Consider the following 250000-nt stretch of genomic DNA (forward strand, 5'->3'; position numbering starts at 1 on the left):
CAAGGCCGGGGATATGGTTATAGGCGTTCACTGTGCAGACTACAGCAAGCTTCAAAGTCAGCGTAAGTCATTTTCATAACAAGATGTGCTGTGATCGTGTTCACAATGCAACAAGTATTCACACACAAGTTCCACAGAATACACCATTATATGCCATGCTAATGAACTTTCTCCTTCAAAACAATATTTTATTTTCACTGTGAATCATTCTTTAAAATATTAATGGATTTTTTTAAAGTAACTAATTAAAAAAAATCATGTTTTTTATAACTGTGTTACGTTAAGAAAGTTCAATGCCTGTTGAGTATCATCTTGTTGATCTATGGGTCTACTAACTATATCCTTTTGGTCTCTCTCTCACCAGCTTTGGCTTATTTCCCTCAGGCAGTCCTTTTTCTGCCAAGCTGCCTGGTTCTATCTGATGATGATACATTCTCCTTGTTTCTTCATTGATTTTGGTTTAGTCAAATCCCATGATGTAAAAATTGATTCTAAAGCCCCAAAGTAAAGGATAAATTTCCATTAAGAGCTTCCCTGGTTGTAAAATTCAGTCTGTGAATTGAGTCAAAACAAATCCTTCTATAGGTTCTCGATGAAGTGTTTAAACTTGCTTAAAGATGTCAAAGTATAAGAAGTAGACATTCAGAATAACTCTATCTTTCACACGTCTGAAGGTCAGTTTGTAAAGAACAAATACCAGTTCTCTAGAGTTTGGTTTTCTTATATATCTTTTATATCTAGGAAACTGTCTATAATGTTTGTTTTTATTATTATTTTTTTTTTTACACATTTATTTTGGTATCATTAATTTTTCTATCAATATTTTTTTATCCAAATAATAAGTATGTTTACTTCACTTTTTCTACTTTCATTTATAAATTTAAACAAATCTAATAGTTAGTTATTCAATAATTTTACAAAATGCCTTATCTGTTACTACCCCCCCCCCCCCCCCCTTATTTTCTCACAAAAAGCAAAAGTATTAATGTTTAATAAAATGTATATCGATGCCAAAGTCATGCCTTGCTTTACATGAACTTTTGATGTAGCATACACCCTTAAGTTTGTAAAAAAAATTAGCATTGGATCTTTATATGTTATGTTCTGTTTACTTTCTATGTAGATGTGATTAGTAAATTTTTCTCACGAAGGTCGCTCTTCCTTCAGCTAGGACAATTAAAGAGAGAGAATATTTTTGTGAAATAAGAAATAACACGAATACGTGTCTGACCCCTGGCCTTGTGTACAAATCCTTTTTTTTTCACTTTTGATAGTAGCTACACAAGAATGTTTACCTTGTAAATATAACCATCTCTCCTAACATACATGTACATTGCAGTGGGGAGTGAATGCTTTTTAAAAAGAAACGTAAAAGAAATATCCTCCATTAACAGAAAAATCAGACCAGTAGAAACTTTTAAGAACAGTGATGATAATAAAAGATATACCTGCCAGGGATAATTAATATACATCTCATGAAGTAATCTGAATATTACATGTACAGTAAAGAGGAAGCAACTGTTAATTCGTTCCTGTGTAAATGAACTTGTAACCCAAAAGAATAGAATTACGCTAACACTTAAAAACACGTTAAAACAGTTTCATTATGTACTTTTTAAGTACAGTAATTGTGTATATTAATCTCTAAATGTGTATATTGAAAACAATACCACACCCCCTATCCAGTACCCGGTGTGGTATTGTTTAGTCAATATACACATTGTTTTTCTTCAGATGAATTTTTAAGTGTTTAACTTGTTCAGCACAAGCATACATTCTGTAACTTTGAAAACAAAATATCATTGAGCACGATTATTAGATTCGCGATGGTCTTAGGATCCCCCCCCCCCAAAAAAAAAAACAATGAAGATAACATCATTGTTCAAAGTAAGAGAGTGGTAATATGAAAAAAAGAAGTTAGGAATCGGAAAGGGGGGGGGGGTTCTTTCAATTACAAGTACAATGGCATCTTTGGAGCATGAAAGTTAAATCATGCTGCAACAAAAAGGCCGTCTAATGAAAATTTCAACAACCAAAAAAAAAAAATATATAGATTCCTCTAGAAGTTTTGGTTCTACAGATCTCTTAGCAGCTTTTGGAAAATAGTTTAAACATCTTGAGACAATGCCCTCGCTTTCCTAAAAAAAATCTAAGATAGCATATTCAACCAAGTATTTTATTGAAATACAGTAAAAATTTGTTATATTGTACTCGACGGGACTTAAATGTGGAGATATCGATGAATAAGTGGTTGGGACTGCCTAATGACTTCGATAATACTGGTGTTCAAGTTTTACTGTACATCTATGTCCACAACAAAACAGCTATGTTTTTTTAATTATTACATCACCCAAGAATCCAGAATCTTTTCGCCTATTATACTCCCTAGTCTATGAGGTAATTTCTGTGAATTCTGTATTCTGGTGGATCAATAACTCCAAAATTGTTTGGTTTGAAGCGAATATTAATTATAATTGTTTTATTTATTGTAGCTTTGACACTTTTATCCAGTGATAAATCCTTAATTACCAATTTCCTTGAGACTGAGGAAGCTTCCGTCAAGAAAATCGCAGCAAGTTTTGATTCCAAAGTTTTAAAGAATAAGGTAAATTTGAGCTCTGTGCCTTTATATATTATAGATGTATAGTTAATATGAGTCAATATTACTTCAACAACAAGATATTCACACTTGAGTAAAACCTAGACGTAGATGGCACCTGATCCCACCTCTGATGTTTTCGAGGTCTCTGTCATCTCTGCTCCTGATTTTTTTAGTGTTTGAATGGACTTTTTGAGATTTAATACTGTTTTCATACAGCTAACTCAGTATATCGTATGCTTATTCTACGTCATCAAGTGTACATGTAACCGTTCACAAATCACCTTTATATTTATAATTCACATGGGTTCATGTTCAGATGTTCTTTAGACAGACATTTATAAAAAATGATTCCTGCATCATCAATCAGTTTTAGATTTTAATTATAATTTGTACACTTAAACTGTTATTGTAGAACTTTTATTGTAGAAATCACAGAGAGTTAGAAATGTTAGTAAATGCTCTCCCTTCAGGTTTTGTTAATATGAGAAAACACCAGTTTCTAATTAATAAATGTTATATAAAGTTAGGACAGGATATTGGGACCAGAAGTTTGAATAATTTTTAATATATATTAAAGGAAGACAGACAGACAGACACACACACACACAAAACCACACAATACCCCCAATACCCCAGTTTTATTCATAGTAGAACAAATCAGAACTTCAGAATTATTTTTCATTCATTTAAATTTGATTCATAAATTGATGTTGTCTTTCAGTAGTGATTCAGTTCTTTGATTTTTTCACACAAATGTTTGTAGATCGATGGGAAGTTTATCCGAATCAACGGGGATCCAGGCCCAGGGATTCTGGAAGTATGCAAGAACGAGAGCGCCTCTATGATCGTGATGGGGTCACGTGGTCTGGGGACGGTGCGTCGGACTTTATTAGGGGGAGTTAGTTCCTATGTCATGTATCATGCGTCAGTTCCGGTGATTATTTGCCGAATGTAGAGACAGGAACTTCAAAACTTTAGAATTTTTCATAACAGTCGGCGACAGCATAACGCAAAGACAATCTACCTACCATGTGGCCTCGCACGACAATGGAACGAGGATATCCAATACACTGTATCAATTATTCGAAGAATATATTTTGATTCTATATTGCATCTTTCAAGTTTTATGTATTGCTTGTGTGATAATATTTGGTAAATGGGAACTATTGTTTAATATGTTTAATAAATAATGACAAAACGCGACACTGCACAGTGTTGCAATGTTTGATATATTGTTGGTACGGGTTATTCTGTTTCTCCATATAATAGAGTATGGTTTCCGTGTGATGAATAATTCTCCGAGATAATATCATTAATCATGTTCCGAATTACCAAATGCTGACGTGATGATTACACAGTAAGAGTTTATTGTCACAACAACCAGATTCAATTTCATCTCTCAGAAAATGAACAAAAATTGCACCCACTTTCAAAGTAATTATCGTCTGGCTAAGTTTATGTCTGATTCTTCTTCGGAAAGAGAATGGAGTTTTATTGTAATTGTTTAAAGCCGAGACGCCAATATTTCAGCAATATTTTGGCGGTAAAGAAGGCGGGGATAACGAAAAACGCTGGAGAAGTAACGACAATCGACGGAGTTCTGCCAAGGTTGCTTAGATGTATATAATTATGTGTTTAAATTTGAAGCAAGAAGACAAGAGTCCTCATGTTAGTAGAAAATACTCATGTTTTAAAACTACATGTTGTATTTCTTCTTAGTACAAGACTGAAATCTGTCAAGGCTACTTTAATATTTTCGATGAAAATAAAACAGGACGAGTTAGTACCCATATGGTTTATGTCAGAATTTTTCCATCTGACTTAATCGAGAAAAATCAATACTATAAAGGATGCCAAACAGCACGTGTTTATAGATGTCAATGTGAGAACCTTGGAGTTAATTTGTACAGGAAGCGCTGCCTGACGTTCTTCTTGATGTCAACTTACTCACTCGTCTTCTCGTGAGTCAATAATACCAGCACGAGCGTTTTCCTAGGATAGCATATTTAAAAGTACCGTCTCCAAAGTCTTCTCAGACAAAAAAACACTTTAATAATTTACCAGGTTAAAGTTTGTGTCTCCTCATCAAAAACTTTAAAGTGAAGCCTAGATTATGAAAAGTACTATCTATAAAGCGGGAGAAAATAAGAATTTTCCTTTGCACGGAATTCGTTGATTCTACAGAAGAACTTTGCCATTTGCTTGTGCTTCGTAGCTTGACTAATAATCTAGATTTGTCAGAAGATATAGCGTTATCGAGAAATACACAATAACGTCTTATTTTTTGCTTATTCATTATCTCTGATACGCCAAAAATGGGCATTTTTACTAATTGGACTGGTTCTTCAAAGACATTATTTCTTTTTGATAAATATAAACAAGAAACGCCTGCACTTTATTAATAGAGGTACAAGAACAAAGACGCTTGTGTCTTAAATCAAATGTGAATTATCTCAGCTGTGTGAAAATACAGACCCGATCTCATCTTACGGAACATACAAAGCCAATCTCAGATGATTGAACGTACAGAGCTTACATCACCTGATTTAACAGATTGCATTAAACTTTTTGTCAGCGGGCATATTTAATATGATTTTTAGTAGTTGGTTCTGTATGTTCCATTAGATGAGATTGGTTGTGTATGTTTAGTCCCCTGAGATTGGCTTTGTATGTTCACTCACCAGGGATTGGCTCTGTATGTTCAGTCACCTGAGAACATACAGAGACAACCCCCTGGTGACTGAACATGCAGAGACAACCCCCTGGTGACTGAACATGCAGAGTCAACCCCTGTTGACTGAACATACAGAACCAATCCCTGGTGACTGAACATACAGAACCAATCCCTGGTGACTGAACATACAGAACCAATCCCTAGTGACTGAACATGCAGAACCAATCCCTGGTGACTGAACATACAGAACCAATCCCTGGTGACTGAACATACAGAACCAATCCCTGGTGACTGAATATAAAGAGCCAGTCACCAGAGATAGTCTCTGTATGTTCAGTCACCAGGAGTTGTTTCTGTATGTTCAGTCACTAGGGATTGGTTCTGTATGTTCAGTCACTAGGGATTGATTTTGTATGTTCATTCACAAGGAATTGGCTCTGTATGTTGAGTCACCTGAGATTGGCTCTACGTTCAAACACCAGGGTTATGTTCTGTGTACGTTATCATTTTAGATCAGTTCTGTATGTTCAATCAGCTGAAACTGGCTCTGTGTATTCAATCAGCTATAGTTGGCTTTCTATGTTCTATCAGCTGAGATATGTCCTATACGTTCAGTCAGCTGAGTTCAGCTCTGTATGGTATATCTCTTGCTTTCTTCATAACTTAAAATGTTTGAAGCAGAAAAAAAGAAACAGAGTCTGTCACATCGCTTCATATTAAATTGTCCGTTCACTTATCTCGGTCGCTAAAGCGCTCGCTCAGTGATTGGGAAGTCGTGAATTCGAATCTCGGCCATGACTGACCTAAGTCGATAAAAGTGGGTAGCAACTGTACCTTCGTCATGCGCTCGGCACTTTGACGTGAAAGTTGCGGGTCCTTCGGATGAGACCTATGTCGATACGATATATCCTGGTGAATTGAGATAAAAGATACCACAGAGTCTGACAAATCTGTTTCATACTTGGATATTTTACTTTAAAAAAATGTTAATGGTAAGCTAACAACCAAGCTATATGATAAAAGTGATGACTTTAACTTTTCTATTGACCTCCCTTACTTATAAATGCAGCAATATACCTTCATCACCTGCATACGGAGTTTATATATCTCAGCTGATTCGATACGCAAGAGCATGCTCTACTTATGAACAATTTCTAAATCGAGGTATATTACTGACAAGCAATTTGATAAAACAAGAATATTAGCAGTCTCGTTTAAAGTCATCATTTCGTAAGTTCTTTGGTCGATACACTGACCTTGTCAGCAAATACAATTTATCATTGAGTCAAATACTGACTGACGTTTTTCAAACTAATTGTTAGTCCATTATTTATACACTGAATTGACGACGGATTTTTCCCGATCATGACAATGAGCACACAGCGGGTGTGACCGGTCAGCAGGTGATGCTCACTCCTTCATGGCAACTGATCCCATCTCTGATGTTTTAGAGATCCGTGTTTGCTCTGCTCCTATTTTGTATTGTTTCATGGCCTTTGATATTGAATACTATTCGTTATCTCCATATCCTTCACTTTAAAAACCGAGACCCCGTGTCACGGTAGGCCTTGGCACAATAAAGATCACTTACTGCCCAATGGCACTGAGTGCCGAGTAAAGGTCAAAATTTGAAGCCCTTCATTGGTGTAGTCTATGGAGACTCCACCACTTGCCGGTGGAGAGCTGCAAATTTTGTCCTATGCTCGCCACTAAGTGCCATTGGGCAGTGAGGGGACTTTTTCGTTCCAGCACCTCCTGCAACACGGGACCTCAGTTTATATGGTCTCATCCGAAGGACCGGTCTCCACGTCCCGCAGTGAGATTCGAACCTGCGACGTAAGGATCAACTCCTTCCTTCGCGAAGCTAGAACAGACGCTCTAACCACTGCGACTCTTTGTATCGTAATTTGGCTGACTGTTTTATACCAATTGTAAGCCTTCGTTTTTATACGATATATTCCATTAAAATTACCTGATCATAGAGCTCACGGATGTGACATGTCCACAGGGAATGCTTACTCCTCCTAGGCACAAAATTGTTGATAACCTTGTATAATCAACTTCTGCTAGTAACCCGCCTCGTTGTTGAAATTGTTCGTATGTAGAACATACGATCAAAGAAGATATATACAAATGTATATATGCTCCATATATGCAGTTGAATAATGGTATATTACTCTACAAATAAGAGAAAAATGTAGGAAAAATGAAGTTATCTGATTTTATCTTAGAACCATTCCCATGTTAGTTTGGACTTTCAGTAAGGCGTGGCATTCTCGGCGCTACGTAATTAGCGTCTTTCAAATGGCGAATAGATTCTCATTGGTTAAGAAATTGATAACATCAGGAACTTTAAATTATTGTTGACAACGATGATTTGACTTAAGCTCCACCTCTTTGCCGGACGAGACAATGTTATTGGTTATTCGACTAATTGACATTTGCCCGAATTTCTATTCCATGTATATTTCAACAGTGAAGGAAAGCTGTGTAAATTTCAGAAGCTAATTATGTAACGTCGAAAATGACACGCCTTACTGAATATCCAAACTAACCTGGAAATGGTTCTAAAGTTTAGTCGTGGATTGCCATCAATGTCTCTCTCTTATAAAACATCCAAATATGAAACTCATATGTCAGACTGTGGTGTCTTTTTAGCTCACCTGAGCCGAAGGCTCAAGTGAGCTTTTCTGATCACATTTTGTCCGGCGTCCGTCTGTCTGTCTGTCTGTAAACTTTTCACATTTTCGACTTCTTCTCAAGAACCGCTGGGCGAATTTCAACCAAACTTGCCACAAAGCATCCTTGGGTGAAGGGGATTCAAGTTTGTTCAAATGAAGGGCCATGTCCTCATTCAAGGGGAGATAATTGGGAATTAATGAAAATTTGATGGCATGTTTTAAAAATTTTCTTCTCAAGAACCTTTGGGTCAGGAAAGATTAAACTCATGTGGGATCATTCTCAGGTAGTGTAGATTCAAGTTTGTTCAAATCATGACCCCCGGGGCTAGGGTGGGGCCAAAATGGCCGACCTAAGTTTTACATAGGAAGATATAGGAAAAATCTTTAAAAATCTTCTTCTCAAGAACCACTGGGCCAGGAAAGATGAAACTCATGTGGAATCATCCTCAGGTAGTGTAGATTCAAGTTTGTTCAAATCATGACCCCTGGGGCTAGGGTGGGGCCAAAATGGCCGACCCAAGTTTTACATAGGTATATATAAAGAAACCGTTTAAAATCTTCTTTTCAAGTACTTCAAAGCCATGATTAGTGATGTTTATATCATCCTCAGGTAGTGTAGATTCAAGTTTGTTGAAGTCATGAACCCCTGGGGGGTTAAAATTCAAGCCTCCCCCCCACCTCAGTAAACTTTTAATTCTGATCTGATATATGCTTTTTCCTAGCCGATATGCTCAGGTGAGCGCTGTGGCCCCTGGGCCTCTTGTTTCCAGTTTATTACACTTCGAATCAACGTATGAAGGAAAATTGATATTGTTTACTGACAATACGTCTCTTCTTGATGTCAGATTGGTGGATAGAAGTACGTGTATGCCAAAAATCGAAGAAGAAGTGGTCTATCATATTAAAAGAAATCGTAGGGAAGGGATATACACGTATATTAAATGATTAAATATTTTTTATGTCAAAATTCAAGTTGTTTGGAATAATGAAAAGTTGAGCTGGTTAACTAATTTTGAAGAATTTTTTCCCTTAAAAGTTTTTGTCGAAACTCGCCGATTTTTGCTCTGATTAACAGAAAATTCAAAAGTAAAGTATGGAACTCAATTCATTACATCAATGAATTTCATGACGTATTGCTGCTTTATTTTTTTTGTTGCCACACATGAACATAATATGATTTCGTCATATTTTCACCAAATTTCTTAATTATGTTATTATTTTGAAATTAAATTACGCAACGATACATCTCGGACGCTATGGCTGAGGGATATGCCATAAGAATGATAACTCGAAAAAGTTATTGTGAAGCCTCATAATAAAACATTGTGTAACAAGAATGCCAACACAAGACCAGAATATAAATATAGGTATTTTGAAGGTTATTATGCCCCCGTAAACGAAGTTTCGGGGGTATATAGTTTTTGTCGTGTCCGTCCGTCTGTTTGTCTAGCTGTCTGTCTGTCTCTCTGTTTGTCTGTTTGTTCGCAAAAACTTTAACCTTGCCCATAACTTTTGATTTAGTGGAGCTATGACTTTCATATTTCACAAGTGTATTCCTTGTGACAAGACCTTTCTTTGGGTACCACCAAATTTGACCTTTTGACCTTGACCTTGGAGTTCGACCCACTTTTACACAAAAATCCCATACTTTTGAACAGTAGATACCAGGACATTTATACTTTACATATGTAATTTTTGTGGCAAGACCATTCATTGGATACCAACTACCTTGACCTTTTGACATTGGAGATACCTACAAACCTTGACCATGACTTTTAAACGGTTAGGGCTAGTGCTTTCAAACTTTACATATTTAATCCTTGTGATAAGACCTTTCATTTGATAGCAAGATCTTTGACCCTCTGACCTTGACTTTGGGGTTTGACCTACTTTTTAAAATTTTTAACCTTGGCCATAAATTTTGAAGGGTTAGGCTTCCATACTTTACATACATATTCTTTGTGGCAAGACCTTTCATTGGATACCAATTACCTTGATCTTTTGACCTTGACCTTGGATATTTCTATACTTAGGAAAACACTTTAACCTTGGCCATAACTTTTGAACGCTAAGGGCTAGTGATCTCATATATCACTTATGTAATCCTTGTGAAAAGACCCTTCATTGGATTCCAAGAACTTTGACCTTTTGACCTTGAAGTTTGACCTACTTTTAAAAAGCAAACCTTGACCATAACTTTTTAAGGGTTAGGGCTAGTGCACTCATACTTTACAAATTTAATCTTTGTGACAAGACCTTTGACCCTTTGACCTTGACCTTGGAGTTTGACCTACTTTTTTAAAAAAATTTTAACCTTGGCCCATAACTTTTGAAGGGTTAGGGCTAGGGCTTCCATACTTCACATATATTTTTGTGGAAAGACCTTTCATTGGATACCAGTTAACTTAATCTTTGGACCTTGACCTTGGAGATTTCCAAACTTATGAAAAAACTATAACCCTGACCTACTTTCATATTTCAAAATTGTATTTCCAGTGAGTTTGCTTCTTCGTTATGTTGCCATACGGGGGCATCAGTGTTTCACAAACACATCTTGTAATAAGAATATCGACTTCCCTAAAAAAATTTGATTGTAATATAAACGAAATCATGATGACTTCATACTATCTCCTAGGCCAGCGTTCCAGTGTTCACTCAAAAGTCCATTAAACAAATCAAATTAAGAGCAGAGCAAACACGGACCTCTAACACATTTGAGATTGGATCATGTGCCTTCGGAGGAGTGAGCATCCCTGCCGACCGGTCACACGAGCCGATACGCTTTCACATAATGTGGAAATGACGAAAATCAGCGTGTAAATATGGCAAAACAATTCGTATGAAAAACGTCAGACAGCATTTGACTCGACCATATCACTCACGAAATGATGACCGTAAACGAGACTTTTGATATTCTTTTTTCATCAAATTGTTTGACAATAACTTACCTCGTTTCGGAAATTGTTTAATCAACAGAGGTATAAAAAACCCATATGGAAGTACATAAAGTAAGGGATGTTGACGATTGAAAGTTAAAGAATCACTAAAAGTCCTTTTGTGTTTTAACGTCCAGAGAGCCATATTTAATAGATGCTTGATTTTACTTAAATTTTTCGGATTAATGATTAGACATAACTTCAAGTTCAATTGTGACAAATTTTGAATGGTTCAAGCATACATTTTTTTTAGAGGTCTATTCGTAAGTGAATATAAATCCTACCCGGAACAACCTGCACAGATTCTGCACATGGGAATGTACACTACCAGAAAATTTGTTTAATGCATGACTTTGACTTAAAGAAAACACTCATGTATATTTTAATTGCAGAAACTCAATGATCTTTAAATGCACAAACATAAAAATACCTTAATTTTCCATTTGCGTATGTATATGTTGAAAAAATCCTTTAGACATAAATAATATCACTTACTAGCTTCCATGTTGAAATTAAAAATATTTTTTTAACGTGAGGATGTTTTTTTCAGTATAGTCTCAATCTATAAATTTTTAGGTGCTGAATTCTAATAATGTAGAATAAGCGACGAGGCTTGATATAAATTACTGGTACATATAATTGAAGTGTGTTCCAGATATATGTCACATATAATGAAAAATACGGATGACTGTAAATGGAATTCCCCTTGATTAATGGTGACAGAAGTATTAAAAAATCTCTACTCTTTCTAGTAAGTAAGAAGCCTAAGTCAATACTTCAGCGAAAAAATGACCGGCACAGAAAGACTGAAACCTGTGTAAGACTTTTCTCATTGATCCAATGTAATTTTCCCTTCAGTAGTTCTGTTTTTAAAATAAAATAGCACAGAGATTATAATCTCTCCTTTCCTCTCTACTCAGTAGATCTGCCATTAGTCTTTTCTCTGCCTGAACTCCTTCTGATGGATTTTGACCCAAGAATCTTACTATTAATAGTAGTAAAGAAAGCTCTTCATTTTCATAAACCTTCTACTCACTCACATGTTTTTTTTTCATGGTAACTTTTATAGATATCTCCCAATTTTTTGTACAACTAGTTAGGATGTTGTGGAGACATTTTGGTATCGTTACAATGTCGAAACTGCATTTAGATGTTCAAAAAATATATATGTAAATGTGAGCATAGATATAAAGTTTACCGTGAGAAGAATCTACATGTACACATCAGATTTTAATTTAAACTTCCCTTTAATTCCGTATAATTAATCATCTTGTTAAGTTTTTAGTGTGTGAAAGCAGTTGCATGAATAATTAGATTCAGGATATAAACCTCATCAATCAATAATGATCTGATTTTTTTCAGATATGCATCTGCAATGACTTTCAATATTCTAAATATTGACGACGTTGTTGTACCAATAACTGATTCACTTATTATCCTATATGTCAAATAGATATATTCAAATTAACTTTTAATTAAGCAGAGACTATTTTGTTATTATAGGGCTTTTAATTATTTAGTTTAAAGTCATGATTTTGCAAATAATGACATTGTTTGCAATGCACTGTAATTTGATTGTTAAGTTTCCCACTAATTGTTAATCCATTATTTTGATAGCATTATCAATACGGTTTATCCTGTTTACCTCGTCACGACATAGGGTTCAGGACAGGAGCAGTCGGCAAAGGATGCTTACTCCTTCTAGGCACCGGATCCATCGTTTGTGTTTCAAAGGGGGCCGTCTTTTGACCTGTTCATGATTCGTATTCCTCTCTGGATTTCTGGTTTCGTTATTTTCCCCCTTTTTGAAAAGTCCAACATATATGCCTCAATCTACACATAATCTACACATAAATTATGGCAGAAAATGTTTTACATTTCAAATCCCCTTCAGGCTGTGCACACTTTCATTGTATTTATTTTGCTACAGCCTTTTTAATATTTGTCAAATTGGTATTGAATAGACGTATTTCGTTTGGATCTTACTGTGCTTCAGATAAGTATAAGATCGAGAGTAATGCTGTTGGCTGTAAATGGAATCCTCTATAATTAGTGATGACAGCAACTCTCCATTGTTTCAGATAATCAAGAAGCCTAAGTCAATACAGGAGTCTCCAGTGTCCGCAGACTGAAATTTGAATCAGCTGTTTTTTTCTTAATAATCAAATGCTAAGTTCCCACAAACAGTGTATTGAGATATAAAGGCAGCGACATATTTTCCTCTTTCCCTTGATAGTTTTCAATACATACGAGGGCTGTTCAATAAATAATGTCCTGAACTCTGTGACATACAACACAGATATCATATGGCATAAAGCTTGACTTTCTCTCATAATTGAATCTTTAGTTAATTGATATCAGTTCATTTGACAATTTTTCATCTTATATTTTCATTGTGAGACGCTGGAAAACAAGGGCTATACGAGACACTGTATTAAAAATGAATGGTAAAGAATCAGTAAACTAGAGTGAAAATAAACGCTTCATTAAAACTGCTCTAAAACTAGTTAAGAATCCGAAAGAAATATTCACTGAAATTTGTGAAATTTACAACAACCAATGTCTGTTTTATAAACACTTGAGCAAGTGGATTTCAATGTACAATAATGATATAATGGGCATCAAAAATGGGTACCGTCCTTGGCGACAAGGACTTACAACAACCAATGTTCTGTTTGCCAAAATTTAACAAAATATCACTTATGATGTTAAATTGACACTAAGATACATAGCAAAATTGATAGGCATCATTTTGGGGGAAGTTTACACTATTTTAAAGAAACATTTGACAGTAAAAAAATTTAGTTCTCAATGGTCACCCTATGTTGTGAAAAATGAATGAAAACGACAGCGTGTAAGAATATCTAAACAATTATTTCAAAAAAATCAAAAATTGTAGTTATCTACGTTTGTCTGAAATTCAAACAGATAATGAAACTTGAATCCATTGCTTGAAACCCTCAAAACAATAAGATGCACTTGACAAAAACAGCAAAGGTCTGAAAAGAGCAAAGAATTGCAAGAAGACAAAGAAGTTTTATATGTCATTTTCTTAAATATTAGTGGTCTTGTTGTTCAAATTCTTATTTGAGAAGAGTTTGTTTTCTGAATGAGTCTAGAAAGCAAAATGTTTGCACAAAATCAAAAGGTTTATGAGAGGAAGGAAACAGAATCAGGAATGCACTACATTAAATTTCCTCATGAAAGTGTACAAACCACACGCCATGAATATTCGCCAGATCTCTCACCCTTTGACTTAGACCATTTTCTAAACTTGAAGAAAAAAAACCTTTCAGAAAGAAGAAACAATTCCAAGAAATCATAGGATCTGCCATATTCCAGTATACGAAAGACCATGCTCAAAATGAGTTCTAAAATCAATCAGAAATTGGATAAAAATGTTACGGACATGCGTTTTAATTAAAAGAGAATATTTAAGTTAAATCATTAAGACTAAATCATTGATAAGCGTCTTTTGCTTCTTTCTGAGCACCGAGGACATTATTTATTGAATATAGCCCTCGTATTCAGTATCTGGAGCATGTTCAGTATAGTGATTCCCAGATGCTCTACTTTGCCCTTATCCTTCCTCCTCTCAAATATATTTACTGCTGTTTGTAAACTTTGTACGTTATATCTTCTCTAAACCGTTTCTCAGTTATGAAAATAGAGCTCATTTATTCAGTAAAAATTTGAGTTATGTCCGAAGCAGTGCAGGATCTTTATCTTGTCAACGTCTACCGTGAGTTTGGACAGCATGGCAACGGAACAGTCACTATGTCTAAAGTTTGACGCAAGCTGGGATGGAGAATTTCATGAAGTGTGCACCCAGCTAGCCTACTACTTGATACTTTTTTCCCCTCTTTTTTTTAGGGGGGTGGTATTTATGTTTTTTACTGTCTCTGTCGAATACTAAATCATTTAAATTGATCATTTATAGCGTTTATATTTTCGTGTCCTTGCACAGGTGACAGATATTTCAACAAAAAGTTACTCCTACGTAGCAGCTACGATTAGCCTAGAGTGAAACACGGATCTGTGGACGTAACCAGCGAATAAAGTGGGCGCTGAAACCCTTACTGTTCAAGTTTCATTTTGATCTTTTGAAGTAATTGCGACGTCTGTTGGAGCATTTAAAAAACACAAACTTTTATATGTTTATGATGAAGTGAAAAATTACGTAACAGTTGGATCACTCTTCTTTTGGCTTTAATAATTTATCAACTAAACAGATAGTTGATATGGATCAAATGTCCCCGATGTACATGCAAAAATAAGTCATCAATCCGTGAATCAATGGATGCGACAAAACAGATCTAACATAGGACTCTGCGAAGTGAATTTCCTATATGACTCGTATAATCTGTTTCTTTTTCTATCTCAGGTTTACCTATATGAAATTGTGTGTTCTTGTAGCACTCTATTATTTAAGGTGATGTCTGAATCAATAGATCCGAGAATTCACAGACAGAAAGGGATTGCCTTTACTGAAAATTTTCTTATAATATAATAAGTATTAAGATTATCTCCATCAACTCTCGTGACTTGATTTGGTGATAATTGTCTTCGTCAATCATACTTGAAAACATTATCAGGAAGACCAGTTTACAATCTGATTTCAACAAGCAAATGCACAGATGGGACAAACATGTCGGATGACAACTAGCCCAGAAAGTCATTGATACAGCAGAGGAAACAGCGGTTATTCTGAAAAACAATACGTCTGTCCCAGGATCGTGAGAAATCGATACCAATGTATTGATTTAACGTGAAAAATGACAATGTACCAGATTTAGTATGCAATGCGTGCATACTTTCAATAGTAGTGTTCCTGGCGTGAGTCTTGACGCGTGATATAAACTATTAAGTCTCCTTTTCTTTGGATGTTTATATGAGAACATGTAAATCAAAGGTAGTCAGACAATCGATATGCTGTTACTTTGAAGTCATGCGACATTTTATCAGAAGTCACGATAGGAGCCAGCGACATAGTCTAAAAACTTCCGAAGATCAAAGACGTAATTCTCTCACAGACAGTCAATACATAAGGAAAACGTCACTTCCGGTGGGTACTTTTGCCAATAAGTATACGTCACAGAGTAAAAACGTCCCGGACAAAGACAGACGATTCCACACGATAACAGGCGATATAAATCCAGTAACTTTGTCACTTATTGTTGGAGTTACGGCATTTATAATCATCTCTGCACTTATATACTCGGTGTTTTGGCGATATGTATGGAAATCGCATTAAATTTCTTGCTGAGAAAAGTTACAATAATAATGGAAAAAGGAATTAATGTAGGATATTCTATTTCATGACTAGTTCGTTTTTAATACAGGAATACGATATTCTTGAGTTTGAATTAGAGAAATGTGGGTATATAAAAAATGAAAGCAAAGTTAAAGGCACAGAAACGGGGACGTTATTTTGATATATAATCCAATGATCTGAAGCTGGATAACGAAACTAATCATCGGTGAAGACTACAAGATCTGATCCATCATAAATACAACAAAATGGCATTACTTCTCTGTGCTACTGTAAGATGCTGAATTTGGCGCATGTTGTGACTGTTCTATACGTATAAGCTGTACATTGTGTGTTGTGATTCTGCAGAACTTTACATAGATTTCATTATTCATGGGCTACGTCTTTAAATATTCTCTCTTTTTACATCATAAGTCAAAATTACTAACATATTTTGCTCGAAGCATTTACATGTCACCATCAACTGTCTGAAAGAAAGTGAAATACTGAGTGTATGAATAAACATGATCAAGTTGTCTAAATGTTTTTTTATTGTAATTATTTTATGAAAGAAAAAAACCTGTAGGGTGTCATTCCAACTAATTAAAGAAATTCCAAACTAGGACCAGAAGTTTCCGTCGAGACTGAAGCTCTACTGGTTTGTACTTAGATATGTAGCAAAGGAAGAGAAAAGTACTTAAGCAGTTGGGAATTGAAACTTTACAACAGCAATAAATACTAGTAGAATAATGATCCTTGATTAAGTCTCTTTAATATGTTCTTAGTGTAGTCTACTTGCATGCCACATTATATTATAATCAGACTAAAACTGTATTTGGAGTAGCATTTTGAGAGTATTTAACAGAAATTTCTATTTTTAGTAACCAAGGCAATAGTGTTCATCGAAGTCTTTTTTTCTATTTTTAGTGACCACGGCAACACCATCTATTAAAATCAAAAACCGATACACAGAATTATGTACCTTAGTATAGTCTACTTGTGTGCCAAGTTATACTGAAGTCAGACCAAAACTGTAGAGGACGTAGCATTTTGAAAGAATTTCACAGAAATTTCTATTTTTTAGTATCAACGGCAACACCTATCATCAAAATTGAAAACCGATACACAGAATTATGTATCTTAGTGTAGTCTACTTATGTGACAAGTTATATTGAAATCAGACCAAAACTGTAGGAGGAGTAGCATTTTGAAAGAATTTCACAGAAATTTCTATTTTTAGTATCAACGGCAACACCTTTCATCAAAATTGAAAACCGATAAACAGAATTATGTATCTTAGTGTAGTCTACTTGTGTGACAAGTTATACTGAAATCAGACCAAAACTGTAGGAGGAGTAGCATGTTAAAAGAATTTCACAGAAATTTCTATTTTTGGTAACAACGGCAACACCGTTCATCAAAATCAAAAACCGATAAACAGAATTATGTATCTTAGTGTAATCTACTTGTGTGCCAAGTTATACTGAAATTAGACCAAAACTGTAGGAGGAGTAGCATTTTGAAAGAATTTCATAGAAATTTCTATTTTTAGTAACCATGGCAAATGTTTCCAAATTGTAGAATTATGTAAAAGTCTTCTTGTGTGCCAAGATATATTGAAATACAAAACTGTAGGAGGAGTAGCATTTTGAAAAATTGTTTACAGACAGACGGACGGACGCCGGACGCATAACCATCGCATAAGCTCTTCTGGTCTCTGACCAGTAGAGCTAAAAATGAGATCGATGATAAATTCTATCCAAAATGTTTATGTAAGTAAAATTAAGATTACATTTAGCATGTTTAGATTAATACAGATGGTTGCAGGAAGTCGAATTTTAAATAACAAAGTTTACATTTGTTTTTAATAATTGGCAATTCTTTAAATTGTGCATCATTTTTACATCGTTAGATTGTTTAACAGCAAAATTACTCCATTAAAACCATTTGGATATACACACGAGTACTCTGAATTTGACATTAAAATGATGCTGCCCAGACTCTTGGAATTCTTATCGGCACTAATTTTGCTCGTTTATTAGCTGACATGTTTTTATATTACTATTAAGCAGAATTTATTCAAAAACTCTTTGGGGGAAACACTAGCATTTAGATCTTTTACTGCCTATAGACGATAAATACCAAGGAACAACTGAATTGTATGACAAGCGAGCTGACTTTAGCTTTTCCTTCGTTAACTTGACTTATTTACAAAGCAGCTGTTTAGTTATGGATATCAAACGAAAGCAGTTTGATTAAATGCCATCAGCTTTGTACAATACAAGTTATTGCACGGCTATTGGCAGTATAAACACACAGAGCTAACAAACATTGATTATTTTACGATCTCTTTGGGTTCAACAAATCATCTCACATGTAGCTAGACTTTCTTACCAATGAAAAGTCAGAACCTACCAATGTTCTTGGAAACTATCTTTGTAAATTCTCTAAAGCGGTCTTATTTCTTGATTCCGTTTTATCTAAAATACTTTTGTAATAACACCCACTGACTAACAGACCCTCCTAAAAAGTTATGATTTCTCATGTTAGTTTCAATGAGTAATCTACAATTGATCAAAGCTATAATTATTGCATCATTACATTATTTGTGTTTCTATTGTGATGTTTTATATAAATTATGGTATGTTACAAAAATGGAAAAAGTCTAAATTATCACATTTGTTAAAGAACCACATCAAAAACAATATCACAAATGTGAACAGGGTATATTATACACAGACTTAGGTAAACGGAATATCCCGTATTCAAACTACTGTGCATAAAACGAAGGTCTAAAAATGGTATGCAAAACGCCAGCCAAAATACGACCCGATAATATGTTACATTTGTTAATAAGTGCATCATAACGAACATCGAATTGAAAAAATACTGACTATAATCGATATAAGTTGCAGAGATCGCTGTGATATAAAATTGCGTACGAATAGACTACTTCAATTCGGTTTTAAAATTGATCGTACTCAGAGTGTTGAATATGTTGGAAAACATAAACCCAGGATGGATAAACATAAAAAAGCTAGAATAATTTCGCTTGTCATACATTTTAGTTGGAAGTTGGTCCTAATCATCTGTGGTCTTTGTATTTTATTTGAACCGGAGACATTACATCTCATAGGTGGTCAGCAAAATGTCCAAAGATGAAAGAGCTGTAGTGTACTTTGGGTGAGTTAATTTTAAGTTAATTGGGATACATGGAGTCGTCGACAAATCAGAGACGTTACTGTACTGTATAACTGGTAACACGTCTTCAGTTATTTTTTGTATCGAGTTGATAGATACAGTGTTTTCTTTTCAGTTAGAAGTTTTAAAATGAATTTTGCTTCATTTGAATTTAAGAACAAGAAGCCAACAAAAGAATTGGTAGACATTATATAGGAAAGCTATGTGCGTTGGAAGGAATTACGTTTAGAAGACTTGTTCTCCAAAGACAACTTATATTTTGTGAGTGAGGAATTCCAGCATCACTAATATCAACTTCAGAGTACCTTTGCGTAGAATCGGAGTGTTTTTGCAGTTATTTTGTTGATTACAACTAACAAGATTCCAAAATTTTCGAATTCAATTTTTGTTGAGAAAGACTTCTATAATGTCAGAAAGAATAATATTTAATTAATCGTGTAGAATGTTTCAACTGAACGAAGCAAAGGAGCAAGGAAATTTAACATTGAACTTATCTCAAACTATTTATTGACGTTGTGGCAAATAAGGATACACTGAAAGAAGACAATGTCAGTGGAAACTAAATAACTAAATAAATGTCATTTAACTAAATGCTGTCTATGAAACATTGTGTTGCCCGCATGACACAGTCTCTGAAGTTGCAAAGTAAGGAGTTGATCTCTACGTTGAGGGTTTGAAATCCACGTGGAGACCAGGTCCGAAAGAAACAGTAAAAACCGAGGTTCGTGTCGCGGTAGGTGTTGCCAGAAAAAAATCTGCCACTGCTCAAATGTCGTTACTGCTGAGTACTGGTTAAAATTTGAAGCCCTCCATCAGCATACGTTGTTGTCTCAATATGAGTGAAAAATTCATGAAGGGACATTATGCATTGAGTATATGGAAATAACGAACATACAATCAAATAAAATGTACATTCTACTGCTTTTGGAACTTTGAAGAATAAACCTTCAACTTATTTTTTCCCTGAGCATGAAAATTCATTTGAAATTCATAAAGATGCTAGCAGTTTGAGAATCAGAGCGAGACAAAACAATAAACCTTATTCCTGTCTGATGACCTGGAGTTGCAGTTTCACATCGGGAACTGAAAGAGTCTGTGAAAATGTAAAATTTGGAAAGGAATAGGAGGCGAAAATAAAGATCAGATCGATCTAAAAAAAAACTATAAACAATACAAATCTGTAAAAAAGACTCCACAAAACACGGGACTGCAATTCCAGCGGTGGGATAGGGTGTCTAGGAAGAGTGAGCATCTCCTGTTGACAACTCACCTATGAATTCATCAAGGATTATACATACCGTTGTAAAAGACTAGACTAGAAAAACAAAGACCTGAGTAGGTCAGTGATAAAACAGCCGAGTCCAGCTATTCCTGTTTGTTCAATGAAGAAGTAGAATGATTAAATAATGGAAGGATCACTACAAAGAAATCTTTAATTCCTATCGTATTCCTCTCAGAGGTTAATACTGATTCCAGAAAGTTTTCAACACATTCAAAAAGGAAAAAAAAAGCAAATCCAAAGCCTAGAGCAAAATCTAAAGCCATAATCCAAATAAGTTTATCATCAGAAGATGGTTCAGATGATATCATTGTTATTGGGGATTGTCTGTCGTCTCAAGTCATGACAAAGAGGTTCAGTTTTCTACAGAAAATAATGATACAAAGAAAAGAAGCGCTTGATACATAAACTGATGAGATAGTAAAAACACCAGTGTTGAAGAACGCATTGAAGATACATGTACTAGGTCTGTTGTAGATAAGAAAATCGTTAAAGATATTGATGGAGAGATTTTTCAAGATGAATAGCTACAAGATTCCATGGCTAATTAAGAGAATACAAATGCTGAAGGTGAAACTGAAAATTGATTCTTCAATAAAAGGTGACATTGAAGTTAAAGCTGAGCCAAGGAAGTTGATTCTTCAATCAAAGCTGACATTGAAAGTATACGATGAAAAGGGAAATAGTCCCCAGGCGTTCAATAAGAAACAAAAAAAAACAAGAGGCCCATGGGCCACATCGCTCACCTTAGTAACGTTGGTGCTGCCGTTCAACCAGTAATACCTAGTGGTCCTACACAAAAAACAAGAAGAATTTGAATATGCTTCCACTGGACTGGCCCAGTGGTGGAAGATTTTAAAAGTTTTTCTATATATTCCTATGTAAAACTTGGACACACCAAATTGTTGAAACAGAAAAGAGATTATGCTATTTAGATTTTTTAATGACCCTACCCTATTTTTGATTATGTTTGGATATTGGTAATTTAATAATTTAAACTCCCCTTTGCCTAAGGATGCTTCGTACCAAGTTTGGTTAAAATTAGCCCAGTGGTTCTTAAGAAGAAGTAAAAAATGTGAAAGGTTAACAAACGGACGGACGGACAGACAGACGGAAGGACCACGGACAAAATGTGATCAAAAAAGCTCAGAGATTTGAATAAATCCGAATCTTCATTATCTACTGATAAAATTGTTGAAAGAGAATATATGTAGATTAGATACATGAATATATTGTAAATGTAAATCAAGAGAAATTTCAAAATCCTAGATATATGAGAATATATAGGAAACAGGAACAAAAACATACAAAACGAATGTATCTTATAAAATTTTAATGTTATAAATATAGAAAAATAAAACTCACATCCAAACAAGAGGGAAACACTGGAGAATAGCACTGACACAATGATATAAATGTACACATTTTATTTACAACTGCACAATGCTGACTTAAAAAGATGAATTTGTGTCTGTTTTTCCTTCCACACAAAACTTTCATCCGCGTCTGAATTGATTATGTTTGATCTACACCTAAATTCGAGATGATAGATCAGAATATCTATGTCGTCGATTCGCCGGGTGTGTGTGCTTGAAACCCGGCATAGTTTGGATTTCCTAAACCTTTCGTTTTATTTTCCTTTGGTTTTGAGAAAGTAGCTTTCAGTTTAGACAGAGTTACCCTCCCTGTCGAGTCGGAAGCGGAAGTTGAGGCCCCGGCTTCATTAGTTTCGGTGACCTCACTATCCACGAGCACAGTTTTCATTCCGTCATCACGTCTCCTTGTGTGATACCAATAACAACCACTAAGAATCGCTAGAATTGTCACAAGTAGAAGAATTATAGGGACTGTCACAGCCATTACTACTGAACTATCACTCTCACTCACAGACTGTGGCTCCGAGGTCTTTAACAAACCTGAAAATATTTAACATTTCATGAAAATTTACATTGAGAAGAAAAAGGTTTGAGCAGATATAAACAGATTCTTCTGTTGAAAACTGGAGGAAAATAAAAGAGAAGACACAAACCTGAACAAATAACGCCGGCATCCTCTCCGTGATTACAGTTCTGTATGTTTATGCCGTTATGACGACATTTGTGAATTCCCTCCTCGGTTCCAACACAGTCCACATTGTCCAACCATATTGGACCCGATCCACGCCCAAACACACCTCGTTTTTTCTTAATTCCATTCTCATAACCCAGACTTTGGCAGACGACAGTAGCATCACGGTCGTCCCAGTAGTCATCACACACGGTTCCCCACTCATTGGGTCCAGCAACAAACACCTCCACGCGACCCATGTTCTCCTCACCAGCGGTGGAACCTGCCAACCTTACTTTCGTAATTTCTGTGAACATTAAGTATAATTTATGAGTTTTTTACAAAGATACCTCTTTTTATGAATTTAACATATACAGTAAACATAACCGTCTCTTACTTTAAGTGAAAACAGATGTACATTGTAGAGGGTATTCGTTATTTGAACGCAACTTACCGACTTTTTCTCTGAAGCACCAGGCTGCTGCATCTCTCGTTCGCCTTCTACAGAGTCGTTCGTATGTTGACTCGACCTTACCCGAACTATTAAAGCCCGAGTGGTCACATTTCATCAGCTCATCCTCTTCACCAGTGCATCCTACTCGGGTAAACCATAGCACATCGTCAGGGTTACCAAATTGTCCACCTTCAATCTCAATGCCATCAGCGTAACCTGTAAACATTGTATGAAACCTAACATATTTATATGGATTGAATTTATGTGATCCAGCGCTTCGAAACTACTGTAAATCATTTTTTATTCGCGAGAACTTTATTTTCGCGTAATTACGCGAGACAGTGTGCTCGCGAAAATTTAATTCTCGCGTATAATAGTATTTCTTAAGATTATATAGCGCAATAACCACAATTCGTGAAAATTTTGTCTCGCTAATCAAGAGTCAATGACGATCTCGCGAAAATAAGATGTCGTGAAAATTTAGTGATCTACAGTATTCAATGTACAACTCTTATAGTTCTTAAAAATACCATCCAAAGCAATTTCTATATTGTTGCTTTCAAACGCATATCATTAAGCAGAATCTGACCTAAGTTTTTGCAGAACACAGATGCATCCCTGGAGTCCCACAGGAAGTTACAGATGCCTCCCGTCTTCCCATCATATACAATCTCAGCACGCCCTCTGTCGGCGTGGGAAGAGTTTCTTAATCGGTATTGAATGCCATCTATAAAGAACAAATTCCTTGAAAATCAAACCCATCAATCTTAGTTTTCTATAGTTTTCACTCTATCAATTCATGTTTCTTAGTAAATATGCTGTTATATTCATTTTCTTTGAGAAGACTCGTGCTGTATTACAGAAACCCAATAGTGCAAACCAAAAATAAATGAAAAAAAACGAAATTATTAAATAAATAATTTCGTTTTTCTTTCTTTAATAATTTCGTTTTTCTTTCTTTAATAATTTCGTTTTTCTTTATTTATTTTTGGTTTGCACTATTGGGTTTCTGTACGTGCTTGCATCAACTTACTTTGTTGTGTGAAGCAGAGAACTCCAGCTCGGTTGTCGCCGTAGGTACAGCTGCTCCCCTGATACCACTCGTTATATTTACACTCCTTCAGACTGGATTCCATCCCTGTACACCGCACATCACTCATCAGAATGGGACGTTTGTATTTCTCATTGGAAGGCACAAGATACGGTACTCCCCCTGTGAACCCTAAGCCCCTACAGACCACTTGAGCTTCATTTCTACTCCATCCTTTCATACAGATGCTGCCCCAAATTCCGTTCATGTTGATCATAACCTCACCGTGCGTATCAGTATGAACATCGTCAAGATCTAGCGTCAAGTTAAATCCTGTAACATTGAAATGAAAAAGAAAATCAACACTTTCCTGATACACATGCGTTCAACTAAATACAAATGTTATTGTAAATTTAATATCCCGCTTTGTTACGTCACCTGTATTGTAAATTCGATTGTTGCTGCAGTACACCGATATATACTTTTTGCATACACCTTTATCAGTGAACTCAAAGTTGCAGTTGAACAAATCTTTTTCGTTGCCACCACAATCAATACGGCGGACTCTGATTGGACTAGACGTCTCTCCAAAGGCAGATCCTAGCACCACTGTTCCTTCCTTGTATCCCAATGTCTGGCAGACAACACGCGCCGTTAGTCCATTAAAACCGTCATCACAAACTGTCATCCATTCGTTTTGATGGTAAATTTCAACCGCTCCCATAGAGGCCTTGTAGCCAAGGTTCAGCCTCACTGTTGAAGTAAACCAAGCATTTTATGCTTAACAATACAAAACTGGAATCAAACCACTTTTACAATTAAGAATCGAAACTTACATTTGTTGACACAGAAAACTCCAGCGTCATCTTTGTGAGAGGTACATTTTTTCCATCCAGTAGTGACCACTTCGTCACTAAATCCCCTGTGGGCACAGGCGTGGATGGACTTTTCTTTACCAGTACAGGCCAGATGACTGAGCCACACCGGTCCTTCACCCTCTCCAAACTCGGCACCAGAGATCGCATACCCATCAGAATAGTTCATCATTCGACAGAAGACGCCGGCATCCTTGTCATCCCAGGACAGATCACAAATTGTTCCCCACTGATTGTTAAAGGCCAGTTCAACACGACCGTAATTCTTACCACCATTGGCGAGGGTGTAGTTTATTCCTAGAAAAAGAATACATTGATGCCATTGAACTATACAAGATGGAGATTTTCCCTTTTAAAGGAAAAGCGACAGTAGTTATATCCAAAGCTTACCTGATTCATTGTAACAGAGTGCAGCAGCAGCGTTAGCCATTGAACTGTTTCCGAGTTCCAAACGGCCATGAAATTTACACTGCTCTAACGACATCTCATGTCCAGTGCAGTTGAAGTCACTAACAAAGAACACTGGGTCTGACCGAATGGGGTTGCGAGAGGTCTGGTAGGCGAGACCAAAACGTGCCCCCAAGTTTCGACAGAAAATTCCCGCCTCTTTATCGTCCCAGTGACGGCTGGAGACTCTTCCGGTGACATTATACTGTGACACTGCCACCACGCCACCTATACTGGATATCGACGACGGAGGCCCAGTGGAATCATCCGGATTTACAAATCCAAACGTCAATTCTGGAAAGCAGAGAAGTGGAAATGAAATTTTGACGTGTGATTTTGATATTTACTGTAATGGTGTGTTCCTTTGTTTATTAAATTACTTAACAATTTGCTTTAACTATCAAGTATATAGACAAGAAACATTTCCAAATTCCTTCCCCCTAGGAATTGTTCTACCTTTTTTTGTTCAATAACTAGCCAAAGTAAAATAGTTTCCCACTTTCCCTGATCTGTTAAAAAAGAATAATGGAAGAAATCTAGATTATATTCATACTTCCTTTCATCAGGGTTTCATTCCTGAGGTCTTCTGGGGTGAAGCACATCACTGACGCGTACGTATCGTATGCGTCACACGGCGCGTCCGTCAGACACTCGGTGATGGAACTCTCTCTGCCTAGGCATTTCAGGGATTTCCCAGTTAGGATCGGGTCAAACGTTTTACCGTAAGCTGAACAACAAACGGCCTTGCCCTCGACGAATCCCAGCTCCTTACACACAATGCGGGCAGACATGTCATCAAAATTCTTGTCGCAGATCAGACTCCACGTATCGTTGTAGTAGTACATCACTGGTCCATGTTTTGTTTCTATTCCGATACCTGTGTCTAGTTTGACTAAAAGGAGAAACGTGATGCTATAATAGGGACTTGGCGCTTAATTCAAATTTAGAATCAGTCAAATCCAAGAGTAAAAGACATGCAGCCCTACTTACTGATATATCTGTATACTACAAATATGATACTAGTATTATTAGTTACATAGTCTTTTAGTGACAGGGTATGGGATGATTCCTGGTTAGTAAATTTCATACCTGGCGAGGCGGAGCCGAGTCAGGTATGAAATTTACTAACCAGGTATCATCCCATACTGATATATCTGTATGTACCCACCGATTAAATATTTACGTTTTATCTGTGGCTTATAAATGATTTTCTATGCTAAATGCTTCATCGCGCTTATACTGAAAAACGTTTGTGTTTGTGACGTATAAGGTTAAACATCTCTCCGGGTATGTCATCATTCAAAAATTTCACGGTAAAATCAACAGAGGTGGGGTAATTTGAAATACTTGAAATCAATACTTTCAAAAAATGATGATTACGATATGCTTTAATTTGTATTTCATATAAACATGCTAATGTGCATAATGCACCTTTCAGAAAGAGTGAATGAACTTCATGATCATCCAGTGAATACTTAGGATGTCATTTATCTTCATGTGACAGCTACCGTAAATGAATTCAGTTATTAATCTTGAACTGGGATGAAGCCAATGTATAGCAATACGATCACGTTCCGACATGCTGCACGTGGGAAGACTCCCTTCAGGAGCTACAGTTCCCCCTCCCCATTGTTTTTCATGCTTAAATAATCGTTTTTCATCTTTGATTTTTGACTTCCATAGATAAGAAATATAGGAAATGCAACGAATTCTAATCTATTGTTCGTTTAAGGTGTAAAGCTTTAAGATTTCAAGCATGATTATTCGATTTGTTTTGCCAAAAGAATGGATAACTTCACAAAACCTAGTAACTTTATACTTTACTGCCGAAATATAGCTAATAAACCGCGGTATTTCATAACAAATGATGGTGTTACAACTTTTCATTGGATTTAGCATACTTTCCACTAAATGTGTTTTCAATCATTTGAATGTTTTCATTGACAAATTTGGTAATCCCGCACGAGAAACAGACTGAACTAATTGTTCTCAAAACAATTAAAACGAGGTTAATGTGACCTATTTTAAGGCAACACAGCCATGTTATTCCATACGAAATGTGTACTGACAAAATTTCAATATCCTTGGTCTCACAGCGTTAAAAATTCAGAACTCAAAGCTGATAGATGACGGACAGGAAACACCTCCTCCTTATATTGACCCTTCCAAGGTCTTGGATCTAAACCGCCAAATTTATTTATTTAGATAGAATGGACGAAATTTAACCCTGATTAACGTGTACTTAGTTCGTGTAGAGGAAATTAATATTTTTCTAAACAATATATTTAATATTCTTACTTGTATTGTAACAATGTACAGTTGCATCCATATCATGAGATCCGCACGCTTTAGAGTAGTTCCGTTTCCAGCCTTCATGTGGACAATCTAGCAAAGAGTTTTCCTGACCCCTACAATGCATGTTAGGTTCATATATAGGGACATGATCGTCAGCCTTTAGGTCTGGATTCTTGTGATAGGGGAAGCCTGTGTTAAACCCAAGGGATCGACAGAATGCGGTGGCCTCAGGATCATCCCAAAACCGTTTACAAATAGTTCCCCACACACCGTCCACCGCCATCTCAACGCGCCCGTAGTAGGAAGTTCCGCCCGTCAAACGGAAGTTCACCCCTATGCAAAAATTGACAAAATTTTACCAGAAATGCTGAAAAATGCAAATTTAAAAAAGTACTGGTCCTAATGGTTTTTCTACTATTATATCATCGGTCAATTCCTATAGGATCAGCCACTTTGACAGGAATCTTTAGAATAAATACTACAAGAATGGTAAAAAATGATATGGAAAATCTTACGCACTTGGAATGTGCTTTGAAATCAAAGAGATCTTCCCATTCGATATACCGTAAAATTTTATTACTTACCAACAGTGGAATAACAGACAACTCCTGCATCGTATCTCTCAATACAATCATTGACGCGGCCGAGCGTAAAGTTTGGACACTGGGAAAGTTTGTATTCACTTCCCGTACAGTTCAGCTTAGTCGCCCATATCGGACTTCCTTTAGCAAATAGTATCTTATGTTTGTATGGCAAACCTATTAAAAGAAAATATCTATGGAGATTATTAAGTCAAGTAACAAAAAAAAAGATTATTTGAGAATCAAGGTATAGTTAAGCTTTAACTTTGACAAACAATTTAACCCTCGAATCAGGTATATAGTTAAGTTTTACCCATGATGTAAACCTAAAAACAAGGTACAGTTAAGCTTTACCTTTCACGTATCCCATTTGTCGACAGGCAACTGTGGCATCTTTCTCGTCCCAATCGTCGGCGCAAATACGACCGGAAATGTTGAGATACGTCACTTCCAAAGAGCCCGAGTTATTGCTTGAGCCAGATATTCCCAAGCTGTATTCTGTAAAGAATAATTTTTAAAAATAAATTTCCCCTTGTTATTCAAAACTATTGGTATGGATTATATAATTTTATACAATTTTGTTTTTGTAGCGAATCTAATTCAAAGTCATCAAAATGGGGAAAATGGAGGAAATTTACCATCATTTGAGGGAAGCTGTCCATTGTAACAAGCCACGGCAGCGTAGTCTTGGTGGCAGGCCGCTACGGGTGGTTGTTTTGTGCAGTTGAGAAGGCTTTTCTCATTTCCTTTACAGTTGACTTTGTCAATGACGCCTGTGTCATAACTGTAACCATAGGCACCGCAACAAACGGACAATCCGTGATCATATCCAAGCTGTCTGCATGTCACGCCTGATTAACCATCAATATACATATTTTATTAACGCTATCCTTTGTTTTATGGAATATGCAATAAGTGTTAATGTTGTGATATGTATAAAAAACTTACGTATGTCGACATCTGACCACAAATGACCGCACACAGTTCCCCAGTTTTCCTCCATATAAACTTGAACCACACCATGACTCTGTTTATCTCCCTTATCCAGACGAACTAAGAAACATAATTATGTTTGTAACTAATTAAATCGTGAATAATGCAAGACAACACCAGAATTCAACACAAACTTTAACCGTTGGAAGGAGAGCGGTTAACTCACCGTTGTCCATACAGATAACTGTGGCGTCTTGACATTGTGAGTAATCAGGGTCCCAGTGTAGATTACACTGCAACAACCCCTTCTCATCTCCCTCACAATCCACGTAGTCAATCCACACATACTCCGTGTTGCTCCTGTCAGGGGCGGGTCCAGCCTCCCCATCAATAAAGCCACGCCCTATTGATCGACAGAACACTCGTGCGTCTTTGTCGTCCCAGCGCCGGTTACAGACACGCCCCCATTTCCCATTAAACAAAACTTCAACAATACCGCTCTTTCCGTCTCCAGCAATGCGAAATTTTACTCCATCTATTTAACAAAATTACACATAAAATAAACTGTAAATTGTGAAAGGAACAAGAGAAAACACTTTTCAACAAAACAAACTTGGTTATACTCACTCGGATCCTGATAACATAACACGCCTGCAGATGTTCTTGTAAAGCGACCCTCAATTCTTTCGGAACAACCAAGATCCTCTTCAAATTTCTTGTGTGGACAATCCTTTAATCTTTGTTCTGTACCACTACAGTTAAACCTCCCAACAGATATAGGGGTTGTCAGTCTTGACGAACCTACATGTTATATGACGTATTTTGTAGAGAAATCATGGTAACATTTTAATATTAAGGCCTACGTAATAACACTGGCTGACTCCTCGTGGCGCAGTGGTTAGAGTGTCTGCTCTAGAGTCACGAACTAAGGAATAAATCCTTACTTCGCGGGTTCGAATCCCTTCGGAGACCGGTTCTTTGGATGAGAACGTAGAAACCGAGTACCCGTGTCGCAGTAAGTGCTGGCACGAAAAAGATCAGTCACTGCTCAATGGTCGTAAGTGCGGAGTATGGGACAAAATTTGAAGCACTATACCGGCAATCTTGAGAGAGACGTTAACAATCAAACAAATAAAATTGGCTGAAAATGTTAAGTTTACAGACAATTTTAATTTTTCTCTCATTTTACAGTCATTGTTACCAATGAAAATGTAATCTGTAGGTTAACTTTTTAACCAGACACTACATCCGACACTAACCCCTAAATGCTACACCTCCGTAAAAGTTCATCTGTCGGCACGTGACGTTTGCGTCGTGATCGTCCCAGTCCACGTTACATACGGGGCTCCAAAAGCCATACTCGTTTGCTTCCACTGATCCATAATATTTCTCTTCCTCTCGTATTCTCACCTGCAGCTCTGAATTAAAATGTCTGAATTATAGCTCAGGTTACCAATTTATATCTACTCTGTAACACATTAAGAGTAAAAGCACATAAAATATAAATAACGCGCTATATAGGCCTAACATTATTAGAATTTCCTTGAATACCAGAAGCTTTACCTTTTGAGACAATCTGGTCTTTGGAACAATACACCGAGACATATTTTCCACTTCTACACTTGATGTGAGCTGTTGACTGGTGGTAACACTGATCCAGACTTCTCTCCGTACCACGACATTGTACGTTAGTCACGGTGATGTCATCTACTGGGTGTGGACCGAGGGCCGAGCAGCACTGCTTCTTGCCGTAAGGGAAGCCCAGGATGTTACAAGCAACTTTAGCAGAGCGATCTGTAAAGCCTTCGTCACAAACACTAGTGAACGTTTTGTTAACGTACATTTCCAGACGACCGTAGAAAACGTCTTTAGAATCCACAAGACGGACTTTAAAAAAGAAGTCAAACATGTCTTAAAAATCGATCAGAAGTCAGTACAGCTTAAAATCAAATACAAACCCGAACTTTGAAAATACCTACCTGAATCATAACATTGAACAGCTGCATCCGAGTTATGGGAAAAACACATATGTCGGTTACCACCCCTTGGTATAAACATTCCACTTAAAGTCGACCGCTGTTCGTTAAATGACATAGGACAATTAAAGATGGATTCCTCGTCACCTTGACAGCGGAGATACGCGATCCAGATTGGTCCATCACCTGCGCCAAATTGTCCGTACCGCAGGGCACGCCCGCTTGTGTGGTTCAGCATCCGGCAGAGAACTGTGGCATCCTCATCGTCCCAAAAGCCCGACCCACAAATAGTTCCCCACTGGTTGTTGATCGATATTTCCACACGGCCTGAGGAGGCATTTGAGCCGTTTATGAGGCGAATTGGTATGTCTGGAGTACAAAAAGCATTGGTTAGCAACAAAGCCGCTCAAGAAAGGTCAATTAATCAGCGTCTTCTTTATCAAAAAAAAAGTGCAGTATACCCTCGCCCAAACGCAAATAAACTCAATGAAGATTTTACGAAAATAAATCTTTAAAATCTTAAACTGTTTTACAGTGTTCTTACTGGCATTTTCTAAGCAATAGACAGCAGCCTTTGTGTCCTGTGAGCAGTTGCCTACGTTTCCCCAGCGAATGTTACCACAGCGAGCTATGTAGCCTTCATTGCCTGTACAGTTAAGGTTAGACAACCAAGGTAAGCTAAGTCGGCGTTTGGTGAAATCGTGTTCGTAGTAAGAAAACCCGTCCTGATACCCCAATTCACGGCACACAACTTTGGCATCCTTGTTGTCGAACCCGTCCGAACATATGGAGCCCCAAACGTTGAGGTGTCGAACCTGTACAACACCTTTGTTATCCTCTGACAGACGGAGTTCGTATGCTGAAAGAGATTTAAAGAACTGCACGTAATAAAAAGAACAGCTTTTTTAAAATTAATTGTCAAGCAGAACAACCCATTTGAAACCTTCCTCTATCGTCTGCCCGTCGATCAGTCTGTCGCACCGATCTTTTTGTTCTCTGAAAATCGTAAGTCTTCGTAAGCCATGGACTATAGTATCCATTTTATTTATTTAAACAGATTTATACCTTAAAGTGCACTGCCTTTACAAGACCAGGATATTGAATGCGTCAGATAACCTTCATTTTTCAACCATTTCTTTCTACCAATATACACTATGTGAATCAATTGTCTCAAGGGAGATTACTGTAAGCTTCTTACCTCCACTGGATGCTGCGTTTGAGCAGGCGACGGAGGCGTACCGTTTGCTGCGACATCCGTCTGCATTCTTTGAGTAGTCACACTGCAGAATGGAGGATTCTTGTCCGCTACATTGGACGTTATTAATAGATATCTCGTAATCTGGCATATCGCCAAACACTGAGCAACAGATACTGATGCCATTTCTATACCCTAGGGAATGACATACAACTTTGGCATCAGTGTCATCAAACCCGTCCGCACATACCAAAGCATACTGGGTGTCTTGCCAGATTTCAACAGCACCAAAGGTGATGTTGGGTTCAAGTCGTACTGAAAACAAAAATAATCTTGAGCATATTAAGGTGCTAAAACCTACATCAGAAAATAATTACAGAGATTTTCGATTTTGAAAAAAGATTTGTAACTGTTTCAGTAATTAACCTTGTCCAGTACAATACACCCCGGCATCATACTCGTGGGTCCTGCAGGAAGTATGGGTCACATTCCAGCCACTGTTGCTGCATTCCCATATGGACTTTTCATTACCGTCACATCGTACATAGTAGAGCCATGACGGGCCCTCTCCCTCGCCATATTTCCCTCTTGGCTGAGCGACGCCATCGACGAAGCCCAGCTGACGACAAACAACTCTGGCGTCATTGTTGTTCCAGTAGGAATCACAGATTGTTCCCCAGACACCGTTATAAGATATCTCAACACGGCCGCTATAGCTGTTCCCCGTCCCCGCCAAACGAATGCTAAAACCTGAATGGGAAACATACATTTCAAACTAAGCTCCCAGAGAAATTGAAAATAATTTTCGATCAATATTGACTTTCAGAAGAAACTTCTAACTCTACCATTTCCGTTGTAGCAGAAGACCCTGGCGGCGAGTCTGCTGGACAGACAGGTTTGACTGACTGGGGCTGCGGCTTTACTACAGTCGTTGATGTTCTTTTCTTCACCGGTACAGTTAACACTGGACAGCCAGATCGGAGTTCGCGAGCTGTAGTAACGAGGTCCGAACGGCACGCCACCGGTGTAACCTAATTGTCGACAGGCCACTGTAGCAGCCTTTTCGTCCCAGTTTTCCGCACAGATCGTACCCTGTATTCCGAACTTCTCAACAAGCAGAGTGTCGGGGAATTCCTCTCTCGGCAGCAGGTCTACCTCTGTATGACAGGAACAAAGCATTTTCTTGAATAATTATTAGAACTAAGGATCAAGGTGGACTAATTTTTGATAATACCACAAGAGGCCCATGGGCCATATCGCTCACCTGAGCACATTGGCTAGGAAGTAAACACAGAAATCACTTCAGTATTGAGAAGTTTACATAGGGGGGGGTCTGGAATTTTAAACTATCAACTACCTGATGATGCTTCCATATAACAAATGCCTTTGCTGATTTTGAGCAGATGATTTTTTCCACATTTTTCGTTTGACCCCCCATCGTGACCCAGCCTATCCCTTGGGTACCTCATTTGAACCAGTATGACTTTGTACTATCTGAGGATGCCTCATTATTAATATGATTAAACATGGCTTTTCTGTTCTTGGGGAAAAAAAATTCCTTCATATTTCTTGGCAAAACTTTGATCCCCTATTGTGGCCCACCCTACCCAACCCCTACTTCCCTTTCATGACTTGAACAAACTTGAATCAACACTACATGAGGATGCTTACATAAAGATATGACCAATCATGGCTTTGTGGTTCTTAAAATGAAGAGTTTAAAAAAAAATTCCGATGTATTATTCCTATGTTAAACTTTAATTGTCTATTGTGGCCCCGCCCTACCCATGGGGGTCATGATTTGAACAAACTTGAATCTACCGGTACACTACCTGAGGATGTTTTCACATAAGTTTCATCTTTACTGGCCCAGTGATTCTGGAGAAGAGGATTTTCAAAGATTTTTTCCTATATATTCCTATGTAAAACTCTGATCAGCCATTGTGGCCCCGCCCTACCCCGGGGGTCATGATTTGAACAAACTTGTATCTACACTACCTGAGGATGCTTCCACATGAGTTTCATATTTCCTTTTTAAAAGATGCCATCAATTTATCATTAATTCATAATTATCTCCCCTTGGAAGAGAGCTTGGCCCTTTTTTTGAACAACTCGAATCCTCTTCACCCGAGGATACTTTGTGGCAAGTTTGGTTGAAATTGGCCCAGCGGTTCTTGAGAAGAAGATGAAAATGTAAAAAGTTTACAACGACGACGACAGGCAACGGACAAATTTTGATCAGAAAAGCTTACTTGAGCCTTTCGGCTCAGGTGAGATAAAAACGTTCGTTGTCCATAAATTACAATTAATAATTTTTCAGATGTCTTACGTTCTCTCGCCATTGAATACTTGGAGCATATAACACTGGCGTAGTTGTAAGATCTTTGTGCGCATGTCCCTTCTGTAAATGAACACTGCTTCACTGTTGCCTCTGTACCAGTGCAATTCAGGTTTAGAATGGAGTTGGTGTAGTATTTGGAACCAAAGGCTCCGGGAACGAGTGTCTTGCTGTTGCCAAAACCGAGTTCTCGGCAGACGACTTGAGCATCATTTTCATCAAATCCGTCTGCGCAGACCGTAACCCAGTTACCACGCACATACATTTCCACTTGTCCAGTGGTTGCATTATCTTCCGTCTGTCCGCTACTAATACGTACTGAAAAGTATTTTTGAGACATATAATATGTGATATCGTAGTAGCACCGCTAGTCTATCGAAACTATTTATGAATTTGAATGAAACAGCATCTAAAGTTGCTCAGAGACGTATAGTGAAATTTTGAAAAGTGGAGATTTTAATTTATACTCACCATCAAAAGATACGCAACACCCTAATTTTTTTGCGGGAAATTATATACGGGTTATAACTCTGTACCAAAAAGTTGGGACATCTTTAACTTTGCCAAATCAGTTATTAAACGGTTGAATGATTTTTATTCCATTACCGGAAGTTGATTTTAGCCCTATTACTTGGATAGGAACTCATGCTTTTGAAACACATGAGCCTGATGAGTCGTTATGTAGTGTATAATTGCATCTGCAGCTCTCCTTTTTCTTTATTTTGAGGATTTCCAGCATTATAGGAACGAAAATGCGCGCTTTCAGTCATTTAGAGGAAATATAGGCATCACATTCGGAAGAGAAAGAAGGATTTCTTTTCGGAATTCTAGTAAAATACTTATGATTAACAGCCACAAAACCTCGAAAACCCTGAATATTGTCAAATATTTTATCAAAAATGCATTTTTTTTTGTTTCTGTTAAGAGGGCTAAAATTCAACTTCCGGTAATGGAAAGAAAATCATTCAACCGTTAAATAATTGATTTGACAAAGTTAAAGATATCCTAACTTTTCTGCATAGTTATAACCCGTGTATAATTTTCCCCCGAAAATAAGGGTGTTGCGTTTCTTTTGGCGGTCAGTATATATTCAATGTTCCTGCTTTCAAAATCTTTCTTTAAAAATCTCATGATAACATACAAAATTACGAAGGACCCCGCTACATGTAACAAATTAATATTAAAGAAACGTGCAAGATCAAATTTAAATTTTTCCAAAAAGTGACTAAGGGCATATATATTTTTAAAAGTATTATATGTCCTTATCATTTTTGTGCAAAAAATCGATTAAAGAGGAACTGAAAATATGGGTGAAAACGTTACCTTTCATTGACAGATTTTAATTACTCTACAGAAACTGTTTTAACTTGCATAACATTACCAAGTGGGATTCCAACAATATTTCTTGATACAAAAGACACTCACCGTTGTTATAACAGAAGACTCCGGCGTTACGGTTGGCTTCTAAACAGTCCGTAGGTATGTTCTGTTTCCAGCCCGGATTTCTACACATAAATATGCTGGACTCGGAGCCAAAGCAATTCATACTGGAGAGGAACTTTGTCACGTTAGGCCCAGGTAACCCTCTATAAGACATTCCAAAATTAAGAGTTAAGAATCGCTATTTAATTAGGTCATACTTATTTGTAAAGATCTGAGCGAGGAAAAAGTCTTGGGTACATGATATCCTTGCAAACCACGATCAAAATGCACGATCCTCTCCCATTCTGGAGAGAGCTATATGCAGACTCCGAACTGTGGCTTGGTATGGGCATATGTACACATATGAGAATCTTGGGGATATAAAACAGTTCTTGCAATGCATGGTACCAGCATTTATAAATTATACAAAAATTTCGATATGCATATAGAGATCGAAATATTTCACAAATTCTGAAGTTTTCATCATCAGTCATTTAAGTAGGGGTTTTCAGTATTGTTTAAATTCCCTTTTACCAAGTTTTCCCTGTGCTTTAATATATATACATGTAGATAAATGATTTATCAATCTCGTCAAAGATGCAGCATGATTGCAGGATATACAAGGTATACAAGGCATCTACTCTCCATTATTATACTTAAGTGCATATTAAAAATGTCCCTCGTCATTTTTCTGTGAAACTTTAGAACTTAAATAACAGATGATTCTGATTGTTACTGTTGAAAATTATAACTAAATCGTAAGTGTTATGTGTTCAACAGTGTATGAAATCTCCGTATTTGTTTATCATTTGGGTGTACTATTTACATTCTACGCACGTTCATGAATAAATAGAAAATTTAACCTAAGACAGACTCTTTATAAATTGCATGCACATAAAAATAAATAAAAATTTAAAGAGTTTAAGATAAGCGATTTTCATTAGTAGCAGATCGTTTTGCTTTTAATTTAGGTCATTTGAATATATAGCATCAAAAGAACATTGCCTTATAGGATGACACACCAGTGTTGATGCGTAAAAGCGAGAAAAAATTACAAATTAACATAGTTAATAAAGTCATTTACATTTAGAATAAACAAATATCCTAAATAATAAAAACTTTCTAGCAACCAAAATCTGACGGATTTATGTATTCCATTAAGTTTGCAATATTTATTGGTTCATATAAAGCCCCTAACGACGTTTATTCCTGTTGAATTATTTTTACATCCTGAGACTGTAAACCAACTATTATTCGCGTCATATTTTATTCGCGATTTGTCAGTAAGAAATCAATCAATTAAGTATGTCGCGAAACTTTGGGGTATTTCTCACGCGCGAATAAAAATTGGTTTACAGTATATCAAGGAGCAAACAGTGAGGACAATTCTCTTTTATTCTAGGAAAACGGTCGCGAACACCGTATAATTTTATTTGGGTGCAACTCCCCCATTTTTACTGACAAAAAATTGAATCAGATGGATTGCTTGAAGTGCAACATCTTAAAATATTGACTTCATTTCCACAGATCGAGCACATGGAATTGGGATCGCACTAAAAAACAACCTTAGCTATTTTATCAACGAGGTTCTTATTCCATTGAAATGCTGCATGGGGTTGAATTACTGGCAAAAATTAATACATACATGTATATAATATACTGACCGTCAAAAGAAACACCCTAATTTAGGGGGGAAAATATACACGGGTTATAACTATGTACCAAAAAAATTAGGACATCTTTAAATTTGCCAAATCAGTTATTAAACGGTTGAACGATTTTCATTCCATTACCGGAAGTTGATTTTTAGCCCTCTTAACAGAAATAAAAAAAATTGCATTTTTAATAAAATATTTGACCACATTTTGGGTTTTCGAGGTTTTGTAGCTGTTAATCATAAGTATTTTGCTAGAATTCCGAAAAAAAAAATCCTTCTTTCTTTTCCGAATGTGATGTCTATATTTCCTCAAAATGACTGAAAGCACGCATTTTCATTGCTAATACTGGAAATTCTCTAAATAAAGAAAAAGAAATCTGCAGATGCAATTATACACTACATAACGACTCCAATCAGGTTCATGTGTTTCAAAAGCATGAGTTTCTAACCGGAAGTCCAAGAGTTACTACACTACGCCAAGTTGGAGAAAATTCGACCGCAGTATCTGAAAAAGGAGCATTTTAAATTGCCCAAGAAGATTCATTTCGCTCAAATTAAGACATTAATGAACCTAATGCATGGTAGAAATCGGGCTGTATTTGTTGTACATGGCAGCCTATAGCACGTTTTAATTAAATGGTCTGAAGGGGGATGTTTTAAGAGTTATGTATTACTTTTAAGGTTCAGAGATAACATTAAAAATGAAAACATTAAGGTAAGAAGTAAATTTACTATAGGTTTAAACGTTCTTTTTGAAAAATTTATCGATGTGTAAACTCTTGACATTTTACTCACAAACTGAATAAAAGTGCGAAGCACTTTTATGTTAAGTTTGTGAGTAAAATGTCAAGAGTTTACACATCGATAAATTTTTCAAAAAGAACGTTTAATTCTTATAATTCCAATATCGAATTTCTAAATATATTCAAATTATTTCTCTTTGAGGCCTCCATACAATCCGTTAGTTCTGGACGGCGTAGGAATACATTTTACCGCAAAGGAACGTAATCGAGATGAATTTCGATAGAGACTTAGTGTTGGGGAATCGGGAAAAAATCAGAATCGATTATCGGTAATAATCGGCTGGGCATAATCGATTAATAATCGATTATAATCGAAATTTTGAACTTTAATGAAATTAATGTAGAACAGTTTACACTTATTCAGATTTTTGTCAGACTTTTACAAAAAAAAAATCATTTACTCACATAAACATGATAAAATACTCAACAATGTTAATTAAAATTTCTTATTTAAAAAGTGGAAAAAAAAAATATTTTGTTTACTTTAATCAATATAGGAATATTGAAACAGAATAGGAATTTATTTTTTTAATAAAGTCCATGCAATGGATATTTTACTGATATTAGTCCCACCTTTCATTTAATACAGGTATTTATTTCTTAAAATTGCAAGTTTTAAAAGTAGTTATCCAGAAGTGAGACTTGTTCTTCTGATTATAATTATGTTTAAAGATTGACTAGACTAATTATGTTTTTCTTTGTATAGTAAACCCTTGCAATATCACCGTTTCCTCATTTTAGTCTAACCCCATTTTTAATCATGGTGGTAAAAGTGTCAACAAGACACGGAATCCTTCCATGTTTTCAACATTCATCACTATTTTTATGCTCTTTGCACTTGGATTTGGTAATAAAATTAAAGTATGACAATTTTATTTTTTGTTAGCGATGTCGGCGACATTTATTTAATAATCGATTAGTAGCATCGAAGAGCTTCTAACGACCGACAATCGATCGTCGGCGACAATCGTTCCATCACTAGATAGAGTTCAGCTTAAATTGTCAAAACAATCGATAAATAAACTTATAAAGACTTATCGAATGTTGTTTAAGTCAACAAATATCGTAATTACGAGTTTACTTCAGAATAGTTCGTCCATGGCCATGTTGAATAAACAACAACTCTCATAGCGAAAGTTGCAGACCGACGACGCCTTCGATTTGCACTTGTTTGTTCAAAGATTGAGGAACAATATAGAAAGTAAATATGGATTTGATGCTTATAGGGCAAGAGTTTGAGGTACGTTTCTTTTCATTGTCTAAACGATACAAACTGAGTTGATTAGCTTCGTATTATGAACGTTGAGACAGCGATTTTTAAAATTCACACTGGTGATCGAACAGTGACATTAACATTTTCATGGCGTCCGTCAGCTGGGCAGCCTAGCATGTCGCCAGTTTTGTTTTAATTAATTAAATTTGAAGTTTCTTGTATTTATAATTTATCCAAAACAGACGATAAATAACTGCTTTCGTTGTTTATACGATAAACTACATGTAGAAGCTTAGTCAAAAAAGTAGTACTGAGTGAAAAAAAAAAATTATCGATGTGTAAAAATTTTCTTAAACGTGTTCTCGTCCAATCAAAACACAGGAATTCAATAGATACAATGAAGATTGGAATTATACAAAAATTGATACTTCATTTAAACGTTAAATGTTATCTTTAGACTTTAAAAAGTATTTTTTGAGGAAATATAGGCATCACATCCGGAAAAGTAAGAAGGAGTTTTTTTTCGGAATTCTAGTAAAATACTTATGATCAATAGCTACAAAACCTCGAAAACCCTAAATATTGTCAAATATTTTATTAAAAATTCAAATTTTTTATTTCTGTTAAGAGGGCTAAAATCAACTTCCGGTAATGGAATGAAAATCATTCAACCGTTAAATAAATGATTTTGCAAAGTTGGTACATAGTTATAACCCGTATATAATTTTCCCCCCAAAATTAGGGTGTTGCGTTTCTTTTGACGGTGAATATATAGTTACATACAGAGTATACAGAATTTATGCCATAAATGATCGGGACATATTCTGATTGTCATGTTTCTTTCTTTAAAAAAATATGTTTAATCAAATTTAAAATAGGTGTTCCAATGCGGAACTGATACATCTAGTACTTTTAATAGATTGTGACAAGCGTGATGTGTTCAGTCAGATACAGCAGATTTTTTTTTATGTAAACCAAGTCGTGTTTGTGTACCTTCTGAATTCGCCGCCAGTGAAGCCGAGCTGCCTACAGGCCACGGTGGCGTCATAGCGTGACCAACCCTGGTCACAAATCGTCCCCACCTCGTCATCCATGATTATCTCCAGCCGTCCAGTGTTGTGTGTTCCCCCCACCAGGCGGAGCTGTGGTTCTGAGGAGACAATTATGCTTATACATGTATAGATATTTAGGTGTGTATAAGGTTATGTACAGTAGAGGAAAGAATTCTGAAACATCAGTTGGCACTGTTATTATGAAGTCTACACTCAGACTTTGTGCTTTGCGTTCCTAAGAGGACCCGTGCATTTTTTACGTTAATTTTTCAACAGTTGATGTGAAATAGCTAGATACAAATTGACCCAATAACATTTTGTTTTTTTTTCTGTTTGAAAACCTTTTGTTCTTTAAGTATTTAAAGATCATAAACTTTTTCTTTTTCATTTTTCTAGTTATTGATCCATGTGCTAATTACAGTTTCACGGCGATTATTTTGTGAATTTTGAAATTTACTGAATGCAGGAGATAACGTAAATGTAAAATTTACATTCATTTTTTAAAAAATTAATCTAGTAAAGAAAAAAAAATCACATAATAGGATCTACATCGCTATCTTAGGTTAAAGTTTGTTATGCATTGATAATCTTCTAATTAAACTTTCCATTAAATCTAGTAAATCGTAAACGTATAATTCACGAAGTATGCACGCACTTTGTTTTCCCAAAACACACCTGTTGAATTCTATAAGCAAATTGAATTATAATAACATAGCAAAACATAACTAAATCAACCAATAAATAAAGCATTAAACGTAATTCGCTGTAATTAATCTTCAGTTTCCTTGTCATTTATAGATCTTGGTAAAATGTCAGAGGTCAGATATTATACGTCGTTGTGTGAAGAATCTAACCAAAACAAACATTGGGTTTCATACTTAATGAATCAGCTAGAAGTGTATATGCAAGTCTTATAAAAAGTATGACAAAGCCCGCCTCCATAAAAAATAATTTATCCAAGGTTTTATTCTTCAAAAATGGAAATTATGGTAATATTTTGTACTTTTTATATTTTATCAATGTAAATCATTTTAACGACTTTAATCATTTAATAAAATAATGTAGAAAACAAGGATTTTACAGAAATCAATTAAAAATACATTTACAGATATTGTTGAACTGTTAAATATAGAGTACTTACTTCTCTGTCTGTAGCAGAGTACCCCGGCGGATCCCATGGAGTATTGTGAATCACACTCCTCCACCCCTATTGAGCAGTTGAACAGGTGCCCCTCGTTACCCTTACAGTTCACCTCCCCCAGAAAATAAGGACCGCTCCCCGAGGACGTCTCCTGGTATGCAACGCCACCTACAATCAATCAGCGCAGCTTAATTGATATGATTTAACTTTGTCAGGATTCTAAATTCGGTCAAATTAAAATAAATATCTAGCAGCTTATGGTTGTGGGAGGTAGAAAAAGCCAGAATTCAGAACATTCAAATATTTTTCATTTTGAAGACATAGATGCTGTGAATAATTTTCCCTTACCGGTGTACCTCAGCTGTCGACACACCACGTCAGCATCCTTGTCGTCCCAGGCGCTGGGACAAATCCTCCCCCAGATTCCATACTTCATCACCGCCACACGGCCCGTCTGATTCTCGTAGCCGTACGCGCCATTCTCCAAGCGAAGCTTCAACGCTGAAAAAAGCAGTTCAAGCATGCCATTCTCAGAGTTTGATCAATATTATAATTCCTCCAAATCAGAGAACTTAATTTCAATATGTGACAATATTTTTCGATTTTCGAAACGAAAATTCATCATTTAGCTTTTATTTTCATTCAAAATGGTACTTTTATTAAGGGTCCCATTGTAACAAGAAACAGCTGCGTATCCAAGGTAGTTTTCTCTCTGACAACTTCTCAGTTGATCGTATTTACAATCCAAAATGCTGCTTTCGTTTCCATGACATGTTATGTTTGGCCTGGAGTATCTGCCGTAGAATGTTCCGAATGTTCCCTTCGGAAGATTTCGTCCGTATTGGAATCCTAACTCCCGACATATGACTCTGGCGTCATTGTCTGTGAATCCCTCACCACAAAGAACTGACCAGTACTGGTCCATTATCTGAACCACGCCATGAGAGTGGTCACCGCGAGATAATCGGACTAGAAGAGATTTTATGAATTTATTAACGACAGTTTGCTAAACACACTATAATTTTATCCTGAAAGTTGCATTTATATGATAGATACTTATAACTTGTATTTTCCTTACCGTCTTTATAACAAATAACGGAGGCGTCCTTTGTATGATTGCTGCACTCTGACTTGTCGTACGTCATCCAGCCGTCGTTTCGACATTGGAATATGGAGGACTCGTAGCCGTAACAGCTCAGCCCGTTCATCATGATAGGACCGCTGCCTTTGCCGTAATACGAGTTGGAGATGGGTTCCCCGTCTGCATAGCCTTTAGACTTACAGAGCACTCTGGCGTCACTGGAGGACCAGGAATCGTCACAGACCGTGCCCGTGACTCCATCATAGGTGATCTGAACACGGCCGTAATAGGAGCCGCCATCTACCAGGGTCGCATTTATACCTGTAGAAAAAAGGAAAGTTAGATTTTTATAAATTATAAGGCGTATATTTGTAATTTGTTATTATTTATTAAAATATCTGATGTTTGTACACCAAGACGGTCCTTACTTTTTCGGAAACAAAGGGCATAAGCCGGTCTACACGAGTGCACAGGATGGCCCCAGGAGTCGGGATCTTTCACACACTGCTCCAGTGACGTTTCGTTTCCTGTACAATTAAGCTTAGTAATCCAGATCGGCCGCAGTGTCTCGTTTACTGTTCCGTAAGCTACTCCGCCAAGGAATCCCATCTGGCGACAGGAAACATTAGCTGCTGCATCGTCCCAGTCCGTTGACCCGCAAACTTGACCCCATACTCCATGTCTGCGCACACTTATTTCTCCCCAAACCGTATTGACTGATTTATTATTTGTTTTGACAAATCTGATGTCGAAAGCTGTTAAGATGAGAGAAAAATAAAATATGTTACTTTATATTAGAGTGAACCATAAAGATGCAGTTTAAAATTAAAGGGCAAATTGTCTTACTTTCATTCATTGGACCATTAAAGCAGATTGCCGATGCTCGCTTCATGTTGCTACATCTCTCCGTTTTGTTCTGGTGTTTACATTTCAGAAGAGAGGGTTCGTTTCCGTTACAATGAAAATTGCTGCAAAACAAAATCACTTTATGAAAAAAAACTCTAATGATAATAAAAATGTATCTTTAACTGATAAGCATAAGGTTCATAGTTCATTCAAACAAGCATCTTTAATTTTTTTGTACAATAAAATTTCAAGGCGGTATGGTTAATATACAACCTGAACGCCACCTTAGGCATGGAGTCGTGTATGGAGACCTTGCCGAGTTTAGAGCTTGTGAGAGCTGTGCCATTATTGAAGTTTTGTTCCCGACACACGACAAGCGCGTCCTCCTTATCCCACTCGTCATCACAAACCTGGACCCAGCCAGCATCCGTCCGAATTTCCACAGTCCCCAAATTTGTTACTCCCCTGGATTTCAATCGAACTGCAATAAATCTATTAAAAATTAGTCAAAATCTCTTAATAGATGTTAGTTAAGAAAACAATAAACGTAGTGATCAGTACTGTAATTACAAACAAAAGAATTTACGTGATTTTCGTCTTAATCTGTGCATACATAATTTGGAAAAAATATTATAAATAGGCAAGGAATGTATGTTAATGAATAACAACTTGACAAATTGAATGAAAAAAAAATGTTTTAAGGAAATGATGCTTTCAATTTAAAAAATAACTGAGTAAAAAGTCCACTAGCAAGAGTCCTAAAAATTGCCGATATTTTCATTGCACACCTAAACTGAAGTGCGCCTTAGTAAAGACTTTCAGTACTTTCAGTACTTTGATTTGAAATATGAAAAAAAGAACACTATTAGGTATGTGTATATATTTTTTTTATTAAAAGAAAAATAAGTAACGTCAGGTGCCTGTGAACACTACATACAGTACAGATTTCTGGACTAGATGGATTTGCTTTGATATAACAACCCAACACAGTCGTAACAACCTAGAGCTATCGTAGTATAAGTAACCTCATCAACACTCTGACAATGTAAACAGGTAAAAACTAAACTCATTAAGTTGTTATAACAGGACACTCCATTTATTATATTGGAACAATCGGGTATCATGCTTGACAAGAAACTCGTGTGATTTCTCCAAAAAGAACACCCCTAAATTGTAGTGAGGAACTCACCTGAGTTGTTATAACAGGACACCCCTCTATTGTAGTGAGGGAACTCACCTGAGTTGTTATAACAGGACACCCCTGTATTGTAGTGAGGAACTCACCTGAGTTGTTATAACAGGACACCCCTGTATTGTAGTGAGAGAACTCACCTGAGTTGTTATAACAGGACACCCCTGTATTGTAGTGAGAGAACTCACCTGAGTTGTTATAACAGGACACCCCTGTATTGTAGCGAGGGAACTCACCTGAGTTGTTATAACAGGACACCCCTGTATTGTAGTGAGGGAACTCACCTGAGTTGTTATAACAGGACACCCCTGCATCCTCGTAGTGACGACAGTTGTGTACTCCCCAGCCGTTGTGTTGGCACTCACTGAGTGAATTCTCCGTCCCAGCACACTGGACGTTGTCTAGGAATATGGACCCTGATCCTTCCCCGAACGGTGAGTTAGAGTGGGCCTGGAATAACCAAGGATAAGAAGCACTTAACAGTGGATTAACACAAGTTGAAACCGCCCTCTGAACAGTGCAAGGTTTATCATCAGGGATCCATGTATAGTGGATGATTTTACCTTGGACAGGAATTACTTTCCTCATTTTTCAAAATAATTTCTCAAAATTGTGCTAATATATTTCTAGAATAAAAATCGCTGAATTGTGGTTATGAATATTTTGGGTTGAAATCTTATTTTTCTCAGAGCAATCATTGACAATGATATACAGTACCGAATATAATATGTTCTTAGTAAGTTACATTATAAAATGCGTCGGGTTAATGTACATGTTATAACTTAAATAATCCCGATATGTGATATAATGTCTGTATATAGCTGATAAAAATATACATGAGAGCCCTATTTCCAAACTGCCTCACATATAATATATATTTTCTTTGTTACGTTAAATTGATTATAGAAAAGCTATTAATTCGTTATTCATTCACTCTGTTTCAATGTTGCTTTTTACCACGTATAGAACTTCCAGAGTAAATGCGTCGGGGTCAATTGTCCTGCCATAAAAAGGGACAATATCGATAGTCTGAAATTATATAAATCTAATTTTCATTAAAAAAATGTCATATAATTGTATTGCATATATATCCAATTTCGAAGGAAAAAGATCCTTGTGCGAAAAAAAGTTTGAATTTATATGTGTTTTATCTTCAAATCTTCTAATGTTCCTCAATTTGCTTTAAATGGTAAACCCTCCTGAACCCGAATCTTATCGGGGCGCCTTTTTCCTTAACAAGGGGCCGATATGAAGACAGAAATTACTAAAATGTTTTTCATTGACTTTCTTCATAAATGTGGTAATTTTCATGTGTTAATTTTATGCACATTAAAAATAAGTAAAGCAAAGAGAAAACATAAATAACGAACTAAAAATAAATAAATAAAAAATGATATTATAATATTAAGTGAATTTATAATTTTTAGAGTATCGTCTGTTTAAAAAATGGTTTCTATATATTTTACTACAGAAACAGAATCCAGAGTGCCCTTTACCCTTCCCCACTGGTAGTTTTAGGTTTCTAAATATTGCACACCAAAAAAAAAATGGAATTCAGAATGTCCCTTACCGTTCCCCACTGGTAGTTAAGGTTTCTACAAACAACCTGGGCTTCCCGCTCTGTCCATAAATCGTCACAGACACTGCCCCATGGACCGGAAGTGTTCCGAGCAACCTCCACACGGCCGGTGGAACCATTCGAATCCCCTCCTACTAGACGTACATATATCTTATCTACAAATGTAAAAAAAAAAATAGAAAAAAAATCGGCCTCATTTATAGATTTAGATTGATAAATTTAAGGGTACTTAACACAAACAATAATTTGATGTATGGATTGATATATATATTTTTGACTGATATTGATTTGAAATGACATATAATAAATCCCTGAAATAAAAAGAAATCGTAGGTTTTCCGTGGTGCTTAGATATGAGACTTTGTATTGCTTTCTGTATAATTCCATACAAAATTTTGCACAAATCTTTAACTTCTTGACAAAATCGTATAAAATTCTCCCACTAAACTTGGTAAACATCATGAAGGTTACCAATTTAAATGTAAATCTGTGAGAAATATTGCTGATTTCTGAATAAAAGTTTGTTTGTGTTGTAAGTGGAAATTTTAGCGAGACGCAAATTTAGAGATTTGTCCTTAGAAATTTGTATTTTATTTTTAGCGACATGTAAAATTTTATACAATTCATTTTCAGTATATAAGAAGAGCGCCCCCTATGGTACCCCTGACCCTGGGGCCTTGAAATTCACATTTCTGGAAGAAGGGCCCTTGCTCATCATAACTATATAGGTAGTTCATCTGCTAAATACCTAGGAGCAGAGAAGAAAATTTTCAAAGATTTAATGTATTTTCACTATGTAATCATTATAGAGCCCCAACAAACACTAAAACCCCTTAACCTGGGGCAATGAAATTCACAATTTTGGTAGAGGCATTCTTGCTCATCATAACTATATACTTAGTTTATTTAATACCCAGGAGCAGAAAAGAAGATTTTCAAAGAATTAATGCACTTTCACTATACAATCAATAACGCCCCGCCATAACACCAGAACCCTTGACCCTGGAGCCATAAAATTAAAAATTTTGGAAGAGGCTTTCTTGTTAGTTTATTTAATACCCAGGAGCAGAGAACAAGATTTTCAAAGAATTAATGTATTTTCACTATATAATCAATAGAGCCCCGCCCTAACACCGGAACCCCTGATCCTGGGGCCATAAAATTCACAATTTGGAAGAGGCGCTCTTGCTCATCATAACTCTGTTCTTAGTTAGTTTATTTAATACCCAGGAGCAGAGAACAAGATTTTCAAAAAATCTTAATCTAAAATGATCTAAAAATGACATATTGTAAATATTTCTCAGAAAACTAAACAACATAAAAATCGTTCAGGAGACAAACGTAGTCATCAAAGTAATTTTAAACCTGTCTTGCGTTTTATTCCGTTTCGGTGTTCCTTGAGCACACGGAATTGATGAAAAATAGATGTTAAGAGTGTAGAAAGAAAATTGAACCAGAAGTATGGGTTTTATTGCAAAATCACTTTTAAGGCCATTATAGTATATTCATTTGATTTGACATGTTATTCATCTGTTAAAAATATCAATAAACTTAGAAATTGTTATCTCGATAAACAGTAATTAGTCCATTCAACTATACAAAATACGAGCAGAGAAAACACGGACCTCCAAAACATCAGAGGTGGGATCAGGTGCCATGTTGGAGTGAACATCCCCTGCCGACCATTCATACCGGCCGCGTACTCCTTGTCATGATTAGGAAATAACGAAAAAATATGTAATAAGCATTTGATATTAAAAACCTTAGACGCAATGTGCAACTGTTCATCTAAATGGGTTGTAGGATGTACACATGTGTTCCCATTAAAACAAGGCGCCCTTGTCGGGCCGTACCTCTCAACACGGGATGCTTAGTCTTCGTAGGAACCAGGGGCCCGTTTTACAAAAGGACTTTCGACTTAAGACCAAGATTTATTCTTCAAATAATTTTTTAATTAACATTTTATCAAAAATTCTTTTACACTTTTTAAAAGGAATGTGGTAAGATATTTTTACACAAACAATTTCAAAGAGAATTATTAATTTTTCAAAATTTTACAATCATCTGAAGTTTTTGGTCTTAGTCGTAAGTTCTTTTGTAAAACGGGCCCCCGATCATGTCTCTGGAAATTCCGGGATCGGGGTGATTTATCCTCTATTCACATAATTGTACTGTTTGTAGATTCTTTTGAGATCAGTTCCTTATCTTCACCCTTTCACGACAGTTAAACCAGTATAGATACTAATGCACAAGTGTATTGCCTTGTATTTATTCAACAACCCGCATATGAATTAAAAAAAAAATATGACAAAACTTTGTCATGGACAGGGTATAAAATTGGGCCAGTGTCAAGCAGTTATTTCGTCTCTTTCTCCTCCCTCTCTTTTTTTTTCTCTCCCTCTCTCTCACAAATGGCAGTCTTTATATTTTGATAAGGGCAGGTAGAGTCACGGTAGAACAGATTAAAAGAATTTATATGTTAAATGTTCATCGTTTTGGGCATTTATGCGTTATCCAGCTTGATCGTTCTAATAATTTTTCAATATGTCCTGTCCTAAACCACAAGAACTGCAACCTAAGTAGTGTTTTGTAGCGAAATGAATTAATTCTGTTCTGTACTTTGTTTTACCGAATCTATAAAGTGAGTCATTTGGTACATTGCAAAATAGATGACATCCTTCAGTTAACATTTGTACTTTCTTTTATGGATCTTTTATTCATATGTCTGTATTTTACATTGCCATTGGTATTTATCATCAACAATAAGCATACTAATGATATCCCTATGGCTCGTGGCCTCGTTACTAGGATGTAGCGAATACAAGGTCGACACCTTAAGTGTTCTTTTGCATACTTTTCCAAATGCAGCTCATCTATCACGCCTTTTTACGTCAAACCTCCGAAGACAGCCTGTTATACTAACGTATGTAAGTAAAGAAAAGCAATGTCATAAACCGCAACTACAAAATTGCGCCAAGTTGCTTAGTTAAACACGCGAATCTTGTCTGTCTGTCTGTCTGTCTGTGGTAGTAGTTAAGAACCATATGTAGTTAAATCATGGCATGAAAAACAGAGTAAGTCAAACTTGAATCATAAGCGTTTTTAAATACACAGGTCGGCTTACAATAAATTATATGAATGGAAAATTCGTAATATTGGCTAATGTAGACGTACACGATACGTAGGACATATACTATCCCTAACCATAAGTCGACCAAAAGTAGCATTGTCAAACAAAGCATCATCAACTGAAACTCGTTCTTCTTCATCAATCAGAGATAATTTTTGCATTAATTAAAAACTGCATTAACAAAAACGACACATAGATGATAAATTTATCAGTCGCTCACAGATCATGAAATACAAAAGAACGTATGATTTTTTTTTGCTTACTTTAGTTAAATACTAAAGTGTGCATTCCAGAAAAGCTGCACGTCAAATATGTAATATTTTTATCTGATCATTTTTTTTCCAGATTGCAATGTTGTGTCTCGAGTTAGTTTTGACCAATTCTCTCCTGGAAATATATAGTGAAATTACTAGCTATGTCTATCATTGCAGCCCGGAGGACCGGGCTGCTCTATACATATAAGTTTAAGTGTTGGTGTATGGGGATTGGGGTGGGAGTAGTTATGTAGAATTAAAGGTTTTCTACACATTGAAAAGATTGTTAATAAGAATGTTCTTTCCCCTTTATAAATTACGAGATACATAATATATTTACTTCCATAAGGTGAACTTGTAAAAATATATATGTTTTTCATATTTAATATATAAGTTACTTATCATTTACTATCGAAACAAAAGTGTCCCTTTTTTTAGAACATCGAATTTTACTTCTCGGATAAAAACGTACTCTGCACAGTTCGTGTTTTATATTCTAAAATTGAAACTTAATACATTTTTAAATATAAATGGTGCGTGTGTCTAACTTCAATTTATATTTTATGCAGCCAACATTTATTTGAGGATGTGATCAAGTTTAAAATGGTATCATTTTTGATTGATTTTTATCCGACTACAAGTTTTTTAAAATATTTGCGACTATCGTCTACATCAATTAGACGCATGCCTTTTTACACATATCGAAGCGGTTTGTTGATCAAGACTCTTTCATTGTTTACTTTATATATTTCCCGGGCGACAATTGATGGTTACATCAATGTTTTCTTGTCTTCACTTGTTTTTGAGATTATCTTAAAAGAAAGCGAAGGTACCAAATATGTTTTCGTTGTATACGACCTGTGAATTATTTATACTAAATAAATCGTAAATGAATCGTAAAAGGGAAATAAAAAGATACGTCATATGGTGTACAGTGTGGATGACCTTGGTTGACCAAGGCAGTGCGCAAAAAACGAGTCGTGCCTGACCGTACGTTATGGCTACTTACAAAACGATAAAGACGGTGACCCGTGCTACTAGTCCGGTGGTACAGAAAACTGTACAGGATTGTTATTGTCATCATAGGAAAGATGGAATACAAATTGTAAAAAAAATATTAAAGACATATTTGTCTGTATATTAGAATTTCCTGTTTTAGTTAAAATACATGCATTCTCATCCCAGGCAACATATATCTTAATTTTGCATGTCCAAACTCGAGTGTGAATATTTGTCATCTCAATATCTGTATTCATCTAATTAGTCCCCTACCAGTGAAACCTGAGGGGACTATAGGTTTCTTTCCTTTAAGTCCCTCTGTCCGTCTGTCCCTCTGTCTGTCAGTCAGTCAGTCAGTCATTCTTTGTTTTCCGCACTTTTGGGCTGATTTTTGATAAGGGAGTGAATCTTGACGAGATACATATCGTGTGTACTTTTTGCACCGCTTCAATGAATTTTGAAATCACGGAATCACGACCTTTTTAATTTTTAAGGGTTTTCCGCAACGCTTGCAGGTATTAAGCTGATTTTTGGTATGTGACTTTACGAGTTATAGATCAAGTTTTAAGGCATTTTCAATTGTTAACGAGAACCAGATTATACTTGCCGGTAGGGGACTAGTATATTGCTATTGTAGTACTCACAGAATGCTTATAATGGATTTTTTTTTTTTTTTTTTTTTTTGAATGACCATCTTCAATATAGGGTACAGGTTTGCCAGACTGGCTGTGTAGAGGTATCATCCCCTGGTGCCCTTTGTATTCAAGATGCACTAGTTTTATATTAGAGTACTGCCATTACTACAAGATTTTTTTTTTTTTAATTTACCTTATATCTATCATTTTTATTTAATTGTGTTTTCTTTTATTATATGGTTTCTATGCTTTTGATCCAGTGTGGTGATGCACTTCTCAATGTCAAACTTAATCACTAGTATGTTATTATCCTTAATATAGAATTGTAATCAATGTTATCATTTTGTAATAATTGTTCATGCCCCCCGTGGGCCCTTGATTGGTGAATAAACATAATAATAATATAATGGATTATATTTGAGTCTATAGATGCAATAATAATTTGGATAAAAACAATTATTATTCGAGTACACTCGTGATTTTGTACGGGGAACACCTGTAGAGGAGTTAAAAATATATATATCTAGTCTCGCTGAAGATTTGCATTTTGTGAATCAAAGTTTAACCTCTTAAACTTCATTTCCTTGAGGAATCTCGCATCAACTCTCTGTAGTCTTAATGTGAAAGCGCTTTAAGGACATACGCAACGTACCTCACTCCTGATAATTTTTCAAGATATTATTGATTTAATTTTGCAAATATAGATACTTTTTTCACATAAATTATATATGGATGACACATTTGTGATGTAATCTATCCTATCAATTCAGAAAATTTGCATAAATAAACATTTTATAAAAATTTCTACCCCACTCTCTATATAGAATATAGAGTAGATTTTATAGAACAGATGTTCAATGAAAGATTATTTATGAGAAAAAAGTCAAAAAACAAAAAAGGGGGGGGGGGGGGTCCTGTCCTCAAGCACCTGTGATTGTAGTGCCATCAAATGTTCATTGATAAAAAAAAAATCAGCATGCATTACCAGGGATTTTTGAAAGATAACAACTGAAGAAAATTCTTAGATGGTTCAAAGAAAAATATATAAAAATTACTCAATATGCATTTTAGATGTTTCTTTTTATCAAAACTTGTTTTAGAAGAAGTGTACGACACCATATATACACATCTAAATATAGCAAACAGTTTCTTCAAGTATCGGAACTCTTCAACTCCATGGAAAAGGACAAAAAAGTTCAAACTACGCTGCGTACATGTATGTCCTTAAACATATGAACAAACTAATCAATACTCATATCTAATCTCCTAATTCGTTAAAACCTTTTTGGACAGATCACAAAATGAAATACACGTATGATAAAAATTACACACACAAAAAAGAGAAAGAAATGACAGAGACTCTGAGAGAACCCATTTCTCTCGTCCTGTTGGCCTGATGTACAACTTTCACGGGGTTAAGTTTTATGTTGCCCCACAGGCAATAGCGCGTGCGTGGCTAATTATTTATGTGATGTTCTGAAACAACTAGCTAGTTACAAACTTACATCTTAATATTACAAGAATAATTAATTCCATGCATTTTAAACAGCCCTGTGTGTTTGATAACTACTGCTTTTTGACTAAGTTACGTAACTGGGGGCGATACATGCCGGTTAAGTTTTTAGGACCCTAGAGTTACGTTAAAATCACCTGATTGATAATCGTCTAATACACTTGTCAATTTTGATTTATGTATCCTTAAATAACAATTATCGTTTTATTCATCCATTTGTCAAGTTTTTATTTGCAAGTCCATGTTTTTGACAAACGACACAAGCAAGAAAGACATATTTTCTGTTTTGTTTGATATAATTGTATGACCTACAATTCAATAAATGGCCTTTTTACTTACTTCATAAAATAAGTAGATGTGTGAAATTTATTTGGATGAGATCAAACATAAACTTTAACATCTTTATTTTATGTCGGAATTTTAAAAAGGTGACTTCTTTATGAAATGGACAGTCTGTACCTTATCCGAAATGGACAGTCTGTACCTTATCCGCTCATAGTAAGCACATTCATTAATCGCGTCTGGCCTTCTTAATTCACGTGCGTGCACTTTACGTATAACTGACGGACCGGCGTTGATAACAAATTTAGGAAAAGGCACATCACTACACAATATTTTGTTCCAATTAAGTACAAACTAAGTACTATAGTCCAAAATGAATCCAAGTGAAGAGCAACCCAAGTGGTAATGGCTAAATATTGGGAGAATTTTACATCAGATTTATTAAAGGCTTCGTGGAGGTCTTAAGCAAAATGACATATTTCAAGGAATTTTTCAAGCATGTCTTTACGCAGAGGGATCGCAAGAACTTTTACTCAACTAAACGACAAAATATTAAATAATTAAATTAATGGTATAATGCAGTCAGGATAACAAAAGATTAGCATAAACGTACCTTCAGCGCCATCAGCAAATTTTAATCCAATATATCCAACAGCAAATAACACTCCAAAGAAAAATGTTCCATGCACGCCCATTACTTTTTAAAAATTTTCTTATGTCAGATCAGAAAATCACACCGGCACAAGCACTTCTCGAATTCATTAACATACGATTAGACAAGATTTACGACTTTTCACAATTAAATAAGGAATATACATTAAAAACAAAGTTCCCTTCTAATATGTGCAGGAATATACAAAACTTCTGTGACAGAATCACATGTTCCTTGTTGTAGGACCTTTGAGAAATTCTTAGAAATATTTGTTTCCCGGCTTCTCCCACAAGAAAAAAACAAGATGATGGCAAAGGTCTAAAGTTGCGACGAGAATTATATTAAATATAAACTAGTGACACTGTCATGCATGATCACCCTAGGGTTAAACAATGCCATAAAGTCTACATTACGAAAAACGTTCGTGTGAATTTGCCGAGGGGTTCCGCGTGAAAATGTGTTTACGCAAGCGCAGTTTTCAGTACGCGAACAAACAGTAAGTCTGAGTGACATGTTTACAAAAATGAATAAATTTTATTTGTTGATGAAGTTTAATAAAAAGATGATAATGTATGTGATTTTAACATCAATTTCTAATGAAAAGTCATACTCGATCTTAAGGTGTAAGACAGAGAGCATGTACAAGACCTTTACTTTTTTGAGTTATTAATTTTAATTACTACTTAAAAATATACCATTAAAACCGATGAATTTTTTGCATATCAATAAAATTTTTGATATAGCTGACTAACGTGAACCTTTTTGAAAAGTGAATCATTTTTAATCGACTAAATGACAGAAAAATAGCCCATTCTCATCGATTTCTCAAATACTTGTAAACTTACTACAATTTGACGAAATGAATTAACCTATGTACTTTCTTTCCACAAATTTCATTTAAAAATAAACTTTGTTGTTATGACTGGAAAGATAGTACCAAGTTTTGTTATATCGTATAATATAAGTTGAAATAAGCTTCATTCCTTATAATTTAATTTCAGTGCAGACAATGAGACAATTTTCCCCCCAGAATAAGGCTTCACATTGATTTAATTTTAAAAGTAACGTCAAGCGGAGTAATATGTTTTTTGACGTAACTCATTGTGACGTAGGCAAGTTATGTTATATAAAATGGATAAAATCTTTTATCCAATCAAATGACGTGTTACAAGTAAAATTAAACTATTTAAAAATAAACTTTGTTGTTACATGTATGACTGGAAAGACAGTACCTTGCATATAAAGCATTATTATATAATCTATAAATTACTATATTTAAAATTTATTAAAAAAATTAAATTCAAAATTTTATGAAAAAAAAACAACAACAATATACTGATTGACCAAAACCTTTATTGTGAGTGTTTGACGCGCTTGGTAGAGCACCGATTTCTTCCCACTCACTGCCTTTTATCATGCAGCAAAATATAATTACAGTAAAACTATGTTTAGTATAAACATCAGTCATCTAAATGTAAATGTATACTGTATTTAAAGTCTGGATGTTACTATGGTGCCAATGTTTGAGCTATTGAGACGATCATATGTCTTTGACTTATGATTTATCACAAAAAGTGGGTCCTTGATTAAATCTACATTGAATCCCTCCTCCACCAGCTCCAACTTCCGGTGCTTCATTGTCTGAGTTGTTACAAACTCTGCGACCACCCTGATGAAAATGGGGCGAGCATAGTGCGGGAGGTGCTTGAATACATGTTCGTAGAGTTTTTTGAGAGTTTCATCTGTCATCAGATGACCGTCTTCTAGCTGAACGGCTGCCATGCCAGCCTTACCGTCACTTCCTAGGGAGAGAAACAAGAGGCCCAGGGGCCACAGCGCTCACCTGAGCACATCGGGCTTGAATTTAACCCCCCCCCAGGCATTCATCATTTGAACAAACTAGAATCTACACTACCTGAGGATGATTCCATATAAATATCACTAGTCATAGCTTTGAAGTACTTGAAAAGAAGATTTTAAAAGATTTCCCTATATATCCCTATGTAAAATTTGGGTCGGCCATTTTGGCCCCACCCTAGCTCCTTTTTTGAACAAATCTGAATCTACACTACCTGAGGATGATTCCACATGAGTTTCATCTTTCCTGGCCCACTGGTTCTTGAGAAGAAGATTTTTAAAGATTTTTCCTATATATTCCTATGTAAAACCGGCCATTTTGGCCCCACCCTAGCCAGGGGGTCATGATTTGAACAAACTTGAATCTACACTACCTGAGGATGATTCCACATGAGTTTCGTCTTTCCTGGCCCAGTGGTTCTGGAGAAGAAGATTTTTAAAGATTTTTCCTATATATTCCTATGTAAAACTTGCTAGAAGTTAGGCCATTTTGGCCCCACCCTAGCCCCGAAGGGGTCATGATTTTAACAAACTTGAATCTACACTATCTGAGGATGATTCCATATGAGTTTCGTCTTTCCTGGCCCAGTGGTTCTTGAGAAGAAGATTTTTAAAGATTTTTCCTATATATTCCTATGTAAAACTTGGGTCGGCCATTTTGGCCCCACCCTAGCCCCGGGGGTCATGATTTGAACAAACTTGAATCTACACTACCCTACCTGAGGATGATTCCACATGAGTTCCATCTTTCCTGGCCCAGTGGTTCTTAAGAAGAAGATTTTTTAAAAATGCCATTAATTTTTCTCTAATTCATAATTATCTCCCCTTGGAAAAGGGCGTGGCCCTTCATTTGAACAAACTTGAAAAATCCCCTTCACCCAGGATACTTTGTGCCAAGTTTGATTGAAATTGGCCTATTGAGAAGAATCGAAAATGTGAAAAGTTTACAGACAGACGGACAGACAGACAAAGACGGACGTTTTTTTTTAAATGTGATCAGAAAAGCTCACTTGAGCCTTCGGCTCAGGTGAGCTAAAAACTTTGTAAAAACTAGTTAAACCTTGAGTAGTCAACTTCATGTAAATCGGAATTCATGATCGTAGTCAAAAGCGAGTGCAGCGAGTTCTATACAAAGATTTCGCTTTCTTGTGACGTATAAATTTCTCTTAATGGACGCCATTTCTGGAGATCAAACTAGACTAAAGTGAATTTTCCTTGTTCAGTCTTTAAGCAACCAATTTTACACTATTTTCTAGATACATATTTTGACCCATTCAGATTCTGTTTTGGAAGTAAAATTGTGTTATATCTGAGGCAGATTAAAAGATGATAGGCTTTTGGATTGCATCCAGTATAACCTACGCTCGCCCAGCAGTCGCATTGTTAAACATGTTATAACCCAACAAAGTATTAAATTTATTCAATTTAAAATAGAAGTACATACCGGAAATTGGTATGCCATACACATTGACGTCATGAATAAAATTAAGTTGCGTCATAACATGAGCCACCTCTGTTGTTGAAACATTCTCACCTTTCCACCTTCAGGTAAAAATGAATATGTCTTAAGGGTCTTAAAATGTTCCAGAACCCAGGCTAGAAGTTAGAATAAGCATTAAAAATGTCTAGTCCAGTTTCTCACCTGAAGGTATCACCAATTCTGTCCCGGAAATACACATAGTAATCGAAGTCTAGGTACACAGAGTCACCAAAATTAAAGAAAGTGTCGCCATTTTCGAGAACATCTCGTACAATTTTCTTATCATCCATTTCTTTTGTTCCCAGGTAAATTTTATTAGTATTGGGTGGCATTACAGCTAGAAGCAAACCGGTTTCACCTGTAAAGAAAATTGACTGTCAAAACCTCTACTAGTATACTCTAGTTTTGAAGACAAAATCTAATTATGTAATACAGAAGTTGTGTATAACTTTTCAAAGCAAATAACATTGTTTGTTTGTTCAAGGTACCTTTCGAAAATATAAACATGCAACTCCACTCATATGGTACCCAACTTCGCCAATGAAATATTGATGAATCAAATTATATGAAAAATACACATGTACATGTCCATTTCTTTCAAGCCTTACATGCTTAATATGCCTATTGATAAGAATTGTTCTTATAAGTTTCGCAAAAAGAAAAAAAAGCGGAACAGTTTTTTTTTTACCTGGGTTTATGAGAACACACTTTCCTTCCTTCCCGCGGATTGGCTTGTTCGTTATTGGATCGAATTTTACAATGCAGAATCCTTTTCCTTTGCCGTTCATCCATCTCTGTAAGCACAAGACTATATTGCTTGCCCCTTTTCTTTACTTTAGCTTTCTCTAAATGTAACCATACTGTGAAACATGAGGTATCTAAACATTCTAAGAGTTGATGTGCATTTCTTTGGTCGTAAAATCAAACAAAAAAAACTTGTTATACTAACTATGAGAGGAGACCATCTTCCTAGCGCACCGACTTTATTACAACAATTCAGTAAAATAGCAGTTCCCTCTGTGGCGCCAAAAAACTCGTAGATTTGAGGAATATTAAAACGTGTCTTGAATTCCCTCCAAATGTCACTGCGAAGTCCGTTACCAAATGCCGCTCTTACACAATGAACGCCGTCCAGTGGATTCTAAAAGGTTGATATACAACGAACCATTTAGAAATATAATATTGATGCAACGGAATAATTAAGGGTAACAAATCATCTTTATTATTTTAGTGATTGTACCATCAGGACACACAAAATAATGTGTGTTCAACTCTGATTCTGAAGGGTTTTTTTAATATACGTTGTATAAACCATTAAATCTAAATTTACTAAATGGCTACCTTTGGCTGACGGAGCAGATATCGACACAGCTCTCCTATGTACTGAATGACGGTCACTTTATATTTACGGACATCTTCCCAGTAATGACTTGCTGAGAACTTCCTCCGTAGGACTATGGTCGCACCTGTTATCATAGGTATTTAAATAAAATAATAAAATCTTTAAAAATGACATTTTCTATGAGAAAATATAATTGACGTCCTCATTTTCAGAACACAGTACATGTATATACTTTCATAAAATATGAGCACTGCAAGACCATCCCTTGCAAAGAGTCAACTTCTACTCGCATCAAAACGAAGGAAAACAGTTGTAAAAAAAAGCAAATTAATCTGCATCTCTTCATAACAAACTGAGAGCAAACAACTGACATTGCAAATGTTTCAAGTCGTTTAGATGTATACACTTTATATTTCGAACACCGTATGGCATGGTAAGAAATGTCAGTACATGATTTACCTTCTCCTATTGTATTAAAGACGCCAACACAGGTGGCAGCACTGTGATATAATGGTGTCACAACATACGTCACATCCTGCTGAGTGAAGTCGATAGCGCGGTAACCATGTGTTTGTCTGATTGCTTTGGCTTGGTTAATAATTGCTGGCTTTGGTAATCCTAAGGGGCAAAATTGACACTTATTTGAATTCTTAAACCTTTTAAGATCAATTCAGGCTTGGCGCTAATCATATTTATTGTATGATTATTTTATCATCCAAAAATATTTGCAGAAAATTCTCTCTCCATTACAGAAAATTCAGTTCAATTTAGGTACAAGTTTTTCCAAATGATTTAAACGCAAGACTACGCAAAGGCGAGAACGGTAAGTAATCTTAATGAATCAATTATTGAATACTGACTTTTATTGTACAATTTTCTTTTGAACTGCATGATAGTTACGAGCGGTCTAAAAACACTGACCCGTCGTGCCGGAAGTATAAATGTAGCAGACTGGGCTTCGGAGCGTCACCTTCTCTCGTGTTGATTTGCAGACAGCTACAGGAAGAGACTGCATCATTTGTTCATCAAACGATGTAAATTTATCGGGGAGCGAGTCAGCTGTGGCTCCGGAGACAAAGATTTTAAAGTCTGCAGGAAGTTTGTCACTAACACTCTTAATTGTATCTAGAAGTTCAGGACCTGTGAAGTGAATTAAAATTTATGATTTTAGTCTTTTTTACAGCATATAAAAAGTTTATTAACTTCTTTTTTATGTTCTTGTTACATTTATATATATGATGCTTAATATCAGTTAAGAAGGACTTGTATAAATGAAGTAAAGTTAGTAGATCTTACCTTTACCGACAATGAGATACTTAGTCTGGCTAGCTGTTAGAGAGTGAATTAATGGCTCTTCTTGTAGATGATAGTTGATAAAAGCTCCGGCAAGTCCCAACTTCAGAAGACCTATGATTATAAGCATTACAAATTACTGTCAGGATGTTTTTAAATCCGCAAAGACGTTAAAAAGGGTTTGTCAAAAGTATTTATGGTTATTTTTATGTAGACTGTTGTAACAATAATATAACGAGACATGATCTATGATGTAACACTTCGCCATTTTATTGAGAAATTACTATTCTACACAAAAGTAATTAGAATGTATCAAATTTCTTGGAATTCAAATCTTACCTAGAAATGTCCAGAGAAATTCTGGGGAATTATATATCATCATAGCCACTGCATCGCCTATACTGAGGTTCCATCGAGCCACTATATTTGCTACTCTACTGGCCATAGAGTTGATCATTGAATAAGTGTAAATTTTATCTTCAAACACGACGAAGACTCTCTCAGGGTGGAGTCGAGAAGTCTCTTCGAACATATCTATTACAAGCCGTCGTGACGTAACATCTCGGGTGGTGAGCTCTTGAGGTTTTCTGATCCTGCGGATTGTCCTGATGTCGTCAACAAGGCTGGGGTAGAAAGCCTTCCAGGCCAGGACCCCGCCCCCCAGGCCACCCGCCACGGCCGCCATCAGTCCGTCCCTACCCACCATCCTCACCTCCAGGGAATACAAAGGGGTATTATGTAGTATTCAAGCTATTATCTGTTTGAAAGAAAGGTTTCATTCATCTTTTATTTCCTCTGTTACAGAGATTTTTGACATGACAATGACATATAAATTATAACTCAATCATAATGTGAGAAAAAAAAAATACATATTGTAAGTAATAAAAAGAGAAAAAAAATAGAACAAAAATACACAAAACTGAAAAAAAGCAGAAAATATTACACATATGATACACTATTTTATGTAAAGGATAGCTATCCAAGCAGGGAGTGGGGGCGGTGGGGGGTTATCCATTTACAAATCTGAGATTGCATTGTCTATTGTAGAGTGCACAAGAGGAGACGATGTGTACGTAATTCAGTTTTCTAAACTGGATTTCTTTTTCTGCTGACAAGATTGTAAGTGGTGGTCTTCCAAGAAGAATGTTGAATAACTCATCTTCAGGAAGACCACATAGTTCAGCTTCAAGGTGAACGGTAAACGATTCTGAGAGAGAGTTCCACCATATGTTATGTTGGTTCAAGAGGGCTGGACAGGATATTGTCGCATGTGAAAAAACGTCTGTAATGGGGTAATCGCATAACATGCATGTAAACGGATTTTGAGCGGGTTTTGATGCAATAAGTTTGCAGATGAATTTAAAGTTTCGAATTTCGTTGAAAGAATCTGCAATTTTCCACATGTTGAATGGTTTCGATGTACAAAATATAGCATTAAATCTGAGAAAGTCTGGATCAAACTCAGTTCGATCGTTGCGTTGGAGAGTGTGGTTTTTGTGAACAGCTGAACGCACTATAGATTTCCATGATAATTTTGATGGGAACGATCCAGAAGAGAGCCAGGTATTCAAGTAATGTGAGAGTTCATACGTCTGAAGAAGGAACAATGCATCCGGAATGAATCCCATTTGGTCTCCAGTTCCAGTTAGTTGATAGAGGAAGGAGAAAAGGCGTGATGTAAAGATCTTTTTTGAAAGATAGTTGAGATCTAGTCTACAAAGTCTGCCAAAGAAAAGAAGTTTCCTGGTATCAATTTCCGCAGTGATTGGTAGAAGACCCATGAGTTGTTCACAAATATCTGATCTGGTAAGTTTAGGAAGGTTCAAAACTTGTTTGCATATTCCGTGTTGGAGTGTGTTGAGGCGTCTTATATCTTGGTTCACCATGTGGTTCCACAGTTCACAACCATAAAGAACGGATGGCATGACTATGGTTCTATAGAGATGAGACATCGTCAGAGGGTTTACAAGAGATATATTCATGTCAGTTAATGCGTAGAATGATTTCCATCCCTTGAAGCAAGCGTTGATGACTCGAGATCTTGATTTAGTATAGTTGCTAATAGGAATTCCTAGATGTTCATAGACGTTTCCGTATTGTATTTTAGAGTCTCCTAAGTTAATGTCTTTTTCTGCAGGATGACTTTGGCCTTTAGCACGGAATTGCAGGATGCTTGACTTAGAAGCGTTGTATTCAAAACGCCATAGACAGGCATATCGGTACGCAATGTTCATCATCGACTGCAGAGATGAGGGACAGAGTGCAATGCATGCGATGTCATCTGCGAGAGCTGGAGAGTGGTAATTGTTATCGAATATAACAGCACTAGCATGGTCTGAGTTCTTGGGTTGTAGTTCACTTAACAAGTCGTTAATAAAAACAAGATAGAGAAAAGTTGAAAGAACACCTCCTTGCCTGACACCTTGTTGCACGGGGAACCAACAAGACATAGTTTGGTTAACAATTACAGCGCTTTCAGTGTTGATATGACAGTCGTCGATGATTTTCCAGATTTGACCTCTGATCCCTAATTTATGTAATTTTAACATCAAACCTTGCCTCCAAACAGTATCAAACGCTTTACTTGTATCTAAAAAACTTATGTAGACATTACTTTCCATCTCAAGATTGTGATACAGAGTTTCATGTAGATTAAATGAGGCTGTAGGACATCCTAATCCTTTCTGAAAACCTTGCTGTTGTGTATTTGGAAAAGGTTGAGACAGTTCCAAGGAAGATATTTTGACAGAAATGATTTTTTCGAATATTTTGAAGAGACAAGGCAACAGGGCAACTGGGCGGTAGCTGTTACATGAGTGTTTCGGTTTAGAACCTCCTTTATATATGGGAGCGATTAAGCCGCGTTTCCACTGCAAGGGGACACAACCGACGCTAATTACAGCGTTGTACAGTTTGCTGAGACAAGCAACTATGGAGGTGCCGGAATGAAGAACGTGTTCATTGGTAATATAGTCGACACCAGGTGCTTTCCTACGTTTGAGAGAGGATATGGCCGTAATGACGTCACTATGCGAGATGAAAGTGGAGCTATCGGAGTTGCCGCATTCTTCCTTGATACGCATGTATTCTGAGATTACTGTGTCTTTGAACTGATCATCGAAGTTTTTGTTCTCGCTGTTTTTATAGACATTTTCAAAGAAATCAGCGAAGGCATTTGCTATCCCGTATGGCTCCGAGCGGATGTCCCCGGAAGCTTCACGGATCTCAGGAAAAAATCTGGAAGATCGTGGGCGCCTTTGCTTGACTAGTTTCCAGAATAGACGCATGTCAAGTTCAGCAGCTTCATCTATTTCCCGATATGTTGACTGGAGGAAAATGTCGTATTCCTTATCATGGGCATTTCTGAAAGCACGTTTAGCTCGATTATATTCGCGGTATGAGTCGAACTGCATACCTCTTGGTCTCCCATCTTGGATCCAGCGCCTGCGCTTAGCTCGCTCTGTCACGTGAAATTCTTTGACAGCCTTCGTCCAACCGGGTTTGGTATGTGGGTTAAACTTGGATGTAGGAATACAACGAGTAGAGACAGATGATAAAATTTCTATCACTGCTTGATTGAACTGTTCAATATCATCAGCTGAGTGAATGTCAATATTAGTTATGTTCCCCAAACGAAGTTGGGGAACATATTGTTTTTACTCTGTTTCTTATTATTATTATTTTTCTTCTCGGGAAAATTTTGTCCGCGAATGATCTTGTAAAGTACACATCCGATTAAGGGGAAACCTTTTTAGGGTAAGTAGGCATGTTATGTAGATTTGCGGAACGAAGGTCATTTTGCGCGCACGTGCTTGCAAGAGCGCGCACGTGCAACACGTGAAATGACCAATATGCTTGAAATTGCCGTAACTTTTACATTTTTCGATGTAATGCTTTGATATTTAGAATATATAGACATATTAAAAATGTAGATAAGATGACATTGTCAACATGCAATTTTGTGTGCACGTGCTTGCAAGAGCGCGCACGAGCAACACGTGAAATGACCGATTTAATTGATATAGGCGTAAATTTTTACCTTTTTAATGAAATGCTTTGAGACTCATAATATAAGGATACAGTAGTAGCATAGACAATATGACATGGTCAAAATAGCAAGATCTCACGCGCATGCACGTGCGCTTCGCTCTGATTGGCTGAAACTAAAGTCTCAATATCTTTCTTGTTTTTTGATGAAATCCTTTGAAATTTTGTACATAGCCATGCATTAGGATATCCTACAACATGATACCTGGTATATAACAATTTTCATGAAAACACGTGCATGCACGTGCGCTGTAATCTGATTGGCTGAAACTTTAAATAGCTATAACTCCCTTGGTTTTCAATCAAACAGGATGGGATTTGGAACATAGATAGATATAATAGACTTCTACAAGAGGGTATGGTCACTATGCACATCCATACACGTGCGTGTACGTGCGCTGCAATCTGATTGGCTGAAACTTTAAATAGCTATAACTCCCTTAGTTTTCAACCAAACAGGATGAGATTTGGAACATAGATAGATATAATGAACTTCTACAAGAAGGTATGGTCACCATGCACATCCATACACGTGCGTGAACGTACGCTGCAATCAGATTGGCTGAAATTTTAATCAGCTATAACTCCCTTGGTTTTCAACCAAACGGAGTGGGATTTAGAACATAGATAGATGTAATGAACTTCTACAAGAAGGTATGCCAACATGCTCATGTATGCACGTGCGTGCACGTGAAATGATTAAAATCAAAAATACACTTGAATGAGCGTATGTTTTAATACTTTTAGATTAAATACTTGAATATTTAGTATATTAAAGTATATAGATTGTGTAGACAAGATGATATGGTCATTACGCACATGCATTCACATGCGCACGCGTGCAATGCTAAAATTTGAATGAACTTGGTACCCTTCTGGGTAAACATTGTTAAAGTCTCAAATGCATAAAGTTTGTCTTATTTAATGAAGCTTACAGGGAAAATGGCACCAAAAGGGAGATGGGGAGCGTTTGGGGAACATCTGTAACGGTCCCCGTTACAATTAGCACTAGTTAGTTTTTGCAGTTCAGCGTCGGTGCACAGTTTGTATTCCGTTATAGCCTCTGTGCTAGCTTTATGCCATGGTAGGAGTTTACTGGAAGAGTTTTGCAAGATAATTCGTTTAGTTTGAAAATGAAGGTTGCACACCACAGGTAAATGATCGGATGTTAATGATAAAGATCCTTCTTTAAGAATCTCATAATGACGTACAGTGACATCATTATTAAAAAGAATGTAATCTAACATGGTTTGAGTTGGTAAAAAAGTGAACAATTCGCCCTGAATAGGAAAATCGATTAGGGGAATTGAAAAATTACATTGATCTACAAGTTTGCAAAAAATAGATGATTTTGCATCATTTGTGTGCAATTCACGAAGTAAACTTGCGTTGAAATCACCAGCAAAAATAACATCACCATACTGAGAATAATACTCATATAAGCCGTACATAATGTCTACAATGTACCTATAATGATTAATGTCGCTGTCATATGGCAGATAAACACCAAAAACATAAATAGGGGTATTTTGCTGCGACATGACCTGTATACCTGCGAGACATTCTGTTTGAATACCCTCTATTTGTTTTACAGAGAATAGCAAATCTTTTTTGATTAAGAGAGCTATTCCCCCTTTACCACGCACTGGAGATAAAGAAGCATGCAGTTGTTTATCACTATGAAGTTTAACAACACTAAAGTAGTTTGCATGAATACTATCTAGGTAAGTTGCGGAATAATTGTTAAGTTTATGTTCACATATTATGGCAACATCACATTGAGTTTTGTCTAGTACAGCGCAGACTGGTAAGGTAGACGAAATAATACCCCTGACATTCCAAGTTAATATTTTAAACATTGGAAATGATAATGAGAACAATAACAACAACACAATATATGCTGTTAACAATATAAATAAAAGTGTCATTTTATTTGTTTTCATTGTTTTATTGGGAGTCCCAGTCTTCCTCGGATGTCCGCTCTTCACAGATTTTGCTCCAATCGCGAATACTGTGCCATTTTCTGCAGCTGATGCCCTCTGGCCAGAAATCGGATGCATCGACGATGGAAGCGTCTTGCGGGGAGACATTGACTTTCGCTGATCGGATAGAGAATCTACCTCTTGGTTTGAAAAGTGTCAGGTGTGTTACGTGTACACCTTTCTGTTGAAGATAGTTTTTGATTCCATCATAAGTTGTCTGTTTCTTTATGCCAGATATATAATATCGCGCTGCCCTTTTGTATGTCACTCCTAGGAAAACATCAGCTGATCCTGGGTCATTACTACTGATGCACGGTGCTTCATTATTCGCTGGGCGTGCAGGTTTGTTACTTGTTTTCGTGGGGGGGTTTCGAATGAACAATATTTAATGTAGCAAGCGGATTTGACTGTGTGTTCTTGTCTTCCCCCGTGCTGTCCTTGACCAGATGACCAGACTGTACGTTGTGTTCATTATTAGGGTCTTCCGCTTCCTTCGGAAGACCCTACTGTTATTCTATTGTTTCTTATTATTCTTTTTTTTTTCCCGCTCGATTTTTGACAGGCGATTACTCAAAGACCTTTGGACTGATCGTTATGAAACTTTCAGGATAGATAGCTTGTAGTTAAACCTATTTAAACCTGTTTTCAGTTTTTTGATGCATGCCTTTATTTGTGAGTTATTGCCCTTTAATTGAAAATTTTTGATGCCTCGTTTCCACTGAAAATCTCAAAAATGACATAAGATATTTACACGAAAGTTGGAGAACTTGTAGCCAATACATTGTAGATGTGCACAACGATAAAATTATATAGCTGATTCCTTAAAGTTTTGAAGCTATAAAACGGCAAATTTTAGTAATTTTTTTTCTTTGAATTTTTGCTACTTTTTGTGTAATAACTTTTAAACCGAGAATAATTTGGTAAGAAATATATTACAAAAGTTGTGGGTAATTACGAGAGCTTTCATATTTGATTAACGAAAAGGGGCTGGCCCCTATAATTAGGGGTTAATAGCTCATACACGCTTTTTTCTGATAGCTAAAAATATTGGTATATTATGAAAAAGTTTGACTGAAATAGTTTCGAACTTATAAAATCTTGTCATTTGATATAAAAAGAAATAAACTTCCAGCTATATTTAATTGTTTTTTTTTATAAAACAAGTACGTATGTGAGAAACCTTTCAGGAACAAGTTGTCTACTAGCCAAGCCTTTACTGCATACATGTGCACATTTTTAGTTGATGCATCTAAAAGATATAGTTTTGATTCGGTGTTTCTTTGTTTTCTTTTTATTCAAATAATTTTAAAATGTGATGATGTACACAACAATAATTAGTACCTAGTTTAGAGGATTTTTTCGCGCTTGTTTGTAAACAACGCGCGGCATTGTGGGAAATTGGAAGGTACTAAAGACGCGATGTACTAAACACTGATTTGACCTGATTCAAATTTGTCTGTAAATGTTCCAAACAATTGAATTTTTGTATAGCATATGCCTCGAAGTAATAAAGTCTGTACATAAGTAATTCAAAATACTCAATATTACCATTTAATTAAAAATTAAAACGTCAGGTAAATATCAGGTCTCTAGTATATCCCGTTTTTAGTGTGCCCCTTCGAGTCGACGTCGGACAGATGTTTGCCATGGTTTACAAACTGAAAATAGAATGATTTGTGAAGTTGAACATTTTCTCACAAAGAATCCGTTTGTAGACATGCACACTCATTTAATCTGCAGCTACGAAGTACTTTGTCACTTCTCTGTAACATTATTCTAAGCAGAATTATCCCGATTCATATATTCTAAGAATCTTGTGTGAATTGTTTACGAGGAAATTCTGACTGTCACATTAACAAGGATGAACACTCTTGACTCTGCTTCGGATTTCCCAGTGATAATTGTATCGAGTGATGAAAGAGCTGACGGCGACATTTTAATGTATGATTGGCTTGGACCATTGGAATGAAGGTTAGAATATTTTTATTACTTAAAATTTACACTACTGATTACATGACAGTGACATACATTGATGTTATTAGAAATACACAGACACACCGATATATTATCTGTTTTACAGTTCAGACGCTCTCTGTTTGCCTTGTAAATCCCTACAGCTTTATATTTTATTTGAGGCCAAACAAAAAAATATCTTTGTTTACTGTTACATGCTGAAATAAAATAGGGTCGGTAGGTAGGAATTTTTTTTTATTTTATTGAATTTTTTTATACACAAATTCACATGAATTGGTTGAATTACAAAACAATTTTACCATTGTATGGTGCTTTACTTTTGTTTGGCTTGAAATATGGGTGGTTTCTTGCCAACTGCCTTACAACTCAGGGGTGTGCAACTTAAAAAATCAAGTACTAGCCCACAGGCTTGTACATGTAACAGCAATAAAGTTACTAGCCCGAAGTTAAAAGTGAGCAGCCCAAATATAGGGGTAAAAAATTGTATAAACAAATATAATTGTAAAAAGTTCATTGTTGAGAAAGTCAGGGTCCTAAGCCATCCCTTTTAAAGATTGAAGAAATTATATTATCTTTTCTTTTCTGAACATATTGTACTAGCAGTGTAGCTTATCTAAAATGAAGCAAAATCATTTTATTTTCATTTCAAACCATTAAATTCAATTGATATATATTAAAGTTTAACCACATAACACTTAGCTATTTAGTTGATTGGGGGACCGTAATAATGGAAAGAGATACCTGTATGTATTTACCAATAACAGAGGAATGGGGGAAATTCGGATTAGGAAAAAACGATCGTTTTTTGAAGTAAATAAGTCAGGTAGTACTTCAAAATGGATAAGGTTAAAGTAATCTAAGTACAGTTGGAGCATGCTGCCTGGAAAATTTTCATTAGTTGGAAATTAAATAGTAAAACAATGAGGGAAAATACCGTTTGTATTTCTCTTGTATTATATGCATAATTCTAATTTTTACTACCCCAAACACGGTAGCACTGGGCATCAGGCGATGCTAGTTGCACACTACTGCAACTGCCACGCAATGGTAAGCAAATTGCAACAAACTCGTTGGTGTAGAAATTGAACTCGCTGGTTTTGTTTTTGTACTTTCAATTTCGATTTCAAAGATGAATGTAAAAGTTAAACTGACCGCGGCCAGAAACTTCCGGATTTTTACGACGAAAAAAAAGTTTGGGTCGGCGATGAAAATTAGGGTCGGTCGGGTAACCGTATAAACAAACATATTTTTTGTTACGCCTGATGTAATTTCAACAGCCCTACTATCTATCATAGTGATCATACTCTATAATTCAAACTGCACTTAATGTTTCAGAATATATTCAACTAATTATATATTGACAGTGTGACTGTAAGGGTGAGGGCAGATACTTATTTAGTTTTAATTTAGATTGTGCTTGTCAAGCCGCATTTGACATTTGGTGCATCCATGCTCAGTGTTCACACTGAGAGTTTATTCAAATGTTTAATACGAATGAATTCACTGCTCGTTAAATTACTTCCCATTAGCTCCATGGGAACATGAGTAAGGATAGCTAATTCAAATTCAATAGACATGAATTTTGAATGTAGCTTAAACATTATAAAGAAGCTAAGCACTGTGGGTCCAAAGTATACTGCGGAAAAATTCTGTGGAGCAATGTGCAAGTCACAATCTTCTTTTGCCAAGGTGTTATCATAAGAGCTCGCATTATGGGCAGGGATTTGTGCTGCTGTCTGGACTCGCTATAAATAGATGTTCTCAAAAAGTCTTAATTATTTAATATCATACTTTTCTGACAAAAAAGGACAAATATTGCTCAGTTAAATTGCAAAAGAAATTTGTTTAAAAAAATTGTAATAATAGAAAGTTTGCTTTTTTGTTTGATAAGACTGCTGTAATGGTTTAATGTTTGTTTATTTGCCTTAATCATACATTTTTTCAGTCATTTCATGGTGCCACCACTTGGGATGGTATTAACTGCAAATATAGACTTGTACTCAGCACTTATTGCCTTTAAGAAGTATGAGATCCATTTTGTGCTAACACCTACCGTGACACAGAATCTTGGTTTATGCAGTCTCATTGGAGTAACCTGTCTAAAGCATTTAGCAATGGGATTGGAACCTGCGATGTAAGGTTCAGCTTCTTATTGATACTTTGATTTATAATATTTATTTGAGAATTTCACTCATTCACATACTTAGAGATGTTGATATATATTGTTGAATAGCATCAATTTAGACCTTTACTTAGCTAAGTAAACATGTACTGTGAGGTTTTTAAGGTCTCATTCATTTTATATGCCAGATGCGTGTTAGGGAACATTACTGCATAAATGTTTTTGTCTTAAATTTGAAGCTCTTTACTAATATAGAGATATGTTAGTGTTAAACCTCTTCAAATTAGGGTAGACCTTTACTTTATACCCAGCAATGTGAGTGTGTTGTGTGAACTTGTGTTAGCGAGACAGTGTGTTGTATGAATTTGTGTTAGCAAGGCAGTGTGTTTTGTGAACTTAATTGTGTTAGCCTGACAGTGGGTTGTGTGAATTCTTGTTAGCTTGACGATGTGTTGTGTAAACTCGTGTTAGCAGGACAGCGTGTTGTGTGAAATCATGTATAAAGTGTAAGTGTGACAGTGTGTTGTGTAAACTCGTGTAAGCTAGACAGAGTGTTGATTGAACTCGTATTAGCGAGACTTCGTGTTGTGTAAACTTGTGTTAGTGAGACTGCGTGTTGTGTAAACTCGTGTTAGCGAGACTGCGTGTTGTGTGAACTCATGTTAGCAAGACAGCGTGTTGTGTGAACTCTTATTAACGAGACAGCATGTTGTGTGAATTTGTGTTAGCGTGACAGTGTGTTGTGTGAACTTGTTATCCTGAAAAGAACTATATGCGGCATATTGCATATATTTGCCCCCACAAAAGTCAAATTTTGAAAACTTCCTGAAATGTGTTGATTTTAATAAATTGTATGAGAAATATAAATTAACAGAAAATATTATAGTGTCAAAGCAGTGTATTCACAATTTTTGTTTTTATGACGTCACAAACTAGTCCGATTTTATATTCTTTTTCAGAAAGAGGACAAAATGGACAAAATTTCAACAAATTTTGCTTTAAAATTTATAGAGCGCAAGTTTGTTCAGGAACAATATTAACATATTTCATTGATATTATCATTCCACACATTATATCAAAATATTGATCCTGAACACACATGCGCTCGGTGAATTTTACTCAAAATATCGACGAAATATGTACATTTTTCTGTAAACTTCATGAAAAGGTGAAATTTACGTCATGTTTGTGACGTCATTACGTACATATGGCGTCATTACTTATGAAAATATTCAGTGCTTTGAAGTAAGCATATATTCCCCTGTTTAAGAACTTAATTAAATATATCTCCATCAAAGTTTGATTTTGGGGGCAAATATTGGTTATTACCGAATAAAGTTCTTTGTCATGTGAACTGGTGTTAGAGAGATAGTGTGTTGTGTGAACTCGTGTTAGCGAGATTGCATATTGTGTGAACTCGTGTTAGTCAGACTGCGTGTTATGTGAACTCGTGTTAGCGATATTGCATGTTTTTAACTCTACTGGTCAGAGGCCAGAAGAGCTTATGCGATAGTAATGCGTCCGTCGTCCGTCCGTCTGTCTGTCTGTCTGTCTGTCTGTCTGTCTGTCTGTCCGTCTGTCTGTCTGTAAACAATTTTTCAAAATGCTACTCCTCCTACAGTTTTGGCTTGATTTCAATATAACTTGGCACACAAGTAGACTACACTAAGATACATAATTCTGTTTATCAGTTTTTGATTTCGATGAACGGTGTTGCCATGGTTACTAAAAATAGAAATTTTTGTGAAATTCTTTCAAAATGCTACTCCTCCTACAGTTTTGGTCTGATTTCAATATAACTTAGCACACAAGTAAACTACACAAGGATACATAATTTTGTGTATCGGATTTTGATTTGGCTGAAAGGTGTTACCGTGGTTACTAAAAATAGAAATTTATATGAAATTCTTTCAAAATGCTCCTACAGTTTTGGTCTGATTTCAATATAACTCGGCAAACAAGTACTTTACACTAAGATAGATAATTCTGTGTACCGGTTTTTGATTTCAATTGAACGATCTTTCCGTGGTTACTAAAAATAGAAATCTGTGAAAATCTTTCAAAATGCTACTCCTCCTACAGTTTTGGTCTGATTTCAATATAACTTGGCAAACTAGTAGTCTACACTAAGATACATGATTCTCTGTATCGGTTTTTGATTTCGATGAATGGTGTTGCAGTGGTTACTAAAAATAGAAATTTTTAAGAAATTCTTTCAAAATGCTACTCCTCCTACAGTTTTGGTATGATTTCAATATAACTTGGCAAGCAAGTAGTTTACACTGAGATACATAATTCTGGGTATCGCATTTTGATTTCGATGAACCGTGTTGCCATGGTTACTAAAAATAGAAATTTCTATGAAATTCTTTCAAAATGCTACTCCTCCTATAGTTTAGTCTGATTTCAATATAACTTGGCACATAAGTAGACTACACTAAGATACATAATTATGTATATTAGTTTTTCACTTCAATGAATAGTGTTGCCATGGTTACTAAAAATAGAAATTTCTGTTAAATACTCTCAAAATGCTACTCCAAATACAGTTTTAGTCTGATTATAATATAAAGTGGCATGCAAGTAGATAATAATAAGAACATAAAAAGACTTAATCAAGGATCTTTATTATATTTATTGCAATTGAAAAGTTTCAGTTTCAATTTCCAACTGCTTTAGTGTCGACAGAGACTTCTGGTTTGAATTTGTGTTAGCGTGACAGTGTGTTGTGTGAACTCGTGTTAGCGTGACAGTGTGTTGTGTGAAATGGTATTAGGATGACAGTGTGTTGTGTGAAATGGTATTAGGATGACAGTGTGTTATCGCAACAGCGTTTGGTGCGAACTTGTGTTAGTGAATAGTGAGACAGCCTGTTTTGTGAATTCGTGTTAGCGTGACAGTGTGTTGTGTGAACTCGAGTTAGCCCGACAGTGTGTTGCTTGAAATGGTATTAGAATGACAGTGTGTTGTGTGAAATGGTATTAGGATGACAGTGTGTTATCGCAACAGCATTTGGTGCGAACTTGTGTTAGTGAATAGTGAGACAGCCTGTTTTGTGACTTTGTGTTAGCATGACAGTGTATTGTGTAAACTCGTGTTTGCGTGACAGTGTATTGTGTAAACCTGTGTTAGGGAGACTGCATGTTGTGTAAACTAATGTTAACAAGACAGTGTGTTGTGTGAATTCATCTAAGTGTGACAGTGTGTTGCGTGTACTTGTGTTAGCTAGACAGTGTGTTGTATGAACTCGTATTAGCGAGACTGCGTGTTGTGTAAAACTTGTGTTAGCGAGACAGCGTGTTGTGTGAACTTGTGTTAGCGAGACAGCGTGTTTGTGAATTCGTGTTAGCATGATAGTGTGTTGTGTGAACTCGTGTTAGCCTGATATTTTTTTGTGTGAAATTGTATTAGCGTGACAGTGTGTTGTGTGTTAGTGTGACAGCGTGTGGTGCGAACTTGTGTTAGTGCGAAAGTGTTTTTCAGTGATGTGATGGCGAGCTGTGTGATAGCCTAATGGCGTCTTTTGTGTCGGTAAGATGGCACGCTTTTATGAAAGTGCTATTGAGCTTTAGCAAGTGGCCCTATCTGGACACGCCTTATTATAATTGATCAGTTCTCAGATATACAGTGAATTACCGGTATTATTGTCACCATGAAATCAGCATTTACAGTTGCAATTTAACCTAGTTAGTAATCATAAGATATTGGTTTGCCAGTTTTAAAATTATGGTGTTCCAATGATGTGAAGTTGCAGTGTGTTAGCATGTTAATTTCAACAGACTGCCACTCCAATGCAGCTTTAAACAACACGCTGCTGTGTTAACACAAAACAAAATATCATGCAAACACAACTCTAAACAATCTGTTGAGTGTTAGCTTCACTGCATGTTGGATTCAGTGTGCTGGCATATTATCACTGACGTACATGCTAGCACATTGTCACCTCGTGCTAGTATGTTGTCATAAATACTCTAGCACATTATCCTAAACCCACTAGTGCATGATTACTTTGCACTTGTATGTTGTCTTATAAGGGGATAGCATAAATGACTGCCTTAATTGGTGTAAACTTCTTTTAATTGATGAAAGAGTACATTAAAATTTACAAATTATACACAGAAAATGTGACAATATGTTATCTCTCAATTTGATAATCTAATTTATAATCTCATGAATTGCACTTTTTATTAGTAAAAGAATTATAAATTAAAAAATTTCAATTTCTTTTGGATAGGTGTGACTCATCTGAATACTGAATTTTGATACCAAGCATGACCATGATTTGCCAGAAGATCATCTGTTTGGATGTGACATGGAATAAACAGCATAGTGAAAATAAGTCAAGTTTTGGTTTGTGAAGACAATTTTTAAACACACTGTGTATCATTTTTTAAATTTTGATTTGACAAAATAAATCCACAAATATGAACATATCAATTGCTCTCAGTTTTTCAAGTGAAATAGTTTTTGTAACTGTACAGAAATACATGTACCAGTAATTACATTGGAATAAATGTTATTTTTAAATATAATAATATTTTGTTTGTGTAGCATGTTGACCTCTTTATTAAGGTCTTCCCTTTCAAAGTTTAGACTTACTTATTCTAATGATTAAGATAGATCCTCTGTCTTCAGCAGGAATATAAGATCTTGTAATACATGTATGTGTATTTTTTTACAGTATAATGTAAAAACAATTGTTATTTTGGCACATACAACTAATTAAAGGCATAAACATGTGTATGATTCCAAGGAATTCAGTACATAGGGCATGTACATGTAGTTTTCTAAAACAAGATTGAAGAGATGTCCAGTCGCATTTCAATGTCAACTGCAAAACTGTGCCTGTTGCATACTTATTAGCCCATCTGAGCTAAAGGAACCAGTAAATTTTTTAAAAACATAATTTTATCCATTATCATTATTGTCTAAAATTTCACAATATCATTTTCCAGAACCAAAGTGAAACTTGGCACAGAGCATCCTTAGTGTAGGGGATTCAAATTGTTCTTATGCAGGGCAATACCTTAAAAGAGATTTGTTTCTTTAATGCTGTAAATGTATTATATTTAGCTTGTACAATATTTGGTGGAAATTGACTTTTGAATAAGTTAGCGTAGATATTCTTATTTATGTTTATGTACAAGACTTTTAGCTTTGTACTTGATTTAGTGATTGCTGCATTCCGTCAAAGCCGCTAAAAAAGAAAACACAGCCATATGTAATATGTTTACAAGATACCTTTCAGAGAATTTTACACTCCTATTGAGGTACCACCAGTTGCTAGTGGAAAGCTGCAAATTCGAAACATACACAACACATTTCTGTGCGTTTATTATAAAAGTATTGTTCTACTTAACTGATTGCAACTAATGAAGATTGTTCATCATTATTGTAAATACATTTGGATTTTTTGAATTATTATATAATTTGTTTATTTTATTTACCTAGTTATATTGTATATTAAATGATTTTAAAGCCATTTTTAAGATGGTAATGTAGCAAAACACTTATGTTTCTGTAGTATGACACGTTTCACAAACATAATTGCAACAAACATGATATATCCGATATCAAAAGTCATAATATTGGAAGTTAAACTGTTGTGGATACGATTTCAAGAATGCTGTTAGAGAGAGTACCCTTTAGACCTCATGCTCACACCAAATTAAAGAATTCAAGTAAGGGTACCAAATTAAAGAATTCAAGTAAGGGTTTTTGAGACAAATCGAAAAAGAGAATGTTAGCAAAGTTGACAATCTAGACAGAAACATTTAATCTTTTGCTTATCGCTAGGAAGGTAGACCCACTCGTTGCTTTGCAACGAGCTTTGCTCTAGTTATTATTATTATTTATTATTATTAATTTAAAATAATAAATATTAAGGAATTGTAAACTTTTTATATAATATTTTTTTAAGGTTCACCTTTCTGCAACCATCTTTTTCACTTTTTACAACTTTTTGTCACTTTAAATACAACTATCGTGAAACTCGTGAAAACCATTGCAAAAAATACGAAAAGTTTATACATGTGTAAATACATAACTAAGGAACTACATTTTTCTCTCGTAAATTTTCTTTGTCAAGTGTTTTGAAATCCTTTTCTTATGCACATTATTTGTAAAGCCAGGTGATTGATGAATGCAAACTTACCAGGCTAAATTTTGGTTCCACAGTTATATCGGGTTGTCTTCCATGCAAACGTACATTTGTAACTATAAAGTCTAGACCCTACATTGTGACACCGTTTTTATCTGGGCAACTTTTGATTGTTTGGAGACAGAAATATGCCACGTCACGACATATATATATTTAGATCGGGTACGATGATTATTGTGTGTTGACATTTAAATGTTTTGTTTCTAAAGTGCTTTGCTTGTGTCTCTGGTTTCAGAACATCTTCATCCAAGGATTAATATTCAGGCTCGTCAAATACGATGGAGTGGGTGAAAGGGGGGGGGGGGGGGGGGGGGTTCAGGTCCCACCCCAATTTATTTTATTGATTCTAGTCTCTTCCTGCATGTAGTTTTAATACGTAAATTTGTTTTTTATATGCTGGTTACAAGAAGACATTTCAATATATATATGTTACATTAAAGTTTTGCAATTTAAGAAATTCAAAACTATCTATAACAAGATTGTTTTAGATAGTTTTGAATTTCTGAAATTGCAGAACTTTAATGTAACATATATACATGTACAATTTAAACATTATTTCACAAAAGAATGTTTTTTTTAGAAATAGTTATTTAAGTTTATATTAGACTACTCATGCTACTATGCATTCAATGTAATTGATCATAGACAATACCATTGTCAAGTGTCCAATGCCCATGATCAAAAGAAAAGTGTGTTATATGTTTATATAAGTATTTTTTTTAATTTAATGTTTTTTTAATTATCAATATAATTGTTTTAGAAATAGATTTCAAGAAACATTCATGCATGTACATGATGAGAGATGTCTTTATACATTCAATGTTCTTGTACTATTTTCACAAATAAATTTGCAAGCAAGCATAAACTTAGTTTTCATTTTTTTTAATATACCATGGCTGTTTTTCCGTAAGTGTCAAAGAAGAGAAATTTTTTAAATTGATTGTTTAAATTATGTAGAAGCATTATTTCCATATTTATATATCGGTACCATTAAAATAACAAAAACAAAAGAAATGCGTCCCTGGGTGGGCTCGAACCACCAACCTTTCGGTTAACAGCCGAACGCGCTAACCGATTGCGCCACAGAGACACTTGATAACTGGGCCTTCTTAATAACAAACAGTATTAACTCATCTTTGGAAGTTTCACGAAAAAAAGACAAATTCTCTAATTATCGCAATAATATTCACAATATTTTATATCTCAGTTAAAAGTTATTCATATTACATCTTGTAATTAAAATTCACAAGCAAATTTTGATTTAACCAGCATTTATCATTTGATGTAGCACGTGTCAGGATGGCCGAGCGGTCTAAGGCGCCAGACTCAAGAGCGATAACTCTTCATTCTCACAAGCGAGAGTGCGAGTGTTCTGGTCCACGAATGTGGGCGTGGGTTCGAATCCCACTTCTGACAAACTCTTTTTCTCCATTTTTCTAATTTTTTTCCTACTTCCTGATTAACAGTTGCTTCTATAGTCAATAATAAATTATATCTCATATTCTGAAAAATAAAATTGTATTTTTATTCTTAACCATGACCTAACAAAACACACAAAGAAATAAATTAAGAAGGAAAAAAAATCATGCAGTTGGAGTATCATTTCAACTTAGACTTCGGGAGGAAACAGGACTTTTTGTAGCAAATAAATAACATTACAAATAATGAACAAGATTTTGTCAAATAAAAAACCTAAGACCAGATCAGCAAAACTGTAAACCATGACAACTTCATCCCAATGATAGATATTTTCATTTCGAAAGTATTTCATTCTAATGTAAATTTCATGTTCATATCGATCTGGTACCCTGTTTCTTATACAATTTATAATTAAACGTTCATTCATTTTGAACACTGTCTATACTAATACATGTATATAAATGCCTTGATTTAATAACCCAGTAAAATAATTTTAATTTTTTTTTCATAGTTCCCTATTTACAATAGCTGTGGCACTTGAATGACATTTTGAAAAATTCTCTTTCCAATGATAAAAAAAAAAATCATTTTTAAACTTTACTTTAAATTGTCTAAAATCATGTTATCATAATAGCATAATTTTTAAAAAAGATATTAACCATTTCAAATGTCAAGTGCCTGTCATTTACATTGATTGTATATATTTTTTTAAAATAAATAATAATTTCATGTAATAAATACATGACATCTTAGATAGCAGATGTCATATTATTGAAAACAGAACAACGTCCAACTATTTTACATGGTACACTTTGGTGAGATTTTATTAAAATAATAAAAATAAATATATTTGTTAGATTTAGGCCATTCCAAGTTTTTTCTCTGTTTAGACTCCATCTTTCAAAAACCTATATCTACCTATTCGCAAAAAACACACAAGCCAAAACATAAAACACAGGCTTAAAAGTCATAAAAATGATGCCCTTCAAATGATTTGATCTAACTAATTTGATTTAATACATAATGTAGAAGAAATATCTGTTCTTCAGCAAAAGCAAGGGATTAAATGCTTTAAATACACCTAATATAACTTACTGTACAGAAGTACTTGGAGAAATTGACAAAATTTAAAAAAATTCGACTTAATTAATCAATTTCAGGACTCCTGATCTTGTGTGTTTTTTTTCTTTTATGGGGTTTCAAAATCCAAGGCGCACGCGGACGCTAAACATAGAAAAAACTTGGAATGGCCTTAACAAATAAACAAATTATTATACATGTATATGCATCATATACTTCATTCATGATTTATTTTAAGCAAATACATGGAATTTAAAACTAAACACTTGTATAGGTACTTGTATGAATAAAATGAATGTGAGAAAATTTAAATTTTCTCTATCTTTGTGTATTTCCCTATCCATTCAGCCCTACAAAAAAAAGACGTGTGTGAACCAATGCTCATTAACTGTTCCTATGTTAGCTGCAGATCTGCAGCGTTATGGTTTATATATTTGTCTTTGACCATAACGCTGTTAAGGGCCGTCGATCTGCTCAGTGCAAGCATCAATTAGCCTTTACAAGCACCTGTCTCATTGGCTCTGGGCTGTCCTAGGAGTTTTTAACTACTGTGTAGTGTATTGGAGAAGTGAGACGGTGACAGATACTTCCAACATTGCTGACCTCATAACTAATATAGCAGCCTTCATAAGGCTCATCATCTATAGATATTGCCTTCTCTGCAAACATCCTGTTGATCTCACGTAACAATTCCAATAAATTCACCTGAGATCCATCACTCAGTAACTTTACTCTGTCCCAAAATAAGTTGGCCAAATGACAACGATACGAGTATTTTCCTGTAAAAATTAATAATCATCATTATATTCAGTATGTATTTACTTATTTAAAATCCAAAGGATTTTGAAGAAGAATCAATATCTACAAGACATGTTTATAAAACTCACTATATGTACTAAGGTTTAAATTTTCAAAAGTAGGTCAAACTCTACATCAAGGACAAGCTCAACCATTCAAAATTTATGGCTAAGTTTATTTAATTAAGCTTAAATTTATGTAGGTCGTAGCACAAATTCAAAGGTCAAGATTTAAATATATACTGTATTTATATGTATTTTGATATTAAAAGAAAGTTCTTGTCACATAGAGAACACGCGAAATATTACAGGCTAATCACCTTTTGTTTTAAAGTTATTTACAAGGCTTTCTATTTTTAAAAGGTTAAACTCTCTGATCAAGGTCAAAAGTTTGAAAATGTTGATATCCACAGTAAGTTCTTGCTCAAGGAATACTCAAGTAAAAACACTAGCACCAATCTTTCTTTGCAAAAGTGGGGGATACTCCAAGGTCAAAAGGTTGCTTGTTAAAGATAAATGTGCAATATGAAAGCCCTGGCACCAACCATTTAAAAATTATGACCAAAGATTATTTTTTTACAGATGGACAACTAAAGGACAAACCCAATACAGACACCACTTCAAAACTGAAACCCAACAGTTTATAAGGCTAGAATCCCCTATCTGTGTCAGTGTACATGATGGACAAGAGAAGACAAGATTCCTGCTTACCTGATGGTGACGCAAACATGGTGACACAGTTTGATATACATGGTACTAGGCAGTGAAGTGAGTTTTCTGAAGAAAAAAATCAATTTCAGCCATTATAACACAATTTTATAGATAAACTTGTTTTTTTAAATATTCAATAGAATTAAGATAAAACTATAACATTACAGTTGTCCCTAGAAGGTTTGAAATTCTAAGACGTTATGTTACTATATTGATTACTAGAAAACTGACAAATCAGCAAAGGGCTCTGCAGCTTTAACTTTGAACCAGATGCCAAAGAGAACCAAACTTAGCATCAAAATATGTCTTACTACTTATTCAACCAAAATATCAAATTTGAAATTAATTGGTAAACCATAAAAAATAGTATTAGAAAAAAAAGAAGAAAATTTGTGGATGCAAGAATGAGTCAGACAGACAAATGAACAGCCAGAGAGACAGAGTGATTATAAGGGCACCCAAAAATCCAAGTAGGCCCCAGCCCTACACTTAATTCTGACATTTGCTAACCAGGCAGGGAATGGTGGATATCATCTCCTCCCGTCAGCTGTATCTGGTATTCCTCATCCTGGTCCTCAGTAATTTGTATCTGTACACCAGGGTCCTCCTTCTCTCTCTCATTCTCACAATCATCCCGATCTCGACAGGCCTAATAAATAATCCGAAAGAAAGTACAAAAATTAGAACACAATAATGGTTACTGATGATAAAACTCACCTAATCCAACAAAAGTGTATGAAAATTGTACAGTTTGGACAACATTTTAAACAATTGAAAGGGACTTTAAGTTTACATCACATTATACGCAAGATAATGGAAATACGTGTATGGCATGCCAAATTTATAAAAATGAGCTAAACATAGTTTCAAAGTTGATAAATAGGTTTATCGACTGTAAACTATAGTTTACAAACTGTAAACTATAGGCTAGTTAACAATTCATTAAGAATAGTTTTCAACTGTAAAACTATATTTAACAGTTGTTAACTATAGTTTACGAAAGCTAATCTAAGTTTATCTGTCTGTAATAAAACGTTAACAACAGATTTTGCTGATAAACATAGATTCACATCTGTAAACTATAATTTACAATCGTGAACTATAGTTAAAAGTTGTTAATCATAGTTTCACAAATCGTGAAACTGTATTTATCAGATTGTTAACTATAGTTAAAAGTTGACTTGTAAACCATAGTTTACAAATCGTGAAACTGTATTTATCAGATAATCTATGTTTTGCAATGGCAAATGATGTTTTCAGTGTTAAGTATAGTTTAGGGTTCTGAAACATAGATAATCATGTTAACTTAACTATGGTTTACAGATGTAAGATATAGATTAACTTTGTTAACTATAGTTTACAGTCTGTAAACTTTAGTTTACAACCGATAAACCTAGTTTATCGACTGTCAAATTATGTTTAGCTCATTTTTGTGATTTTGGCTTGTCATATGTACGTAACATTTAGATTAGACTAGTTTCACTTTACCTTAAAACAATGTGGCTTGTTTTAAGAATTAAATCTTAAATCAGATATATCTGACAAAATTGCAGATCCAAAATTTGAAGGGAAAAAAGGGGAAAGACAACAAGCTTTACACAATCATTTTGAATAAATAAAAAGGTCCACTTCATGCTGTATGTGTCAAGGAAAAAAATAATCTAGTACATGTACTACAGAAATGTCATTAGAGGGGAATATCCCTTTAACAGAGATTTATTTAACATAAATTTAAACTATTCTAAAATATACATAAATCTCAGGTGAAAAATTTGCCTAATTTCCGTCTCCTATTTCATTCATTTCATTTTTTTTATATTACAGTAGATATCTGAGATACCGAGACTAAGATCAATTTGTTGACTTTTGGTAATTCCCTGTCCAGTGGATTAAAGAGGACCTTCTGAGTGGACACATCATCATCATCATAGAAACACAGCTCATGTTCGTAATGGCCTTCTGTCCTAGCCTCCCCTCCATGTGTAGAAATAAACACAGCAAAATGTCGGTATCCCTGGTTCTTCACATGATTTATGGCTGTAGTAATGAACAAATGGGAATTCTTTGATAAATTTTCATTTACAAGTGTCAGCTACAGCAGCTGTACAGTTCTGGAGCCAAATTGTATGTGCTTAATAGCGAGCCCAGCGAGCGTCGCAAAGCGACGCTCGTAACTGCGAGCTCTAACGACAACACCTGGGCGAAGAGAAAATTCGGACTACTGCACATTCATTCTTTAGAATTTTTTGCCGCAGTAATTTTGACCCACAGTGCATCACTTAGTAAAGTTGCGTTCTCGCGAGAATGACGGCAAATGTTCAACAAAAAGTTTACTCACCTTGATTAAATGGATAAAAATTGAAGATAAATAGTAAACGTAACTTTTTTCATTAACTTCGATCAGCACTGTTCAGTTTTTTCTTGGTATTTGTAACTTACATACGACGTCATGTGACGTCAGAGTCTAGACGCACCAAATGTCATGTGCGGTTTGACGAGCCCGATCTAAATTAAAACAATAGAAGAGTTTGCGCTCGCTCTAACGGTCGCACCGTCAACATATTAATTTGAAACTTATTGATAATAATTCAAATGCCTAATAATAATAATAATCACCCTTGTCAAGTTCCTCTTGGAATCGGTGTTTAGTAACGTACTCAGTCTTAGCACCAGCCTCCATTGCCAAAGGCGTTGGTTCTTCCTCCGTGACTATCTTGGTTTCGAATCCCAACCGTCTAAAGGCTGCTCTGGCGTTCGTTTGATCAGAAATAGCATCTTCTCTGCTATTTTGTCCTTCAAAATATTTAACAGTTACAATCAAAGCATATCCTATAGGAGTAACCTGATCTGTCATTCCTAAATGTCGAATCACATCGAGTTTTAAAGACTCAAATGACAAATCGAAACCAAAAGCTAACAAAATTCAAAATTCCCTCGATCCTTAGGTCACTATTTCTAAAATCCCGATCCCGAACTTTTTCTTAAATCGACTAAGATTCCCGTAAATAACATAAATCATAGACCTCAAGTAGACACTGGCAATAATGCTTTGACTTTCATTAGCAAATGGAAAAAACTTCAGAAATCGCTTGATTTCTAAGCAATTTTTCAATTCAATTCAAATTCAATACTTTATTTGCACTAAAGCACATATTATACAGAAATGTGTTGTTAGCCGTATAATACAAAATATTAAACATATGTAAGCTTGTTTCTGATATTAAAACAGTCTCTGATATATTGACAGATTTGTTTTGTAGATACAAAGTTATTTGGATTAATTAGCAAACAAGATAAGGTATTAACATCTAGTAACCTTGAATACTTACTTCTGACATTTTTACACACAGGACAATCAAGTAAAAAGTGTTTTTCATCTTCAACAATAGTTTTACATTGGAAACAAAATCTCTAGGAATGACAGGATTACAATATCTACCTGTTTCTACATACAACTTATGTGCACTTATTCTTAACTTGGAAAGATAAGAAAATAAATTCTTATGAAGTGGAAAACACAAGTATGGTTGGATTTCCAGTTTCTTAAGGGGGATGTACGGCCACCTTTAGTGTAGCGAGAACAAAATGTAAACATTTCTTCAAATGGCTAAAATACATTATATTTTGATCAAATTTTATGTCCTTATGATAAAGATACAATAAATATGCATAACTGAATGCATGTTGTGCATATATAATCTATACTTTTGCAGAAAAATGCTTTTGAAATGCTCCTTAGAACTGCGCAGCTGCAGAATTCAGCAGAGCCTTAAAAAATCCCAAAAAATACGCAAACTGTGCATTAATGTTCTCTCTACAACCATTTGTTGAGATAATGTCTAAATTTTGCACTTTTAAATGATAATTTCAAGTTCAAAACAAGGTATCGTTGTCTTCTAAAAGAGTGGAAAGAACCATGAAAGTAGTTCATGGATAGCAGCACGTGGTCTATTTTTAGCACAGAATTTTGTTTTCCAGACCTCATCTTAATATGGAGGGACATAACAATCTTTAAATGTAGAAGAGAATTACAGTATCAAATAGTATGAACTCTTTTAAAAGAGGATATGTGTTATAGTGTGGCTTGAAGTAATTTATTAAGTTTTATTATCGAACAGTTGTCAAATAGTGTACGTATTGATATAAAAGAAAAAATCTTATACTCTTTGATTCATGGTAAGGAAAAATGAGTACCATCAAAGTTAAGAATTAAGAGTTTGTAAGTTTGCCACAGATAACATACTATCTATCAAAATTTTAATTATCACCAATGAAACACTAAGAAATTAAACACATAAAATCGATATGAATGACCTTGTTTTAGTACCTACTAGTACGAGGGGTGATCAAAAAGTTCGCGAACTATCTCTACAAAACCACAATTCAGATTAGAAACAAATTTGGTGCACACCTAGCCAGACACAAGTTCTATAAATAGCATATGCTGCATAAAGTTTTTCTTACAATGTGAAAATGATGTCATTATGCAGGTACTTGTGACGAAAAATGGTTGTGTCTGTGGAACTCGTTCAACAAACCACTTAAAAATATTTATGGTATATCTTAAACATGCCTTTGAAGTAGCGTATAAGAATTTGTTCACAGTTTATTAAGACAAATGACTTCCTCTATATTCAATCAATGATTGGATAGATCGTTTTAGTGAAGGAAGGCAGATGGTTAAATATGATATTTGTTATGTTGCCCGGTGAAAGAAAGTGTTTTTAATTAAGCAATATGCTATCAAAGACCTCCAATTTACACTTTGAAAAATACTTGAATATTTCAACAATAATATAACTATCAAATACCTAAGATATCGTTTATTTTTTTTATCACCCCTAGTATACTCTGTCAAATAAACATTTACAATTTTCATTACAGCGGAGCAACATTTGAAAAGGAATGAAATAATTCAAAGTAGGTTAGGAGATTTAATGAATAAAAAAAACTTTCTTACTTTCTTCTATTTGCCCTACCCCGTGGGGATCCGGGTTAGAATAGGTCCTCAGTACCCCCTTGCTTGTCGTAAAAGGCGACTAAATGGGGCGGTCCTTCGGATGAGACCGTATAAACCGAGACCCCATGTCACAGCAGGTGTGGCACGATAAAGATCCCTCCCTGCTCAAAGGCCCTGAGTGCCGAGCATAGGCCTAAATTTGCAGCCCTTCACCGGCAATGGTGACGTCTCCATATCAGTGAAATATTCTGGAGAGGGACGTTAAACAATATTCAATCAATCAATCTATTTGCCCTTTTTGTCAAAATTACAATTTTACAGAATATAAAAGAAAAAAATCAACATAATATAAATCTATACGAAAAAAAGTCTAACATTTTTAATGTTTTGCTGAGCGGACATGAAAAATCGATGTTGGACCGCTGAGTGAGATGTTGGACCGCTCGGTGAGATGTTGGACCGCTTACGTCACAGAATGGGCGGGGCTTAATCTCATTTTTATTTGTTGGTGTTAAAGCAGTGACGGACCTGATGTTACATCACGGAATACAGTACAAAATTCAAGTATATCAAAAAATAAAATAAAATGAAAGGTATAACAAAACATTTATTGACAGAGTTCTCAGGCAAAATGCGTTTTTTTTTTGGACCCTCGAACCGAACTGTCTGCCTTCGGTGTAACGGCCTCAGGCAGACAGTTTGGTTCTTGGGTTCGACAAAACGCATGTTGCCTTCGAACTCAGTCAATAAATGTATAATATTTTAAACCATCTTTAAAATGTTTGGTGGTCCTCTCAACTCAAGGAAAAATTATTGGGTCCGTATTTATAGGTAAGAAAAAATTCCTAAACATTTAAACATATTTGTTGACGGAAGAAAAAAAACATCGTGTAATGAGGTGTAAAACAAAATTGAGTCGGGGGCGCCATTTCTAGACAATAGATCGGGAGAGAGGGCAACCAAATATTTTTATAACAAATGGTCTTATATAGTTAGTACATGTTACATCACATATTTAGTAATGCAAAATTTTTTAATCTAAGCTTTAGCACTATTTTGAAAAACAAACGTAGGATTTTCGGGGGGGGGGGGGGTAGCCTCTCATTTTTCTTTTTGCAATGATAGACATAGCATATGCAATGGACCTTTCTTTGCAAACACTGTGCTTGCTTCTAAATTTCGAAGAAACAAATCAATATAGTTTATCAAGCTTCGTATGTTCGATGAGCGAGAGCTCACAACGTTGTCAACATAAGGAGACATGATGCGTTTTAATGTCCAAACATTACTCCATACAATGAATGGTTCATTGCAAACAATCTAGCTATTTATGTGAGGTGCCTGAAGGAAATCCTCTAACTGCCTATTTATTCTATCTAACTGCTAAACAAAATAGACATATGTACCAACTTTTCGAATGTAAGACATATAATTACAATTTGTTTTTCATGCACCGTATATTGTTTAACATTTTCAAATAAAATGCTAAGCATCCTCCTTGCAGTGCCCCATTTGAAAATAACTTCTATCGCCACAGAAAAAAAGACCCGCCGTAAACACATATGTTTAGGACATATTTTATCTTTTTTCTTGAGTTTTAAAAAAACCGACAAATTATCAAGACTTCTTCCATGAAAAATTAAATATAATAATAGTAATACACGCATCTATCCACAGCAGATTATGCACATGCCAACCACGTGCTCAGTGGAATGATATTATCGAGGAAATTCGAGATGTAAACAGAACAGTTTTTCCCGATTTGCTGGAGTGGGGTTAAAATCGCGTTTTTTCATTAATCAGACGATGCGATGCAACAAATAATAGTAGTAAGTAATATAACCTAATGATTATTACTTAGTTATATCTTGTCTTGATGTTATTATGGTCGTATTTATTCTAAAATCAATGTTATTCGATTTCTGTGTGACAGAGGAATGGCGGACGTAATAAACACATGGCCTCAGGAAGACACCCATATGAAAAATCAAATTTTCAAGAATTATTGATAATGACAAGAAAAAAGCAAAACAAATGATTGTAGCCATATTATCAATGAATCAAACTAACACCACTTTCTATGCATTTTTCATCTCGTGAATGCTGTAGCTGCGCAGTTCTAACATGATTAATTTCCTTCTAATTAAAACAAAATACACTTAATTATTTACTAATTTTGGTCTCTAACAGTAGGTAATCAGTGCATAAGCACTTTGAGTAACTTTGGGTTAGTTTAGTAGAGTATTAAGCACATTCTTGGTATTTCTTATTTTACACCAGACTAGATCTAATATGGCTTGTACATCCCCCTTAACATCATAGTTGAATAATGTACTATAAAATGACAGCTTGCCGCATTGAGTATTGTTAATGTGTTGGAGTTCAGAAAAAAATTATTTTCAAAGAAATTTTTAAGTTTAGTACTAATTAAAGTTTTAAAATCTGTGTCAAAGTTAAAATCTAACATCTTCTGTATTGATTTTATACAACTTTGCCAACATTTTTTTATTTTCACTTGCCAATCGAGTATCTTACAAGTAAGCATTCTTGAGTAAGACATTGCAATTATTATTTGATTTTGTTAATTTTTCCAATCTGGAATAATATCTAAAAACAAGCTGGTAAATTTTGGTATGTACAGGGAAAACACCTAATTCAATTTTTGTTGCTAAGTTTGATGCTTTAATATTTACATTCAGTGTAATTTTTCTTATGAAATCCATTAGAAATCCACGACGTTCAAATTTCTCTAACACACGGGAAACCTTGTCACCTCGCGATAGAATACACAGTCGGAACTATATGCATTTTCAATACTCTAGGAACACCAAAATGTAAAATGTTTTATTTCAATCGAATGAAAAACTATCAACCTGAAAATAAACGTAAAAATTAACGTAATATACGTTTCAAAGTAATTTGTCACTTTTTTCCTCGCAATGTTTGTTTGCGTTATTTAACTTTGCAACGTCATTTAACGTCATTTGACGTCACAATCAGCTCTTACATTAACCACGGCAGTTTTGAAGGGCAATAAAATCACATTTAAGATTAACGATATAAGCAATTATGAAGAAGGAAAATAAGAGAATGTAAATATAGGCATTGAATTCATATTTTTGGATGTTTTCGGTCCTATAACACACCTGGCCGTGCCGACAAATTATCATACCGCGCTAACGCGCGGTATTCAATTTGTCGGTACGGCCAGGTGTGTTATAGGACCGAAGACTTCCAAAAATATTAATTCAATGCTTAATTATGCACACCTAAGATGTTTTTTAAGATAAAAAGGAGATGGGTGAACTTAGCGTGGAGAAAGCCCAATAGCTTCAAATATATAAAAATCATATTCAAATTTTGAATTTAGTATTTAGAGTAAAGATCTCATCATTGATTTTTATGAAATCATGAGAAACAACAAGTTTGAGGAAATTTTTTCGCTAAAATTTATTCTTTTATATAAAAAAAAAAAATAATGTGGTATCCATTGGGTTCGAACCCTGGCAATAAAAATACTGATTTGCATTCGATGTCGAGACTAGCACGCTTAACCACTTCGCTACACAAGTCCTGATGAAGTGTGGCATTTAAATCATGTTTGTGATATGACCATTGACTTAGGGACTTCAAGTATTTCTCGAAAAGATACGAAAGTTATGTCATAAAATTATATTTTTAAGGTATAGTGGGTCTTTGCTCCATAATTTTGAAAACCAAAATATGTATGTTTTTATGCAAACTTTGAGGATTACCTTTCAAAAAAAATGGAGAGAAGACCCACTCATAACGAAAAATAGTGTTATAGTGTGAAAAAATGACTCGTTTTGTCCTCTTTCGTGTGTGTATAATATTACATAGGCAAATTACTTCAATCTTCATGAGATTTATGCAAGTTGTAGAGATTTTACATAAACACGCCTGCTAATCGATCACTTGCACAACCAGCAGTTGTGTATAACAATCAAAAGAGATCGATTTCCGGTTGTGCAGTTGATGCGAATAATTCCAGTGCACAGGTAGTAAATGGACTCGATTCAGGCAATAATTGATATTTTTATTAAAATATAAGAATGTGATTCCATGAGCAATTTATTTTTCTTTAATTTTACACTCTCATAAAATGCAGTGATTGTCGATTAGCGACTATATTTGTTTTGAAGCAAGGGCTGGTAGAGCGAAAACGCTGATTGAAAACAGTATTCGCCGATTAAAATTCGTTTTAATCTCAACTAACCTTGAAAATTCAATGTCCACCATGAGTATGCTACAAGTGCATCCTATCCACCCAAACTGGGACTTCGATATGTGTATAATTTGACAAATATTCGAAGAAAAAAACATTGCTTATGCATGCGATCATTCAGTTGTGAAAGAGATCTCGGGTTATGCATGAGATGAAGGACTAAAAGTTTCAATCTTTACGAATAAAATTAAACATTATATAATTAAAACGTAGTCTTGCAAAATTTAAAACATAAAATTATAGAATTTTCTTGCAAATAAGTTGAATTTGTGAGAAAAAAAGATATATAAGATAAGTAAACTGTTGAAATAGATCTGTTAGGGGAGGGGGTTAAAGTTTCACTTACAATCAATATAATTACAGTAAAAAAAATTATGTGTGTATTATTTAAATCATAAATCTTGTGTGAATTATCCAATGCATCTTTAATATGACTATTCCGTATGCAAAAAAAAAAATAATAATAATAAAAGAGATAAAATAAAATAAATTTAAAAAAAAAAAAAACAGCATATACTGGGCAGTATATATCATTTTCTTTCAGTACGAAATTGTTCAACTCAGACATACCTTACCTTTATTTGACGGTACTGCAACAAAAGTTAAGGGAAAGACCGAAGTTTTCATGCTTTCATTTCATATATATTTTATAGTAAAAGTGCTGTCTCTGAAAAAAATAAGAGGCAGGCTCTCGATGATATGTGTTTGCCAAGGGGTAAGTATTTCCTGGTGTTTTGAAGCTAGGTATCCTGAATTTTGTTATCGAGATATCGATGGAAAGGATCAAGATGACAACACCACATTACAGGTGCTTCTGGAGAGGCCCCCCCCCCTTATTCAACCCCCGGACTTGTTGGACACTTTTTTTCCTCACAAATTATATTTATTACATTTATTCATCATGTATACCATAGGGGAAAAATCGTCAAAAATCCAAAATAATCGTTCAATAAAAAATATCCCTATTAAACATTCCAAATAAAATTAATGCAAAGCATCAAATCAGCCGCAAAGTTTATAATTTCAAAAATTACTAGTACTTTCTTAATTTCAAAAGCATCAATGCATGGGAAGCACAAAATATTCAAAGCTGAAATAGATCAATTTCATTTCAGACTGTCTTCAAAGCAAAAATAAATAAAATGGTTTTTTTTAATTAAATAGAAATTTTAGTGCATTTGTTCATCAAATGGAGTCATCAATGAATCAATAAAAAAGTCAATGATGAATTATAAGAATGTATGAATGAAGATGTAGGTCTCTCAAGATGAACCACATGCCGAAACCCTGGATCTTTGTCACGTGATAATACCCATGGTTTCTGCAGCAGTAGGCTAATCAAGGCGCGTAGTTTGATGGAAAAAATGTAAGAAAAATCTTTGTTGTCGCATCTGTAGCACATTCAAAACAATTTTTACTACAGTGTTGTTGAAAAACTTTTTCAATTTTTATTCACCTTGCAACTTTTACCACTTCATTATTATCTGGAAAATCATGACGATTTCCTTTCATATCTTGATTACTCCCTGGTTGGGGAGTACCTATTGTAAACTCTTTCTATATAACCATATATTATTAATTACCCAATTAGAAATGACAATGAAATTGAAACAACAACAATAACTGCTCAGTTTAAAGAAAGTTTTCAAAATTAAGATTAGTTTACAGAACTAATGAAAAATAACGACTCATTTCCCGATATAAGAGATCGGCCGCTGCTGCTGAAAAAGCCAAAATGTGCTTGCAAAAATGACTGTACATCATTGGCGGATCTAGAAGGTGGTTCCTGGGGTTGGACCCCCTATTTGATTAGAGAGAGAGTTATGTAACATGGATATTTTATTACGTCTAATATTTTGAATAAAATAAATACTTTGAATAAAAATTTTTTTTCGAATAAAATAAATACACTGTACATGTCGTTCAATCTCTGTCCTTTCTGATCGCTATAAATAGAGTTCCCTCGTTTAATATGCTTTCCTCGGAGTACTGTCACATGCAATCCCAGCCCTGCTTGCTTGTTTGTGTTTTTGTTTTATTTGTTTGTTTGTTTGTTTTTGGCTTGTCAAAGTCCTCCATAGAACTGTTGAAACTGTTGAAAACTCAGTGTTGCCAGGTTTGAAGTGCCTACATGTATATGCATGAGTGTTGGACATCTGGACACCCCCCCCCCTTTTTTTTCCAAAATTGCTGGATCTGCCCCTGCAACGTCTTTATATTATAGACAATATTTAACATTTTATAATTACCAAAAATAAAATAGTATAAGAGGTGAATTATGGAGATTGTATAATACTTGCGTAACTTTTTATCCTTTATCTCATGCATAACCCGAGATCTCTTTCACAACTGAATGATCGCATGCATAAGCAATGTTTTTTTCTTCGAATATTTGTCAAATTATACACATATCGAAGTCCCAGTTTTGGTGGATAGGATGCACTTGTTGCATACTCATGGTGGACATCGAATTTTCAAGGTTAGTTGAGATTAAAACGAATTTTAGTCGGCGAATACTGTTTTCAATCAGCGTTTTCGCTCTACCAGCCCTTGCTTCAAAACAAATATAGTCGCTAATCGACAATCACTGCATTTTATGAGAGTGTAAAATTAAAGAAAAATAAAATGCTCATGGAATCACATTCTTATATTTTTATTAATAAAATAATCAATAATTGTCTGAATCGGGTCCATTTACTAACTGTGAACTGGAATTATTCGCATCAAATGCACAACCGGAAATCGATCTCTTTTGATTGTTATACACAACTGCTGGTTGTGCAAGTGATCGATTAGCAGGCGTGATAAAGTATACTTTAATGTTAGATGAAATATTAAGGACAATTTAATGGGTGACTCTGCCTCAACCTGATTCTGCATGTTTGACTTTAAAGAATTCCAAAATTTTTTGGTACATTTTGGGTTCAGTTCATTAATAGTGTTAGCTACAGTTTTATAGAAACCAGATTTCAATTGCTTACACATTTTATGGAATTGTTTTTTAGCTTGTGAAAATGCTTGAAGTAAATAATAATTATTTGGTGATTTTTGAAGTTTTCAGCAAAGATCATCAGCAAAAAATAAGCTGATTATTTTTAAAATAGTGTCATGATCACGTCACCAGGTTGACATTACCTTGGTAAATTCAAATACCAACAAAAGAAAACATGTTATATAAAAAACAAAAAATGTACACTACTCAGTACTGTACTTAAAGTTTTAGATTGCAGATCTAGCAGATCAAAGATCTAATTTTAATTAAATTGAAATGTATGTCTTATCAATTGTCATCAGCTTCACGTTGGGATACTGGAATTTTGCAAAATCTCTCTGTGATATACTTTTACTGTATAGATCTATACTGGGTATGTATCAAATACCCTTTGTAAACTCTGATAGCCAATAAATAACAAGATGTGTTTGTGAAACACTGATGCTCCCTGATGGCAGCTATCAGGTAAGGGTTGAAGTTTCTCAATTGCAAGTCAAACTCCAAGGTCAATTTTTAGTCAAAATTGTTGATCTTGTCACAAGGAATACACTTGTGATATGTGAGAACTCTAGTACTAACGATTCAAGTTATGGCCAAGGTTAAAGTTTTTTAAAAGTGGGTCAAACTCTAAGGTCAAATATTATTAAACCCATTAAAAGGTCTTGTCACAGCAAATACACATGTGAAATATGAGAGCACTAGCACCAACTAATGAAAAGTTATGACCAAGCTTAAAGCTTAGAATTTTTTGGTAAAAGTGGGGTCAAACTCCAAGGTCAAGGTAACGAGGTCAAATTTGTTGGTACCTGAAGAAAGGTCTTATTATATGAAATATGAAAGCCAAAGCCCCATCCACTTAAAAGTTAAGGGCAAGGTTAAAGTTTTTGCAGACAAATAGACAGACAGGACTAAATTAAACTATATATACTGGTACCCACAAATTGATTCCAGGGGCATAAAAAGTGTACTGTTACATAAAATATACAGACTTTAATGCAATTAAATTCACAACACTATAATCCAGATGAAATGGAATACACTTTATTGAGACATATAAGAAGTGATATTTTGGATGCTATATCCCTTGGTAGTGAAACCCATACATGTAATTACAAATTTACAGAAACAAAAATAATAACACAGACCAATTTTGTATGAATTATGTGTTCAAATGTACACAGGTATATGGCAATTAATCTATGGCACCATATTCAATATAACAGCTACTTTTAATCTTGTATCAATTATTTTCATCAAGCAATGTTAGGTAAGTAAATCTGGGCCCCTGATCCTGGCTGTGTGGCAAATAAAGATTTTCCAACCATTGACGCTTTTGATGGATTTTTGTCATAGAAGTTTTTCTTGACTTTGACCAAAAAGTCCATCACATGATTGGTTGGAACCATGGAAACTGCACAGCCTCCCCAGCCTGCTCCTGTCAGTCGAGATCCTAGAGCACCAGCCTCCCTGTAAATAAAAAAATAACCATGTAGTCCAAATCCTAGAGCACCAGCTTCCCTATAAAAGAAAATAACAATGTCAGTCCAAATCCTAGAGCACCAGCTTCCCTATAAAAGAAAATAACAATGTCAGTCCAAATCCTAGAGCAAATGCCTCCCTGTAAAAGATAATAACAATGTCATTCCAGATACTAGAGCACACGCCCCTGTAAAAGATAATAACAATGTCAGTCCAGATACTAGAGCACCCGCCCCTGTAAAAGATAATAATAATGTCAGTCCAGATACTAGAGCACCCGCCCCTGTAAAAGATAATAATAATGTCAGTCCAGATACTAGAGCACCCGCCCCTGTAAAAGATAATAACAATGTCAGTCCAGATACTAGAGCACCCGCCCCTGTAAAAGATAATAACAATGTCAGTCCAGATACTAGAGAACCCGCCCCTGTAAAAGATAATAACAATGTCAGTCCAGATACTAGAGCACACGCCCCTGTAAAAGATAATAATAATGTCATTCCAGATACTAGAGAACCCGCCCCTGTAAAAGATAATAATAATGTCAGTCCAGATACTAGAGCACCCGCCCCTGTAAAAGATAATAACAATGTCAGTCCAGATACTAGAGCACCCGCCCCGGTAAAAGATAATAACAATGTCAGTCCAGATACTAGAGCACCCGCCCCTGTAAAAGATAATAATAATGTCAGTCCAGATACTAGAGAACCCGCCCCTGTAAAAGATAATAACAATGTCAGTCCAGATACTAGAGCACCCGCCCCTGTAAAAGATAATAACAATGTCATTCCAGATACTAGAGCACACGCCCCTGTAAAAGATAATAACAATGTCAGTCCAGATACTAGAGCACCCGCCCCTGTAAAAGATAATAATAATGTCAGTCCAGATACTAGAGCACCCGCCCCTGTAAAAGATAATAATAATGTCAGTCCAGATACTAGAGCACCCGCCCCTGTAAAAGATAATAACAATGTCAGTCCAGATACTAGAGCACCCGCCCCTGTAAAAGATAATAACAATGTCAGTCCAGATACTAGAGAACCCGCCCCTGTAAAAGATAATAACAATGTCAGTCCAGATACTAGAGCACACGCCCCTGTAAAAGATAATAATAATGTCATTCCAGATACTAGAGAACCCGCCCCTGTAAAAGATAATAATAATGTCAGTCCAGATACTAGAGCACCCGCCCCTGTAAAAGATAATAACAATGTCAGTCCAGATACTAGAGCACCCGCCCCTGTAAAAGATAATAACAATGTCAGTCCAGATACTAGAGCACCCACCCCTGTAAAAGATAATAATAATGTCAGTCCAGATACTAGAGAACCCGCCCCTGTAAAAGATAATAACAATGTCAGTCCAGATACTAGAGCACCCGCCCCTGTAAAAGATAATAACAATGTCATTCCAGATACTAGAGCACCCGCCCCTGTAAAAGATAATAACAATGTCAGTCAAAGTCCTAAAGCAAATGCCTCACGGTAAAAGATAATAACAATGTCATTCCAGATACTAGAGCACCCGCCCCTGTAAAAGAAAATAACAATGTCAGTCTAGATCCTAGAGCTCCAGCCTCCCTGTAAAAGATAATTACAATGTCAGTCTAGATCCTAGACCACTGTAAAAGATAATAACAATGTCAGTCCAGATCCTAGAGCAAATGCCTCCCTGTAAAAGAAAATAACAATGTCAGTCCAGATCCTAGAGAACTATCCTCCCTGTAAAAGATAATGAAAGAAAAAGTGAGCAAGCTCACATACCCCACGCTCCCCCAAAACTCAAGTGCTGAAAATCCCAGAAAAAATGAAAGAATCGGAATTTCCCGGTAATATGCACATCTACAAATTGTGTCCTAAATATCTGCAAAGTTTGATGGAATTCTGTGCAGCGGTTTATGAGGAGTTGCACTGACAAACTGTTAATCACTATATTCAAGATATCCCCAAAAATCTAAGTTGTAAAGTGCCAAATTCCCAGAAAAATAAAGAATTCGGAATTTCCTGGTAAAATGCACATCTATACATTGTGTCCTAAATATCTGCAAAGTCTGACGAAATTCTGTGCATTGGTTTATGAGGGGTCGCGCTGACAAAATGTTCATCTGTATATTCAAGGTATGGCCGAAAATCTAATTTGAAAAGTGCCAAAATTCCCAGAAAAATAAAGGAATCGGAATTTCTGGTAATATGCACATCTACACACTGTGTCCTAAATATCTCCAAAGTTTGACGAAAATCTGTGCAGCGGTTTATGAGGAGTTGCGCTGACAAAATGTTCATCTTTATATTCAAGGTATGGCCGAAAATCTAAGTTGAAAAGTGTGGAAATTCTAGGAAAAAATGAAGTTATCGGAATTTCCCGGTAATATGCACATCTACAAATTGTGTCCTAAATATCTGCAAAGTTTGATGGAATTCTGTGCAGCGGTTTATGAGGAGTTGCGCTGACAATCTGTTAATCACTATATTCAAGATATCCCCAAAAATCTAAGTTGTAATGTGCCAAATTCCCAGAAAAATAAAGAATTCGGAATTTCCTGGTAAAATGCACATCTATACATTGTGTCCTAAATATCTGCAAAGTCTGACAAAATTCTGTGCAGCGGTTTATGAGGGGTCGCGCTGACAAAATGTTCATCTCTATATTCAAGGTATGGCCAAAAATCTAATTTGAAAAGTGCCAAAATTCCCAGAAAAATAAAGCCATCGGAATTTCTGGTAATATGCACATCTACACACTGTGTCCTAAATATCTCCAAAGTTTGACGAAAATCTGTGCAGCGGTTTATGAGGAGTTGCACTGACAAAATGTTCATCTTTATATTCAAGGTATGGCCAAAAACCTAAGTTTTTAGTGTGGAAATTCCAAGAAAAAATAAATGAATCGGAATTTCCTGGTAATATGCACATTTACGACTACATATTGTGTCCTTAATATCTGCAAAGTTTGACGAAATTCTTTGCAGTGGTTTATGAGTTTCGCTGACAAACTGTTCATCTCTATATAAAAGGTATGGCCAAAAACCGAAGTTTTTAGTGCGGAAATTCCTGGAAAAAATAAATGAATCGAAATTTCCTGGTAATATGCACATCTACATATTGTGTCCTTAATATCTGCAGTCTGATGAAATTCTGTGCAGCAGTTTATGAGGAGTTGCACTGACAAACTGTTCATCTCTATATTCAAGGTATGGCCAAATGCCTAAGTTAAAAAGTGCGGAAATCCCCGGAAAAAATAACGGAATCGGAATTTCCTGGTAATATGCACATCTACACATTGTGTCCTCAATACCTGCAAAGTTTGACGAAATTCTGTGCAGTAGTTTATGAGGAGTTGCGCTGACAAAAAAAAACAGGACTGACTGACTGACTGACTGACACTCTGACTGACACTCTGATGGACGGGTCGAAAACATTATACCTCACGCAACTAGTTGCGTGGGGTATAATAACAATGTCGGTCCAGATCCTAGAGCACCTGCTCCCTGTAAAAGGTAATAACAATGTCAAGTCTAGATTCTAGAGAGAACTATTCTCCCTGTAAAAGATAATAACAATGTCAGTCCAAATGCTAGAGCAAATGCCTCCCTGTAAAAGATAATAACAATGTCAGTCTAGATCCTAGAGAACTATCCTCCTTATAAAAGATAATAACAATGTCAGTCCAGATCCTAGAGAACTATCCTCCCTATGAAAGATAATAACAATGTCAGTCTAGATCCTACAGCACCTGCCTCCCTGTAAAAGATAATAACAATGTCAGTCCAGATCCTAGAGAACTATCCTCCCTATAAAAGATAATAACAATGTCAGTCCAGATCCTAGAGAACTATCCTCCATATAAAAGATAATAACAATGTCAGTCCAGATCCTAGAGCAACAGCTTCCCTGTAAAAGATTATAACAATGTCAGTCTAGATCCTAGAGAACTATCCTCCCTATAAAAGGTAATAACAATGTCAATCTAGATCCTACAGCACCTGCCTCCCTGTAAAAGATAATAACCATGTCAGTCCAGATCCTAGAGAACTATCCTCCCTATGAAAGATAATAACAATGTCAGTCCAGATCCTAGAGAACTATCCTCCCTATAAAAGATAATAACAATGTCAGTCTAGATCCTAGAGCACCTGCCTCCCTATAAAAGGTAATAACATTGTCAATCTAGTTCCTAGAGCTCCAGCTTCCCTGTAAAAGATAATAACAATGTCAGTCCAGATCCTAGAGCACCTGCTCCCTATAAAAGATAATAACAATGTCATTCTAGATCCTAGAGAACTACCCTCCCTGTAAAAGATAATAACAATGTCAGTCCAAATCCTAGAGCTCCAGCCTCCCTGTAAAAGATACTAACAATGTCAGTCCAGATCCTAGAGAACTATCCTCCCTATAAAAGATAATAACAATGTCAGTCCAGATCTTAGAGAACTATCCTCCCTATAAAAGATAATAACAATGTCAGTCTAGATCCTACAGCACCTGCCTCCCTGTAAAAGATAATAACAATGTCAGTCCAGATCCTAGAGAACTATCCTCCCTATAAAAGATAATAACAATGTCAATCTAGATCCAAGAGAACTATCCTCCTTTTAAAAGATAATAACAATGTCAGTCCAGATCCTAGAGAACTATCCTCCCTATAAAAGATAATAACAATGTCAGTCTAGATCCAAGAGAACTATCCTCCCTATAAAAGATAATAACAATGTCAGTCCAGATCCTAGAGAACTATCCTCCCTATAAAAGATAATAACAATGTCAGTCCAGATCCTAGAGAACTATCCTCCCTATGAAAATAATAACAATGTCGGTCCAGATCCTACAGCTCCAGTCTCCCTATAAAAGATAATAACAATGTCAGTCCAGATCCTAGAGAACTATCCTCCCTATGAAAGATAATAACAATGTCAGTCCAGATCCTAGAGAACTATCCTCCCTATGAAAGATAATAACAATGTCAGTCCAGATCCTAGAGAACTATCCTCCCTATAAAAGATAATAACAATGTCAGTCCAGATCCAAGAGAACTATCCTCCCTATAAAAGATAATAACAATGTCAGTCCAGATCCAAGAGAACTATCCTCCCTATAAAAGATAATAACAATGTCAGTCTAGATCCTACAGCACCTGCCTCCCTGTAAAAGATGATAACAATGTCAGTCCACATACTAGAGCACATCCTGTAAAAGATATTAACAATGTCAGTCCAGATCCAAGAGAACTATCCTCCCTGTAAAAGATAATAACAATGTCAATCTAGATCCTACAGCACCTGACTCCCTATAAAAGATAATAACAATGTCAGTCTAGATCCAAGAGAACTATCCTCCTTATAAAAGATAATAACAATGTCAGTCCAGATTCTAGAGAACTATCCTCCCTATGAAAGATAATAACAATGTCAATCTAGATCCTCCAGCACCTGACTCCCTATAAAAGATAATAACAATGTCAGTCTAGATCCAAGAGAACTATCCTCCTTATAAAAGATAATAACAATGTCAGTCCAGATCCTAGAGAACTATCCTCCCTATGAAAGATAATAACAATGTCAGTCCAGATCCTAGAGAACTATCCTCCCTATGAAAGATAATAACAATGTCAGTCCAGATTCAAGAGAACTATCCTCCTTATAAAAGATAATAACAATGTCAGTCCAGATCCTAGAGAACTATCCTCCCTATGAAAGATAATAACAATGTCAGTCCAGATCCTAGAGAACTATCCTCCCTATAAAAGATAATAACAATGTCAGTCTAGATCCTACAGCACCTGCCTCCCTGTAAAAGATAATAACAATGTCAGTCCAGATCCTAGAGAACTATCCTCCCTATAAAAGATAATAACAATGTCAATCTAGATCCAAGAGAACTATCCTCCTTTTAAAAGATAATAACAATGTCTCCAGCCTCCCTATAAAAGATAATAACAATGTCAGTCCAAGAGATCCTATAAAAGATAATAACAATGTCAGTCCAGATCCTAGAACTATCCTCCCTATAAAAGATAATAACAATGTCAGTCCAGATCCTAGAGAACTATCCTCCCTATGAAAATAATAACAATGTCGGTCCAGATCCTACAGCTCCAGTCTCCCTATAAAAGATAATAACAATGTCAGAACTATCCTCCCTATAAAAGATAATCCAGATCCAAGAGAACTATCCTCCCTATAAAAGATAATAACAATGTCAGTCCAGATCCTAGAGAACTATCCTCCCTATAAAAGATAATAACAATGTCAGTCCAGATCCTAGAGAACTATCCTCCCTATAAAAGATAATAACAATGTCAGTCTAGATCCAAGAGAACTATCCTCCCTTTAAAAGATAATAACCCTGTCAGTCCAGATCCTAGAGAACTATCCTCCCTATAAAAGATAATAACAATGTTCCCAAGAGAACTATCCTCCCTATAAAAGATAATAACAATGTCAGTCCAGATCCTAAAAGAGAACTATCCTCCCTATAAAAGATAATAACAATGTCAGTCCAGATCCTAGAGAACTATCCTCCCTATGAAAGATAATAACAATGTCAGTCCAGATCCAAGAGAACTATCCTCCTTATAAAAGATAATAACCAGTCCAGATCAAGAGAACTATCCTCCCTATAAAAGATAATAACAATGTCAGTCCAGATCCTAGAGAACTATCCTCCCTATAAAAGATAATAACAATGTCAGTCTAGATCCAAGAGAACTATCCTCCCTGTAAAAGATAATAACAATGTCAATCTAGATCCTACAGCACCTGCCTCCCTGTAAAAGATAATAACAATGTCAGTCCAGATCAATAGAGAACTATCCTCCCTATAAAAGATAATAACAATGTCAGTCTAGATCCTATAAAAGATAATAACAAGCACCTGCCTCCCTGTAAAAGATAATAACAATGTCAGTCCAGATCCTAGAGAACTATCCTCCCTATAAAAGATAATAACAATGTCAGTTAGATCTTAGAGAACTATCCTCCCTATAAAAGATAATAACAATGTCAGTCCAGATCCTAGAGAACTATCCTCCCTATAAAAGATAATAACAATGTCAGTCTAGATCCAAGAGAACTATCCTCCCTATAAAAGATAATAACAATGTCAGTCCAGATCCTAGAGAACTATCCTCCCTATGAAAAGATAATAACAATGTCATCCTCCCTATAAAAGATAATAACACTGTCAGTCTAGATCCTAGAGAACTTGCCTCCCTTTAAAAGATAATAACAATGTCAGTCCAGATCCTAGAGAACTATCCTCCCTATAAAAGATAATAACAATGTCAGTCTAGATCCTACAGCACCTGCCTCCCTATAAAAGATAATAACAATGTCAGTCCAGATCCTAGAGCACCTATAAAAGATAATAACAATGTCTCCCTACAGTAAAAGATAATAACAATGTCAGTCCACATACTAGAGCACATCCTGTAAAAGATAATAACAATGTCAGTCCAGATCCAAGAGAACTATCCTCCCACATACTAATAAAAGATAATAAAAGATAATAACAATGATAACAATGTCAGTCCACATACTAGAGCACATCCTGTAAAACAGCACCAAGAGAACTACTCCCTATAAAAGATATGTCAATCTATAACAATGTCAGATAATAACAATAGATCCAAGAGAACTATCCTCCTTATAAAAGATAATAACAATGTCAGTCCAGATCCTAGAGAACTATCCTCCCTATGAAAGATAATAACAATGTCAGTCCAGATCCTAGAGAACTATCCTCCCTATGAAAGATAATAACAATGTCAGTCCAGATTCAAGAGAACTATCCTCCCTATAAAAGATAATAACAATGTCAGTCTAGATCCTACAGCACCTGCCTCTCTGTAAAAGATAATAACAATGTCAGTCCAGATCCTAGAGAACTATCCTCCCTATAAAAGATAATAACAATGTCAATCTAGATCTTAGAGAACTATCCTCCCTATAAAAGATAATAACAATGTCAGTTCCAGATCCTAGAGAACTATCCTCCCTATAAAAGATAATAACAATGTCAGTTCCAGATCCTAGAGAACTATCCTCCCTATAAAAGATAATAACAATGTCAGTCCAGATTCTAGAGCTCCAGCTTCCCTGTAAAAGATAATAACAATGTCAGTCTAGATCCTACAGCACCTGCCTCCCTATAAAAGATAATAACAATGTCAATCTAGATCCTAGAGAACTATCCTCCCTATAAAAGATAATAACAATGTCAGTCCAGATCCTAGAGAACTATCCTCCCTGTAAAAGATAACAATGTCAATCTAGATCCTAGAGAACTATCCTCCCTGTAAAAGATAACAATGTCAGTTTAGATCCTAGAGCACCTGTCTCCCTGTCATTCATAAAAATTAGCTAAACCAACAGAAATCATGATTTTTAATGATATTCTAAATCATTTTGTACTCTCTGGCTTCTGTTGGTGGTTAGGGCCAAGTTTACAACAACAACTTGTAAAAAAACAAACCTGTCATCTTTGTTATGAACTTACAAGCAAATATTGACGAGGTTGTCCAGGTCAGTGCAGCTGCACTCATACATATCCCTACAACTGGTGTGGCTTTCATTCATCAGTTTCCCGAGTTTCTGTGAAGCTTGAGGGTCTGCCTCTTCACAGATATGTTTAAAGGACAAGACCCTCCCAGCCTCAGAGAAGACATGAGTGGCTCGCTGAAACAGCTTGAAAGATTGCACTGCAAATAGAAGAAGTTTACTTAGTATGTATTAACTCATTGTGTAAGGTAAATATCCTTCTTATCAGAATTAAGTTAAATGTGTTTTTTACATTCTTTTATATAGAACTAATTAATATTTCCAAAAACTGTAGATTAATTTCCCCACTGGGACAGTGATGATCAGACCTTGGGCAGTCCTAGCACTAAGGATATTGCTGACAAAGTCCTCCTCCTTCATGTCCAGAATCTGACAGATTTCTGAGCGAGTGTATGGTTCCTTGTGAAGGACCTCCTTTACAAGTTTTACTGCCTGAGGAAGGCTTATATTCAGGGCTTTCTGTACGTCTCCTAGACGCTGAAAATCAGCCCATTGAAGACCTTTCTGTTTGGCTAGAATCTGATAAAATACACAATCTTAGAAACAGACAAATGGCATGTTTGCATATAAAACATATGATTGTATAATATTTTTTGTGATAAATTTCAATAAAACAGTTGATTCCATCAATTCAAGTATGTAAAAAATTTCTTTGTCTCAATTTTCATGTGAAAATAAATTTCTTTGTCTCAATTTTTATGTGAAAATAAAACTATAAATACATGTATGTGATTTCAAAAGTCTTGCATTTATTTTTTCTGTCTAAATACAATATTTTACCAACAGCAAGTTTTGTAAAATATCTATTATTTTATCTTTGTTTTTTTTTAAGTAGTGTTATTAGTCTACTAAATAAATTCTGTTTAACTGCATTTTTTGACAATGGAGGGGTGTACAATTTCACTTCCTCCATACCTGAGTGGCAATTCTGCACTCTACGACCCTGGTGTTGAATTCTGATGATGATGCCTTATTTTTCTCTACACAGCTGTTTGAGATCACAAATGAAATTCCATCAGGCAGGTAGACGTCTGTTGCCTTCAGTGGGTTGAAATCAATCAATTTTGCCTGTAAAATGATTGTATGATTTTAGAACCTGATCTGAAATTGATCAAACTGAAGCAGAAAATACATGTATACAAAAGTTTATGATTAATGCAAGGATTAGGTCACCATGTTGACTTGGGTAACCTAAAACATTGTGTAAATCATATTTGGTTGGAAAGCATATACATGTAGATATCTTTGTATAAAGCACTGTTCTAAAAAATTGTTTTCTTACTGTTCCTTTGTGAGCCATAAATGATATTGCCTGATCCATGCCACCTCCCTGTGTTCCAATATAACGCTCACATTTAGCACACATATCTGCCAACTCTTTCTGAAAACAATCAAACAGTGGTGTTCTTGTACTTTATTTATGTTTGTATGAAAAAAGAAGTTAATTATTATTATAAATAAAATATGAAGATCACAGGAGTCAGAATATCTGAAAGAGGGCAAATAAGTTATGATAAATTCTACCTATAAACAAAATATATTTCAATTACTTACAAGTATTTCTTTACAAATTATTTGCAAAAATACTCTAATGCCAGCCATCATACATAAAAATAATTATACATGTATACTTGGAAATAGTGTTTCTTGCTTTACATTCTAGAGGTCAAAGTTTCTGACACCTTTGGCAGACTTTTCCCGTTGGCATACATTGTAACCAGGGCAGCACAACAAACAAGAGCGCTGGAGCTGGAGAGGCCAGAACTTGGGGGGACTGTCCCATCCACCATACACTTCATTCCCCGGGGTGGGGAGGAGAGCTTAAGGTGCTCTGTCATTCCCAGAAATCCACACTGGAAGTAGTCCTGCCACTGAGGTTTATCCTTGTTAATGTTCACATTGTTGACAGTAAATACAAAGTCACTACAATTTAATAAAAAAAATTATGAAAAACAACTTTTTCTTATATGCATGCAATATTAAGATACCATAATGTTATCTTCAAAGAGTGGTAATTTGAAATGAATTTTTGTTGCAGTGCTAAAAATAAATTTGCTTGTTAAACAGAATTGTACATGGAAATAAGATGAAAAAAACTTATCACTAAGATTGATCCAATTTGTGAACATAATAACATTTAAAAAATTTAAAAAATAAAAAGTAATCTTTGAGCTTTTCTCCATCTTCTTTTAGATTAACATACTTATATAATTCACTCTTCATATTTGTTAATAAAACATCTTGAGATTCTGTTGTAGCCACAGCAATAACAACATCCTGTTCTATCGCCATAGGCAACACCGAGTAACCACAGTAATCAATGTGTTCACCTAAAATAAATCAGTAAAAATGTTAATGTTATCAAATGACTACTTGGACAGAACATCGACACTGAACTAATACAATTCTGGACAGCTAAAACACTTGTAGAATATGCCTGACATTCCATTTCTTTCGACACAAAACACAAAAAATGTTTGTACACTGTACATGTATACAATGTAGATTTATAAAAGAGTAAATAAATCAAAAATTCTATAAGATGTACTTTATACTATGACTTAAATCATAATTCATCACAAAAAATAACAATATGACTTTCAAGTGAATGGTGTGACATGACATAATACTCTAAACATTTTGTAACTAGCAAAAGTATGTAAGACAATCTTGAATACAAAGGTTAATGAACTTTAAGCAACACTTGAACTTCAGAATGGCTTAATTAGGTAAACAATGTCTTATTAAAAGATTTACCAATTAAATTGACCCTTCCTGGGGCTCTTCCATAGAAGTTTGGTTCACAATCAAACTTTTCTTTGAACTTTTCAGTCAACTTCTTTAACCTGTAAAAATATTAATTAAAATATGTTTTAAAAAATTTAATACCCTGATGAGCCATTCCATTCTCCATTGTCAGATGATTAAACTGGTCTTATTATATTTCTGAAGAGAAAAGAAATACTAATAGAACCAAGGAAAGACTATCAGTATTTATCTTAAAACAAAAACTATCAAATACTCCAAAACTACACAAGGCAATAATCTTGGACATAGATCATTAATTTATTTAAATCAGAGTAAGATATAAAACATAACTGTGAATGTTTCCTAAGATCAATTAATTCTTTGTTTAATGTTACATGGGTGTGTTAAGGTTTAAGAGAAATCCACATTTTGAAAAAGAAAAAGAAACTAGAAACGATCTCGTTGCGAGCAACGAGAGGTCTTCCGTCCGATTCTGGAAAATATTCCACGTAAAATTGAGCTAAAATGTGGATAAAAAAAATTTGACACATGGGCGATTGAACCTGGGTGACCAGTGTGAAAATCCAACCAGCTATCCATTACGCTATTTGGAGTTCTTCTCTGAATTTACTTGTTTATACTTCTAAACAGTACACCAGTCTAAGAAAAATGAAAAGTGGGTCACTATTCATAATTTTGCGAAAGACGCCCAGGTAAATATTCACGTCTTTTCTTTGTAGTCTTCTTTTAGATAGGTGTGATTGCTTCAAAGAAATTTAAAAAAAATAAAAAGTTCTTATCGCCTATATTTTATTTCGAGATTTAGAAAGTATATTTAACACATTGTACACATTATATATCGTATCTAGCCAAGTAACACTAAAGCAGTGAAACGGTGATTAAGTTTGAGTTTGACACAGAATTGCAACATAACTACTACGTGACAATCCAAGTAGTTTGTTACATTACATTTATCCTTATGTTAGATTTGTTTAAGCAAACGCTCGGCTGCCTCTATAAACCCCGACTTGCGAAATGGCGGAGTTGACAGAGACAGCTGCCATTTTGGACACGCTTCAGACTCTTAAATGTTAATATCTAGAGTTGAGATTTACCAGTATTTAAACAAATTTTATATTTAGCTTTTTAAGAAGGGTCTCTATTAGCATTCGAAAAAGAAATGAAAAATCTTGAAAAACGAAAAAGTTAGAAAATACATTTTTTTTAATTCGCTTGCCGTTACGACCGGAAGTACTGACGACGAACAAAAGGTCGCGTCCTGGATAGTGAATATTACGATCTATAATCCCTGAAAGTTTCACATTTATATCTTCTACCGTTCTTGAGATTAACTGTGGACAAAATGTCATTTTATATTCAAAAAATGTCCCGTAACTTGGCACCAGAAGAGAATTTTCAAAAAATCTCTCGGAAAAAATAACTTCAGATAACAACACATAATTTTTGTAAATTTTATGAAAATCCACCCAGTAGTCTTCGAGAAATTGCGTGCACAAAATTTGGTGTATGGAAAAATAATAATAATAAGAAGAAACAATAGAATCACTATAAGGTCTTCCGTGAAGACGGAAGACCTTAATTAGTATTTTTATGCCCCCATAATTGAAGATTCAGGGGTATATTGTTTTTGTCATGTCAGTCTTTCTATCTGTCTGTCTTTCTGTATGTCTGTCTGTCAGAGTCCGTTTGTCTGCAAAAACTTTAACCTTGCTGATAACTTTAAATTGAGTGGAGCTATGACTTTCATATTTTACCGGGTACATGTTTATTTCTTATGACAAGACCTTTCTTTGGGTACCACCAAATTTGACCTTTTGACCTTGAAGTTTGACACAATTTACAAAAAAATTTTAAACTTCAAATTAACTTTTGAATGGTGAATACCAGGATTTTCATACTTCAAATATGTATTCTTCGTGGAAAGACCTTTCATTGGTTACCAACAACTTTGACCTTTTGACCTTGACATTGGATATTTACGTACTTTTAAAAAACTTCAACCTCAGCCATAACTTTTGATTCGTAAGGGCCAAGGGCATTCAGACTTCACAAATATAATCCTTGTGAGAAAACCTTACATTGGATACTAAGAACTTTGACCCTTTGTCCTTGACCTTGGAGTAAGATCTGCTTTATAAAACAAACCTTAAGCATAACTCTAGGTTTGAGTTAGGGCTTTCATACTTCACATATATATTTAATCCTTGTGACAAGACCTTTCACTGGATACCAACAACTTTGACCCTTTGACCTTGGAGCTTGACCTACTTTTTAAAAACTTTAACCTTGACCCTAACTTTTGAATGGTCATGGCTAGGGCTTTCATACTTCACATATGTAATCCTTGTGAAAAGACATTTCTGTAGAAACCAACAACTTTGACCCTTTGGGCTTTGTCCTTGACACTGGAGTTTGACCTACCTTTCAAAAACTTATCTTTGGCCATAACTTTTGAACAGAGCTAGTGCTTTCATATTTCACAACTGTATTTCTTGTGAGAAGACCTTACTTTGAGTATCAATATGTTTTTATCCTGTGACCTTGACCTTAAAGTTTGACCTTTAAAAACATGTTATCTTTAATTAACTTTTGATTGAGAAGAGAAAGGGCTTTCATATTTCACCTGTACTTATATCAAGATGTTTCCAAGTATGCTCTGATTATTGACCCCTTGACCTTCATATTTGACCTAATTTCCAAAATTTTTAATTCTGGTGATTACTTTTGAATGACATATGATTGGGCATTCATACTTGACACAATATGGTAAATAATTGATGGCATATCCCACCAACTAAAACATCAAAAGCGATGGACCACAAGTCTTTGAATTTGCTTGTTCAAAGTTTTGATTTAATTTTGTCCATGCTGTACCGTTATCGTCAGTCCATTGCCTAGAAAATTATTGCATGTTGGAAATTTCTTGAAGATAATTTTAAGAAAAAGTTTGGATCTGACATTAAATTATTTTGACTAAAAATTGAAATCACCAATGAAGTTGATTAATTGATTGATTGATTTTATATTGTTTAACGTCCCTCTCAAGAATTTTTCACTCATGTGGAGACCTACTACCACATGGGGCCTCGGTTTGTACGGTCTCATCCGAAGGACCTGTCTCCAAGTCCCACAAAGTGATTCAAACCCACGACATATGGATCAACTCCTTACTTTGTGTCTCTAGAGCAGATGCTCTTACCACTGCACCATGTGGCTAATGAAGTTGAAAATGTTATCCTTACTCCAAATCCATTTATATTGAAAGAAGAGGTTCACTTACTTCAAAGAAATCTAGAGAGGTCATAGACCATACTAAACTTGTTATCTCTAGATTTTTCATGTAATTCTGGTCGATTATATCACAAGAGGAATCGGCAGATGATAGAACGAAGTTATTCAATCATTTTTGATTCTAGATCTCACTTGAAAACAGTAGGAAAAGTTTATATATTACTTGGTAATTAATATCAACTGTAAACCGAGGCACCCCCTGAAATTTAAGATCCCAACTGCCGTACCTTCACTCTTTTTATATAAAGTAATAAGATATTTTTAAAAATGCTAGGCCCTAATCAGGTCCAGGAAAATCACTATATTTAGCTATATAGCTTAATTTACTTATATAGCTTTATTTACCTATATAATATAGCTTTATTTAGCTATTTTTGTATAAGTTTCTGTTTTATGAAAAGCAGACAAAAGGTCGCATGAAAATTATGGCGGATATTTTTTTTAAAAGGTTTGATAAAAACAACTTAGGGCACATACATGCCAACTTTTGAAAATTCCCATGGGGGATTTAGCGCGTGACGACAATTTTCAAAGCTTTTAAATTCGCGACATTTTGTCGTGAAATTAAATGATTATGAAATGATCTTTTTTTAAATTTATAATAATGATATTACTTATCAATACAGCTTAAAAATTAATTTAACACAAAAAATAATGTTTTTCTTTCCAAAATTGAAATATTTCTGCTAAAATAGGTGCCTCTTTCACTTAAGAAGGGGTATTTAGATACATATGTAAACAACATTTTTTTCTACCAGAAAACATAATTTAGTGAAAAATTGAAAAGTTTACAACTTTTAGGCCTAAATCATTTTTTCAAAGGCTAAAAAATATGAGGTTTTGATACTGTAAAGTCCTGTTTCTGGAAACATTTTTGAGATTTTTTATATTATATTAGAAATTCTAATTATATATTAAATTTACAGAAATTTATACCACCTATCTAAAAGAAAATTATTTTTTTTTTTAGTCATGAAATTTGTCAGGCTTGATGGTGCCTTGTGGGTATTTCCTTTAGTCATGCACATTACTTTTGGGAGAAGGGAGGGAAAAGAAATTCTAATTGAAATACACTTGATTGTTTCATCTTAATTTTTTCATAATATTTTAATTGGCAACTTAGAAATATTTTTTATTATAGGTAGATAAAATTATCAGCTATGCTTTGTAGTTTTCTACTTTCGTTTTCAAAAAACGATCTCTTTGGATTCCGATTTTATGGTTTAATTAGTATTTTATTGTCTTTAATTTATGTTTTTAATAAAATGACCAACAGTTATCATGTTAATCTATGTGTTTCACCTTGCATACTCCTTAGAACTGACAAGATAATCCCCTAATTGCCCCAAGCTATAAGCTACTCGTACCTGGACAACTGCGTGCGTTCATGGGTGAAGTGATTTCCTGTGGCTAATTAGTAATGAACACCTGGTTAAATAAACAGTGAAACTTATCTGTGTGCATTGAATATACAAGTCTGACATTGTTATCCCGATTGTCAAAATTCAGCGGTAGGGAAACTTTTAAAATCTGAAATTTTAAAGTGATTTTTTTTTTCAAATCGGGAAATTAGGGCAATTTTTCTCTCCCGATCGGGAAGGCGGGATGAAAGGGTAAAATCGGGAGGATCCCGCCTAAATCGGGAAAGTTGGCATGTATGAGGGCACAGATGGCACCGTAAAAACATTGCCTCTTTTAAACACTTTTTAACCAAAAAATGCATCCCTATTGTTTGGATAGCTATCCCTCACTGGACGTGCAATGAGGCATGACTAAGTGTGATTGCCTTGCATTGTGCTGAATTATTATCAATCAATTATCTTGTTGACCAAAACTGCTTTTCTTTGTTAAAGTAGCTGCTTAATCACATATTAACCGTTATACATATCCCCAAACTTTTAGATCTTTGACTGCAATTGCACAAAAGGAGAAACATTTTTAAAAGTGGGTTTTGGGTGAATTGTTTTCAGTCCATTTCAAAGTTGAAAACTAATACTGCCGTATTATGCGACTTTTTGTCTACTTGTCATAAAACAAAAACTTATTCTAAAATAGCTAAATAAAGCTATATTATATAGGTAAATAAAGCTATATAGGTAAATTAAGCTATATAGCTAAATAAGTAATTATACCTTTCAAATCCTTGATCCGTCTGAACGGTAACGACAGGTACTTCGTCCGCCATAATTGTATCATGTGACCAGAAAAAACTTCCGCAAGAGTATTAACACTCCAATCCCGATTCAGCAACTTCTTTACACTTTGTATGATTTTTTTTTTTACTTTTTGATGATGAACAGAAAAACGAATGTTTTATTAAAAAGTAACTTTTTAAGAATTTCAAAAGGAAATAAATTTATTTTAAATCGAAGTTTGAAACTTTTTATAATCGGGCTCGATATTTTCAATATCATGGCCACCATGTGGTCAAGAAAACTATCAAGGTTACAAAAAAATACGACCTGCTTTCGAAGAATTGCTCTCAGGGGTGTTTCCATAGCATCTTTAGAAGAACATAACTCTGAAGATGAAAAGGCAACTTATCCATTCATCAAACCTCGCATACCTCCGGGGAAATGGGGTGACATGGAGCCGAGAGTGGCATGGGAATGGTATGATTGTAGACAAGAATTTATGATGTTGCCAACAATAGAAGAAAGGATACGCCTTATGGATACAAAATACTGCGAAGACAAATACTGTTATAAATACTGGAATTATCCCTTATTGAACAGAACCCCAGGAAATTTGAAATATCAACAAATCATGACAAAAACTGTTTTGGAAGAAGTTCCAAATCTGAAAGACAGAATTCATAGTTTAGATAAAATAAACATTGAAGAAGTGACCAAAGTAAAACACATTCTAGGCCCAATTGTGATGGATATTCTAACAGAAGAACTTACACAGCTGGATCGCAGACATGCCAAACCTGTTTTGGGATATAACAATGAACAAGTCACGGAAGATAAACACCCAGACATTATTGTAAAAAGATTACTGTATGTTATATCAACTGTTTTAGGGAATCAGTACCCTCATCTTTCTGAAATGCAGATAACAGAAAATGTAGAATTAGCAGCCCACTGGAATAAGTATGGAATAAAGAGAATCAATCCACCCAATGTCATAAGGAGACGGCACCATATTCATAACCAATTTGAAATGAAGACACTTCATAGAAAGCGTACCCCATTTGAACTTCAGTTGAATTCAAGAGTGTATGCTAATGGAAGGGTTAGCTTCATGGTCAGGAGTGAAAATCCTCTTCCAGAAGTAAGCTGATGAGGTGGTTGTATGAAACTTGTCATAAATTAATATTTTCTTCATTTAACTTATTAGTAATTATACATAAATGTACATTATTTCATTAATTTATTTTTTATTTGAAGTAATACAATTCTTCAAGCTTAACTCAAAGCAAAACAGTACAAGTAATTGGAAGAAGTCTGATATTTTTTTCCCTTAGAAGTTGTAGTAAATGTTTGTGTCATACTTACATGTCGTTACTTTTTTGCAGTTTGCAGATGTTCAGGAATCAGAGTTTGACGAGGATAAACTGAAGGAGGACAGACTGATTTATCACGAGAACAAAAAAATGGAGGAGGAACAGAAAGCGAAGACATCCAGCACAGATGTAAAGGGGGGCAACTCAGAGCCACCCAGCAGGCACCTGTATCCCAAGTCTTACGGGGCTTCGTTTGGGGATGAACTCATCACTGTTAATCCAGGTAGATTTATTGTTATCCAGTACAGTCAACTAGGGCTGTCACGGGTACCAGAAATGACCCAAAACCGCGGAACAATTAATTCAAGTTGGGTTCGGTTCTGTTTTTCCAGAATTCGGTTCAGTTCCGATTTGAACAATAGAGTAGGTTTTACCATAAAAATGGCGTCTAAAACGAGAGATTCGTTAGTACATTGCCATTATAGTGTGATTTAAATAATTTGGTACAATCATTTTCTAGTCAGGATACTTCTTTAAACTAGTTATTGTGTTGCTATTTCTTAGATTAAATGAAAATAATTTTTTTTGCTGAATATAATTCAAATCATGAGCTTTTATTAGGTCACCTGAGTAACTCAGGTGACCTATTGCTATCTGTTTTCGTCCGTCGTTGTCCGTCGTCAGTCGTCCGTCGTGCGTCGTGTGTTAACATTTGAACATTTTCAGCTTCTTCTCTGAAACCACTGAACCAATTTCAACCAAATTTGGTATACAGCATCTATGGGTGGAGGGGAACAAAAATTTTGAATTTCATGTCCCCGCCCCCCTGGGGCCTGAGAGGTGGGGCCAAAACCACTAAAATTAGTGCAATCTTTAAAAATCTTCTTCTATACTGCTGGACATCAAGCAGGCAAACTGTTGGCATGAATGTAATGAGCATTGAGTCCTCTACCAAAATTGTGAAATTCATGGCCCCAGGGTCAGGGGTTCTAGTGCTAGGGCGGGGCTCTATAGATTATATAGTAAAAATGCATTATTTCTTTGAAAATCTTCTTCTCTGCTCCTGGGTATTAGATAAACTAACTAAGCACATAGCTATGATGAGCAAGAGTGCCTCTTCCAGATTTGTGAATTTTATGGCCCCAGGGTCAGGGATTCTGGTGTTAGGGCGGGGCTCTATAGATAATATAGTGAAAATGCATTATTTCTTTGAAACTCTTCTTCTCTGCTCCTGGGTATTAAATACACTAAATAAGCACATAGTTATGATGAGCAAGAGTACCTTTGAATTTTATGGCCCCAGGGTCAGGGGTTCTGGTGTTAGGGCGGGGCTCTATAGATTATATAGTGAAAATGCATTATTTCTTTGAAAATCTTTTTCTCTGCTCCTGGGTATTAAATACACTAAATAAGCACATAGTTATGATGAGCAAGAGTGCCTCTTCCAAAATTGTGAATTTTATGGCCACAGGGTCAGGGGTTCTGGTGTTAGGGCGGGGCTCTATAGATTATATAGTGAAAATGCATTATTTCTTAGAAAATCTTCTTCTCTGCTCCTGGGTATTAGATTAACTAACTAAGCACATAGTTATGATGAGCAAGAGTGCCTCTTCCAAAATTGTGAATTTTATGGCCCCAGGGTCAGGGGTTCTGGTGTTAAGTCGGGGCTCTATTGATTATATAGTAAAAATACATTTATTCTTTGTAAATATTTTTCTTTGCTTTTGGGATTTAAGCCAATGATCCAAGTATATATATATTTATGATGAAGAAAGGTGCATCTAGAAAAGTGGTTATTAATGCCCCCAGGGTCAAAAGGGGGGGGGGGGGATGGTTACATAGCCTGAAAATAAATTAATGCTTTGAAGTCTGCTCTTTGGTATTAATCAACCATTTTATGATAAAATTTGCAAAATTTTGAAATATATGGCCCTGGGTCAGTGGTTCCTTTGGGGTGAGGTGCACAACTGGTTATAAAGTGGAAGTGCATTTTCTCTTTGTTACTCTGATCTACCTCTGGGTATTAAAGGTACTTGGACACAGATTTGAAGTTAATATTTTCTCATTTTTTCTGTATAATATCACGAATTATATATTTTAATAGCATTTCACACAAAAATTAATTAAAAATCTTATTTCATTTAAAAGTTATTAAAACTTTAAATTTTTTGGCGGGTTTGATTGACACATCCTTGCACTTTCACAAATTTTAACTTTATTCGTAATCCTTAGGAAAAGTGGCAATTTTGATGTGTTTTAATTAGGGATGTCAACGAGTACCCGGTTAACCGGGTACTCGATCGAACGTCCGAGTATCGAATACTAAAATCGGTACTCGGTTACTCGGATGTATATTTTTAAATATTTCTAAGCTTATTTATTAATGCATTAAAACATCGGTTTTAAAACGTAAAATGTTCATTGCACTTGTACATACAGTAATTAGGGTTTCCTATGCCTCTAAATGACCGTTATCGCCTGTGGCAGTGTTTATACAGTAATTATCGTGACCAAACACTTGATGTACCTACCCGGGCTTTTCTCACCTTCGACTGTCGTCTTCCCTTATATTTAGTTTGCTTTAATTATTTGTTTTGATTGAACATCGTTTAAGGTCCATTATATTTAAACAAATTAAATAATTTTGTCAATTCTCCAAGAAGCCGTAAATTCTCGGGAGAGAGACGTTATTGCACGTGCGATTGTTGATTTGGATGCATTTGATTACATGGCAAATAATGCAAATGGTTGAAGGCAAATGCTTTAAAAATCTTATGTCCATCGTTGCTCCAAACTACAACATACCGTATCGTAATTCTATGAAATCTAGGATCAAAAAGTGTACGAAGATCGTATAAATCCGCTCTGTTATAGGATAAAAATCATAACTTATCAAGTTTATACCGTACATATAGCTCAGACACTTATCACTTGGACATCAAACGCACCTAAGAGTTACATTACAATTATGGAACAGAATTCATTTTTTAAACAAAAACACTGTGAACCATTTCTGATTTTATTTCTCGTATTTATCTGATAAATAAATTGAACTTAAAAAAATGTTGGATTAAATTTCGTCGGTTACAAAGTGGTCATAATTGTTACAACGCATTTGCAGGTAACCTAGCTCCCATCGGTTTTATTTCTACAAGAGTTTACAGTGTTTTACAGTTATCAATTAACTTGTTCATATTTATTTACACTTTTACCGAGTACCCGGGTACTCGATCGGAAAAACCTCCGAGTAACCGAGTATCAAAAATTGACCGATTTGACATCCCTAGTTTTAATGAGAAATATTAAAACTTTTATCAAGAAAAATAATTTTATTTAGAGTAGAAATGTTAGAAAGCAAAACACTTTCACAAGTATCGTCATTCCGAACTAAGAGATGCGTACAGAGTTTAGCAAATCGAGCACACTCATGTTATGTACACAGTTTTTGTAAACAGGGCTCGAGTTCTGTTATTGTTTATATTTAGAATTCACCAGGTGCGTTCAATCGTCACAGTCTGCTTACCACAACTTCACGGACTGACAATATATTGTGTGTTTGTTTTGCTTTCGAACGTGTCTACTCTGAATTTTCTGGATTATAGTATTAACATTTTTCATTTATACAAAACGAGATTGCCACATTTCCTAAGGATTAAGAATAAAATTAGATTTGTGAGAGTGCAAGGATATGTCAATCAAACCCGCCGAAAAATTTGAAATTTCAATATCTTTTAAATGAAATAATATTTTTAATAAATTTTTGTGTGAAATGCTATTAAAATATATAAGTCGTAATATTATAGAGAAAATAATAACTTCAAATCTGTGTCCAAGTACCTTTAAGTAAATAGAGTAAGCATGCTAAGTTAATAATTATGATATGCAATGGTGCCTCTTTCAAAATTGTAAATTGTAGTGATGGGGAATCGGGAAAAAATCAGAATCGATTATCGGTAATAATCGGCTGGGCATAATCGATTAATAATCGATTATAATCGAAATTTTGAACTTTAATAAAATTAATACAGAAAAGTTGAAACTTATTCAGATTTTTGTTAGACTTTTACAAAAAAACAAACAAAAAACATTTACTTACATTAAATATTTAAAAATGTTAATTGAAAATTATTTTTTAAAAAGTGGAAAATAATATTTTGTTTACTTTAAACAATATAGGACTATTGAAAGTCAAACAGAATGGGAATTTTTTTTTTTTTTTTTTTTTTACAAAGTCCATGCAATGGGTATTTTACTGATATTAGTCCCACCTTTCATTTAATACATGTATATTTTTCTTAAAATTAGTTTTAATTAGTTAAAATATAATAAAATTGCAAGTCTTAAAAGGAATTATCCAGAAGTTAGACTTGTATTTATGATAATAATTACGTTTAAAGATTGACAAGACTATAATTATGTTTTCCTTTGTATAGTAAAACCTTGCAATATTAGCGTTTCCGGGTATTAGTCTAACCCTATATTTAATCATGTCGGTAAAAGTATCAACAAGACACGGAATTCTTCCACGTTTTCAACGTTCATCACTACTTATATGCTCTTTGCATTTGGATTTGGTAATAAAATTAAAGTATGACAATTTTATTTTTTGTTAGCGATGTCGGCGACATTTATTTTATAATCGATTAGTAGCATCGAAGAGCTTCTAACGACCGACAATCGATTGTCGGCGACAATCGTTCCATCACTAGTAAATTGTGAATTTCATGGCCTCCGGTTTAAACACGAACCAAATTTAATTGTTTGAAAGTTGTTACACAATACTCAGGTGACCTATAAGGCCCGTGGGCCTCTTGTTCCATTGTATACCCGATCTGAAAACCCAAAATCGAACATTAAAAAAATAGAACCGACCTGACCGAAAAAATTTTGGAACCGTGACAGCCTACAGTCAACTTGTTTGGTATTCTCATGACTTGGTCACAGGACAGAAGACTCTGAAGTGAACCAAGTTATCAGTAGAATCAAAGTTTATAAGGGCATTCATATTTCATGTGGATTACCTGTTAATATGAGGTTTTTATGTGTGTTGGGTAGACCAGATAGGACACACAAACAAGACAATTATAAAATGTCATAAATAATTGCATCACAACCATTAAGACACAAAACTTGGAGCTTCCATGTTTTGATTAGGCCTAGAAAAAAAATATGTTTGTTTCCGCTTTCCCGACCGACCCTAATTTATAGTGCCGACCCTGAATATTTTTTTAATGCTTTTGTCCCATGATGTGCAAGATTTCAACCAGGGAATTATAGCCTCCAACTTTGCAAGCTTTTCAAGACATAAAGAAGTTTGGGTCACTTTTCTATTATAAGTTAAGTCACAGTAATGCTTGAAAACACCATTTCTTTTGTCATTATTGTTACTTCTATACACGTTTTGATTAAAGAAGCAAAAAAATTTTTTTCAAAAAAAAAAAAATTGCCAACCTACCTACCCTATATTTTTTCAGCCTGAAAGCGGAAACAAACGTATTTTTTTTCTAGGCCTTAGAGAATTTTAAAACACTTTGTATAAGGATATACCAATTATTATTTAGTCAAAATCTGTGAAGGTTATAATTTTTCAATGTTTTAGATATAATCTAAATTTTTCTAAACCAAGATATTTTTTTTTATTTTGCAGGATTTAATTTAGGAGATCCTGCTCAGTTTGGTTACATGTTTATACAAAATACAAACAAGAGGAAACTTCACAAGATGGAAGAAGATTATGGGGAGAGATACGCAGCAGAAGCCAGGATAGGCTGGGGGATGAGTACTGGGTTTGTCTGGAATGTGGCCCAAGCACACTACCAAGGTGAAACATACATATATATTTCCTGTCTGTTAAAAGAGGTGCAATGAGAGAAACATGTTTAATGGGAAGTTATTTTTGTCTCACCTCTGCCTCAGGTTCATTAAGATAATCCTAGGACCATTAGTGAAGTGCACTTGTATGCAAACTTTTTTTGAAATGAAGTGAGAGGTTGGACCAGGGGTAAAGGTTAACAAGCCAAGTGGCAGTACTCCCAAGTCTGTGTGTTAATTGGGATCGAATTTATGTGGATGGCATTGTATCTAACACATAATTGTGCTCTGTACCTTTGGCTCAGAGAGAAGTGAATAACAATTCTGCATGGAGATTGACATAAGGCCAAAAAAAATAATAGTCTTGTTTCCTGCTACCAGCCAGAAAAAAATAGGGTAGGTAGGTAGGAAAATTATTTTATTTTTTAATTTTATTTTATTTATTCAACGGTATTTCTTTGGATATGAACTACTACAAAACTAAACTGAACATGTCATAGCTAAGGTCAATATCATCGTTTAAAATTAAATTCCATGTCTTTTGATGCACAACTCAATTAGAATTTTATGAAAGTCAATGTTTTAAACATATATTTTATGTAATACAACTTGAGTATATATATTTTTTTCACTTTTGAAACATGAAATTCCTAAAATTTTGGATTTTTTCCCCAAAAGCTAAAAAAAACTTTAGGGTCGGGTGCAAAAAAATAGGGTAGGTCGGGTAGCAGGAAACAAGACTATTTTTTATTTTGGCCTAATCACTCATTAGAAGAGTCAAGATGTCATGCAGTATCAGGAAGGATGAAATAATAACTTAGATGATGGTACATTTGAAATAAATATAATTGTTGAAAAAGAAAATAATTTTTTTTGGGGGGGGGGGAGGGGTACTAGATCTTTGACAGGGCTGACAACTTTGTTTAGCAATCAGTTTTACATGTCAGACTATATGGTTAGATTCAAACACTGTCATAGACACCTATTGGTACTTTTTTCTTTTTAACAAATGCGGCCGTAAATTCCCATAGTTTGGCCTGGTCCGCTCAGATCTTGCTCATGACCAGATTTGATACAACCTTTTAGCAATGATATATATTTCAACAAGATGCAGTCCAGTGAAATTCGAAGTTCAGTTTATATAAGCAAGTTTGCCGAGTTCTCTGTTTTTAAAGTACATGTATATGCTCTTTCTTAATTGAGGTCCTAAAGGAAATTTCTTTTTAATCTGATAGAAAATAGTAGAGACAATTGTCATGCCTCAGTTCGGGGAACTAAAATAAGGTTTTCCTGAGAGTTTTATAGAAAGACAGGATTCTATAATCCAGTAGTACTTTTTCAAATGATGTTTGAATTTCTACTATGGTTAACCTCATCTGTAATAATATTTTTAAAATTTTTTGATCAACAAGATTTGCCTTTTGTAGGATTCAACAGCTTCATAGATATAACTTATCCTTTTACGAATTTCGGAATTTTGACGGATGGACGAAAGTTTCAGTTTTTTGCCAATCAGCTTAACACCTTGCACCTTTGGAAAAACACAGAGGCAAACCCCATCCATAATGTGTGTTGGTACACCCCAGAAATGGCTTTATACGAAACATTTGAAGACAACAAAATTCTGGGCTTTGATCAAACAGTTTTAGAACAGTTAATCAACTTCTTGTTATGTCAACCACAAGAGAGAGAGTATGACATCAAACCCACACTTCCTGCAGATTCTCCAGACAAAGTGAAAATAGAGCAATGGATCAATCTCAAAGTCAAAACTGAAAAAGAGGAGGAAGAGGTGGTGTATGATGAATCACAACTACTGATTCATTGAATAACTAATGGAACAATTAATGAAATAACTGACATATCCTATCCTGGATAGTTATCTGAATATCAGAAGGACTAATATTTTACTCCTTTATAACTAGCATTATATAAATTATATGGCATGAATTGCAAAGATACAGAGGAAGGAGTGACATCTTTGATCTGTTGGATTTCTGATCGTTGAGACATAGTAAAGAATGTTTAGTAATTATGAATGAGTGTGTATAAATTTCTCCAAGGTGATGGAGAAAAATAAATCATAGATTTAAATGTGTTTGACCTGTCAGAAATTTTTTCATAAAACTTGTGAGGTAGGACAAAGGGCATGCTATGTAAAACACTGTCTGGTTTTTGCAATGCCTGTTTGATATTTAGTACTGAAACATTGTATATGCATGATATTTACCGGCACTGTTTCTGGTTTGAGTAGGGACTGTTTGATGCAAAAGATAACCTTAATTAACCATTTTTAGCTCACCTGAGCCAAAGGCTCAAGTGTGCTTTTCTGGCTTTGGGGCCACCAACCCTGAGATTTTCTCAAATCTGAGATTTCTCAGAAAATCTGAGTTTTTCTTACCAAACTGTGCCACCAAACATGTATTTTCTCAAACTCAGACTTATCTTTTGATTTTTTTCTCGAATCTGAGAATTTTTCTCAAGCCTGAGATTTTTCTCAAAGATGAGCACCACAAACGTTTTTTCCAACTCAGGTGAGAAAAAAATCTGAGATTTCTCAGAAAATCTTGAGATTGATAGATACCAGTCTCAAATAAAATCTCAAAGAATTTTTTTAAGGTAAAATGATCGCAAATGTTAGGACAGAGCACAATTTAATCCATAAACACACAAAATTAACATGCAAGCACAGAAAGTAAATTTCCATCCTGTGAGGAGGGGGGGGATTCTTAATTACGCACATGAAGTCAAGAATCAAAACTTTTTTTAAAAGGGAAAAATAAAGAAAAAATAAGGGGAAAAAAAGAACAAAGGAAAACTAGTGCTCTAGTGGCACGCTTTACAAACAAGTATATCTCCATTCATATTACTTAATTTCGTTTTTTCTTCTGAGGAGTTTTTTTTTTCCAGTAAAGCTTTTTAGAACCCAAGATGCATCATCAAATAGTGAAAAATTTAGATATAACCTTAAAATTCCAGAAGTAGGTCACAGTGATCTAATTTTCAGCTGACAAGACTCGGTGGGACCCATGATACATTAACTGACAAAGTTTGTTGATTGTAAGCAATTCAGTATCTAAAATAGAATAGCCATTAATTTCAAAAGTAAGCCACTGTGACCTTGAAGAAGAATGCTTGCAAAATTTATAACGGGTCACTTAAACTTACTTCATGAAAATATAAGGCCCCAAGATGCATCAATTCGCAAGGTTTGATGATTCTAAACCTCTCAGTAACTGAAATAATGACATTTTTTTCAATTTTTTAGCCATAAAATTCAAAAGTAAGTCGGGGTAATGCATAAGCTGAAAAGTTTTGATAATCATAGCCACTGTTCATAGCCATAGTCAAATTAGTATCCTCTCATATATACTAAAGCAAGGTTCAAAATCATCAAACTTTGTATGTTAATGCATCTTAGGGCTTTAAAACATGTTTATCAAAAAGAAGGTCACAGTGACCTACTTTTTGAATTTTGCAGGCTTTCTATTGTTTGAGGCAAAGTTTGGACACTTTGAAGCCTATGATAATAATTGGCTCAGAGTTATCAAACATTGTCAATTGATGCATCTTGGGTTCTCAACATGAGAAGAGAGTCACTGTGACATACTTTTGAATTTTATGGCAATATCTAAATATTTTAGACTCTAATTAGCTTTGGATTATCAAACACTTCTGACAGTTGATGTATTTTTTGTCCTCGAATATGTCAACTAAAACGTAGGTCACAGTGACATACTTTTGGAACTGTCACAAGAAATACACTTGTAGAATGTAACATTCCTAACACAAACAATTCAAAAGCTTTTTTCCAAAGTAGGTCAGATTCAAAGGTCAAACTTGTTTTTATCAAAAGGAAGTATATATTGCAAGGAACTTGTCAATACGCATGTGAAATAAGAGAGCCATATCTCTGACCAATCAAAAGTTCAGGGCAAGAGTAAAGTTTTTGCGGACAAACAGACAGCTAGACATACGGACGGACAGGGCAAAAACTCTATGCCCTCGAATCTTCGATTACGGGGGCATTCAAAAATTCCTTTTCATATCCCCCATAATATAATGTGAGACGATATTATACATTTATTGACTGTGTTGGAGGGCAACTATGTACCGGGTATTTTTTCCGGACCCAAGAACCAAACTTTTTTGCCTGAGGCAGTTAGATCGAAGGCAGACAGTTTGGATCGGATCGAGGGTCGACAAAACGCATTTTGCCCGAGAACATAGTCAATTAATGTTTTGTTATACCTTTTAAATTTGATTTTGACAAATTATAATGTAAATTTCGTTTATCCTACAGTTCTGGCGAACTCCAGTAAGATATAGCTGCCTCCGCTCACTCTGTGACGCAATCGGTCTAACATCTCGTTGACATGTCCAACATCTCATTCTGCGGTCAAACATCGTTTTTTCATGCCCGCTCAGTAAAACATTGGAAAATTTATCCTTTTTTTAGTATAGAATTATATAGGACACGGTTTTAAAAGTATAACAATTCAAAATATAGACTGTGCTCTTCAGGATGCAGGCAGTTCATTAAATTGTTTTTTTTTTTTTGCCCCCCCCCCTTCCATTTGAAGAGAGTTGATGAAGCAAGAATATCCGCAGTCTCGTTTAAAGTCATCATTTCGTAAGTTCTGTGGTCGATACAGTGACCTTGTCAGCAAATACAGTATATCATTGAGTCAATTGATCCTCTTTCCCCGTTATTTCCCGACCATAACTAAGAGCACACGGCGGGTGTGACCCGTCGGCAGGGGATGCTCACGCCTCAATGTGACCTGATCCCACCTCTGATGTTTTGGAGGTCCGTGTTGCTCTGTTCCTATTTTGTATTGCTTTTTGGACTTTCGAGCTTGAAACTCCGTTTGGGGAAAATAATTTTAGTATTTTCTTGTTACAATTTCTTGTTACATGTACTATATACTTGGTGTAGCAGATCTATTGCTAATGTCAGTCACATATGTTCGCTGCAGATTGTAGAAGCAATGGTTTCCCCCCCCCCCCCCCCGTTTATGTCTTTCAGAAGAATTTGATGTTTTGATGTAAACCAATGAACATCTGCCCCTTTTCTTGTTAAATCTTTGGATCCGCCACCGGTCAGATCTGTTCCCTGATTCTACATGAATCTGTATGTATTGGACACTATACATTCCTTTGTAATAAGCCTAAATCTGGCTGCAGCTAAATCTTGATTAGGCGAGATTATACGGATCACATTGTATTAATTCACTGGTTAATCCCCCGGCACATGAGAGGTATATACATATCATATACAACTTAATCTTCTGTAATCCATCCACCTTTGGAATATTAATCTTCATTTGAAATGTACATCGTCATGTGTATGAGTGAAAATGAAGACCACGGTTTCAAACAATTTATACATGGACGGAAAAAGAATACAAGGTACATGAATTTTGTTTTAATGTTTTAAAACTTTCAGCAAAATCCTGGCATGAGCAGGCTTATATATATATTGAAAAATATCAGTGTTTTAGTATATTTCTTAATCTACTGAGAGTCGGTTTAATTCACAGTAATGCCAAGCCTAGGAGTCCGGTCGTATAGAAGGGGATCGACTGTTCAAACCACACTAAGGTACGGTACACCGAAAATTTCCGTCTAAATTAACGTTAAAATAAAATGTATTTATGTGTACTATGGTCATTTCCTACAATATCTATTAAATATAATTATTTTAGAAGTAATAAAATTAATGTCCTTAAAGCTGATAAATTTGATCCTACCAGGTTATTCAGCCCCCCCAACCCCCCTCGCCTTCATTCTAAATCTGGAGTGTGTACCACTGTATCAGTCTTTTATTTTATAAACAAGAATTAAATGTACAACTAATAGTTGATAAACATTGTACAATAGTGTAGGTTTTAATTACATTAAATACGCCCCTTAATGCCATTGATTGTTCATGTTGGTGTCTTAGTTTATTATACTACTTAAAAATGAGTTCTGAAAAGGGAGGAGGTGCTCTTGAAAGAGATTTCCGTCTAGCATTTACATTCGCCGGGTATATGCAATGTTGTTTGATGCAAAAATCTCTAGAAATTAAAGACAATTAAAGTTAGATGTAAAATTGTATATTTAACATGCCAATCGAATTTCTTCGGCAAAACAGTTCCCTTTGCAAAAAAAAAAAAAAAAAAAATCGATTATCTTTTCTTATCAAGTTAATGAAAACACAGTTTTACAGAGAGAGAGAGAGAGAAAGAGAGAGAGAGAGAGAGATTTGAAATTAATAATTAGCCTGCAAACTCTTTTTAAATTAGCTTGGCATGGCCTTGTATCTGAACACACCTTTAACATGCATTTTATCCTCTTAAGGGCATGATAAATCCGAATTAATGCAATATGTAGATCTACATACGGGGCTTTGTCTAAGAACATGTGGCTTACCGGATCAGCCCTGATGAGTCTCGGGTCAATGGTATAAAATCTTAGGCATGATATTTTTAACTCCATAGAATTAATTGCCAACAGAATGGTTAACTCCCTAGACATAAATATGCAGGAAAATCCAAAAGAATATTACAAATGTATTTGAGTTAAGGGGATAGAAGACTACACTATTGCCACCCCCCCCCCCCCCAAACCCAACCCACCCACCCACACTTCTTGCAAAAATTATACAGGTATACCAAGACTAGTATGCGTTTGAATTTTCAAGCTGCAAAAGTTAAAGATTTTTTAAATGTTCATCTACATTAAGATCATTCCTAGTGTTGAGGAATTCTCATATCCATTTTCCTTTCCAGTTAAATTAAAGTTATCGTCCAGATCCAAAAAAATCAACATGCCGTCCATGAAAACTGACAGGGAGGGCAAAACTACATACGCCGAAATTTCTGCCATGAAATTTAACTTAAAGGAAGAAAGATGTCTGAAAAAGAATCTTCAGCTTTTGGGGGTAGAAGAGGATTACTCCTTGACCTTGATTAACCTTGATAATAGAGGAGTCAAACTGTATCAGAAAAGACTCAAAGACAAGGTCTCCAAAATTAAAAGTAATCTGACTCCAACTGAAATCACAGAATTTCAAAAGTTAGAAGAAGCGGGAAAATTGAAAGGGATTTACCCATCTGTGACCCCTAACCTTCAAGGGCGAATCGTCGCAGAAGCCAAAAGGTTAAATCTTGACCTTCCCGTGAGGCCAAGGACGGCAATTCCTCTTAAACGATCTTATTCAACAAACACACCGCGACAACCACCCCGACCGTCGTCAGAGAAACGTCAACTTCCGCTAAGGGAGCCATTGAAAAACGGGTTGTCTGAAACTTCCAAGTATGAAAAAGAAGAAACCAAAGACTCGATTAAAGGTGCTATAGGAAAATCAAATGAAAGTTCTGTGCCCTCTAAGGTCCAAGTGAATAATTATACTAAGTCCAATCAAAATGAGACTTCGAACTGTGATAGAAAAACAAAGCTCCCTCCAAGAGGCAATTATCCTTCTCTAAGGAGTCCGCTCAAGAGACATTCTTCGGAACGGAAAACAATCAGTGCTTCTGCGCATGTTCGGAAGAGGTTTCTGGACGACCACAGATTAAGCATTGTAAAGGAGGATATTCATTTATTACCAAATGAGGAAGTGAATGGTGAGAATGTTAAACCTAACGGAATACTCCAAGAAGGAAATGAAAATATTTCTAATTCCTTACCAAAAGCAGTTGAAAAGAATGAAGAAAATGAAAGCGAGACAAAAACAATTGAACACAAACGTCCCTTCACACGTCCAGAATCTAGGATGGACGTGGTGCGTGATAATTTGATTGACAGCACTACCCCATCTATTCTAAGTCTTGACAGTGGTTCTGTCTTAGATCTGGAAATGGTAGAGCCCACAAAAGGGAAAATGAAGCTGATGGCAACAAAGACATTTACAGCAGAGGAAGTGAAGGAACTCAATAAAAGAAGATCTCAATCCGATATATCCTCCCAGAGTTTTTACGACTGTAGTTCTTCCAGAACGGCAAAACATTTAGGTATGTCTCGGTCCTCAACTCCAAACAACCAGATTCTAGAGAATAGCCAAATGACGCCACGTAAACACGTCAGGGCAACGGCATCAATCTCGCCATATTCCGAGAAAGAAAAATTTAAGAACACCACCCCCAGATCACAAACAGCTAACGTAACAAGAACCAGGACAATGCCCCTAAACTCCCCAAAACCAAACATACAAAGGTCTAAATCTTCATTGAGTGGTTGTAAGAATCCTACGAAGGCGATGTTTTCATCGCATGCCCCTAAAGATGGAACACGATCTCGTCGCCTGCCCGGGGGCGGCACAACATTCCTATCCAAGGAAATTGGTGACGACTTGGGGAATAATTTACAAGCCGAAATACGACAAGATCTGCTGGAAAAAGAACACGAGGTGCGAAACATCATGGACAAAAAAGTATCTAATTACCTTAACCGACTTGGAAAATTTTTGGACAAAAAATAATGAAGTTCTATACCTAGGAACATTGTAATGAATTTTGCTTACATATTGAAAGTGCTTTATTTACATTTTCCTGTTTTTATGAAACGGGGATACAATCGTGTGCCATCAATCATGGTGGTCTTCCTAAGGAAAGACATATCCAAATACGTGATCATGTGTTTTAATCTCTTCACCATATCCTTGTTAATGTTGAGTTTATAGTGAATATTCCTCTGTGTTTTTCTTGGATAAGGAAATTAATTTTTAAATATTGTAATATATATGATTTGAATTTGTTGTAGCATAAAGCAATGCAAAAATTAACTTTAGACAGCCAATACTAGTAGTACAGTGTATGCCAACAGTAATATATATAATTGTCAATGCTTGTGACTGTCATTCACAATCGCTTTCACAATAATTGTCCATGAAGTTAAGTTCACCGGGTGGAGTATCCTTCAAATTATCATACAGATGATTCTGCTCATCGACACACAAAAAGCAAGATGTGTTTGTGAAACACTGATGCCCCTGCATGGCAGCTTTTGGTGAGCCTTTGGAGAGCTTTTGGAGAAGTTTCTGTGAAATGCAGGTCTAACTCCAAGGTCAAAGGATAAAAAAATGTTATTATTCAAACAAAGGACTTGTGTCAATGAATACGTATATATGAAATATGAAAGACAAAGATTAAAGTTTTTTGTTTAAAAAAAATTGGATGAAACTTCAAAGTTAAAGTCAAAGAGTAAACTTTAATGTTACACCCAGGGGAAGACCTTGTTATAATAAATATACTAGTGAAATAAAGCTTGAAAAATGTTCCACCCTTCACTTAAAAAACATCATGGATTTTTTTTTTTAGAAGAGAGTGAAATATTTTTTCCGGTATTATTTTTAACGATCAAAACTTGGCTCCTATGTTGCTACTTACCCTCTCTTGGAATTGCATTCAACTAAAGATGTCGATATGAAAGCTCGGTCAACAATATCTCGCACGATATATACTCAATATACTAGTATATGTATTTTGTTATCGTGTTTTTTTATTTTGACCTGACCGTTGCAAAGGCATGGAGAACGATTCTGTATTGAATGTCAAGATTTAATATGCCAAAGGTAGGTGGAATCTCGAGAAGTGTTTTGTAAATAAAGATATTAAAATGTTCCACCATGAAGATTTTCTCAATTGATAACATTCTAAATTAATGAAAATTTGAGTGTTGGGCTAAAAAAAAGGACATTGCCACACTAATGAATAAAATTTCGATCAAAATGGGTCCATTAATTATTCGCTTATCTCAAATCCTGATTCGGAGAAAAGTCCAAGTATTAATTTGAATATGAACCAGAGTATTTTCTCCATGAATTGCCTTTAAACAAAAAATAAAAAACAAAAACCAACACACAAACAAATAAACAAACAAACAAACAAACAAAAAACCCCCAAATAATAAACATCATCTTAAACCCTTTAAAAAAACTATTACTTTACTAAGATATCATTTTCGGATTTCTGATGATGTTTATTTGAAGGTCTTCTGTTTGATAATGATTAATGTTCGTTTTAGAAAACATGTATTAACATCAATAATAAAAATACTCCAAATGTAAGATAACCATAAATTTTACATTTTTAAAACTTATTTTTTTCTTATGACATATAAAATAAGTTAGACATAAATAGGTTTATTATCCTCTTCATAACATTGTTTGGAGGTGACATATAATTTGATATAAAGAAACCTTGCTTCTCCTTTAATGCCATTTGAGTTCACATGTGACACGGACGCAGTACACATCTTCGTTCATTTTAAAAGTATATAAAGAAGCTCTATGTCAATTGAATTATTTTTTGTGCTACGAAGTATCATTGCATTGGTTATAATGAAAAACTACATTGATCTCCCGCCACTGGGTCGTGGAATGTCCCTTACATATCAAATGACGTGTATACTAAAATGGCTTTTTAGCATAACAATCAACAAAATGATTAATTTATTTTATACGTGTTTAATAAATGCATTGCGTTTTTATTTACAAATATAAACATTGGTTATTGTCATTTGTACTGCTATAAATAAATCCTATAATTTAAGGGGTGTTAAGAAACTTCGTTCCATGATGGAATATTTTCAAAAATATCAAAGTAGTGCTAAACTAAAGAGATGAATTTTTAAGTCTGAGAAAATCACAACAGTGTGCTTTAGATTTATAGCAATTCATTTCTAGCAGGAAATTATATGATTTTTCTTCCATATGAAAATATATATATAACATCCTTAAAGCACCCGAGTGATAGAAATACTGGTCATTTTGAGGGAAAATAAAGGATAATTTACTTTTATTATTTCTTCTAATCATAGCTTATCTTGCATCAGACAAGCTGATGAGCGTAGGTATAAGAACGATAGATCACTTAAACAAAAGAATAGGTCTGTCATTTTATTTTTTTTTTTACAGATTTGATAATTTTTGCATAGTGTTTGAAAGGATGTTTTGACCTGTGTGCTTAGTATATGTCACAAATATGCGTCATCCCTAATTTTTCTGAACAGACATCATCTGTTTTAATACCTTCCCTCCCCTTATTGGTTCAACAAAAGACAGTTAAAACCTTATCAGTAGTAAGAATGGATTCTGTAAACATGAAATATTACAAATTTTAAATATCTTCTCATCGTATTTCTTGTCAAAAATAAAAGAAAAATGTGGAACGAACTTTCTTATCACCCTTTATGTATTTCATGCATCCATCATCAGTTCTCCATAAATCTCTGTGTAACATTAATGTAACCTTCACCTGGGGATCCCTGAACGTTTTCTTTTCTTTGAATCCCGTTCATCCTCGTAATATCCATAATTATTTTCCCGTGTGTCCTTTTCAATTTTTCCCGTGTTTCCCTCTAAACTTCTTTCCTAAATCCCTTCACATAATGAATAACCCTGTATATTTAAGAAATATGATCTATTTAGGGTATACACTGTATACCCAATCGCAATAATCACATCTCACAATGAAAGTGTGTACACATATCACTCCTATCCTATAATGTCCTCAGTCATTTGTTTTATGTAATGAGATTCGACCTCGTGTCCTGTCGTTTGAGCATTTGGAACAGTTTTAGTTGGTCCTTGGCCAGTGTGTTAACCCCAGAGAGGTCCAGCATCTCGTCAGGGATCCGCAGGTACCGACACTTGTTCAAGTCCTTCCAGAGTTCCCAGATCTTGGCCTTATACTCCTCCTCGCTCCTGAAGGTCTTGTCCAGTGTGATTCTGTTGGGTAAAAGTCTATATTTCATCCCTTTCTTCACACTTCCGGTCGTGCTCATGCCATCTTCTTTATCATCCTCTGTTGGCGGAAGCTTAACAACTGGGGGAGGATTTGACCAGTCAGGGACGGGGTTTTCCTTAAAGTAAGTGTCTAGTCTTTTCATGAAGTCTTTCTTTCTCTCTTCCAATTCACCGAATCTCTCGTGTTCCTCCATTATCATCTCCTGTCGCCTTTCCTCCATTAGGTCATCTCCTAGGTTACTATCTATGTCATCCGTCAGACCGGATATCCGCTCTTGCGTCCTCGGTGGAGGAAGAAACTCTTTTTCTACCGCAGTATGAGAAGAATAAGGAGAGTGAGTTGGATTGGGATTAATCCGCGGAGTATGTGACTGAGGTCCAAGCACTAACTGAGAAGTGGCAGGGCGTTTTGTTTTGTGAGGTTTAGAGTTCGAACCACTCTCCACAAAGGCACTGAGTGGTCTGATCGTCGTCGTTCCATTAAAGTCTGCGGAATTCCGTCTCTTGGTCGTGTTTGGTTCGGGGGCGTCAATGAACACACCTGTTACAGAGTTACTGCGTCGGAGATTATTGTTAGCGGTCACTGGTCTGTTAATCGTTTCATTGCTGCCTTTGTGAGATGACAGTGTTATGGAGGTATTTGCCCGCGTTGGCCCTTGAATCTTTAGTCTTTTTGCGGCACCAGCGATTTTTATTGCACTTCCGAGATTTACGGTATTCAGCGGTTTAATTTTTCCCTCGGCCTCCAGTTGCTTCATCTCGTTTATTTCGTCCACTGAGAGATAGGAACGAATCCTAGACACTTTGTCCTTGAGTCGTTTATAGTTGACCTTGACGATCCTGTGGTCTAACTGCAGAAGCTTCATGGAGTAGGATCGCTCCAGATTCAGGGTCTGCATGCTTTTCTCCAGACACCGGTCCTCTTTCATGTTGTAGGTCACCGCCGCCATCTCCTTGTCTCGCCTCATCTTTCGCGTTCCTCCTGGCATTGTGAGCGCTGGAGAGATGATCAGTTAACAGTCCTGTAAAAAGGCGGGAACGAATTACATCAAAAACGCAGAAAATTTTGTCATTTTCGTGGGGGAAAAGCGTATTAAAAGACAAGCAAAGAAAGACTCAGAGAGAAATTAAATAAGTACATGAATACTAATTAGGAGAAATCCGAAAAATGAACAAAATGTATCGCTCTCTAGTGAGGTCTAAATGTAGAAGAAATGATCAATAGTGTAAGAAATTAACCCGCCAACAACTTCATTTCAAGAATCATTCCTACTTCAGTCGATAAGAAAAAGTTAATATGCTGAAGACTGAGAGCGGAATTCGATTTTTGCTTCCTTGAAATCAATCTGACATCCATTTACCTTAACAATCTATTTAAAATCAAACAATGTACTATTTTCGATAAGCTGAAAAACAAAAGTACTTGAAAAAAAAAAATGAATAAAGTTACATCAAGTCCTGAACCATCAATGTCTCTAGGTATTTGCTTTACCGTAATCTAGTAGTTAACGCGCCGGAGTATTCAAATAAAAACAAAGACCAGTGATACGCTCTTATTAGCTGAGATCCGAGTATATAATGATATCCATTTATATCTGTATATTGACTTATACTTTGCACGAATCGATCTAAAATATACAGAATTAGAAACCAAAGAATTCAAAAAACAAGGACCATGTAGAAACCATCGATAATTATTAAAGTACAAGGCACTCGGGGCCGAAATCTATATACCGGTCAGTAAAGTTTGTCATTTCACTTTCTAAAGACAATGGCCAATAAGATGGAGTGCGTCAGGGGATTGATTCTGAAGGAATTGACAAAAACCAACACTGACGAAGGCAGTGATGTACACAACTAGATAGAGATGGGTCACTGGTCCTAAGCCGACTAATCAATGAGTGCTGATTAATGTCGATTGGTATGGGGGTTTTATAATACATACGGAAAAAACATCAATGCCTTTTAGTACTAGTTACAATTTGGAAAGGATAAAATATATGTTATCAAATATTTTTAAAGGAAATTTTAGCAAAGACGTGTTTGTGTGGGTGTTTTACCATTATGATCATGTTTTTACTTTTTCCAAATTGTCCTGAAATCCAAATAAAGAGCTTTTCTTCGCAATAAGAGTCAATTTTAGTACAATGTACCATTCACTTGGTGCACAACTTCATGTATTTACCAAAACGGTTACGTACGTTTGTAATATACAATATGTACAAATAATAGTGTTTTCGATAACTCAAAATTACTAAAATTAAAAACATTTTTCAATAAAACTAATAATAAAAATGTGTTTCTTGAAAATGACCATTAAGGGGATCTTTAGAACCAACAATTGTTTCTAAAGATGCCTTAGTGGTAATTTTCAAGAAAGATAGCACACAGAGATATGAATATTTTAACCAAATTTTCCGAAATGTACTTAAAAAATCCTTACCGCCTCTGCTTTCATTTTATCCAAACATATTTGATGTACGTAAAAAAATCCTCCATTACAAATCATTTTTTAAAAATGTATTTTTCTTATTTACTGGACAAATCAATACATCAGCGAAGAACACCTTGTGCGATTCACCGCTAATCCCGGACCCAGAACAATGCTGCTATTAACTTCCCTAAAGAATTGGTCAATATTACCTAATTAAAGGACAATTTGCTTTTATATAAACGAGGTTTCCACTAAACAAATCGTTTTAATGGGAAATCAGGGTTAAAAGCCGCATAGGTCTTTTTCTTCTTGCGGGAAGCGTGAAAGGCAGTCACAAAACACCCTCACTACTTACTATATAACGTAACTAAATCGAGTTTCTGGCTGATCGAAGCTGAACACCGTATGACAAAGAAAGCGATGTTTCACGGCTTGTAATTCATCATAATGAAATTTAGATTTTAAATATTTAAAAAAATAAATCTAGACCTTGTCAATCTGTTATCGACCATCTATACAGTATGAAACATGAGCTGCTTGAGGGAGAGAGAAAAAACGGTCATCGGTGTACAATTTACAGCACGTCTTTTTAATTAGTATACTGTCTAGATTTTGATTTCATCCACCCACTTATTGATTTTTAGATAAAAAAGAAAATCAATTGTAATTTCGTGAAACTTGATACGGCATTTTCGTTTCTGCGATAAGACCAAGAAATTATCAATTTTCTGCTGAAACAAATAAATATTGCACTATTTTCTTTCTTAACATACCGCGCGCCGTACAATTAGACTAATGTCTGACTTTACGTACGGTTATTCAAATAATCTGTTTAATACATACATGTATACCTGACCTTACCCAAGGTAATGTTACGCAATTAGTTTTAGACCTGGTTATACCATACAATCTGTTATCTGTTTTTTGTGGAATTCGTTTAATATCTGACTTTACGTACGGTTATATTGTACAGTCTGTTTTATAGTGTGTGACTGTTCGTTAATATCTGACTTTATGTACGGTAATATTGTACAGTCTGTTTCATAGTTTGAGGCTGTTCGTTAATATCTGACTTTACCTACGATTATATTGTACAGTCTTTTTATAGTGTGATACTGTTCTTTAATACCCAGCTTTATTTTCGGTTATATTGTACAGTCTGTTTTATAAAGTGTGGCTTTTCGTTAATGTCTGCCTTTACGTACGGTTATACTGCACAGTCTGTTTTTATAGTTCGAGGCTTTTCGTTAATATCTGATTTTACGTACGGTTATATTGTACAGTCTGTTTTATAGTGTGAGGTTGTTCATTAATATCTGACTTTACGTACGGTTATATTGTACAGTCTGTTTCAAAGTGTGTGTATGGAACGCCATAGCTGCCTTAAGGTATGGTACATTATGTTACATGGTGTGTTCTATATAATAAAGGGTTGAATCAATATAATAAATGGTCACTACACCTTGTTAAAGGGTTAAGCGCACATAATACATGGTGTATTTAATATAATAAAGGGGTGACTTTATGTTAAATATCACCACTCCTTGTTATACGGTGAAAGATACATTGTAAATAGTGTGTATAATATATAAAGTGTGTCTGTTTACTATGTTAAATGGTCACCTCTTAGTACTGTGAAAGATTCAAAATAAATGGTGCATTTTATAATACAGAGTTGGTTTAATATATCAATGGTCGACGCTACTTGTTATAGGGTGAAGTATACAAATTAAATGGTGCATTCGATATAATAACGGGTCGGTTTAATATAACAACGGGTCGGTTTGATATGTTAAATGGTCGCCGCTACTTGTTATAGGGTGAAGTATACAAATTAAATCTGTTCGGTTAAATATAACAACGGGTCGGTTTGTGTGACTGTTCGTGAAGCATAAAAATTGAATGGTGCACGATTAATACGGGTAGAATTAATATGTTAAATGTGTTACTTATTTGTTAAAATATACATATACAAATTAAATTGTATTCAATGTTAAATAGTGTTTGTCATGTTAAATGATCTGCTACCTTTTATAGGGTTATACCAGTATACAAAAAAGGTTAAAGATGTGTCAAATTGTGTAGCTACATTGTATAATTTTACAAAGTTTCAAAAGAAAAAAAGCAAACAATAAAAATAGAGAAAAATAAACAAGCAAACAACCCCCACCCCCATCACATTTCAGAATTAGTAAAATTAATGTGAAACAATAAAATATCAAGCTATCTGTAAGCCTGTTACGACGGGGAAATATCGATTTGATTTAATATTGAAATTGAAATTTTTCGTTAATATAGTTTTTGTTGCAGCTTGATTGAACGTATTTAATGTGTTTAATTAAGAATATTTCTGTACAGTCAAATCCACCAATAGTTTGTAAATTTTAGCCTGTAAATTATTACGCCTTTGAATTTTAACCCCCCCCCCTCCGTTTAAAAACTGGGCCTATCATAGTATCGTAACAAGTTAAAAGCGTTATGTCGTTTAGGCATACCTTCTCCAAATTCCACATATAATTCAAATGACAAAAAAGTGTAAATAAAACTTTGGAGATGTATGGTCTTTCTATAAACAGTTTTATACAATTTTACAATATAAAGGAATAATATCTTAACAGAGGAGGTTAAATTACAAAATAAGTGACTGCGATGTTCCTCAAAATATTAAACATTTACGGCAAAAAGAGATGTAACACTCATGCGAGGGTTTTTGTGCCCCCCCCCCGGAAATAGTTTTTTTTTTTACATTTGAAAAACAGTTTTGTTTTTTTGCTTGTTATGTCAGGAATAATGTTTCTTTTACTGGAATGGACCCCTACCATGGGAAAAAAATCCTGGACCGGATCCGCGCCTGACACTTAGCTCTCCCTCCCTTAATACCATTATTAGCCCTTTTTATATGGTACTTGATAGTGATAAACATTTAAAAATACGAGATATTTTTATTCCATAAGCCAGTTCTACAAAGGATAAGTACATCCAATCTTCTTTGTAAAATTTCATCCGGATTACTCATTCTTAATTTCCTTCTTCCTTTTTTTTAATCCTTTTTTTTTTTTTTTTTTTTTACATTTTTACAAAAAAAAAATGAATTAGTAAAACAAGAAGTAACAACAAAGATAATAAATTAATAAAATATTAGAATCAAATTGGAAAAAAACAATTACGGATTTATATAAGAATACTAAAGGAGAACTGTGTCATTGATACTCTTAACACCAGTTAATTAATTTATCAGCTAATATTTAATGTGCGTTTTTTGAAACCATGTTAAATTAGCTGAACAATGATAATTGTACTCAAGATGCATTTTTAATGTGTTGTAAATATTTATTATAATGTGCCTTTTATCCTATTACAAGTAGCAATAACCATTTAACATGGTAAACCAACCATTTACTTTGTAGGACACATACTTATCTGCCATTGACTCTAAAAACAAGTTTACCATTTAACATATTACACTCGTTGTTATATTAAACCGACCCGTTATGTTATATCAAACCGACCCGTTGTTATATTAAACCGACCCGTTGTTATATCAAACCGACCCGTTGTTATATTAAACCGACTCGTTATTATATCAAACCGACCCGTTATTATATTAAACCGACCCGTTGTTATATCAAACCAACCCGTTGTTATATCAAAGTCGTTGTTATATTGACGTTGTTATATCAAACCGATCCCGTTGTTATATTAAACCGACTTGTTATTATATAGACTGCACCATTTAATTTGTATACTTCACCCTATAACAAGTAGCGGCGACCATTTAACATATCAAACCAACCCGTTGTTATATTAAACCGACCCGTTATTATATTGAATGCACCATTTAATTTGTACACTTCACCCCATAGGAAGTAGCAACGACCATTTAACATAGTAAACCGATCCTTTATTATATCGAATGCACCATTTATTCACCTATCACCCTATAAAAGGTAGCAGTGACCATATAACACATTTATCCTTTATTATATTAAACACACATTTATAATGTATCTTTCACCGTTAACAAGGAGTGGTGACCATTTAACATAAAGAACCGACCCTTTATTTGTTACACACCATGTATTATGTGCGCTTAACCCTTTAACAAGGAGTGGTGACCATTTATTATATTGATTCAACCCTTTCTTTTGAACACACCATTAACACAATACCTTAAGGCAGCTATGGCGTTCCATATGTGTGACTGTTCGTTAATATTTGACTTTACGTACGGTTATATTGTATATACAGTCTGTTTTATAGAGTGTGACTTTTCGTTAATATCTGACTTTACGTACAGTTATATTGTACAGTCTGTTTTATAGTGTGTGACTGTTCGTTAACATCGGACTTTACGTTCGGTTATATTGTACAGTCTGTTTCATAGTATGTGACTGTTCGTTAATATATCTGACTTTACGTACGGTTATATTGTACAGTCTGTTTAATAGTGTGAGACTGTTCGTTAATATCTGACTTTACGTACGGTTATATTGTACAGTTTGATTTATAGTGTGTGACTGTTTGTTAATATCGGACTTTACATACGGTTATATTGTACAGTCTGTTTAATAGTGTGAGACTGTTCGTTAATATCTGACTTTACGTACGGTTATATTGTACAGTCTGTTTAAGAGTGTGAGACTGTTTGTTAACATCTGACTTAAGGTACGGTTATATTGTACAGTCTGTTATATAGTGTGAGACTGTTTGTTAACATCTGACTTAACGTACGGTTATATTGTACAGTCTGTTTTATAGTGTGAGGCTGTGCGTTAATATCTGACTTTACTTACGGTTATATTGTACAGTCTGTTTTATAGTGTGAGACTGTTCGTTAATATCTTATTTTACGTGCGGTTATATTGTATAGTCTGTTGGCTATTTGATCTTTCGTATGACTATACTGTACAGTCACTGTACAGTAATTTAGTGGTGTTAGATTGTACAATTTAATTTACAATATAACACTACTAGAATCAGTGAACAAACTGGCAGTATAACCGTAAGTATAGCCAGATAAACGTACGTAAGTCACATATCAGACTAATTGAATTAGTCTAATATCTGACCTTACATTCGGTTTTACGATCTTATCATGACTTTCTGTTTTGGATTAGAGGATTATTCGTCAGCTGTTTTTGTCAGAGTTAGACCTTCGTTTTGTTTAAACATTTCAGAACAAATAAAAAAAAATTCCCACACATTCCTTTATCATACTGGTATTACAGGAACACTTTTAAAAAACTCCTAGATTTTCCTACTCAGATAGATATGCGATAAATATTCTTGCAAATTTAAACTTCATACTTGCAATGTTGTATCGAAGAAAAGCAATAGGTCAGGGGAGATTTCTATTGACAAGGTCTGTTTCGTGAGGTTTCCAGTTACTTTTGTAACTTTAAATTAATTCTACAGACATACCTAACATGCAGGTGTTAAAAGAAAAATATTAAGGAACAAAAAAGTAAACACATGGTTAGACACTCACTCCTCTGAAGGACGAGTGGAACTTTATAAATATAAGATTTGGAGAATTAAAATAAGAACTGCTTACCCGTGACGTACTTAACAACTTTCTAGCTTTTTTAGTACAGAATGCCTACCATCACTTCATGTTGAATTAATGGACAGAAATACACGAAGTCAATATATTCCGAAACACGCATCTGATACAAAACCTATTGAATTTCAACTTTGCATATTTAAATCAATTAATTTTTCTTACTGCAATAGATATTTAAGAATATCTCTAAAAATTAAATTCCTCCCCATGCATGAAATATACGTTGTCAAAGTTATGCTCAAGTAAGTCGTATGTACTTTGTTTAGAGTACAGTTGTCCATTTAATAAACTTGGGGAAATTGGATCCAGACTTAAAAAGAAAAAATGAAAATTATACGTACTCTTTAAACACGTAATTAAAAAATACAATTCTACTTGCTCGAACAAGTATTGTTATTTAAACTACTTGTGCTACTGGAGCAAAATATCAAAATTAAAAGGGAGTCCGAGTAGAAAAATTAATTAGAAGTGTATCATATTACTTTTGGTTATTTATTTAGTGACAATATTGTCACATCGGTATGCATGTGGAACCAAACCCTGTTATGATTCATTCTCGATCTCTGTTCTTAAAAAGAAAAGACTTTTAATTGTGTGCTTTGCAGGTTTTCGGAAGATATTTTTTTCTTAATTTTATTTTTGCATTTTAACGACAGAACAATATTCTGGATGTATATCAAATAGCACAAAGAATGTTAGACATTCAAACATTGAAAAAGGTCCTCAACATTAGTTTGCATTTTGTTTGTTATGTCCTTTTGTGTGTATGCTCTAACCAAAAAAAAAAATGCCCAAATGGAGTGAGGAGTGATTTCAATTTCGCTTTGCTAATTACCACAATACTTTAAAACTCCCTTTTAAAACCAAGACTTTATTTATTTAACGAACCAAAATGGTAAAAGACTCACCAGAAAGTATTTACTTTAAAGACAAAGAGAACGCCATATAGGCCACTTAGGGTACTTTGAACAGATATTGACCCCCTAAGAACAGATATAGCCGGGATATGAGAGCCACTGTCAATAACTGAGTTCGTTCCTCCTGCTCATAATTTATATCGTCTTCCTTTATTGCACACTTTGGCGAGATAAAAAATAATGAGCAGTAATTATTTCCAGAATTTCCAAGTGTTGACGTATTAAGGCCCACTTTCTTCCAGGGAACAGGTCCGAAAGCAAGAAAATCAATCGTCCTTGGTGCATGATACTTAGATTCTTTTATTTAAAAAAAAAGCTGCTCAAAATGTTTACATTTTTTGAAATCTAACTCAAATAATTGTGAAAGCCAATTTCCTAAAAAGACAATGGCAAAGATGGATTTCATATAGAGAAATATGAAGCACTTTATTTTAAAATGACGTGTTTTATAAGTGAACAGCCTTTTGAATAAATTTGTATCATTGAAATGCCAGCATCCGCCTCATTGGACCTACATATGACACATAGAAAAAAAATATTTATAATGTGTACATCAAGTGATTTCAAATTATGCTACCTGTATATTGTTATCAAAACAAACGACTTGATTTCTTAAAAAAATTGGAGATAGAATGATTCATTATGAAAAGGACACTTTTTTTTTCTAAGTGCGAAGTTAAACAGTAAATACACTGTATATAGATGCATAAGAATTAAGACCCCCCCAAGTGGATCTTTGGCAACAATAATTTAACGCTGTTATGGGAATTCCATTTTAATTAACCGAACATTTATATATAACAATCTTTCGAGTGTCAGGTACTGTCCATTTTCTTTTTTTTTTTTTTTTTTTTTGTTTTATCACCGCCATAAAAATTATTAGCTACAGAACTGTAGCTCTCCGAAAGGAAATATATTGACAGACCGGAGAGCTACAGTGCCACCCATTAAAAAACTATATTTATTGCGAACAAAAAAGTACGCTGTTTCTCGATTTATTTCTCCATGTTTTTTTTTTTCAAATTGGCACATTAAAATGTTACTAACCGTGTGATCCTTACATATTCTTTCACTAATTCCACAAACAAAACATTCCTTATAATTGTTGTTAATACCCCCCCCCCCCCCGGCCCTGATATTGAGATGATAGAAAATTTTGTCCATTTATATACTGTCATTTTTTTTGCAAGATAGTTCAGTCTAACACGCTTCGTGCAGTTGTCAATTACGAAATTACTTGATTCAAAACTAAGGAATTTTTTGAAATCTAGCTTTTTTGCAACTGAGGTAAGAATTTGGGAGAATTAATCCAGAACCAAGCGCAAATTTTTATGCGCAATAAATATAGTTTTTCTTCAATGGGTGGCACTGTGCCTCTCCGGTCTGTCAATATATTTTTTTTTTCGTAGAGTTACAGCTCTGCAGCTAAAAAATTATGTGTTAAAAATATCAACGGATAAATTACAGCATTTCGCTGTGGAAAATGGAATTCGTTATTTTCGTTCCATCTTTTACGGCATGTAGTCTCTTCGTTCTACAGCCTTTTGTTATCTTCTCACAACTCAGAAAGTTACAGTCAAATTTTAAATTTTATACAATTTACAAAACGTCAAAAAATTGTGTTAAAATCTAAAAAGAACTCAAAATATGCAAAATCACCCCCCCAAATGCATTCTGATGTTTGCCTGTCATTGAAATTTAAAATACAAGAAAAGAAAAGGAGATAAAGATGATGGAAACATTTTAATAAATATTAAGATTAAATAATCGACCCCCCCCCCAAAAAAAAAATCACTGACTTACACGCCAAAAAAATAAAAATACATGTACAATCAATTTAGAAGCAGAGAAAATAAATAAAACTGAATGAGGCAGCAGGAATAAATAACCGTTAAAAACGGGATCATTAAATGTGCCTGACCCATTTCAATATTATAAAGCAATGGCAACTTACCCAAAAAGCAACTCTTTCCAAAAATATATCTATTTTGAAAACATCAAGACTTTTATGCTTTACTTTCGAAATGACAAATTTTAAATCCCCAATTTGATTGGGCGTCGTGATGTACGACTCCTGAAAGCCCAACCAAAATATTGACCCATGTTGAGCTGCTTAGCCCAAAAGTGACGTTATTCATTAGTGTCGTAAACTAAGATTGGATTGAAATAATATTTTTCCTAATTTCAAACCCAGTATTCATTTCATTTTACTCTAAAATGTAACAACAACATCCCAAGACGACCGGAGAGGGTTCGGGGTATTATTTCGTGGAACAAGTTACATTTTGTTTATTTTGTACTTTGGTATAAATATTTTTGCTATTGTAAATCAGAGTAAAAGAATTTAGAACAAATACTTAAAGGTACAATGTGCCTCCTTGGGTATCAATAATGTCAAATGGACATTTGTTTGTTTTCATGTCAAGAAGCGTGATACCCTCTCCGAGTTGATGTATTCCCTTTTGAATTGAATCTTGAACTTTTTCATGGAGTAGAAAGCTAAACGTCGGAGATTAGCGATGTTTATTTCATACAAATATATATCTTATTTATTTCACTATGACTGAAGTGCGACAATTTTCAATGACCTATAAATTCAATGTTTCAATATCCGGCACACGAAACGATTTGAAAGTATATGAATCAAAAGAAATTTTCTCTTTGCAAAAACAAGTCATTATCATGTTACGTCCAAGATCTTCACCTACTCATATTTTTAAAATGCAAACCTATATTCTTGCATCGAAACCCTATCACTTATTTCAATGATGCATATTTCCACCCTGGATATCTCGAATATTTTCCTGGTACCATTGTGTTCGAAATAACAAGAATGAACTGTATTTAATTTTATACGCATACATTGTATACTATAGTATTTAATTTTGCACTAGGCCTATATCATTATCATGTTAATACTTTGAAAGCAGCAAATTATATACAATAAACAGAATTATCCTGATTTATCCAAGTGTCTGTTGATCACGAGGGAAGTCAGTATCGAGGATCCCCGCCCGGGATTAACGGCATAATCCCGTATGATAGGTCCCCTAAGAAGCACCCAGGCCTGACACCCATTGACTTGAGCTTCTAAATTTCGTTATTTCACCTGGCAAAACCTGACACTTGTGTCATTATGATATCAAGCTAAAACTACCTTTAATTCAATAAAACCCCGTTAAGAGCATTACCATTTCTGAATTTTCATATAGCACCCGTCAAACTGGTCCAGATTTTCCGATGTTTGCGTATTTTAGAACAAAATCTGGATGTAACATTCATTATCGTATTTACTATACTAACTATACACATGTTCATCTTTCGTAACGCAAAACAAGGAATACAAGATTTTTCTTACGTACGTAACAGTAATTAGAACATAATTAGAACATAGTAAAGGGATGTTTTAATCCATTTATGTGTACTTCACTATGAGACTAAAATACAGTTTCAGAAACAATCTACAGTACAAATACATCGTAAAACTTCCGTTCATTCTATTAATCAAATCAGTAATTTACTGGTAATTTCAATTAGAAAATATAACAATAAGAGTGTTTACCTATGATGATTCCGTTGTCATACACTTTATATCCGACATCTCTTCTCGTTAATTCTAGACGTCAAGAAGTTGTCTTTGGGCTTATTGAACGTTATGGCTACCGTATTGTTGTCTGACGGGCGAGAAATCCCGTCTATTTCTTCATTTATAAATTGACATAAGGGCTTACTCTATTACACCTTGGCAAACACCAGAGGGTGCTGAAAAAGTCCTGGTATTACGTCCAATTCGGTAACGTGTCCTCTTCGTTTTGTTTGAAGACACTTGACCAAAGGTACACGTGATCAGTGAGATTAAACACACACAACAAAAATATATTTCGAATGAGTTGTGTATCTTTTTCTCCGTTGTGTTGAAGGTATGTTAATGTTATCGCAGTCCTTCAAAAATTTAAAAATTATTAAGTAAACGGTTTTTCGATCGCTCTGGGTCTTAGACAATTTGGAAGCAATTAAGTTTCTAGGCAACAATAAGACACTCGTCTCGCCACTTAAAGACACATGGGAGTGAGGAACCCCCCTTAAAAGTTAAACATCGCCCTATTTACAAGAGATCAATATCTCGATAAGGAAAAAAAATTAATCTTAGAGAATTTCTCGTCTCATGAATGTAACTTAGTTACTTTGTGGCTTATTTTCTCGAGTTTTTTTAATCAGAGGTTTAAAATTCAAATCCAATTATCTGTGCGTTTTAAATTGCAACAATTGAAGGGTGTCTAGAGACAGTGTAATTTATTGTTAAAGGTATAAACTGACTACCTTCCTTCCCGGGAAGATTGCAAGATAATTTTTACATGGTTGATACCCCCTCTGGTTTTAATTCACCTGTCATGAACAAACTTGCACCGAATTTAAATGAAAACATCCACAACTCGGGCGATTATTTTGACATTTCTTACTTTATGACCAGTAAGGTATTTAAAACAGAAAAAAAATCTGTGAATGGGATGAATCAAAACAAATGAAATGTCTTTTAGAAAGTGATTTCATTCCTGGGCGCGGTGTCAGGTTCATATTATGACATTAATTAGACATTTTCACTCGTAAGGAGTGTACATATTGCATTAATAAGTAAAGTACGTAATGTCACGAAGCTGTACAGATTAGACTTCGATTAAATACTCTAAATAGCGTTTTAACACCAGGACTTTCATTACAAACATGGAAACTCCTATGGATTGAATTTGGCTATTCTTTTTAATTTTTCCACAGTGACTGTGTTTTTTTTAACAAATGAATTTCAAATGGAGGATCCAAGAACAAGATCTCACCCAGTAATTCTTTTAGATAATACTTATTATGGCACCGACCTACACCCAGTGTCATGTGAACAATTTAGAATCTACATTATATCAGAAAGCTTTAAGGTTGTCCGATCCTCAGCCAGGAAGGATAACTCCAAAAATTCATATTTAATTTAATTTTGTGGCCAAGTGGTTTTTGAAAGGAGAGTTTAAACTTTTTCTCCTTATATTTCAATGTAAAAATTAGATTCCCCACAACCTACCCTGGGGTCATGAATTTGAACAATTTAGAATCTACACTACCCCAGGATAAAATTTAAAGCTTGGATTCTCTATTGCCCCCTCCCCCCCCCCTCCCAAGGGAATCATGTTTTGAACATAAAAATCTACACTACTGCAGGAGGCTTCCACTTAAGTTTCAGTTTTTCTGGGTTTAGTGGTTTTTGAGATATTTTTAAAGATCCAACTCTTTTTTTTTTAAACATTTCTTCATTATCTCTTTCCTTCCTAAAGAGTTTGGCCCTTCATTTTAATAATTCAAACTCATTGTCACCCAAGGATGCTTTGTACCAACTCTCCTTAAAATTGGCTTAGTGGCTCTTGAGAAGAAGCTGAATGTGAAAATTTTACAGATGGATGGGCAGTGCTCACCTGAGTTGAAAGCTAAAGTGAGCTTAATAGGCATTAGGCTGGTAAACACCCTAGGGCTCCAAAAGGTTAAGGGCAAAAGAGGGTGGGTGGGTTGAAAGCTTCAAACTTTTAGGATTTTTAAAATAACTATTTGCAAATTACTTACTTTTTCCTAATCTAATCTTACATAGTTCTTGTAACAAGAAAATGAAGTAATAGTTATAGAAAATAATTTTTATCGAGATTTTTTTCTCTCAGAAAAGGTTTGCTTCTCATCATTTCATAAATTTCAATAATGAGAACTTAATATGAATACTCAATTCACAAACTGAACAAGATTTCTTAATATTTAAAGCTAAAGGCCTTGTTCCCCCATCTGGTTTTTAGTTTTTGTTTTGAAGAGAGGTGATAATGGTTGCAACACTGAGAAAGAAAACATATATATATACATAATGTTAATGTATACTAAGTTTATACATGTATGACCCTGACATTGCATAATACAGTCACAATGTGCAGATTGTAACATTTGCTGTGGCACTAAAAGTTGTCATAAATGCAAGAAGTAGTCACTCATTAGGGACATTATTCCATTTCTGTTATTTATACTTTCCCACAACTGACTAAACATTCTCAGATTTCTGCAGCACAATAGACTCCTTTAGGATTTTTTCAGAAGATATCTTGGGTTTCCTCATGAGGAATGATGCAGATATCTCCTGATATCATCCCAGAGTTAAGAGGTTCTGTAGATATCTTGAGATATCCCCCCGCTGAGGGGTCCTGATATCACTGACGACATCCATCGTGCAGAGGCTGGGAGGAGCGTGTGTCCCTCCATATTGGGGGTAGGAATCCCTGGAGATATTTACCACACTTAGAACATGGCGCTGAGAATAAGGTCTTGTAATTATTTAACCAAATCTGAAAGCAAAGGAACCAAATGTGGGCAACTTATTTAATATGACAGCATATACATGTACAAGGGATGTTCTAGGAATGAACAAACTTTTAATATATTTCATAAATTACCTGACTATTGAAATTGTTCTTTTTTTTGGGGACATTGTGTGCAAATATTCTTTCGTTAATATGGGGTTGTAATTGCATAATATACAAATATAAAAGACATGTATAATAGGTGTTAAACTTCAGCGAGTGAAGCACCACAAATTTTTCACTGCAAGAAATAGCAATGCCATTGATATTTTATTTGTACATGTATCATTTTACTGTTCATGAAATTCACAATTTAAAAAAAAAAAGGCAGCCTTATTCAACATAACTATGCACTTGGTTATTTTATTTAATACCAAGGAGCAGAGAAGAAGAATTTCAAAGAAATAATGCATTTTCACTATATAATCTATTTAGCCCCATCCTAGCACTAGAACCCCTGACCCAGGGACCATGAATTTCACAATTTTGGTAGAGGACTCAATGCCGATTACAATTATACCAACAGTTTGACTGCTTCATGTCAAGGACTAAAGAAGAAGATTTTAAAGATTGCATTCATTTTAATGGTTTTGGCCCCACCTCCAGGCCCCAGGGGGGCAGGGACCATGAAATTCACAATTTTTGTTCCCCTCTAACAGTGTTTGAAATAACCATGCGCCCGACCGCCCGAGACGCATAAATTTTGTCACAGACGGACAAATTTCCATGTATAGACGCCCGGCTGGACGTGTATATTTTCAATATAAATTAAAATTTAGATATTTGATAAACCTCTCTAAGATCAACTAATATCACTGGCTTCAAAGAGTTACAAGCAGTAATATCGTAATATTGTGAGTACCTCTCAGTTATTTAACATACTACCGCTCTTTTGAGGGGGAGTCAAGAAAGCTCTTAACCTCGTGCGATTACTGGTGCACATGGCATTGTTTACAGGAGTGACAATCGAATGATTCGAACAGTTTTACGCTGAAAGTACAATGTATTGCCAAGAATTTACCTCCAAATAGTAGATTGTCTAATAAGGAAAGTTTGGAAAAAAAAATTTCAGCTTTACAATATACAATGTGTCAATTTTCAATGAATATTTAGCAAGAAGAGCCAGATTAGTTAAAATATCATTAAAAATGTCACATTTTAGGAATAGCTCCTGTCAAAAATCAAAAATTTATAAGGCTGGTTCAGCGATTAATTGTTAAGCAAGGTATTCCATTAGGATTTTTTTACTTTTCTGTCCTAATAAATTCTACAATGATCGATCTTGCATTGTATTCAATAGCACATTTGCCCCATCCAAAAGACGTTTCTTATCTCCATCGCGAAAGAGTTTCGCTAAGTTTAGTAATCGCGATATCAAGTAATCCAATATATAGTGAGCTGGCCCAATTTACAATACTGTAACATTTTGAAAGACAATTGCTTTTTTTCGGGCTAGTACATTTTTGACAGGGCTGACATCTTCCACTTGCAATCAGCCCTGCATGTCTAGCTAATTTTACAGAGAGTTTCTAACACTGCCTCTAACCATAGATGCTATATGTCAAAATTGGTTGAAATTGGTCAAGCGGTTTCAGAGAAGACGCTGAAAATGTTCAAATGTTAATGCACGATGAATGACAAACACCGACTGATAAAACTGATAGCAATAGGTCAATATCATACAGGCATGTGTTACAAGCAACTTCCATTAAATATTGTCAGACCTGACATTGTCATTATGGAATTATCATTCAATACTATACTAAAGGTGTATAACTCCTCTTCACTCAAGAAAAGAGTTGGAATGATGGAAAGACAAACAAATGTTTGTTACACTAGGATAGTGAAACAGTAAAACAGCTAGGACTAAAGAATTTAAGAATTAAAATGAAAGATACAGTCCCATTTTAAAAATCAAATTAAGGAATGTTTAAAAAGTTTTTATTTGTACATTACATTCATGCCAACAGTTTGCCTGCTTGACATCTGGGAGTTGGGGATGGCAGAAATGTATGGTGGCTGCAGTTACTAAATCTGTCACCTGTTACATAAATCAGAAATATTTGGTTATTTTTTTTTGTACCTCTATAAAAATAATGTATAATGATGTACATTTACTTCAACTGAACTTTAACCAAAATTTACACAAACTTACCTTATTGAAAACTTGATATCTGGATTTGGACCATATATCAGGCTAAAGGTAAAGGAAATAAAAATTAAATAAGTAACTATAAAACGGTATCAACACAGAAATCATACTCGGTCTTCGCAAAAAAGAAAACTCGCCACAGGACATTCGGACAGACAGTTAACACAATCTCACAGTTATATAAACGAATATTTCACCGGTCCAAAACTTTTATCATATAATGATCATGACGATGTTACTTCATAGCATATACCCGGTAAATCAAAAACAGATAACACATTAAAAGATTAAACTGAAATGTTTCTTTTTCTTATCCTGGTACTGTTCCATCGAAATATTTTAAGATATTGTGGCTATAAAGTAGGTTTTAAAACAATCACAGTCCACTTAACGTTTTTAATAATGTGTTTTGTTATTAATTAAAGCATCTATATGATGAAATAGAACTATATAATTTAAAACCCGACCAAAACAAACCTACAGTTCAATGGTTATCTACATTTTATTTATGATCCATGAGTTCACATGGCATAATATATCATGGTGATTTTCACCTGTTTTGTCCTTACGGACCGGTGCTTCACACATTAAATATTAAACTGAAATTTATATAATGTGTGTTAGAAGTCTATTTCACATCATACACTTAATTCACTCTATATTAAATAAGAAGTTATTGATCTATTGTACAATCCCTCTATGAAGACATGCTTTTGCAAAGGTTGCTTTATATTCTGCGGCATTTTAAGCACAATAGGTTAGTTTTCTCCCACTCAGTTTTACAAACTCATAAATGTAAACTAAACTTACTGGATGAATTACTTGTACTAATGTTGAATTACATCATCCCCTTTTATTAGATGATACAGTCCCGTACTCACCCGCCCATCGTCCGTTAAGAAGTCCTCATTATAGGCCTTGATAGATACGTACTCTATCAAAAGTCCCCTCAACACTATCACTGCCTTCAATGTCTTGGCCAGGGTTATCTACAAGCATTTAAAATCAGGTATTGGTTTTTGGACATCTTGATTTGGTTTTAAATAAAATGAATTTAACAAGTTCAACTTTTGAATAAAACTTTTATGTTAAACATACATCAAAAGTTAATTAGACATTATACATGTTAATTAGTTTAATATATTTCACAATTAATGACACAATGCATTCTGCAACGTGTAATAATTCAATGTTCATCTATGGATAAATAAATGTAATTAATGGTCAATCACAGAGTCAAACTAGTGTCCAAAGAAAATTTTATCAATGTAGAACAGTTCTTTTTGACATTGGTCTAATCAGTGATACAGACTTGATACCTACCTGTAGGACTGTACTATTTCCCTACCTGTACAACTGTACTATTTCCCATGGGTCTAATCCGTGATACAGACTTGATATCTACCTGTAGGACTGTACTATTTCCCATGGGTCTAATCAGTGATACAGACTATTTCCCTACCTGTAGGACTGTACTATTTCCCATGGGTCTAATCAGTGATACAGACTTGATACCTACCTGTAGGACTGTACTATTTCCCATGGGTCTAATCAGTGATACAGACATGTCTGGATAGCTCCTGTCGACTGTTGTAACCAATTGCTGGATATTTCTGCAATCAAATCATTTGTACATTATCATAATCAAATTTGGGAATAAAACAAAAGTCCAAGGGCCACAGTGCTCCCCTGAGTTACTATGGCCATTTTTTCTTTATCAAAAGTTTCTTTTTCCTACATATTCCTATGTATGTTTGATTCCCCATTGTAGCTTCACCCTGTCATAGGGGTCAATTACGAAAATTATGATTTTGCGGTTTGTGAAGAAAAGAGTTTAATAAAAGATTTTCTATGTATATCTTTGAAAAGCTTTGACTGCCCAAAGTGGCCCAACTCTACCTTCGATATCAAAAAGCTTAGATCCTTCCTGTCCTTGCAGTTCTTAAAAAGATTTTTAAATGACACCAATCAAATTTGTTTTTCTTAATTATCTCCTCTTAAAAAAGGATGTATCCGTTCTTTCGAACAAATATGAATTCCCTTCACCCAATGTTACTCTTGGTCATGTTTGGTTAAAAACATTGGTTCTGGAGATAAAGATGAAATTATAACAAGTTTACAACAATGATGAGAACAGCAAACACCAAACAGAGCTTAATTTAGCGTTTGGCTCAGGTGAACTAAAAATGGGATGATATTTATTCCTTTAATAATGGGTCACATTATGGTATTGGAAGCTAAATCCCTCATATCGGCCTCGGTGTACTTACATGTTTTCCGGTACACCGTGAATGGTGGGCTCTGGTTGTTGTACTTGAACGTTTTCCGGTGCGCGGTGTATGGTGGGCTCTGGTTGTTGTACTTACATGTTTTCCGGTACGCGGTGTATGGTGGGCTCTGGTCGCCTCATACGCTTGGACTGGCCCGCAGGACCCTGATTTGTTCTCTTTAGCTGATTGGTTCCTAAAAATTGTGCTGAGTAATCCCCAAGTTTGTGTACCTAATAAATAGAAAAAAAAATCATGAATATCTAGGAAACTAAATCATGCACATCATAAATTAACAAAGAAAAAAACCATTGAGACAAGTTATAATAACTTTTTATAGAAACATTTGTAAGATTTTAATAAAGAATGTAAATTTCACTGTTGTTTTGTAGTGCCTAAAATGTTCCTTGCTCACCTACCTTAATATCAGACATTAATTTTAAGGGTGTCATGTGCCCCATGACTTTGCAATTGTTGCCGAACACAGCAGACCCAAGTCTCACCTTGTTGGTCCATTTGTGAGTGTGATGTAGCTGGGTAGCGATGCCTGATTTATCTGTGGCGGGGTCCAGCCCCAGGAGACCAGTGCTGTTCAGTAATAGTGGAGGGATGTTTGTTGTGCTGTGAATATTGGGGGCCAACTTTTCCAAATCTCTGAAAAAAAAAAACAATGTTAAATGATTTTTGAAACAAGTTGGAAAAAAACAGAATAAAATCACAGGAGTGCGTGTACCTTTCAATTTTACCGAAATTTTCGGTAGTAAAAAAATATGTAATACATATGTAATATTAAGATTGATGACTCTCAAATGCATTAAAAAAACATATGCTTGCGTTAAAAAGGGAACAGCTTAAAATTTAGAATGCTGATGGAGGTGTTGTCACAATGATCGATTTATAATCGATGATCGGTCGGAAAGGCTGTCGATTTTAGACAATCGATTGGAGATTTTAACAATCGGTATATTTCAGCACATATCTTTTTTTTTTTTTTTACATTTTTCTCACTTTTATTTCAAGAACAGGCTCTTGTTATCAAAATATATATCTTTCAAGAGTTGTCCTTTACTATTTTAGAATACATGTACTTAAAATCTGTTTAAAGTAAATCAAAAGATAATGATATTTGTATTTCTTAACTGAAGAAACTAAACTACTTGTTTAAATAATATACAATTATGGACTCTTTTGGTGTTGAAAATGGTTTGTTATTCACCAGAAAAATATTCATATTGACCGAGGCGAAACCGAGGTCAATATGGATATTTTTCTGGTGAATAACAAACCATATTCAACACCAAAAGAGTCCATAACTGTTTTATTATATAGTCCAAATTTGAATAAATAATAAGACATTGAGGGCTGAATGACGACACCATTTTCATTAACGAACCTCTGTCGTTGAAAAAAAAATGTCCAGATTACAGTTTGTCAACATAAACTCCATGTTTTCCTTTCCGAGTTTTGCTGTGTAAAACGTCCAAATGTAAAAATAATCCTGCAATTGGTTTTTATAATATTTTTCCTGCTAAGATACGTAGCTCGCTATGGCCTTTGCAACCACTGTTTACAACGTTGTTTGAGGTTTTGATTGTCACGTCACAATGCTGCTGCACGCGCAGTGACCCTCCGGTGGATATGGCCTCAAATCCAGTGAATATATAGTGTTATGAACTGTTTGCACTTGTATAAATTATATAGGGAATATAAATAGACTATATAATAAAATATATTAATTTTCAGTATTTGGGGGAATTCACCTGTCATTTCATACAGAATCACAAGGAATTTGCAATATTAAATGTCTTATAACAGTTTAAAAAATTAATTCCATATACATTTTAGATGATCATGTAAATTAAAACCTGATCTGTCAATGCTTACTTTTCCCAGGCCAAGTAATTCCTAATCATGCAAAAATCTGTATTACTGAAATCGTTAATCAAACTGCATATATACCATACATGTTAACCTACTGTGATGAAAAATAGGGAGATTCAGACGTCAAAAGCGGTAGCATTGCGCGCGCGTTGTTTTACGCTAGGATTTATAACGATAATATATATATTTCATGTAATATATAATGCATGTATGGCCTTAAATAAAAACTACAATAATTAATTGCAAAGAAGTAGACAAAAACACCTTCAAATATTTTTCAAGCTCATCATTTTGCTTTGATTGGCTGTGTATTCTGATATAGCCTAGAAGCAATAATTCTGAATGTTCATTCAGTTGTAAAACACAACAAATGATGACATGGTTTAATCTAGATATAAATCTAGTTTCTATCTTTCGTTAATTAAATCAGATTTCCCGCGATCGGATGATCGAAAACGAAAGTAGAGATGTGCCTCATGGCTTAGTCAATAGAGTGATTCTATTGACTTTATTGATAAAATTGTGAGCTCCTGTGCTTTTGTAGACGATGTCAAACGTTTTCATCCAATTCTAAAATGTTTTATCTCTTTTTTTATGGCATAGTGTTGACGAAATTTATCGTAACCAATGTAATCATTTGTAATCTTGTGCTGTTGTCATTGTCAAATACATGCTTTGAAATTTATGTATATAACGGTACAAAAAAAGCGTTTGTATGCTTCCGGGTCAAATAACGCGATATCTAACGAGATTTTATGAGGAGTGGCTTCAAAAATGGATACCCAAGCGAACCAAAAATACTTTTGACAAAACTTTTGTAGAAAAGCGGTAGATTTACGAATAAAATCGGTAGGCGGGAGATGGAATGAAAAAGCGGTAGACTCCCGCCTAAATCGGTAGAGTTAACATGTATGTATATACTGTTTTTAGAATTTTGATCTATGCAATGCACCTTTACTTACATTATTTAACAATAAAATTCTAATTTTTATAAAAAATCTAATGCCTATTTTATGCAAAGGGTTACCGATTCGATTATTGGCCGATGATCAATCGGTTTGGGTGAATTGGGTCAACCGATGTTACCGATTAATCGATTCTGAGTTTCAACCGATTTGACAACACTAGCTGATGGTTGGTGGTGAAAACAATTGGTCATCTACTGGTCGAACAAACAGTCCAAGGAACTAGAAAAAGTCACTATCTGATATTCTTACCATATCAATGCTGAAATAGAAGATCTGTTCAGAACCTCCAGCTCTGAACAACTTACTCTGCAAACTAAGATACCAACAGTGACCTGCATCATCATGTATATAGTTTCTTTACCAATTAAATTAACATTTGTATTGGATTGTGGCAAGAATACACAATGTAGTTAAAGTTAAAGGAGTCTAATTTTTTGAGAATTTTAACCAGAGACATATAATATGTCTCTTTTTAACTAAAGGATCTATAAACATTGTAAGTTATTTTTTTTATTACATGGGAGAGGGTATCCACGCCTCAAGTGCATGTGTTTTATATTATTTAACTACACATATTGTCTATCTTTAAGATTAATGTCTTATTATTATGTGATAAGTTTTTTTTTTTTTCGAATAAATTAGGCCGAGGAAATTCAAAATGTAAACATTACCCCAGATTGTCATTTACAGCTGTGAGAGACTTCTGAAGCTTATTTAGCAGCGCTTTCTCGTCTCCTGTCGGTGCTTGAAAGCCATCAGAAAGGTCTGTAAATACTTTAGAGACGCTGGCCCTGAGTTTTTGTGTTAATTTAATCGCTTGTGTCAACTTCTCGATTTGCGTGTCCAATCTGTTGTCCGCCATTTTTTTTTGAACACTCGGAATACATCTAGGTTCGACATATCCCGTCATATCAAGGAAGTATTCCGAAAAGGAGTAAACAATTTTTCCCGAACTGGAGCAAGGCCTAGTTTTATCTTCCTGGTACATCAAAATTCAAACAAGAGCGCAGATTTTAGTAAGTGTTTTTGTGAAAACAGTCATATAAGCTCGTGGTCAAAAGAAGGTATAAACTAAAATTGGGCCTTCATGTACATATAAACTCTCATGTAGGTGTACATGTACATACGATCACTACATGCTACCATGTACTTGTTTGCACATGTATGTTCATGCATAATGGTTAATGAATACAGGCAATAAGATAGTTTTGGAATGTAGATTTTTGATTTAGTTTTTTAATTAGTGATATAGGCTCATTTACATCTTATTGAATCCATTTACAAGTAAATGTATTTTCAAAACCAATATATTCCAAGTAGATATGGCAAGAAATTAGTCCTACTTTCAACTATGTTCATTTGTAACCCTGTTACAGGACTAATTATTTCAGTAACAAAGGTTCCATAAATCTAATAATTCAACACAATTTTTTTTGTAACTGTTGTAACCATTGTAACCCATTTCAAACCACAGTATCCTTTGTAACCATTGATAACTGCAATGAAATAAATGAGAATTAAACAAAAAAGATTGCTACTTGTACAATAGAGAATGTAACCCTTGTAGGCACTGGTTACAAATGAACAAAGTTGAAAGTCAAAGGACTAATTGTTTTTGCCATATATGTTGAAGACAAATACATAACAATTTACTGATTTTGCTGTATATAAATGCTAAATAAAGCTATTTTGAAAGATAAAGCTATATAGCTTTTTAAAGCTATATAGCTAAATCAAGAGATTGTACTGGACCTGCTAATCCAGCAGTTCATGAGCTGAATAACCTTTAATACTTTTTAAAGAAATTCACTGACAACATAATGTTTGTGAGCTCAGTTTGCATACAGATTAAAAAATATGAATTAGAAAAGTTATGATCAATTGAACCAGGAGCAAATCTAGTCTTCAAGTTGTATATATGATCTGGGGATGTCATACTATTATATCGCATTTTGTAAATAATTATTATATGTTCTATTTAATAATCATGCATGTAATATGTCCAAAACGGCCCTGATTTGGAATAATAAAATATATTCAATAGAGTAATTGGGGTGTCTGTTTACATCCCTCAATCAATACATCCATCAATACAGCTAGCTTAATTTGTTTGTTAATATATAGGAATTAATGTTGCAGCTGTTTCTGAAAAAAAAAACCCCAATAGTAAGCAGGTTGTGTATTTTTTTTCTGCAAAAGCTGCAACATTAATTAATTATGATAAACAAACACAGACATTTATAAAACTGTTCTAAATATGGTATTTCTTTCAGCTTCACAATTGAGATGGGTGTGAAGGATCTGTGGAAGGTCTTGTCCCCCGTGGCACAGAAGTCTGTCCCTGTGAAATCTTTGGCAGGAAAAACCCTGGCAGTAGACCTCAGTGGGTGGATCGTGGAATTCAGAAGTAATCAGACCGTTCCTCACCTATATCTCAGGTACACCAAATCATATCTCAGGTAAATCAGATCCAATCAAAATCTCAGGTATGTCAGACCTAATTAAAAATCAAGATCTTAGGTAAATCAGATCAAATCAAAATCTCAGTTTTGTCAGATCTAATCAAAGATCTCTTTTACCTGTTTTGTCTCAGGTTTGTGAGATCTAATCAAAGATCTCTGTCACCTGTAATATCTTGGGTATGTCAGATCTAACCAAATAAACCCTCATCTCTCTTTATGACTTCTGTACTCTGTATCTCTGGTTTGTTTGGTCCAGTCACAGAATTCCCATCTCTGTGGCCTGTTGTAATTGAGATTGTGTGGATTCACTTGTATTTTTAGGACATTGTACCAGAGAACAACTAGGCTGATGAAGGCCGGAGTAAAACTGGTATTTATTGCTGATGGAGTAGCCCCTGAATGTAAGAGAGACACAATATTGGCTCGCAATAAAGATGGATTTGCATCCAGCAAGCCACACAGACAGTGGTTTAATTCAATCACTGAAAAGGTACAAGTAGGAAAAGGGGAAAGAATAGCCAAATATAAACATGCACTGTATGCTAATAAGTTTATTCTGTTCTATGATAAATGAACACATACCTTCTGCCAGTAAGTCAGGTTTATAGGTTTATATGTGTATTTGGTGGTGGGTGGGATGGAGGCAGCGGTGTTGGGGGGGGGGGGGGGGGGGGGGGTAATTCTTGGTTGAGGTAATTGCATGTCTCTGATTGCTCTCATATTTTGAATATCTTAATTGTAAGAAGTATGAAGAGAAAAGTCTATTAACAATGATTAACCCATATATAAATCTCAGTAGTCTACTTTGTGTATTTGACAGTGTTTTGCTGTGTTAGAGTGCCTTGGGTTGCCTTGTGTTCAGGCACCAGGAGAAGCCGAGGCCTACTGTGCCTGGTTAAACAACACTGGGGTAAGCTGGACAAAAGTCTTCATTTTGCTTCATTTAAGACATATGTTCAAACTTTATTTTAATTGGATATATCATCATGATATACATTAAATTTAGTTCGCAGGATTCAAAAACAATATATAACAACTTGAACTAATCTGTTTCCTTCATCTACTTGCAATTAAAAAAGTACATTTTCCCTTGTTTCAAACTGTTATAATTGCAAATAATGAATTTAAGAAAAATTGAATCGGTAAATTGATGTACGTCTCTTCAAATATAAGTTCACTCAAATCTACTAGCACACATGTAGGTAATGCATATACATGTGTGATTTATTTAAAACTTAGTGTCTCAGTAAATCTAGCTTATGGACCTTGTATATATTTTTTCAGAAAGTTGATGGTATCCTCACTGAAGATGCAGATGCCTTTCTTTATGGAGGCAAAGTTGTATACAAAAATTTACATGCATTAAACAAGGTAAGATTTAAAGCATTATTTATTGTGATGAACAGCAAGAAAAATTATAAACTCAATACATGTAGTACCCAGTTTAATTCCTTAACAAAAAATTAAAATGGTCCCAATAATATTTTTATCAATAGGTGCAGATGCATGTACAAGGTATTTCTTTTTCAATTATGTTCTTTTTTTATAGCATGAATATTTAGTTGATGTCTATGACATTAGAGATACTGAAAATAAACTTGAGCTGACAAGGGAGACCTTGGTTGCTATGGCAATGCTAGTTGGTTTTGACTATGACAAAGGACTGAGAGATATTGGAATAGAGAAAGCTCAGGAATTGTTTAGAGAAATGGCATGCAACCAGCAAGATCCATTAACAAGGTACAGGCAAGACTCTAACCCAATAAACAAGTGTCTGTGAAGGAAGTTTGATGGGAATAATTCTGATTTAATGTGTAGTGTGAAGAAAATATCTAGAGAAGACTTTAATTAAAGATTGTAAAATCACATATTTTTGTGGGGTGAAATTTTTGTGGTTTGAGCAAAAACTTTTGGTCGATGGGGATTTGATTTCATGATGAAGGATTGTTGAGTAGTTCAAATAATGTATGTAACATTTTACATTTCGTGATGGATGGGAAATTGTGGCTCTCTTCATACCTCAAAACCAGAAAAAATTAAACTCCCTTGAAAATTATTGATTTCACAGTATATAGTGTGAAGAAAATATTTGGAAGAGATCTGATAAAAAACATGTATGTTATAATGAGAAGAAAATGACATACTGTAAACGTATTACATTTGGCAGAGTTTTCTTTCACTTTTTGGCAGAAAGAAACTTCCGCTAATTCAAGTTCAATGCTAAAAGTGTTAAGCATATATATACATTAATAAGAACATTAAGAAATGCTCGAAATCAAATCTACACTAACTTGTTCTAAAATAAATTTCCGCCAAATATTGTACACACTAAATATAATACATTTACAGTAAATGAAACATTTTAAATTGCATACATATTCTTCCCACAGGATAACAGGCTGGAGAACAAATAAAGAACTGGAAAGACTGTCAACATCAACAGAGAAAAGAGAGGCCCATTGTAAACAATGTCAACATAAAGGTTAGAGGCCCATTGTAAATAATGTAAACATAAAGGATAAAGGCCCATTGTAAACAATAAAGGTTAGAGGCCCATTGTAAACAATGTCAACACAAAGGTTAGAGGCCCAAAGTAAAAAATATATGTCAATAAAAAGGTTAGAGGCCCAGTGTAAACAATGTCAACACAAAGTCTAGAGGCCCAAAGTAAACAATATATGTCAATAAAAAGGTTAGAGGCCCATTGTAAACAATTTCAACACAAAGGTAAGAGGCCCAATGTAAACAATATATGTCAATAAAAAGGTTAGAGGCCCATTGTAAACAATGTCAACACAAAGGTAAGAGGCCCAAAGTAAACAATATACATGTATGTCAACATAAAGGATAGAGGCCCATTGTAAACAATGTCAACACAAAGGTTAGAGACCCATTGTAAAAAATGTCAACACAAAGGTTAGAGGCCCATTGTAAACAATATATGTTAGTGATGGAACGATTGTCGCCGACGATCGATTGTCGGTCGTTAGAAGCTCTTCGATGCTACTAATCGATTATTAAATAAATGTCGCCGACATCGCTAACAAAAAATAAAATTGTCATACTTTAATTTTATTACCAAATCCAAGTGCAAAGAGCATAAAAATAGTGATGAATGTTGAAAACATGGAAGGATTCCGTGTCTTGTTGACACTTTTACCACCATGATTAAAAATGGGGTTACATAAAATGAGGAAACGGTGATATTGCAAGGGTTTACTATACAAAGAAAAACATAATTAGTCTAGTCAATCTTTAAACATAATTATAATCAGAAGAACAAGTCTCACTTCTGGATAACTACTTTTAAAACTTGCAATTTTAAGAAATAAATACCTGTATTAAATGAAAGGTGGGACTAATATCAGTAAAATATCCATTGCATGGACTTTATTAAAAAAATAAATTCCTATTCTGTTTCAATATTCCTATATTGATTAAAGTAAACAAAATATTTTTTTTTTCCACTTTTTAAATAAGAAATTTTAATTAACATTGTTGAGTATTTTATCATGTTTATGTGAGTAAATGATTTTTTTTTTGTAAAAGTCTGACAAAAATCTGAATAAGTGTAAACTGTTCTACATTAATTTCATTAAAGTTCAAAATTTCGATTATAATCGATTATTAATCGATTACAGCCGATTATTACCGATAATCGAGGCCCACTGTCCCCAACACTAATATATGTCAATAAAAAGGTTAGAGACCCATTGTAAACAATGTCAACACAAAGGTTAGATGCCCAAAGTAAACAATGTCAACACAAAGGTCAGAGGCCCATTGTTAACAATGTCTACATAAAGGTTAGAGGCCCATTGTAAACAATGTAAACATAAAGGTTAGAGGCCCATTGTAAACAATGTCAACATAAAGGTTAGAGGCCCATTGTAAACAATGTAAACATAAAGGATAAAGGCCCATTGTAAACAATGTCAACATAAAGGTTAGAGGCCCATTGTAAACAATGTCAACATAAAGGTTAGAGGCCCATTGTAAAGAATGTCTACATATAGGTTAGAGGCCCGTTGTAAACAATGTCAACACAAAGGACAGAGGCCAATTGTTAACAATGTCAACACAAAGAATAGTGGCCCATTGAAAGCAATGTAAACACAAAGGTTAAGCACATTGTAAACAATGTCTACATAAAGGTCAGAGGCCCATTGTAAACAATGGTAAACAATGTCAACACAAAGGATAGAGGCCCATTGTAAACAATATCAACACAAATGTAAGAGGCCCACTGTAAACAATATATGTCAACATAAAGGACAGAGGCCCATTGTAAACAATGTCTACACAAAGGTTACATGCCCATTGTAAATGATGGTAAACAATGTCAACACAAAGGATGGAGGCCCATTGTAAGCATTGTCTACACATAGGTTAGAGGTCCATTGTAAACAATGTCAACACAAAGGATAGAGGTCCATTGTAAACAATGTCTACATATAGGTTAGAGGCCCATTGTAAACAATGTCAACACAAAGGATAGAGGCCCATTGTAAACAATGTCTACCTAAATGATAGAGGCCCATCTGAAACAATGTCAACACAAAGGTCAGAGGCCCATTGTAAGCAATGTCAACACAAAGGATAAAGGCCCATTGTAAACAATGTCAACACAAAGGTTAGAGGTCCATTGTAAACAATGTCAACACAAAGATTAGAGGCCCATTGTAAACAATGTAAACATAAAGGATAAAGGCCCATTGTAAACAATGTCAACACAAAGGTTAGAGGCCCATTGTAAACAATGTCAACATAAAGGTTAGAGGCCCATTGTAAACAATGTCAACACAAAGGATAAAGGCCCATTGTAAACAATGTCAACACAAAGGTTAGAGGCCCATTGTAAACAATGTCAACACAAAGGTTAGAGGCCCATTGTAAACAATGTCAGCACAAAGGGAGATAATAAAGAAAAGACAAAAATAGGAAGGGGTCATTAAAAAATCTTCTTCTCAAGAACCACAGGGCCAGAAAAGCTGAAACTTATGTGGAGGCATCCTGGCGTAGTCTTGATTCTAAATTCTTCAAATCATGACCCCAGAGCTTGGGCGGGGCCACAACAGGGAATCAAAAGTTTAACATTGAACTATATAGGAAAAAACTTTAAAAATCTTCTTCTCAAGAACCACTGGGCCAGAAAAGCTGAAAGTTATGTGGAAGCATCCTGGGGTAGTATAGATTCTAAATTGTTCAAATCATGACCCCGGAGTAGGGTGTGGCCACAACAGGAGACCCAAGTTTTACATTGAAATATATCTTGAAAAATCTTCTTCTCAGGAACTACTGGGCCAGAAAAGCTGAAAGTTATGCAAAAGCATTGCGGGATAGTGTAGATTTTAAATTGTCCAAGTTTTGACCCCTGGGGTAGGGTTGAGTCACTCAAGGTATTGTAAGGGGGAAATCTGGTAAAGAACAGCATGGTCAAAGATATTCAGGTGAGCGATGTGGCCCATTGGCCTCTTGTTCTTCAAAGTTGCAACTATTATGCTTACATTGACAAAGACAGCATTTTACTGTTTTAAGAGGCTAACCTTTTCAATAGCTACAGTAGCATGTACTTTTTTCATGTAAACGACTTTGCATAGTTTACTGATAGAGCAGGGATTACTGAAATACAATATGAAGTAAAGAAGATTCATTCTAAAGACATCTTTCTGTTGTATAAAGACAAATTGAAAAGACCTCTTTCTATTGCAGGAACAAAGAACCAGCATGAGAAGGAGGGATGCACTGACTGTAATTTGAAAATATCATGTGATCAAAGTTCAAAAGTCAAATGTTCCTGTGGAGGAGTATTTCACGAGAAGGAAAAGCATAGATTAGAACTGAGATGTTACCAAAAAGCCATAAAGAATCATTCTTTTCCAAACAAAAAGGTACGTAGAACATAATTTTCTTTTGAAATAAAAAAAAAAAATGAAGTTAATCTTAAATTCATTTGGTGCAAAAATCTTTGGAAATTCAATGTTTTGATATGGCATACATGTTAACCTATTGTGATGAAAAATAGGGAGATTCCGACCACGAAAGCGGTAGCATTGCGCGCGTTGATTTACGCTTGGATTTATGAAGATATATTGCATGTAATATACATGTATGGTTTTACATGAAAATACAATCATTAATCTTAAATATCTATTGCAAAGAAATAGACAGAAACACATTAAGTTTGACATAAATTATACTTATTCAAATATTGTTTATGTTCATCATTTTGCTATGATTGGCTACTTAACTTGGCCTTTTGAATAGTGGTCTTTGCTTATATAGCCAAGAAGCAATAATTCTGAATGTTCATTCAGTTGTCAAACACAACTAAGGGCGAAACGATTACACGTGTAAACGGCGACGTTTCGATTATATGCTCTAAACGTTTACAGTTTGAGTAAACGTTTACACGAAGGTCATTATCAATGTCTATCAGAAATAAAGTTTAACACAAAAAAAATTGTTTTATTTCATAATTTACAAAAGAAACACCGTCTTTGGCCATTTGATAAGCAACAATCTAAACCGGAAACATATTGAATGAAAATATCTACAACCCGATACGGGCTAACATAATTAATTCCGATTTCCGAGTTGCTAATACTAGCGATGTTTTACGACACTTGAAATATAAAACTTGATATATTTTGATTAAATAAATATAATACATTTTTTTTTGAAAAGTTTCAATACATTCAGCAGGTCCTGTTTTACTTTTTTCGAGATTAAAAGATCCATCTTTACAATTATTTTTTCTACGTCCGGTAACCAAATAAACCAAGCAGTTGGGTGACGAGGTCGTAAGTGAATGAATTTAATGCGCCTCAAATTCTTACGGTTAAATCACAATGACCAACAATAAATTTGTAATAACAGCTCATACTTATATTAAAGTGAAAGAATTGATTATTAAATTCGACATGAATGAGTAGCCATAAAAATCCAACATAGAATATTTCCCGTTTAAACGGTACCGTTTCGTTTACTGCTATCCGTTTAAACGTTTACAAAATTCTGTAAACGTTTCACCCTTAAACACAACAAATGATGACAAAGTTTAATCTAGATCTAAATCTAGTCCCTATCTTTCGTTAAATAAATTGGATTTCCCGCGATGATTGAAAACGAAAGTAGAGATGTGCCTCATGAGGGCTTGGTCAATCGAGTGATTTCTATTGACTTTAATGATTAAATTGCGAGCTCCTATGCTTTTATAGACGATGTCAATGGTTTTCATCCAATTCTAAAATGCTGTATCTCCTTTTTCATGGCCGTAATGTCCACGAAATTTATCGTAACCAATGTAATCACTGATTTTGTGCTGTTGTCAATGTCAAATACGTGCTTGAAATCTATGTACACATCGGTACAAAAAAAGCTTTTGTATGATTCCGGGTCAAATCACGCGATATCTAACGAGATTTCATGACGAGTGGCTTCAAAAATGGATACCCAAGCGAACCAAAATTACTTTAGACGAAATTTTTGTAGAAAAGCGGTAGATTTACACATAAAATCGGTAGGCGGGAGATGGAGTAAAAAAGCGGTAGACTCCCGCCTAAATCGGTAGAGTTAACATGTATGGATATGGATTGACACTTCTGTCATTGAGACAACAAGATTGGGGGAGGATATTTTGAAAATTTAAAGTGTACACACTGGAAATAATAACTGTGAATCAGCACTCACAGTTTCATTTACACATTATACAAGTACAGCACTGTAGGTGAGATTAACTTTTTTAAATTTTACACAGGTGGTGGATGAGTTTCTTCATTCCACTGATAATTTGACAGAGACTAGCTTTGAGTGGAAAAGAATTGATATTAACAAATTAAAAAATCAAGTCCCTTGGGTGCGTTATGAAGATATAGCAGAACTTCTTGTGCAGCTTAAAATGATAGGTTTATCCTGCTTCACAGATGCAGAATCAATTATTAGACCTTTGAGGTAAGATTTTATTTTTGAATGTTATTAAAAAAAAAGAGATAAAATTTTTCTAAAAGTACCGATTCATAGTGTTTACATGTATAATATTTTATAATTAATGCATGTATTTTTAGAATATTAAACAAATGCCAACAGAATTTTGTGAAATGTTTTGAAGTCCAGTGGACCAAACTGGGTAAGTGAAAACAGATTGTTGGAGAACCTACTTATTGGGATTTAATCTTTCTCCCTTATCAAGCTCTTAGTCCACCATTTAATGAACATTTAAGTGGAATAAATTTCCATATAGCTGCAAAATAATGAAATTAGAATAAGAAATAAGCTCTGATAGTTTGAAAGAAATCTACCTTTTCCTTCAGATGTTGACAGCCAATCACAAGGTGATTGTTATACATTCATTGTTGATCAAGAGCCCTTTAAGAGGTTGTACAAAAATGTAGTCGTACAGTATCAGACAGAAGTGGAAGAAGAAAACAAAAGGAAAGAGAGAGAGAGACAGATAAAAAGAGGTACTCCAGCATTCTAGCTCTGCTGGTCTCTCACTGATCAGAGGCCTGAGGAGCTTATGCATTATAATTAGGCTTTTCTCCATTTGTCTGTCTATCTGGAAACAATTTTTCGAAAGCTACTCCTCTTACTGTTGAATCCAATATTGATAATAATTGTTATACAAATTCACTGTACTAACTTCCATCATTCTGTTTTTCAGTTTGTGATTTAGATAAATGATGTTGTTGTGATTTCATATTGTACTCATATTGAAAATTTTGAGCAATGATTGACATCTTCCATGAACTTTTTGAACATTCCCCATACACTTTAGGGAGCTATATACAAAGCTTTTTTTCTCAAGGGTTACATTTCAAGATTTCATGAGCATTACTATACTGAAACGCAAAAGAAACGCAACACCCTGCTTTAGGGGGAAGTAATTATGTAAAGTAAAGAATTTTGTGTCTTAAAATTATAGATATCTTCAATTTGGTAAATACTGTATACAGGGAAATTTTCGCCCCTTTCGCCCTATCCTCAAGTGGGCGAATTTAAAACAGGGTGAACTCAAATAATATAGTATAATTTCTTAAACAAAACTATGACTGGGCGAATTTAAAACGGGGCAAAATTGTTTGCAAGTGTCAAAGGGCGAGAATAACCCTGTATACAGTATCAATTGTTTAACGGTTGAACGATTTTCATACCATAACTGGAAGTCAGGTTAACTTTGAGTTTGCTTAACAGAAATCAAAAATTGCATGTTTAACAAACCATTTGGCAATATTATGGAGTTTAAAGGGTTTGTATTGTTCATCTTAAGTAATGCAGCAATATTTCAAATAATAAAATCTCCTTTCCTTTCCCGTAACGATGCTAAGGCTTCTTGAAAATGGATTAAGTACGCAAATCCTGAACCAATGGAATAAACTGAGAGAGAGAGAGAGAGATTAACTTTCTCTAATAAATTATGGACACATGGCAAATTTTTACTTAATAGTTTGTTTTTCCTATTTTCTCATTGCAAGTTAATTTGTGTAAGAGTTTAATCCAAAAATTTCAAAAATATTAAATATCAACTTTTCAGAATGTATATAAGCTTATAATAATGTGAAGACTCCCTTCCTTAAATTAATTTTGTAATGAATTTCTGTACTATATATTACTTTGTTTCCATTTTATTCAAAAACAGAAAATTCAATATTGATTACAGGCAAGAAAAGACAGGCTACTGGAACTTTGGATGGAAAATCCACATTGATGACAGATTATTTTAAAGTGAAGAAAAAGTCTTCACCACCCCCACCAGAAGTTGAATAGAACATTCAACCGTGAGCCTACATGAAAATTAGCGGAGAAATGATAGGGGCCCCATGAAGCTGTCTTACTGTAATGGATCAAGTCAACCAAAAACACACACTATGATTAAGGTTATCATCATATAAACTTAGCTTTAATGTTTGACATTATAGTCAATTGTTCATTCTAATGATGTGATTATACTTGACTGTACATTGTGACTATATACATGCCATTTTACTCTCTAGTCATTAAGCAGCTAGACTTCTCCTAGTCAAAATATTAAATCACAGAAATTCATCAAAAATGTTACAAGAAATTGTTGAATTTCATTATTTACATGTAAAAATGTATAAATTATTATAATAATTATAGTCTGCCAAATTTTTGATACATCTTTTCTTTTTATCTTTAATACTAGTATGCTTATACTTTGAATGTCTTTCAAAATGAAGTTTTTAAGAAATTGAAATTATGTTTTTTTATGATTGTATATTCTGAAGATGAAATATTTCATCTATACCGTTGACCTGGATGTGTTATTTAAAACACAATTCAATCATAAATTTCATCAAAAAAAATTTGCACACTGGTGTTGACAGTTAACAAGTTCATGTAGAAAAGCTACCAGTATATGTAATGTCAGACTGGTGTTAAATTCATGTAGATACAAAAACATAACTGGGATACATGCATTAGGCTATGCAAAATATTAAGAAAATGAGAGATTTTAATGTTTTATTTTTATAATTTTATCTGTATAACTGTTTCCCAACTTTATATCATATCATAAATAGAAACGTGTAAACTTACAATTTCAGACTAACACCAGAAATCATATATAGGTCTACAAGAAGAAAGAAACTAGAGAATATATCTAAGACTAAAAGTAATAGACAGAAATCATATCGAGGTCTACAAGTAATAGACAGAAATCATATCTAGGTCTACAGGTTATAGATACAGATCATATCTAGGTCTACAAGTAAAAGACAGAAATCATATCTAGGTCTACAGGTTATAGATACAGATCATATCTAGGTCTACAAGTAATAGACAGAGATCATATCTAGGTCTACAGGTTATAGATACAGATCATATCTAGGTCTACAAGTAAAAGACAGAAATCATATCTAGGTCTACAAGTAATAGACAGAGATCATATCTAGGTCTACAAGTAATAGACAAATATCATATCTAGGTCTACAAGTAATAGACAGATATCATATCTAGGTCTACAAGTAACAGACAGAGATCATATCTAGGTCTACAAGTAATAGACAGAGATCTTATCTAGGTCTACAAGTAATAGACAGAGATCATATCTAGGTCTACAGGTAATAGACAGAGATCATATCTAGGTCTATAAGTAATAGACAGAGATCACATCTAGGTCTACAGGTAATAGACAGAGATCATAACCAGGTCTACAAGTAATAGACAGAGATCATATCTAGGTCTACAGGTTATAGATACAGATCATATTTAGGTCTACAAGTAATAAACAGAGATCACATCTAGGTCTACAAGTAATAGACAGAGATCATAACCAGGTCTACAAGTAATAGACAGAGATCATATCTAGGTCTACAGGTTATAGATACAGATTATATCTAGGTCTACAAGTAATAGACAGAGATCATATCTAGGTCTACAGGTTATAGATACAGATCATATCTAGGTCTACAAGTAATAGACAGAGATCACATCTAGGTCTACAGGTAATAGACAGAGATCATATGTAGGTCTACAAGTAATAGACAGATATCATATCTAGGTCTACAAGTAATAGACAGATATCATATCTAGGTCTACAAGTAACAGACAGAGATCATATCTAGGTCTACAAGTAATAGACAGATATCATATCTAGGTCTACAAGTAATAGACAGATATCATATCTAGGTCTACAAGTAACAGACAGAGATCATATCTAGGTCTACATGTAATAGACAGAGATCACATCTAGGTCTACAAGTAATAGACAGATATCATATCTAGGTCTACAAGTAATAGACAGATATCATATCTAGGTCTACAAGTAACAGACAGAGATCATATCTAGGTCTACAAGTAATAGACAGAGATCATATCTAGGTCTACAAGTAATAGACAGATATCATATCTAGGTCTACAAGTAATAGACAGATATCATATCTAGGTCTACAAGTAATGGACAGAGATCATATCTAGGTCTACAAGTAATGGACAGAGACCAGATATCACATCTAGGTCTACAAGTAATAAAGACCTTAGAGTCTTTGATATGTTCTCTGTCCAATACTAGTAGACCTAGATGTTATCTTTTTCTATTAATTACGTTTAGTCTTAGGTATTATCACTGGTCACTGCCCATTACTTGTAGACCTAGAGATGATCTCTATCCATTACTTGTAGACATAGATAGGGTCTCTTATTTCCATAACTTGTAGACTTATATATGATCACTTGTCACTGTCTATTACTTGTAGACATTGAGGTGATGTCTGGTCTCTGTCCATTACCTGTAGACCTAGATATGATCTCTGGTCACTGTCCATTACTTGTAGAACTAGATTTGATCACTGGTCTCTGTCCATTACCTGTAGACCTCGATATGATGTCTGGTCTCTGTCTATTACTTGTAGACATAGATATGATCTCTGTCTATTACTTGTAAAACTAGATATGAACTCTGTCTATTACTTGTAGACCTGGTTATGATCTCTGTCTATTACTTGTAGACCTAGATATGAACTCTGTCTATTACTTGTAGACCTAGATATGATATCTGTCTATTACTTGTAGACCTAGATGTGATCTCTGTCTATTACTTGTAGACCTAGATATGATATCTGTCTATTACTTATAGACCTGGATATGATCTCTGTTTATTACTTGTAGACCTAGATATGATATCTGTCTATTACTTGTAGACCTAGACAAGATCTCTGTCTATTACTTGTAGACCTAGATATGATCTCTGTGTGTTACGTATAGACCTAGATATGATCTCTATTACTTGTAGACCTAGATATGATCTCTGTCTATTACTTGTAGACCTAGATATGATCTCTGTCTATTACTTGTAGACCTAGATGTGACCTCTGTCTATTACTTGTAGACCTAAATATGATCTCTGTCTTTTACTTGTAGACCTAGATATGATCTCTGTCTATTATTTGTAGACATAGATATGATCTCTGTCTGTTAGTTGTAGACCTAGATATGAACTCTGTCTATTACTTGTAGACCTGATTATGATCTCTGTCTATTACTTGTAGACCTAGATGTGATCTCTGTCTATTACTTGTAGACCTAAATATGATCTGTATCTATAACCTGTAGACCTAGATATGATCTTTGTCTATTACTTGTAGACCTGGTTATGATCTCTGTCTATTACTTGTAGACCTAGATGTGATCTCTGTCTATTACTTGTAGACCTGGTTATGATCTCTGTCTATTACTTGTAGACCTAGATGTGATCTCTGTCTATTACTTGTAGACCTGGTTATGATCTCTGTCTATTACTTGTAGACCTAGATATGATCTCTGTCTATTACTTGTAGACCTAGATGTGACCTCTGTCTATTACTTGTAGACCTAAATATGATCTCTGTCTTTTACTTGTAGACCTAGATATGATCTCTGTCTATTATTTGTAGACATAGATATGATCTCTGTCTGTTAGTTGTAGACCTAGATATGAACTCTGTCTATTACTTGTAGACCTGATTATGATCTCTGTCTATTACTTGTAGACCTAGATGTGATCTCTGTCTATTACTTGTAGACCTAAATATGATCTGTATCTATAACCTGTAGACCTAGATGTGATCTCTGTCTATTACTTGTAGACCTAGATGTGATCTCTGTCTATTACTTGTAGACCTGGTTATGATCTCTGTCTATAACCTGTAGACCTAGATATGATCTGTATCTATAACCTGTAGACCTAGATATGATCTCTGTCTATTACCTGTAGACCTAGATGTGATCTCTGTCTATTACTTGTAGACCTAGATATGATATCTGTCTATTACTTATAGACCTGGATATGATCTCTGTTTATTACTTGTAGACCTAGATATGATATCTGTCTATTACTTGTAGACCTAGACAAGATCTCTGTCTATTACTTGTAGACCTAGATATGATCTCTGTGTGTTACGTATAGACCTAGATTTGATCTCTATTACTTGTAGACCTAGATATGATCTCTGTCTATTACTTGTAGACCTAGATATGATCTCTGTCTATTACTTGTAGACCTAGATGTGACCTCTGTCTATTACTTGTAGACCTAAATATGATCTCTGTCTTTTACTTGTAGACCTAGATATGATCTCTGTCTATTACCTGTAGACCTAGATATGATCTCTGTCTATTACTTGTAGACCTAGATATGATCTCTGTCTATTACTTGTAGACCTAGATGTGACCTCTGTCTATTACTTGTAGACCTTAATATGATCTCTGTCTTTTACTTGTAGACCTAGATATGATCTCTGTCTATTATTTGTAGACATAGATATGATCTCTGTCTGTTAGTTGTAGACCTAGATATGATCTCTGTCTATTATTTGTAGACATAGATATGATCTCTGTCTGTTAGTTGTAGAACTAGATATGATTTCTGATCTCTATCAATCACTTGACCTCAGTGTACAAGTAATGGACAGAGACCAGAAATCACATCTAGGTCTACAAGTGATAGACAGACATCATATCTAGGTCTACAGGTAATGGACAGAGACCAGTAATCAAATTTAGGTCTACAGGTAATAGAAAGATATCATATCTACATCTACTACATCTACAAATAATAAACAAAGACCAGAGATCATATTTAGGTGACTATTATGACCAGTGACCATATCTAACTCTACATGTTAAAGAGATAAGAGACCATACCTAGGTCTACAAGTATTACAAACCAGAAAGCATATCTAGGTCTACAAGTAATAGAGATTGGAGATCATATCTAGGTATACAAGTCATAGACAGTGACCCGTGATCGTATCTAGGTCTACAAGTAATAGAGATCAGAGATCATATCTTGATCTACATGTAATAGATCGAGACCAGAAATCACATCTAGAAGTATTGGATAGAGACCAGAGATCTCTCTAGATCTAAAAGTCCTAGAAGAGATCAGGGTTCACATGTAGGCTTGCACCATAGAACTTCTAGGCCTACAAGTAATTAGCTAAGTTGACCCTTGGACTTAGAATAATACAAAGATGTAAGCAAAACATATTAATAAATATTAATATTATTATTAATAATTTAGATCATGTTTAAGTGGAGTTATCATTTCCTTATACATGTTAAGATGATTAATCCCCCTCCCCCCTTCCTGACATATATGAAATGGGAAAGGATAGCTGCTACCTAGAGAGAATTCAAGAACATATGAAATATAATTATAGAATCTACTTTTTCCTTTTTAATTTTAAATCCACCGAAATATGGCTGAAATATTGCCGACTCAGTGTAAAAAGACAAGAATCAATCAATCCTCTTTTTTTGTGCTGGGATTGGGGGTGTGGTAGGCTCTAAGGAACTTCCTTTTCTTCATTATAATTAAACAACACAATGTAATATATGTGCAGACTGACAAACAACAAGATTGCAAGAGGTAATAAAATATCATGTAATAAAATCACATTTATTTTATTTAAAATTGTTCAAATGCAACATAGAGCATAAAAAAGCATTGAAAAAAGTGATGTAAATGTTTTATACACTTCTATAAAACATAAATTATTTGTTCCTGATTTAAGTAAACACTGAAGAGAAAAATACATCTAATGACACAAGTAAAATATAAGCCGTGAAAACTATAAAGACGATGACTTTTTTTAATTCAATTCACATGATAAAATGCCAATATTGACAAGATGGAGAATTTCCTCTAATACAGGACATCCTACACACTTTTGTAGTTTGTTTTGATATAACATCATTCATGACTTGTGTATGACTCTTTTACACATATAAACAATTCTTTTGTTAAGCCATATTTTTTAAAAGGAAATTTATACATTGCTTTTCATCTAGAAGTAACTAATCAAACTCTTATCTCTTAATATTTAAAGTAAGAAAAAAATGCAAATGTCATTTTTTTTTGTTTTGGAATACAGTCATTTTAAAATAATACTTCTTTGACTATTATAGAAGCATATTATAATTGGCACACAAGTAAGTTTATGCCACTTTATAATGAACCAGCCTTCATTGATGAGATACTTTTATTGTACCTTGGTACATTCACTACATTGGTATTTTTAAATAACCTACTTTACTTAAATGGGAGACAATACACACTACATAAAATTATATAAAGGTTTAAAAAATACTGTTACACAAACCGTGACAAATACAAGACAATATTGCACCAAGAAACATCAATTTAGAAAAACAAAACATCTTTGGGTGATGAATTTGATTTAAAGGTTAAAAGTATGGCAGAATATGTTTCCTCTTCTCTGGATCATATCACTGTTTGTCTTGTTCTCAATGCACACACGCAAAACTCTTAAGTAAAAATCTCCTAATTTTTCAGCTCCTCTCTAACCAGACACAAGGGTGTAGATCATACTAAAAATATCCAATAATTATTATTTTATTTAATGCATCCAGGTTAAATAGTTTATAATACATAATTTCTGGGAATAAGGTACACGTTCTCGTTACATTGAAAGTCTTTTGAACAAGAGGCCCATGGGCCACATCGCTCACCTGAGCACTAAGAGTAGGAAAAAGTAGAAAATGGCTTTTTATTGTAAAGTTTAAATCCAAAAGTAGTCCCATAACCAATCACTGACTTGCTATTTTTAGAAAATGATTTCTAAAAGAATTTTCCTATATATATCTTTTATATATAAATATGATGAATTATGGCTTTGTCATTCTTGAGAAGAAGATATTTAAAGAATTTTCCTATATATTTCTATGTAAAACTTTGGTCGGCCATTTTGGCCCCGCCCTACCCCCAGGGGTCATGATTTAAACAAACTTGAATCTACACTACCTGAGCATGCTCCCATATAAATATGATGAATTTTGGCTTTGTCATTCTTGAGGAGAAGATTTTTAAAGAATTTTCCTATATATTTCTATGTAAAACTTTGGCCGGCCATTTTGGCCCCGCCCTACCCCAGGGGGTCATGATTTGAACAAACTTGAAACTACACTACCTGAGCATGCTTCCATATATATATAATGAATTTTGGCTTTGTCATTCTTGAGGAGAAGATTTTTAAAAGAATTTTCCTATATATTTCTATGTAAAACTTTGGTCGGCCATTTTGGCCCCGCCCTACCCCCGGGGGTCATGATTTGAACAAACTTGAATCTACACTACCTGAACATGCTTCCATATATATATGATGAATTATGGCTTTGTCATTCTTGAGAAGAAGATGTTTAAAGAATTTTCCTATATATTTCTATGTAAAACTGGTCGGCCTTTTGGCCCCACCCTACCCCGGGGGGTCATGATTTGAACAAACTTGAAACTACACTACCTGAGCATGCTCCTATATAAATATGATGAATTATGGCTTTGTCATTCTTGAGAAGAAGATTTTTAAAGAATTTTCCTATATATTTCTATGTAAAACTTTGGTCGGCCATTCTGGCCCCGCTCTACCCCCGGGGGTCATGATTTGAACAAACTTGAATCTACACTACCTGAGCATGCTCCCATATCAATATGATGAATTATGGCTTTGTCATTCTTGAGAAGAAGATTTTTAAAGAATTTTCCTATATATTTCTATGTAAAACTTTGGTCGGCCATTTTGGCCCCGCCCTACCCCCAGGGGTCATGATTTGGACAAACTTGAATCTACACTATCTGAGGATGTTTCCCCATAAGTTTCATCTTTCCTGGCACAGTGGTTCTTGAGAAGATTTTTTTAAAATGCCACCAAATTTTCATTAATTCCCAATTATCTCCCCTTGAATGAGGGCGTGGCCCTTAATTTGAACAAACTTGAATCCCCTTCACCAAAGGATACTTTGTGGCAAGTTTGGTTGAAATTGGCCTAGCGGTTCTTGAGAAGAAGTCGAAAATGGGAAAAGTTTACAGACAGACAGACAGCTGGACAGACGGACAGACGGACGCCGGACAAAATGTGATCAGAAAAGCTCACTTGAGCCTTCGGCTCAGGTGAGCTAAAAATGACTTTGCGATTGAAAGACCAATACAAACTCTACAGAATTTTATTTGATTTTAATTACCTCTGATTACTGGTAAAAAAAAATCATTTATGAATATGAACAAAAATTTTTTTTTAATATTTTCTATAAAACATGTCTTTGTAAAACTTCAAATATGTGCAATTGTTACCCTTGTGTGTTAAATAATTCTTCGTTATTGTAAAAGGTATGCTAAAAATTCTTACCATTATTATGAACTCAACATTGTATAGGAAAAGTTGTAAATAACAGAAGGGTATAAAAAATGAAAGAAGACTGGAAACTATTGATCCCCCACCGCATTTCACTTTTCAAACTGGGATGTAATAATAATTAAGAGCTTAGATTGGTCTTTGGATTCAGGAAATAAGAATTTGGTGTGACATTCCTCTTTTGATATTTGACATGTTTTGAATATCAATTAATGTGAATTAAATACATCAAATCAATAGTTTATCATTATTATTTCTGCAATCAAATGCAAAAATTATACATGCTTGTTTTACATCTCAGAATATGTATTGATATTTCAGTTCAAATGTTTCATTTCAAAATGCATCAAGAGGTTTGTTGCTGGAAATTATTTTCAGAATCTGTCAGACACCCAAACAAGAACTACAAATATCTCATCTGCAACCTAAAGATGAAAATTCTAGCAGCTATTGGAATATAATCTACACCCCTCACCCCTTCCCCTGTTATGTTTCTTACCTGTACAAGTAATAGAAAAATGAGATGAGATAGAATGCTAGCTTGATCCAGCCTTCCTTCTGGGCTCTATTCAGTTCATCAGCATTCATAATAGTAGTAGGATCATATAAACCTGGCCCACTCATAACTGGCCGGTTTATATACCTGAAAGTGTTTCAATAAGGTATCATTCTCTGTTTCACTAAAGATACAACTGATTATTTGAAAATCAACTGTTCAAAAAATCAATCAATCAATCAATCAATAAAAGAAACTCTGAACTCTTAATTATTAAAACAACTGAGAATTAAATTGTCTTGGAAAAAAAAAGTGGCATTACAGTATTCTTCAGATGTTTAAGAAATACTCAGAAATGTTTATTTACATCTGCATGTGAGTGCTTTTAAATGTTAAAATAAATAATAAATAGAATTCAATCAATGCAAAGCATGTGTTAAGACATCTGCCCATCATTAGAATCTTGCTCCTAAATATCTCTCTGGTAAAATCAGATGCCTCCCTTTGTTTTGGAATCAAATGACTTAATTTGTGTTATTTGAAAGATAGGACAAGCATGCTTTTAGGATAGGAAGAGTAATTTTTCTGGTAACATTTCTGATAGCAAGCACTGCAAAATTCTATTTGACTACCCCTAAAAGAAAGTACAGAGCTAGTCATTGTCTATCAAACAATGCATGTGTGTCAATATAATATGATATAATATGGTAAATACTAGATGATGTTCACTGTCTTCACTGATAAAAACTAAGTTACCTTCTTATATGGTAGATGATAAGAGGAATATTGATGATAACAGTAAACCATTCCATGGCTGTGATGAAGAGGAATGTGAAAAGTATGTGGATGAAATACTCAGGCAACACAAGCTGAAAATAAAGAAACCTGTATTAGATGTATATAATTATGAATTTAGCTGTCAAATAACATTAAAAACTTATAGTCATGTACAATGTACTTCATGGACAGCTAATAAAAAATTCTTTTATACAAGTTCTTAATGTACAGAACAATTAAGATAACAATTTGCAGAAGAATCATGAGTATAGTGATGAAACATTAATAAAGAAGATGAGGCAAATTTGTACTTACAGGGTTTAAACTGCCACATTGATCTATTGGATTTTTGTAGTCTGTTTTAAGTTCATCAAAGGCAATGATCTGTTAAAATGGTAAATTAGAAAACATTAATAATCATATCATAATCAGTAAGAAAACAATTTACATAACAGGCATAAACTTAATTAAGTTAAGTCTAATAGCAAGCATGGTGAGCTTAACAGACTACCGTGTAAAAAACAAAGATGGGAATAATTCAAACTAAAATCTATATTTGTGATTTGTCAAGCAAATCTTTCTTTGAATTTTTCTGTGAAATCTTCCCAGAATTTCTTTGGTATCAGTATTGATCATTTCAAATAATGGAATATTAAGAGACCTGCAGTTATTGTGTATTACATGTATTAAGATTTAGTTTTTGCAGAGAGTTAAAAAAACAAATAATGATGATTTCATCTACTGTATGATGTCTTTTGTCAAAAAAAAATGCCACAGGCCTATTTAGCATCTGTTACAGAAATGGCATCACAGTGTATACTGATTACTGTCTCATGCAGTTCAAAGTTTAAAGACTTCAAGAGGCGGATCAAACTTCAGTGTGTTCCTTTGTGAAGCACTTTGATGGTATACAACTGCTCTTGCCCGCATGGTGGCACCATAAGAACATGTCAATAATAGTGAGCACAAAGTGCCACTCAAAATGCAAGCTCAAACAACAAAGGATGGGTATAGGGAAATTTGGACATTATATATTTAATCCAACTGACACTTTTCCACAGAAAATACTTCCAGACCTACATTGCAGTATGTCTGCATCTCTCTGCTTAATTCAATGTAACAACAATTAAACATTAACAAAAAATATCTTCACCAGACACCTTGATTTAATGGCTATTGCATACAAACAACCATGTACTTTTCAAACTTCGTGTCAGAATTACTAAATCAACTCTCAAGTAAAACTAACACTGGACCCGCCCCCTAGAAAATGTTGACCCCTCCTCAAGAAAGCAGATCTGTGAAAAATGGTATGAATAGTCAATGACTTCTTAATGACTACCCCCCCCCCCACCCCTGCGATCCGATTTTTCTACTTTGCAAGGAGATCTATATGGGACGTATTCTGTGTCTGTGGTGAGGGTTTGTCCCAAGACAGGTTATAGATTATTCGCACACACAATAAATGTGTTACCTAAGTGACATGAAATTTAAAAATTAGATTTTTTTTACAACTACACCATTTTATCGCCACAACGGTCGCACACACAATAAATGTGTTCAAGCCTTATGACATGAAATTTAAAAATTAGATTTTTTTTATTTCTTACTTTCATCTGGGTTTCAGATTTAACACCATTTTATATTTTGAAGAATAGGCCTAAAAGAAAGATGAAGGAAATTCGAACGACCCTCTTAAATATTAGATTATTACCCAATATATATTTTTCATAAGAATATCTTACGTGGAAAATTGCAAAAAAGATCAACACTGCTGTTAGAATAAGAGCTAATATATAGCAAAATGCAGCAAACGTAAAAGCCATTTTTTCCAAACCCTGAATCGGCAACACCGGAAGTGTATGAAAAAGTATTATCTAGATTGAATACCCGAAAGAATTCCGAAATGGGAAAGAAAGTTTCATCACTGTCATTATGATTGTCATAATGATTTCATTGTAATATCAGACATAAATAACTGTTATTTATGTCTCTGATAATATTCATTGTTAATTAGGCCTAAATATATTTTATATTCAAAAAATATTTCTCTGTTTCATAAGCTGAATATATGTCAGATTTTATTTTGATCCATATAACAGGACCCCCTCCTTTGGTTATATGTATTTGTCACAGGGTGACATGTATTGTATACATATGTATTGCCAAGTACAACATTTTCTCCCAGATCAAGGTGGCTGGTCAATATAGTAAAAAATCAATGACACTCTGGGAAAAGACTTGTCACAAGAAATACACTTTGATATATAAAAGCCTTAGCACCAATTTCCAAACATTTTATTGCCAATGTTGCCGTTTTTTAAGGTTCACAGTACAAGGTCAAAATTGTCGGTACCCAAAGATGTTTGCATCATTAATACAATAATAAATCTTTTTAATCCTACTTTAAATAATTTTTTAAACGGATATAAATATAAGCAAAAAACGGCTTTATTTATGGAGCAATATACCTTCATCATCTGCATATGGACTTTATATCTCTCAGTTGATTCGGTGCGTAAGAGCGTGCTCTACGTATGAACAGTTTCTGAAACGAGGTAAATTATTGACAAACAAGTTGATGAAACAAAAATTTCAGCAGTCTCGTTTAAAGTCATCATGCTTTTCGTAAGTTCTATGGTCGATACAATGACATTGACAGCAAATGCAATTTATCATTGAGTCAGATGCTGACTGACGTTTTTCAAACTAATTTTTTAGTCCATTATTTATACACTGAATTGACGATGGATTTTCCCGTTATTTCCCGATAATGACAAAGAGCAGGGCGGGTGTGACCGGTCGGCAGGGGATGCTCACTCCTCCATGGCACGTGGTCCTACCCCTGATGTTTTGGAGGTCCGTGTTTGCTCTGCTCCTATTTTTGTATTGTTTTATGGACTTTGATATTGAATACTGTTCGTTATCTCCATATCCTTCATTCATTAGTTGTCAACTGAATACATCCCATTTTTTAGAACTAAAAAGGTACTACGATCCTCAGCCAGGCAGGATAACTCTTTAATTTATAATTTTAATTCAAAAAGTCTCCAAATGAACCTTGAAAATCAATTCTTTTCATGCAACAATTTTCATTTTATAACCCTTAATGAGCTTCTGACAAGGTTCTTTGAACTTCTTAAAGATGTTTTATAAAAACTGAAAATTTTTACCCCATAAAAGTATTTTAAAATTACATGTTTAATGAAATTGAGGTTTATTTTCATCTAAACATGGACACCAATGTTTATTAACATGATATATGGAACTAGAAGTGATTTATGGTGTTTTGAAATGATAGGAAAATCTTTATATACCAAGCATTGTAAAATGATCGAAGTAAATTTACAGAAAAAAGTACTAATTATAAGTATAAAAATTGTGCAATTTCTTCAAAAGCCTGGATACCTATGATTTTTTTCTAAAATGTGTTTGTTGATCAAATTTGAATTGGAAAATGCATTGCACGTGTTTTAATTCGCACATCCCGAAGATTTATTTGAGATTTGCTATTTCTCCCTATGTAATATGAAAAGCTTTAAAGTTTGAAGAATTGTTGTGGGTAAAAGCACGTTACTCTGAGAATTCAGAGACATTTTTGTGAGTCAATGCCTGATTTTCAGAACCCGAGGATCGAGACAAATCATAGTGTATCGAATGTAGATAGCTGTTTCACAATCAGATGTTTTACCGAGTTAGCAGTGAACATTTTGAAAATAAATTAAGAAAATTTTACTCCGACGAGGATGGGATTCGAACCCACGCGGGGAGACCCCAATGGATTAGCAGTCCATCGCCTTAACCACTCGGCCACCTCGTCTTGTCTTTCGCAGTCGAAAATTTTAAACAAATGACAAGCAAAATTTCTATAAAAAAACGCAATAAATTTTAATGGAAAAAATCCCTGTTTTGAAAAGTATGTGGGTAGCTTATCCTTTTTGCAAATTGTTTATAAAAACAAGGACAATTTGGTAATTTGTAATTCGATCGGGATCAATATTCTTGAAAAGGTTGCAGAAATCATTGACAAGGCGAAAGTAGAAAGGTATTTTATTTCTTAATTCTTTCTAGATTTAAGTAGGCCTAGTGATGCAATTATAAATGTAAAAAAATCTAATTACTAAAAAGTGAAGTGTAGAGAAATTACCAATGTGATCATGAATAATAACCATGTCATTAGCTGCAGCTTGCTTGTTGAGAAATAAGTGGTTCTGACTTCTGGAGAAGAACATGATCAGCCATTGTTACCCCGCCCTATCCCCGGGGGTCATGATTTTAACAAACGAATCTACATGACATTACCTGAGAATGCTTCCACATGAGTTTCATTTATTGATATAAGTGAAAATTATGTAATGAATATATGGGGGTATCATTTAGTGAGCTCATTGCATACAGTACCTCTAGTTTTTTAGCTCTACTGGTCAGAGACCAGAAGAGCTTATGCGATAGTAATGCGTCCGTCGTCCGTCCGTCTGTCTGTCTGTCCGTCTGTCTGTCTGTCTGTAAACAATCTTTCAAAATGCTACTCCTCCTACAGTTTTGGTCTGATTTCAATATAACTTGGCACACAGGTAGACTACACTAAGATACATAATTCTGTGTATCGGTTTTTGATTTTGATTAACGGTGTTGCCGTTGTTACTAAAAATAGAAATTTCTGTGAAATTCTTTCAAAATGCTACTTCTCCTACAGTTTTGGTCTGATTTCAATATAACTTGGCACATAAGTAGACTACACTAAGATACATAATTCTGTGTATCGGTTTTTGATTTCGATGAACGGTGTTGCCGTGGTTACTAAAAATAGAAATTTCTGTGAAATTCTTTCAAAATGCTACTCCTTCTACATTTTTGGTCTGATTTCAATATAACTTGGCACACAAGTAGACTGCACTAAGATACATAATTCTATATATCGATTTTTGATTTCGATGAACGGTGTTGCCGTTGTTGCTAAAAATAGAAATTTCTGTGAAATTCTTTCAAAATGCTACTCCTCCTACAGTTTCGGTCTGATTTCAATATAACTTGGCACACAAGTAGACTACACTAAGATACATAATTCTGTATATCGGTTTTTGATTTCAATTAACGGTGTTGCCGTTGTTACTAAAAATAGAAATTTCTATGAAATTCTTTCAAAATGCTACTCCTCCTACAGTTTTGGTCTGATTTCAATATAACTTGGCATAGAAGTAGACTACACTAAGATACATAATTCTGTTTATCGGTTTTTGATTTCGATGAACGGTGTTGCCTTGGTTACTAAAAATAGAAATTTCTGTTAAAAAATCTCAAAATGCTACTCCTCCTGCAGTTTAAGTCTGATTATAATATAATGTGGCATGCAAGTAGACTATACTAAGAACATAAAGAGACTTAATCAAGGATAATTATTCTTTTTATTGCTGTGGTAAAGTTTCAATTCCCAACTTCTTAAGAACTTTTCTCTTCCTTTGCTATAAGTACAAACCAGTAGAGCTTCAGTCTCGACAGAGACTTCTGGTTCAATTGGTTTGAGAAAGTTTTAATTTTTAAAACAATGTTGAATAAAATATATTCCAGATGTGACATGTCAGCAGTGCAACAGAATAACAAATTAATAGGGATGTCAACGAGTACCCGGTTAACCGGGTACTCGATCGAACGTCCGAGTATCGAATACTAAAATCGGTACTCGGTTACTCGGATGTATATTTTTGAATATTTCTAAGATTATTTATTAATGCATTAAACAATCCGTTTTAAAACGTAAAATGCTCATTGCACTTGTACATACAGTAATTAGGGTTTACTACGACTCTAAATGACCGTTATTGCCTGTGGCAGTGTTTATACAGTAATTAACGTGACCAAGCACCTGGGGTACCTGACTTTTCTCACCTTCGGCTGCCTTCTACCCCTATGTTTTGTTTGCATGGCTTTAATTATTTGTTTTCACCGAGCATCGTTTAAGATCCATTATGTATAAATAAATTAGACAATTTTGTCAATTCTCTGAGAAGCTGTAAATTATCGAGAAAAGAGCGGATGATATTACACGTGCAATTGTTGATATGGTTGTGTTTGTTACATGCCAATACAACTGGTTGAAGCAAAGGCTTAAAAAAAAACTGATGTCCATTGTTGCACCAAACTACAAAATATCGTCCCGTAATATCATAAAATCTAGGATCGAAAAAGTACACGAAAATCGTAAATCTGCTCTGTTAGGAGAACTTGATCAAGTCCATACTGTATGTAGCTCTGACAACTGATACCTGGTTGTCAAACGCGACAAAGAGTTATATTACAATTATGGAGCAGATTATTTTTTTTAAACAAAAACACTGTGAACAACTTATGATTTTATTTCTTGTGTTTATCTGATAAATAAATTGAATTTTAAAAAATGTATTAAATTTTGTCGGGCACGAAGTGCTCATCATTATTACAATAGAAAGAGATTTACGGATAAGCCTCCTATCAGGGCATCTGGTTTTATTTCTACAAGAGTTTACAGTGTTTTACAATCTCCAATTTACTTGTTCATATTTATTTACACTCTTACCGAGTACCCGGGTACTCGATCAGAAAAAAGTCCGAGTAACCGAGTATTGAAAATTGACCGATTTGACATCCCTACAAATTAACTATGTAAATGGGATCACTTCAAAATCTATTGTATTTTTTTGTAAGAGAACTGCAGACGTAAATAGAAATTCCTTTTTGGCTTAGATTTAAAGAATTGGCTTTAATGGACAAAAAAGTGAATTTTAGGGAACTTTGTTGCTTTCCTTACCTTTCTCATAGTATTGAGCAGAGTTGATAAAATTAAAAAAATATTTTCTTTTCAAAAAAGTTACAAAAAGTATATTTTACCAAAGTTTTTCGCAGATTATATTGGTTTCAGAGCTGTTTACTCTTACGATTTCGCCATATTTTTTACGGATCTTTAATCCAAAATACGTCTCACTTTTGCTATTGTGAAAATACAAAAATACGTTTGTTTGGAATTTAGCAGTTAGTTTTCAATATAATCTGCTGAAATATGCTGAAAGAATGCCAGCTCGGCTTAGAACCGCAACAATCATTGATCTGGTCGCCTGCTGGCACAGTGGTTAGAGCGTCTGGTCTTAGAGCTGCACAGTAAGGAGTTGCTCCTTACGTCGAGAGTTCGAATCCCACTTGTGCAACTTGGAGACCAATTCCTCAAACAAACCGTATAAACCGAGGTCCTGTGTCGCCTGGGAAACCAGAGATAAGTGTCAGATCAAAAAGTAAAAAAGTATGTACACAATGGCACTATATGCAATACAGAATCTGTGAAAGTATCATAAGATTTTATTCAGTGGCTTAGGAGGGGTTGCGGATAAGAGATGGGTACCCTTCAATATTATAGAAAGAATGACAGTGTCCATGTTTTGCTATTGGAAACCCAAAATATTAGTCTGATCAAGTGGTAAAACAGGAGGTCATAATGGCATTAATGTAACAAATATTCTGTGAAAATTTTATAAAATTTCATTAAATGGTATAAGAGGAGTTATGGATAAGAAATGGGTACCCAAAATCGTAATAGAGGGATGGACCGATGTACAGCTAGACATACAGATGGACAGACAGACATCACATTCACTATATACTAGGGATGTCAACGAATATTTGAATATTCATTCGATGAGTTGATATTGGAATATAAATATATGATTCGAATATTCGGTTTTTAAGTATACAAGCATTTAATGAAGAGAAAAATCTGGTAAGTTTTATTAGCTCACCTGAGCTGAAAGCTCAAGTGAGCTTTTCTGATCACATTTTGTCCGGCGTCCGTCTGTCTGTCCGTCTGTTCTTACGAGAGGTACATTGTGGGGTAAAATTAACGTATTTTCCAGCAGTGTGGGGTTTTTTGGGTACTGTGGGGTTAACCCCATAATGAAGAGGTCTAATTACGTTCAAAATTACTCTATGAGGTCGAAAAACCTAAAATTAGATTTAACCTCACAAAGACTTTGTCCAAATTTTGGACATGTCCTTAGCCCAAAACGCTCAGACATTCAGAAATCTGCTGTTTAGAGGAGTTCGGTAATTGAATCGAGGAGTTCCGAATACCTGAGCATGCGCATATATTTAAAACTAACTGCGCATGCGCAGATTACGGAAGTAGCTGTGTTTGGACACTTTGTATTAGCAGTGAGGAAATTCGGAAACACAAAAAGCAAATGCAGTAAGTCTTACTATTTTGTTGCACCACATTGAAAAAAAGCTTTTCTAAATTGTTTGACATGCTTCATACGTACATTATGCAGTTGTAGAATTTATTTAAAGTCAAGGAAAGGACATCTGTAGTCCACATAAACACATACCTATTGAAAACGGGCTTTTGTGAAAAAAAAATATAATGAATGCACTGATAGTTCTTTTTTTAATCAGAGGTCTGCAATGAAAATCGACCGATACCCGGGGGTCGGGCTAGTGGTTTTCTGCATGAAGGTCGCCCCGTTGGCCAGTAAAAAAAAGATAATATTATTTATACACATGCAATACGTGCAAAGCACACCTGGTACATATTTTCACTCGTTTTTTGCTATAAAAATCCAAACCATTTAAATTTTCCATATAACATGCTCCAACTGTCAATAAATCTCCATAATTTAATCCGTATTTGAGTACTACTTGGCTTATTTACTTCAAAAAACGATCGTGTTTTTTCTTAATTCGAATTTTCTCTATATCTATGGTAAATACATGCAGATATCTCATAACATAAATACATGTGATTCTTCCGACGGGAGACAAAATCTCTGGATTTTTCACGCCTGTTCCGCCCCTCCCGATTAATTTTTAAATCTTCCGTGTTTAATTTTTTTCAAATTGAATATTTTTGGCTTTAATTTTATCCTGTTTCGTAGTATAATTGCTCTCTCTCTCTCTCTCTCTCTCTCTCTCTCTCTCTCTCTCTCTCTGAATTCATTCTAGATACGTACCAATTGTTTATCTACTCTTCACACATTTGTTTACATGTACTTGTAATCGTACCTTAATCTATAGAGAGAAAATCAGAATGGAAAAATGGAATTAACAATGTCACTGCAATAAATTTTCACAGCAAGTAGGCTTTGTAGGAATCAACATGGGGTTGTATAATTAGGTTGTAAAATTTAGTGGTATATCAATTTGATAAATGACAATCAATGTTTATAAATGAGTGAAGGACATTTTAATCAGTTGTTAAAATACCCATTATGTCACATTTTTTTCACATTCGCTTGTGTAATTATGTGCCCGATAATAAAATTCACCTATTAAAGAAATTAAACAAATTACCTTTAGATACGTATATAAAATTATATAACTCTGTTTGTGTTAATGGAAAAAATATAATCGTCATGTAAGATCAATTTGTACTTATTTTTCAAGATCGACGATTGAAAATTTAAAAGAATTAAATCACAATTAATAGTTTTTCCATAGCTAAACTTAAAGATATTCAAGCTTAAAGCTTCATTTTGTAATTTACAATATTAATTCATCATTACTTTGAATATTTACAGTGAGAGTATGTGACTTAGCTAATGCAGGGCTATCAGTATTTTCACACCTGTTAGATTTTGATTCCGTGTAGAAGCTCTAATTGCAATTTTTGTCAAAACAAATGTTTTGTATAGCATGATTATCTCGTGAATTTCACTATCAGGAGACGACCGATAGGGATTAGTTACGCTCTACTGCACTTGACACCTGTGTTGTGTAGAATGATTTTAAACTGCGTAAATACAAATCTTTGGTCAATTGAATAATTTTTTGTGTGTGTCTGCATGTTAGATAGAAATTCTGACAGCTTTATAAAAATAATATTAAAAATTTACCAGACTCTAAAAGCTTCAGCAAACTAGTTGATCGAGGATTAATTGAAGGGGGGGGGGGGGGGGGGGTTACACTGCTGATCATTACCTGAACATATGATAGTGAAGTTTTTAAATGGATTTTATTGACACTTACTAAAATAAATTTTCATACTTTTAATTCACCATTAAACTGTCTTTTAATTAAAGCTTGTGTATTTTTTCTTATTAAAAAAATAGATAGTAGTAAGGCACATGTATTTCTTCTTGAATGATACTGTAATTCAATTATCATATATTTGAATGTAACAAAAGAACACTCTGAGTTCCCGAAACTAGTCAAAAATATGTCGGACAATTGTCTTGTAAATATTCAAAATTCACCGGACAGTTGTAAAATTTACCTGACATTAATTTTTCGTATGTAAATTTAACATATTATAGGATTGGAAATTGTGTCGATATAATAAATAATATGTGTAAATAAAAAGATGGCAAATGCAGATTTAAAAAAAAAAATGATTAAAATATTTTCTATAAGGCCTGTGTATGCAGGATTTGACGTCGCCGACGGCGTGTGATGACCAACGCTTAATTCATCGTATAAAATTATTATGTCCTTTCTGACAGATTTTTAAAAAAAAATTTTAAAATAAAATCTGCAACATGACAACTCTTGGTTGATTGTTTGGAATTAGTGGGAAATATAAATATGTTGTTTTCCAGGCTTTTTTCTTTTGGATTTAGGATTTTGGTATTTTATGTGCCAGGAAAAATATTACGTAAAATATCAAACTCGTTTTAAAAAGCCTGGAAAACGTCCGATATTTCTGACTAGTTAAAATTTATTATATAACCTCCACGCAGTTAAAAATATGTACTAATGATATAAAGATATGCAAATTTATCATGAAATTGATGATTTAAGTGAATTTGTTGTCGTTTTACTACATTCAAGTCAGCCCGCTATTTTTAGAAAAGGGGAAAAACGCGCATGTATATTTTAAATGCTATCAAATACATTAAAAAAAATCCAGAAGTTGGTTTAATATTATCATGCTAATAGATTAAATTATAGAGAAAATAATAAATGGTAACAAATTGTCTGTAATCAAGCAGAAATAGCAGGCAACTCTTGCAACCCTGCAAATTCGTCCTTCAAAACGAAAGTAGATTGTCACATTTTTTTACTGTCAGAACTACAGAGTGCATATATTTATCAGAGGGAAAATATTTGTTTGACAGTGTTTTTAAAACTGTTTTTCCTCCCAGACTTATGGAAATTATTATTTTAATATGTAGCTTTTTATAGTAGACAATTTTACACATTTTATTTAAACAAGATCTGGCGCGCCCCTGACGTTTTTTTCATTCCTTTAGTTTTGCATTTGTTTATTGTCAGGACAATTGAATTAAATGATTTTGTTAAGATTATATGTAAACGTTATACAGTCTGTAAAAAAAAAACCATCTGACATTTTGACCGATAAAATTAAGATTTTACCGGTCCCATTCAAAGTTTACGGGGACCCCTAGTGGACCGGTGCGTTTCGGGAACTCTGAGTTACACTTATGAATGTATGAAGTTTAACTGTTTTGAAGGAACAGAAACAATTTCATGCACAAAACCTTAAAAATTTGGAATTCTTTAATTTGATATTTTTTAAATAAGCATGGATTAATATATATATATATACACACATACAAAGGTTTTGTGAAATTGACATGTTTAATTAAATCAACTGTAGTGGTTATTGCTGTTTAATTATTGACCGACTGGCTACTTCTTTGGCAAACTGGAATAAGAGGCCACCTGGCTAGTTTCTGGACTTCCCAAAGCTTAAAACAAGTTTGACTGTACTTTTTCACCTTTTACCAATATAAGAAAGTAGTTCACAGTACATGACAACTATGCTATAAATAAATTTCGATGAATTTTAATTAGTAACTCGGAATTTTTGTGTGTGTTATAAATAAACATTTGCTTCTGTATTCCTTTGTAGAGTTCAGAAACCACTGAAAGTGAACATCAGTGGAACTTTGATGATCTAGGCCACTCTATTGTTGCTGCAACACCAGCAGGCGTCGGACATTCATAAAGTTGAAAGAACAAACCTATGACTTGAACACACAATTTGTGAATTGAATATAGTTCACAAATTTAAGGAAAGCAACTATTAAAGACATCCAGATCGGTGGTTAGTAGTACTGCTATTCGGTTACTCGGATAAAATAAATTCTACATAGTAAAGGCATAGAAAATGAATGTTTTATTATTTATAAACGTACCGGTATACTAACTTACACATTTCCCTAATTTTAGGTACCGTTAGACTTGATCTATTGCATGGTTGTAGTGGATCAAACTGTTTTGATTAGTTTTCACAGTTTATATAATTGATAGCTTTTATTGCTTGGGGTATACATCCTTTGAAGGCCTGAGTTATAATTACCTCATTTGATAATTTAACGAGATGCCGCCGCAGACATAATAAGCTTGGAGTTGTAACAGAAGAACAGCTGATTCAAAATCTGTTAAATCAGCTAATCTTAAAATATTCGGAAACCAACGATTTACTGGACACTCCACATATTGACTATCAATTATGGAGTATGTAAATAATTATTCTCCTTGATTGCGACATATTTCGGGGGCTGAAAAGGAAAGTGTAAAATGGTGATTGACGATGACATATTTATTTGTCTTCTTCGTGTGTCGAATTCCTTATTTTCTTTATTTTAAAACCGTAAAATTTAATCTTTGACGATATCGTATTTGTGTATTGTAAATATGATGTCCATATACAGTATATTTGCGGATTACTACTACTGATAAGTATAGAATAAGATTAATAATAGATATTGATACTTTTACCAAAAATCATCCGAGGAACCGGGTACTCGATCGGAAGATGAAGCGAGTAACTGGTTACTAAAAATCGTCCGATTTGCCAACACTAGTTAGTACATGTTATAAGTGCCCATAAAATCAAGATAACAATATTATTTTACAATAAATTAAAACATAACCTGTAAAAAAAATTCAACATTATCATTTAGAAATATATTTTACTGTTGTTTTTTTTTTTTTGACAGGTATACATGAAGTATGAGTTAAAGGCTTTTCAGAAGAACAAGCACAATCCCGATTCATTTTTGCCATTGCCTTCTCCAAACGGCGACATTCAGGACCTGACTTACTTTTCAGAAAAAGAAGATGAATCGATTTTTGAAAGTTAATCTAAAAAGATAACATTTACATGGGTCGTGGATTTGAATTACATTTTCTTGATGGGCAACTAGTTTCAAGTATTTGGATGTCTATTCTCAAGTTACTGCAAACCTTAAATTAACTTCTTGATTATTAGTTAAATGTGAGACCGTGTTAACTTGAAGTAATCATTTTTTGAATTGAGCTATGTAATCTCTGATTACTTATGTTTATGAGTAGTGTTCAGCTTTAAGACAAAAGGATCTTTTATGAACATTGCATTCGGCATGGCGAATTTCTATACATTAACAGTCATAGTTTTCGTCTTTTTTAATTAGCGATCTCATTTTAAATGTGAGAAATAATTATTAAACTGAAATGTACATTTATGTTGTTTGATTTTAATTTTTTGAAAATTATAAATCAATTGAATGTTGGTTTTTTTTTCATTTTATTTTAGGGGATGGGAGTGGGGGTGCAGCTCTAAGTTTGAGTATATTTTCCAAAGGGATGTACATCGTTATTTTTGTTTTAAGATCAATTTTAAAATGCAAAATGATGAGATATTAGACTACACTTTTTTTCTTAAAACTTCATTTTAATTAATATATTTTGTTTAAAATAAGTAGCAATAACATGCAAGTTTTAGAGTTATTTGACAACTCACTATATACTTGGTTTTTTTTTTACATCTATGAAGATTGTCTCAAATTTTGAGGGTTTTTTTTTCTGTGTTCTACATTTATTGACATGTTTCTTATCTGTGTTCAACTTGTCGAGTAACTGAAAAGTTTGATTAAATTTTTTTTTAAAAATCAGAATCATCTCTTTTATTTATTATTATTAATTTACAATGAAATTATGTATGCTTTTGATGCATAATGTACACTTCAAATTCATGCACCAGCAGATTCAAAGGAAAAATTATCATTAGAAATAAGCAGTAAAGATAAAGAGATTATCCAATTTAAAATAGTTTGAAAAATATTTAAAACAAATTTTCGAGTATGTTATCAAAATAGGAAAAAGTATTATGAGTATTGTTTGGTATTTTTAATAGTAAAAAAAAAGGATATGACGTACTGGCAATCGCATCATCTCACTCAGGGTCTTTCCGTCAGAGTTCGGAAAAACAACCTCGAATGTATTAACATTACCTGATGTTAAAGGTTTTGCTTTACTTGTTTTTTTTTTTCAAATATAGGATAGGGGAAGTAAGAAGTCCCTTTTATAATATATTTTATGTAATATCATAGCATTGAATAAAGTTAAACTCCATATTCCACAGATAAAAGGTGTTCATGCATTTATTTTGAAGATCATGAAAGGGGGGGGGGGGGGTTGTTGCCATGGCGTCTAACTAATACATTCGAGGTCGTTTGTCAGCTAGTCAGAAAGGCTCGAGAAGTTGCGATTGAACATAGTGGGGGTACTTGTTCTTTTATTACCAGTCCCTGGTAGAGTTTTTTGATATTAGAACATACTTGGGGTTTTCAAACACTTAAATTCATATGGTTACTGGTATCTGTTACATGAGAACACAGCGGGGTTGTTTGTTTAACACTCTGAGGTTACTAAGATGTCTGATATTTTCTATCAGAACATATTGTGGTTCTTGTCTAACACTTTGTGGGGTTAATGTTATCTTTTATCTATATAAGAACAAAATGGGGTTGTTACACGTTATGGGGTTAGTGTTGTCTATTATCTTTATGAGAGTACATAGTGGGGTTGTTGTCCTAACACTTTATGGGGTTAGTACATAGTGGGGTTGCTGTCCAAACGCTTAATGGGGTTAGTGTTGTCTATTATCTTTATGAGAGTACATAGTGGGGTTGCTGTCCAAACACTTTATGGGGTTAGTGTTGTCTGTTATCTTTATGAGAGTACATAGTGGGGTTGCTGTCCAAACACTTTATGGAGTTAGTGTTGTCTATTATCTTTATGAGAGTACATAGTGGGGTTGCTGTCCAAACACTTTATGGGGTTAGTGTTGTCTATTATCTTTATGAGAGTACATAGTGGGGTTGCTGTCCAAACGCTTAATGGGGTTAGTGTTGTCTATTATCTTTATGAGAGTACATAGTGGGGTTGCTGTCCAAACACTTTTTGGGTTAGTGTTGTCTGTTTTCTTTATGAGAGTACATAGTGGGGTTGCTGTCCAAACACTTTATGGGGTTAGTGTTGTCTGTTATCTTTATGAGAGTACATAGTGGGGTTGCTGTCCAAACACTTTATGGGGTTAGTGTTGTCTATTATCTTTATGAGAGTACATAGTGGGGTTGCTGTCCAAACACTTTATGGGGTTAGTGTTGTCTATTATCTTTATAACAGTACATAGTGGGGTTGCTGACCAAACACTTTATGGGGTTAGTGTTGTCTATTATCTTTATAACAGTACATAGTGGGGTTGCTGACCAAACACTTTATGGGGTTAGTGTTGTCTATTATCTTTATAACAGTACATAGTGGGATTGCTGACCAAACACTTTATGGGGTTAGTGTTGTCTATTATCTTTATGAGAGTACATAGTGGGGTTGCTGTCCAAACGCTTAATGGGGTTAGTGTTGTCTATTATCTTTTTAAGAGTACATACTGGGGTTGTTTGTCTTATAATTTATGGGGTTAGTGTTGTCTGTTATATCTATATAGCATAGTGGGGTTGTTTGTTTAACACTTCTGGGATATTCTTGTCTATCATCTTCATGTGAAAACATAATGGGTTAATTTAGTTTGATGCAACAGTTATCCTCAAATAAAAACATTTTTTTTTGCATTGTTACTGCTATGCAGTTGTTGAAAAATGTCATTGCTATATCCGTTCTAAGTTCCTCTGATAAACAGTAACAATTTTAAGTTCTTATAATTAGTTGCCTGTGAAGTTGACTTGATATTAAATAATTAATTTTTAACCTCACAAACATAGATCTTTAACCCCACAAACATAGATCTTTAACCCCACAAATATAGACCTTTAACCCCACAATATACCATTTGTTTGAATTCCTAATGAAACCTCTCAAGTCACCACTCTACTATTAATAACCCCACAAAGCAAAATGATAACCCCGCACCTTCCGTAAAATGCACAATGTACCTCTCAACTGTATAGCTGTCTAGCTGTCCGTCTGTCTGTAAACTTTTCACATTTTCGACTTCTTCTCAAGAACCGCTGGGCCAATTTCAACCAAACTTGCTTCAAAGTATCCTTGGGTGAAGGGGATTCAAGTTTGTTCAAATGAAGGGCCACGCCCTCATTCAAGGGGAGATAATTGGGAATTAATGAAAATTTGGTGGCATATTTTAAAAATCTTCTTCTCAAGAACCACTGTGCCAGGAAAGATGAAACTTATGGGGAAACATCCTCAGGTAGTGTAGATTCAAATTTGTTCAAATCATGACCCCCGGGGGTAGGGCGGGGCCAAAATGGCCGACCAAAGTTTTACATAGAAATATATAGGAAAATTCTTTAAAAATCTTCTTCTCAAGAATGACAAAGCCATAATTCATCATATTTATATGGAAGCATGCTCAGCTAGTGTAGATTCAAATTTGTTTAAATCATGACCCCCCGGGGTAGGGCGGGGCCACAATGGCCGACCAAAATTTTACATTGAAATATATAGGAATATTCTTTAAAAATCTTCTTCTCAAGAATGACAAAGCCATAATTCATCATATTAATATGGAAGCATGCTCAGGTTGTGTAGATTCAAGTTTGTTCAAATCATGACCCCCGGGGGTAAGGCGGGGCCAAAATGGCCGACCAAAGTTTTACATAGAAATATATAGGAATATTCTTTAAAAATCTTCTTCTCAAGAATGACAAAGCCATAATTCATCATATTTATATGGAAGCATGTTCAGGTAGTGTAGATTCAAGTTTGTTCAAATCATGACCCCTGGGGGTAGGGTGGGGCCAAAATGGCCGACCAAAGTTTTACATAGAAATATATAGGAAAATTCTTTAAACATCTTCTCCTCAAGAATGACAAAGCCATAATTCATCATATTTATATGGAAGCATGTTCAGGTAGTGTAGATTCAAGTTTGTTCAAATCGTGACCCCCAGGGGTAGGGTGGGGCCAAAATGGCCGACCAAAGTTTTACATAGAAATACCCCCGGTATATAGGAAAATTCTTTAAACATCATCTTCTCAAGAATGACAAAGCCATAATTCTTCATATTTATATGGAAGCATGTTCAGGTAGTGTAGATTCAAGTTTGTTCAAATCATGACCCCCAGGGGTAGGGCGGGGCCAAAATGGCCGACCAAAGTTTTACATAGAAATATATAGGAAAATTCTTTAAACATCATCTTCTCAAGAATGACAAAGCCATAATTCATCATATTTATATGGAAGCATGCTCAAGTAGTGTAGATTCAACTTTGTTCAAATCATGACCCCCAGGGGTAGGGCGGGGCCAAAATGGCCGACCAAAGTTTTTAAAGATATATATAGGAAAATTCTTAAAAAATCATTTTCTAAAAGATAGCAAATCCATGATTGGTCGTGGGACTACTTTTGGATTTAAACTTTACAAAAAAATGTGTGTAACACTATCGTTTTCGGGCGATATTTAATGAAGATTTTGAGCTTTTGCAATGTAATTTCATACCAAAAGTCCCTAGGACTTCTCTCACCCCTCTCAAAGTGTCCCGCCTCATTTGTTTTATTAGTATTTATTGTATTACATGTAGCTATTTTTAGCACAGGGGCATGAAGGAGAGATATTACGTATAAAACATGTTCTCGGCAGACTTTATATTCTTATTACATCTATTAGAACTGTTTAATAAAGGTTAAATTAGACACCATGCATTTTGTAAAATTTTGACAATATATCGAACGTGAATATATATATATATATATACATATATGTGACTTAATGTTTGTATATAATTTTCGCCATGTTAAAGCGGCTCCGTGGTCTAGTGGTATGTCTCTCACTTCACATGTGAGAGGGCCAGGGTTTGCATCCCGGAAAATCCAATATTTTTTCGAAATACTTTTGTTTTACTAAATGATAGTATTCAGTATGTGAAATGAAAATTTATGAGGTCTGGCTTGTACAAACTCATAAAATCATCATTACAGTGTGATAAATATTCCATATAAAAAGAATCTTCTACCACATAGTAAAGAATAATCAATCAAACCTTTATATCCATATTGGCATATTTTATTTGCTTCAATATACATTTGATAATTCTACAAATTCAGTCAAGGGGATCCGAACCCACCCCGACCCCCGAACTGCGCATGGTTTACTTTTTCCCTAAGCGGGGGACACAAATTCTCTGAATTAGCTTGTCAATCCTAGATTTTATAATATTACGGGCTGGTATTTTTTAGTTTGGTGCAGCGATGGACATCAGTTTTTTAAATCCTTTGCCTTCAACCAGTTGTATTGGCATCTAATCAAACACAACCATATCAACAATCGCATGTGCAATGTCATCCGCTCTTTTCCCGAGAATTTTCAGCTTCTTGAAGAATTGACAATATTATCTAATTTATTGAAACATAATAGACCTTAAACGATGTTCAGTGAAAACAAATAATTAAAGCCAAACAAAAAATAAGGGTAGAAGACAGTCGAAGGTGAGAAAAGTCAGGTACCTCAGGTGCTTGGTCACGATAATTACTGTATAAACACTGCCACTGGCGATAACGGTCATTTAGAGTCGTAGTAAACCCTATAATTACTGTATGTACAAGTGCAATGAGTACCGATTTTAGTATTCGATACTCGGACGTTCGATCGAGTACCCGGTTAACCGGGTACTCGTTGACATCACCAGTATATATCTGATATGATTCATTAAAAAATAATTATCAGGAAATTAATTACCTACATTTAATTGATTTTAATTTTTCTTCACTGTAATTGTTTAGCATAGTATGAATTTGTAGGAGTAATTAATGCGGACTTTGGTGAGACGATCAATTAATCTTGAACATACTATAGAATTTTTTGAATTTTCAAAAACAAATTTTCATTCCATTTTGGATGTATACTCTTCATATATTCTGTAAAACTTTAAAGATATAATTACTTTGCATTTACAAATCTCTATGTGAGTTTTTCCCCCAAAATAATGACATGAAACGCATACTGGTTGAAAGGACAGTGAAAATAAAAATTTTATGATACGAAATGTATTTATTTTATCAAATATTTGAATATATTCGAAGGTAACGGGATGTTTCGCACCTATGCATGGTTCGCGCTGATTTCATTTTGCGCTGAGATGGTTCGCCCCATCTGCTACTGAAGTTCGTTTTACAAAATTTTAGATTTTTAAACATGTTATTTATTCATGCATGTTGGAAATATTTTTTTGGATTTTTTTTTATATTCAAGAATATTATATTTGTATCAGAGACATTACATAATAATTATGTCGGTGTTTGAAGTATACATATTAGCATAATTATGTATTATTTTAACACCACACTAATTATAAAACTGCCATCTAATTAAGTAATTATTGTTAGCTTTGACTACCAACACATCAATTTATAAATTCTCTCCTTCCGAATTGAATTGAATTGATCTCCAACCTTGATTAATACTCACTGGAATTTGATGAACCGATCCGTAACTTTTGACAGTGTATCAAGTCATGAATTTGATCACACAGCATCTATATATTATATCTTATAATCGATTAAAATGGATCAAAATGTGATTGAATATTTAAAATAAATCGTGAGATGTTTCGCACTGAAATCGGCGCGAATCATCCTAGCGCGAACCATCTCAGTGCGAAACAGAATGGGCGCGAAACATCCCGGATTCTATTCGAATACTCCTATCGAATATTTGAATATCAGTTATTGACAATTTTGACATCCCTACTATATAATACCCTACCTTTTTTCAAGCAGGGGCTATAAATATGTATATTATCTTTTAATATGATTTAAGGTGTTGTAAGGTGAAACCTTTTGACCATATACTGATATACTTGTACCTGGTCCTTATCTATCTTTTATAGTGCTCTTAAGTTGGTTGGTACACAGATTGTATTAAAAGGATACTGGAGTTCCTCATTGACAACATTTATGTTATCTTTGAAGACTATAAGTACATGTATTAAAAAAAAAGTTTAAAATTCTGGCCTTTAATTTTGAGCACTTCTTTATTATCTGCCTGTTTTAAGCTGACCTGAGCTGAAAGCTCCATGAAGCAGAATTTATTTTTAAAAAACTTCCACATATAATAAGAAGAGTAAAACACTTGTCATGGCCTTCAACTTGGAATTCAGATACATCAACATTTTATAAACTACCACTAGTTAAATGTAGATACATGTATCTCTAAGTATGCTGATATGCTGATGCTTTTGACTATTGACAGCAAATTATTTTAATGACAAAATAGGCCATGGATAAGTGCCATATAACATTTATCATGGGGCATTTGTATGGGGCATTATGAACTTCTGTTAAAAGCAGTTTATGAGGAGGAAATTGTGCCAGATATGAATATAGCCTTTACTAAACCTAACAGTATAATAATATTGTAGAAAATTACCTATATGCTAAATTGTTCAGCACATTAAGAGTACATGTTGAAGGATGCACTTGTTAAAGAATATAGGATTACCCCTGTACTATCAAATGTGCCAATAAAACTCCCATTATCAATTTTTTTCCTGCAGATTGTCTATGTATGTTTGTGACTGTGTGTATTTCAATATTTTCATCTTCTGTGGATCAACTATTGCTCACTTTCAACCATCTATAAACAAGATAGTTGAAACCATCTATAAACAAGACTCTTATTTACATTCTTTTCAGTTTGAATCTGATTTATCAGTGAAAGTAACTGTCTCTACTGGTAGTTTCGCCTGTTTTGAAGTAAAAACGCAAAATGCGTTATAGCTCATTGCGACATTTTTCCCCCATTTTGACACCAAGTCTTCCTTTGTTCAATGCATCAGCGTGAAACACAAAGTTTATTATCAAAAATAGAAATGACATCATTTAATTTTTCAAATGATAATTAGAAAATAACGTAAGTTTTGTGACGTTAAGTAGTGAGGCTGCAACCCCTATGCTTTGTGTTTGAAACATTTATAAAATGAATTTAATTTAATATTAAACCAAAATTTTAATCTTAATTAGATTCATATATGTGCATATTTCGGTATATTATATTTGATATTATTATGCTTCCTGTCAGTTTGTCTCTATATAACCCATACCCTACTATTCTCGCATAGTGGTCTAAGGATTTATATAGCGTAAGCATACTATGCCGAAATAGTGCATGGCTTTATTTACTGAATAAAATTCTTCATTGCACACGCCGGGGATCGAACTCACGACCATGAGATTGTCAGTCCGATGCCTTATCGATTACGCCACAGAGACGATAACTGATTCCATGAATTTTATTAAATATATAAACTTAATTTATACAATTGACACAAGACGGAAAAAATAGACAAATATTATTTGAAAACAGTTATATTATTCTAAGGGACCTTAGATTAATGTATACAACAAAGTTTCAAACTAATTACATACAGATCGTTAGATGAACTGATTTCATAGGGTCATTAAAATGCTTTTTTTATATGACGCTTGATTGAAGGATGTAAAAGAAAATTATCAATGAGAATCGACGTCTGCAAACAAACAACAATATAATAACAAAACAGAAAATAAAGATAAGTTGGTTTGGGACAGAAAATCCCGACTTATTTAGAGAAAATACCAAGTACCCTAAATAACTAAGCATAAAACTAATTTTAGCATGAAGATTTTGAATGAGTTCTTGCAAGTGCGCTTTGTTAGCACCGATATTTTCAGGAAAAAGTCAAATGGATTGCCGCATAAATAATTACAACAGTCAGCATAATAATAACAATAGTGTTGCATTATGCATGTACTATGCCTAAATAGTAGGCAGGGTTTGACACATAGTGCACTCGCCTCCGGCTCATGCACCATGTGACAAACCCTGCCTACTATTTAGGCATAGTACATGCATAATGCAACACTATTATATAAATATGCTGCCAAATACAGAAGATATGGACAATATGACTTTATTTCTGGATCAACCTTCATAGTGTATTAAGAATTATTTATGATAAACTGCACACTGAGAGAAGTCAAGCTAATTTTATTTTATAGAAAAGGTCTCTCTTTGATTTTATATAAGGCATTTGAAGAAGCTAGAATATGGAGAAATGTCTAAAGCAATCAAGTGCAGATCGTTAATTTCCGAGGACAAGAGATTCTATTGATTTTTACACAGAGATTGAGATTTCTCCAATTCTCTTAAGACCAGAAGATGGTCAAGCATGCCTGTGAATGTGGTACATGTATTAAAATAAAATGAAATCAGAATCGGCAACAAAGGAACTTGGCAGAATGACTTGGAGCCATTGAGAACATGTGAATAAAAATCCTTCTCCTCCTTGTGACTCTTGTACTGAGAACCTTGCATTTATAATGAACTAAATGGATAATATTAAATAAAAATTAATAAAAGTATCCTTAATTGACAAATCAAAGGAAAAATTGCTAACGAATCCCCTGATAGAACGGTCAACTGAAATTGGTAAGAGGAAGAAACTATAAAGTCCGATGAAGGGAAAAGCATCATATGTAAAGAAATAAAAGTTCTTCTCTGTAATCAAAGGAAGGGATGGATAATCAGTTGATTTTAATGCTTTACCTCTGTAGTAAAAGAATAAAAGAAGAGAAAAATTCTCTCCCCTTTTAATGAGAACTAATGTACCAAATGATTACATTTCATTTTACTGGAAAAAAGCCTCTCCCTGTCTAGTGACATTTGAAAAGATATGATTTCTTGTGAAAATTTGGTAAAAAGAATTGCATTTAATGTGTTTTTGACCCAACTGCATACCATTTTGATTTGAATTTGGGAAAATATGGTGAAATTTTTAGCCTGCTGTCTGTCTAGCTGTCACAGACCGTCCATCTTTCACATTTTCTACTTCTAGAGAACTGTTGGTTCAATTTGAACCAAACTTGCCACAAAGCATCATGGTGAAGGGGATTCAGATTTGTTAGAATGAAGGTCATGCCCTCTTTCAAAGGGAGATAATTTAGAAATAGTGAAAAATTGGTTGCTTAATTTTTTTAAAAAAATCTCCTCAAAAAGCACAAAGAAAATGGGCAACTACTAGTGCAATGTAATATCTATAGGAATAAATCTTTAAAAATGTTACTTTGAGGAACAACAAGTCTGATAGGTCTTGTCCTATTAGTCACTCAAGTCCTTGCTTGCCCAGTGTTGCCCTTTGGGTTGCATGTTGCCAGAGTTTGGATGCTGCAAGTTTTCCACATTTTTGAATGCAGCTAGAGTAAAAAAAGATTTGGCTCCATATAATCTTAAAGTGACCAACCTTGCATTAAGGATACCATTTACCGTAGGATACTTATAATTTGATTGAGATAATTAATGTATTAACTTGATTAAATAATACATTTGTATTCCTAAGTTGATGAAATTGTATGTTTACCAAACTTGCCCCCCCCCCCCACCGGGGATGTTTATTTTTGTAATGATACCTCATGTGCAGGGTAATTGTCACTACTGTTATTAGTTTCAGTTATAAACTTTATTTAAGCCAAGTGGTTCATCAGATGAAACAACAGATTTGTAGATCATGTGTCACACTGTTTATTGCACACATGAATAGGCATACCCTACAGTGAACTAGTTACTCTTCAAGAGTGTCTTTCCCCTAAAGGTTAATGCTGGATCAGATTAAAGCTTTCTTAGCCTGCGGCCAATGGTCTTGCTGTGAAAAAGTGTGAAATTTAAGTAGCCTTGACAAGATAGCTAAGGTTTACCAAGTGGTTATAAAACAACTCATTTAACTAGAGTCTGCCTATTGATTTCCTACGCCCACGCATTCATGTCAGTATAAGGGAATGTTTAAATGTTATAACAGCCTTTTTTTCATCATTAAATTTACAGTTGTTTGTGGCTGAATTTCTCTCTGATTGTGGGAATTTCTTTGTGAATATAATTTTTTTCTCTGGACTGCCAGCTATAAACCTTTATTCATTAAACAGGTAACATTAATTGATCATCATCGTCATTTTTATGGCACTCTTTTATAGTAGTTCTGATTTAATTATACCTGTCTATAGTCAACACATGCATTTTGCACCTGTGCAAGGTGAAATTTTATGAGCAAGATAATCAAACCTTAACAGGTGATCTATAATATGTAACTACCTTCACTATATGTGTGGGGTTAATGATTAAGAGCCCCCATAAAACAACACAGAAACAATTGGCTCTCAGAAAATGACTTCTCTTATAAAAGATGTGTCTTTTTTGACAGCTAGCTTGATTAAATATTCACTTAATAAATGCATTTGTGCAAAGTTATTTTTTTTTCTAAATAGATTAATAGAAAAAAGTGAATAAATGTTAATCATTTAGCTGCATTTATGAATTATATTCAGAGTTTCTGGATGTCTAATATGGTAAAGGCTAAGCGGAGAGAATCCATCTGTCCATGCTTGTGCAGAACGTTCCAGATCATCCAGTTTTAAGTCCTATTCTTTGTCAGTTTTATACAGCCAGGATACATTTCATTATTTTCATACTTTATAAAATCCATTGTCAATTATCCCATGCTGAATCCTTGATACTTTTTTTCTGATACTGGCAGGTATTTAGGAATTAAATGCATCTTAAGTGGCCAGTTCGTGTCTAGTAGGTTTAAATAATAGGTTGAGAGAGGTAATCAATTTGAGTATTTTTACCTTATTATTTTTAGTTAAAAGTGCATAGTTTTAAGTTCCATATCTAAAGCAAAATATGCATGATAAATTAATTTTATGTACCATAAAACCAAAAAGGATTCTGACAGTTGAAATTTAGAATTTGGAATTTTTTGTTTGAAAATGTTGTGCACTAGAACCAATTCCTGTTTTTTTTTATTTTTGTCATTTAAACATGTCTTTGAGACAATTTACATTTTTCACTAAGTTGTATAGAATTCTTTCAAGCTATTTAATACAGTGAAACCTATCTAATCTGACATGCACTGTGTTGGAATAGACAGGATGTTGGATTAAACAGTGTGGAGAAACATGGGAAATAGTCAAATGCCAGAGCGGAATTCACATTATGATGTGTTGGATCAGACAGTTTTCACTGTAATTAACTTTTTTCTCTGATACCCTGTTTCTGGTAATTAAGGTTAGTTATTTATGGAAGGTGTACAATAGAGGTTTAGAGCAATACAGATATTCTGGCTCACTGTGCACAGAATACTGTAAACTAACTTTGTTTTCATGATGACTTTATTATGCGATTTACCGAGGGTAAACCAGTTCGTGACGATTAATTCTCAGCTGGGTAATTCTCAAGAGTTGAGTTGACACAACGACCTTAAGGACCGGTTCACGGCTAGAAATATTCGTGATGACCAGGCTCTCGCAAAATCATGGAAATTTCTTGCACGCAAATAAAAGTTGGTTTACAGTATATTGATACTGAAAACCTTGAGTGATAACCATGAAAAGAGATCTACATTTTATAGCATGTTTAAAATATTCCTTTTCAATGTTTGCTGTGAATTTATATAATTTGTACTAAGTTTGAGTCAAAAGTAAATAGATGAAAAAACTGTTTAATGATATTTTTCTACATGTAATAGAAGTAGAGGATATAAAAGCAATTTTAATATAAAAAGTTGTCGAGATTAAATTTTGATAAATGGAAGAGAAATGTTTTAACCTTTATACAGATGCATGAACTTCGGTCTTTCAAATACTGATATCTTGAATATCATGGATATTTGGAATATCTAGTATTGCAGTTCTCCTCTTTTGTGAGGAAGTCAAGAAAGCTCTAAATCTGGCAAGATTTCTCAGGCATTTGCTTAGATCAATAGATGTCCCAACCACTTATTCTTTAAGTACTTTACCCTCTATATCTGGAATCCATGGATATCTCTGCAAGTCTATGAAGTTTGAGATAACAAAGTTTGACTGTATTTTGACATTTTTCTAAATATGCTTCTGGGTTGAATAAGAGGATGGATGACTTAGTGTCATCTTATAAAGACATTCAAGGATAAAGAAAATGATTCAATTATGATAGAGTTTATGGGATACTATTTTCAGTCCTATTGGTTATCAAAAGAATAATTCATGCTGTATTGGAGCAAGCTTGCACTCTTCAGGAACATGTCTTTATGATAATGTAACAATTGTTTTCCCAATGCAGAGTTTTACACATTAATACTTGGAAGGACTAAAAATACCATGGTATATAGCTCTTATATATATATTTTAGAAGAAGGTTCGAGATTGTAAAGTTCATTTAAGACAGTAGACAACTATCACACCATAAAATATTCTTAGATAATTCAATAAAAAATCTGCGTTCACCTGTTTTTTGTGAGCTAATTGTGTGAAAAATTGAGACACAAAGCCAAGAGGGAGACATAAAGTGGTAAACAATGCCAATATTGTCTTCAGCTTGGTTTTTATGGTTTTGATGGATCTCTAGAAGTAAGACGTTGGCTTTTAAATGAACAGCCAGTGACAGAAAGAGTGAGGAGACCAAGCTGACTTGACTTTGTTTTTATCATTAATGGTCTTATAAAATGGAATGGAGTGGTATGTCAGACCTTTAAGTCTGTGTCTTTGTTAGAAGTTATGATGATCGTGTCTTGAGTACATGGGCTTGGTTTGCCGTAAATTAGTCGTACAAATTGCGGAGACCAGTATTTTGCATCATGTTGCAGATTTTACGCCTCCACACACCTACACATACCCGACGGAAACCCATAGGGAATAACCAATCAATTCAGTAGAACAATCACAGCAATCAAGTACTGTTTTACACTTATTTGTAGAGGTTAAGGTGTGCATAAGTATATACACTGATTTATGGCCATATTTATAAGGAAATTCTTGCTTTAAGAGCATGCAACTTTAAGTGGACACCATAATTTTGCCATGTTTAGACTGTCAACATCAAAGACTACCTTTCAGGACCTTGGAAAGCACTACAGTGTATTTATGATGCCAGGCCTAGGCTTATATGGACTAAGAAAAATATACAAATGAACCACTGAGAAACATTTATGAGTGAGAAATTTGAGGAATAGTTGTTGATTGATATTTTAAGCAATTAAAAGAGGATATCCTTTCTAAGAATTGTCAGATATAGGCTAAGAGAAAGCAGTGTGCCTCTTTTTCGGAATCACAGAGATAGACTATGGAAAAACAATGTTCCTCTTTTCAGGCCATTGGATCCTACTGAAAACTTCCTCTTGTGAAGCTAGGGGTGATGGGATGGAAGTGCTTATCACTATTAAACCCTGATTACCCATCATTTTAAGGCAGATAATCCTGATTAGTAATCACTTTTGACAGGAATCTGCCAAAAGGCTCTCATCATAGCTGAAGTGTGGGCAGTTTTCTCCAGCTATAATTATAGCTACAGATTCTGGCTTTATACTAATGACAGTGGTTATGTTTTTGACATGCAGTAAATGACAGTGATTGTTCAGTATATGAGTTTATTTTTTTTTTGGGGGGGGGGGGTTAAGACTTTATGTATAGTGATGAATGATGTGAAGATTTTCTTGTCTTGTAATTCCTCTGAAAATAATAGCGGATGAGTGATCTGTTTTAACTGTATAGAAGTCATTTTATTACACTTGATAATCATGCAGGACCTGCGGATCATTAGGGGGAATTTTGCACAAAGATTATTATTATTTTTGTCAACTTTTTTGTGATAATTCTCATGTGGCCAATCATGTAAATCAAGTTTATATAATAAAATGGATGATCAACTGAAAGATGCAATCTATAATAAGCTTATCTTGTGATTATTGTTTTTGTCATTGGAGTTTTCATTTATCTATCAGTGATATTTTTTGTCATTTTAGTATATTCATTTGACTATCAGAGTATCAGTACGTGATATGATTTCTGCTGCAGTTGTCATTGGAGTATATATACATTTGGCTATCAGTGATATGTTGTCATTGGAGTATATTTATTTATCTATCAGTGGTATGATTTCTGTTGCAGGCGTCTGTTGATGTTGCGCTCCAGTCTGACAGGTCAGTCTGTACAAGGTGACGATCAATTATAACTACATAGCTCTGATGGAGAAATGATGATTCACTTCCTGTGCCCACCAGCCACCTCAGGTAAATATAGCTTTCATTCCGATTTAACGCATCAGATAAGCTCCACACAGATTGACATTAAAACTGTATAAATCTGATATCTCTCTCTGAAATCTCAACATGTGATATCAAAGGTCATGCAAGGTCAAGATTCAGTAAATAAACATGTATCTCTTTATAATGTTAGGTCAGTTGTTTAATGCATAATTTTGATGTGTGGGAAGTGTGGCCTTGGTACTATTAATTTTAGTAGGTTTCTGTACATTTCATTTACAAAAGTACTAATAAAAAGAATTTGGAATTGCCTGCCGTGGACAGAATGTCAAAACATTTAATGTAGAACATGCATTTATCCAAGAGTGATATTATTGTTTGTTAAACTGAGTAATTAAATTATTAAAGTTTATTTTTATAGACAAACTTGTCATGTAATTGTGCATCTTCAATGTCACGGCTTGGAGAGAATTCTTCAGAGGATTAAGAGTGGTTCGTTATGTGGAGGATTTCCTCAGGCAACCTGAAGATTTCTACCAAACATCTGCTATACACAGAGCAATATGAGGTAAAATTAACTTTATTGTGGAACTCTCTCTACTGGAACATGTTGAATACATCCCAGTGCTGGGGTTTCAGTTGTCTCTGAAGCAACATACTTTAAGTATAACATAGGCAATATATCTTAAAATTAATGATTATACTGTGATTTGTACACATCAGTTAACAAATTATGATTGAAATTTGTTGCTGGAGTGGTCACTGCATAAAGAAAGGTAAAGCTTAATCAAAGACATTTTTCACAGTGTAAAATTAGACTCAAATATACAGTGTACAAAATCACTAATTTTCCAGTGTATGATCATTATTTGATTTTTTTTGCTGAAAATTTTGATACAGCACATTAATATTACATTTTTAACGAAACATTCAAATCTGTAGGAAATAGAGACTGATTGTAACCTAACCGTTGATTTCTGTGGGCTATGTAGCATGATCATCGAGTCCTATGGGCTGACTTTAGCCTGCCCATTCAATTCTTTGTGTTTTATAGTAAATATCATTGTATAATGTAGGCTATAAATACCTGTCTATGGAATTCTCTGGACTCTTTAGCCTAATCATTAATCTGTAGGCTTTATAGCCCGACCTGTTGAATTCCATAGGCTATAAAGCCTAACCATTGGTTTGTGACCATTGCTCTATATATGGACAATATTCTGAGCCAGCCCATTATTCTGTGGACAGTAAATATTGCCTGGCCATTATGTGGTGATGGTGAATTGGTTTATTAGTCTGTGGCAGACAGAGTTGATAATCTGGACTCCCCAGAGACAATTATCAATTAGTGCCACAAATTGATTCTAAATAGAATCCTGGGTAATTTTTTTCATTGCAACTCAATGGGGGTCACTTGTCAGTGTGAGCGGGACTACAATGACTAGATCATTATTATATCTCCTATACTGTCAACTTGACCCTGCTTGGTATGGAAAGAGTTCAATTTGTTGCTTGTGTTTCATGCAACGTAGTTGATGCTGTTTTTTAACTTGTTTGCTTTTTGTGTATGATTGTATGTGTATGCTTTTTTTTCTAAACACAACAAAATTGGTAGTCATTATTTAAAGTATATAATTGGAAAAACAGTATATTTTTGGAATGTTCCATGTATCTTGTATCCTATTAAAAGAACACTCCTTTGCTATTGTTGAAATGTTGGCAAGGAATCCCTTTGATATATTTTGTACACCTTGTGAGTTGGATGAAACGGTTACCAGGAATAACCTTTCAGCTGAGTGAGCGAGTGATTAATCCTGGTCTTAACTCGGGCTCACGTCTCTGTGATGAGGAAAGGCTTGCTGGCTTTAGGGGAATTAGCACGTCAGTTTCCCTCTGATTCCCGGGGAGATAGAATTAGCAATAAGCATCAGCAATTACCTGTGACCACCTTCCGCATGGGATCAAGGAAATTGGGATCAGATTATTCCTCACAGACAGAGAAGAAGTTTGTAGGTGATTATGCTTTGTGGAATTTATTCCCAATTCTATCTTTTTTTTTTATGTGGTGCTGAGTTTTTATGATGTCTATTGACAATTATGATTGGTGGTTTTATACTCTCCAGTGTTTGTGTATGAGTTATGAATTGCTTACTGTAAAGTGATTAACAATGGCAGATTCATTGATGGTTTCTCCTCCATTAATTCCGATTACTTTATGATTTTCTGCAGAGCGGGGATGAATAGTAAAGGCTGATGAAATCCACATGTACTAGCATTACACTGCTTTTTTTCATTGCATACCAAGGTGAAAACTTTTTCCTTGTAAGTGTTGACAAATACTTAGAAATTTGGAAGGATATGTAAAATGTAAACCATAAAGTGCTGGCAGTTTCCTGTCCAGGCCAGGGGTCATGAAACATTTAAATTTCATGCCAGCGTTGGAGGACTTTCTTAAGGGGTTATTGTAGAAGTCATGTCTCTGTGAATTTACTGTGGATTTTAACCTCAGAATGACAAGGTAGGACATTTCTATAGATTTTTATTTTGGAAGTGAACTTTATTATTTCTCTAGCCGGTGTATGAGTAATCTTGTGGTTACACTGACAGCAGAAGGGGACTCCATCACACAGTAAACAGGCACTTGTCAAATTTTTTTATTAAGAATAAATTATAAGTTCGTTACATTGTGTTATTCACAAAAGTTAATGGAATGCAATTCAGAAAAACAAAATCTTTAATGTACTGAATGATTGATCATATTTTTTTTAAATTATTTATTTATTTAACTCAAAATTAATAAATTGAATTGTGTTACATTATTTAAATAAGATATGGCTTTTTAAGAGTAATATAAGTCTTTGAGGTCATCATTTGAGTTAGGTAGATTATTTAAAAAAAACAACAACAACAAATTTATTTTAAAAGTTCCCTTGGTAAAGGAGAAAATAATGTTTCGTTCAAAAGCAGAGAGAATTTTTACCAAGCTGGAATTTTCTTTTTTCATTCCTTTTTTTTATTCATAAAAGGAAACCAAGCAGAGTAAACTTTAGTTTACCAGTTAATAATTGCTATGATAAAGATATAATATCATCCAAATAGATATAATGATAATGTTAAAATTATGTTAAAATGATTGTCAGTGTTAGATTGGAGTTTATGAATGAATATTGAATAGGAAAAACATCAGCTATTTGTAGATTTATAGTGACTGTCATTAAAATGACCTAAGTTGTAAAAAAAGCCTATTGTTGGATCATATATTAAGTCTGATGTTTCATACTATTTGTCAGGGAGATTGCTTTTATACTGAATTTAGCTATAGAATACTCCATCTGCCTCACGACAGATGTGACAGGTTGACAGAAGATGCTTTCTGGTCTTTGGTACCTGATCCATCAAAGGTGTTTCCAGGTGTCCATGTTTTTAGGTCACCTGAGTAAACTCAGGTGACCTATTGCTATCTGTTTTCGTCTGTCGTCGTCCGTCGTGCGTCGTGTGTTAACATTTGAACATTTTCATTTTGAACCAATTTCAATCAAATTTTTATCTATGGGTGAAGGGGAACAAAAATTGTGAATTTCATGATCCCTGCCCCCCCCCGGGGCCTGAGGGGTGGGGCCAAAACCACTAAAATTAATGCAATCTTTAAAAATCTTCTTCTTTACTCCTGGACATCAAGCAGTCAAACTATTTATGATTGTAATCAGCATTGAGTCCTCTACCAAAATTGTGAAATTCATGGCCCTGGGGTCAGGGGTTCTAGTGCTAGGGCGGGGCTAAATAAGTATATAGTGGAAATGCATTATATCTTCTTCTCTGCTCCATAATTAGTTATGAAATACCAAAAGTTAAATAGAAATAGTGAAAATACATGAATTATTTGGAGGTATTAAATAATTACATAGTTATGTAAGTGCCTCTACCAAAATTTGAATTTTATGGCCCCAGGATCAATGGTTCTAGTGTTGGGGTGGGGCTCTATTGATTATATAGTGAAAATACATGAATTCTTTGAAAATCTTCTTCTCTGCTCCTAGGTATTAAATAAACTAACTAAGTACATAGTTATGATGAGCAAGAGTGCCTCAACCAAAATTGTGAATTTTATGGCCCCAGGGTCAAGGATTCTGGTGTTGGGGGGAGGGGGGGCTCTATTGATTATAAATAGTGAAAATTAAATTCGTTGAAAACTAGGAATTAAATAAACACTAAGTACATGTTATGATGAGCAAGAATGCCTCTTCTAAAAATTATGAATTTTATTCATATTGTTAGGGTGGGGCTCTATTGATTATATAGTGAAAATACATTAGTCTTTGAAAATTTTCTTTTCTGACTCTGGGTATGAAGCAGATGAACTACCTGTATAGTGATGATGAGCAAGGGCCCTAATCTTGCAGAATTGTGAATTTCAAGGCCCCAGGGTCAGGGGTGGGGTGGGGGGGGGGTCCTACTTATATACTGAAAATGAATTAATTGTTTGAAATCTGCTCCTTTGTATTTATAAAACATTTATATATTTTTTGATAGGCAATTTTAAGGGTGCCTTTTAAAAATTTGTGCAATGTGTGGACCTAAGGTCAGGGGTTTATGTCACAGTGTTAGGGGCACTACTGATTATTGCTGAATATTACTGATTAGTTGGAGTGCATTTATGTTCCCCTACCCTGCGTATGGGTATTCAGTAACCAAGCTAAGCAACTGCTAAGTGTATTGTTATGATGATTGGTCCTCTTTCAAAATTGTGAATGCCATATAGCATCTGGCTTAAAACATGAACAAATTCAATACACTGTAACTGGAAAGTTGTTGCATAATGCTCATGTGACCTATAAGGCCCGTGGGCCTCTTGTTTCTTGTCCTTAATTGATTTTGTTTACTGTTTTTTTAAGATTGACCAATGATTCACTTTTATATTACAATAAGTTATGATCAGTATGGGCATATCCATAATTATAGAAATAATTAAATAAAGGAATTAATGAAAGTAATTTTATATGCAAGTTTTCTGCTATTATGATATAAATATGAATTGCTTTGTAATATCCATAAACATGTAAAATTAAAAACTATACATGTGTATTTTGATGACTATTCATATTCAGTGCCTAAGTATATACTTTCACATTTGATATCAGCATTCTAGTGTTTATAACAAGATCAGACTAAAATGACCTCATCTTTTCCCCAGAATAGAAACACTCAAGCTGAATTTAGATATTGGAAAAAAAGGAAAGGAGTTTTATTAGCCTCAGTTGCTGTGATGTAAAGTTGGAGGACACTGGCCTGATACAGCCACATTTGATCTCCACTAGATCGCAGCTCCTGACAGCTCAGTATTGACCTCAGGTTTCAGTGGCCAGTTGTATTAATATATCGGGTTGTATAAGGTTTTTGAGGGGCCATTAATCTGAGCTGCAGTAGGTTACAGTGACCGTACAAGATGAATTACATGTTTTTGAAGGGCTCTTGATTAAGATAAACTTAAATTGTTATCTGAGTTATTTAAAGTTTCTTAGTAGCTTCTGAACTGAAAAAGTTTGGTGTCAAATTTATTTATATAAACAATAGGATAAATAGCAGAAAGTGAGCTATAAACAGAGAGGATGTTCTAAATGTGAACATCTGACTCATTCCTGTTTGCTGTTTATCTTAGAAAATAAAGGGATTAACTCTGGAGTCATAATCTAGACGTCCATTTGTTAAGAGATAATGGTCTTAATTTTTAAACTCAGACTTTTAGGATTAAAGAAAAGTACGAGTATCTTTAACTATGAAGGCTGTTTTGCATTGTTTTGGTCACTGCATGGTCTGCAAATGCCTTTAACTTGTATATTATATTTTTGAATGGTTGGAGTTAGGACTTTCATATTTTATATATCAATCCCTTGTGTCCAACTGGTCCGTACAATTCTGACCCTTTAACCTTAACCTTTTAGATTGACCTGCTTTGAAAAACTTTTAAGCTTGGTTATTGCATCTGAATGGTTGATGCTAGGGCCAGCCTTGGCCATAAGTTTTGAGTGGTTGGAGCTAGAGCTTTCATATATAACATCAGTATTCCTTGTGACAAGATTTTCCATAAGGCACCATTAATTATTTCCTTTGACTCGAGATATAAGGTTGAGCCATAGTGGATGATCAATTGTCACATATAAGATAAAGGAATTTTTAAATATTTAAAAGTCTTCTTTTTAAGAACATCAAAGGCATGTTTAGACATACTGATACTGAAACATCCTTATGTAGTTTAGATTATTTTTTTTGTCAAATCATGAATCCTGGGTTTAGATGGGGTCACAATAGGTCAAGTTTTATAAAGGAATCTAGAGTGAATTATTCTTCTGATGAAAAACAGCAGGGTCATTTGAGTCTGGTGAGCAGTGTGGCACATGGGCCTCTTGTTTTACAAATATTTTGATTGTGTATTAGCTCTGTGTAATCTTCTTAATTATTTTACAGAGCTTTACTGGTTGCACACTACCCCTGTATATTTACTTGAACATATTGTGGAAATGCTTGGGTTATTGCACACTTATGCCTTTGCAATCATTGTAATTATTAATTTTTGAACAATATTTATCTTTTGCTATTGTTTTATCATTGGCAAACTTTTCACAGTTTCTTTCCCAGAACAGGGCCAATATCAACCAAACTTCGCACAGAGTATTCTTAGGTAAAGGGGATTCAAATTTGTTCAGATGGAGGCCCCACCCTCTTACAAGAGGGGAGTGGATATGAGAAGAGAAAGTAGAATTTGGGTAGGGTTGTTTATAAAACGTCTTGTCAAGATCCACTTACCCAGAAAAAGATGAAACTGATAAATTCAAACTGGTTTAAATCATGTCACCTCAGCACAGGCACTTGACGTTTTTAACCTTTCTTTTCATAAATGAAAATTTTCCCCTACTATATAATATCATTATCGTTAAAGTGTGGGGAAATTATTATTATTGAAAAGACAGGTTAAAAACTTCAAGTGCCTGTTATTATTATAGTAGGGGGAAATTTTTTTTATGAAAAAAAGATAAAATGTTATGTGCCTGTGTACCTTAGGTAGCATTGGTCCAACAAGAGCTATCAAATTTTTACATGGGAAAACTGAAAAAAATCAATCTTTACAATCCTTCTTCTGGATCAACAAAGTCAAGATTTGTCATATTTTTATGGAAGCATCCTTAGGTAGTGTTAACTCAAGTTTATTCCAGTTATGACCCTTAGGGATAGGATGGGGTCACGATTGGTGATTAAAAATTTTCATGAAGAAGAATGTATAGAAGGTCTATTAAAATCGTCTTTTAATAAAAGCAGAATCATATATTAGTCATATTTTATGGAAACCTCATCAGGAAATAGAGATAATGTAGATTCAAATTTGTTCAAATCATGACCCCAGGAATAGTGAGGAGCTACATTAAAGGATCCAAGTTTTATATTAGGATATATAAAATAAAATCTTCAAAAATCTTCTAACGAATGCCATGATATCAATCCTCATATAGTGTAGATTCATATTTATTGAAAATCATTATGACCCCTATACATGTACATGTATTAAGATTAGGATAAATCCACAGAATGTGTTCTTTATTTTAAAGGAATATATATGGAGAAAAATCTGGGTGTAAGTAACTTAAGGTGAGCATTGTGGCCCATGGGCCTCATGTTGAATTAATTGTAATATTACTGCTATGCTCTGGTTAATGCACACTAGACCCTTTGTAATCATTGTAATTATTTACAGATATCAAGGATATGCTTGGTTTATTGCATTCTCATCCTAATAACTGTCATTATATTACAGATATGCTCGGTTGATTGCCCACTACCCCTATGTAATCATTGTGAGCATCCTTTGTTTGGCCATTGTTTGCCTGGTGCTGTGTTTGACTGTGGTGGAGATACCAAACTTCCAGGACCCAAGAGCAGTAAGTTCCATAAGTTGAAAAACAGTTAAATAGAATGTTTTAATAGGATTAGTAGTTCAGTTTTAAGTGTATATATTCCTAAATCCAATAGCACTGAGGACTCTGAAGATGTCCAACAATGGGCAAAAGATAGAAAACAAGAGGCCTATAAGCCTCAACACTTACCTGAATCACTGCTGTTCCTCATCAGCAGATCTTCTTTTAATTTTCCTCTTCTGACACCTCTGACCCCATATTATGAACCAAAATCTAACCCCCAGGAGAGCTATATATGGATCGAAACTGAATTTTAACAGTGAAATGCTTCACTATAAATACAATCAACATTGCCCTGCATGCTCTTATGGAAAAGATTTTCCTTTTAAATCTAATGATTCATAAACTTGGACATTTTTTTGTGCTTGTAAAATGAATTATATAAGTGTGGTCTTGCCAAACTTTAAAAAAATCTGGTAATTGGCCCAGTAACTCTTGGGAAAGTGATGAAATCGAAGGAAAAAAAGAAGTTAACCACAATAGCAATAGATATGACATCGAATGGACAAATTTAGATCAGAAAAGTACACTTGAGCCTTTGGCTTGGGTGAACTAAAAATTCTTCACTGGAATTACATAACCATAAACATTATGTGATTATGCTTGTACATGTAGTATAAATTCTGGCTCATACAAATCACAGGTTTTAATGACAGAGATTGAGAACATTTCAGGTTTAGGGAGGGAGTAGTTGTTGTAAGTATGTTCAACATGACCAATGCATAGAACTGTCAATTTAAAAAAAAATCCTAAAAACTTTCATTATAGTCTTTACTCTTGTTCCAGGGATTTGAACCTAGGGGAACTTACATTGCAAATAGAATTGTTGCCTATAACAATCTGGTGGAAGATCGAAATGGAAAGATGTCAATTAAACCAGGACCTAAGTGGGGTCACCATAGAAATGAAGCTGAAACCATACAATATGTCACAAACAACCAGACCAGACAGAGAAGCACGAGATCAGAGAGGAGGCCAGCAGGACAACCAGACAGGCATGATATTGTGGACAGAAGTACACATCACCCAAAAGATTCTTTTTTCTGCAATATTGAAGGTAAAGCAACTTAATGACCAGTTTTGCATTTCTTTGAGAAAGAAAAAACAATTACATGAAATTATACAATACATTTATTTCATTTTTTTCAGCCAGCTACTTTTCATTCTTTGCAAGGATCGTCTTTACTAGTGCTGATGGCAGCAACTTGTTTACTGCTTCCAAGCTGAAAGAGATGTGCCATATAGAAGACCACCATATTCGCACACATTCCACTTTCACATCAAACTGCCAGACAAAGACAAGTAAACAATGTTGCCTAAGCTGGTCTCTGGGTAACTATGTTGCTATGTTATCAGGCAAGACTAACTGTTCTTCCATTACTGACCAGGATGTGGGAAGAGTTGGGGATTTGTTGAGACGTTGTGCTGGACACTACTACAATAAGACTCTGAATCCCTCCTGTGACACTGACCAAGGATCCCGCTTTTATTGCTCAGGTATTCCCGAGGAGTGTGTAAAATTCCAGGCAGTTTACAATATTCTTCACCATATAGCAGACGTGAACTTTATCCATCCAGACAAAGATAACCAAAACCTGTTTTTAACGTATGCTGTAATGTACTTGCCCCTGGTGGGTGGAGTGGACTCTGTAAAGCTATTTCAACACATCGAATCATGGCCAAAAGATTTTGGCAATGAAGTCCGTGTCTTTGGTGCTAATTTTGGAATTAAAGATACTTTATTCAGTCAGCATTTGATTACAGATAGTATGTGGTTGCTAGTATCTGGCATTATTATATTTTTAGTGATATGGTTGTATAGTTTATCTATTTTCATTACAATTATGACATTCTTTATGATGTTTTGGTCTCTTGAGATGGCCTATATTTTGTACATGTTGGTCTTTCGTATTGGTTTTTTCCCTTACATGAATCTCGTTGCTGTCATCATAATTCTTGCCATTGGAGCAGATGACGTCTTTATTTATTGCAGGGTGTGGAGTCTAGCCAAGTCCGTGCGTAATAATGGTAACTTAGAAAAAATAGTGTCGGACACTTTACGTAACGGAAGTATATCGATGTTTGTGACTAGCCTGACCACGGCTGCAGCCCTGTATTGTAATGCGTTCAGCTCCATCTCTTCCATTAAATGTTTCAGTATCTACGCAGGAACTGCTGTTTTGTGTAACTTTGTTCTTGTTGTTACTTGGATGCCGGCGTCCATTGTTATTTATGAAAAATGGTGCAACTGTGAAAAACTTTATAATCCCGAATTATCTTCAAGAAAAAATGTGTGCTTTTATATTTGTAAACTACCACAGCAAGCATATCATAAGTTCTCAGAGTGCAGCAGGATCGTGTTTGAAAAACTGCTTCCATTTCTTGTAATTCGCGCTAGATTTATATGGTTAGTGATTTTTAGCTTGTTAGGAATTCTCGGAATAGTGGTTATATTTTTTTACCCCAAACTAAGACTTCCTACTTCAGAGAAATTCCAAGTATTTTCTTCAGATCATCTAATGGAGAAATATGACTTCATGTTGAATGATCAGTTTTGGTTCGAAAGACAACAACGAAGGCAAGAGCTGCTTCCTTTGCGGTTTGTGTGGGGGATCAAAGCGACAGACACCGGGTCATACCTTGACCCCACTGACAGAGGAGACATCATCTTTGATGAGCATTTTGATCCTACGACCCAGGAAGCTCAATTATGGATGCTCAATTTTTGTCAAGATTTACGTCAAACAGATTTCTATCGAAATATGGGTGGCTTTGAACAGACAAACTGTTTCTTCGAATTCTTTAGTCTTTTTATGCAGCAGCCATGTTCTCCTGACTTTAATATTCAGAGACCCTGCTGTAATTACAACACAAGTATAATAAAGTCACAAGACATAATGCAGTGTGTTCCCTTGTACATTCCATCCTTGATAAACTCTCCAAATGTAATCTACAACTCTTTTACTCCTGGTCCAAGATTTACCAATGGCAGATTCAGTGCCTTGATCATTGAGTTCTACAGCAACTTTCATTTTACTACATCCTTTCGTGATATGTCCAGTTTTTACAACAGGGTGGAGCAGTTCTTCACAGAGAAATTAAAATCAGCACCACCCGAGATCAAACATGGCTGGTTTGTAAGTGAACTGGACTTTTTCAGTCTGCAGAAAAGTCTTAGTAGCGAGACTCCTGTGGCTCTTGGCATCTCTCTCTTCATCGTGACTTTTGTCACTTTTCTGACAACTCTAAATGTTCTGATTACTGTTTTTTCCATTGTAAGCATCGCTTTTGTAATGTTCGTCACCATTGCGGCCCTGACGTTGTTGGGCTGGGAGTTGAACATTCTTGAGTCTGTTGTAATTACAGTAGCAGTTGGACTTTCCATAGACCTGACATTACACGTTGGAGTATCTTTTCGAAACTCGCCTGATCTCAGTAGCGAACTTCGCGTAGCATCCACCACAAGTAAACTGGGGGGAGTCGTTACAATGGCAGCTACAACCACATTCCTAGCGGGGGCACTTATGATGCCGTCGACCATTTTGGCGTACCAAAAATTTGGCACCTTTTTGATGATCATTATTTCTACCAGCTGGGCCTACGCAGTGTTTTTCTTCCAGTCTCTATTATGTGTGTTAGGGCCTCATGGAGGCTTTGGACAATTCCACTGGCCCTCGACCAAATTCTGCCAGAGAACCGACAGAAAACGTGTAGACAAGACGGTGTATTTGACTGCTGAATCTTCATCTAGTTGTTACCCGCCGTCGAGTAGCTTCAGCGAGCCGTCACAAGACATGGAAATTCTTTCGAACACTCCGAAGGCTGCATTGTTCCAGCATCGACGGTCCCGCTCCCGTGGGCATTATATGAAGGCGCGCACAAGAAGTGACAGTCCCGATTCTGATAATTCAGAGAAGAAGGAGGTTCAGGTGAAATTCTCAGAAAGCTGTGAAGTAACGAATTCCGAGATTATAGATGACAAAAGAACATCACCGACTAATGATTCTGTGTTGAAGGAATCGAAAGGGGGTAATGAGGTAGAAGGTTGTAGCACGTCTTTCAAACCGATTCCGATCGAAATTCATTTCAAAGAAAGTTTGACATGATATTCTCGTAAAATATGTGATATTTTCATTAAAGTTTGTCTGGTTACAAAAAGCTGTACATTCCTTTTACGTATGTTTGTTTAAATTTTATGTTATTTTCTTTTTCAAAGTGCATTATGTTATTTGAATGATACTTTTGAATACTAATATTAAAACATTAATTATGAATATGATAGACTTTTCAAAAGAACCCGTATGGTCGAAATAGCCGATTTCATTGTTGTAACATTACTGATGTGTTGGTTTTTTAGCTCTACTGGTCAGAGACCAGAAGAGCTTATGTGATAGTAATGCGTCCGTCGTCCGTCCGTCTGTCTGTAAACAATTTTTTAAAATGCTACTCCTCCTACAGTTTTGGTTTGATTACAATATAACTTAGCACACAAGTAGACCACACTAAGATACATAATTCTGTATATCGGTTTTTGATTTCAATGAACGGTGTTGCCGTGGTTACTAAAAATAGAAATTTCTGTGAAATTCTTTCAAAATGCTACTCCTCCTACAGATTTGGTCTGATTTCAATATAATTTGGCACACAAGTAGACTACACTAAGATACATAATTCTATATATTGGTTTTTGATTTCGATGAAAGGTGTTGCTGTGGTTATTAAAAATAGAAATTTCTGTTAAATACACTCTAAATGCTGCTCCAAATACAGTTTTAGTCTGATTTTAATATAATGTGGCATGCAAGTAGACTTAAGAACACAGGAGACTTATAATCAAGGATCATTATTCAATTTATTGCTATTGTAAAGTTTCAAATTGCAACTGCTTAAGTACTTTTCTCTTCCTTTGCTATAAGTACAAACCAGTAGAGCTTCAGTCTCGACAGAGACTTCTGGTTTTATTTTTATGTACTTTTTTTACTCCTCTGTAGATCTGATATTATTGCTGAAGTACTGACCTAGTAATCGTGATAAACCTTTGTAGTATTTTTATACACTGAGAATCATAGGTACTCTTAGTAGTATTTTCATTGAATACCTGCAAGTAATTCAAGTCTTTAGTTTCATTGTGGATACCGAGTCAGTATATGTTATACATGTAGATACTTTCTCATGTTAAAACTTGTCTAGCATTAGTTAAGTGTATTGATTATTGGCTTTACTAATTCATTTGTAGTTACTACATGGTAATGCTAACTTGTATTTTATTTTATAACTCAAGACTACACATGTTTAAAAATTATTTGTTATTGTTTACTTTTTTATAAAATCATTATTATTGTTTTGTTGTCCTATCTTGCCGGGATCTTTGTTTAGGGCCGTCAGACTGGTTCTGGTTATTTACACAATATTTAATTGTTCTTTTATGAGAAACTGAATAAAAAATAAAGTTTCTACCTCATAAAATATACAAACAAAGCCTCGTACACAAACACAAGATACGCACATGGAAGAAAAGTTCTGAATACTCGGTTAGTGTTGATTTGTCATTGCAAAGAGCAGGTATAAACCATATTATATAAATTTCGAATGTTTTCTTTACGGCAAATTTTACTACGATTATTGGCTACTTCAAAGGAAAGCCGCGGACATTATTCTCCAATAAATCACGAACGTCATCAAAAAAAAAGATCAGAAACACGTATAAAACCTGTGCAGTTGAAATGTACATTTGACTTAAGAATGAAATACGTATTTAAACCACATTGATGTGTCGTCTTTTGCAATTTAAACACTGTATACATGTATTGCAGAAAGTTGATGAATGTAGGTTTGTAAGGCCAAGCGGGGCTATTTCCCGAACCTCCCTCCGCCATATTTAAACTCCGTGATCTTGGTAATAAAGTGGTAAAATAGGAAACTGATTTTGCTATTGTATATTCAAAAAGATTAATCTTTTTAAGCTACAAACAATAAAAGGCTAATTTTAATGCAGCGAAAGCTCAAATTGTCTGCACTCTATTCACAGAAAAACAAATTTACACTTTGGTGTTAAATGGAATAGCAACTACATGTAGCAGAATAGAAATAAAGTCCTTGTTTTCGTGAATGAAGAATAACCTCCTTACGAAATTGAAATATAGCCTCGGCTAACGCCTCGGCTTTTATTTTTCAAAGGACCTCGGAGGTTATCATAAAAAGTACCATTCCTAGTTTTGATTGTTCCCCAAAATATATGTCCATGCCGTTTATAACTTTAATACCTCAGGCAATTGTTTCACACACAGGGCATACCCCTTACTTATTTTTACCACAAATAAATGGGGGATCCATGTATATGAAACATGTGCCACGATAGGGAAGTTTTACATTGAAATATTTAGGAAAAATCATAAAAAGCCTCCTCATCAAGAACTACTGGGCCAAGAAAGCTGCATCTTGTGTGGAAGCATTCTGGGGTAGCTAAATTATGACCCGTGGAGTAGGATTTGGTCACAATATATAACAAAGGAGAAATCGGGTAAAGAATAGCATGGTCCGTTACTCGGGCGACCGATATGGCCTGTTGTAATTATAACATTCAAGAATCGCCAAGAAAACGCGCCTTCGTATCAATATTTATAAATTGCATTATCAAACCTCGATGGTGCGATAGTTGATCACAGTCACCCTACCCTGATTCCTCCATAGGGAATCGTATATCATTTACAGTTAACGTATAGGGTAATAAATAATAAAGCCAGTTTTATTTTCACTTTAATTCAACATGGTGAACATACTCAATATGCAAGCATAATAAGTTTCTACTATCAACTTTCCACAATTTAATAAATGAAAATTAACAAGGTTTTCAAAGTTCATAAATAATTTTTTAAAAAAATTCAAAAATATTTTAACAATAAAATGTCTTCAACGGGCAGCAAGGAGCTTTCGACCTGAAAAGGAAGAGAAAATCAGTATTGAATAAATATTTTATTTTAATATGAAACGTCTTGTTCATAATGTTTGTGTATATAATGTATATGGATGTGTTTTGACTTACCTCCCGTCATGGACTCGGGTTTTATAAAATCATCCATAGCAGTGGTTATAAAATTGTTTCCTAAAAGTAAAGTACAGTTATTAGACATACCTGCATTCTAAACGTAATGTTTGGCAAAATAGTTCATATATGTTTTCTTTTTTTACCTCTTAATGTGGATTCACAGATATAATTGATTAGGAATAATATATTCAAATTGTTCAAGGATTATATATATACTGACTTCCGGAATTGTCCGTATGGAACAGGTGCGAGCTAGCGATCTCTTTTCCCATCTTTTGGTTTGTATCCTGCACCACCCTTAACTGAGCATCCGTAAGTCTGGACAAAACAGAATATTCATTAAAATATCTTCCTATCCCAATTATCAGTGGAATATTGTAGGATTATTACTTTTTTAAACGCAACAATATTGTCTTCTTTGTTTAAACTGGTCAGGTTTTAAAAGCAATTATGGTTTAATTAGTACAACTTTAAACATGGTTGAAAATACATGTGTATACATAGCAATTTTTAAATTTCAATAAAATTATTTGAATGAATATGTAAGAAGAATTGTTGCTCACCCCCTTCTATCCAGTGTTGGATAGTCTGCCTTCATCACAGAGGTGGTAAAAGCATGCTCTGTGAGCGGATCTCGGTGAGCTGCACGAGCCATTAAGCTCTCTTGTTTACTGACAACAAATGGATCCGCCGCTTTTAGATCCTGGGTATTCTCACTCATTGACACGTGACTAAACTTGACAGCCGCGTTCTTCTCAGTTTTGCCGGCTGGTGCCAGGTACGCGTCATTCTTTTTGTCCCCTCTGAATTTCATGTGCGTTTCTGAGGAGAAGTCCATGGGGTTATAACCCACGGTGAAGTGTGTACTCCTTCCGTCTTCCAGGCGGGACTTGCAGAGCGAATTCTTAGCATGGCGCCGATCAAGGGCGTGTCCACCGGACATAAAAGTTCCAATATAGTTGTTCTTAAAGATAAAAAAAAACTTTCATGAACATTGTTTAATGTGTCCAAAATGCAAAATAGGAACCGCAACATTTGCAATTTATACCTTGGCTTCAGACGTGCGGTTCTCGGAGGGGGGATATGGAAGGGCGTCGTTTGGAGTAAGATAATCAAACTCTACTTCCGGTCTAGACATGGGCTGCATTGGTCGATACCCAGCTGGTGGACCTTGATAGTCAGTGTGGGCCACTGAAAGTAGATAGCAAAGGAGACATGTTTTGGTTAACTTAGTTTTTCTGCATTAACGCAGAGGTACACAGAGAAAACTTAGATTCTTATTTTCTTACATGATATTTGCCGATCAGACGTATGACGTGATCGATCAAAGCTGAAAATGACGTTATCAGTTTGCCGCCTCTGAATGTTTACTTCCATTTGAGTCAGACCATCTGCATTCTAAAATCAAAAAAGTTAAGAAACGTTTTAGTATGACAAAAAGCGGTGACTGAAGCACCTTCACACATGCATTGTACTGAAATTGCACTTGATTGCAATTTTGAGATATTAGCGATGTTGACATACCACGGATGGCACAGCAGGAGTGTAACTGAAGTCCGTCTGGTTTGATGTGGACATCATTGGTGCATATGCCGGGTCATTCTGAAGCAACTGCCGGGGAAAGGTTAAGAGGGAAATATTTAGTACAATACCGACTTGACTAAAATAAGTACTATAAATGCGCTATAGTATTACGAACTTACTCTTCCGGCGTCTGGCACAAGACATTTCTGTGGCGGCCCTCGTGATGCCATCGACCCGGGAGCAAAATCCTTTCCGTACACCGTGTGAATCGTGTTAGGGTCAGATCCAAACTACAAATTTAAAGAATTTTTACTTAAAAAGTGCATTAAAATATAAACATTCACCAATGCATCTATACTGATATTATTTTGAAAGGAAATTACTCTAGTAATTCTTTAATACCTGAAAATGCGCTGACGTCTGATAGGTGCGTTCGTCCGAAGCGTCTGTAAGAAACAAAATGGCCTGTCAGAATGTGAAAAGATAATTACTTTCGTTAAAGAAAACCCTGTTCCATGCATTATTTATTTCTCCATGATACCGTCTAGGGTATAGAGCTGCATGTACATACATTTGTGCTGCACTTCTATTTGTTAAAGTACTAGTCACATGACCTTCATCAGTATATCTATACTCGAGCTTTTGTTCATGTATTTTATGCAAAAAATATCGTATAATGTTGCCCTCTTAATAATCTTTAAGGTTCAAGAACCTTTGAAAACTTTTGGAACTGTCGTCTGCCGAGCATGCGCCGCTAGGTGATTGACACGAGTGTGATCGTCAGGCAGGGAGGATGATGATGTCGAACTCTCCACGCCGCTATCTTCGGAATCTTCTTTCTTTCCTTTCTCGGACTTAATCCTATTAAAGACATAAGCCCCATGTTTTCTTTCTTCTATTTTACAATTAACACTCAATTTGTATCATCTCCAACGTGGATTTGTTAGAATGTTTTATTTTTAAAGAGAGAACCTTGGAAACAATTATCGATTGTTTTTGACGTTGCACGCGGAATAAAACTTACTGGGAAGCTTTCAGGGCCCGAGCCGCATGCTCAGCTGGGGGAAGGGTTCTCGGTCCAAATTCATCATTCACTGTCGTCTGGAAATTCCCAACTGCAAAAAAAAAAAATAAATAAATAAAATTTAAAAAAAATCGCACCATTGAACGTCAACTAAGGGTTGATGGCGCGATGACGGTAATGTCATGGCGCAACAATGCGATGACGATGGTGCGATAAAGTGATTCATCGCAACGCACCATCGCCTTTTCGTCATTGCATTATCACGTTATCGCACTATCGACCCAAGCATCGATGACTCGATGATACGATAGTAAACTACATGGCCCTATCCGGATTCCATAAAGAAGCCTCTTTGTTAATGGCCCTGCGTGAAGAGTATAGCTCTTCACCGGTATATGGTTACGTCTTTAAGAAAATTCTCCAATGATACGCATTTAACAACACACAATTAATTAATGTTTGAAAAAAGTTCCATAGGCCACATCGCTCACCTGAGCACATTGGCTAGAAAAGGAAAGCAAAAATGAATTTAGTTTTGAAAAGTTTACATGGGCGGGGAGTTGAAATTTATGGCTTTGCTACTCTTGAGAACATTTTTAACAAAATTTTCCTATATATGTCTATGTAAAACTTTGATCCCATTCCCTCTTGTGACCCCACCCTATCCCGGCCATGGGTTATATGATTTGAGCAAACTTGAATCTACACTACCCGAGGATGCTTACATATAAATAAGACCAATCATGGCTTTGCTGTTCTTGGAACGAAGAGTTTTATAGAATTTCCCTATGTATTCCTGTGTTAAACCTAGTCCATTGTGGCCCACCCTACCCCGGGGGTCATGATTTGAACATACTTCAATCTACACTATACCAGAGGATGCCTCCAAATAATTTTCATCTTTCCTGGCCTAGTGGTTCTTGAGAAGATTTTGTCAAACGATGCCGATATTTTTTCACTAATCCAATATTATACATTGTATCCCCTTGAAAGAAGGTATGACCCTTCATTTTCACAAATTTATGTAAACCCCCTAACCCAAGGATACTTTGTGGCAAGTTTGGTTGAAAATGGCCCAGTGGTTCTTGAGAAGAAGTTGAAAACGTGAAAAGTTTAAGACAGACAGACAGGTAGACAGACGGCGAATGTTGGACAAAGTGTCATCAGAAAAGCCCACTTTTGCCCACGGCTCAGATGAGCTAAAACTTCATAATACAATATTTAAAGCAGTTTCATTAGCTTGCTAATTAACAAAACTATTAACATACACAAAAAAAAATATTTCTTTGTAATGTTATAGTGAAATAACAGCCAATCATATGTTAAAAAAATAACTAAGGCAAGTTGTGTTTTTTTCTGCTCTGCTTGAAAATAGAGCAGCTATTGTTGATTTATGAGCAATATTCGAATAAAAATAAAACCCTTACTTATTCCGTTGTAATCACCGGTCCTAAACACATTGGAATATTTTGCCATATCCTTCATCTTTTTGCTGACTTCTTTGCCCATGTTTCCCTTTTCTCTGATGAACCCGTCTGGGGCCCCTTCACGACCCACTCCGTAGACCCTCTGGTGCTCACTGAATAGTCTACAAACAACGTATACCTGTTAGATGTTTCTCAACAACACAACTACACTCTTTATGTTTATTTTAAATAGTTAACCGACAGTATAGTTTCCAGTCACAAAAAACAAAGATACAAGATACAAGATATTTTATTTACCAATCAAAGTATGTTGATTGTAAATTTCAATGAATGCTTAAAAAAGTTTATCCAGGATGAAATGAGTAACAACTTATAAAATGTGATTAACTTTTATATTGTAGTAATTTTTCTTACTGTGGGACATCGCTGCCTAACTTTATGTTGGTCCCTCTCTGTCGCCAGAACTTCTCGGGATCCAGCGGAAGTTTCATTTTAGAAGTGTTGACCCGAGGGTACAATGGGGCCAACGGATTTTCTCTTATCTGTAATTAATTAGGATTATCTCTTATCTATAATTAATGAGGTTTATCTTTTTTCTGTAATTAATTAGGATTTTGTAATTAATTAGGATATTTTACTTCCTTTTTTGTTTATCAATCATATAATATGCATTATATTTATAAACATGTATATATTTAACTTTTAGATAAGAGTTATCTTTAATTAGGCGCCAACTTTTAAATTTACAATTTATCCTTCCATACCGGTTTCTTTACTTGAATGTAGGATTTTAATTGGAAGTTACATCAGCGAGAATAGAATTGACAGTGTCTGATCGATGAATAAACACTTACATCTGGAATGTAAGAAGACTTGTATTCCGAGTCCGCCATTTTTCTGCTGACCATATATCGAGGAGCCATATCCTAAAAAATGTGTGAAAGATTCAATTTGATTTAGAGAAATGAAATGAATATGAGTGTTAAAATTGAAAATTATATGTAAAATATTTATACAAATTATTAGCTGTATTAATATGTAAATTATCCTTTCCTGCTTTTATCTATGACTTGTACCAAGGATGTTTGTACTTACCGGCCAGTTTATGATACCTGGATCTTGGAGACTTTTGGGCTAAAAATAAAACAAAGTGAATATTTTAAAATCAGGGCAATCCATCCCTATATCCACCTTGCTTTTTAATACCCAAACCATAAATATAGTCCTGCAATTGATATTTTGTTTGCAATTCTTTGTTATTTTTAAAGAATGCGTTTCATCTAGAATATACATGTACTTGACATATGATATATGGCGTGTGAATATGCATGTATATGTATTGAGAGCAAAATGTAGGATGCGTTTTTATTCCTTGTCTATGTGTTTTTGTGAATGGACAGACAAAATTCTGCGTGTAAAGCTGACTCTTAACAGAAAGAAAACTCTGAATGACATAAATGTATACCTCTCAAATCTCATAAATACATTTATATTTTTATGAGAAACAATAGCATTGATTTTCAATCGTTCAGTTTGCTTACATATATTCTCATGGGGCAGGCATTTCATGTCATTTCAAGGATATTTTAACAGATAAATATAATTATAAGAAATTTTCAAAACAGATCACGCAAATTTCAGTTTCGAATTACTTTATGAAAGGAAGAAATAATTGGTTTGCGGCCGATTTTTGACGCTTGCGTCGATATGTTTCTTGTTATTCCTTGTCTATGTGTTTTTGAAGTCAAAAGTTGTAACATTGACACTTTTTGTGTGTGCTACGGACACTTTATTAGGACGCCCATAGGAGTTATAACGTTTGAGAGCAAAGTGTAACCAAATTGTCAACTGTCGCTGCATGGAATATTTTAACTGCCTACGCATTTTGAGCTAATTTTAGTCTAAAAAAAAAAGAATCGGCACAATTCCAAGATATTTTGCGTAAACACTGTCTGGCAGAGTTCGCATAAATTGGATGATTTTGTGTGAAATTAAAGCTCATTGTTTCAGGTTCACTAATGTTGTTTTTACGTTACCTCCAGTGCTTTAGTCCCTTATACCTATATAGGTATTGGGTACACAGGTACTGTACTGTATTGTACCTTTATTTGTGGCATAAAAGTTCAATTATTTATCATCTACTTTTATGGTGTTTCGTTCTTCTGAGTCTTGTTTTGTTTTTCTTTGCATATTATAATATTGTTTGGAGATAAGTAATTCGTATGCCTCTTCGGTTAATCTTGTTTGGTCCATAACTGTCTAATATTAACTTTATAATAATAACTGTTTTGTTCTTCATGTTTATACTTAATTTCTCTGTATCTCTATTTTACTGTATTAATTGTGGGAATCCCTGTTTGGATGTTTGTCTGTTTACCTTACTATAGGACTGCTCGGTGAAGTCAGACTTGGTCGTACTCTGCTGGTATGTCTCCGTTGGCACCAGACCCCCGCTGTCATTTCCGAGATAGAAATGATGATCCAGCTGTAATTCAGTGATAGATGTATTGTTCACGGATACTGTGAATTCATGATTTGGTACATGTCAGCAGTACTCATATATTGTACACGTACGACTTACCTGTCCTTGTTGTTCCTGTTGAGAGGTTGGATCCAGAGACGCACCCTGTATAATGACAGTGATACTGAATTATTAACACGCACAGACTCACGGTCAAACCACAGGTGCCTGGGGACGGGACAGTGTTTAAGTATCAGAGGTATGAATTTTTATAAGAGGCTAGCTATAGCTTAAATTTAGGGTGTTTAAGTTGTAATACTTTGTGAATATGTCATAGAAACCTTGGAGTAGAATGCAGGGAAAGGGGGGGGGGGGTTCGTTCCCAAGCACCTGTGAGTCAAACACGAGGAATAAACAAAAATAATGTTTGCTTCATTTGCTACGAGTGGTATGCACTATTTAATAGTCACAAAAATATATGTTAGAATATTTATTCAAGTATATTGGACGAAAATAAATAATAAACTGCTAAGAAAAGGACCCCTCTCCATTGTTTGACTTTTAACACCCTCGGCTTTTTTTTTTTTTTTTTTTTTTTTTTTTAAATTGTATATTATTAAGAGGAGAGGCTAGTTAAGTTGTACAACATTAAAATAAAATTCAAAATAAAGTAAGAAATTTTTATTAATTATTGAACAAAACAATAAATTTTGCACTAGTTCATTTTATGCGTGAGAGAGGTGCATGCATGCCCTTATGCAGAATCTGTCTCAAACATTGTGAAGTGTGCCAATTGTAAAAACGGTCCACGTTCATATCACTTTCCCCCAATGTGCAACACTACAAAATTTCTGAAACTATTCCCAAAAGCATGCATGAATATATTGAATAAATACAAAAACCGACGAAAACAAAATGTTGAATATTATAGTACACATTATTTAAAGTACCGTGTTGTGGCTCTTTGGCTGCAAAAAAAGACACCTAAATATTTATTTTCCACAAAGTTGATACTTTTCCTCAATAATACCCCATTTCTCAAAGTAAACTATCACGTGTTTGTCTTCAACGGAGTGTTTAATCACTTGCTTTCAATTTTATTTTGATCAAACTAATAAAAGCATGGCAAAAGATTTGCACAAGATAATGTACAGAAAATTAATTTCTAATTTATAACTTTTATTACCCCCCCTTTTTTTTACATGTGTTCAAAATACGTGTATTCAATATTGCAAATGCTATCCGTAAGTTTTATCATTGGCTGTAGTAAACGATCTGTGATTAATGAATGATATCCAATGTTCCGGAAAAACGTCCATTGTGTATGTGTTATTTCTACCACAGACCAACTGCAGGATTTTCTTTGATAAGATTGTGTTTCGCGTTGTATATATTTAATCTATATCCCTTTTTCAGCCTGGATCGACTCAATGAATGTATTTTAAACTGATTAAAAAAATTATTTGTCGTGGATTATTTTTTTCACATTTACCAAACAGTCAAGCACTATTTTATAAATTTGCCTCGTTGAAAGACATGTTTCATTTTTAGAAACAAAACTACATTTATCATGATTTTAAATTCTAAGCTAAAATCAAGTAGAATTTTCCGGTTTATGATTAATAACTTTTTTGCATTTTACATTTATTTTACATTCGTGGTTTATCAGCTTATTTCAATTTATATAGTAAGATGATTTATTTTTAAAAGTTTACTTTGCTATTTTATCACTAACCATACAAAGTGCTGAAAATGACTTTAAAAAAGAATTAATCTGTCATATAATAGACACTTACAGGAAAGTCCCGCCCGTAACTTGTGTCAAATATTCCATCTTTGAGTTTGTTAGCGGTGAAGTTATATTCTCCATCTTTAAGGACACAGCTTTTGGACAGTTTTTCTCGGATTTCCTGGACCTTAAGATTCCTGGAGGGTCCGTACAACCTCATCCGTCTTTCGGCGGGAGTTTCCATAATTTCTCCTGATTTTTTAATTGAGGCACAGAATGCACAAGTGAGACCAGCACAAGAAACAGAAAACGTAATATATTTTTCCCTCCCAGTGAATTACATATTGGGTATCCAGAATCTCCAAAAAAAAAAAAAATGTGATAAAAATAAATTGTCGATAGCAAGGAAATAATGTATAGTTCCTACTGTGACCTCACGCTATTGTCTTGCGTCACCGTGACAACGACCCCCTAATCTTGCGGGTAAGTAATTAAACACCTTAATCCTACTACTACACGTCTAATATATGAAATATATCCCGTGGTCGCTTTAGATTGATTGACATTTTATTTTTCAATTGTTAATTGTAAAGCACTCGTCTGTGGTCATTGATTGAAAACAATTTATTAATCATAGGACATTTACGAGCAAAAGAATAAGTTAGCAATAGCCCCTAATTATATACAATAATATAAACATAGGTGTCTGAAGCAAATTGAAGGAGAGGGGTGATAAATGAAAAAGTTTGGGGAAAAGGTCCAATTTTATATACCTATATATAATCTATCTGCAAAAAGTGGAAGGAGGGGGGGGGGGGGGTACGCCTACCTATAGCTCATCGGTTCCGACGCCTAAGTTTTACATGTTTTTTTTTCTCTCTCTCAAAAGACAGTGACGTAGGATCATTTTGGAAGGGTGGGGGCTTAGAAAAAATTCTTACCCCCCCCACAAAAAAAAAAAAACTCGACAAGTAAAAAAAAATGTGTTAGGGAGTGTGATGGTGTGTGTGATGGTGATTGGGGGGGCTTTCAATGAACATTTTTCTAAAGTTGTGTTTGAAAAAAGTTGGGAAGCAGTCCCCCCCCCCCTTTGATACTAAGTACATGAAAAAAATATTTGTTATGTTTATGATTTTTATTCAAATTTAGTAAAAGGATTTGCAATGTAACTGGTACAAAAATTTGTCATGACTATTTCGGATTTTAATAAATATAACCATTGTTGGTTCTTTTGGTATGTAAACATACTAATTTCCGGTAACATTCTTTTGGTTTATGCATGCTAGTAACACAAAATACTAACTGAATTGATACTGTCAGAGCAAAGTTTTTGAGTTACAGAGTAAAGAAAATAATAAAACCTTTTCTTGACGATGGATGATGAACTAGATTTCGATTCTGCTGCAAAACCATCAAGGGTAAATTACTTTGTTAGTTTGTATCTCTTAGAAAATATTTACATTGCCTGTGTTTTTCTACTAAGATATCTGTGAAATTGATATGAAAACCATTTCCGTGGATACTCACGCGTAGAAATATACACGGAGAAACGTGTGTTAATGTGACGGCACAATGAGCTGCAGCGACATTAGTAAAAATGCAACGATAAAGGGCAGCGAGAAGTTCAAATAATGAGTATAATTTAGTTGCTTCCAGACATGTAAAATGTAAATATAAGGAATGTTTTTAAGTTTAGTGTGAATTATTGGTGTGAGAATCACACAGACTTGCATGTAGGCGTATTTTTCATGAAGCGCTCACGCGCTTCTTGAAATATGCCTACGTGACAGGTCTGTGTGATTCACACACCAATAACTCACACATAACTTAAAAACATTCCTTAAGTATTTACATTACATATATTTTTTGTATATAAAATGAATGGAAATCTATTGCATTCAAAACACCATAACACAGACAGGGTGCCAAGAGGTTAAAACATGCATTTTAGTTTGACGTCATAATCGTTGAACGCCGAGAAAGTGCAATGTCACAAGCGAAAATCAAAAAATCGTTCAAATTGACCAGAAGCTATTACGTTGGCTGATCCATTAAATGTAGCTTACACGAAGGATAATACATAGGTTTTTAATAGAAATCACATTTGCAGTTACGGTAAAAAGTTTAAAAAATGTAAATATAAGCAATGAATCATTATTTTTTGAGTGATATAGTTTCATAACGCGCTAACGCGTGTTATTCAATTTGTCTGCACACACCGTTGCAGATATGAAACTATATCACTCAAAAATTAATGATTCATTGCCTAGATGTTGGCATAAAATTCTGAGTAATTTTGGACCCCAGACCACAGACGCTTGTTTCATACAGTACGCTAGTTTTCTACTATATCATAACAGTACGCTAGTTTTCTACTATATAATAATAATGTCATTATTTAGTAGAAAACTAGCATACTGTTTGAAACAAGTGCCTGTGCCCCAAACAGGGGCTCTATCCATATAAATTTACTTCAAAAGTCTGTTTTTAAAAGAAGACTTATGTGTTGTGCATAATGACCACACATATTTTGTTAAAACTAGGTTCCCCTGAGATTCCCCTGACTCTAACCCCTGCCTTTTATATTGTGAAATGTGCTAGTCAGAGCTGAGGCCATATTGAAAAGTGGGAATTCAGCGACACCTGCATACCTTTTATAACTTCTATTTCGCGGATCTAACTTCCGAGACACAAGAAATCGGTAAAGGGATGATTCATCTACAACTAAACTGTCATTAAAGAATGCTATGCGCCCTATCACTGACAAATGAAGCATCACTTGGAGTATAGGTCACCTCCTCGCCATTTGATTTCTAGTGTCGCTGAATATCTACTTTTCAATATATATGGCCTGATTGTTCTCTGCTCTGATTCTCCCCTTCACATGTCACAATATTAAAAACAGAGGTTAGAGTCAGAGGAATCTCAGCTTAATTTTTTGTGTAAAAATGACTGTAATACTATTACTAATAGACAAATTTCACATTCCTAAGAGTGATCTCCTACATGTATTGTTGTCATAATGCTCATTTTTCCCTCTTTGTCCTTTGTAAGTAACCTGCAAATATTTTTAATCTTCAAATATTATCGGGCAATTTCAGTATGTATAGTTGTTTCAAAATGACTTAAATGTAATCCTGCCCTTGACACAATGTAATTACATGTAGACCTTTCATCTTGGTCTTCATAATTTTATTTGTCACTTTTTTACGAGCGGCAAATAAATTTACGAAGAACGAGATGAAAGGTCTAATTTTAATAAGACTGGCACTTGACACTAAATATCTTTAAATATCTGCAGATTTTCCAAGAATAGCTCAATCCATTTTTGTTTCTAGAAATGATTTTCCCCTTAACTTATATAGTTTTGGGTGTGTGAGACTTCATTTAAATATCTGTTCTGTTCAATTCTTTATTGAATAAAAACTTTGCAGCTCATCAGTGCAAATAATTACAAATACGCATAAACATACAGTCAAGTAGGTTAACAAGCAAATGTTGTTACAGTATACATATAATCATGATCCTATATGAAATATTAATGTCTTGGATATCATGGAATTTCAGGATGTTAAACGAGGTCGTAGAGCAGGTGTTTCGAATCCAAGGAGCCCTCCTGATGCCCCTGCCTTTGAAAGCCCAGCAGATTCTCCAAAACCAACACGTTCTCAACCAAGAAATGAAGATGAGGTTATCACTGTATTAGTCTGTTTTAAGCTGTATTGTATCATTGATTGTTTAAATTAAATCAAAGATGCTCTGCAGTCAAATTTCGTTAAAATAACATTTTTCTGGCATGTTGATAAAAATTTATCGCATAGACTGTGTGTGACCATTAGGGTGAGTGTAGTTAGATACTTGTGTTTTTAACTTGATAGCCTATACACTTACAAAAGACTTTATAGACTGTAGAGTGTATTATTTTATAGTGGTTTGGGTTTGTTTTTTTTTTTGGTGAACTTGCAACTGCAAGAATATAGTGTGTGATGAGAAGCTATTTGGATGTCCAGAGGTTATTGCAAAAAAAAAATAATTTAATTGGCTCGGTGTGCATTGTCTGAATTTTCTCATTGCCCAGATGTTTCACTCCTAGTGGAAGTGACACTTTGTGTCATTCACTGTGCTGTCTATAATTGTCAAGTCAAAGTTATTTTATTCAAAGAAATTATTTTTCCCATTTGCAGGGTGGACCTCCACCAAAGCCGAATAGAGTTTCTGGATGGGGAGAGGAGAATCCCAGAAAAAGGTTTACTTCTGTTAGAGTTACTTTTCACTGAGAAAAAACACACTGATCCTATCTTATTAAGTAGTTATTTTTATATTATATTCAATTTACGATTACATTCTGTTTTTAAAAGTTTTTGTTATGTTTTTTTAGTCGGAAACTCGGAGAAGGATTTGACTTTGACGAGTGAGTACATCTATAATCAAGTTGCTTACTGAGTTGCTAAGGAATAGATAGCATTAGTATACATGTATATAACATATCTGCATAATTACTCTAGATTGTTTTTGGTTTGTTTCAAGAAGACATGCAATTAGTGATGATTCTATTTAGAATCCTGAGTAGTTTTTGAAATAAATCTATGATAACTTTTTTCTTGTCATTGACCAGCAAGAATAAGATATTTTATTGTATTTTACATTTGTAGACACAAGATAAGTTTGTACACAGTATTTACATAAAAACCTGCCTCACATTTTTGCTAGGTTATATTACGTACATGTAATTTTAATTATAATGCAATTACTTAAAAAAAAAATCCTTGCTTTATATTAAGACTGAACTTTATGATGATATCCCGTAAAATTACAGAAAAAGTATCCACCTTCCATTTTTGCTACCAGCTGGCTGTTGATAAACAATTTTCTCCTTTTTTACTTTCAGTGGCAATAAGTAAGCTGCATGTTGCAATGTATTACAGACATTTCTCTTTCTGTTGATCTTGCACCCCTCCCCTGTAGTGGAGGCCTCAGTTAGAACATCTCTCACCCAGCGGTTACTCTATATCATTACAGAGAGCAGTTCACCAGCTTCCAGCTTTCTCTGTTATCTTACAGATTAGACTTGTATTCATCTATCTCTAAATTAAAAATGGGATAGATGGGATTGGCTAATTATTTACAATAACCCATATAATGCTTCTGTTTACCCACCCCCTTCTTTGTATCAAGATTTGTTAATTAAATACACATAATCACCATACTCTGTTGAAGGGTCTTCTACTTTTGATTTGATGTCTTAATTTCTGTGTTCAAGAATCATTTGAAGGGATGACAAGACCTGTTATTTCTAAGGACTTGGGTTCTGTTTATCTGTCCTGTGTCTGTGACAGCTATAACCTGCTTCTCAAACTCAAATCTGTAACACTCTCTTGGTATGATCAGAATCTAAATTTTAAGATGATTATTTAGAAATGTTTGATATTTTGTAAATATTAAAGGGTAAAATGTTGTTTTTCTTACAAAAATATGCCTTGTTGAGTAAGTTTGTTTTAATTAAAAGTGTTCTAAAATGTAAAAGAATGTCTAAATCATGGTGTAAAGTAATGTCTAAACCTTGATAAAATACATACGTAAAATTTCTTATATGAAAAAAGTGCAATTTTCTTTTCACATCTGGAATACATGTATATATGTATTTTTCTATCATCGTTCTGATCTTAGTTTTTGTTCTGAACTTTTTGCAATAATTTAAGATTTGCATGCAAACTGGTTAATGATAGTTTTAATCCATGCACTGGTCATATTTGAAAAGTTTATTTAAAAGATTGAACTATAGAAATTTTTTTTAACATTGACCATGAAAGTTAATGATATTTTCAGCATCATGCCGCATGCAATAGCTAGCCATAATTCAATTTGTACACACATTTGATTTTAATTGAAATGCACTGCTTGATGTATGTATAGAACTTTACCATCCCGTTTGTTTTTGAACAGTGATTTTCTGGATGACATTGACAGTCGTTTGTTTGGGTAAATCCTGAGTGATCCTATTGCAGTGATCCCTTGTAAAAGTGACAAAGCAATTCTTCACTCAGTATTTGTTTGCTTCACAGAATCATTTGTCATGAGCATAAATGTGTATAACATTCCAGTCTTGAATCCATTGAATAAAGTAAATGAATCATGTAGGCAATATCTAAGTAATAAATATGAAGAAAATATATATGCTTGTAAATTATTTTCATCATACACTCCTATTATGTATATGTATAGCCAAACAGCCCTTTTATGTTATATTAATTCCATTGTTAGCTTAAAAGTGATTTTTCACAGAAATTAAATAATGAACATCTACTGTCTGCTAAAGAACTGAGTGTTTGAAAATTGGAAAAGAACAAAATATAAATAAATAAATGTATATGTCACTTAGTGTTCATTGATTTACACCTCTAGTTTTATGACCACATATCATTCCTCACTTATAGAAGACAGAGAATTGAAACACTTAGTCTTACTTAGATCTCCATAGTGTTTTAACCATGAGATTGCATCATAAACATGTACACCATAGAAATATATCTTACATGAAATGCATGTTTTAGTTATTTAGCATTCATATGGAATTTTTTCAGCATACAGTATTTCTAACATTTTGACAGCTCAGTTTTTGAAGTTAAACTTGTTAATATGAAAACTGTAATAATATAATACATATCTTTTTTTCAAAAAGTAAGATGAATGAACAAAATATAAATTTTGTCCATTGGAACTAATCGTTGATTACATGTGTGTAATTTTGTAGTGAGAGGTTGAGACCCCATTCACCTGATAAAGATGAAGACTCCGATGCAGGTGGATATTTACTTTCTAACTGAATGGCCTAATAAAAGTGCAAACATTGTTATACTCTTAAGTGTATGAAAACATTACGAGTAATTGTGAATATTAAGGTAGGACAAAACACCCGTGGATTCTATTTTAACCCATTGCTTTAAAATTACTGGAGGAAAAAAGAATAATTTTACTATATTGACAACAATGAATGATCCCTGAAAGAAAAATAATAAGTTTTGGCATATTTGCATTATATTTCGTGAAAAAATCAGAGAATCCTATATATTGGTCACTTGGGAGCTTACATTTTGGAATGTGTTTACGCTATCTAAGTGCAATAAACAAGCATGTAACAGTCTGTAATAAAATGCGGTGCAACTTTTGTTCCATTAATAGTAGAGGAGTGATATTTGGAAAGATATATAAGGAGTCGCTATTCTTCATGTACTACAAAGGTCAAGGTCATATCACGAGGTCAAAGGTCAAATATTGTGACGTCATCTACTGAATCTTTAAGTTTTTTTGCCATTGAATTTTTTTTAATCGCCAAAATATCTTAAACCACCGGTTCAATTTTCTTTATTTTTACACATTTTATTCTAGGACCCATTTGAATCATTCTGTTGATTTTTTTGTAAAATTTGAATTATACATTTTCTCTTAAGAAAACTTAAACTGTCGGATATTTACATGTGAAATTTCAGTTTCTGATACAATGTATGTTCTATTTTACTTAATATTTTACACAAATTTTCCAGTATCATTGTGACTTACTGATATAAAGTAACAAAAAGATTATCTTTATTGAAAGTATTACACAAATTTGCAATAGATCAATTGAAAATTCTAAAATAAGGCTCATTCTCAAGTCGAATGTCTGATTTCGCAATCTTCTTACAGGGGTCTGATAGGCCATATTTCAGACTATGTGGGCAAAAAATGTGCGGTTGAATTTCTTTCATATCATGTATAAAGAGAGATTTTGTATCCAAGAACAAAATATCAAAATTTCAGAAAAATTGAATTTGAGGAAAAATTTGACCTATCTATTTGGTCCTACCTTAATATCTTTCTAGATATTCCCGTGATTCCGGATCTAGAGGAACAACAGGACGAAGACATGACAACAAAGATTGCCATGGCACCAAAGTAGGTTTTCAAGTTTAGATGCTATGTATAAAGAGGAAAAAGCTGGTATGATTTGGCCATTATTAGATGTTTACGGATGAAAATGATCTAGGCTGTATATTTACAACAGGAACAAACTAATATTACATCTACATTTGTGACTGATTTATGTCAAATAGTTGAGTACTATAGTTTTAAATCTACAAAATAATATAAAATTAAAAGCCATAAATGTAAATATCAGTTTGTTCACACTGAGACACCATCACATTCTTGTGAAGGACTGTGAATTGAAACCTGTACATGGAAAGAAGGCCTTTCATCAGTGAGGGATAGTAATAGTAACATTTCAATAAAAGTTTAAAATGATACCTTATTTCATAAATAATTTCTATTTTTAAATAGCGATTTTGTATTGCTTTTCAGTGTGGCGGTCAATAGAGTGGCTACTTACCGGGAACTTGACCATGACCTTCAAAAACAGGCCGCCTTCCTAACACTGGTCAGTCGTCCTATTTAGTCACAAACTCAGACTTCATTAAAAAGCCTAAATTCACTTTGAGCAAGCATCTTTTGTACAAGGATGCTTTTCAGTACATTTTTAGCTCACCTGAGCCGAAGGCTCAAGTGAGCTTTTCTGATCACATTTTGTCCGTCGTCCGTCCGTCTGTCTGTCCGTCCGTCTGTCTGTCTGTCTGTCCGTCTGTCTGTCCGTCTGTAAACTTTTCACATTTTCGACTTCTTCTCAAGAACCACTGGGCCAATTTTGACCAAACTTGGTACAAAGCATCCTTGGGTAAAGGGGAATTTAAATTGTTAAAATGAAGAGACATATCCCCTCGCAAGGGGAGATAATCAAGGAAAGACAAAAGTAGGGTGGGGTCATTGAAAAATCTTCTTCTCAAGAACCACTGGGCCAGTAAAGCTGAAACTTATGTGGAAGCATCCTGGGGTAGTGAAGATTCTAAATTGTTCAAATCATGACCCCCAGGGGAAGGGTGGGGCCACAATGGGGAATCAAAGATTTATATAGAAATATAAAGGAACAATCTTTGAAAATCTTCTTCTCAAGAACCACTGGGCCAGAAAAGCTGAAACTTATGTGGAAGCATTCTGGTATAGTGTAGATTCTAAATTGTTCAAATCATGACCCCCGGGGGAAGGGCGGGGCCACAATAGGGTATCAAAGTTTTACATAGAAATATATAAGAAAAATCTTTGAAAATCTTCTCAAGAACCACTGGGCCAGAAAAGCTGAAACTTATGTGGAAGCATCCTGGTATAATGTATTCTAAGTTGTTCAAATAATGACCCCCGGGGGAAGGGCGGGGCCACAATGGTGAATCAAAGTTTTACATAGAAATATATAGGAAAAATCTTTGAAAATCTTCTTCTCAAGAACCACTGGGCCAGAAAAGCTGAAACTTATGTGGAAGCATTCTGGTATAGTGTAGATTCTAAATTGTTCAAATCATGACCCCCGGGGGAAGGGCGGGGCCACAATAGGGTATCAAAGTTTTACATAGAAATATATAAGAAAAATCTTTGAAAATCTTCTCAAGAACCACTGGGCCAGAAAAGCTGAAACTTATGTGGAAGCATCCTGGTATAATGTAGATTCTAAGTTGTTCAAATAATGACCCCCGGGGGAAGGGCGGGGCCACAATGGTGAATCAAAGTTTTATATAGAAATATATAGGAAAAATCTTTGAAAATATTCTTCTCAAGAACCACTGGGCCAGAAAAAGTGAAGCTTATGTGGAAGCATTCTGGGGTAGTGTAAATTCTAAATTGTAGGAATCATGACCCCGGGGGGAAGGGCGGGGCCATTATAGGGAATCAAAGTTTTACATAGAAATATATGGGAAAAATCTTTGAAAATCTTATTCTCAGGAACCACTGGGCCAAAAAAGCTGAAACATATGTGCCCATGGAAGGATCATGGGGTAGTGTAGATTTCAAAATGTCTAAATTATGATCAGTGGGGTAGGGTGGGGATGCATTATGTATAACAAGGGGGAAATCTGGTAAAGAACAGAGTGGTCAAAGCTTCTCAGGTGAGCGATGTGGCCCATGGGCCTCTTGTTTAATATCATATAACATGCAAAAGGGAATATTCATATTAACAGTTTTAAGTTGTAAACAAGAAATTGTGCAAGACAAATAATCTTCTCTAAATATGAAATAAGAATTCATATTTAACATGTGATGCAGCACTGAATGTTTTTAAATATTCTCCCACAGGACAATGAGATTGACCTTAAGTTACTGACCAAGTCATTGTCAGCTGATGCTGATTTATTTGAAGTGAGTAGTTTTTCTCATTCATTAACACCTTAAACATATCATCATGCATGTAAATACATGTATATGTATTGAGTAGATAAGTTAGTTTCTGTTTTATGTTAATATGCTTGAATTTTCTGCATTACAAGAATGAAACCTGCAAAAAAGTCAAAACTAGACAGAATGGTAGAAAAGTACAGAGTACAGTTGGTTAGAGTAGGCAGGTCTTTGTCAAATATACTAGTATCTATGTTTAGATGTTCAAACCCTTCTGTTTTCTATGAAAGACTTCTGAGAGATACCTTACCTTTATGAGATCGTTATGGGGTGACCATTTAAAGTTTGCTGAGAGATTATGAATTTTAGGCAAACTCTCAAAGGTTGCCATTTTTGTGAAAAGGGGATTTTTGGCATTTTTTAGCTCTTCTGAGCCAAAGGCTCAAAGAGCTAATGCTATGGCCATTTGTGCGGTGTGCGTCGTGCGGTGTGCGTTAACTTTTTAGAATATGGGCCATAACTCAAGAACCCCTTGGCCAATTATTGTCAAATTTGTCACAGGGTATCCTTGGCCCAAGGGCTACCATTTGTACTAAAATTAGGGGTGGGACCCTTAAAGAAGGGGAGATAATCACGAAAATAAAACCAAAAGTACTGGTTGCTAAAAAATCTTCTTCTCCAGAACCACCAGGCAGATTTTCACCAAACTTACATACAAGGGTCAGGATATGTTGAAGATTAAAAATTGTTCAAGGTATGACCCTGGGGCAAAGGGTGTGGTCTCAAGGTCACTTCAAAGTTGACCAAAATTTACACTTATTAAAAATGTTGATATTTTGCTTACCATAATGACTAGGATCATCAAATCTTGTAAGTTGATGCATCTCAGGACTTGACATCATGTTAATACAAAAGTAGGTCACGGTGACCTACTTTTTAAATTTTACGGGCTTTTGTTTTCAAATTGATTTGGAGGCATATTTTAAAAACTTTAAGGCCTATGATCATAAAACTTTGTCAGTTGGTGCATCTTGGGTCCACAAACAACATCGTGACCTACTTTTTAGCTCACCTCAACGAAGTTGGGGGAGCTTATGTAATACCCTCGGCGTCGGCGTTGGCGTCCCAGGTTAAGTTTTTTGGAGCAGTTTTCTTTTTAACTACTTCTATGTCCTATATTGATAAGACATGCATGGAGGATGGTTCTAGTGTGTTTCATTGCACCATTCAAAGTTTCAGATGCTGCAATTTCAGCAAAGGAATGACCAGGTTAATGTTTTTGGAGCAGGTAAACATTTTTGGTGCAGTTTTTGGTGTAGGTTTCATTTCCAAGTAACTATAAGCCCTATGTTGACCAAACTTGCATGGATGATACATCTAAGGATGCATACTATCAGGTTTGCTTCGGATGCTGAATCTGACCTACATTTTCCGGTTGAGTGAACAGGTTAAAGTTTTTGGTGCAGGTTTCGTTTCCAAGTAACTATAAGACCTATGTTGACCAAACTTGCATGGATGATACATCTAAGGATGCATACTATTGGTCTTGCTTCGGATGCTGAATCTGACCTACTTTTCCGGTTGAGTGAACAGGTTAAAGTTTTTGGTGCAGGTTTCATTTCCAAGTAACTATAAGCCCTATGTTGACCAAACTTGCATTGATGATACGTCTAAGGATGCATACTATCGGGCTTGCTTCAGATGCTGAATCTGACCTACTTTTCCGGTTGAGTGAACAGGTTAAAGTTTTTGGTGCAGGTTTCATTTCCAAGTAACTATAAGCCCTATGTTGACCAAACTTGCATTGATGATACATCTAAGGATGCATACTATCGGGCTTGCTTCAGATGCTGAATCTGACCTGCTTTTCTGGTTGAGTGAACAGGTTAAAGTTTTTGGTGCAGGTTTCATTTCCAAGTAACTATAATACCAAACTTGCATGGATGATACATCTAAGGATGCATACTACAAGGCTTGCTTCGGATGCTGAATCTGACCTACATTTTCCGGTTGAGTGAATAGGTTAAAGTTAATGCATGATTCATTTCCAAGTATCTATGATTCTTTAATGACCAAACTTGCATGGATAATACATATAAGGATGCATACTACCAGGCTTGCTACAGATGCTGAATCTGACCTCTTTTTGTGGATGAGTAAAAATGTTAGTTTTTGATGCATGTTTCATTCCAATTAACTATGAGCCCTATAATGAGCAAACTTGCATGGACAATAAATCTTAGGATGCAAACTAATGGACTTGCTTCGGATGCTGAATTCGACATGCATTTTTCAGATAATAGACCAGGTAAAAGTTATTTTAATACCAAAAAACTATAAGGCTTACATAACATTGTATAAACCAAACTTGCACAAATGTTGCATCAAGAGATGAAAACTCTCAAATTTGCTTCAGATTCTGGATTTTAATTACATTTTCATGAAGAAACACTAGTTTAAATTTTTTATGTAGGTCTGTTCAAAAGATCAAAATTGCTTAAATATTTTCATTTTTGGAATGTACACTTTTTGTTGGTTAATTGTGTGACTTTGCCTTACTTAAAGACAACATTCGTTGAGGTGAGCTCTGTAATCTCTGATTACCTATGTTTGAATTTTATGGCTAATCTTTTCTAAAACATTTAATCCCATTATTTCAGACACCGAGAGGTTTAGAATCACCAAATCTTGTAAGTTGATGCATCTAGAGGCTTTAAAACATATTTATCAAAAAGTAGGTCACTGTGACCTACTTTTTGAACTTTGCAGGCATTTGTTTTCAAATTGTTTAAAGGGCATATTTTGAATACTATTAGACCTATGATCATCAAATTTTGTCAGTTGATGCATCTTTGGTCTTCAGAAAAGACCAAAAAGTAGGTCACTGTGACCTACTTTCTGTTTTATGGCTGAATTAAGTATCTCAGGTACTAATTGGCTTAGAATCATTAAAATTTGTCAGTTGATGCAAGAATGAAACCTGCAAAAAGGTCACAGTGACCTACTTTTGACATTTTATGGCTATATTTTAGTATCTCAGGTACTTATTGGCTTAGAATCATCAAACTTTGTCATTTGATGCAAGAGCACAAAAAGTAGGTCACAGTGACCTATTTTTGACATTTTATGGCTAGTTTTATGTATCTCAGGTACTAATTGGTTTAGAATCATCAAATTTTGTCATTTGATGCATCTTAGGTTTTCGGAGCATGTTGACCAAAATACGGTGACCCACTTTTGAATATCTCAGGTACTGATTTTAGAATCATCAAACTTTGTCAGTAGATCATCTTGGGTTTTCGGAGAACCCAAAAAGTAGGTCACAGTGATATATATTTAGGTATATTTAGGTATTTCGGGTACTTATTGGTTTAAAATCATCAAACTTTGTTATTTGATGCTTCTCGGAGAAGATCAAAATATAGGTCACAGTGACCTACTTGTGACATTTATGGCTATATTTAAGTATTCTAGGGTACTTATTGGCTTAGAATTGTCAAATTTTGTCAGTTTATGCACGTTGGGTTTTCGAAGAATGTTGACCAATAAGTAGGTCACTGTGACCCACTTTTGAGAGATTATTGGCTTAGAATCATCAATCTTTGTCAATTAATGCATCTTGTGTCTCAGAAAATTTCAATCAAAAAAGTAGGTCACCATGACCTACTTATAGTATTTCATAGTTACATTTAAATATCTTCAGCCCTAATGGCTAAGAATCATCAAACTTTGTCAGTTGATGCATCTTGGGTCTTAGGATAGATTGTATAATTTATCAGAAGAGCGATTCAAGGCCCTTGGGTCTCTTGTTTTTTATTTCTCTACATTACACGTTTATTAGAATATTTCTGTTTTTGTTTCTGTAAACTTTCCCAGTACATTTAGTGAGAGATTCCTGATAATATATTAAATCTCTTTATCTCTCTACTAGGAGGACAGGCCTTGGGATTGGGATCGGTTGTTTACGGAGGTGACATCAGAACTGTTTACACAGACCGAGCAGACTGAGGAAAACGACTTCGGGGATCAAGTTCTACCCTAGCACCGCTCACAACAGACTTGTCCCTGGGCATCTACAATTCATAGGGCAGTGTTTAAAGATCTAAGTACATTCCACTTTGTCAGTGATTTTTTAAAGAATTATGTTGTTTGCCTTTACAACAATTTAATTAATTGAACTTGGCACCATCCTAGGGAACAGCATTTCATGTACTGATGTAAACTTAAGTGTACCTGCATTTGTTGTGATATGTAATTGAATATTTAAGATTTTACAGCATCCGTCCATAGAATAAATTTTTAAAATACTACTATTTAATTTGTTGGTTGTTAATAAGTGTCGTGACGAATTGATCAATGTCATAAGCACCGAGTTGTGGAATTGTGTGGATTGTTATTGTACTTGTATATTCCTTAGGGTTTTTACTACATGAGCTGCATTTTTGCAGGGTAAATTATTAAAGTGCTCTTTTTGAAGAAGTATTTTACCATATTATAACTACTAGATTTGATTTGTTTATTACAATTTGAAGAAAATCCCTGGAGAATTACAGTTGTTGTCAGAGACATGATTTATTTACAATGGAGGATATACATTTCAAAATATGAAAGAATAACAACAGTGACAAAATATGATGAAAATTCACCACATTAACATAAAACAAACAAAAAAATCTGCAAACAATCAAGTATTAAATGCAGTTTTTTTTTGACAATTACAATTCTGAAATAAAATTTATTTCATATTTATACAGAACTTAAACTATATGTATTTTCTGTATGTCATTTTGAAGTTCTGCTCTTAAATTGAATGGAAATAACATTTCAGTTGTATTGCCATGTGTTAGTTGGCAGTCTGAGTCCTTAGAACACTTGACCTTGGGAATAGGTGTCATTGAGCTTGTCAAATATTGGGATCGGTGGTACCAACGTCTTGAAAGACTGAAAGAAAAAGAAGGGAAAATGTTGTAGTTCCTCATACGGCTTATGAACAATATCAAGTTTACTAGTATAAAAGTGCTTGACCTACTTTTATGCAAAAATATGTACAGTCAAACTTCATTATCTTGAAATTTAATAGACCGTTCAGAAATCAAGATATTGATGTTTGAAACTACATATGCAATATCCTATAATTCTATAACATTCTAATTATTAGTCACCGGTGTCTAGTGATCTAATAAATTGTAAAAAGAACATTATATCTATCAGTTTTATATCAAGAGCATACAAACCTTTTCATTTCATGTAAAGTGTAAATATGTAAGTCAGAATTTTACATCAAGGACTGTACATGTATAATAATCAATTTATAAAAACAAAATACCACTGTAGTTAACCATCACCATTTTAATATTGCAAGCACACCTAGTGGAAAAAGTCAAGCAATTCATAAAACTTTACTGAAGAAATTTTTGTTTAAACTTCACTAAATTTTATATGCGACTGACTTGCACCCATTGTTTAAAGCCTGATTTTACTGTTGCAATTTCACACAATTTTTAATGTACCAAAAACTTCAGAAGAGCCCCACACCACTAATTTACAGCACATTAGGTTAGTACCTTCTCTCGTTGTTCAAGTCTTATATTTGATTGTATTATCCTTTCTCTCTCCTGCAAATTCAAGTCTTGGTTATGATCAACTTTAATCTAATTCAACATTTTGTTAGATCAACAGGGATGTAACCTTTGAACTAAAGTTAAAAAACCTTATATTTCAAAAATATTTGCTTATAAAGTAAACTAAAATTTCTTCAACAAGTGGAAATTTGATTTTTCTTTTCCACATTATATTTGTTAAATGTAAATTTGATTTGAGTTTTTCTGTATCTGAGATAACATCCCTGCTTGTTACAACTTCACATCAAGATCTCTGTAGTCTGATTGGATAATGAGGTGATGAGCTGTAACCTGCTGATTGGTCTACCTGTTAAGTCTACTATTGATTGGACACATGTTACGTAGTTATTCTACCACCTTTACCTGAATTTGCTTGGTACCACTTCAAGTAAATATATCTCATAGATTCATTCTTGTTCTTATTTCAAGAAAACATTGTTATACATGTATTTATTGAATTTATGACAGTCATCCCTTTTCTTAATTGGGGATTATATTTTAATTATAGATCTGCTTTAGCAAAAACTGCACATGGAAAGAAAGTGAATAATTTTAATCAATTTTTAAATATTACATGTATTTCCCTTTATAATAATTGACTTTGATAATTGTACATGTATAACTCATAATCTGTTCCTATAACCCCTCATAAGTTAGGAGTAATTGTAGGAGAAAGATTTTAGTTGATTTGATATATTAATTTACTGCATTAAAATGTTTCAGAAATATTAATTTAAATTCAATGCAATTGCAATATTATTATAATGACTAAAACAAGACAGCAAGAAGTTAGAAGGGAGATAAAAGAAAAATATTAAATAGTATATGCCTCAGCCAAAAATTAAGATCTACATGTATAGCTATTGTATTAATGAATGTCTGATTTCACATTGATCAAAAAGTCACAGCCAAGTTTTATATCTAGAAATGTGCCTTTAAATCTGGTGGAATAAAATAGCTTGTATTAAAAGGATTCAATATATTATCAATCAATATTTATGTTGGAACCTCCAGTTTACAATAATTTTTTTTAACACTTAAAACTGAAGATTAATACCAAGAGAAACAATGTCAGTAAAATGTGTCCATTTGTAAAACTAGAAATTATATTCATATATAATATTTTCATAATGAAATATGATTCATAAAGTACCTTGGTAATTAGACTTCAGTATGATTGACAAGAGTTACACCCCTTCTCTTTGAAAATTCCACAAAACTATGGTGCATACATGTATATTGAAATGCAATCAAGTTAGATTATTTAATTATATTTTAATTGGATAAAAGATCTAACAAAAGTAATATGAATCTCTTGATGATCATGAGAATAAATGCATGCATACTTTCAATGTGCAAGTATAATTTATTAAAGTGAATGTGATGGTGCCAACTTTTAAATAATGTATGTTAGATGAAATCTATTTTCCAGAATGTGCCATATAAAATATTGCTTCCAGGGGGTAGATTAAAAAAGTTTTTAGCTAGTTTGGAGATCAGGCCAGCCAAACGATTTTTTTAAATATACTAGTAGCTTGTTGTAGTATTTATATTTGTGGTATAATTTTGCTTATTTTCTCTTTGGTACCTCACTGTGATGTTTAAAATTTGATCAGGCAAATGATTTTCAAAGTGTGCATATTGACCATTTAACATAAAAACTAATATTCAAGCATCTCTCCATTGAGAGTACTGAATATAGAAATGTAAATGCATGTACATGTACCATAATTTATAAAAACACTTGCGTAGTAATTTATGAAATGGTTGATCAATAAACTTATAATTGGACATAGTTAAATGTAAGATCTACATTAATACCTGAGGACTGACGTGTTTATCCTGAAACTCCTCTCTGAAGTATCTGAAGCCGTAGGGAAGATGTCCGTATCTCGACCTGGTGTGGAGTAAGGGATCATACTTAACATCCCGGCGACTGAATGGCTCAAAGCTGAAACACAAAAATAAAAGACAATGTCATTAATGAGCAATCTACTTTATACACTGGTCTTCTATAGTGGCAGCTAGTTGTTAGGTAAACTCTTGGAACAGAATTCATTAGAATCAGGTTTAAACACTAAGCAGCCAAACATAAATAAATGAAAATTTATCTTATCTTGACAGAATGTTGAACTTATTGCTACACACTGATCCCAACACAGAAATTACACTTGGGAAAATTTAAACAACTTTGACATGCAGTCAGTACTAGATTAAATTACACACATTTTATGTTTCTTAAAAAAAAAACAATAATATTTTTTGTGAAATTTCCATTAAAAAACTGAGTTTGACTATTTGTTGAGATATTGTACCAATACTTTACTTTAAACATATTTTATTGAGTAATTCAATCAGGATTGGGCAACAGGCAATGCCTATGTACACCCTCTCCTTGTATAATTGGTCAAGATACAATAGTAGGTAATAATACATGAACATGATAATCAATGAAATTATAATGAAAAATAAAGATTCACAATCAAGTATTATTTATCAATATTATATTTCAAAAAAAGATGACAACCCCCCTAACTGTATACATATTATTTACATACTGTTACCAATACTGTACCAATACTGGGGATAGACCCACATGTTGTCATTATAAGTCTGACTATCAGTATTTGAGATCCACCTACATGTTGTCATATAAGTCTGACTATCAGTATTTGAGATCCACCTACATGTTGTCATTGAGTCTGGTGACCCACTCTTGGTCCTTCATCTTCTGGCGAGCATCCTCGAGCGAGGTGAAGGAGGTGGCCACTCTCAGTGAAGGCTGGAATGGTTTGTATCTCTGCTGCTGCACGTCTGATGGGTCACGGAAGGGGCCCTGAATGGATAAATAGAGGTTACTGGTGTAAAAGATTATCACAAGTAAGAAAAGTGAATGGAATTTTCCAGTTTTGTTATTTTTCATGAAGTAAATCATTGTTCTACCTGAGGTTTGCTTGATAATGGCGGTAACACTCTGGGTCTTGGCAAGTCGTAACTCTTACACGTTGGATCAAATGGCTTGTCTGTTTTCTTTTTCTTTTCATGCATGAGTGGCCTCACAGATCTCAGCAGATATTCAGTGTCTGTAGGATATCTGTGATAAAAGGACAACTCTTTTGATTTATTTTTATTTTCTTTGATTTGCAGAATAGTGTGATTTTAGCAAATGAGTTGTTTCATTCCCATATTTATGAAAAAATTTCAGCATTCTCATTTGCACTTGCAGAGATCATATGTAAAACAATGATATTTACAGTTGTATTGAAGAGCTGTATGAAGTTCTGTTACTTACGGTAAGAACGGAGAGTTGAATACTCCAGGTATAACTTCTGTACTGATCAAGTAATGGTTCTTCCTAGCCAGTTGCTCCCGTCTTTCTTTCTGTTCTTTTTCAGCCTTTCGTCTACGTTCTTGTTCCTGCATTTCTGAATATTCTTCAAGTTCACTCCTGAAAAAGGTTTACTGATTCATCAAGATAGGAGAAACCATCTATATATACCACTAATATTCAATGACTGTCACATACCTAGTATCATCCGGCAATATTGGTAAATAATTACATTCTAATTTATTATCCCTATACTGCCTGCATATTAATTTATCATTAATTGCTATGGGTTCTCATGATATATGTGATGTGAAGTATTGTAGATCAATGTCCTCATGAATTTTCAAAAATTAAATTGAGTCATTATAAATAGTTTTGTCCTTTTGAAAATAAAAATAAATACCTCACAATTTCATTTTTGATCTGCAGTGCCTCCAAGTAGCGTTTTCGACTGTAGTAGTTAAATACATATTTTCTAACATAGAATCCTCTCCACATTTTTTGTATCTATAAAACAAAATAAAAAAACTTGGTATTAAGTAATGCAACATAGCAACTTATAGATTTGAAAAGAGTACATGCAGTTGTGTAGATAATACATGGGATACAAATGAGGTGTTGAATGTTCAGAAATGAAATAAAAATACTAAATTATTTATTTTCCCATATACCAAAACAATTATTGACTATACCATTAGCCCCTACGAAATGAACTATTGCTGTAAATGCAAGAAATCTATAGTATTTAGTCAAATTACTTACATAAGTTGCTTTCCTGTTGTAGTAGTTTATTTTCATGATCAATACACTATTCTGAAAATGAGAGACAAATTAATATGGACATATAAAGTTTGAGATCTGCTTGCATAACATTAAAGTACATGTAAGTTTGTTTTGCTTCAGACTAAACTGATGCTAACTTTTAAAAGATATTTATATACACTTGCCACATGCCTGCCATCTATATTTCTGTAGACAGTTTAAACAATAGATTGCAACAAGGCTGATAAAAAGATGCTATATAATCTATATTTACAAAAATTAAATTTATATGTTAATTAGCATTATTTCTTGTTTTTAAAAGAAGCCAATTAATATATTCATACCATTACCCATTTGGCAATACTGCAATTAAATTTAGAGTAACACCCCTTTTCAGTTATGTACTCAGTGACCAAAGGAGATCTGAACAATCCAAAAATCATACTGGCCCATGACAAAACAAACATTCAAGTTTGTTAGTGACTGTATACATATATATATTAATTTTGGCTTTGTCTCATCACCTATGAGATTGAGCTCCCATCAATTCCTCTAGACAGTCAATAACAAACCTTAATACTAGGTTTCATCAATTTTCGTTGGCTTCAATTTTACGATTTTGTAAAAGAGAAATTTTTGAGGATACGTAATTTCGTGGACAAAAGCATTGCCTATACAAATAAATATATTATATTTTCTAATTCAATGAACATTTGAATTTGTGGATCTGCTCAACAACAAAATCCTCGAAAACTGGTGCTCAACGAGTATTTATGAAACCACAGTATTAATATGCAAGGTACATGTATTATATAGTATATCATATAAATATGCCAACCTTAATGAGAATTCTGGTAAGGCCTCGCCCTATAAAGCCTCTCCACATCTTCTGGATGATTGTTGCACATTTGTTTAGGTGCCTTTTGAAGGAAATAGATATAGATATTTTTTCTCAAAACATGAATTTAGACTGCTTGATAATTATTTTGCTAGTACTGTCAAGCAATATTATGTACATGCATTTCCAATTTTTAAAATCTCATATATCAGCTAGCTAAGTTGATGGAAATGAATACAATTTCAATAAGTATCTCAAATCTGTATCATAAATGTTAAAATAAGAAACATAAAATTAATATAAAACTTACATTACTTCCAGGTCTAAAATAATTGTAATAGAAAAAGTTTTTTTTCCCTTTTAAACAGGTCCAGCACAATCTATCAATTTAGCTATCTATATAGCTTATAAGTTTTTTATGCAATTGTGCAGAATAGCTTGATTTAGCTATTTTATCGCACTTATTTCAGATGTGTTATTCTCTCAGCATGCACAAAAAGTCACGCTTTGGTGCAGTGATGATAACTAGTATTCAATTGTGAACTAGCTCTCTGAAAATATTGCATGTGAAAATCAGTTCTAAAAGTTTTGGAACTATATAGACATATGTACTTCTTTTTTTTTATAAAAACATTTTCAAATAAAAAATAAAGCATGCTATTGAATAGCTTTATAAAGCTATAAACAGTTTAGCTATCTCAAGCTATATAGATAAATCAAGAGAGTGTGCTGGATCTAGGCCTACTGTTTTTAAAATTGCTCTTTATATTCTGGACTTATCAATAATAGATTTATCCTGGTGTCCTGAATAAATGTTCTTATCCTATCCAACGTACTAAGGAAAATTGGACTGTCTACTACCTGATATAAGCCCTTGATCTTTCCCCACGGTACCATGCCTGTATTTTCACGGATGACAAGTACTCACGTTGCCTGGCTTCTTCTGCTTCACTGTAAAAAAGATAAATGATTTATGTATAATGTAACCACGTCGCGTTTTTTAAGACTAAATATTGTTAAGTTAAACTACTTACTTTTTTCGGCGATAAACTTCCTCGACGGTGGGGTCAGTTTGTTCCAGCAACCTGACCATCGCCGCCATGTTGTTACTTTGTTGTCAGGTGTGACGTCATAGATATATTTTGAAGCTAGAATGTTTTGTTACTTCTTATTATAATAAATTTAGATGAGACTAAGGCGGAACCCAAGTTTCACCCAAAGGTTTTTTTCATTGATAATTTAGAAATTATTTAGAAAAGAGTAAATGCGAAAATAAGGCTAAGGAAGTCACTGTCACTAAGGATACGTTTGTTTTACAACAATATGGCGGCAAAAGACAGAGGAAATTAATTATTTATTCATAGCGATCGCTCTTTAGAGATAATTCACCATGACGTTGTATATGCCACCTTTACAGCGAAAGAAAAGAGTGCCTAGTCGATATAAGTATGTCCATTCTCTCAATTATTTATAAAATATTTGGCTCGAGTCATCGATTTATCTCGGGAGATAAAGAACTGATAACGGGCAAAGTTAAAGGCCAGTACCACACAATGAATAAATAAATGGCATTTGATCACCGAATAGAAACATAAGATAGCGCAAGAAATAGTTATATAATTCCTTTTGCATTCATAATAATTCAGCTGTTCTTTAAGGAAGATTATCTTAATTTGCCAAGGACAGCCTGAGTTAAAACCACATTTTGCAGTTATTTTTATTTTCTCTTGCAGTCCAGACTCTTTTCGTGTCATAAGTAATGATGCTGAGACAAGTAGAGAGAGGTATTCGGGAATTCCTGACTACCGCCCACCATCACCAGAGAGGTTTAAAAAAGGAATATCTCTGCCAAATATATACAGCAGGGATACCCAAGTATTACCTAAGGCTTTGCCAGATTTTAGAGTACACAACCCCCATCCTCGCAGCTGCGGGTTCTTGAGGCATGACGTCAGACTTCTTAATGAACCAATTTGTAGTGTATACACCTCACATACACACGATGAACAAAATATGTGGTGGCCCTCAAGGACCTCAGATGAACCCCTTAATGTGCCTCCCAAAACAAAAGATACAATATACCGTAGTGATTATATGAAAGAACATAAGGAACCATTACATAGGACAACTAGACATGAATCTAACACCAAGAGAGAACCTGCACTGGGCCCAGGTATTCATTTTTCATAACTTTTTTATTAGAAATTCCATGTATGATGTGAATAAAAGGAATTATTCAATAAGAATAATTTTATCAGGGCATGAGAAAATGTAGCATTTTCATTTATATTTTAATTTCTATTATGTTATGTTAAGATATATTGAAAAGACTGGCTAGCTATGAAGTGCAGGAAGGTATGTAAATATGAGAATGTACATGTACTGTAAGACTGGTTCACCTCATAACATAGAGTTAAAAAAATATATCTGTAAAATTAATATCTACCAGTAGATGTGTTCCTAATCATTGATTTTAAGTATAAAAGCATGTAGAGAAAGCATTAAACCAGTCTTGATGTAGGTTTGTTTTGCCAGGTGGTTCATAGGATATTCTATATGTATACATATTTGTGTGTGTGCGTGTGCTATTACATTGAAGTATAAAAGCTTTGTGTTTTGGTGATATGAATGATTTGCAACATTCAATGGATAAAAATAATAAAAGTGTGACATTTCTAGTTTTACTTAAATTAAATTTAATCAATCACTAAAAGTAAATATTTATTATATTAAAGTATATATTAAAATCACCAACAGCTATTAAAGTACAGTAAAGAGTAAAATGTACATGTAACACTAATATAAACATGATGAAGAAATATATATATACATATAATTATATTAAAAACAAAAAAACCCAAAACACAACACTGATACAGAGGATTTTTTTAAATGGGATATGCATGTACAATTACTTGTAGGTAATGCATTGAACTGTCTTCTTAATATTTTTTTCCAATGTCAATATTTTATCCAGTGCCAGTGAATTTCCTCACCAAACGTGATGGCACCCAGAGAATTTTTCAAGAGAAGAAGTCATACGAGCATGATTATAATTCAAGGAAAGATCCAAACTATCCCATTAGGGGAAAGGTATGGTTAACAGTTTCTTACCATGTATTTGATGGTCATATTACACTTGTACAGTTCATATTGTGTACATGTATATTTAAATCATTTAAATGTATTATATAACAAATATATGACAGCAAATGTTTGATTTGTATTTTCTGTGGTTGCTCAACAAGTATTCTGACCATTACTGTAAATCAGCTGTAATTCCAAACATCTTTCATTCACCATTCTTCAGCTTCAAATCCATCTGCATGAAGCTACTATTTTTTATGACAGAGTAGGTTTACAGTATGTGTTTAAATAATTTACTTAACAAGAAAAAAATGCAAATTCTTTATGATGAATATAAATTAAGAATTAAGTTATAGGAAGTCACATGACATAATAGTGTCATTGCATATGCAGTGATTGGCAAAAGTGTACATTTACAAAAAATATTAGAATTTGAATTACAAGTCAGAATGTTTAAAATCATAAGAATGGAAATAATGTTACATCAATGCATGTTCATTGATTCCTCAGGAGAAATTGATTTTTTAAACAGGAGAAGATAGAAACATTAAAGAAAACTT

General features: G+C 34.5%; 16 protein-coding genes, 1 long non-coding RNA gene and 3 other non-coding genes across 29 annotated transcripts in view; 9 read left to right on the forward strand and 11 right to left on the reverse strand.

Moving 5' to 3' along the window:
• Positions 1-4: 4 nt before the first annotated feature.
• On the forward strand, positions 5-3839 carry LOC134243046 (universal stress protein Sll1388-like; the record flags this gene model as incomplete). The annotated part of the gene is made up of 3 exons (XM_062725267.1): positions 5-62; positions 2493-2605; positions 3366-3839. Coding segments are annotated over 3 exons (363 nt in total), but the record flags the coding sequence as incomplete, so codon positions are not given.
• An 18103-nt stretch (positions 3840-21942) lies between these two features.
• On the reverse strand, positions 21943-54761 carry LOC134243017 (deleted in malignant brain tumors 1 protein-like). 2 transcript variants are annotated; one of them, XM_062725224.1, is made up of 36 exons: positions 54207-54761; positions 46772-46935; positions 45486-45651; positions 44283-44490; positions 44010-44131; positions 43592-43918; positions 43161-43484; positions 42737-43051; positions 42431-42583; positions 42083-42250; positions 40883-41039; positions 36220-36380; positions 34786-35112; positions 33302-33613; positions 32883-33206; positions 32460-32771; positions 31806-32120; positions 31265-31630; positions 30849-31172; positions 30545-30703; positions 29913-30086; positions 29512-29820; positions 29301-29405; positions 28991-29203; positions 28707-28850; positions 28356-28529; positions 27775-28104; positions 26030-26368; positions 25420-25770; positions 24991-25326; positions 24593-24907; positions 24158-24487; positions 23714-23851; positions 23125-23340; positions 22654-22977; positions 21943-22540 (listed from the first exon to the last, which is right to left on the reverse strand). In XM_062725224.1, exons 1-36 carry the CDS (start codon positions 54286-54288, stop codon positions 22185-22187), a joined length of 8940 nt encoding a protein of 2979 aa, XP_062581208.1. In that variant the 5' UTR covers positions 54289-54761; the 3' UTR covers positions 21943-22184. The 2 variants fall into 2 exon arrangements, with proteins under 2 accessions (XP_062581208.1, XP_062581209.1); XM_062725225.1 differs by lacking the exons at positions 45486-45651; positions 46772-46935; positions 54207-54761 and adding an exon at positions 45199-45218.
• Positions 54762-55580: 819 nt separating this feature from the next.
• On the reverse strand, positions 55581-76765 carry LOC134243019 (long-chain fatty acid transport protein 2-like). Its single transcript, XM_062725226.1, has 11 exons — positions 76497-76765; positions 60557-60974; positions 60221-60331; positions 59846-60064; positions 59384-59542; positions 58924-59048; positions 58532-58723; positions 58271-58376; positions 57745-57940; positions 57547-57644; positions 55581-56047 (listed from the first exon to the last, which is right to left on the reverse strand). Exons 2-11 carry the CDS (start codon positions 60921-60923, stop codon positions 55737-55739), a joined length of 1884 nt encoding a protein of 627 aa, XP_062581210.1. The 5' UTR covers positions 60924-60974; positions 76497-76765; the 3' UTR covers positions 55581-55736.
• On the forward strand, positions 67892-74831 carry LOC134243018 (uncharacterized). Its single transcript, XR_009986960.1, has 3 exons — positions 67892-68217; positions 70166-70354; positions 74577-74831. It is a non-coding gene; the product is annotated as an uncharacterized LOC134243018 (long non-coding RNA).
• A 753-nt stretch (positions 76766-77518) lies between the features above and the next one.
• Positions 77519-77592, reverse strand: Trnan-guu (transfer RNA asparagine (anticodon GUU)). Its single transcript has one exon. It is a non-coding gene; the product is annotated as a tRNA-Asn (tRNA).
• Positions 77593-77795: 203 nt separating this feature from the next.
• Positions 77796-77918, forward strand: Trnal-caa (transfer RNA leucine (anticodon CAA)). The gene is made up of 2 exons: positions 77796-77833; positions 77873-77918. It is a non-coding gene; the product is annotated as a tRNA-Leu (tRNA).
• A 1520-nt stretch (positions 77919-79438) lies between these two features.
• On the reverse strand, positions 79439-83515 carry LOC134243020 (uncharacterized). The gene is made up of 5 exons (XM_062725227.1): positions 83126-83515; positions 82350-82546; positions 81020-81158; positions 80510-80575; positions 79439-79780 (listed from the first exon to the last, which is right to left on the reverse strand). The coding sequence occupies exons 1-5, from the start codon at positions 83361-83363 to the stop codon at positions 79533-79535; spliced, it is 888 nt and encodes a 295-aa protein (XP_062581211.1). The 5' UTR covers positions 83364-83515; the 3' UTR covers positions 79439-79532.
• Positions 83516-93732: 10217 nt separating this feature from the next.
• On the reverse strand, positions 93733-111007 carry LOC134243021 (N-acetylgalactosamine kinase-like). 2 transcript variants are annotated; one of them, XM_062725228.1, is made up of 9 exons: positions 110936-111007; positions 105501-105589; positions 104947-105073; positions 104426-104666; positions 104026-104124; positions 103659-103811; positions 103052-103262; positions 102682-102883; positions 93733-94174 (listed from the first exon to the last, which is right to left on the reverse strand). In XM_062725228.1, exons 1-9 carry the CDS (start codon positions 110986-110988, stop codon positions 93961-93963), a joined length of 1389 nt encoding a protein of 462 aa, XP_062581212.1. In that variant the 5' UTR covers positions 110989-111007; the 3' UTR covers positions 93733-93960. The 2 variants fall into 2 exon arrangements, with proteins under 2 accessions (XP_062581212.1, XP_062581213.1); XM_062725229.1 differs by lacking the exon at positions 93733-94174 and adding an exon at positions 98232-98329.
• Positions 111008-111196: 189 nt separating this feature from the next.
• Positions 111197-120160, forward strand: LOC134243028 (uncharacterized). Its single transcript, XM_062725241.1, has 4 exons — positions 111197-112079; positions 112324-112534; positions 117899-118072; positions 119490-120160. Exons 1-4 carry the CDS (start codon positions 111216-111218, stop codon positions 119888-119890), a joined length of 1650 nt encoding a protein of 549 aa, XP_062581225.1. The 5' UTR covers positions 111197-111215; the 3' UTR covers positions 119891-120160.
• Positions 120161-124787: 4627 nt separating this feature from the next.
• LOC134243047 (uncharacterized) lies at positions 124788-126654 on the forward strand. Its single transcript, XM_062725268.1, has one exon. It carries the CDS (start codon positions 124877-124879, stop codon positions 126527-126529), a length of 1653 nt encoding a protein of 550 aa, XP_062581252.1. The 5' UTR covers positions 124788-124876; the 3' UTR covers positions 126530-126654.
• A 1521-nt stretch (positions 126655-128175) lies between these two features.
• LOC134243022 (uncharacterized) lies at positions 128176-143314 on the reverse strand. 2 transcript variants are annotated; one of them, XM_062725230.1, is made up of 2 exons: positions 142273-143314; positions 128176-130818 (listed from the first exon to the last, which is right to left on the reverse strand). In XM_062725230.1, exon 2 carries the CDS (start codon positions 130783-130785, stop codon positions 129574-129576), a length of 1212 nt encoding a protein of 403 aa, XP_062581214.1. In that variant the 5' UTR covers positions 130786-130818; positions 142273-143314; the 3' UTR covers positions 128176-129573. The 2 variants fall into 2 exon arrangements, with proteins under 2 accessions (XP_062581214.1, XP_062581215.1); XM_062725231.1 differs by lacking the exon at positions 142273-143314 and adding an exon at positions 132240-132463.
• A 1443-nt stretch (positions 143315-144757) lies between these two features.
• On the reverse strand, positions 144758-153236 carry LOC134243025 (mediator of RNA polymerase II transcription subunit 27-like). The gene is made up of 9 exons (XM_062725237.1): positions 153024-153236; positions 150007-150157; positions 149603-149736; positions 148756-148849; positions 148118-148225; positions 147240-147281; positions 147069-147125; positions 145555-145581; positions 144758-145069 (listed from the first exon to the last, which is right to left on the reverse strand). Exons 1-9 carry the CDS (start codon positions 153212-153214, stop codon positions 144935-144937), a joined length of 939 nt encoding a protein of 312 aa, XP_062581221.1. The 5' UTR covers positions 153215-153236; the 3' UTR covers positions 144758-144934.
• Positions 153237-153296: 60 nt separating this feature from the next.
• Positions 153297-165229, forward strand: LOC134243024 (flap endonuclease GEN homolog 1-like). Of its 3 annotated transcripts, none has more exons than XM_062725232.1 (12): positions 153297-153416; positions 154626-154790; positions 155136-155304; positions 155635-155724; positions 156099-156185; positions 156364-156554; positions 157205-157296; positions 160527-160705; positions 162574-162767; positions 162881-162942; positions 163127-163276; positions 164473-165228. In XM_062725232.1, the coding sequence occupies exons 2-12, from the start codon at positions 154639-154641 to the stop codon at positions 164577-164579; spliced, it is 1473 nt and encodes a 490-aa protein (XP_062581216.1). In that variant the 5' UTR covers positions 153297-153416; positions 154626-154638; the 3' UTR covers positions 164580-165228. The 3 variants fall into 3 exon arrangements, with proteins under 3 accessions (XP_062581216.1, XP_062581218.1, XP_062581217.1); XM_062725234.1 differs by having other exon boundaries at positions 153349-153368; positions 164473-165229; XM_062725233.1 differs by lacking the exon at positions 153297-153416 and adding an exon at positions 153504-153532 and having other exon boundaries at positions 164473-165229.
• Positions 165230-170201: 4972 nt separating this feature from the next.
• LOC134243026 (protein cornichon homolog 1-like) lies at positions 170202-176108 on the reverse strand. The gene is made up of 5 exons (XM_062725238.1): positions 175979-176108; positions 174549-174617; positions 174213-174325; positions 173460-173603; positions 170202-171143 (listed from the first exon to the last, which is right to left on the reverse strand). The coding sequence occupies exons 1-5, from the start codon at positions 176057-176059 to the stop codon at positions 171116-171118; spliced, it is 435 nt and encodes a 144-aa protein (XP_062581222.1). The 5' UTR covers positions 176060-176108; the 3' UTR covers positions 170202-171115.
• A 1863-nt stretch (positions 176109-177971) lies between these two features.
• Trnas-gcu (transfer RNA serine (anticodon GCU)) lies at positions 177972-178053 on the reverse strand. Its single transcript has one exon. It is a non-coding gene; the product is annotated as a tRNA-Ser (tRNA).
• A 20135-nt stretch (positions 178054-198188) lies between these two features.
• Positions 198189-216179, forward strand: LOC134243027 (protein dispatched homolog 1-like). Of its 3 annotated transcripts, XM_062725240.1 has the most exons (6): positions 198189-198345; positions 202342-202463; positions 202858-203004; positions 210241-210364; positions 211187-211457; positions 211550-215132. In XM_062725240.1, the coding sequence occupies exons 3-6, from the start codon at positions 203000-203002 to the stop codon at positions 214504-214506; spliced, it is 3357 nt and encodes a 1118-aa protein (XP_062581224.1). In that variant the 5' UTR covers positions 198189-198345; positions 202342-202463; positions 202858-202999; the 3' UTR covers positions 214507-215132. The 3 variants fall into 3 exon arrangements, 2 of the variants coding, with proteins under 2 accessions (XP_062581224.1, XP_062581223.1); XR_009986961.1 differs by lacking the exons at positions 198189-198345; positions 202342-202463; positions 202858-203004 and adding exons at positions 204593-204954; positions 215349-216179 and having other exon boundaries at positions 211550-214748; XM_062725239.1 differs by lacking the exons at positions 198189-198345; positions 202342-202463; positions 202858-203004 and adding an exon at positions 204593-204954 and having other exon boundaries at positions 211550-215133.
• Positions 216180-217135: 956 nt separating this feature from the next.
• Positions 217136-225991, reverse strand: LOC134243029 (uncharacterized). Its single transcript, XM_062725242.1, has 18 exons — positions 225678-225991; positions 224002-224046; positions 223798-223905; positions 222516-222554; positions 222275-222346; positions 221835-221962; positions 221421-221581; positions 219994-220084; positions 219682-219830; positions 219372-219415; positions 219149-219259; positions 218970-219056; positions 218735-218843; positions 218494-218636; positions 218009-218409; positions 217666-217763; positions 217443-217502; positions 217136-217335 (listed from the first exon to the last, which is right to left on the reverse strand). Exons 1-18 carry the CDS (start codon positions 225852-225854, stop codon positions 217310-217312), a joined length of 2049 nt encoding a protein of 682 aa, XP_062581226.1. The 5' UTR covers positions 225855-225991; the 3' UTR covers positions 217136-217309.
• Positions 225992-226900: 909 nt separating this feature from the next.
• On the forward strand, positions 226901-240117 carry LOC134243030 (intraflagellar transport protein 43 homolog A-like). Its single transcript, XM_062725243.1, has 9 exons — positions 226901-227028; positions 229178-229300; positions 229795-229856; positions 229989-230021; positions 232362-232411; positions 233470-233542; positions 233948-234023; positions 235766-235828; positions 239736-240117. Exons 1-9 carry the CDS (start codon positions 226984-226986, stop codon positions 239844-239846), a joined length of 636 nt encoding a protein of 211 aa, XP_062581227.1. The 5' UTR covers positions 226901-226983; the 3' UTR covers positions 239847-240117.
• A 279-nt stretch (positions 240118-240396) lies between these two features.
• On the reverse strand, positions 240397-247499 carry LOC134243048 (spermatogenesis-associated protein 17-like). Of its 2 annotated transcripts, XM_062725269.1 has the most exons (11): positions 247388-247499; positions 247215-247304; positions 246354-246435; positions 245516-245566; positions 245157-245260; positions 244718-244873; positions 244369-244519; positions 244113-244261; positions 243247-243376; positions 241369-241419; positions 240397-240745 (listed from the first exon to the last, which is right to left on the reverse strand). In XM_062725269.1, exons 1-11 carry the CDS (start codon positions 247453-247455, stop codon positions 240668-240670), a joined length of 1110 nt encoding a protein of 369 aa, XP_062581253.1. In that variant the 5' UTR covers positions 247456-247499; the 3' UTR covers positions 240397-240667. The 2 variants fall into 2 exon arrangements, with proteins under 2 accessions (XP_062581253.1, XP_062581254.1); XM_062725270.1 differs by lacking the exon at positions 241369-241419 and having other exon boundaries at positions 240409-240745.
• A 136-nt stretch (positions 247500-247635) lies between these two features.
• Positions 247636-250000, forward strand: part of LOC134243032 (uncharacterized protein C2orf73 homolog) — a 3345-nt gene continuing 980 nt past the window's right edge. Inside the window, exons 1-4 of one of the 2 annotated variants that reach the window (XM_062725244.1) lie at positions 247636-247799; positions 248087-248526; positions 248670-248708; positions 249331-249446. In XM_062725244.1, the coding sequence (XP_062581228.1) occupies positions 247744-247799; positions 248087-248526; positions 248670-248708; positions 249331-249446 (651 nt within the window). In that variant the 5' untranslated portion in view covers positions 247636-247743. The remainder of the gene's footprint in view (positions 247800-248086; positions 248527-248669; positions 248709-249330; positions 249447-250000) is intronic. The other variant, XM_062725245.1, reaches the window with a different exon arrangement.

The sequence above is a fragment of the Saccostrea cucullata genome, unplaced genomic scaffold (assembly GCF_032062105.1).
Source record: "Saccostrea cucullata isolate Sc308-1 unplaced genomic scaffold, CSIRO_AGI_Scuc_v1 ctg501, whole genome shotgun sequence".
NCBI classification, from domain to species: domain Eukaryota; kingdom Metazoa; phylum Mollusca; class Bivalvia; order Ostreida; family Ostreidae; genus Saccostrea; species Saccostrea cuccullata.

Excerpts from the sequence above, each read along its gene's own strand:
- LOC134243029 (XM_062725242.1), bottom strand. The coding sequence starts at position 225,854 with ATGGAAACTCCCGCCGAAAGACGGATGAGGTTGTACGGACCCTCCAGG. Across the intron at positions 223,906-224,001 it reads AACAGGAACAACAAGGACAG|CTGGATCATCATTTCTATCT; the intron begins GTAAGTCGTACG and ends ACTGAATTACAG. Across the intron at positions 218,410-218,493 it reads ACCGCACGTCTGAAGCCAAG|AACAACTATATTGGAACTTT; the intron begins GTATAAATTGCA and ends TTTATCTTTAAG.
- LOC134243026 (XM_062725238.1), bottom strand. The coding sequence starts at position 176,059 with ATGGCTTTTACGTTTGCTGCATTTTGCTATATATTAGCTCTTATTCTA. Across the intron at positions 174,618-175,978 it reads TCTTTTTTGCAATTTTCCAC|ATCATTGCCTTTGATGAACT; the intron begins GTAAGATATTCT and ends CCATTTTAACAG. Across the intron at positions 174,326-174,548 it reads AATGTGGCAGTTTAAACCCT|CTTGTGTTGCCTGAGTATTT; the intron begins GTAAGTACAAAT and ends CTTTATTTTCAG.
- LOC134243025 (XM_062725237.1), bottom strand. The coding sequence starts at position 153,214 with ATGGCGGACAACAGATTGGACACGCAAATCGAGAAGTTGACACAAGCG. Across the intron at positions 147,126-147,239 it reads GATATCAAGTTTTCAATAAG|GTGACAGATTTAGTAACTGC; the intron begins GTAAGTTTGTGT and ends TTTATGTAACAG. Across the intron at positions 145,582-147,068 it reads GCCATCCCCAACTCCCAGAT|TCCTCTACCAAAATTGTGAA; the intron begins GTCAAGCAGGCA and ends ATCGGCATTGAG.
- LOC134243030 (XM_062725243.1), top strand. The coding sequence starts at position 226,984 with ATGGATGATGAACTAGATTTCGATTCTGCTGCAAAACCATCAAGG. Across the intron at positions 229,857-229,988 it reads GAGGAGAATCCCAGAAAAAG|TCGGAAACTCGGAGAAGGAT; the intron begins GTTTACTTCTGT and ends ATGTTTTTTTAG. Across the intron at positions 230,022-232,361 it reads GAAGGATTTGACTTTGACGA|TGAGAGGTTGAGACCCCATT; the intron begins GTGAGTACATCT and ends GTAATTTTGTAG.
- LOC134243027 (XM_062725239.1), top strand. Across the intron at positions 210,365-211,186 it reads ACTTCCAGGACCCAAGAGCA|GGATTTGAACCTAGGGGAAC; the intron begins GTAAGTTCCATA and ends CTCTTGTTCCAG. Across the intron at positions 211,458-211,549 it reads TTTTTTCTGCAATATTGAAG|CCAGCTACTTTTCATTCTTT; the intron begins GTAAAGCAACTT and ends CATTTTTTTCAG.
- LOC134243047 (XM_062725268.1), top strand. The coding sequence starts at position 124,877 with ATGCCGTCCATGAAAACTGACAGGGAGGGCAAAACTACATACGCCGAA.
- LOC134243019 (XM_062725226.1), bottom strand. The coding sequence starts at position 60,923 with ATGGTGGGTAGGGACGGACTGATGGCGGCCGTGGCGGGTGGCCTGGGG. Across the intron at positions 57,941-58,270 it reads GTGTGTTCTCATAAACCCAG|GTGAAACCGGTTTGCTTCTA; the intron begins GTAAAAAAAAAA and ends TTTTCTTTACAG. Across the intron at positions 56,048-57,546 it reads GTATGGCATACCAATTTCCG|GAAGTGACGGTAAGGCTGGC; the intron begins GTATGTACTTCT and ends TTCTCTCCCTAG.
- LOC134243022 (XM_062725230.1), bottom strand. The coding sequence starts at position 130,785 with ATGCCAGGAGGAACGCGAAAGATGAGGCGAGACAAGGAGATGGCGGCG.
- LOC134243021 (XM_062725228.1), bottom strand. The coding sequence starts at position 110,988 with ATGGCGGACGAAGTACCTGTCGTTACCGTTCAGACGGATCAAGGATTT. Across the intron at positions 105,074-105,500 it reads AGGAAGGGTCAATTTAATTG|GTGAACACATTGATTACTGT; the intron begins GTAAATCTTTTA and ends GATTTATTTTAG. Across the intron at positions 94,175-102,681 it reads AACCTCGTCAATATTTGCTT|GGAGGCTGGTGCTCTAGGAT; the intron begins GTAAGTTCATAA and ends TTTTATTTACAG.
- LOC134243028 (XM_062725241.1), top strand. The coding sequence starts at position 111,216 with ATGGCCACCATGTGGTCAAGAAAACTATCAAGGTTACAAAAAAATACG. Across the intron at positions 112,535-117,898 it reads ACTCATCACTGTTAATCCAG|GATTTAATTTAGGAGATCCT; the intron begins GTAGATTTATTG and ends TTTATTTTGCAG. Across the intron at positions 118,073-119,489 it reads GGCCCAAGCACACTACCAAG|GATTCAACAGCTTCATAGAT; the intron begins GTGAAACATACA and ends TGCCTTTTGTAG.
- LOC134243017 (XM_062725224.1), bottom strand. The coding sequence starts at position 54,288 with ATGGGCGTGCATGGAACATTTTTCTTTGGAGTGTTATTTGCTGTTGGA. Across the intron at positions 35,113-36,219 it reads AGTCTTCTGTTATAACAACG|TACGTATTAGTAGCGGACAG; the intron begins GTGAGTGTCTTT and ends AATACTTTTCAG. Across the intron at positions 32,772-32,882 it reads GGTGTATTGTACTGGACAAG|TACGACTTGAACCCAACATC; the intron begins GTTAATTACTGA and ends TTTTGTTTTCAG.
- LOC134243024 (XM_062725232.1), top strand. The coding sequence starts at position 154,639 with ATGGGTGTGAAGGATCTGTGGAAGGTCTTGTCCCCCGTGGCACAGAAG. Across the intron at positions 156,555-157,204 it reads CAGCAAGATCCATTAACAAG|GATAACAGGCTGGAGAACAA; the intron begins GTACAGGCAAGA and ends TTCTTCCCACAG. Across the intron at positions 160,706-162,573 it reads ATTCTTTTCCAAACAAAAAG|GTGGTGGATGAGTTTCTTCA; the intron begins GTACGTAGAACA and ends AATTTTACACAG.
- LOC134243020 (XM_062725227.1), bottom strand. The coding sequence starts at position 83,363 with ATGACAGATCAGGTTACTCCTATAGGATATGCTTTGATTGTAACTGTT. Across the intron at positions 82,547-83,125 it reads CCAAGAGGAACTTGACAAGG|CCATAAATCATGTGAAGAAC; the intron begins GTGATTATTATT and ends TCATTACTACAG. Across the intron at positions 81,159-82,349 it reads ACAAATTGATCTTAGTCTCG|GCCTGTCGAGATCGGGATGA; the intron begins GTATCTCAGATA and ends ATTATTTATTAG.
- LOC134243048 (XM_062725269.1), bottom strand. The coding sequence starts at position 247,455 with ATGGCGGCGATGGTCAGGTTGCTGGAACAAACTGACCCCACCGTCGAG. Across the intron at positions 245,567-246,353 it reads TTACCAGAATTCTCATTAAG|AATAGTGTATTGATCATGAA; the intron begins GTTGGCATATTT and ends TCTCATTTTCAG. Across the intron at positions 241,420-243,246 it reads ATAAACACGTCAGTCCTCAG|GAGAGAGAAAGGATAATACA; the intron begins GTATTAATGTAG and ends TTGAATTTGCAG.